Source organism: Hyperolius riggenbachi, chromosome 6 (assembly GCF_040937935.1).
Source record: "Hyperolius riggenbachi isolate aHypRig1 chromosome 6, aHypRig1.pri, whole genome shotgun sequence".
NCBI classification, from domain to species: domain Eukaryota; kingdom Metazoa; phylum Chordata; class Amphibia; order Anura; family Hyperoliidae; genus Hyperolius; species Hyperolius riggenbachi.
Window position 1 is genome coordinate 151,011,129 of NC_090651.1, and position 243,793 is coordinate 151,254,921.

The following is a 243,793-nucleotide window of genomic DNA, read 5'->3' on the forward strand; positions in this document are numbered from 1 at the left end:
CCATTGGATGACCTCAGTATAAAGAACTGCTTCCTGCAATGCCTCATGGGCTATCATAGTCTCAGATTGTATCTGTTACTCTGCTCGTGCCCCACCTCGTTCCTGGTCCGTGTGGACTGCGCTGACTCCTGCGAAGGGGTCAGCGAGTCCTCCTAGTTCTGCTCTTGTTCTAGAAGTTGCTACTTGCTTGTCTTGTGTCATATATTGGTTCATCGCCAATATATACGCATACTTGCGCATTTTGTTATTTTCCTTGTATTCGTGTTACGTTAATATATCAGTGTCGCTGATATATACGTACACGAACTGTTTATTTCCTGTGTTCAGTTAGTCAGTTTTCCAGCACGTTTTGGTAGTTTGCGCGTACCGTGAACACCCGTGCTGAGCTAGTTATCCTGTTCCTGGTTCTGTTTGTGGATTGCGTTCATCTCTGCGAAGAGATAGCGAATCCTTCTGAGTCCTGTTCCCTGTATTACTCCAGTCTTAGTCAGCGTTCCTGCTTATGTCATATATCGGTTCATTGCCGATATATACATATGTTAGTCAGACCTTACAAAGAGTTTCATTGATAGCTGTAATTGTAATACGCTAGGAAAACATACTTATTGTATATTTATCTGTGTTACGTTCATCTGTCTCGATCTTGCTATTTTCTGACTATTCTGTCCTGTCTTTGTGAGGCACGCCATCGCCGCAACGCATTGGCTGCCTCATTCCAGTCTGTCTGGTTTTGGACGCTTGCTGTCGCTAAGTAGCCGCTAGCTAGCAAGCGTTCATTCTGTCTACTTATTCTGATCTCCTCAGTCCTGGTTAATGCGCTCAGCGCTACTTTGCGCTGAGACGTTATTACGAAAGTGTTGTTTGTGGCTGTTCGGATCTGCACCGGCTCTGTGCGCCACAATCTCCTATTGGAGTCAGTCCTCTCCTCCACTAAACTGGGGATATCCTGATCCCTTGTGCTGGTGTGTGTACCTCCTTCACGTCAGCTTATGTGTTGTATGCTGACTGTGGAGATTACACCTCCAAGCTTAACATTATGATAGCCCCATTACCAATCCCCATTGTGGGGGGGGTTCCCAGCAAAAATGACACTGTTTGTTATGGTTCCTGTTCCTTTAAGAAATTTGAGAAGCTCAATTCTGAAACAGAAAATGAGTTTTTTTCTGAATGTGCCAGGTTCCTGGCCAATCCTGAGCTCCAGGCTACTCCTGTTTCAACGTGGGCCCCCCAGCTAGTTTATGTTTTATTTAAGGGAAGATTGTTTCAGTGGGCCTACGATGTCTTGGATCATACCAATTTAAAAGAAAGACCACTGGAATTTCTAGCGTTTGTGATCCATAACTGGCTGCGCAAAACCGATTTGCCTAGCCCTTTTGATAAGCTCCTGGCAGCTTGTCAATCAGCTGCTCCTTCTACTGCCTACAAAAATAATCAGCAAGCAGATAATTGTTCTGATAACTTTTCTTCTGCTAAGGCAGCAGGGTCTAAAGCCAAACGTAAACGCTCCAAAAGAAAAGCGTTACAATCAGCGGAGTCGTTGCCCTTAGCGACTGCGCATCAGATCTGTAACGAGACTCCACCATTAGCAGATAATGAAATTCAGTCACCATTCAGGGGAGTCAAATGGACCTATGAAACTACTAATGAACTTTCATTGCTAGCCAGGGAAAATAAAGGTTCTTGTTTAAATGAATTATCTGAATATGATTATGAAGATATATTACAGAGTATTGAACAGATCAATTTATTCGTGCAGCAAGGGAAATTTGCATACACTACAGTTCAATACTTGCTACAGGTACTGGAGATCCTTAGGAATAAGAAATCGGCCAATCACCTGCTAAATAACCCAATTGTTTCTGCCACTAACACATTTGCAAACTATGATCAGCCGGAATGCTCAGCTGTTAAATATGCATGGGATCCTCCATTTGAGAAAGGAGAGATGGAAGCCCTGGTCTATGAATGGAAGAAAGATGCAAGTTCATTTTGTCAGTTTTACAGTGCAAAAAGTGAATTAGTATTGAATGCATGCATTAAGTCTGCCTATAACCTAATAAAAACTGGTGTGTGTGGGTATGACTTTGTGGCTCCATTGATCGATGTGTGGAGAATGATTCTGGACGATTTTTATGCAATTCAATCAGTTGATACCAGGGAAGACACACTGTCAAGTGGAGATTGTTCCACTTCCTCAGTTCCTGAGGACTCGCCTGCTTCAGCACCTTTGGCTGATTCAGCGAGTGATTCAGAGCTCCTTTTGTGTGAAATCGAAGTTCCTGTAATTCCACCCTGTACCATGGATAACTCAGTGTTACTTCCCAGTAAGACAGAAATTACTAATACTTCCTTAATCTTGCCCTGCACAAATTTCTCAGCAGAGGACCCAGAGGTCCTGCTGACTTCTGAGTCCAGCCTAGCCAGTACTCATGAATCTTTGTTCAGTGAAACAGACACCAGAAAAATCTTACCTGTCTCTGCAAACACTTCTGCAGAAATTACCTGTGTTAATAAAGTTCAACTCCTGTCTGATCCAGCAGATGCCAATAGATGCACTACATCAGTTTCTGAGTCCCAGCAATCCTGTCCAGAAATCTCAGAACCCCAGCATCTGAATTTTCCAATTTCACAATTGAATGGTGATTTAGATGCGCAAACATTGTGTTTTGATCTTCCTGTTTCTACACCTCACTCTAGTTTCATGAATAACTCAGAGCGTCTGCTATGTGAGTCCGAAATCGCAGAATTATTACCGTGTTCAGAAAATGTTCCAGTGAACTTGCCCTGTACCATGAATTGTGCAGTAGATCTCTCCAATGAAACTCAGGTCACAGAATCATTATGCTGTCCAGCAGGTGCTTCCATGGTTTTGCCCTGCAGTGTGGACTGTTCGGTGATCCTGTCCAGTGAAGCTGTGGTCACAGAGTCTTATGCTTCACCTAGTACTTTGGATACTTCAAACCCTCTAGCAGAACAGTCTGAGGCACTGCTTACCTCAGTTGGTGTTGCAGTAATATTCACTTGTCTAGCAGCTGTTTTGGAATTACAGTCTGCTCTAATAAAACTTGATGAATTTCTGCCCAGCGAAGCAGAAGCCATTGAAATATTGTCCTTGTCAGCAAGTGTGTTAGATACCTTGCCCTGTACACAGTCTGATTTAACCAATGTTGTTGAGTCCCTCTCCAGTGTTGTAACAGCCGAGGAACTCCAGCCCTGTCCTCTGAATGTTTCAAAAGTCTTGCCCTGTAACATGGATAATTCTGACTCGCTGGAAAAAATAATAGAAATCTCAGAATTTCAGTCCGGGTTAATGAGTGTTTCTGAAACCCAGCCCTGTATCCTGGAAAATTCTGGTTCTCTGGCCGGTGTGGCAGAAGTTCCAGAGCCCCCTTCCTGTCCAGTGAGTTACTCAGTTTTGCCTAGTTCAGTGGGGATTGCTGCAATATTGACTTGTTTTGCAGCCCTTCATGAGCTCCAGTCCAGTGTATTTGATGAGTCTCTGTCTAGTCCAGAAGAAGCTATGGGAACCCTGTCTAGTTCAGTGCATACATCAGAAGATTTGCCCTGTCTTGTAAATGCCCCTGAACATGATTTGTTAATAACCCTGCTGGAATCAGCGACATCTAAGTCTGATCCTGCAGTTTTTAGTGAGAATCCAGTAACTATGAAGTCTAGTCATGATGAATTTTTTTTGCCCAGTTCTGGTTTCGGTCCTGTCTTGACTGACTTTGAGGTTCGCAGTTCCTTGACATGCCCAGAGGTTTCTCTTGTGCCGGTGTGCCCAGATGTGCTTCGTATGCCAGACTGCCCAGATGTGTCTGTGTTAGCGTGCTCACGTGCTTCCCTAGTGGAGACATGTTCTGATGTTGCCGGTTGGCCTGCATGCCCGGAGATGGTTCTGGTCCCTAAAAGCCCTGATCTTGATGTTTGTCCTTGTGACCCTGACTCTGGAGTTGCCCTGGGTTCCATAGGGGTTCTTGATAGTTCTCCATGTGAGCCTAAGGGGCGTTCTGACCTGTGGGGATCTCTTTGGAGCTTCCAAGTGTTCTGGGAGATCTCTGAGGAAACTTGTCCTGGTACCTTGGACTGGTTCAACAGTGGGTTTTGTGTTGGTAAGGACAGTTCCGGTGGGCATTGCAAAGGCTTTGGCGTTTTTGGACAGTCCTTGGAAGGCGGTGGGTATCGCGCAGAGAGTTTCTTGGGGTTGTTTTCTGGAAGTCGTGGTTCTGATGGGTGTCACACTGAGGCTTGTAGTGCTGACGGGCATGGTTCGGTAGGTTCTGGTTCCAATTGGTCTAGTTTTGGTGAGACTGATTCGGGAATTTGGTTTTGTCGGACGGATCCGACCTTCATGAATTTTCAGTCAGATCAGTTTGCTGGATTTCCCACTTCTGATTTTTTGGTTTGGGTGGTTCAGGAGAAATATGTCAGTTTTCATAGGCGTCCAGAGGCCGCGTTTAAGGGAGGGGGTACTGTTATGATCGCTTTTGCAGCGTTTACTGCTGACTGCAGTGGTATTGCAAACCAAGCAGTTCTAATGTCATTACATGCATTTGCTTGCATAGTTTGGTTTGCACTTAAACTAGTTGCTGATTCCATCTGCAGTCGCTCTGAAGTTTATGACAGTTTAATATGCTTTTGTGTAAACAAACATTGTCTGCTGCAGTGGAGGGGCGGTCCCTTTCCTGCAGGCTGCATATCATTGTCTGCCTTTTCCTGCTATCAGCCTGTGATTAATTACCATTCACTTGTGTGGGAATCTGCAGGTCTGCTCCCATTGGATGACCTCAGTATAAAGAACTGCTTCCTGCAATGCCTCATGGGCTATCATAGTCTCAGATTGTATCTGTTACTCTGCTCGTGCCCCACCTCGTTCCTGGTCCGTGTGGACTGCGCTGACTCCTGCGAAGGGGTCAGCGAGTCCTCCTAGTTCTGCTCTTGTTCTAGAAGTTGCTACTTGCTTGTCTTGTGTCATATATTGGTTCATCGCCAATATATACGCATACTTGCGCATTTTGTTATTTTCCTTGTATTCGTGTTACGTTAATATATCAGTGTCGCTGATATATACGTACACGAACTGTTTATTTCCTGTGTTCAGTTAGTCAGTTTTCCAGCACGTTTTGGTAGTTTGCGCGTACCGTGAACACCCGTGCTGAGCTAGTTATCCTGTTCCTGGTTCTGTTTGTGGATTGCGTTCATCTCTGCGAAGAGATAGCGAATCCTTCTGAGTCCTGTTCCCTGTATTACTCCAGTCTTAGTCAGCGTTCCTGCTTATGTCATATATCGGTTCATTGCCGATATATACATATGTTAGTCAGACCTTACAAAGAGTTTCATTGATAGCTGTAATTGTAATACGCTAGGAAAACATACTTATTGTATATTTATCTGTGTTACGTTCATCTGTCTCGATCTTGCTATTTTCTGACTATTCTGTCCTGTCTTTGTGAGGCACGCCATCGCCGCAACGCATTGGCTGCCTCATTCCAGTCTGTCTGGTTTTGGACGCTTGCTGTCGCTAAGTAGCCGCTAGCTAGCAAGCGTTCATTCTGTCTACTTATTCTGATCTCCTCAGTCCTGGTTAATGCGCTCAGCGCTACTTTGCGCTGAGACGTTATTACGAAAGTGTTGTTTGTGGCTGTTCGGATCTGCACCGGCTCTGTGCGCCACAATCTCCTATTGGAGTCAGTCCTCTCCTCCACTAAACTGGGGATATCCTGATCCCTTGTGCTGGTGTGTGTACCTCCTTCACGTCAGCTTATGTGTTGTATGCTGACTGTGGAGATTACACCTCCAAGCTTAACAGTGCACACTGCTCGTCCTGCCCCCTGCATGACATCACATCTGCTCCCCAGCATCAGCCTTCCACCTCCCCACATAGCAGCAGAACCCATTGTCAGCTATATATAGAGATGGCCCGAACGGCTTGCATGCGAACTTATTCGCGCGAACTTTGGTGGTTCGCGTTCTCGGTGAACCGCGAACTATATGTGAGTTCGACCCGCCCCCTATACTACATCATTAGGGTCAACTTTGACCCTCTACATCACAGTCAGCAGGCACAGGGATGCCAATCAGGCTACACTCCCTCTTGGAGCCCCCCCCCCCCCTTATAAAACGCAGGCAGCATCAGCCATTTCACCCACTCGTGTGGCTGCAGTAATTAGAGAAGGGAGAGAACCTACTGACATAGGGAAAGCTTAATTAGGCTCTTGTGTTAGGCTTGTTAGGTTGCTCATTTTTGCTGATCTTATTGCTAAAAAGCACTGCTCATCCTCAACAGCTCTTTTGAGAGCTAATGTTGTTCTTGTGATCTTTTTTTTTTGTGTGTGTGGGTGTGTCCCACAGACACTTGTGTTGCATATACAGCCCTGTCAGTCAGTTGCAGCAGCTGGTGGGACCTTGACCCCTTGGTAATTCCTACTGTGCCACTGCCAGGCCCAGCACATTCAGTGACTACCTGTGTGTGTGACAGCTGCACATTTGTAATACCAATCACTGCATACCCACCTGTTCAGTGCACCTACCTGCCTACGTGAGCGCACGCAGTGTCACTGCACCTGTTGACGCTACCTGTGTGTGTGACAGCTGCACATTTGTAATACCAATCACTGCATACCAACTTGTTCAGTGCACCTACCTACCTACGTGAGCGCATGCAGTGTCACTGCACCTGTTGACGGTACCTGTGTGTGTGACAGCTGCACATTTGTAATACCAATCACTGCATACCCACCTGTTCAGTGCACCTACCTACCTACGTGAGCGCACGCAGTTTTATATACTACCAGTCGCTGCACCTGTTCACGGTACGTGTGTGTGTGTGTGTGTGTGTGTGTGTGTGTGTGTGTGTGTGTGTGTGTGTGTGTGTGTGTGTGTGTGACAGCTGCACATTTGTAATACCAGTCACAGCAACCTGTTCACTGCACCTGTGTAACTGTATATTGTATTAGTCAAGTCAGTGCATACCTTTCACTTCATCCCCCCCAATATGAACAAAACAAGAGGCAGAGCCAGAGGCAGGCCACCTGGCAGGTCTGTTCGAGGTTGCACTGTCATGATTTTGTGCGGCCCTCGACCAAAGTGCAGTGTTCAGAAGAAGGCACGTGCCATCAACCCCCAATATTGTCAGGACGTAGTTGACTATTTAACACAGAACACCTCGTCTTCCTCAGCTTCCGCATGGAAGCGTGACATATCTTACTCCTCTTGCTCTGATTCTGGCACCCCAGACAGCCATCACCAAAGTGCCATCATCACAGGGCTCAGCGGTGTGGACATTTTTTTGTGTGTCTGCCTCAGATGAGAGCAATGCCATCTGTACTCTCTCCCACCAAAAATTGAGCCGTGGAAAGACCAAGACCCGCATAGGGACAACTATCTTACGAAGGCACATGATTACAAAGCACATACGGCAATGGGATGACCACCTGAGGAAAAGTAGCACACAAAAGCAAAGCCACACACCGCAGTGGAAGATACCAGGCTGCAATTATTTCTCAAAAAAAGGCGATACCTAAACTGTACTGTGATGTTGAAAGGAAAGTGGTGACATCTCCGGCACACAGCATTGGGTCATGGGTCCATCTGACCATGGATGCCTGGTCTGCAAAGCACGCTCAGGCCTGCCCGAAGACTAAGTCAGTCCCCACACACAGCATCTCTGCCTGCACGCTGTGTGTCTGCCTGCCCCAAGACTAAGTCGGTCCCCACACAGCATCTCTGCCTGCAGGCCGCTTGACTGCCTTCTCCGCCACCACCAACAGGGTCCAGGACTCCAGGCGGATTCCTCAATTTTTAATAATTTTTCTGGTGCGTGTACATGCCTGCCTAATTTTTCTGGCTGCACTGCAGCTGCAACAACAAAACAAAAGGCATGTGCATGTGTCAATTCCCCTTCGTGGTGAAGGGACTTGCGTATCACAATGAAGCAATGACCGGCTATATGAGTGTCTCGAAAGGGGGGGGGGGGCACTCCCAAGATAATAAGTTCATTGCTTCATTGTGAACAGACCAAATTCGATCAGCTGGACAGTCATTGTTGTTCTGTCATTGAGCTACCTCAGCCCGGCGACCATATGGGCTTGAAAACCGCCATGGCCTGCACTCTCGCCATGGTGCGCACCAGTCCAGCACAGCCGTCACTACACAGCTGTTTGTGGTGCGTTACACAGTGAGTTTGGTGTGTCAGTGTGAAGTAGTATTCTAATTACACTCCCTGATTGATGTATACACATGCAAGATGTTTTAAAGCACTTTAGGCCTCCAATTTAGCATGCAATGTGATTTCTGCCCTTAAAACGCTGCTGTGCGTCAAATCCAGATTTTTCCCTGGGACTTTTGGCGTGTATCCCACTCCTGCATGCAAAATCTCAGATGTTAGACCCCTTGAAACATCTTTTCCATCACTTTTCTGGCCAGCATAAATGTTTTTAGTTTTCAAAGTTCGCATCCCCATTGAAGTCTATTGCGGTTCACGAAAGTTCGCGCTAATCTAACTTTTTGCGGAGGTTCGCGTTCGAGGTTTGCGAACCGAAAATTGGAGGTTTAAGCCATCTCTAGCTATATATAGCCGACTTCATGTCTGTATTGCATCGGCCAATTGATGTTACCCGAGGGATTAGCTCCCAATCCCTGATGGGCAACATCGTTCAGCCCATGTGTACTGTACAGGCCTTTAGATTTCAACGAGATTGGTTATTGCAACTCTCCTGAATTTCCCAGGCAATGTTCTGGCCTGTAAAGACCCAGGCTGTACATAAACAGTATAATATATTTATAAAGTGGCTCCATGCCCCTCATAGTTATAGGAAAGGTTTGCTACATGGTTTCAGTGAGTTTAGGTGGGAGAAGCATGATAGTAATTTTAGTTTTCTTTGTGAACTTATTTTAATAAATAACATCGAGGTCACAAAGGTGAGTGCGTGTGTGTGTGTGTGTGGGGGGGGGGGGGGGGGTCTGCTTATGAAATGTTATCCTGCAAAAAAAACAGAAGTGTAAAAATTAACATTTATTATTTTCAGATAAAAATGCTGATTTTGCATCTTCACATTCAAAGTCTCTATAAGGAATAAAGAAAGCTGCATATTTTTACAATTAAGAAGTCATTGTAAATACTGTTAATGGTGTGTTTGACTTATTCACAAGAGAATCAGTGCAAATGAGTCTCAAACCCTGTCTTAATTAGTAGACCTGAAATTATCCACTTTATGATTTAAAAGTTTGTATGCGTATTGCATAGAAAACAGCTTTGAGAAATCAGTCTGGACATTATTATTCTAACGCTATTTTTTTACATTTCTTTTTAAAGCCATGTGCTTGCATGCATTTATAATTGTAGGCTATTTGTTTTTTCCTATAATATTTAAAAATTATGCACAAGTAGGCACACATGTTGACAATGGTTACTTGTATATAGATAGATGTCAAACACACAAGAGTAAGGGCTCGTTTCCACTGGGGGTGATTTGGAGCATTTCACTGCATTTCACTGCAAATTTAGATGGGGAATTGCACCCAATTGCAATCAACAGGCTGCCATCAAATACACATGCTGGGAAAAAAAAACAGAGTGCTGGCAGCATTTAATCACATGCCGCATGCAAATTTCCATAGCGGAGCATGGCACAGCTAGACAAATTTGGATACATACTTGCATCAGAACAAGTGTTGGTACAAAAGGAAACATGCCTTAAACTTAATGTGGACCTGGAAAGAAAATAAACTGATGTGATGAAAAAAAATCCAGAAAATCTGCAGCACTGATACTAAATAGGACTTTCATGGAATCAGCCAGGGTCCATTTTGTGTTTTCTGCACAGAAAAACATATTTCAACTGAGAACCAGTGGTGTACCTAGGGCATTTGACACCCGGTGCTGGGTATTATAAGACACCCCTTCCCCCCCCCCCCCCCCCCCGAAAAAGAAAAGAAGAAGCGAATACGGCATACCAAGCACCCCACATCAGGAAATGTCAGATATAGGTGCCACTAGTACAGGTAATATAGTTGCCCCAGTAAAGGTAGCATAGTTGCCCCAGTAGTATAGCTAGTATAGTTGCCCCCAGTATAGGTAGTATAGTTGCCCTCAGTGAAGCTAGTATAGTTGCCCCCAGTGTATGTAGTTTAGTTGCACCCAGTATAGCTAGTATAGTTGCCCCCAGTAAACTTAGTTTAGTTGCCCCCAGTATAGCTAGTACAGTTGCCCCCAGTATAGCTAGAACAGTTGCCCCCAGTATAGCTAGTACAGTTGCCCCCAGTATAGCTAGAACAGTTGCCCCCAGTATAGCTAGAACAGTTGCCCCCGGCATACCAAGCACCCCACATCAGGAAATGTCAGATATAGGTGCCACTAGTACAGGTAATATAGTTGCCCCAGTAAAGGTAGCATAGTTGCCCCAGTAGTATAGCTAGTATAGTTGCCCCCAGTATAGGTAGTATAGTTGCCCTCAGTGAAGCTAGTATAGTTGCCCCCAGTGAAGTCAGTATAGTTGCCCCAGTATAGCTAGTATAGTTGCCCCCAGTAAACTTAGTTTAGTTGCCCCCAGTATAGCTAGTACAGTTGCCCCCAGTATAGCTAGAACAGTTGCCCCCAGTATAGCTAGTACAGTTGCCCCCAGTATAGCTAGAACAGTTGCCCCCAGTATAGCTAGAACAGTTGCCCCCAGTATAGCTAGTACAGTTGCCCCCAGTGTAGCTTGTACAGTTGCCCCCGTATAGCTGCCCCCAGTGAAGCTAGTATAGTTGCCCCCAGTGAAGCTAGTTGCCCCCAGTGAAGTTAGTATAGTTGCCCCAGTATAGCTAGTATAGTTGCCCCCAGTAAACTTAATTTAAATACCCCCAGTATAGCTAGTTTAGTTGCCCCCAGTATAGCTAGTACAGTTGCCCCCAGTATAGATGCCTGAGGAGGGAGAAGCAGCACTAGAAGAAGGGTCAGTGGGGGCATCGGCGGGGAGGGGGGCCAGAACCCCCCTCCCTCACCTGGGAGGGGGGTTCTGGCCCCCCTCCCCGCCGCTGCCCCTCCTTCTAGCACGCCTGCCCCCTCCTGCTCTGCTGGTACGGGGGGTCCGTGGTGACACCCCCCTAGCTGTAAGTCACCCGGTGCGCCACGCCCCTCTGCGCTCTATGGTAGGAACGGCACTGCTGAGAACTCATGTTAATTAATGGGCTAGTTAAACCCTGGCCTTAATGCATTTTCCACATGCAGAAAGAAAACTGACAACCCGCAGTTTAACCACTTAACGACCGCCCCCAGCCGATGGGCGGCGGCAAAGTCCGGGCCCAAACGACCGCAATACGCCCATCGGCGGGGGCGGCTGCGGGAGTGGCTATGCGGCGATCGCGTCATTTGTGAAGCGATCAGCCGCCGGGGACTGGCTCCGCCCACCGCTCGCTGTAACCCGCCGGCCGTTCGGAAGCGCCGGCGGGTTACTAGCTGCCCGATCGCCGCACGGAAAGTGTATAATAGGCTTTGTAATGTATACAAAGCCTATTATACTGGCTGCCTCCTGCCCTGGTGGTCCCAGTGTCCGAGGGACCACCAGGGCAGGCTGCAGCCACCCTAGTCTGCACCCAAGCACACTGATTTCCCCCCCCCTGCCCCCTGATCGCCCACAGCACCCCTCAGACCCCCCCCCCTGCCCACCCCCCAGACCACTGTTTGCACCCAATCACCCCCCTAATCACCCATCAATCACTCCCTGTCACTATCTGTCAACGCTATTTTTTTTTTTAGTCCCTAATCTGCCCCCTACTCCCTCCTGATCACCCCCCCACCCCTTAGATTCTCCCCAGACCCCACCCAGACCCCCCCCCCCCCCCGTGTACTGTATGCATCTATCCCCCCTGATCACCTGTCAATCACCTGTCAATCACCTGTCAATCACCCGTCAATCACCCATCAATCACCCCCTGTCACTGCCACCCATCAATCAGCCCCTAACCTGCCCCTTGCGGGCAATCTGATCACCCACCCACACCAATAGATCGCCCGCAGATCCGACATCAGATCACCTCCCAAATGCAGTGTTTACATCTCTTCTCTCCTCTAAACACCCACTAATTACCCATCAATCACCCATCAATCACCCCCTATCACCACCTGTCACTGTTACCCATCAGATTAGACCCTAATCTGCCCCTTGCCGGCACCCAATCACCCGCCCACACGCTCAGATTGCCCTCAGACCCCCCCTTATCAATTCGCCAGTGCAATATTTACATCTGTTATTCCCTGTAATAACCCACTGATCACCTGTCAATCACCCATCAATCACCCCCTGTCACTGCCACCCATCAATCACCCCCTGTCACTGCCGCCCATCAATCAGCCCCTAACCTGCCCCTTGCGGGCAATCTGATCACCCACCCACACCAATAGATCGCCCGCAGATCCGACATCAGATCACCTCCCAAATGCAGTGTTTACATCTCTTCTCTCCTCTAAACACCCACTAATTACCCATCAATCACCCATCAATCACCCCCTATCACCACCTGTCACTGTTACCCATCAGATTAGACCCTAATCTGCCCCTTGCGGGCACCCAATCACCCGCCCACACGCTCAGATTGCCCTCAGACCCCCCCTTATCAATTCGCCAGTGCAATATTTACATCTGTTATTCCCTGTAATAACCCACTGATCACCTGTCAATCACCTATCAATCACCCCCTGTCACTGCCACCCATCAATCACCCCCTGTCACTGCCACCCATCAATCAGCCCCTAACCTGCCCCTTGCGGGAATCTGATCACCCACCCACACCAATAGATCGCCCGCAGATCCGACATCAGATCACCTCCCAAGTGCAGTGTTTACATCTCTTCTCTCCTCTAAACACCCACTAATTACCCATCAATCACCTATCAATCACCCCCTATCACCACCTGTCACTGTTACCCATCAGATTAGACCCTAATCTACCCCTTGCGGGCACCCAATCACCCGCCCACACGCTCAGATTGCCCTCAGACCCCCCTTTATCAATTCGCCAGTGCAATATTTACATCTGTTATTCCCTGTAATAACCCACTGATCACCTGTCAATCACCTATCAATCACCCCCTGTCACTGCCACCCATCAATCACCCCCTGTCACTGCCACCCATCAATCAGCCCCTAACCTGCCCCTTGCGGGCAATCTGATCACCCACCCACACCAATAGATCGCCCGCAGATCCGACATCAGATCACCTCCCAAGTGCAGTGTTTACATCTCTTCTCTCCTCTAAACACCCACTAATTACCCATCAATCACCCCCTATCACCACCTGTCACGGTTACCCATCAGATTAGACCCTAATCTGCCCCTTGCGGGCACCCAATCACCCGCCCACACCTCAGAACGTCCTCAGACCCCAGCCCTGATCACCTCGCTAGTGCATTGCTTGCATCTATTTCCCCCCTCTAATCACACCTTGAGACACCCATCAATCACCTCCTGTCACCCCCTAGCACACCTTCCCATCAGATCAGGCCCTAATTTGCCCCGTGTGGGCTCCTGATCACTCGGCCAAACCCTCAGGTCCCCCTCAGACCCCCTTCCGATCACCTCCCCAGTGCATTGATTGCATCTATTTTCCCCTCTACCCGCCCCCTGAGACACCCATCAATCACCTCCTGTCACCCCCTAGCACTCCTATCCATCAGATCAGGCCCAAAACATCCTGTCATCTAAGAGGCCACCCTGCTTATGACCGGTTCCACAAAATTTGCCCCCTCATAGACCACCTGTCATCAAAATTTGCAGATGCTTATACCCCTGATCAGTCATTTTGAGAAATTTGGTTTCCAGACTACTCACAGTTTTGGGCCCGTAAAATGCCAAGGCAGTATAGGAACCCCACAAGTGACCCCATTTTAGAAAGAAGACACCCCAAGGTATTCTGTTAGGTGTATGATGAGTTCATAGAAGATTTTATTTTTTGTCAAAAGTTAGCGGAAATTAGATTTTTATTGTTTTTTTCACAAAGTGTCATTTTTCACTAACTTGTGACAAAAAATAAAATCTTCTATGAACTCACCATACCCCTAACGGAATACCTTGGGGTGTCTTCTTTCTAAAATGGGGTCACTTGTGGGGTTCCTATACTGCCCTGGCATTTTAGGGGCCCTAAACCGTGAGGAGTAGTCTAGAAAACAAATGCCTCAAAATGACCTGTGAATAGGACGTTGGGCCCCTTAGCGCACCTAGGCTGCAAAAAAGTGTCACACATGTGGTATCGCCATACTCAGGAGAAGTAGTATAATGTGTTTTGTGGTGTATTTTTACACATACCCATGCTGGGTGGGAGAAATCTCTCTGTAAATGGACAATTGTGTGTAAAAAAATCAAAAATGTGTCATTTACAGAGATATTTCTCCCACCCAGCATGGTTATATGTAAAAATACATCACAAAACACATTATACTACTTCTTCTGAGTACGGCGATACCACATGTGTGACACTTTTTTGCAGCCTAACTGTGCTAAGGGGCCCAAAGTCCAATGAGTACATTTAGGGTTTCACAGGTCATTTTGAGACATTTGGGTTCAAGACTACTCCTCACGTTTTAGGGCCCCTAAAATGCCAGGGCAGTATAGGAACCCCACAAGTGACCCCATTTTAGAAAGAAGACACCCCAAGGTATTCTGTTAGGTGTATGATGAGTTCATTGAAGATTTTATTTTTTGTCACAAGTTAGCGGAAATTGATATGTATTGTTTTTTTTTTTTCACAAAGTGTCATTTTCCGCTAACTTGTGACAAAAAAAAATCTTCTATGAACTCACCCTCCTCCTAACGGAATACCTTGGGGTGTCTTCTTTCTAAAATGGGGTAATTTGTGGGGTTCCTATACTGTCCTGGCATTTTAGGGGCCCTAAACCGTGAGGAGTAGTCTTGAAACGAAATTTCTCAAAATGACCTGTGAAATCCTAAAGGTACTCATTGAACTTTGGGCCCCTTAGCGCAGTTAGGGTGCAAAAAAGTGCCACACATGTGGTATCGCCATACTCAGGAGAAGTAGTATAATGTGTTTTGGGGTGTATTTTTCCACATACCCATGCTGAGTGGGAGAAATATCTCTATAAATAGACAATTGTGTGTAAAAAAAATAAAACAATTGTCATTTATGGAGATATTTCTCCCACCCAACATGGGTATGTGTAAAAAAACACCCCAAAACACATTATACTACTTCTCCTGAGTACGGCAATACCACATGTGTGGCACTTTTTTGCAGCCTAACTGCGCTAAGGGGCCAAAAGTCCAATGAGCATCTTTAGGCTTTACAGGGGTGCTTACAATTAGGCACCCCCCAAAATGCCAGGACAGTGAACACACCCCACAAATGACCCCATTTTGGAAAGTAGACACTTCAAGGTATTCAGAGAGGAGCATAGTGAGTCCGTGGCAGATTTCATTTTTTTTTGTCGCAAGTTAGAAGAAATGGAAACTTTTTTTTTTTCTTTTTTTTGTCAGAAAGTGTCATTTTTCGCTAACTTGTGACAAAAAATAAAATCTTCTATGAACTCACCATGCCTCTCACTGAATACTTTAGGATGTCTTCTTTCCAAAATGGGGTCATTTGGGGGGTATTTGTACTATCCTGGAATTTTAGCCCCTCATGAAACCTGACAGGTGCGCAGAAAAGTCAGAGATGCTTGAAAATGGGAAAATTCACTTTTGGCACCATAGTTTGTAAACGCTATAACTTTTACCCAAACCAATAAATATACACTGAATGGGGTTTTTTTAATCAAAAACATGTTTGTCCACATTTTTCGCGCTGCATGTATACAGAAATTTTACTTTATTTGAAAAATGTCAGCACAGAAAGTTAAAAAAAAATTCATGTCTTTTTTGATGAATATAATAAAAAGTAAAAATCGCAGGAGCAATCAAATAGCACCAAAAGAAAGCTTTATTAGTGACAAGAAAAGGAGGTAAAATTCATTTAGGTGGTAGGTTGTATGAGCGAGCAAAAAAACGTGAAAGCTGCAGTGGTCTGAATGGAAAAAAAGTGCCTGGTCCTTAAGGGGTAGAAAGACTGTGGTCCTGAAGTGGTTAAAAAGAATCTGTACTCTAAAATACTTACAATAAAAAAGCATACCATTCTATTCATTATGTTCTCCTGGGCCCCTTTGTGCTGTTTCTGCCACTCCCTGCTGCAATCCTGGCTTGTAATTGCCAGTTTTAGGCAGTGTTTACAAAACAAAAGACATCGCTTCTAACCAGCTTGTGATAGGCTGAGAGGAGCTCAGTCTGTGACTCACACAGAGCCTGCAGGGGGTGTGGAGAGGGTGTGTAAAACTTCTATCCTATCACAAGCAGAGCAGCACATTCCTGCCTGAGTGCCTGAGCCCGACAAAGCTGACAAAGGAAAGAAGATTAGATTATATAACAGAGATAATACAGCCATTGTGCAACTAGGAAAGGCTACAGTAAGACAGACCACATTAGAACAGGTATAGGAACTTATAAGATAGAAGAAATAAGGCTGAAAATGTTGTTACAGAGTCTCTTTAATTCTGCACATTAGGTGCATTTTCTCTATCAATTACTTAGCTGCTGTGAAAACAACATGCATGTTTTTCTGCATACAAACCAATCAGCGGCCGGGGATCGCTGTCACATGACAGGCAGGAGCCTGTTAGAGGCTGCACAGGACAGATCCGTTCCTGTGCAGCCTCGGATCTCCGGGGAAGGGAGGGAGGGAGGAGAGGGAGGGGGGAATTTCGCCGCAGAGAGGGGCTTTGAGGTGCCCCCCCCCCCCGCAACACCCAGGCAGGCAGGAGCGATCAGACCCCCCCAGCACATCATCCCCCTAGAGGGGAAAAAAGGGGGGCGATCTGGTCGCTCTGCCTGCACCCTGATCTGTGCTGGGGGCTGCACAGCCCACCCAGCACAGATCAGCTAAAACAGCGCTGGTCCTTAAGGGGGGGGTAAAGGCTGGGTCATCAAGTGGTTAAAGAACTGTCTCACTGGCAATAATATTGACCTTTTGAATTTTTTATCTCTATCTTGCTATCGACATATTTGTACAGCCACACAGCAGTTTTAAGTGTGCTAATTAGTTAGAAGGGACTAAAGTCTCCAACTGTAGAGAAACTATGAAACAATATTCGTTTATTAACCCTTGGCTCCATACTTTTATTTTTCTGGTTTGCCAGTTTAGGGATACTTTAAGGCTTGGTGCACACCAGAGGAGTTTTTCTGAGCGTTTTGAGTTTTTAAATCTGCTGCTAATGTTATCCTATGTGCCTGTGCACACTGGAGCAATGAGGTTTTGTAAAAAAAACCCATAGCATTACATTGGGAAGAGCTTTTAGAGGTTTCAAAAGCTCTTCCCAATGTAATGCTATGGGGTTTTTACAAAACCTCATTGCTCCAGTGTGCAGACACATAGGATAACATTAGCAGCAGATTTAAAAACTCAAAACGCTCAGAAAAACTCCTCTGGTGTGCACCAGGCCTAAAGCCAATGAATACTTCCTCACTTTATAGAGTCTACAGGCGGGCCCCTAAATACGAACAGGTTCTGTTATGGGAGGTTGTTTGTAAGTTGAGTCCTGTGTTAAACATGGTGAAACGTGGATAAAAGATTTATTTTTGGACTCTGGATTTGGACATAAAGTATAAATTCCCCAACCGCACAATTGTAGGTTGAATCCAGGGGTCGAGTCCTGCGTGAACGCGGGTGGACAACTTTTATTGGAGAGTGGACGTCGTCCACCCTAGCACCCTGGAGGGGAGCAGCGCAGTGGAGAGGAGCATTGTGCAGAGCAGCGGGGAAGGGCGGACGTCTCCCCCCCCCTTCCCTCACGCTGTGCGTGCAGCTAGTCTGGTCTAGTGAAGACCAGAGCAGCGGCACGCACAGCGTCAACTCGCTGGAACAGGAGGAGGTAAGTCCCGCCCACTGATGCCTGCTGCCAGCCACCGCTGCAATCGTTCTGGAGGGGAGAGCCAGGAAGAGGAGCCCCAAGGTGAGGGAAGGGGGGGGGGAGACGTCCGCCCTTCCCCGCTGCTCTGCACAATGCTCCTCTCCACTGCGCTGCTCCCCTCCAGCTGGGGGGACACCTGGCTACCGATTCTGGGGATGCCTGTAGACTGGCTATACTGGGGACACCTATACATCTGGCTACATATACTGGGGACACCTCTACACCTGGCTATACTGGGGCCACTATACACCTGGCTACATATACTGGGGACACCTATACACCTGGCTATACTGGGGGCACCTATACATCTGTCTACATATACTAGGGACACCTATACACCTGGCTATACTGGGGGAACCTATACACCTGGCTACATATACTGGGGAAACCTATACACCTGGCTACATATACTGGGGAGACTTATACACCTGGCTACATATACTGGGGACACCTATGCACCTGGCTATACTGGGGCCACTATACACCTGGCTACATATACTGGGGACACCTATACACCTGGCTACATATACTGGGGACACCTATACACCTGGCTATACTGGGGCCACTATACACCTGGCTACATATACTGGGGACACCTATACACCTGGCTACATATACTGGGGACACCTATACACCTGGCTATACTGGGGCCACTATACACCTGGCTACATATACTGGGGACACCTATACACCTGGCTACATATACTGGGCACATATACACCTGGCTATACTGGGGGCACCTATACACCTGGCTACATATACTGGGGACACCTATACACCTGGCTACATATACTGGGAACACCTATACACCTGGCTATACTGGGGGCACCTATACACCTCGCTACATATACTGCGGACACCTATACACCTGGCCATACTGGGGACACCTTAACACCTGGTTAAATATACTGGGGACACCTGGCTATACTGGGGACACCTATAGACCTGGCTACCTATTCTGGGGACATCTATACACCTTGGCACCTATTCTGGGAATATCTATACACCTGGCCACCTATTCTGAGGACATGTATACACCTGGCTACCTATCCTGGTGACATCTCTACATCTGGCCACCTATTCTGGGGACAACTATACACATGGCTACTTATACTGGGGAAACCTATAGATCTGGCTAGCTATACTGGGGGTACCTATTTTGGGGGAACTGCTGTCAGATCTGTAGTTTTGGGGAACCGCTGATGCCAGATTACGTGTATTTTGGAGAACTGCTGCCAGATTGTGTATGTTGGGGGACCACTGCTGCCAGATTACATGTATTTTGGGTGTTACGTGTATTTTGGGTGATCCACTGCCAGGTTTTGCGTATTTTGGGGAACTGCTTTGAAATTATGTGTATGTTGGGGGAACTGCTGCTGCCAGATTGTCTATTTTGGGGGAACCACTTCCATATTATCTGTATTTTGGAGGAACCTCTGCCAGATTATGTGTATTTTTGGTGAAATGCTGTCAGATTACATCTACTTTTTGGGGATACACTACGACAGAGCTCAAACTTCCCCTGGCAGACCTTTTATACCACTGCTAAGGCCATGTATATTTGGCCCCCCACCCATGGCCACACCCACGCTATGCTTAACCACACCCATTTTGGGCATTTTAAAGGTGAGTCCACTCACCTCATTCCATTATTATGTCATACCTTTTGCAAGGGATCTTATTTATTTGACACCTCTCTGGGACAATTAACATAGTTTCCTTGGGAAAAAATATTGCTTACTAATTGTGGCTGCATGTAAAATGGGGAGAAGTCTAAAGCAAGGTATACACTGTACAACTGGTCTAATAGATTTGTTTTTAGATCTGGTAAAAAATTTGAATCTAATGAGGCCTGGGGCCCAACAGAGTGCTTACAGGAGTGATTTGCACTTTCTAGGAATCACGGGCAATTCCAAAAGCGCTTTGCCATTGTAGGCCTATATCGGTGATTCCATAGAGGTTATTTAATGAAATAGCAAACAGGGCTATCTGTGGATTGATTTTACGGTTGCTTAGAGTACAGTCCTGGCCAAAAGTTTTGAGACTGTCAAAAAATATTAGTTTTCACAACGTTTGCTGCTAAACAGCTTTTAGATCTTTGTTTCAGTTGTTTATGTGATGTACTGAAATATAATTACAAGCACTTCATATGTTTCAAAGGCTTTTATTGACAATTTCGTGGGATTTATGCAAGGGATTAAGATCTAGGGAGTTTCCAGGCCATGGACCCAAAATTTCAACGTTTTGGTCCCCGAGCCACTTAGTTATCACTTTTGCCTTATGACACGGTGCTCCATCGTGCTGGAAAATGCATTGTTCTTCACGAAACTGTTGTTAGAAGAAGTTGCTGTTGGGGGGTGTTTTGGTACCATTCTTTATTCATGGCTGTGTTTTTTGGCAAAATTGTGAGTGAGCCCACTCCCTTGGATGAGAAGCAACCCCACACATGAATGGTCTCAGGATGCTTTACTGTAGGCATGACACAGGACTGATGGTATCGCTCACCTTTTCTTCTCCTGACAAGCCTTTTTCCAGATTCCCCAAACAATCGGAAAGGGGCTTCATCTGAGAATATGACTTTGCCCCAGTCTTCAGCAGTCCATTTACCATACTTTCTGCAGAAGATCAATCTGTCCCTGATGTTTTTTGGGAGAGAAGTGGCTTCTTTGCTGCCCTTCTTGACACCAGGCCATATTCCAAAAGTCTTCATCTCACTCTGCGTGCAGATGCGCTCACACCTGCCTGCTGCCATTCCTGAGCAACCTCTGCACTGGTTGCACTCCGATCCCGCAGCTGAATCCTCTTTAGGAGACAATCCTGACGCTTGCTGGACTTTCTTGGACACCCTGAAGCCTTCTTAACAAGAATTTAACCTCTTTCCTTGAAGTTCTTGATGATCCTATAAATTGTTGATTTAGGTGCAATCTTAGTATCCATAGTATCCTTGCCTGTGAATCATTTTTATGCAACGCAATGATGGCTGCATGCGTTTCTTTGCGGGTCACCATGGTTAACAATAGAAGATCAATGATTTCAAGCATCACCCTCCTTTTAACATGTCAAGTCTGCCATTCTAACCCAATCAGCCTGACATAATAATCTCCAGCCTTGTGCTCGTCAACATTCTCACCTGAGTTAACAAGACGATTACTGAAATGATCTTAGAAGGTCCTTTAATGACAGCAATTAAATGCAGTGAAAAGGGTTTTTTTGGGATTCAGTTAATTTTAATGGCAAAGAAGGACTATGCAATTCATCTGAACATTCTTCATAACATTCTGGAGTATATGCAAATTGCTATTATAAAAACTTCAGCACCAACTTTTCTCATTTCCAATATTTTTGACAGTCTCAACACTTTTAGCCAGGACTGTACTGTTTTGAATCTCTTAAGGCTTATTTACCTGAGGAAGTGGCTTCAGGTCATGAAACACATGCTTTTTGTTCTTACTAATAAATTATTTTAGCATTGACCTAGCGTCATAATTGAAGGTAAGCCAATACCTGGATAGTGACTTGATAGTGTACTGTACAGGCAGGAAATTACTGGGGTAGCAACAGTGGAGTCAGCTTGAAACAAAAAGGTCCCTCTTGGAACAAGGCCAGTGTTTGAGAAATTGGCTGCATGCGGGTCGGACCATGGCCATTTAGATGACTGTATGTTTGGAGGTGATTATTTATGGTTGTGGATTTTAGACTTTGAAAAGACCATGAGAAACAACACAATCAAATGGATAAAGAATTTATCCAGGAATAATCAACAGAGCCTTGCTTAAGAATGCTGTATGGTGCCAGTTTGGAGAGTGGTACATCCAGAGTGACAACGTGTTCTTTGCATCTGCAGCCCTTCTCCTATGGTGCCCATACCTGGTACAATTTTTTTCATCCAATCTTACCATTACTATGTAGTATAAGGGTAAATTAAGTGATTATACACAAAGGATCATTTCAGCAGTTCCCTTATAGTACATAGAAATGGTAAGATTGGATGAAAAAAATGTACCATGTATGGCCACCATTAGGGCCACCACTGGGCTTCAGAACAGATGTCTGATGACTGGGGTGAAGGGAAAAATAAAATGGAAAAAAAAACTTTTAAAAAGTAAAAGATAATGCAAGTTATATTTTGTCTCACCCCCAATGTTTTGCCCATGAGACTGACCCTCAAGTTCCAAATGGTAAATATAGCCCTGATAATAAGCCATGATTATATTACCAAAACGTTCTACTCTAAAACATGTGTACTAACAAGGTTATTGATATACAGGGTGATACAGTAATCAAATTCCTCAACAAGAAAGCTTTCCCACTGAGATGCCGATAGAAAGAGACAATTTTTCTCACTTCTACTTCATCTGTAAAGACAGCGACAAGAATGCATTTGCTGCTTTCAGCTCCTAATAAGTGGAGCATGTGTTTTTAAACCAAAAAGGTCAAAACAATTACTGTCCAGAGAGGCCTAAATAGAAAATAAATACACAGAGATCCATCAAAGCAAAGAAGCATGATCTTCACCAGACACTTCACAGTCTATCTTTCACCACTTTACTGACACATTTTTGAAGGTGATATAATGTGGACAGTTAGGATAGAAAATGAATATGATAAAAATATGGATGACGTGAGATTCATTATTGAACTTGAATTCGTTTTCTAATTTTGTACCAAAAACAACTACATTGTTTATTTATTTATATATATTCTGCAAATAGTTTTGCAAATAGTATTATTTTTAGAAAAAAATTACTTACCAAAATCTAGCACATACCCATTAAACACAACACCTAATTATTGAGAAGGCATAATAGGTAAGTAAAACGGACAACTGACGTGAGGAGAATATGGAGGCTGCCATATTTATTTCCTGTTAAACAATACCAGCTGCCTGACAGTCAGTCCTGCTGGTCTATTAGGATGTAGTAGTGTTTGAATCACACCAGAAACAAGCATGCAGCTAATCTAGTCAGATCTGACAATAATGTCAGAAACACCTGATCTGCTGCATGCTTGTTCGGGGTATATGGCTAATAGTATTAGAGGCAGAGGATCAGCAGGGCAGCCAGGCAACTGGTATTGCTTATAAGGAAATAAATATGTCATCCTCCGTATACCTCTCACTTCAGTTGTCCTCTAAAGCCCCATACACACGCTCAACAACGGTCTTTTATGCAGCACAATTGTCAAACAACTTTTGTTGTGAAACAAGTTGAAATAACTAAAAAAAAATTATTTTGCTATTGTTCAAATAGCTGATAAGACTGATAAGAAGTCAATCCAACTGTTAGATTGACTTCTTCTCAGTCTTATCAGCAGTTTGAACAATAGCAAAATACTTTTTTTAGTTGTTTCACAACAAAAGTTGTTTGACAATTGAGCTGCATAAAAGACCGATGTTGAGTGTGTGTATGGGGCTTAAAGGACTTACGAGGCCAAAAAAACTCAAAAAGTGAAGTACCTGCATCATGTTTGAACGCACGGAGGACACTATCTGCGCCCTCCGTGCAATTTCGCCGGGTCCCCGCAGTTCAAATCGCCCCACCCCCGGGCCGCTCTTGACCCCCCCGGGCTCTCCTGCCTCTTGTAATATGGTTGCCGCAGCTGGCCACAGCTGCGCAGTCCGCATAGCCGCGAGTGCGGCTGCGCAGCTCTAGGGCCTCCCCCCGATCCACACTACAGGCTGTCTCTTGTGCGTGGTTCGGGGGCGAGTCTCTAGAGCTGCGCAGCCGCACCTGCGTCTATGTGGACAGCGCAGCCGCGGCCAGCTCCGGCGGCCATTTTACAAGAGGCAGGAGAGCCCGACCCGGGCTGTGGGGTCGGGAGCGGCCCGGGGGGGGCGATTGAACTGCGGGGACGCAGCAGAACTGCACAGAGGGTGTGGATGGCGTCCTCCGTGCATTCAAACATGATGCAGGTACTTAACTTTTTTGGCCTCGTAAGTCCTTTAAAGTGGACCCGAGATGAACTTTTACTCATTGCATAATTGTGTTCCTTTCCTATTGTTTATAGGACATTCCTCAAGCCAAATACTTTTTTGTTTTAATACTCTAATTCCCTATAAACTAAACAAGCCTCACCCACAGATTTTCAGAGAGCCTTGGCATTTTCAGACAGTAGCAAGGGCTCGTGGGAGCTCAGTCTGGGCAGGAGGAGGGGGAGGTATTACTAGCCAGAGATTTCAGAGGCAGAGGGGAGGAGGGAGAAGGAGGGGGATTAGGTTTTTTTCACAGGCTGAATGCTGAAGATGCAGATAAGCTTGCCTGTGTGTAATGTTTACAAACAACATGGCTGCTGTCATTGTATCACAGGAAGAAATAATCATATTCTATTGAAGCTGATTGCAGCTAGATTTGCTGTGTAATCTATCTAAACTTTAGATAAGATATATAGACAAGTTACTTGTTATAGTTAGTTTTTCATCTCGGATCCGCTTTAAAGAAAACCTGTAACTTTAAAAACCTCCCCTGGGAGGTACTCACCTGGGGTGGGGAAGCCTCCAAATCCTATTGAGGCTTCCCCTGTCCTCTACGGTCCCACGGCGGCGGCAAAAAAACTCCAGGAACGGCGGGGATGTAAATATTTACCTCCCCGACTCCAGCGCAGGCCCAGTATCGGCTCTCCGTCTCGGAGATAGGCGGAAATAGCCGATTGCTGTTGGGCCGCTCTACTGCGCAGGTGCAAGTCTCCTGCACCTGCGCAGTAGAGCGGACCCGACGGAGGTCAGCTATTTCCGCCTATCTCCATGCTGAGAGCCGCAACAGCGCCCCCGCTGTAACCGGGGAAGGTAAATAAATCAGCGCTTATCAGCGCTTGTCATGCTTATCGAGGGAGGATTTTGGGACACTTCGGAGGAGCCAGCGCTGGACTGCCTGCAGCTACAATGGAGGGGGAAGCCTCATTGGGACTCTGAGGTTTCCCCCTACCGAGGTGAGTACCCTCCATGGGAACTTTTTTCATTACAGGGTCTCTTTAAGGTGTTTTCCAAGTGTGGCAAAAGTTAGATTTTCAGTGTTTTCTCTATCTCTAGTGGGAAGATTCCCCATCTTTTCCTGTCTTAAGGCTCATACACACGCTCATCAAAAGTCTTATAACCACTTCAGCACCACAGGGTTTTTTGCTTAAAAACCAGAGCAATTTTCACATTTCAGCGCTCCTCCCATTCATTCACCAATAACTTTATTGCTACTCATCAGATGTAAATGATCTATATCTTGTTTTTTTGCCACAAATTATGCTTTGTGAGGGTGATATTTGCTTTTAGTAATTATGTTATTATCTGTGCATTTTAAAGGGAAAAATGAGAAAAAAAAAGAAAAAATACACTATGTCTCCATTTCCATCCACTATAGTTTTCAAATAAACAATGTTACCATAGGTAAAACCCACACATTGTATTTGCTAATTTTTCCTGGTTATCTCAACATTTAAATAATGTTCCTAGTACAATGTATGGCGATAATATATTAGTTTCTGGTTTGTGTTTTTTGTTTTCTCATTGTACTCTATCAGTAATTAAAAGCCCTTATCTTCATGATTAACAGTAATACACTCTCATGGCATACATATTTTAAAAGCTAAGTCCCTAGGGTATCAATGCTGTCACTTTTTTTTTTTTTTTTTTTACAAGTATTTATTTAGGGGTATAGAGTACATGAAAATAACAGTTTTATTGCTTTTCATTCAGTTTTCCGGTAAAAAAAATCACATGACTTAGCCCTCAGTTGTCAAACAACACAAAATCTATTCTCTCACTTGTCACGGTTAAAATGATACCCTATATACATAATCAGATAGCTTATTGGGCATACAGCACACTGTTTACCACAAGTACGCCTATCTACTCCCCTGAGCTTCAGATGAAGTTTTGTGGGGAGTAGATAAGCGTAGCAAGGGATTTAAAGTGGTTAAATGCACAATTATCAAACAACTTTTGTTGTTGAAACAAACCAAAAAAGTTGTTCAAACAACTGATAAGAAGCAGCTCAAGTAAATCCAACAGTTGGATTGAATTGAGCTGCGTCTTATCAGTTTTTTGAACAATAGCAGGCAACTTTTTTGGTTTGTTTCAACAACAAAAGTTGTTTAATAATTGTGCATTTAAAAGACTTTTGATAAGTGTGTGTATGAGCCTCAAGAGCGACAACAGGAAGTTACAAAAGAATGTGAGATCCCACTTTGGACACCAGTTACTGGAATAGATGTCGCTAACAGAAACATTTCCCAAATCCTTTTGCAGCAATAGCCAAAGTGGGAAATGTCAGGTTCTGGGACTGCATATAGGATAAGTTTTTTATACCACCAGCTGGAATATTTTGAACAGTGTACTGTTATTTGGTGATATTACCAATACATTATTATGGTTCTTAAAAACATATATTTCAGCAACTCATATTGAATATATATCACCCATGTCTCCATCATTTCCAGCCTTCCAACAAATGTAAACTGGTTGATGTTTGTTCATGGTTTATTAAACAAACTAAATAATTAGTATTTTAGGCTTAAAGTACTATCTATTACTTCAGACATTAAAGGAAAACTGTACTTTTCTTCAGAAAAAAATATGGCCCTTTCAGTTCAGCTCTCTATATTACAAGAATTAGAAGAAGAAGAAGCACTACTTATCCATTATGTAAATGTATATGTATATCATTAACTGGTTGATCCTGCTCTTAGTGCCTAACAAACAGAAGGTGCTGGGCTGATGGAAGTTCTCTGTCCGGCACACTCTCAGTCCTGCTGGCCTCTTCGCTGATAGTGATTTGTTTCCATGGCAATGGTTGCTGCATCACTTGCAGATAGACTGAACTGCGTTGCTTTCAATGGCCCAACCACACTGTCACTGTGTTTGGGCCAGTGAAATCCGCACAGTCTATTCCATTTACAAGTGACGCTGAAGCAGTTGCCACATTGACACATTACTACTAGGGAGCCAGCCATAACTAGTCATCTCAGTGTCATTGTTTGTTCCCCACATGGTCTAATCATCACACTGTAACCAGATGGGAAGATGACCACTTTGGCCACCCTGTGGAAGATCCAGCGTTGAGCCTGCTTCAGGAAACAACACCAGGGATCAAGGTAGAACACACAATCTTTAACTGCTGAATGAAGTAACGCTAATATTGAAGTGGGAAGTGTTGAACTTGGTTAATATCACAGCTACTTATATTCCAGGTGTGGGCAATATTATTGTACATCAATAACCTTGGTGGTTCATCAGTTACAACAAGTGGTCTCTAAAAAATAGTAACCTATCATTTCAAGAATCACTGGGTATCGCCACAGACAGATCTTGTTACTGCAGGCATTGGCCCCCTCTTCAATAGCTCTCAACATGCTCATCTTGAAAGATTCCAGTTCTTCTGGATTTTGTCAGAAGGAGATTTCATACATCTGTTGCTTAAATACCTAGCTCAGATGGCATGGAGATTAGAAGGGGAAGTTTGGTAAGAAAAGACTGTTCAGAGCCGGTCATCTCCACTTAAGCCAGAAGACCTTCCACAAACTTCACATATCTTAAAGTGTAGAGAATATTTGCTCTCTTCACTTGCTCACTGGACTTTAATCCCTTGTCTCCTTTAGTGTCGATAGTATTAGGGCTAGTTCGCGTATTTTGAAGCTCAAAATTTCGTGTTTTTACTGCGATTCACAGTTGTGATTTCCATTCAATAGAATGAGAATCACAACGAAATTGCCCCCAAAGCGCTGCATGCAGTGCGTTTACAATTGATTCAAACGCTGCAGTGAGAATGTATCCATAGGGATACATTAGCAGTAGATCGCTGGTGATCAGCAAAATGCTACCAAAGCGCCCATTGTGAACCAGACCTTAACCTTTTTGTTGTCAGGCCTTGACTCTAGGTTTGCTGTCCAAACCCTAAAGGAGCAGGTCTTGGCCGTTCCAAAAGTACCAGACATAGTGGACTGTAAATGTTTTAATTGATGCCCTCAATGGGATTTTATAGTTCTTGAAGCAGTAATGTGTTATCTTCTTAAACTTATGCCAAAATACTGTCTTAATCAAGAGTGGGTCCTTCCTGCATTTCTACCTTTCACTTCAATAATAAATAATTGAGTACCTATTTATGGTTTAGTGTAACAGCTTTTGCCTTAAAAGTTCATAATTAGGAAAACCTGATTACATAGATATCTAGGTTAAAGGACAACTATCGTGAAAAATTGGAAAGTTTAAAATACATACAAGTAAAATGTACATTTCTTCTAGAGTAAAGTGCACTATATATTTCCTTTTTCCTATGTTGCTGTCACTTACAGTTGGTTTGTGAAAATCTGACAGATCTGTCAAATTTTGGACTAGCGGTAGTTCATATATTGTTCTTAGGGGATTATTTTCCCTCTATTTACAAAAGTACTTCCTGAACAGCAGTTGCTCTGTCCAACTGCCAAAAAACTGTGCAACTGAGTTGGGAAGCTGGCTGGCATCTTTGTATAAATCATTTCCAGGAAGTGCTTTTGTAAGAAGAGATACTGAGAATCCCCCCACCCCCCCTGGAGGATATAGACTAGTCCAAAAACATTCAGATCGGTTAGCTTTTTATTATCGTACCTACTTTAAGTGACAGTCAGCAACATAGGAGAACAATAATTACGGTTATTGTGCATTTTACTCTGGGAGAAATGTACTTTCTATTTAAATTGATTTGCAATAGTGGTCCTTCAAAGTAGGGTTCCAGGATGTGTAAAAGTAGCCATTAGTTATTTCAGATACTGTAAATAAGCTTTGCATATCATTTTTCCTAACTAATTACCGGTATATGCTTTTAAATGTTGCTTAAAAAAAAGTATCTCTGCCATTGAAAACCCTGGCCCTGATTTAGTAAGGTTGGAGAGCTGTGGGGGGCCTGTGTGATCTAGCAAACATGGACAGATTCATCAAAAGCGTCTATTTGGTGGATAGTTAGGTAAGTAAAACAGCAGCTTTGGTTGCAGTAACATACACACAACTGCACTGCAGTAACACCTTTTGGCCATAAACCCAGAACTACCTGGATGTATAATAAACATTATTTTCGCTGCATGTGCTACACACTTTCATGTCTACTATTTCTCTAACCGTACAGCAATTGTAATTGTGATTTAATATGACCCAAGCAGACATATTTGTAAAATAGTTCAGCCCAGGTTTGCTGTGTCACAGAGGTACCCATATGCTTTCCAACCTTTGTAAGGTCCACTGTGTAGCACATCTAATGGGAAATGAGACTATTTGGGGGATAAGAAGCATTATTTCTTGCAAACTGCACATTTAACTAGCTATATTGCACTAAAGAAGGCAAAATAATGAATAGTAATAATTGTAATTTAGCAGATAAGAGAGACTTTTCTGGCATGTAGTTTATGCTACCCTTGGCTCAGGAAACTCCTACTGCAATTCAGGAAAAAGGTAGAGAAACTTTTATTCGATAATAAGCCATCAGCAAAGCCAGCAAGCTTGACAAGAAAGGAGATGTTTATTCCTCAGTGCTACTGCTGAAAATGAATGTCATTTGCCAGTAAATACAGACATTTCAAAATTGATGCCTGATAAAAAAAAACAACCCAAAAAGTGATCCAATATAAATTAGCCTGAGACAGAAAGGAATGATATTGATCTATACAGTGTTGTTCACCCTTTGCTCAATAACATTTTTCTATCTTGTAAATGGTTGTTACGCTTCTTCCAAACAAATCAAATGCACTTTTATTCAGACAGCAGACAGTAAGTATCGCTATAATGCCAGAAGTGAGTAGGAGGTACACATTTATTTTTTATTTTTTTTTAGGTAATAGTATTTGTCAAGTCGTGCAGCTTTTTTTCCTTTACGTCTCCTTTGCTACTTTACAAACTCCCCCAAAATATACAGTGTTTTCCCCTTATTTAAGTCATATTGGGTAAAAGCATTTAAGTCATTCTTGCTCTGTGTGAAACTTTAGGCAAGTGCAATCACTAATGACTAGAAATGGTACAAACAGTTCTGCTGAGACATACTCGGTACATCCAGCCAGCATACAGCCGTTTCACGCATTTCACTTCTGATTTAGAGGAATATGCAGAACACCAGCTGTGGGTCTGGTGAGCCATCATCTTCTCTTAGTAAATTCCACACCCTGTGTCTACCCCCTTCATACTTGGAGGTGAAGAGGCGCCCAGTAGGTGTATAAAAAACTTTAAAAACAATAAAATTTGAAAGGATGAGGTGGCTTACCTCATAGATGACAAATCACTTTAGAAAAAGGAATTTAATAGTAATACACAAGCACAGGCAATGCATTTCGTGGGACCCAGCCCACTTCCTCAGACCAAATAAAGTGCCGATCTATCTATCAAGCCGCGTTTGGGGCGCCCCAAGTGATTTGTCATCTATGAGGTAAGCCACCTCCTCCTTTCAAATTTGATTGTTTTTAAAGTGTTTTATATACCTACTGGGCGCCTCTTCACCTCCTGTTGTACCGTACTCCCACCGCTTCTAAGTGAGGGGAGTTCCACACACCGAACCCTAACCCATCCAGTACTCCAAGCCTTCATACTTGGGTGATTATGTAGAGCCTGGCAATGTAGGGAGACAGCCGTCAGAAGCCACCGATGTACATTCTAATGTGGCAAAAGCAAAGTGCAGAGTGGTTGCTCATGTGTGACAACAATAGCTAGACCTGGGGATCATGTATGTCATTGTCAGGGGCGTAGCTAGGGGAGAGCAGCCCCTGCGACTGCATGGAGAGCCCAGAGATGTGTGTGTGTGGGGGGGGCAACTACTACCTTTTCTGTAATACTCCAGATCAGGTGTTTTTGTGGCTACTCTTGTAATGGGTGTGAAGATCCTGATGGCCACACCTGTTTTATGAGCCCTGTAAGAAGGGCCCTGGGGCTCAGGCTAACCAAGGGGAGGAAACTGAAAGGTTGTGGGCAATAAGGGGCCCATCAAAGTTTTGCTGGGGGGCCCGATGGTTTGTAGTTACACCCCTGGTCATTGTGCATACAATGGGGCATGCACTGTTAGCAGTCTATAATTAGATCATATACTGTAATAGTGAAGCTCATAGTTTACCTCTACAATCTCTATCAGATGGTCATTGGAGGAAAGGCCAGCTGAAGAAACATGGCTGATAGGCGCCAGTGACCATGGCTGTGCAGATTTACAAAACAGAAGTGCTGCTCACACACACGGCATCCTGATATTCCCCATTAATGTTAACGAGGAGTCCTAAAACTGGATTTACAGTTTAAATGAGTTGAATATAGACCGTGACATAGTAATCTTATGCCATATGGAATACATTTTGTAGTAACTATATTATGACAAATAGCAGTGTGAAAACATTTCATTATCCATGGCATAAAATACCACTTAAAGCTTTAGCAAACTGTCTCGAAATCCATACTATCTATGCTTGTTTAATAATCATTTCCGCAAATCTTTATTTTTACACAAAAATTGTAAATTCGAGATGAAACGATTAAATGACCAGATACTAGTCATCTTTACTTCTCAGGATACAGCCATGCTACATGACCAAAAATGAATAGGTTTGGCTATTTTAGCCACATCCATTCAGTAAGAGCATAAAGTCAAGCATACAACCATACAATCTTATTAGGCAACAACAGCCACATTAGCATGACCATGAATCAGTAGGCCACATGAGCTCACAAAATAGTACAGAAGTGTGCCATTCGTAAAACTATGGCACTCATCTATGATTTACGGATAACCAGGACTGTTTGTTACAATACGTCGGGATGTGCATATGTTTTTATAGTAAATGTATGGCCTTCGCAGGGGTCACAATCATGCTCTATGCACCATCCTGTACTTTCAATTATGCTGGTGGCAAGTGCAAGAGTTTGCAGGTTTTAAAGAATTGTTTCAAGTTCACATCTAGTCGATGTTTAATGACCAGAATACATATTTAAAACCAGTCTGAGCTCCTTCAGATGTTTAAATTACTGACCAGCTCTTCCCTTACATTCCTGTTGCTTACCCATTAGGACCTCAATTGTCCTGGATTTGCCCTCACTACTGCCCTTGTTGCCCACTTTGGCCTGACTCTAGACTTCACATTGCCTGCCACCAGTACCAACTTCTGCTTCTTCACTGACTTTGCCTTGCCTGCTGCCTGCCCTGACTTCTGCCTGTTTACCCACTTTGCTTTGCCAGTCACCTGTACTAACATGGGCCTAGTTAACAACTGCCTAAATATCAAGTCTCTCTACTCATCTGTTCTCTCTATCTCAATTGGGGTAAACCCAGATGGCACGACCTGGTGACCACTGGCAGAAAATGTAGAGACAAAAAGGAAGATTTGGGAGCCCCAATAGTGTAAAATTCGATGGTATACAGGTTATTAATTGATAGAATGGTATACTCACAAACACAGGTTGCCGAGCTAGGCACCCACTGAATGCACCAATGAGGAATTTTTGCAGTCCCCATTTGGGCTAAGATGTCACTCTCTGTAGATAGAAAAGGGTAGTAACACCCATCCACCGGGTGGATAAAAGATGAATTTGAGACACAGAGGCGCCAATGAGGTATAAAATAAATTAAAAGCTGTTTAAAATTGAGGGGGTTAATGGTGGACTTACCTCCCCACAAAAGAAGACACAATAATGTGTAATATACAACTTACATTTATTTGTTACTCCAAAAGATCTGCAATGCATTTCGCGGGTGTTACGCCCGCTTCCTCAGGCAAAAATACAAGGAGCAGCAACTCTAAGAGTTTCTATATGTGGTATAGTGCCTCTGTCACAGTCACAGAGGCGCTATACCACAGATAGACACTCTTAGAGTGGCTCCTTCTTGTATTTTTTCCTGAGGAAGCGGGTGTGAGACCCACAAAACGTGTTGCAGATCTTTTGGAGTAAGAGATAAATGTAATTTGTATATTACACATCTTTGTGTCTTTTTTTGTGGGGAGGTAAGTCCACCATCAACCCCCCCCCCCCCCCCCAAATTTTAAACATTTTTAAATTTATTTTATACTTTATTGGCACCTATGTTCCTCAAACTGGCAGAAAAGCATTTTTTGCCCATTAGGGGCAGTGGCCCACTGTCCCTTGTAGGACATTTTGGTGAAGAGCAGCAATCATTTAGATTCAGTGCCCTGTGGGAGCCCATGTCAGACAACAGGGACCATATGCAATTAACTTTTTCACCTGAGTTGACTCCTATGTGATAATTTTAATCTTCTCTTTAACCACTTGAGGACCGTGGGCTTTACCTCCCTTAAGGACCAGACCCTTTTTTTTCCATTCAGACCACTGCTGGTTTCACGGTTTATTGCTCGCTCATACAACCTACCACCTAAATGAATTTTGGCTCCTTTTCTTGTCACTAATAAAGCTTTCTTTTGGTGCTATTTGATTGCTGCTGCGATTTTTACTTTTTATTATATTCATCAAAAAAGACATGAATTTTGTCAAAAAAATCATTTTTTTAACTTTCTGTGCTGACATTTTTCAAATAAAGTAAAATTTCTGTATACAAGCAGCACGAAAAATGTGGACAAACATGTTTTTGATAAAAAAAAAAAACCCAGTCAGCCTATATTTATTGGTTTGGGTAAAAGTTATAGCGTTTACAAACTATGGTGCAAAAAGTGAATTTTCCCATTTTCAAGCATCTCTGACTATTCTGACCACCTGTCATGTTTCATGAGGGGCTAAAATTCCAGGATAGTATAAATACCCCCCAAATGACCCCATTTTGGAAAGAAGACATCCCAAAGTATTCACTGAGAGGCATAGTGAGTTCATAGAAGATATTATTTTTTGTCACAAGTTAGCGGAAATTGACACTTTGTGACAAAAAAAAGGAAAAAAAAAGTTTCCATTTCTTCTAACTTGCGACAAAAAAAATGAAATCTGCCACGGACTCACCATGCCCCTCTCTGAATACCTTGAAGTGTCTACTTTCCAAAATGGGGTCATTTGTGGGGTGTGTTTACTGTCCTGACATTTTGGGGGGTGCTAAATTGTAAGCACCCCTGTAAAGCCTAAAGGTGCTCATTGGACTTTGGACCCCTTAGCGTAGTTAGGCTGCAAAAAAGTGCCACACATGTGGTATTGCCGTAAAAGTAGTATAATGTGTTTTGGGGTGTATTTTTACACATACCGATGCTGGGTGGGAGAAATATCTCTGTAAATGACAATATTTTAATTTTTTTACACACAATTGTCCATTTACAGAGTTATTTCTCCCACCCAGCATGGGTATGTGTAAAAATAAACCCCAAAACACATTGTACTACTTCTCCCGAGTACGGCGATACCACATGTGTGGCACTTTTTTGCACCCTAACTGCGCTAAGGGGCCCAAAGTCCAATGAGTACCTTTAGGATTTCACAGGTCATTTTGCGACATTTGGTTTCAAGACTACTCCTCACGGTTTAGGGCCCCTAAAATGCCAGGGCAGTATAGGAACCCCACAAATGACCCCATTTTAGAAAGAAGACACCCAAAGGTATTCCGTTAGGAGTATGGTGAGTTCATAGAAGATTTTATTTTTTGTCATAAGTTAGCGGAAATTGATTTTAATTGTTTTTTTCACAAAGTGTCATTTTCCGCTAACTTGTGACAAAAAATAAAATCTTCTATGAACTCACCATACTCCTAACGGAATACCTGAAGATTTACTGATGAAAGGATCAGATGGAAAGCTAAATTTCTCTTTTCTAGGGTAAACTCTAGGCCTGGGGCCTTACACCTGTTTGAACATCAGATACCACCATATTCTTCACTGCACTGGAAGAACTAAATGAGATTAGTGAATGAAAAACCGTCTCTGACTTTTGCAGGTGGAGTATGAGTACAAAATAAAAAAAGGCAGCAATCTAGTTCCGTTTAAACTTGACCTCTTAGAACACCTAAGAACTCATTGGCACAGGTAGGCATCTCTTGTACACTAAAATCGCCTTGGCCATATGTATTGAGAGGTGGCTCAGAGGACAGAAGATGGAGAGATTAGGTAGCTTGACTCGTACCCTATCTTGCCACCATCTAGCTCATCTGCTCTATCCAAGCTGGGGGACAGGCCACGGTAATGCAGGTGGGGGTGGCCACAGCTTCAAAAGACTTCGGATAAAAATGACCACGTCCATGGCAGCCTTGCTGATGGAGGGGCAGACCTCTGATTATTTACAGGTGAACAGGGGAGTTACTGCCACTAACACCCAACTATCCCTGCAACAGAGGGCTTTACAAGCAGGGCTCTTTCGCCCTTATATATTTATAAGCTTTTTCTTCTTTTACTATCAAAAGCTTGCTACAGTTGTAAGGCTTGGTTCACACATAAATCTGTCTCAGTCCAGTCCTGTCAGTTTTGCATCAGTTTTCTATCATTATCACCTAACTGGATTGGAACTGCACACCTTTTATATGTGAACACACCCATAAAAAATGATACAAAACTGACAGGACCGGAAATGTATACCTTTTATGTGTGAACACAGTCATAAAAACACATACAAAACTGACAGGACTGGACTGGACGAGAAATGTATAGATTTATGTGTGAAGAAGACATAGAAACACAGCAACATAGAAACTAACAGGACTGGACACCTTTTTATGTGTGAACCATGCCTAAGCTTGGAATGCCAAGGTGTAACCAGAACACTCCACCTTTATCAAAGCATGACACACGGATTGTAAGCTTCCATGGCCTGTCTCTACAACTGATCCTCTATAAAGGGAATCATGATGAGAAATGAAGGGCTAGATAAAGAAAAGCAATGTGAAAATTCATACGGCGAGTAAAGGGTTGACTCCGCTCTTTTCCAATGCGAGAAGTATTCCTGTGAGGTGCCGACACAGCAATTCATCAGGGTTATTACAAAAACGATAACATGAATACAAAATACATTTACAGGGCACTTATAAATCAGAAATGAAGTTTCCTTTGCATTACGCAGCCAGGCAGATAAACATTTTAATGACCCGATTTTGTATGGATCATTGGGTAAGATCTGCTCTTCTTTAATACAAGAGACCCATGTCCTGTAATGCTCTATCAATCATTACGCCACACAAACTGTACACACTTATCACTTCTTCTACTACTTTTAAAGTCTATTCATTGCAGTGACACAAGAGTTTAAACGTGCATAATCAGTATTTTTCCATATTTTCCTATGGCACCAGTCTGTGAGTGATGCTAGATATTTATTACCAGGTTACATTACTCTGTTGTAATATGAATAGCTTTGTGTACGGCATAATGAGTGGCGGAAAACACAAGTTCAGGTGTCTGAGAAGCTTCTCATTCATCCAAATCACTGGATTCACAAAGGAACATAAAACTATTATAACTGGATCTTTGTTTTTGTGAACATCCTTCCACAATAAAAAGAACGAAACAGTCCAATTCAATTGCTTTATTTTCCTTTGTATTTCAGTTCATGTTTTGAAATAGCAAATACTGAAGTTTGAAACTGGACTAATAAAATATATATATATATATACTCTGGATATTTTAAAGGGGAACAGAAAGGGAACCTTAAAGGGGAACTGAAGAGAGAGGTATATGGAGGCTGCCATGTTTATTTCCTTTTAAGCAATAGCAGTTGCCTGGCAGCCCTGCTGGTCCTCTGCCTCTAATACTATTAGCCATAGCCCCTGAACAAGCATGCAGCAGATCAGGTGTTTCAGACTTTAAAGTCAGATCTGACAAGACTAGCTGCATGCTTGTTTCTGGTGTTATTCAGATACTACTACAGAGAAATAGACCACCAGGGCTGCCAGGCAACTGGTATTGATTAAAAGGAAATAAATATGGCAGCCTCCGTATACCTCTTACTTCAGTTCCCCTTTAATTGACATGCAACATGATGAGATAGACGTGTATGTACAGTGCCTGGCACACACATTAATATGCTGCGTTTTTTTTCTTCCTTCTCTGCCTGAAAGAGTTAATATTCAGCTATGCAACAGACATTTTTTATCCAGGGACCCAGTCAGACTAAAGTCTTCCTCATTAATAAGGAATTACAGCCATAAAATACTTTCCTGGCAGAGAACTGAGAGAGCAGTGATAGATAAAAAAGAGACATATATTTTAGCACCCTGAGACGGGGGATAGATTGTTTCATTAAAGAGAACCCGAGGCAGGGTTCTAAGAATGAAATCTGCGCTCAGAGGCTGGGTCTGCTTATATTGCCCAGCCTCTGTTGCTATCCAGATCCCCCCGAAGTTCCCTATGCGCTCTGCTCTCCCCCATAAATAACAGCCGCGCTGCCGACACGCAGCTTGTCACAGCGGGCTGTGTTTACTTTTGTCCTGTCAGTCTGCTGCTCCCCCCGCCTCCTGCATAGCGCCGGTCCCCGCCCGCGTCCCTTCCCTCCAATCAGCGGGGAGGGAAGGGACACGGGCGGGGACCGGAGCTCTGCAGGAGGCGGGGGAGCATGCAGACTGACAGAACAAAGGTAAACACAGCCTGTGGTAATCACCTTTATAGGTGATTACAGAGCGCAGGGAAACTTAGGGGGGATTGAAATAGCAACAGAGGCTGGGCAATATAAGCAGACCCAGCCTCTGAGCGCAGATTTCATTCTTAGAACCCCGCCTCGGGTTCTCTTTAAGCTTAGACAAAACAATAAAGCTTTTTTTTTAGGTTTCTAAATATTTCTAAATATAACATATTTATGTTGGATAGCTAAAAGTCATTTTTAGGAGTAGAAGGATAGATACAATAGTTTATCTCATCAGTTTATGTTTACTTAAGATTCACTTTAAGTCTTAGGATCAAAACAGATCTATACATAAATATAAACTTGTTTTATAGGAATGTTAACACAATATTACCAGTACTTTTTTTACCTGTTTTTAGGACATTTTTGCTGCTGACCATTGATCAAACAGGAATAAAATACTCAGCAGATAATGACTCCCTTTGTGTGTACAGCAGCCCTGCAATGTCACCCAAGGGATGGAGTCTCCATCCCTGCCAGACGACATGCCTCGTACTTGTATACGAGGCATAACAATTGCTAATAATGTCTTTCTAGGCATTTTATGCCATGTTTGGTTTTAACTGCAACCTGGCACTTCAAACATCTCCACTTTGGAATGGTCGGCCTGGAAAAATGACATTTTCCTAGAAGTCTTTTGGTCTCCTCAGATGAAAATTTGCAAACTTAGTTTTGCTGCCATGTTCTTGTTAGAGAAAATAGTCTTTCTCCTGGCAACTCTTCCAAACAAGCCAAACTTTTTCATTATTTGTTCTAATTATACTGTAATGAACTTTAACATTTAACATGCTAAGTCCTGCAGAGTCTGAAATATAGCTCTTGGGTTCTTATCAGTTTCTCTGACCATGGAGTGAATTTGCCTGGATCACTCTTGGGAACATTGGCAACTCGTGAATAATCTTTCTCATTGTAGAATGAGTGACTTAATTAGTTATAACTTAGTTATAACCTATCCCAGATTGATGGGCAGCAATATTTACTTTACTCTAACATCATTGCTGACGTCCTTCTTTCTTGGCGATGTGTTCCAGTACATATGTCATGATTGTCTTTGAAAGTAGTGAGACCCCCTATAGAGAAGGCAGAGTTGTGGAGAGCAGTGGGAAGTCCAGATATAAAGGGGCAGTTCTGCCAATCAATGCCTTTAAATAGTCAGTAGGGATAACAAATTCATGGGGGGAGGGGGTTCCATTGAATAAGACCCAACAATTACTGGGCCAAGCTATATTATCGGCTGGAGTGATCATTGATGGATAGATTGTTCAGGAATCTAATGGAAGTATAGGTGACCCTTCCCTGATTGGAGAAATTGTTAATAATCCTTAATGTTGGATCACTAATGACCAACCTTTATTGTTCTTCTATTTAAACCTCTGCTGCAGGGCACTCCTTGCTGGTCCTCAGGCTGCTGAGCCATGTGTCTGTGTAACAGTCATTCCCAGAATGCATCTAGAAGGATCTGAATTATTATAAATGTGTATGTAGCTTTAAACATGAAAAGATTGGCATCTCGCCTCATGCAGATACCGTGCTCCACTCTGGAAAGCTGGATCTGTACAAGCATATAATGGCTACAAGCCGCATTGATGCACAGATCCAAGGGCTTAACTACAAGTCATGCCCCCCCTCAGCAAAACTTTGATAGGGCCATTCCCTGTTTACACCCTTTCCCTGGCCTCCCCTTGGTGACCCTCACAGCCTGGGGGCCTATCTTGCAAAGTCATAAAACAAGTGTGGCCATCATTATCTTCATACCCATAACAAGTGTAGCCACAAAAACACCTGATCTGATGGATGAAGAAAGGGAAAGTTAGTAGATTTAGATTGTAAGCTCGCAAGGGCAGGGCTCTCACCCTTTTGTGCCATGGAATGTTATTAATTTTTATTGCTTGCACTCTGTTAGACATTTATACATTTTAGTCGTCATGTTAAATTTGCTATTGTACTCAGCAGTTCTGTATTTTGTATCATTGATCATATTTGATGTATATCATTGTCTGTATCATTATGTATCCCTTGTTTGTTTTCTTACATTATACAGGGCCACGGAATATGTTGGCGCTTTATAAATAAATAATAGATGGGGCCCATTCACAGCTTTGGACCACCTGTTCACATCACCACTACCAGCACTGTCTCATCTCCACCATACTGGCTGCCTGGCACAGAGATCCACTCTGTCAGTGCCTCTGCATGAAACACCCGAGACCTCCTGAATCCCAATCATTGTCATGTCCAATTTACTCCAATTCAAAAAAAGCTTTAATGGCAGGAACAAATACATTCAGCATTGCCAAAGCAAAACATTAGCTTTAGCACAGGAGGGTGTGGTTGTAAGGTGTGTCTCCAATGCTGCCACACACATATTAACCACTGGCATAGCAAAAGGTGATGCAGAGGCTGTGACTGCACCACCAGTGGACCTCCTTTAACCAGGTATTACATTTTCATTGGTGCTATACTTACTGTATACTGCTCACCTCTGTATGTGCTTTGAATAGAGGTAATCATTAATAAACTTGAGGGACCCAATGTAAAACCTTCAGCTGTGCCCATAGATCCTTAGCCACACCACTGGAAGTGAGGTGATTATTTCAGATACTGTCTTGTGAACAGGAAAATCCGGTACTGCCAGACTAATTCTGTGCTAAAAATCTCTCATCCCTGAACTGGCGATACAGTTTTGGAACTAGGATGGATTGATGGGTATAATATACTGTACTTTATAAAGAAAGACATTTAATAACGAGTGTCATCAATATCACGCATGTAATCCTCACTTTTTAAATTTGCTTGCAGGACCTTCGGGAGAACATAATGGCAAACAAACAGTTAATCCCACCAGTCTTTATATATATACAAACAGCACACGCATGTGATTACACATTTGTCTGTTACTTGTAACCACATGAAAAGCAGCCAAAAAGATTTTTTTGCGCGGAGTCTGTTTATTTATGTTACAATTTCACGGCTCGTCAGCCAGCACGCTAATGCACTGTGTCATATGAAAATAGAAACCATGTAATGCTTGTGACGAGCCCTCAGCTAAGCATAAACATTTACAGCATTATCACATATGCCGCAATGAAGCCTGCAGACAATGTCACACTTACGGGGGTATTACTAGAGGAGAGGAATGAGAAAGTGTTCCACTAAATGCAATAAGGTTCTTTATTCACTAAAACAAAAGTATTCTCATCAATTTGTAGATAACTAATGGGACAGCTATACTATGTGTATGGTTAAGGTTTATATCAAAATAAGCTTCACAATCTTGTAAAAAAAAATTGATACAACCTACTTTATATAGTTAACTGAATTCTGGTACCCATTAATTCTGTCCTCAATATCACATGACCAGAGATGGTGAGATGTGGCCAATGGAAGCAGTCTAGTGAGGTAGAAAGGGGAAGGCACAATTTACGACTGAGGCCTGAGTATCTCTCCATACACATAAAAAAACAAAACAATCCCCCTTCTCAGGATTCAAACTAAATCTTGACAAATCGGAACTGATGGTCACACACATGTCTGGTAAACATGGACTTGATTTGGCAAACTCACTTGGTCTTCAATATCAGCCCAAATATATCAAGTACCTGGGTATAAACCTTACATTAGACCCCAACAAACTATATGAATGCTATTACCCCTCCCTTTATACTAAGATATCCCATGACCTTGATATTTGGAATGAGTTTCCTATATCCATCCTGGGCAGAGTGCCCTCTGTGAGGATGACCTTCCTCCCGAGGTTACTATATCTATTCAGAACCCTCCCAATCCCGATTAAAAAAGGCCCCCTTCAGCATCTCCAAGTACTGATACAGAAGTAGTTTTATTAAATATAACTGGTCATTTTCCTTAGTTCATGTGATATGCTATTATGTTATATTCCTCATACGTGAGGAACACTTTTCTTACTGTTGTATGTATCATGTGATTTTCTTATCAATAAACACCCTTGAAACGAAAAAAACAAAACAATTTCAGACCAAAGGTGAAAAAAAAAATTCTGTTGGTGACAGATGGGGCAATCACAAGATGGCAATTTGTGTTTTCACAGGTTTGCTTTACTTCACTTTAAAGGACAACTGAAGTGAGAGGGATATGGAGGATGTCATATTTATTTTGACAATACCCTTTGCCTGGAATTCTGCTGATCTATTTGGCTGCAGTAGTGTCTGCATAACACCAGAAACAAGCATGCAGCTAATCTTGTCAGATCAGAAACACCTGATCAGCTGTATGCTTGTTCATGGTCTATGGCTAAAAGTATTAGAGGCAGACGATCAGTAGAACAGCCAGGCAACTGGGATGGTTTAAAAGGAAAAAAATATGGCAGCCTCTATATCCCCCTCACCTTGGGTTCACTTTAACTATTTTATTCCTCTCACTTCAGTTTTCCTTCAAGGGGTAATTCGTGTGGGTGTCCCACGGTGTCTCATTTAAAGAGAAGCTGTCAGCCATACTCTGTCAGAAAAAACAAACATGTATAAGTAGATAAATACTTTCTCTACTTACATAACATAAGCACTGTTCACGTTTTGATTTTAGTGATTTTTCTATAGTAAAAAAAAGAGAAAATCGTTCTTAGGATTCTCCATTTTAACTGTGTCTATCTTGAAGCCAATCCTGATGTCATTTCCTCCCTTACTCTCCTCTGCCTGATTGTGTATGCATTGCCCACCTTCCTCCCAGTCTTCAGACTTCAGCCAATCACACTGCATTAGGTAAGTCTGAGAGGACAGTAAAGAAGCAATAAAAAACAATCCAGCATGCCCTGCAACTTCCTTTGTGCAGCAATGTACCAAATAAGAATCAGGTAAGCTGGGGAATGATCATTTATCAACAAGAAAAGTAACAGGGATTTTTAACTTTTGGATTGCTTGGTTAGCATCCTTATTACTTGTTTACCAGATTAAAAAAAAGAATTGATTTTTGATTTTATGCCCAACAGTTACACTTTAAAGGCTTTTCTGCTAACAAGCAGAAAAGCATTTATCAACTTTCGGAAGCTCTCTCACCCTGGAAATTGTTATTCATTTTGTATCTTGCAAACTGTTCTACATTTTATTCATCATGTTACATTTGTTACTGTAATTACCAATTCTGTATTTTGTACCTGTGCCTATATTTAGTGTATACCATTGTCTGTATCATTATGTACACCATGTGTTTTTTTTACTTTGGACAGTGCCACAGAATATGTTGTCGCTTTAATCAATAATAATAATAGTAAAAAAAATAACTGATATACTGTATAGGCGATTTTGTATTTTAATGTTAATAAAAAAATACTTTTCTATAACACTCTGCAGCCAGCTGTAGATATTCCAAAAGATTAAAATGCTTCCTTGTAACCATGGCAGCAGACAATAATGTACATTCAGGGGCATATGCTATTGTATGCAGTTGATATGGGGAAAGAGGTGACCAGCTACAGCCAGATAGGCTGCACAACACATGGCTAGGAGGCAGAAGAGTGAGGAGGACCTGTCCGGTGCTGGATGTAGGTAGAGTATAAAGCTTTGCTACCAATACACTGCCATGACTTGGAGGGAAGGGGGGGATGCAAACAGAATACTACCGAGAAGGTTTATGTAAAACAAGATTCCAGCTGCGCCCTCTGCCTGCCAAGAATAAACTGATGCCTGCACAACTTAGAGTCAGTGGTGTGACAACAGTCCCTGCATCTCCTACTCCTGTAGGAGTGAATGGGGCAGGAGGGAGGAGGGAATGGGTGTGTGGTAGGAGGGAACATTGCCACAAGCTTGCCTGTGTCTGGAAAATTTGATGTTATCTAAAAATCAAATTTTCAAAGAGTGATTATGGGGCTTGAGGGGATGAGGAGAGGAATGAACAATGCATAGAAATATTTGGATCTGACATGGACATACCTCTGTGGTTACCTTAGGTAGCGGATCAGTTCATTTTGGCTGAGAGCTGAGCTGAGCTGAGACCTGAGCACCGAAACTGGCCGCGTAGCGGTAATTCGGGGCTCTGGCGGCTGCCAGACCCCGAATTACATCTCCCTCCGAGTTGCGACAACTCGGAGGGGGAATAATATTTAACGTCGCCTCGGAGTTTAGCGGCAGTGGGGAAAGCCGACATTCGTCTCTCCCCATGCTGAACTGAGTGGCGCCGACATAATATGCACCCCTTAGGTAGCTTTGCCTCAGGTCAGGTATACTTTAACTAGTTACTGCACTGTGTGCAGTATATCTACGCCCTAACAGACTTCATCTGAAGCCCCAGGGATGTAGATATTCGTCTACCACCGCGTCCCCGTTGTGGAGCGCATTCTCATTTGCTGCCTGTTAGCAAACAGATCAGTGATTGGGAACATAGATCACATTTACCAATCTAAGTGCCTGTTATCAATGATCACCAGCATCAATAAAATGCCGGTGGTCATTGACTAATGTGAAAGTAAAACATGCACACATTACTTCCCCGTACACAAGAGGAATAAACGGGGGGGCATCTAATGGCCAAATATAAATTACAACCTAACACATTAAATTCAATAAAAATACATAAAGGCCCCATTAAAATTAACCCCTTATCTCCCCCACTCTCCCATAGTTACCAAAATAAAGCATTTGTATGTAAAAAAAAAAAATTACATTAGAAAAAAATACATAAATAGTTACTGTACCTTAGGGACTCAAATTTTTTTTGAATGCAGTATGTAGGTCATGAGTGTATATAACTGTTATTTTTGCAAGTAACGGCTTGTAATTAGTAACAGACATAAAACTGAAAAAAATACACCTTTATTTCCTAATAAAATATTGTCACCATACATTGTATTAGGGACATAGTTTAAATATTGTAATAACCGAGACAAATGGGCAAATAAAATGTATGGGTTTTATCCACAGTAGATTTTTTTATTTTAAAACTATAATGGACTAAAACTGAGAAATAGTGATATTTTTCCATTTCTTTTTTATTATTCCCATTAAAATGCTTTTAGAATAAAATAATTGTTAGAAAAATGTACCACCCAAAGAAAGCCTAATTGTTGGGGAAAAAACAAGATACATATAATTTTGTTGTCATAAGTAGTGATAAAGTTATTGGTGAATGAAAGGGAGGAGCACTGAAATGTGAATATTTCTCTGGTCTGTAAGGAGAAAAAACACTTATGGACCCCTGGTTAACTAGTTAAAGTGAAACTGGGGTGAAAGTGATATGAGGGCTGCTATATTTATTTCCTTTCAAACAATACCAGTTGCCTGGCAGCCCTGCTGATCTATTTGGCTGCAGTAGCGGCTGAATCACACCAGAAACAAGCATACGGCTAATCTTGTCAGTTCTGACAATAATGTGAGACACACATGATATGCTGCATGCTTGTTCAGGGTCTAAGGCTAAAAGTATTAAATGCATAGAATCAGCAGGACAGCCAAGCAACTGGTATTGCATAAAAGGAAATAAATAGGGCAACCTCCATATCCCTCTCACCTCGGGTTCACTTTAACTATTTTATCAAAAATATAGAGCTGAGACAGACATTCCGTGCTGCCTCATTCGAGAATCTAGTGTGTGTACAGCTGCCCTGACAAAGTTTAGCGATACTCCGGCTGTATCACCCATGAGCGATGGGCAAGTCCACTCTTCTCGCATTTTCCTACCCACCAGAAGCCACTCATTTATGTCCTGCTCTGTCAAACCTCCTACCCTCTAAATTGACAGTAGTCACTGCTCTGCTATCATCAAGCAGTGTTTCTGAACAACGCTCATCCCTGACAACGTCACCCTGTTATTGTTATTGTAAGGGACTCCGAGCACCTCTCATGGGCATGCCTTTAAGACTCCGACCAGTGCAAAATACTTAAACATGCATACCTTTCTGTAGCTTGTGCTCTCCTCTTTCATTTGATGCATGAATCGCCATTCTACACCAAATAGTTTTCGTTCGATTTCAATTTAAAAATCGTGGCTGCCATCTTGGCTATGTTATAACTTCCAGGTCACCCCTGTCTTCTCAGTTAGAGAAGTGCATCACTGAATGAAGCAGGAAGAGGAAGTGACACGCATGGCAATTGCAAGAGGCTTCTCCATAGGGGTCATATCACGACTTTGTTGGAAGTCGTCTGTCTTAAAGGCATGCCCATGAGAGGTGCTCGGAGTCCCTTTAAGGGTAATGTTGCTTGAAAGTGTATACGGGGCTTAGATTTTACTGTCACTGGGTCCAGCCTCTTTTGTGATGCAGTGTACGCATTGCTGATCATCAGTTGTTCCAACAGACATGGGGCTTGATGCACACATTTGTGGTAATATTGTACAGATGTCGCACAGCAACATTTACCCTTACTACCGGCACTGTGAACTGCGAGTTATGCTATTAGCGCGGCCTGCGGTACTCGACTAGTGTGACGTTGTTAAGGTATCGTGCTACACACTGTAACGTGCTACACACTGTAATTTTCCTTAGTAACACGTGTTACCATAGCAATAGCTGCGCTAGTCGAGTACCTCAGGTCGCGCTAATGGTGTAATTCACCACACACTGTGCCAATAGTATGGGTAATATTGCCATGCGATGTCAATATTACCGCAAGTTGCTGCATCAACCCCCAGGTACATAATATATTCCATTCAAATGAAAGAGCTCAAATTAAGACAAGTCTGAAACCGACTTGAGTTATAAAAGGACTGTGTCTTTTTGACCGGTAAGAAGAGTCCTTTAAAAGCATCTCACAGAAATGTGACAACCTGGGGTCACTGCAATGTTTCCTAGTTTTCAAGGATACACATTTGGCTTGTTCTCCAGCTGCTTGGTGGGGAAGGATGTTTGATTGGCAAAGGTGGTTACTTAATGAGTGTAATTACAAAGAATAACAATTGCGTGACCAGTCTGCTCTGTGTAACCATCTGTGGCCAGTAAGAACTTGCCAGCTACACCACTAGCCGACACACAGCCTGATGAGGAGCAGGTTAATTGGTATCAACACGCTCCTATAAACACTTGTTAGGGAGAATGAAATATGTTGTACGCTGAGTGGTGTAAAGAGAACGGTGCCGCTAAGTGGAAAATAGAGCTCCAAAGAAGGAAAGAAAAGCACAAGAAAAATGTTGTATTGTGTGGGTTTCGTGATGGGATTTAAGTTTCGTGGGAAGTTTGCACCAAAGTAAAGGCATAATAACACGAGGCTCATGAAAAGTGCATAAAAAGAGAACTGTTTCCTTTTTTTAAAATCATGTCTGACATAATTGTGACTGTTGCATACATGTGTAGACCTGGATACAGGATACTGAGGTGAATTCAGTTACTCTAATATCTTGCTACTCCTGCCTGACCCCTTCTTACCCTAACCTCTACTTATCCTAACCCTAAGCTCATCTTCTTTTAGCCCCAACCATAAATCTTTCTCTATCTCTTGTGCCTAGCACAAACCATAAACCCCTCCTTAAAACATCCATGATGGGCTAGATGACCTGTTAGTGAATGTGATCCTGCTGCTCATTATTGTCGTCGGTGACCCGCTAAGGGGAGTTGCTAGCCCCAAAGATCACTGGCATGTGCCCCGGACCGATTGGGGGTGCCCGGATGTCCCCCATGGCAGAGTCAGCTGTGGTGCCTCAATGGCAGGCATGCTGGGAGCTGTGGTGCATCAATTGGAGTTATGCTGGGTGTTGTGGTGCCTCTATGTGGGCATACTGGGTGCTGTGGTGCCATGCTGGAGGCTGTGATGCCTTTATGGGGGCATGCAGGGAGCATGCAGGGAGAAGTTGTTCTTCTATAGGGGCATGCTGGGAGTTGTGGTGCCGCAATAGGACGCTTCTGGGAGTATGGGAGGGGGTCCACTAGAAGGTCAGGGAATGCTATGGGAGAACTGCCAGATAACCTGGCGACAGGCCAGCCTACTCAGCAGAAAGTCATACTCCTCAGCACAGAAGCCAGGGAACTCTGCCTGGTTATGTTTAAAGTGAACCTCCAGACTAAAAATCTACTCAGCAGCACTGAAAAGGCTTGATGTTTCTTTAACAGTTTCACAGCATCAGAATTTTGTTTCTCTTATCCAAGCCTCATTTTTGGCTGCACAGAAGAAAACTGCCCGGGCTTTTTTCCCCTGATGCTGTGCAAAGCATGATGGGATTTCTGATGTTGTTCTCGTTCTGCTGTTTTGGTGCAATTTTTTTTTTTTTACATTTTGAATTTGACATTCGAAGCCTAGGGTGTGCAGCTGGGAGGGGTGATCAGGACACAGGACAGTTGGAACTGTGTCTCCTGCTCCCTGTCACCTCCTTTCAACCAAAAAGATGGCAGCCCCCATGAATCACAAACATTTGCCTGTTCTTTTAAAACAGGGTGGGTAAGAGATTATATTACCTATCTACTCTAATTAACATAACTAATGTAACTTAATGACAGTATGTTTGTTTAGGCTGAAGTTCCCCTTTAAATGACACTGCCTATTTAGGTGACATGCTGCATTTTTGTTTGTACTTTTTTCCTTGTATTAACCTCTTGCCGACCGCGTCACGCCGGTAGGCGTGGCCGCGGCGGCAGCCCCAGGACCGCCTAACGCCAATTGGCGTAAAGTCCTGGGGCTCTGTTTTGAATGAGATCGCGCGCACGCTGCGCGCGCATCTCATTCTCGGAGGGCGGAGCTCCGCCCCCTCTTCAGTCTCCGAGCGGCTATTGCCGCTCGGGAGACTGATAGACGGCGTGATCGCCGTCTATTTACCCGTACAGCGCTGCGATCGGCAGCAGCGCTGTACTGGGGACAGCCATGTGACACGGCTGTCCCCCTGGGACACTGGAGAGCGATCGGCTCTCATAGGCAGAAGCCTATGACAGCCGATCGCCACAATTGGCTGGCTGTGGGGAAGGAGGGAGGGAGGGAGGGAATAGATTTAAAAGAACACGCTTTTTTTTAATAAAAAAAGAAACAAAAATATTTGTAAACAAAAAAAAAAACAATCTGGGGGCGATCAGACCCCACCAACAGAGAGCTCTGTTGGTGGGGAGAAAAGGGGGGGGAAATCACGTGTGTGCTGTGTTGTGCAGATCTGCAGCTTAGCCTTAAAGCTGCAGTGGCACATTTTGCTTAAAATGGCCTGGTCACTAGGGGGGTTTAGCACTGCAGTCCTCAAGAGGTTAATGGAGAGGGGGCTTCATCCAACATTTTGCTGGGCAGGCCTACTTAGACTGCTGTTAAGTTCATGTAAATTTGGCTACACCAATGACCACACCCACATTCTGGTTCATGGCTACACCCACTGGAGTGCCCAAAGGTGCCCCGGATCTCTTAGGATCCTAGCAACGCCCCCACTCTGTCCTCTGCACTCCACAGCTGCCCGGAAGTTCCTCTGAGCGGTACAAAGCAATGAGTGAACTGTGCAGGCCCAAGTTAGGGTGAAAGAAAGTACTCGTGCACAGGAGACCCCTAATGACAACAAGCAGAAGGATCACATTCACTAACAGGTCATCTAGCCCACCATATTCCCAATAACTTTGTGCCAGTGACAGGTGGGGGGTGGGGAATTCACTTTGCAGCTCCTCAAACTGCACAAGACCACAAAGCACCAATGTATTCACTATTGGATGCCACTTTTCCCGCACTTCACGTGGGACCAATTGTAGGTATGGTGCAACATGCCTTTCTCCTTAGCAATGCCATCCTTCACTGCCCAGCAACAAGTTATCTGTAGAGAAACCAGTAGCAGTACCCAGAAAGAACACACTATCTACGCTATTCATTTTATTAATATCTTAGGTAATGAGCCCCTGCATTCCCATGTGGCCACATTTGTATATGGGGCCCTCCAAAACATTTGAAAACCACTTTGAGGTAAATAACCAAATCATCAATAGGACTAATAATCATCAATCAATAAGAGGATCAGTTGTAAAGTGCTGTCAAGCTGGTACAAAATTCCCTCAGAGCTACATAACATCTTTCCATCTGTCTCACACAGATGCTGGAGGTGTAACCTGGAAGAAGACATCCTCCTTTCTGTCTATTGGTATTGTCCAAATTCTGGTCTCAGATACAACTCTGTCACTCAACTGTCCTACTTCATCTCAGCTATGCAAGAAACATAAAAATTATTTTTCACTTATTTAACCAATGTTACAAAGGTGTGTACTAAGGAAACAACCGATTTTCCATTATCTCTAAAAGGCATAGTAAAGACGTTTAGGAACACTGAGTTCGAGTGGATAGATGCCTGAATGGACAAATAAATGTGCAAGGCACACCCACCACTTCTTTCACAAAAACAACTACAAAACATTTGTAAAGCGATTTTCCCCCGTAGAACCCAAAGCGCTTAAAGGACTTACGAGGTGAAAATACACTTCTGAGAAAAACAATTATATCTATCCTACTTCTCCTAAAAATGACTTTTTTAGATATCCCACAGGTTTATTTTATATTTAAATCTAGTTTTTATGTTTTTACTGTTTCATTGTTTCTGCTCCATGACACCTTCATTGAAGTATGCCAGAGCTCAAATTATGAATTAGAATCAGAATCAGAATCAGAATCAGAATCAGTTTTATTTCGCCAAGTACAGCAAGAGCCATAATCGGAATTATTTGTGGTACACATGGCATAGACAGATACAACAGCACATACAATTTGAAATGCAGTAATCAGATATACAGAGGAGGCAGCGACGGGGACCAGCTGTCGGCCCGGCAATTATGAGTGCAGGCCGGACTGGGGAAAGTCAGAGTTCAGTGACCGAACGGCCTGGGGAAAGAAGGTGTTCTTCCGCCTGGTGGTTTTGGATGGTATAGTCCTGAAGCGGCGGCCCAACGGGAGGAGCCTGAAGTAGTGGCTGCCAGGGTGAGAGGGGTCACGGGAGATCATGGTGGCCCTCTTACTCAATCTAGCGGAGTGGAGGAGATCAAGAGGTGGAAGAGGAGACCCGATGATTCTCTCTGCATCAGCTATGACCCTCTGCAGTTTATGTTTATCACTGGCCGATGCACCCGCGTACCAAACAATGACTGAGGAGCAGAGGATGGATTCTATGGTGGCGGTATAGAAGCTGGCCAGCAGCTCCCGTGGCATGCCAAATCTCTTCAGTTGGCGCAGGAAGAACAGCCTCTGTTGGGATTTCTTTTGAATTTTAGTGGTGTTCTGCCCCCATTTCAGATTATTGGTGAGAGTCGTGCCAAGGAACCGAACCGATGACACTATAGAAACTTCTGTTCCTCCAATGAGGACAGGCGAGGGGGGGGGAGGGTTCCTCCTGAAGTCTACAACTAGTTCAACAGTCTTTGCAGTGTTGAGAACTAGGTTGTTCTCCCTGCACCAATTGCATATTCTCTCGACCTCGCTCCGGTATTCATGCTCTCCGTTGCTTCCAATTAGGCCAATAATGGTGGTGTCATCCGCAAATTTGATGACCTTCACAGAGTCAGCGGATGAGATACAGTCGTTGGTATAAAGGGAGAACAGTAGAGGTGACAGAACACAGCCTTGTGGAGCCCCAGTATTGGTGGTTCGAATGCTGGAGTAATAGTTGCCGAGCTTCACCTGTTGTGTTCTATTTGTCAGGAAGTCCTTGATCCATGCTCGGAGAGTGGGATCAACTCCGAGCTGTGTCAGATTGGTGATCAGGATGTCAGGGCAGATCGTGTTGAACGCTGAGCTAAAGTCTAGGAACAGGATCCTGGCATAGGAGGCCGGCCTGTCTAAGTGCTCAGTGATGTGTGCCACGCTGACATTGATGGCATCCTCCACGGATCTGTTTGCCCTATATGCAAATTGGAGCGGGTCTAAAAGGGCGTCTGTGGACCTCTTCAGGTGGGCAAGGACCAGCCGCTCGAGGAGCTTCATGATGTTAGAGGTTAGGGCCACTGGGCGGAAGTTATTGTGCTCGGAACTGCCTGTTTTTTTTGGGACTGGTACAATTATGGACCTCTTGAAACAGGAGGGGACTGTACCATCAGATAATGACTGCTTAAACAAGGAGGTGAGCACAGGGGCTAGCTGATCGGCGCAGGTTCGCAGGCAGACAGACGACACTCCGTCCGGGCCGGAAGATTTCCTGGGATTCAGCTTCCGGAGGTGCCGGAGTACCTCGGATTCCCGAACAGCGCTAGGAGCCAGGGCGCCGAGTACGTCAGAGGTCGATGTGGATTTGCCTACGGGCTGGTTGGAATGTTGCTCGAACCTGCAGTAGAACTCATTGAGCTCCTCCGCCAGTCGAGGGCTCGGGGTCGCCGTTTGGGATGTTGGTTTGAAGTTTGTGGCTGCTCTCAGGCCCTTCCATACTTCCCGTGTGTTGGTGGACTGGAGGCAGAGCCCCAGCTTCTCAGCGTAGGCCCTCTTTGCCGATCGCAGTTCTCTTTTCAGGGCGAGCCTAGCTTCTCTGAATTCCTCTAAGGAGCCAGACCTGTGCGCCTCCTCTTTGCGTTTCCGAAGTCGGCGAAGCCTGTCGTTGAACCAGGGCTTGTTGTTGGGGTAGACCCTGAAGGACTTGGACGGGATACACGCTTCTTCGCAGAAGGTGATGTAGGAGGAGATGTTCTCGGCCCATTCATCAAGGGTAGGTGCCTCCAGAGCCGTCCAGTCGGTGGTTTCAAAGCAAGCTTGGAGCTGCAGTTTGGCGTCTGCAGTCCATTTTTTGACGGTTTTGGTGATGGGCTTTGAAGTCTCTAGGAGCCTCCTGTAGGAGGGGATCAGGTGTACTGTGTTGTGGTCAGAGTTTCCCAGGGGGGCTCCTTGGGTGGCTTTGTAGGCGTTCTTGTGAACCGTGTAGCAGTGATCCAGGGTGTTACCGCTCCTGGTAGGGCAGGTGATGTGCTGCTTGTAGAGGGGCCTCACGTGCCGAAGGTTCGCCTTATTGAAGTCGCCCAAGATGATGAACAGGGCCTCTGGGAGGGCTGTTTCCCACCGCGAGATACAGTCACTGAGTACATGCAGGGCGGACTTGGAGCATGCATCGGGTGGAATATAGACCCCAACGAGGACAAGGGAAGAGAATTCCCTCGGAGAGTACCGGGGCCTGCAGTTTATGGCAAGGAGCTCAACGTCTGGGGTGCAGGCCTTGTGGAGAGTGGTGGTGTTGGAGCACCAGGAGGTGTTTATGTAAAAGCAGATTCCGCCGCCTCTCGTTTTCCCAGAGAGGGCTGCATCACGGTCTGCTCTTAGGAGGTTGTAGTCTGGTACCTGTAGGGAGTCGTCGGGGATGCTTTCGCACAGCCAGGTCTCGGTAAAACAGAGAACAGGGGTGTTCTTGCTGATCTGGGGTTTGCTGTCGAGAAGGAGAAGCAGCTCGTCCAGTTTGTTGGGGAGCGAGCAGACGTTTGCTAGTAGGATGGCAGGGACAGGCGAGCGTAGGCCTTTCCTTTTCAGTCGGACCTGGGCCCCCGCCCTCCTTCCTCTGTGGCGGCGCTTGTTTGGTGCTCGCTTGGTGGAGAGGTATTCGATGTGTGCAGTGACAGCATCCCACAGGGGAGAGCCCGGTGTTGGGTTGGGGCTGTCCGGGGGTTCCCATTCAAGAAGGGCTTCTCTGGAGAGGGTGGCGGTCCGTTTCGCGCTCATGGTCCAATTTCCTCAGTAGGTGGCACAGTGTGTGGCCCCGGTAGGTGGGATAAGCGGGCAGCACAGTGAAGAGGCTACCAGAAGATGGAGGTAGGAAAGAGGCAGCGGCCTGGCACAGTGCGTGGCACGAGTCAGAGGGCGTGGGGTGGGCCGCACGGCGCAGACTGTGGCACAGATATGGTGCAAATGGTATGGAGCAGGCAGCGCAACAGTCTGTGGTATGGAGCAGGCAGCACAACAGTCTGTGGTACGGAGCAGGCAGCACAACAGTCTGTGGTACGGAGCAGGCAGCACAACAGTTGGATGGTATGGGGCGGGCAGCACGTCCCGATGTGGGGCACAAATAGGTGGACTGGAGCAGACGGCACAGCCCGGTGCGTGGCACGGTAGATGGTCTGGTGCGCGTAGCCCGGTAAGTAAGCAGCCCAAGATGTCTAGAAGGTGTGGAGTGGGCAGTACGTGGTTTAGGCAGCGTAGCACAGGCACTGGCACAGTATCGATGGTGTGGGGCAGGGAGCAAAACACAGTCCAGGGCCCACTTAGATGGAGTGGAGAAGTCAGGCAGCACAGCGTAGACTGTGGCACGGATAGATGATATGGGGCCGAGGCACAGACTATGGCACAGTTAGATGGTATTGAACAGACAGACAGCACCGTCTATGGTACAAATAGATGGGGAAGAGCGGGCAGCACAGCACAGGCTAAGCACAAGAGATGAAGCAGGCACAGATGGTATGGAGCAGACACAGATGATGTGGAGCAGGCACAGGTGGTATTTAGCAAGGCACAGATGGTATAGAGCAGGCACAACGCAGGTATGGAGCGGGCACAGGTGGTATGGGGCAGGCACACCACAGCCTATTTCAATCAGACAGAGGATCACAGTAGGGAGAGCAGGACTCACCAAGGGCAGGGTAAGCAGCCGCAGGGCAGGATATGCAGCCTCTGGAAGAGGTTGCAGGTTTATCAGCAGCAGTGGGCACACTGGGTAAGGCCGAGCTTGAAGGGACTGCAGCGTGGAGGCATCTTCACCAGCCAGGATGGAGGAGTACAGGCCAGGCAGAGTGGAGACTCCCAGGATGGAGGAGTGCAGACCGGGCTTGGCGGAGACTCCGTCACAAGCCAGACAAGGTGCTGCCCCCCCCTCCCCAGACGAGATGCTGTTCCAGGGTCACCAGGTGGCTGGAGTGCGGGCAGGGCCACGAGGAGGCAGGCCTGGCCACGTGGGTTACACGTTGCCGCTGGATGGGGAGCAAGCTGGAGAGGTGCTGCAGATCCAGGAGCAGCTAACCGGATGCCGGAGCAGTCATCGGGATGCGGCTCTTGGGAGCACGGCGGTCGTCCAGAGCGGCGGCAGGCAGTGTGTGGAGCCAGGAGCAGTAGTCGCCAGAGCGCAGCCGGAGCGGCGGCAGGCAGTGCTGGAGCCAGGAGCAGTAGTCACCAGAGAGCAGCCGGAGCGGCGGCGGCAGGCAGTGCTGGAGCCAGGAGCAGTAGTCACCAGAGCGCAGCCGGAGCGGCGGCAGGCAGTGCTGGAGCCAGGAGCAGTAGTCACCAGAGCGCAGCCGGGGATGCGGACCCTGGGAGCGCTGAAGTCCTCCGGAGCGGCGGCAGGCAGTGATGGAGCCAGGAGCCTCTAGAGCGCAGCCGGGGATGGAGCCGGAGGAGCATCGGGCAGCAGGACAGCGGTCGGAATGGAGAAGGCTGGGGTTACTGCGGCAGCCAGGAGAAGTTGCGGCTGGGAGATTCCTCCGGAGGCAGGAGCCCCAGCGATGGTCAGCCCCCAGCGGTAGTCGGAGGCGGCAGTCAGAGGTACACGGATCTTGTACACGGATCCTGTATTTAAGACTAAAAATCTATCTAAACCTGTACTATCTAACACTAAAACTAACTAAAACTAACAAAAAACTATACAAGAGTCTGGAGCCATGTGACCGAGGCGACCTCCGTGGACCTCCATTGACCCTTTTTATCTCTTTTCTGCTCTTAAAAGCCATTTACTGACAGACAAATGTTTTATGGCTGTAATTACTTATCAGTGAGGTTTACGCTATAGTCTGACCTAGTTCGACCCGGTCCCGACCCAGACAGAAATTGTAACTTGCATACTTGATGTTTAACTTTTTCAGGCAGAGAAAGAAAAAAAGGAACACAGCATAGTTATTAGTGTGCTAGGCACTGTACATACACATGTCTATCTCATCATGTCACCTCGTAAGTCCTTTAAGCTTGTCTTACATCAGTACATATTAAATTCACAAATAAAAGTCATTGCCTACAGTTTGCTAATATACTTCATGTTTTAATATCAGCAGTCAGTGTACAGATATTTATACAGTGGTGTGAAAAACTATTTGCCCCCTTCCTGATTTCTTATTCTTTTGCATGTTTGTCACACTTAAATGTTTCTGCTCATCAAAAACAGTTAACTATTAGTCAAAGATAACATAATTGAACACAAAATGCAGTTTTGAATGATGGTTTTTATTATTTAGTGAGAAAAAAAACTCCAAACCTACATGGCCCTATGTGAAAAAGAAATTGCCCCCCTTGTTAAAAAAATAACTTAACTGTGGTTTATCACACCTGAGTTCAATTTCTGTAGTCACCCCCAGGCCTGATTACTGCCACACCTGTTTCAATCAAGAAATCACTTAAATAGGAGCTATCTGACACAGAGAAGTAGACCAAAAGCACCTCAAAAGCTAGACATCATGCCAAGATCCAAATAAATTCAGGAACAAATGAGAACAAAAGTACTGTAATTGAGATCTATCAGTCTGGTAAAGGTTATAAAGCCATTTCTAAAGCTTTGGGACTCCAGCGAACCACAGTGAGAGCCATTATCCACAAATGGCAAAAACATGGAACAGTGATGAACCTTCCCAGGAGTGGCCGGCCGACCAAAATTACCCCAAGAGCGCAGAGAAAACTCATCCGAGAGGCCACAAAAGACCCCAGGACAACATCTAAAGAACTACAGGCCTCACTTGCCTCAATTAAGGTCAGTGTTCACGACTCCACCATAAGAAAGAGACTGGGCAAAAACGAGCTGCATGGCAGATATCCAAGGTGCAAACCACTTTTAAGCAAAAAGAACATTAAGGCTCGTCTCAATTTTGCTAAAAAAACATCTCAATGATTGCCAAGACTTTTGGGAAAATACCTTGTGGACCGACGAGACAAAAGTTGAACATTTTGGAAGGTGCGTGTCCCGTTACATCTGGCGTACAAGTAACACAGCATTTCAGCAAAAGAACATCATACCAACAGTAAAATATGGTGGTGGTAGTGTGATGGTCTGGGGTTGTTTTGCTGCTTCAGGACCTGGAAGGCTTAATGTGATAGATGGAATCATGAATTCTACGGTCTATCAAAAAATCCTGAAGGAGAATGTCCGGCCATCTGTTCGTCAACTCAAGCTGAAGCGATCTTGGGTGCTGCAGCAGGACAATGACCCAAAACACACCAGCAAATCCACCTCTGAATGGCTGAAGAAAAGCAAAATGAAGACTTTGGAGTGGCCTAGTCAAAGTCCTGACCTGAATCCTATTGAGATGTCGTGGCATGACCTTAAAAAGGCGGTTCATGCTAGAAAACCCTCAAATAAAGCTGAATTACAACAATTCTGCAAAGATGAGTAGGACAAAATTCCTCCAGAGCGCTGTAAAAGACTCGTTGCAAGTTATCGCAAACACTTGATTGCAGTTATTGCTGCTAAGGGTGGCCCAACCAGTTATTAGGTTCAGGGGGCAATTTCTTTTTCACACAGGGCCATGTAGGTTTTGAGGTTATTTTTCTCACTAAATAATAAAAACCATCATTTAAAACTGCATTTTGTGTTCAATTATGTTATCTTTGACTAATAGTTAACGTTTTTTTGATGAGCAGAAACATTTAAAGAGAGTCTGAAGCGAGAATAGATCTCGCTTCAGACCTCATATATAGCAGGGGCACGTGTGCCCCTGCTAAAACGCCACTATCCCGCGGCTTAACGGGGGTCCCTGTCCCCCCAAATCCCCTTCATAATGCGGGGGAGCGCTTCCGCATTGGGGCAGGGCTAACCGCCGCAGCCCTGCCCCACGCGCGTCTGTCAGCGCGTATCTCCGCCTCTCCCCCGCCCCTCTCAGTCTTCCTTCACTGAGAGGGGCGGGGGAGAGGCGGCGATGCGCGTCTGATAGACGCGACTGGAGGCAGGGCTGCGGCCGTTAGCCCTTGCCTCCAGGAAGCAAAGTACACGACCAACTTTGCGACCAACTTTTGCGGGGGTTGGGTTGGGGGTGAAGGGACCCCCGTTTAGCCGCGGGATAGCGGCGTTTTAGCAGGGGCACACGTGCCCCTGCTATATATGAGAGCTGAAGCGAGATTTAGTCTCGCTTCAGTGTCTCTTTAAGTGTGTTAAACATGCAAAAGAATAAGAAATCAGGAAGGGGCAAATAGTTTTTCACACCACTGTAGATGAGGGACCACAGCCATTTAAAGCACCACAAAAATGTAAAACGCATATGTATAAAATGTACATTTGTTCCCAAGTAAAATTCACTATAAATTTCTTATTTCATACATTGCTGCCACTTACAAAAGGTTGTAAAAATCTGACAGATTTGACACTGAGGGCCATATCCGATTGCTGAACTCATCAGCGCTAAGCGGGTAAAGGGCCAGGTAAAGGGAGCATCTCTCAGGCTTTCGCCTGAGTAATGCTCCCTAATGATTGGCCATCGTGCAAAGAAAACCGGCAATAGGATTTGCCGGTAATCCTCACGCGATGGCAAGGTGATAAGTAGCTCGCATCTGCAAGTTACTTATCACCTGGAATAGGATATGGCCCTGTAAGTGACAGCAACAAAGTGCTTCTGAAAATGACTAATCATCCAGCTTCTGCTTTCTTACATTAAGGTTCCCCTCTCTAGGTTTACCCTGCTACACATTTGGTCATGTGACTTTTATGAGTTATAATAGTCAAGCGGATCCCCTCTCCGCTAAGTTCTGTTAGATTTAGATTAGAATGTGATTTGATGTGGCTGCCTATGGCCAGTCATCAATCACACTACTCCCAGTATTGGTTGGAGTTTCCTCCCTGGCTTCACAGCAAAGTCATCGGCAATTATAATTCCAATTGCATTTTACCCTTCACATCCTAACATATCCTCCACATTCTCCCAGCCCCTCCCTTCTTCATTTTCTTCCTCCAGTCCTTCAACATCTCTCTCTCTGATTATTTTCTTACCTAGTATCACATAAAGCATATTACTTCACAAGAAACTATGGGGTAAATTCACAAAGGAATGGTAATCTTCAAGTGTGCAGACTACAAACATAAAGGTTACCCATAACTCAATATATACATGCATCACTTACACCGGCTGTTACTTACACAAGGTATACTATGAAATGTATGTATTGGATGTATAAAGTAAACTGCAACACACACATTTGCTCACTACCAGTTCAAGCAATGTCCTACCTTTATCTGGTCAGCTGGCGCCAATCAGCCAATCAGGTGCACGCTCATACACCCTTTGCCTACCATACCAAATCTAGAAGGAATTGCATAAATTAGCATTCAGGTGGGAGGCTCGGTTGGACGTAATCGTTGATTACATCCTCTACAGGGACCCCTGTAGAGGATGTAATCAACGATTACGTCCAACCAACCGAACCGAACCGTACACCTGATTGGCTGATTGGCACCTGCTGACCAGATAAAGGTAGGACTTTGCTTGAACTGGTAGTGAGCAAATGTGAGTGTTGCAGTTAGCATTCAGTTCAGAGGCAGTGGGGGAAGTTCCTGGAAGTGAGAGAGCCAGGGCTCGCCCGCATTTGCCTCTGGGTGTCGCATGGTGGTTTGGGGGCCCCAGCCAGTGAGAGAGACCTGGGGCCCCCGGCTGTCGTGCGAGCCAGTGTTTGTGATGTATAAAGTAAAGTATGCAATTTGCATAACTCCCTGCGTAAATCTCTGTAATCTTAATGGGCACAGGTTAAGATTACTGCCTTTTTGTAAATTTACCTCTATATGTACATATCCTCTATAATAATCCCCTACTGTCGCTGCGTCCATCAGCTGTCCCTGTGTCCCTGTTATTTTGTTACTGCGCATGTGCGCAGTAACGAACAGCTGGACGGGACCAGGGAGCGGGGTGGGCGGGCTGTTGCGTGCGCGCAGCGGGTGCGTGTGCGCGCATGCGCAGTGACGTGGCGGTAAAAAAAAAGACCTAGAGCCTGTTTTTAAATGGGCTTAGGTCCACTAGTAATAGTATAAAGTGGATTTTGCACACCTTAGTAAGATCTTTCATTAAAAAAGACAATCCATACAGTTAGGTGCTGAATTGGGAAAAGGGATTTCTTTTTCTTAATATTCTACGTTAATGTCTAATTTTAATTCTCTGTCTTTTTGTATAAGTTTCAGTGTTCTTTTAATGCTGCCTCAACACTGAATTGTATTCCTTCTTCTTTCCCTCTTAGGAAATATTAAGAATGAAAGTGTACCAGAGCTGACTTAAACTAAAAGTTTTATACACACCTGGGGCTTTCTCCAGCCCCATCCGCACAAATCGCTCCCACGCCGCCGTCCACAGCCTTCTCCTGCGCTGGTACAGGGACCCGTAACTTCCTCCAGTCGCGGCCAGTCTGCGCAAGAGAAGTGCGCCCTCTACATATCTCTCTGGCGGCTGCTGGAGAGATACTGTATGTAAAGAGTGCACATCTCTTGCGTCAGACTGGCTGCGACTGGCTGAAGTTACGGGACCCGGTACCGGAGCTGGAGAAGACTGAGGACGGTGGTGTGGGAGCAATCCATGCAGATGGGGCTGGAGGAAGTCCCAGGTATGTATAAAACTGTTAAGTCAGCTCTGGTTACCTTTAAGAAAGACACAAATGTTTAAGGATAAATGAAAATAAACACAATTTTCTACTTAGTCCTACTCTCTGCAATACCATTGTTTCTCAAATAATTAAATAACCTTCAAAATAAAGGCTAGAAATGCAAAATGTGCAAAAATGCATTAAAATGGTTTAAAAAAATCTAAAACAATGCTTTAAAAGTTATTGTAAAGCATAAAAATACTGCATGTAAGCAGCAGAAAAGTGTCAATGTAGATTGTATTCCTTGAGAACATATACCTTGCCCATTTCAGTAAGGCAATAGATTCTACTGTGGCACTGGAATTCCATCTAGTGGCAAAACGTTGAATTACATGGATTAAATTAACTTTCTTAGGGCTAATTTCCAGTAGGTCCGAATGTTGGATTTTTCGGGCGTGAAAGCCCCATTAGAACTGACAGCCCATTGAAAATTATGGGGCTGTTTAAACCCAATGCCTTTTAAACCAATTACAAACAAGAAAATACTCAGAATAATTTTGACACTACTTTTTGATACTTTTTCATTTGCAAAGTGCTGAGAAGTTATTTTTAACAAAAGATGAAAATGTATCTCCTAGCCCTAGGAGAAACCTCAGGAGGAAAAGTGAATTGCAAATGGGCCCATGTGTGCTCCTCCATTGATAAATGTAGTGCGGTTCTGGAGAACATGCGCATATATTGGTTATGGACACGTGCTATCTGGAACACTGTGCAATAAAAATAGCACCAGTACCCTAATGGAAACTTTGCCTCATTCAGATCCTCTGCACTAATGACAATTATAGCTATTGAAACAAGAAAAAAAATTGTGATTGCTTCAGGTGACCATCTGTTGTGTGAACATGTGTCCCCCAATGTCAGTGTGGCCTCCTTTTCAGCAATTTACTGAGGTGGAAGATCTGTGGCTGATTGCTGTTTGTCTTCCCCCAGTACTCTCTATAGAGCAGAACGTGCTGATTGTAAGGTAGAGGAGCAGATGTAACCATTATCCACAGTGTTCAAATAGCTTTAGCCAAATATTCCTCAAAGGAAACATGCTGATCATTTTGCAAAATCCTAGTGCACTTATTTCTGGCCATTTTGGTGCCCCGGGCAAGGCACCCTGGCATTTGCCTTCCCAATATTATGAATAGGAAGACATTAATTAGTACTGCAGGCACCAGTAACACATTTGCAGGCAATATACAGATATCATGTTTTCCAAAATGAATGTATAATTTATACTCAAATTGTTAACAGGTCAGATACAGGGCACAGTGCTCTAAGAATTGTAGAAAATTGTAGTGCCCTCTTCTGCAGATGTCACTCAAGGCATCTGCCTGGTTTGACTATGCCTAAAAATGACCCTGCACCTAAACCAAAACCTGTAAGCTAGAAACTTTGAATTCATTTTTAAAATAAAACTGTAAACTAAATTACTGTATGTTTTCAGTAGGCAGTTGTTTATACATAAACAGGCTCTTATTTTAAGGAATACTGTATCTGTACTACGCACCCATGTTTGTATCTTTGCACAGTACCATGCGAGATGACAGTGCTGCATAAATGATTGCTGTTAAAATCTATCCAGTCCCGCTATAATTAAAGCATACCTGAAGTGAAAATAAACTCATAAGATAATGAATTGTATGTGTAGTACAGCTAAGAAATAGAACATTAGTAGCAAAAAAAAGTCTCTGTAGCTTAACATATTGAGTGTGGTTTTAAAAATGCAACTGTGACGGTATGATGATTTTTTTTTAAAGCTATATAGCTGAAAATAAAAATCTTCGACTCTTTTCTTTGCTACAAATGTTCTATTCATTATCCGTACTACACATACAATTCATTACTTCATAAATGTCTTGTTTTTAGCTTCAGGTTTGCTTTTAGCACTGCTGGGGAGTTGGATACATTTTATGCAATGTAATACTAAACAATGTTGGTGAAAGACCAGGTATTTCCAGCAACCCTAAATTCTGCCCAATCAAGTCTCCAACTATCATGCCATCATCCCAGGCTGCTACCATAGAATCTCTGAACTGTCATTCTGACCTGATCGCTGAAAGGAAATGAGCAGATAGTTATTGCCTCTGACAACCCAATGAGAAGTTGGAATGGAGAAATGTCAAATTTAAACATTTTGATAGCTTTCAGCAGCTGATCCGAACAATAAGCAGTATTTTATATCTTGTTGGGGACACATGAGAACTGCACCCAGTATAAAAGCATGAGTAGCTTTGTTAGGCTGGGTACACACAGTACAATTTTCCATCAGATGGACGGATCTATTAGATAATTTCCGACTAGTTCGGCAGATTCCAATTGATTTTGTGATCAATTTTGCGTACTTATCAACACAAAATAGATTGCAAAATCAAGAGGAAACAATTTGGATGTCTACACATGCTGCAATTTCTTATCAGATCACCGTTCGATCTGATGGAAAATTGTACTGTGTGTCTGAGGCTTTAGATGCTTGGCTAATCGGCGGAGGTGCTGCACTTTAAGATGTATATCCACGGTATTATGTGCCTGTTATAAAGAATGCATTATAATAGATCTGTGACCACTTTTGGTTGGTTGATTGGTCCAGAAACATGAAGCAGACAGAAAACCGTAATCAGCTAAAGTGTAATTATGTGAACATGTCCATTGAACAACATAGTCGGTGCTTTGGCTTGCATTATAATGTAATGCAGCGAACATAGCATGATTGAGGCCTATGTAGTGCCACTGTCTGGATACCAGGGAGATACGGTAAGTGTCATTTAACCTCCTTTGTGACAATCTAGTGGACAAACGCTCTTAATATAAAATATAAAATCTATATGCTGCTGTCCGATTCACTTGCGGAGAAAAAAATATCGGACTGCATGCAGCACTTTTCTTTGCCTATGCAAATCCCTATAGACAGCTAAAGGCTTTCAAATGCGTATCAAATCCCAGCTGTGCCAGCGTGACGCATGCCAGTACGCACTGGAAACTGGCCCTGAGCCATGTTTTGCTTTGGGGTCAAATACTTATTTCACCCAATATCATGCAAATCAATTCATAGCTTACATGTAATGCGCTTTCCAGATATATGGTTGATACTCTGTCTCTAATTTAAAATGAATCTACCTTAAAAATTACAACCAGTTGATTTCTTTTTAAAGGGAACCAGAGAGGAATGCTTCGGTCAAATAGAAAAATTATTTTATACATACCTGGGGCTTCTTCCAGCCCCATAAGCCTGGATCGCTCCCACGCCGCCATCCTCCGCTTCCTGGATCCGCTGGTACCAGGCCCATCACTTCCGGCGGACGCGGCCAATTGTCCGCATCACAGGGGCTCCCTCCATACCCGTACGCATGCGGCTGCGCAGTAAGCAGCCACACGCGTACTTGTATGGAGGGAGCCCCCTGTGATGCGGAGAATTGGCCGCGTCCGCCGGCCAACTCGCGGCAATGACGGGACCCGGTACCGGCTGATCCAGGCAGCGGAGGACGGCGGCATGGGAGCGATCCAGGCGTATGGGGCTGGAGGAAGCCCCAGGTATGTATAAAAGCGTTTCTTAGTCCTCTCTGGTTCCCTATAAGTGGGCAAACGTACAAATTTCGTAGCGGATTTTACTGACATTAAAATTAATTTTGCTCTATAACGATGTTGCTAAATAGCTAAACCTTTACACATAGCTTTAGCTGATCATACCATTGATCATTTTAGTTGATCATATCTCTTCGTAATTACTGTTATAAGGTAAATATTTTGCTAATGTCTCTGAAACAAATGCACGAGAATTGAAGCAAGACATTAAAATATGTAAAAAAAAAATAAAACTAAATACCAATAAAAAGTTACATTTGAAAAAAAAAATTATTTTGTTTCAAAGATATATGTTGGGAGATTTCATCACCCCAGACATAAGCAGGATTGTCACCATATCCATTTAAAACCTGATGAAGTGCACAGGTTCTGTGACTGATCAAGGTTCAGTGGTTAATTAGGATCAATCAGTGAATACCTAACCCATTCACAATGGCCATATAGTAGATGAATGCACTGCACTCCCTGGCAGGTCCTTGTGCTGAGAGTCTGCTATTCTATACTGCGCCACTGTTTCCAGTCTCCTGGAACTGTGACAACTCCAACACTTTAGAAAATGGAACACTCTGATTAGCTGCCATAGTCATGTGATAGTCTGATTAAACAACAAGACTGTGAAATGCAGCCCTGCCACTGAACATCTAACTCTTCCTACTTGATTTATAAGTAGACAGTAACTTTGTGAAAAACAAAAATAAAATGTGTTTTATGTGTATATACACATACTGTATATTCTGGCGTATAAGACTACTTTTTAACCCTTGAAAATCTGAAAAGTCAGGAGTTGTCTTATATGCCGGGTGTCATTGATGCCGGGTGATACGCCCTATCCTGTTACCGCCTCTCAGAGGCAATGAAGGAGGTAAATAGGATACAAGGGTGGGCCAGAAGAGTGAAAGAGGCATGTTTTATGGGCACAGCGCGATCTATTCTTCCATACCGCTCTGATAAACAGGTAGACAAGGAGAGCTGACCAATCCACTTAGGGAGAGTTGACCAATTCAACCAACCAATCGTTTATTAGTGATGCTCAAATACCCCTTTTTAAAATTCGAGTTTGGTCGAATTCGAATAGTAAATTATTCGAGGTCAGTCGAATATTCGAGTCGAATAATTTTTACTATTCGATTCGACCTCGGACTTCGAGCTCACTATTCGAGTCGGTATTCGAGCTAACTATTCGAGCTGACTATTCGAATTGGCCTTAAATAGCTTCCAACACTTGTTTTGAGGGTGAATGATGCAAGAAACCTCTTTTTTTCCAAGTAACAACAGCAAGTGATTATGTGGGGATGTTCCTTTAAAAAAAAATGTGGAAAGAGAAGTTGTGTCCTTAATTTTGTTCAGTAGTGTTACTGTTTCTTCTTCTTCTTCTTCTTCTTCTTCTTCTTCTTCTTCTTCTTCTTCTTCTTCTTCTTCTTCTTCTTCTTCTTCTTCTTCTTCTTCTTCTTCTTCTTCTTCTTCTTCTTCTTCTTCTTCTTCTTCTTCTTCTTCTTCTTCTTCTTCTTCTTCTTCTTCTTCTTCTTCCTCTTCCTCTTCCTCTTCCTCTTCCTCTTCCTCTTCCTCTTCCTCTTCCTCTTCCTCTTCCTCTTCCTCTTCCTCTTCCTCTTCCTCTTCCTCTTCCTCTTCCTCTTCCTCTTCCTCTTCCTCTTCCTCCTCCTCCTCCTCCTCCTCCTCCTCCTCCTCCTCCTCCTCCTCCTCCTCCTCCTCCTCCTCCTCCTCCTCCTCCTCCTCCTCCTCCTCCTCCTCCTCCTCCTCCTCCTCCTCCTCCTCCTCCTCCTCCTCCTCCTCCTGCTTCTTCTTCTTCTTCTTCTTCTTCTTCTTCTTCTTCTTCTTCTTCTTCTTCTTCTTCCTTTTCAATATCGTCTTCTTCTTCTTCACGTATTTCTCTTTTCAATTTTTTTTTTAAAGAAATGCAGCTATTTTTGAGCGTAACAAATAGCTGGTGGGCGCACGCATGTTGGAAGCGCCATTGTATGTGCTCCCTGGCAGTGGAAACACAAAGACAGCAGGAGGTAAATTCAGCAGCAGGAGGAGGAGGATGAGTGTGTGGCAGCAGGCAGTCAATGAGGCAGGCAGCTCGCCGTGACATAATAGCCCTGGTACCTAGCGGTGATACCAGGTCTGTAAATAAACACAACAGGAGGTCCCAGACAGCGGTCGTGCAGCCCACATTGTGTCCAATACACAACTGGGACAACACAGTTTTCAACCCGGGCACCTCAGAAAAATTAAACCTTTTTTTTTTTTTTTTTAATGGTTTGTTTGGTTTTTGGTTTTGCAACCAATATAGCTATTGTTTGACGTAATAGCTGGTGGCAGAGTGGCAGCAGAAGGTAAATCATCTGTGTACCCTGGCAGTGGGAAACACAGACAGACAGCAGCAGCAGGAGGAGGAATGGAGGAGTAGGCGAGCAGCTATTGTTTGACGTAATAGCTGGTGGCAGAGTGGCAGCAGAAGGTAAATCATCTGTGTACCCTGGCAGTGGGAAACACAGACAGACAGCAGCAGCAGCAGCAGGAGGAGGTATGGAGGAGCAGTGTGAGTGTGGCAGCAGGTAGGCAGCGTGACATAATAGCCCTGGTACCTAGCGGTGATACCAGGGCTGTAAATAAACACAACAGGAGGTCCCAGACAGCGGTCGTGCAGCCCACATTGTGTCCAATACACAACTGGGACAACACAGTTTTCAACCCGGGCACCTCAGAAAAATTAAACCTTTTTTTTTTTTTTAATGGTTTGTTTGGTTTTTGGTTTTGCAACCAATATAGCTATTGTTTGACGTAATAGCTGGTGGCAGAGTGGCAGCAGAAGGTAAATCATCTGTGTACCCTGGCAGTGGGAAACACAGACAGACAGCAGCAGCAGGAGGAGGAATGGAGGAGTAGGCGAGCAGCTATTGTTTGACGTAATAGCTGGTGGCAGAGTGGCAGCAGAAGGTAAATCATCTGTGTACCCTGGCAGTGGGAAACACAGACAGACAGCAGCAGCAGCAGCAGGAGGAGGTATGGAGGAGCAGTGTGAGTGTGGCAGCAGGTAGGCAGCGTGACATAATAGCCCTGGTACCTAGCGGTGATACCAGGGCTGTAAATAAACACAACAGGAGGTCCCAGACAGCGGTCGTGCAGCCCACATTGTGTCCAATACACAACTGGGACAACACAGTTTTCAACCCGGGCACCTCAGAAAAATTAAACCTTTTTTTTTTTTTTTTAATGGTTTGTTTGGTTTTTGGTTTTGCAACCAATATAGCTATTGTTTGACGTAATAGCTGGTGGCAGAGTGGCAGCAGAAGGTAAATCATCTGTGTACCCTGGCAGTGGGAAACACAGACAGACAGCAGCAGCAGGAGGAGGAATGGAGGAGTAGGCGAGCAGCTATTGTTTGACGTAATAGCTGGTGGCAGAGTGGCAGCAGAAGGTAAATCATCTGTGTACCCTGGCAGTGGGAAACACAGACAGACAGCAGCAGCAGCAGCAGGAGGAGGTATGGAGGAGCAGTGTGAGTGTGGCAGCAGGTAGGCAGCGTGACATAATAGCCCTGGTACCTAGCGGTGATACCAGGGCTGTAAATAAACACAACAGGAGGTCCCAGACAGCGGTCGTGCAGCCCACATTGTGTCCAATACACAACTGGGACAACACAGTTTTCAACCCGGGCACCTCAGAAAAATTAAACCTTTTTTTTTTTTTTAATGGTTTGTTTGGTTTTTGGTTTTGCAACCAATATAGCTATTGTTTGACGTAATAGCTGGTGGCAGAGTGGCAGCAGAAGGTAAATCATCTGTGTACCCTGGCAGTGGGAAACACAGACAGACAGCAGCAGCAGGAGGAGGAATGGAGGAGTAGGCGAGCAGCTATTGTTTGACGTAATAGCTGGTGGCAGAGTGGCAGCAGAAGGTAAATCATCTGTGTACCCTGGCAGTGGGAAACACAGACAGACAGCAGCAGCAGGAGGAGGAATGGAGGAGTAGGCGAGCAGCTATTGTTTGACGTAATAGCTGGTGGCAGAGTGGCAGCAGAAGGTAAATCATCTGTGTACCCTGGCAGTGGGAAACACAGACAGACAGCAGCAGCAGCAGCAGGAGGAGGTATGGAGGAGCAGTGTGAGTGTGGCAGCAGGTAGGCAGCGTGACATAATAGCCCTGGTACCTAGCGGTGATACCAGGGCTGTAAATAAACACAACAGGAGGTCCCAGACAGCGGTCGTGCAGCCCACATTGTGTCCAATACACAACTGGGACAACACAGTTTTCAACCCGGGCACCTCAGAAAAATTAAACCTTTTTTTTTTTTTTTTAATGGTTTGTTTGGTTTTTGGTTTTGCAACCAATATAGCTATTGTTTGACGTAATAGCTGGTGGCAGAGTGGCAGCAGAAGGTAAATCATCTGTGTACCCTGGCAGTGGGAAACACAGACAGACAGCAGCAGCAGCAGCAGGAGGAGGTATGGAGGAGCAGTGTGAGTGTGGCAGCAGGTAGGCAGCGTGACATAATAGCCCTGGTACCTAGCGGTGATACCAGGGCTGTAAATAAACACAACAGGAGGTCCCAGACAGCGGTCGTGCAGCCCACATTGTGTCCAATACACAACTGGGACAACACAGTTTTCAACCCGGGCACCTCAGAAAAATTAAACCTTTTTTTTTTTTTTTTAATGGTTTGTTTGGTTTTTGGTTTTGCAACCAATATAGCTATTGTTTGACGTAATAGCTGGTGGCAGAGTGGCAGCAGAAGGTAAATCATCTGTGTACCCTGGCAGTGGGAAACACAGACAGACAGCAGCAGCAGGAGGAGGAATGGAGGAGTAGGCGAGCAGCTATTGTTTGACGTAATAGCTGGTGGCAGAGTGGCAGCAGAAGGTAAATCATCTGTGTACCCTGGCAGTGGGAAACACAGACAGACAGCAGCAGCAGGAGGAGGAATGGAGGAGTAGGCGAGCAGCTATTGTTTGACGTAATAGCTGGTGGCAGAGTGGCAGCAGAAGGTAAATCATCTGTGTACCCTGGCAGTGGGAAACACAGACAGACAGCAGCAGCAGCAGCAGGAGGAGGTATGGAGGAGCAGTGTGAGTGTGGCAGCAGGTAGGCAGCGTGACATAATAGCCCTGGTACCTAGCGGTGATACCAGGGCTGTAAATAAACACAACAGGAGGTCCCAGACAGCGGTCGTGCAGCCCACATTGTGTCCAATACACAACTGGGACAACACAGTTTTCAACCCGGGCACCTCAGAAAAATTAAACCTTTTTTTTTTTTTTTTAATGGTTTGTTTGGTTTTTGGTTTTGCAACCAATATAGCTATTGTTTGACGTAATAGCTGGTGGCAGAGTGGCAGCAGAAGGTAAATCATCTGTGTACCCTGGCAGTGGGAAACACAGACAGACAGCAGCAGCAGCAGCAGGAGGAGGTATGGAGGAGCAGTGTGAGTGTGGCAGCAGGTAGGCAGCGTGACATAATAGCCCTGGTACCTAGCGGTGATACCAGGGCTGTAAATAAACACAACAGGAGGTCCCAGACAGCGGTCGTGCAGCCCACATTGTGTCCAATACACAACTGGGACAACACAGTTTTCAACCCGGGCACCTCAGAAAAATTAAACCTTTTTTTTTTTTTTTTAATGGTTTGTTTGGTTTTTGGTTTTGCAACCAATATAGCTATTGTTTGACGTAATAGCTGGTGGCAGAGTGGCAGCAGAAGGTAAATCATCTGTGTACCCTGGCAGTGGGAAACACAGACAGACAGCAGCAGCAGGAGGAGGAATGGAGGAGTAGGCGAGCAGCTATTGTTTGACGTAATAGCTGGTGGCAGAGTGGCAGCAGAAGGTAAATCATCTGTGTACCCTGGCAGTGGGAAACACAGACAGACAGCAGCAGCAGCAGCAGGAGGAGGTATGGAGGAGCAGTGTGAGTGTGGCAGCAGGTAGGCAGCGTGACATAATAGCCCTGGTACCTAGCGGTGATACCAGGGCTGTAAATAAACACAACAGGAGGTCCCAGACAGCGGTCGTGCAGCCCACATTGTGTCCAATACACAACTGGGACAACACAGTTTTCAACCCGGGCACCTCAGAAAAATTAAACCTTTTTTTTTTTTTTTTAATGGTTTGTTTGGTTTTTGGTTTTGCAACCAATATAGCTATTGTTTGACGTAATAGCTGGTGGCAGAGTGGCAGCAGAAGGTAAATCATCTGTGTACCCTGGCAGTGGGAAACACAGACAGACAGCAGCAGCAGCAGCAGGAGGAGGTATGGAGGAGCAGTGTGAGTGTGGCAGCAGGTAGGCAGCGTGACATAATAGCCCTGGTACCTAGCGGTGATACCAGGGCTGTAAATAAACACAACAGGAGGTCCCAGACAGCGGTCGTGCAGCCCACATTGTGTCCAATACACAACTGGGACAACACAGTTTTCAACCCGGGCACCTCAGAAAAATTAAACCTTTTTTTTTTTTTTTAATGGTTTGTTTGGTTTTTGGTTTTGCAACCAATATAGCTATTGTTTGACGTAATAGCTGGTGGCAGAGTGGCAGCAGAAGGTAAATCATCTGTGTACCCTGGCAGTGGGAAACACAGACAGACAGCAGCAGCAGGAGGAGGAATGGAGGAGTAGGCGAGCAGCTATTGTTTGACGTAATAGCTGGTGGCAGAGTGGCAGCAGAAGGTAAATCATCTGTGTACCCTGGCAGTGGGAAACACAGACAGACAGCAGCAGCAGCAGCAGGAGGAGGTATGGAGGAGCAGTGTGAGTGTGGCAGCAGGTAGGCAGCGTGACATAATAGCCCTGGTACCTAGCGGTGATACCAGGGCTGTAAATAAACACAACAGGAGGTCCCAGACAGCGGTCGTGCAGCCCACATTGTGTCCAATACACAACTGGGACAACACAGTTTTCAACCCGGGCACCTCAGAAAAATTAAACCTTTTTTTTTTTTTTAATGGTTTGTTTGGTTTTTGGTTTTGCAACCAATATAGCTATTGTTTGACGTAATAGCTGGTGGCAGAGTGGCAGCAGAAGGTAAATCATCTGTGTACCCTGGCAGTGGGAAACACAGACAGACAGCAGCAGCAGGAGGAGGAATGGAGGAGTAGGCGAGCAGCTATTGTTTGACGTAATAGCTGGTGGCAGAGTGGCAGCAGAAGGTAAATCATCTGTGTACCCTGGCAGTGGGAAACACAGACAGACAGCAGCAGCAGCAGCAGGAGGAGGTATGGAGGAGCAGTGTGAGTGTGGCAGCAGGTAGGCAGCGTGACATAATAGCCCTGGTACCTAGCGGTGATACCAGGGCTGTAAATAAACACAACAGGAGGTCCCAGACAGCGGTCGTGCAGCCCACATTGTGTCCAATACACAACTGGGACAACACAGTTTTCAACCCGGGCACCTCAGAAAAATTAAACCTTTTTTTTTTTTTTTTTAATGGTTTGTTTGGTTTTTGGTTTTGCAACCAATATAGCTATTGTTTGACGTAATAGCTGGTGGCAGAGTGGCAGCAGAAGGTAAATCATCTGTGTACCCTGGCAGTGGGAAACACAGACAGACAGCAGCAGCAGGAGGAGGAATGGAGGAGTAGGCGAGCAGCTATTGTTTGACGTAATAGCTGGTGGCAGAGTGGCAGCAGAAGGTAAATCATCTGTGTACCCTGGCAGTGGGAAACACAGACAGACAGCAGCAGCAGCAGCAGGAGGAGGTATGGAGGAGCAGTGTGAGTGTGGCAGCAGGTAGGCAGCGTGACATAATAGCCCTGGTACCTAGCGGTGATACCAGGGCTGTAAATAAACACAACAGGAGGTCCCAGACAGCGGTCGTGCAGCCCACATTGTGTCCAATACACAACTGGGACAACACAGTTTTCAACCCGGGCACCTCAGAAAAATTAAACCTTTTTTTTTTTTTTTTAATGGTTTGTTTGGTTTTTGGTTTTGCAACCAATATAGCTATTGTTTGACGTAATAGCTGGTGGCAGAGTGGCAGCAGAAGGTAAATCATCTGTGTACCCTGGCAGTGGGAAACACAGACAGACAGCAGCAGCAGGAGGAGGAATGGAGGAGTAGGCGAGCAGCTATTGTTTGACGTAATAGCTGGTGGCAGAGTGGCAGCAGAAGGTAAATCATCTGTGTACCCTGGCAGTGGGAAACACAGACAGACAGCAGCAGCAGCAGCAGGAGGAGGTATGGAGGAGCAGTGTGAGTGTGGCAGCAGGTAGGCAGCGTGACATAATAGCCCTGGTACCTAGCGGTGATACCAGGGCTGTAAATAAACACAACAGGAGGTCCCAGACAGCGGTCGTGCAGCCCACATTGTGTCCAATACACAACTGGGACAACACAGTTTTCAACCCGGGCACCTCAGAAAAATTAAACCTTTTTTTTTTTTTTAATGGTTTGTTTGGTTTTTGGTTTTGCAACCAATATAGCTATTGTTTGACGTAATAGCTGGTGGCAGAGTGGCAGCAGAAGGTAAATCATCTGTGTACCCTGGCAGTGGGAAACACAGACAGACAGCAGCAGCAGGAGGAGGAATGGAGGAGTAGGCGAGCAGCTATTGTTTGACGTAATAGCTGGTGGCAGAGTGGCAGCAGAAGGTAAATCATCTGTGTACCCTGGCAGTGGGAAACACAGACAGACAGCAGCAGCAGCAGCAGGAGGAGGTATGGAGGAGCAGTGTGAGTGTGGCAGCAGGTAGGCAGCGTGACATAATAGCCCTGGTACCTAGCGGTGATACCAGGGCTGTAAATAAACACAACAGGAGGTCCCAGACAGCGGTCGTGCAGCCCACATTGTGTCCAATACACAACTGGGACAACACAGTTTTCAACCCGGGCACCTCAGAAAAATTAAACCTTTTTTTTTTTTTTAATGGTTTGTTTGGTTTTTGGTTTTGCAACCAATATAGCTATTGTTTGACGTAATAGCTGGTGGCAGAGTGGCAGCAGAAGGTAAATCATCTGTGTACCCTGGCAGTGGGAAACACAGACAGACAGCAGCAGCAGGAGGAGGAATGGAGGAGTAGGCGAGCAGCTATTGTTTGACGTAATAGCTGGTGGCAGAGTGGCAGCAGAAGGTAAATCATCTGTGTACCCTGGCAGTGGGAAACACAGACAGACAGCAGCAGCAGCAGCAGGAGGAGGTATGGAGGAGCAGTGTGAGTGTGGCAGCAGGTAGGCAGCGTGACATAATAGCCCTGGTACCTAGCGGTGATACCAGGGCTGTAAATAAACACAACAGGAGGTCCCAGACAGCGGTCGTGCAGCCCACATTGTGTCCAATACACAACTGGGACAACACAGTTTTCAACCCGGGCACCTCAGAAAAATTAAACCTTTTTTTTTTTTTTAATGGTTTGTTTGGTTTTTGGTTTTGCAACCAATATAGCTATTGTTTGACGTAATAGCTGGTGGCAGAGTGGCAGCAGAAGGTAAATCATCTGTGTACCCTGGCAGTGGGAAACACAGACAGACAGCAGCAGCAGGAGGAGGAATGGAGGAGTAGGCGAGCAGCTATTGTTTGACGTAATAGCTGGTGGCAGAGTGGCAGCAGAAGGTAAATCATCTGTGTACCCTGGCAGTGGGAAACACAGACAGACAGCAGCAGCAGCAGCAGGAGGAGGTATGGAGGAGCAGTGTGAGTGTGGCAGCAGGTAGGCAGCGTGACATAATAGCCCTGGTACCTAGCGGTGATACCAGGGCTGTAAATAAACACAACAGGAGGTCCCAGACAGCGGTCGTGCAGCCCACATTGTGTCCAATACACAACTGGGACAACACAGTTTTCAACCCGGGCACCTCAGAAAAATTAAACCTTTTTTTTTTTTTTAATGGTTTGTTTGGTTTTTGGTTTTGCAACCAATATAGCTATTGTTTGACGTAATAGCTGGTGGCAGAGTGGCAGCAGAAGAAGGTAATTCTGTGTACGCTGGCAGTGGGAAACACAGACAGACAGCAGAAGGGCAGTACACAGCAGCCCACTGTAGGTGTAAAATGTGTGGCTGCAGGCGACGTAATAGTCAAAGTGAACCAGGCTGGCTTAGTGAGCAGGAGCCAGGAGGTGGTAAAGGGTGGTAAGGCACATTAACGATGGTTCCGGCAGCCAGTTCATGTCCCCCTCTCGCCGACAACAGGGGCCAGGAACTCGCCTTCCACCCACGCCTGGTTCATCTTGAGAAACGTCAGTCTGTCCACAGACTTGTGAGACAGACGTGAGCGTTTCTCGGTGACCACGCCACCAGCTGCACTGAAGCAGCGCTCGGACAGCACGCTGGAAGGTGGGCAGGACAGCACTTCCAGGGCGTACTGCGCCAGCTCGCTCCAGATCTCCATGCGCTTGACCCAATACTCCATGGGATCAACAGGGGCATCGCTGTCAAGCCCGCTGTACGACCCCATGTAGTCAGCCACCATGCGGGTCAGGCGCTGGCTGTGACCGGAGGAGGATGCTGCTGCATGCATCTCCTCTCTAGTCACTGCTGCCGGAGCCTCTACAGTCCTGTAGAGCTCGTGGCTGAGAGACAGCAGGTCTGTGGGGCGCTTGCTGCTGCTGGATGCAGGCACCTGCTGCTGCCTCTGTGCTGGCTGCTGGACAGTGGGGGTGGAAGGCTGGGGGAAGGCTTCCTCCAAGCGCTCAACAAGGGCCTGCTGCAAGCTCCTTATTTGTTGCGCTGGGTCTCCTCCTGCAGGCGGCAGGAACTGGCTCAACTTCCCCTTGAGGCGTGGGTCCAACATCATGCTGATCCAGATGTCCTCCCTCTGCTTCATCTGGATCACCCTGGGGTCCCTGCGCAGGCACGTCAGCATGTGCGCTGCCATTGGGAAGAGGCGGGCCACGTCTGCTGGCACATCGACGTCAGTGCTGTCCTCATCCTCCTCCTCTGCCGCCTCATCCTCTCTCCACCCCCGCACCAACTCAGCTGCGCTGTGCTGATCCCCCTCATCAGCAGCCAGGTCAGGGACCTCCACCAAGTCCTCCTCCTCCTCCCCCTCAGAGGTGGACTGCGCAGCTGGTTGCCGCTCCTGCTGGTCCAAGGCTGCCGCTCCCTGTTCCAGCAAAGCATCGAGGGCCCTGTTCAGCAGAGAAACCAGGGGCACCCACTCGCAGACCATAGCATGGTCCCTGCTCACCATGTTTGTGGCCTGCAGGAAGGGAGCCAGCACTAAGCACACCTGCTGCATGTGCCTCCAGTCATCATCGGGGACGATGGACGGGAAGTTGCTGGTCTTGTCCCTTCTCAGAGCTGCGGAAACAGTGGCCAGGGCAAGGTACTGTTTGACAGCGCGCCTCTGTTCAACCAGACGCTCCAACATCGCCAGGGTGGAGTTCCAGCGAGTCGGAACGTCAAGGATCAGCCGATGGCGTGGCAGATCCAGCTCCTTTTGCACGTCTTCCAGGCTCGCACAGGCTGCAGCCGAGCGCCGGAAGTGACGCACAACATTCCTTGCCGTTTCCAGCAGTTCGCCCATCCCCTGGTAGGTGCGCAGGAACTTCTGCACCACCAGGTTCAGCACGTGGGCAAGACAGGGGATGTGGGTCAGGTTTCCCCTGTCTATTGCGGCAACCAGATTGGCCCCATTGTCGGCCACCACCTCTCCGACTCTGAGGCCTCTGGGGGTCAGCCAAATCCTCTCCTGCTCCTGGAGTTTGGCCAACACATGGGTTGCCGTCAGCTTGGTCTTCCCAAGGCTGACCAAGTGCAGCAGCGCTTGGCAGTGGCGGGCCTTCACGCTGCTGCTGAGGCGGGGGGTTTGGCCAGGTGTGCCGGAGGATGGCAGAGGATCGGAGGAACCTGCTGCAGTTCCCCTGAGCCTGCGGGGTGGCACCACCCACTGTGTTGCTGCTGCTGCTGTGCCCGCTGCTGCTCTCCCATCCTCACCCCCTTCCACCAAGCTGACCCAGTGGACAGTGAAGGACAGGTAGCGGCCTGTCCCGAAGCGGCTGCTCCAGGAGTCCATGGTGACGTGGACCCTTTCACCAACCGCGTGCTCCAGCCCTCACTCCACATTGGCCATCACAAAGCGGTGCAGTGCAGGAATGGCCTTGCGGGAGAAAAAGTGTCTGCTGGGGAGCTGCCAGTCTGGGGCTGCGCAAGCAAGCAGCGCACGAATGTCGCTCCCCTCCTGCACGAGCGTGTACGGCAGGAGTTGGGAGCACATGGCCCGTGCCAGCAAGCCGTTCAGCTGCCGCACGCGACGGCTGCTGGGAGGCAGAGCCCTAACCACCCCCTGGAAGGACTCGCTCAAAAGGCTCTGGCGTGGCCTTTTGCTGACACGGGAATCAGCAGACACAGCAGAGGAGGCCACTGAGGACTGGCTGCCAGAACAGGCCTCAGTGTCGGCGGCAGGAGTTGCAGAGGGGGGAGGAGCAGTGCGTTTCCGCACTCCTGCTGGTGCTGCTGGAGGAGCAGGAGGGCGGGTGGCTGCTGTTGCTGCTGCTGCTGCTGAAGGCTGTGCAGTGATGGGTGTGGTGCCACTGCCAGCACCAGATGCCTTCAGCCTCTGGAACTCCTCATGCTGGTGGAAATGTTTAGCCGCAAGGTGGTTGATGAGCGAGCTGGTGCTGAACTTTAAGGGGTCTGCACCTCTGCTCAACTTCCGCTGACAGTGGTTGCAAGTGGCGTACTTGCTGTACACAGTGGGCATGGTGAAAAAGCGCCAGATTGGTGACAGAAACATCCCCCTACGGCATGGAAGCGCTGCTGCTTGTCTCCCTGTGGTGGTTGGGGGGGGGGGCTTGGGTGCGGCTGGTGGTGGTACTGGCTGATGCTGCTGCTGCTGCTGCTGAGCCTGAGACACCAGCAGGGTGTGGGACGCTGCCAATGCTTGCAATGATGCGCCTCCTTGCAAGGCCCACAAGCGCATCCTCCTCCTCCTCCTCAGAGCTGCTGAGGACGACATCCCCTGGAGGTGGTGGCACCCAGTCTCTGTCTGTCACCGGGTCATCATCATCATGCCCCTCCTGAAACATGTCCTGCTGGGATGATGACCCCCCAAACTCCTCTCCTGATGCATGGATGGGACGCTTGACTGTCGCCACAGTCTTGCTGTCCAATCCCTCCTCCCCCAAAGTGCCCATCAGCATCTCCTCCTCAAAATCGCCAACAACAGCAGACAATACCCTGATGGTGCCTGGGGTAAAAAGACTGCTGAGTGACAGGTCGGCGACTGATGGTGAACTGGCCTCCTCCCCAGGCCCTGCTGGGCGGCTGCTGCGAACAGGGGTGGTGGTGGTGGTGGTGGTGGTGGTGAGGGTGGAGGCCTCGGATGCAGAGCTGATGGCGGGCTGCTCATCCTCCGTCATGAGTTGCACCACAGTGTCTGCATCCTTTTCCTCAATGGGACGTTTCCGACCCGGCTGGAGGAAAATGGGAGCAGGTGCTACACGCTGCTGCTGCTGTGTCTCTGCAGCGTGAGTTGCAGATGCTCCTGCTGGGCGGCGCCCAAGGCGTCCACGGCCAGTGGCTATGGGAGGAATGTTAGCCACTGACGCTGCTGCTGCTGCTGCGGAACTGTGCATGGTGGCGCGCCCGCGGCCGCGGCTTGCCACAATGCTGCTCCCTCTCCTCCTGATTCCCTTGCTGCCCTTCCCCTTGCCCAAACCGCGCTGGCTGCCACTTCCAGACATCTTCAATGTTTTGGGCGTATAGACAAAAGTTTTTTAAAAGGGCGGGTGAAAAGTGGGGTACTTTAATGGAGTGGGTTGGTTGGTGAGGTGACTGAGTGAGTGTCCCCTAGTACAGTAAGTAAGTAGTAACAGTCAGGAAGTACAACTAGCAGTTACAATAATCAGTAGTAATCACAAGTAAATTTAGTGTGTGTACACTCAGACAGTGAGTGCACGCACGCAGGAGCTAGTAGCCTATGAACACAGTGACTGAGTGTCCTAGACTCCTAGTACAGTAAGAGTAAGTAGTAACAGTAAGTAGAACTAACTAATTACAATAATCAATCAGCGATCAGAAGGAAATGGAGTGTGGGTGTGTGTACACTCAGACAGTGAGTGCACGCACGCAGGAGCTAGTAGCCTATGAACACAGTGACTGAGTGTCCTAGACTCCTAGTACAGTAAGAGTAAGTAGTAACAGTAAGTAGAACTAACTAATTACAATAATCAATCAGCGATCAGAAGGAAATGGAGTGTGGGTGTGTGTACACTCAGACAGTGAGTGCACGCACGCAGGAGCTAGTAGCCTATGAACACAGTGACTGAGTGTCCTAGACTCCTAGTACAGTAAGAGTAAGTAGTAACAGTAAGTAGAACTAACTAATTACAATAATCAATCAGCGATCAGAAGGAAATGGAGTGTGGGTGGTGTGTGTACACTCAGACAGTGAGTGACCGCACGCAGGAGCTAGTAGCCTATGGACAGTGACTGAGTGTCCTAGACTCCTAGTACAGTAAGAGTAAGTAGTAACAGTAAGTAGAACTAACTAATTACAATAATCAATCAGCGATCAGAAGGAAATGGGGTGTGGGTGTGTGTACACTCAGACTGTGAGTGCACGCACGCAGGAGCTAGTAGCCTATGGACAGTGACTGAGTGTCCTAGACTCCTAGTACAGTAAGAGTAAGTAGTAACAGTAAGTAGAACTAACTAATTACGATAATCAATCAGCGATCAGAAGGAAATAGAGTGTGTGTTGTGTGTGTACACTCAGACAGTGAGTGCAGTGCGCACACGCAGGAGCTAGTAGCCTATATGAACAGTGACAGTGAGTGTCCCTACGGGTACAGTAAGAGTAAGTAGTAAGTAAGTACAACTAACTAACAATAATCTATCAGTAATCAGAAGGAAATAGAGTGTGTGTACACACAGACAGTGAGTGAGTGCACACACGCAGGAGCTAGCTAGTAGCCTATAAACAGTGACAGTCAGTGAGTGTCCTACTCCTAGTACAGTATAACTACAATACTATTAGTAAAGGACAGCAGAAATACTGGTATAGATGAGAGAAATAAACAGAGGACAGCTGCCCACAGAGGCAAGGCCCCCCTGAGGCCTAAACCTGTAAGCTTGCAGCAGCTGCCTGTCTCTAATGTAACACACAAGCTACTAACTAAAATACAATGTCTATCTAACTAACAACAATATAGGTGTATATGGCAGGTGTAGGTGAGCAAAAACGCTAGGTAAATGATCACAATAGAGCACTTGCTAAGCCAAAGCACAAAGGAGCAACTCTCTCTCTGTACAAGTCTCAGGCAAGCATGGAGAAACGGAACATGGCGGCCGCTATTTATAGGGTAGGGGCTGGCCAGGGTCCCCCTCTGTGATTGGCTGCCGTCAGAGGGCCTGGGAGCCCTCTGATTGGCTCTAAGGACATCAATCTGGGCTATGACGCTATTCGAGCTCGGTACCGAGCTCGAATAGCGCCGGGTTGCTCGAATAGCTCGAATAGTGAATGGGCTATTCGAGTGTACTCGGATAGCCCATTCGAATAGCTACAGCTATTCGGAGCTCGAATACCGAGCTCGAATAGCTGAAAAAGAGCTCGAATATTCGAGCTACTCGAATATTCGAGCTCTGCTGAGCACCACTGTCGTTTATACACTGTTATATACTGGGTACCACATAGAGTACAGCAACAGTATCTGTTCATGCATAGTACCAGTATATGATGCTTTTTTTTTTTAAATTAAAATTTTGGTGTGAGTTGGAAGAGGGGTAGTCTTATATGGCGAGTATATCCCAAACTCTATATTCTAACTGTAAAACTTGGGGCGTCATCTTACACACCCAGTCATCTTATATGCTGGAAAATACAGGTAATTTATTCTGGGAACTATGGGAGAGTGGGGAGGTAAGGGGTTAATTTTAATAGGGGATTTGTGTATTTTTATTTAATTGAATGTATTAGGGTGCATTCTTAGTATTTGGCTACTAGATGCCCCAAACCCCCAAGACCACCCTCAGTCACTTCCCTCCCCCCCCAAGTTAATTCCTGTGTATTGGTCAAAGCTATAATGTACAAATAATGTGTGTGTGCTTTCACTTTTGTTTTATCAATGACCATGGCATCTCATTGATGCAGGTGGTCATTGATGACAGGCACTTTGATCGGTGAATGTGTTCCCATTCATTGATCAGCAGTCTACTAATCTGCCGCAGGGGGAGGTCGCAGGCGTGTGCATTGTCGTGCGCCGACCACTGGAACGCGAATACGATTATCTACCTCCCTATGCAGGAACTGAAGTCCTGCAGGGTGTAGCTATATCACCTCGGACGCAGTAAGTGGTTAAATGCAGCCATTGCTGTAATGTCACTGGTATTTATTTGTACATTTACTAACTGAATTAGAGAAATACATGAAAGAACTAATTTCTAGCTAACATGTAGTTCAATACTTCCAAATACCTTCTGTTTCAATTTTTTTCCAGGAGAAAGGGTGTGGGTTTGGGGGAGGCTAACAATTGGTTCACTCTGGGCCTCTACAAGGATCCTCATTATTCTTGCTCTACATTACTGAACTGGGTCCACTGTAACAATTCTTCCTTGCAGGCTGTGCCATAGAGACATACAATGGGAAGCGAAAGTTTGGGCAACCTTGTTAATTATCATGATTTTCCTGTATAAATCGTTGGTTGTTACGATAAAAAATGTCAGTTAAATATATCATATAGGAGACACACGCAGTGATATTTGAGAAGTGAAATGTTTATTGGATTTACAGTAAGTGTGCAATAATTGTTTAAATAAAATTAGGCAGGTGCATAATTTTGGGCACTGTTGTCATTTTATTGATTTCAAAACCTTTAGGACTAATTGGAACTCAAATTGGCTTGGTAAGCTCAGTGACCCCTGACCTACATACACAGGTGAATCCAATTATGAGAAAGAGTATTTAAGGGGGTCAACTGTAAGATTCTCTCCTCTTTTAATTTTCTCTGAAGAGTAGCAACATGGGGGTCTCAAAACAATTCTCAAATGATCTGAAGACAAAGATTGTTCTCCATCATGGTTTAGGGGAAGGATACAGAAAGCTGTCTTAGAAATTTCAGCTGTCTGTTTCCACAGTTAGGAACATATTGAGGAAATGGAACACCACAGGCTCAGTTCAAGTTAAGCCTCGAAATGGCAGATCAAGAAAAATCTTGTATAAACAGAAGCGACGTATGGTGAGAACAGTCAGAGTCAACCCACAGACTAGCACCAAAGACCTACAACATCATCTTGCTGCAGATGGAGTCACTGTGCAACCATTTGGCACACTATACACAAGGAGATGGAGTATGTAGAGAAAGCCTTTTCTCCACCCACAGCACAAACAGAGCCAATTGAGGTATGCTAAAGCACATTTGGACAAGCCAGCTTAATTTTGGAATAAGGTGCTGTGGACTGATGAAACTAAAATTGAGTTATTTGGGCATAACAAGGGGCATTATGAATGGAGGAAAAATAACACAGCATTCCAAGAAAAACACCTGCTACCTACAGTAAAATAAGGTGGTGGTTCCATCATATTGTGGGGCTTTGTGGCCAGTGCAGGGACTGGGAATCTTGTCAAAGTTGAGGGACGCATGGATTCCACTCAGTATTAGCAGATTCTGGAGACCAATGTCCAGGAATCAGTGACAAAGCTGAAGCTGCACTGGGGCTGGATCTTTCAACAAGACAACGACCCTAAACACTGCTCAAAATGCACTAAGGCATTCATGCAGAGGTACAAGTACAATGTTCTGAAATGGTCATCTCAGTCCCCAGACCTGAATATAATTGAAAATCTGTGGTGGAACATAATTGAAAATCTCTAATATCACTGTGTGTGCCTCCTACATGATATATTTAACTGACATTTTTTATTGTAACAACTAATGATTTATACAGGAAAATCATGCCAATTAACAAGGTTGCCCAAACTTTCGCATCCCACTGTATCAACCCATACCATGTACTGATTAAGACCACAAGAGGCTGAAACAGCTTCAAGGCCCTAGGAGAGCGTGCACCCTTCACAGAACAGTAGATAGTCCATGAAGGCATTGCTCCCTATTTCAAGCACTTGAAACAAATGTGTGAGTATGGATTGCCATCATGTGGCAGCACATAAAAATGCTAGAATCACCTATAAAACAGATGCAGACATACTGTAGGTGTCTGCATTTATGCAGTGTGCATTGTGCAAAGACATAACCTTGAAAGGAAGTAACATACTCCAAATACAGATTAAGATAATTGCGGGCTATGTTACTACAAATATATACTGCATGGCCTTGGTTGGGTTACGGTTAAGATGCTTGACTGTCTACGGCACAGTTTTGGGAGTATTGTGTAACTATGGTTAAATTCCTTGCAGTCTGCTTTGATCATTCAAATTAATAGTTGGTAATAAGGACAACCAAACTGCTATAATTCAGTGACAGTTTTGGTGTTTTGTACAGTTGTGCTGCTGTGAAGTAGTAACTGTATAAGTAAGTAATGAGATTACATTACATGAAAAATGGCCAGATCCAAAATGGCCAGGGGGATTCCCATTCTATGAATGGCAAAATCATTCTGCAACATAGCAAGACGGTTAGATCACTTTGATCTCTTATTATCACCCTGGCATGACCTGGCAAGGAAAGCAAATTATTTCAATCTGCATAATTGAATTACTTCCTGTCCAGTTTCACTGGATAATTTTGGTTCTCCAGAGTTGTGCATACTACGCGTATAATATTAATTCATATAGATAGACTTGTTAGTTTGAAAAAGTATTTTCCCATTGAATGAAATTCTGTGATAAATGTAGCATAATGACTTCCACATTCTGCAAAACATGCAGGAGATTAAACGAACAGCTGTGCAATTCTACAGACCAGTGCACAAACCAGAGAGCTGTTTTCACAGCAATTATTTCTATAAAGATTATATTAGCAGATGTTGATAATGTTAGCCAGAGCATATAGTGGAAGCCAATCTAAGCACACAATGATTACACATCTGGAGATTAGGGAGGTTCAGGTGGAAAGAGAAAATAAAACATAAAAAGACTAAATGTTTCATTTTGCATATACAATTAATTTTGTAGGGAGATTCAAGATATAATATACAGTAAAACCCGTTATCTGGAACTCAGACATTCGGAAGTCTAAACTGACCACCATGCGTGAGGTGAACAACGGGGACAGTACTTGGGCAATCTGCAGAGTTCTTGCGCAGAAGAAGCAACTTACCGAACCTCTGGGTGCAGTCTTCTACACTTCAGCACCTCCTAGAGGCTTCCCTGCATCTATGTGCAGGTCCTGGCATGTCATCTAACTCCCATCGAGTCACATGACAGGCCAGGAACCTTACATAAAGGATACAGGCAAGCTGCTGGGAGCTACAGGAAGTGTAGAAGACTGCGTCTGGAGGATCAGTAAGTTGCTTCTGCTGCACGGGGGTGTGGGAAGCTTAGTGCTATTTTTGGCAGGAGGCAAGCACACATATCTGGCATCAGGCATTTCCCGCCTATGCTGGGTTTTGGGGGTCTTGCTGTGTATATTTATTTGCAGTTAATATGTATGGATAGTTCTATTTATCCACTTAACCAGCTCGGGACAGCTGCAGTGAAAATCTACGCCCCATCTGCGGCTCTCTATCCCTGATGCGGCTTACATTTTATACCGCGGCTTTCTGCGGTCCCGAGCCGATCCCTGCTTGCCGCCGCAAGGAGTCAGTTTAATTTGTTAATTGGTTCCTTAGCAGGTGAGTCCTGCTGACCTCTGTGGCTGCAGTGGTGGTTGAATCACACACCTGAAACAAGCATGCAGCTAATCCAGTCTGACTTCAGTCAGAGCACCTGATCTGCATGCTTGTTGAGCGGCTGTGGCTAAAAGTATTAGAGACACAGGATCAGCAGGAGAGTCAGACAACTGGTATTATTTTAAAAGGAAAAATCCACATCCTTCTCAGTTTAGGTTTCCTTTAAAGGCAATCAAACATGTATAAACACATCCTAGGGCAATATAAAAGCTTGACAGATTATGGAGGTTTTGTTACTTTTTAGAGAGGAGTTCCTAGCAGTGAGAGTGGTTAAAGGACAGATGCGAGGATTAAAAAAAATTAAAAATCTACTTACCGGTGGCTTCCTCCAGCCCCTGGCAGCTGATATGTCCCTCGCCTCAGCTCCTCTTCCAACAGGTGGCCCGGGGTCCCCTCTGTTGCATGCATGAGTGCTTAATCGTGCCGCTAGTGATCGCGCTCACTAGGCTTGGAGCATCCTGCGCAGGTGCAGAAGTACAGCGTCTGCACGGAATGCACCCGGCCCACAGGAGCATGATCAAGAGCGGCATAGCCCCGCACTCACGCAGAAGATGCAGACCTGGCGAGGTTGGCATCTGCAACGGAGGGGACCCCAGGCCACCGGCTGGAAATGGAGCTGCGGCAAGGGACATATCGGCTGCCAGGGGCTGGAGGGAGCCCTGGGTAAGTAGAGCTTTTTTTTATTTTTTATTTAGCTTGGACCTTCCCTTTAAAAAGATGTACAAATATTAATGTCAAATTCTATATTTGCATTAAAAGAGGCTTTGATGTTTTCCTTTACAGTGGGGTGTTGTGGTACTAAATAGTGGAAAGTCAAACTGCAGGAGTAAGTCTATGCGATGGTCAGAGTGCATCTGGTGCGATGCAATCCAATGTAAGACAATATCCCAACGCTGCACATGCAGTGCATTACCCCAATTATGTGTGCGTCAATATGATACTTCTCTTTGGACAGGGAAGAATCTGCATCTTATAGAGCAGGGGTCCCCAAACTTTTTCAGTCAATACTTCATAAAATTATGTTGAAAACATTACATTGAATCTAGGTATTGATTCCCCCCCAATCATGCCCAGAGGATTTCAGTCATGTGCGCCCGAAGAATGTCTTGTATAGTTACACAGTGAGGAAAGAAAGGAGCAGTTTGGCACTAGCATTCCACTTAAAAAAGCTTTATTCTTCTGGCTTGAAAAAAATGACATACAGTCCATATCAAGAAAAGTTTCATGCTTAAAACATCCTACCAGGTCTTCCTAGTGCTGCGGGGTATGTTGGGAGCGGTGTTGTAGGGCCTGACGACCGTTTCGCTCACTAAGCGTCCTCAGAGGCTCTCTCTGCACACCGCGGCTTCCATTCTCGGAAAGATTTATAGGGACATCCTCCCTCTCTCTGGCGTGCTCATTCACGCCACTCGCCGCATCCCCGAATGTCTTGTGCACCAGACAGTGATGCATACTCAGGTGACAACCTGCCATTTAGTTGGACAGCAGTGTCACCTGATGCAGAATTGGACTGGAAGTCAGCGAACGGCTGCTCGCTGGCTTCTACAGTATACGGATGAGTGGTGCCAGCATGGGTGGTGCAAGCACTATTCCATATACGGACCGCCGATATTTACATGTGCAGTGGGCTGCATCTATAAATTATACATTTTGTGTTTTGGGGGCCAGTGAAAAACCTTTGGCGGGTTGCATTCGGCCCACTGGCCATAGTTTGAGGACCACTGCTATAGAGCAATTCCTGTTCTTTCAGTGTTGCCACCCCTGTTCTGTCCGTGAGCTCTTGGGAGGCTTCAGAAGCTTTCACGTCCCCAAGTGCCAAGTGCTTCTGAAGATGGGCGGCTCCATACTAAACATGTATGTATGGAGCCTTTGGAATCACTCGGGGACACAAGTGCTTCCGGAGCCCCCTAAGGTGGCAAATTTAAATAAGGGTGACTGAGGTGGAACTAGGGAAACGAGAGGACAGGGAAGGCTTTATGGGATCCAGACCCTTTCCTGTCCATGGGACTTTTTCATTTTAACTCACTTCACATTTACTTTAAAGTAAAGTTTTAAGTAATCTTAGTGATAATGTTTTGGAAGTACTATTTCTATTTAGAATTTCCTGGAGTCTCAGAAGCTTATGCACATTTTAGAGTTTAAAAACCAAAGTTTGAAGTTTCAACCAGATTTAATGCCACCCTGACATGCTGTTACAGTCTCAAAGGAGAGACAAAGCATTGGCTTATTGTCCTTAAAGAGAAACTGTGACCAAGAATCTTTTCCTTTTCACAAATGGATCATCGGGGGCTCTGTATGGCTGATATTGTGGTGAAACCCCTCCCAAAGTGTGATGTCAAAACCATGGTCCTGACAGTTTCCAGTCTGTGAACCTCATTGCATTGTGGGAAATAACAGCTGTTTACAGCTGGGTCCAACTGCCAAAAAAAGCAAGCAACATCTCCTTCCACTGACATCACCTGCCAGCAGTACAAATGTCACCATGTGGTAAATGTCAGAATGTAAATCAGGGAGAGTAAAGATTTTACAATGGGCAAACACTGACTAAATCACGTATACATAATTATTGTAAAAAAATTAAGCACTTTTTTTATTATATTATTTTTACTAGAGTACCTCTTTAAAGGAACTTCACTCTGCAAATGTTCTTATATAGGAGTATTTTTTTGTAATAATTGTCTAAGGGTTGTGGAGAATTTTGTAGTGCAATAGCTTTATATCATACAGTTCTTGTCCTACTCCTAATTGATTTGCTAATTTATTATAGCTTATAAGTCAATCACTCTATCTACATTGCACAAAGTAGTACATTCACAGGTGCAAACAGTTTGTTTTATTGCAAAATGCACAGTGTGTACAAGCCTATATAAGTGATACTTGTGTTTAATTTCTTGTTATGTCATTTACTTTTTAACCACTTCCGCATCCCCTGCTCTTACCTGGCGGAATTTCCATGTCGGTGGTTGGGGAAGGGAACCAAGGCTTTCCAATCAATCGCAGTGCCTGTAATGAATGGACATGACCCCAATCAAGGGCAATGTCCATTTAAAATAACGTAACAAAAGTAAAACAAATAAATAAATAAATAATAATTAAAAAAAAAAAGTAACACATCCTGGTAATTCAGGACTGTGTTTCTAGCACCACCAGGGGCGGACTGACCATTAGGGCACTCGGGCACGGACCGAGGGCCCGTGGTCAGGGGGGGCCCGCCACCCGCCATAGAACCCTGAGCAGCCAGGAGGGGAGACAGCCAGTGAAGGAGGGCGATGGGCATAGCAGCGGAGAAGGGGGGAAGTTTCCCCCCCCTCCTCTCACCTTTGGGCCCCCCTTCCTGGCTCTCCCCTCCGTAATCTGTAAGACAGCTGGAAGCGGCTGACAGCGGGCGGAGACGCTGTTCAGCCACCGGAGGGATCGCTGATCTGTGTGCAGCTAGTGTGGGCTTGAGAAGCCCAGACTAGCTGCACACAGATCAGCGATGCCTCCGGTGGCTGAACAGCGGTAAGTCTCCGCCCGCTGTCAGCCGCTTCCAGCTGTCTTACAGATTACGGAGGGGAGAGCCAGGAAGGGGGGCCCCAAGGTGAGAGGAGGGGGGGGAAACTTCCCCCCTTCTCCGCTGCTATGCCCATCGCCCTCCTTCACTGGCTGTCTCCCCTCCTTGAGACACCTACAAGCCTGGCTGCATATACTGGGGAGACCTATACACCTGGCTGCATATACTGGGGGCACCTATATACCTGGCTATACTGGGGAGACCTATACATCTGGCTGCATATACTGAGGGCACCTATACACCTGACTACATATACTGGGGGGGCACTTATAGACCTAGCTACATATACTGGGGGCACTTACAGACCTGGCTATACTGGGGAGACCTATACACCTGGCTGCATATACTGGGGGCACCTATACACCTGGCTACATATACTGGGGGCACTTATAGACCTAGCTACATATACTGGGGGCACCTATAAACCTGGCTATACTGGGGACACCTATACATCTGGCTGCATATACTGGGGGCACCTATACACCTGACTACATATACTGGGGGCACTTATAGACCTAGCTACATATACTGGGGGCACCTATAAACCTGGCTATACTGGGGACACCTATACACCTGGCTGCATATACTGGGGGCACTTATACACCTGGCTATACTGGGGAGACCTATACACCTGGCTATACTGGGGAGACCTATACATCTGACTGCATATACTGGGGGCACCTATACACCTGACTACATATACTGAGGGCACCTATAGACCTGGCTATACTGGGGACACCTATACACCTGGCTACATATACTGGGGACACCTAAAGACCTGGCTATCTATACAGGAGACACCTATAGACCTGGCTATCTGTACTGGGGACACCTATAGGCCTGGCTACCTATTCTGGAGACACCTGTAGACCTGGCTACCTATACTGGGGACAGCTATAGACCTGGCTATCTTAACTGGGGACATCTATAGACCTGGCTATCTTAAATGGGGACATCTATAGACCTGGTTATCTATTCTGGGGACACCTGTAGATTAGGCTACTTATACTGGGGACACCTATAGACCTGGATACCTGCACTGGGAAAACCTATAGACCTGGATACTTCCACTGGGGATACCCTTTGACCTGGTTACCTATACTGGGGGCACCTATTTTGGGGGAACTGCTGCCAGATTAACTATTTTTGGGGAACTGCTGCTGCCAGATTAAGTGTATTTTGAGAAACAGCTGCCAGATTATGTGTATTTTTGGGGAACCGCTGCCAGATTGTGTATAATGGGGGAACTGCTGCTTCCAGATTCTGTGTATTTTGGGGGAACCACTGCTGCTACATGTATTTTTGGTGATCCACTGCCAAATTATGTATATTTGGGGGAACCGCTGCTGCCAGATAACGTCTATTTTGGGGGAACGACTGCCATATTATCTGTATTTTGCAGGAACCTCTGCCAAATTGCATGGATTTTTTGTGAAATGCAGTCAGATTACATGTATTTTGGGGGGAAGCACTATGGCAGAGTGCAAACTTCCCCAGCAGACCTTTTACACCACTGCTAAGGTCATGTATATTTTGCCCCACCCATGACCACGCCCACATTCTGTTGCGTGACCACACCCATTTTTTGGCGCGGTTTTTGTCACTATGTAATATCTCAATATAACATATTTACTGTTGTCAATAAATTATTATATCTTAGTCTGTAAAAATATAACGTGAAAGGTGGGAAACACTGGTATGTGGGGCCCCATAATCTCCTATTGCCCGGGGGCCCCATGAGTTGTCAGTCCGCCCCTGAGCACCACCTAGTGGTAAAAAGACACACACACAAAAAATTCCATAGATAGTTGTCTTAGGGACTCACTACTTGTACTGTTATTTTAGTACATGAATGCTTACAATTGACGGGGCACCAAAAAACCCTAAACAGAAAAAAACACCTTTATTTGCAAATAATATTGTCGTCATACAATGTACTAGGGACATCACGTAAATGTGATAGCCGGGACCAATGGGCAAATAAAATGGGTGGGTTTTATTTATAGTAGCATTGCTTATTTTTAAAGTTTAGGGGATGGAATTGGAAAAATTGTGTATTTTTTCTTATTTTCGCTTGCATTTGCCTACAAAATGCATAGTAAATAAAGTAATATTGAAAACAATCATCCACAAAATGCCTAATTTGTGGTGGAAAAAACAAGATATAGATCATTCAAGTTTGAAAAGCTTATGGCAAAAGTTATGGCCAAATAAATGGAAGGGGTGCTGGCAGGTAAAAATGGCTTTTGGCATAAAGGCAAAATGGCCTGTAGGCTGAAGTGGTTAAAATATACACGGCCAAAACATTGTGTTATACATAATATGATTTTATACTCACACAAGACTAAAGTCATAAGAAGGTCACTTTTTCACATTGAAACAATGATGTATAAGGACATGATAGTAGCAGTATAATACAATGGGCCTGATGCAGTAAACTCTGGTAAAGCTGCCTGTTGGGGTTTTTTTTACCCAAGACCTTCCAAAGCCCGTGTCAGTACTTGCTGCTGACTGAGCCTGCATTACAAGAACAGACTTTGTCCTCACAACACAGAGAGGAGAGACATCTGTTATCACAGCCCAATTGAACCGAGAGCATGTTGCTTGGGCTGTGGTCCCACTTGAGCTGAGAATTGTCTTTTTGTTGTCCGTTCTCCGCTTACTGTGAAACCTACAGTAAACAGCTCCTATTTTATATACAGTAGTGTTCACACTTGTAAGCCTGCAACAGATCCATTGGAATCATTGCGGTAAGCAGACCACACTTCTGTGCAGTCTGTGATAATTCGGAAGAGCAGATGTGTCCCCATATGGTGGTAATGCCACAGCCCCGGGCTCCAGCCGAACCACAGTGGTCCATCAGAGCAGACACCACACTGGCCACTCACGTGATTCGGCACAAGTTGGAACCGAGCCTTTCAGATGCCAGGATCTACGCGATATAAATTATTCTATCCAGCTGGCCTTTGTAAACAAAAACACTACCTAATAGGTGTCCCTCTTCCTATTAGAAACACGCTACTAGCATTATTGCAGTAGCCTAAATTTTGCTATATAGTGCCCCTTTAAGTGTCTGAATCAGACATCAAATATATCTAAAGACCATATAAACTGAAAGTGGAAAATTAGACACTAATTTTTCCAGTTTTGCCTTCAAATAAAATGTAAATGTTATGCTCCTTGAACTTAACCGGCTGTAAAACAAAACAACACACAGCAGACTCCATTGTCGTTATTTAATAAAAATGAAGCCAAAATGGAGAAGCCAAATTTTAGTCACTATTCTTTATAACATTGCTTCAGCTCATTGAATCTGGAGAATGAGAGAGTTGGGACATGTACCGAAGGATGTCTGGAGAGCGGCATATTTGAACACTTCAAAACGCTGGTGTTCACTTGCTTGGAATAGCATGTTGTTTTTAGGGAGGTGTTTCATAAGTGTTTTTTGGCGCTTCGTTTGAGAATGTACCATTGAAAAGTGTTCAAGCCATTTAGAGGAGAATAGCAGGAAAAAAATGACAGGCCCAGCGGTTGCCATTTTCTCCTCATCACTTGCAAACAGGAAAGCGGCTCTGAGATGCTGCATCCGGGGACAAGAAGAGGGATCTACCAAGGATATTGTTCAAACACTGTCACCGTCATCTCAACAACCACTTCCACTCATTCAAATGGAGAAACAGTTGATCTCTTTTCGAATGTGGCGTTCAGCGCCCAAAAAATACAATGTGTTACTGAAAAATTGTGAGGGCTGACTCGGAAGCAGGTATCCTTCAATGCTTCTTTATGAGCTTACTGATACGAACAATGTGATATTTATCATTTCATATAGTCCGTAACATCAGTGGTGCAAGGGTGACATCTAGTGGCTTCACATGGTTAAAGTTTCGCAGATGTTGAATACAGAATACCGGTAATCAAATTTCTAGTCAACCATTTTTGGCTTGCACTTAAAGTGAACCTCCAGACTAAAAATTGACTCAGCAGCAATGAAAAGGCTTGGTGTTTCTTTAACAGTTTCACAGCATCAGAACTTTGTTTCTCTTATACAAGCCTCATTTTTAGCTGCACAGAAGAAAACTGCCCGGGCAGTTTCCCCTTATGCTGTGCAAAGCTTGATGGGATTTATGATGATGTTGTTCTGCTGTTTTGGTGTAATTTTTTTTTTTTTTTTACATTTTTAATTTGACATTTGAAGCCTAGTGTGTGCAGCTGGGAGAGGTTATCAGGACACAGGACAGTTGGAACTGTGTCTCCTGCTCCTTGTCACCTCCTTTCAACCAAAAAGATGGCTGCCCCCATGACAAAGATGGCAGCCCCCATGAATCACAAACATTTGTCTGTTCTTTTAAAACAGGGTGGGTAAAAGATTATACTACCTATCTATTCTAATTAACATAACTAATGTAACTTAATGACAGTATGTTTGTTTAGGCTGAAGCTCCCCTTTAACATTCAAGAAATGACTAGCATTCCACTTGTGTAATTTTATGAAAGGCCTGGTCCATCCTCCTAGATATTTCAGGCTTAGTGGAAGTTATTGGGCATCTCTGTCATTAATCTATGCAGCTATTCTGTGGTCCAGCAATGATGACAGCACAGGAAGCACTGGAGCAGACAAATCACATGTATGAAGTTTTCACTATTTTATTTCATGTATGTGTAATCACATTATAAATACAGAACACTAGGAATCGTGAATTTATTAAAGTCATTATTTTATTTACAAACATTAGCATTTTATTTTTGTATTAGCAGACCTCCAATCCAGAATTTTTCTTTTAGTTTTGAATAATGTTGTAAGGGTTTAGAATGTAAGTAACAAATAAAACATTTTTAGTAGGTAGTCCCCAGTTAACGAATGAGTTAGGGACTGTCTTAACCTGAATCCGTTCTTAACCCTACTGGCGGTTTGCTAAAAATCCGCCAGGGGGCAGCAAATCCGTTTTTTTCATGTACCGAGACAAGGTATGTTATACACTATAGCAGCATAGAGGGTGATATAGCGGCTGGGAACGTGGAGAATCATTCGCGTTCCCAGCCTGTCGGTGGCTGTCGCCGAACCCGGAAGTAGCCGCCGGCGGGGACAGGTGGATCGGATCGAGGCTGCGAGGGCACCGTACAGCTTCAGGGGGCTGAGGGATGCCCCAGGTGAGTAAAAGTCATTTTTTGATTTTGACTTAAGTATTCCTTTAAGTCGAAACGCTGTGCCATCTCTGTCCCCTTTGCATCCTATGTGCCCCCCTTTGCCTCCAGTGTCTCCCTCTGTGCCTGTTTGTCCCCCTGTGCCTCTGTCTGTACTTCCTGTTTTGCTTCCTCTGTGCTGCCTCTTTGCCCCCTCTGTGCCACCGCATTGCCCCCCCCCCCCTCCGGACTCACCTCCTTACGAGTCCAACGCTGTCTGTCCTCTCCGCATCCAGCTCCCTCTAGCCGCGTACAGCACCGCTTCCTGTATGTCATGTGACATACAGGAACCTGAATGTCATGTGACATCAAGGAAGCGGTGCTGTACACGGCTAGAGGGATCTGGATGCGGAGAGAGAACGACAGACAACGTTGGACTCGGTTTGGAGGTGAGTCCAATGCTGCTGCTGCTGCACGCGCCGGCACTTGGGGGAAGTTTAAGGCTGCTTCTTCAATCTTCCCCACGCGGAAATGACGTCATCACGACGGGATCGGGCCGTTCGTAAGTTGAGTGTTCATAACCCGAGGACTACCTGTACAGTGTTTTCATTGCTGTTCTTGTCTAGTTTTTATATTTACATTTCTAGCTGTATGGACAAGCCTGACTCATCCAGTCTGATTCAAGGTAAAATAGGTGAAAATTATATGGAAGAGTCCGGATAATCCAGCAGTTCCAAGGCATGCGTTTTGGCATTAAAATTTCCAGGCAAAATTTTTGCATGTAGTGGAAACCCGCACGTGAAAAAAAAAAAAACAGACGTGAATGCAAATTTTAATGCAAACAAAAAAAATACATGTGAAAACTGCAGGTTTTCTTTCCAAAAAAGCTTAAGAGTGGGAAAACTGTGGGCTGGCACAAGGGGAAAATTACATTTATTTTTTGACATGATTTTGTGTTGAAACTTCTTATACTCAAGATGTATACTAGCCCTCACAGGACACATTTTGGTAAGTTAAAGGCAAACATAACATGCAAATTAATTGAACCGCTTTTTGCACATAAATTCAGCAGAAATTGAACGCCAGTAAGGTTAAAGCCACAACGCTCTAGAGAAGTTCCAACCTCTTTATCCACTATTTAAAACAAAGAGTTTGAATATCCATGCAATTAGGCTTTAAAACTAAACTCTGTTTGGACGGTTGCGCTGTTTGGACGGTTGAGCTCACCATTTAACCTATTCATTAAAAAAAAAAAAAAAATACACACACATATATATACACCCACATTCTATATTTAACATATATTACATTCAGTGAGGATGCCAAGGTGCACACTGGATAAGGTAGGCATGTATTACAAGATTACAAGCTGGTCAAGCTCAACAACATTGGACAGACCTCATTCAGTGGGCCCATGACTCTTCCTGTGCAGTCAGCAGACTAGGTGGGGATGGTTGAGAGAACAAGCCATTCACACAGGTCCTGCACACATTGCATGGCTGCCAGAATGTCTGTGCTGCTTGCCAGGGTTTCCTGGATCATAATAGTGGCTAAACATGATGAGATATCCACTGTACATGCAGGGGTGTGCCCAAATTCTCCCTTTTGGTGCCCATGTAAGTGATACACTTTTTTTCTAATCTTTCATTATATAATTACATTTTAATATAATTACAAAAGCTGCACATATAAATATTTATAATACACAAGACTGTACACATCGATTATAACCTACTAATCCAATCGTGCAGTGCAAAATCTGTTGAAGCAGTATAATAATGGTGAGGCTGTGAGGGTTACACCCACTGTATGGTGCTGGGCGAGAGCACAGAGTTACGCAGTTCATTTAGTGACTGTAAACCGTTCATTCTCTGAGGCACCGCATTGGAATCTCTTCTCTGAATGGCACACAGCAAAGCCTCTGACAAACTTCTGAGCTCTGTCAAATTGAATATGTGCTGTGACAATGCCAGAAAGTATTTGTTTAATGTAGAGGCAGTAGAATTTAATTCATTGAGTGCCACCAGAATGTTATTAGCATCCAAGTCTGTACCTGTAATACAGAGAAATAGGAATTAAAAGGCATACTGTTAGCATGATAAATAATAGATATTGTGTGACAACCCTAATGATTAATTCTGATTGGTTTCCTTAAAGAGGAACTTTAACACGGGATTGAGCTTCATCCCAATCAGTAGCGGAAACCCCCTTTCCCACAGGAAATATTTACATTTTCTCAATTAGGTCATCAGGGTGTGAAATCATGACCATAATAGTTCCCTTTCTGTGCCGTGACCTTGTAGCATTGTAAAAGTAGGTTCACACTTGTTCTAAAAACGTATCAGTGGCTCACCATGCTGGAGGGGGTAGCAGGGAGGAAGGGGGGCATCAGCGGGGGCCTCGGTCCTCCCTTCCCAACTCCCCCTTCAGCTAGTTTAATTAAATTATTTAAATCATTGTATTAAATTATTTAAATCATTGTATAAAGGAAAGCAGCAAGCGGGGAACTCAATTCTTTGCATCACACCGCTCACCCTCACTTCCTGCAATGCCGTCCAATGAACAACACAGGGCGGCATTGCAGGAAGTGACAGTAAGCAGTGGAACGCAAGGAAGTAAGTTCCCTGCTTGCCGCTTTGCTTTATACATTTTATTACATTGATTTAATTAATGAAACTAGCTCGAGTGGAAGCAGGGAAGGGGGGCGCCGCCGCCCCCTTCCTGCTACCCCCTCCAGCATGGCAGCCCCCCACCCATGGCCAGGGCTGGGGATGTTTCCACGGACTGGAAACGTAGCTGCACAAAAAAAAAAAATTTCTCTCAAAGCAGAGAGAGAAAACAAAATGTTTACAGAAACGGATCCGATCTGCAATGGGCAAGTGTGGACCTAGCCTAACGGCTGATTTCAAGCAACCAGTATTTTGCTCTGTGCATTATATATACTGTGTATTTGGACATGGTCCTCACAGTTTCCTGTGGGAGGGGTTTTACCACGTTTTACCACAATATCAGCCATACAGATCCCCTTGACGATTTGTGAAAAGGAATAGAGTTCCCATGGGAAAGGGGGTATCAGCTACTGATTGGGATGAAGTTCAATTCTTGGTCACAGTTTCTCTTTAAGTGGCAAATAATTGCTACCCTGGCCTAAGTTACAATAGTAAAGATAATACAGGCTGGTGATGAGTCAGTTTTGTAACGCAAAATATACCTGTGCCATGCCAAGATTTGAAAAATGTAGTTAAATATGGTTAACCATTTATGTACCAGAAGTCTCTGGCCCCTTAACCACTTCGCATTCCTGGGTTTTTACCCCCTTCAGATTCCTGACAATTTTGATACTCAGCTGTGTTGCTTTTAATACAGTGATAACTTTTTAATTACTTATGCTATCTAATTGAAACATGTGTTGTTTTTTTCAGGACAATCTAGGCTATCTCTCAGTAATATTGTTTCCAAGCAATTATTTTATTTCATATGCATATGACAAGGAAAAACAGATGTAAAAGCAGAAAATATACATTTTTGTCACTTTTCACCCTGCCTAATTTTCACATGACAAGTGATTTTGATATAAAACACTTCAAAAAATGTTCTTTGGCCCTTCCTGGTTAAAATGATGTGCCATAGGCCTTATTTTGTTACTAGCTGACCACGTAGTGGGCCTTTATAAGAGACCTGCGTACTTGGATTTTTGAAGGGCATTTTTTCCGCTTTCCTTTTTATAGCGTCACACTTCCTTCACAGAGTCCTATGTGTGTCAGAACAGAAAATAAGTACTACAAGTGCCACCATTTTGAAAAGTAGAGATCCAGGGCTATACAAAGATGGGTATATTGTGTCCGTTACATTTTTGTGGTTTTGCTGAAAATTGCACAAGTGTGACCACTTGTTTGAAAATAAATATTTTTTTGACTGTTGGTGACAGTTTGTCGCTAAGCATTTTGAAAGTGACAGGTGCCACTGAAATAAAACACTGGAAAATGTATTCTTCAGCTTCTCACGATGAAAATGATGTGCTATAGGCCTTATTTTGTTACTAGCTGACCACGTAGTGGGCCTTTATAAGAGACCTGCGTACTTGGATTTTTGAAGGGCATTTTTTCCGCTTTCCTTTTTATAGCGTCACACTTCCTTCACAGAGTCCTATGTGTGTCAGAACAGAAAATAAGTACTACAAGTGCCACCATTTTGAAAAGTAGAGATCCAGGGCTATACAAAGATGGGTATATTGTGTCCGTTACATTTTTGTGGTTTTGCTGAAAATTGCACAAGTGTGACCACTTGTTTGAAAATAAATATTTTTTTGACTGTTGGTGACAGTTTGTCGCTAAGCATTTTTAAAGTGACAGGTGCCTCTGAAATAAAACACTGGAAAATGTATTCTTCAGCTTCTCAAGATGAAAATGATGTGCCATAAGCCTTATTTTGTTACTAGATGATCATGTGGTTGACCATTATATTCAGCCTGTGCAGGAGCAGCAGAAAGAATTTGTGGCCCCTTCATCCGCCATTGTCAATATAGTATCCTATGCAGGGCAAATGGCAACATCCACCGTAGAGACTGCATAGCCACTATGTGCTGATAAATCAAATATAAAATGAAATGAAATATCCACTGCATTTTGCCAGCTTTCGCTGTTTCCACCAGGCACCACGTGGAGGTAGCAGCAATGCCTAGCTCTTTTTTTTTTTTTTTTTTTTACACTTTTTTTGTCTTTTTACTTTTCTTTTTACACTTTTTTTTATTGTTTGATATTCATTTATGTGTATAACTGCAACATAAAAAAACATGAACAAAATACAGTCATAAACAATGACCAACTGTAACAATAAGAATATAATGTGGTGGCCCGCTGGGAATGGTGGCCCTTAATTAATGGCACATGCCTTAGGCTGCCCCTGGTCTATTTTCTTTATTTTTAGAAAAGTTTTTTTTTTTTTTTTTTTTTCAAATGGAGCTGGTGGCTACAGAATTTTTTTTGGGAGATAGGCATGGTTCTAATAATTGGTGACCGTATGGTATATTTTATAACACGGAGTAAAGCAGAGGCCTGGGTGGGAGGGACAATCTGGACAGTAATATCTTGTGTCCCTTCTTATTTGATGTTTGGCACACACTTTGCACCTCTTCTGAGGATATTTTTTCAGGGGATTAGGAGGGAGTGATTCCATAAAGTGCCTGTCGCAGAGTCTGATGATGTCTTCTCACTGGGATTGGTCACTGCGTACTGGTGTTGTGCCAGATCCAAAAAGGAAAGATGCAATGATCTGTTCCTGGAACTGCAGGTATGACCCGGTATTGCCTGCTTTTCTGTATGCCACATGGGCATTGAACATTGCCATTTGTAGCAAATAAATCCCTACCTTCTTGTACCAGGATTTCGTTTTTCTAGCTACCAAATATGGGGCCAACATCTGGTCGGACAGATCCACTGCTCCCATATGCTTGTTGTAGTCATCAATCGCAATAGGCTTGACAGTCTCTGATCGGCGAGACGTCACTAGCACTGTGCCCTCTGTGTGCATGGTGGACAGCATAAGCACATCTTTTTTGTCCTTGTATTTTAGTGCCAGGACTTCATTGCTGCGCAGACTACAAGTCTCCCCCTTTTTCAATTTTTTTTTCAGGACTTCTTGCGGAAAGCCTTTTCGGTTTGCCCTGATGGTACCACAGGCAACGGTGTCAGCCGAAAAAAGAAATTTAAAAAGTGGCAAGCTGGTGTAGAAATTGTCTACAAATAGATGATACCCCTTATTTAGTAAGGGGGTCATGAGGTCCACCACAATTTTTCCATTGGCTCCCATATCTGCTGGGCACCCCTCTGGCTGTAGCAGGCTATCTCGCCCCTCATAGATGCGAAATGCAAAGGTGTACCCTGATCCGCTTTCGCAAAGCTTATAGAGCTTTACTCCATACCTGGCTCGTTTACTGGGGATGAATTGTTTGAATCCAAGCCGGCCATGAAATGGCATTAGAGATTCGTCTATTGCGATTTCTCTTCCTGGCACACAAATTTCACAGAATTTTAAATTCAGGTGATTTATAAGTGGCCTTAATTTAAAAAGCCGGTCTCTGCCTGCATTGTCTGGACTCTTGTTTTGACTATTGTCATTGAAATGCAGAAATCTCATGATCATCTGATAACGCAGCTTTGGCATAGTTGATGAGTACAGAGGGGTGTGGTGTATGGGATTTGTACTCCAGTACATTGCGAGCTGCGATTTTTTTGTTAGCCCCATGTTGAAAGTTAGGCCTAGAAACACTTTCAACTCAGACAAGTTTGTTGGTGTCCATTTCCGGGTATAAGTGGACCTGGGGTGGGACTCAATGAATTGAGAGGCATACAAATTTGTCTGCTCGACAATAAATTGCAAAAAATCGTCATTGACGAATTGCTGGAAAACATCGACTGGTGACATATTCCCTGTCATGTCAACCATTAAGCCACTGTTTGCAATGAAAGGAGGGATTTGGGGTGCTTGCATGTTTGGCGGTACCCACAGTAGGTGTGACATGTCCAGTGGTACTTGCTGACTTTGCTGCTGGCTGCTAGCCCCTGGAGCACTAGTGCCATCTAAAATGTCCATGGGTTCCTGAGGACTTTGCTGCTGGCTGCCTGCCCCTGGAGCACTAGTGCCTGCTGTGCTCCCTCCTCTGCGATCTGATGACGCCTGTGTCTCAGAGTCGCTGCCACTGGGAACTGATGCAGTGACAACAGGATGCACAGTAGCAACTCTTGCCTGCTCTGATGGCCCTTCACCTTCATCAGAGCTGGAGTCGCCGTCTGACAGCGGGTCAGAATGTTCAACCGGCAGCCATTCTTCGCCGTCAGATTCGCAGTCAGATTCTTCGTCGCTGCCGCTGATTTCCATCAAGGCAACGATCTCCTGTTCTGTGTATCGCCTCTTTGCCATTTTTTATAAATAGGGTACAGAACAAGATAAAGAGATAATAGATAGAAAGATTTTTTTTTTTTTTTTTTTTTTTATATGAATGAGGATGAGGAAAAGAAGTGCTGGGAATGGAAGTAGAAGAGAGCACGGTGATGTGAGTGGGAGAGAGATGAGATCAGAAGATCAGATGATCAGATGACGATCAACTGATCAATAAGGGGTCAGCAAACTAAAACAGTAATAGGGGGGGGAGGAGGGCAGTATAAAAAGGGCCTAGGACAGCTAGATCAGCTAGATTAGTACAGTGTGATCAGTACAGTGTACTGAACACACAAGGGATAGTTAGGCTGGGAAAGGGTTAGAAAACAGCAATAAAATACAATTTATTTCCACAGTAGATCACACAGCTCACACAGCTCTGCACACAAGCTGCTCCACCTCAGATCTCACACTGACGAGAGATCTGAGGCTTCAGCAGCTTTAGGTGGCAACAATGTAATGTTTACATTGTCACAGTGTGAATGAGAGCTGCCATTGGCTATGGCAGCTGTCATTCACAGTAAAAACGATCTCATTGGTTCTGTGAACTTCTGTTCACATGCACCAATGAGGGGATCGCGCGGACTCGCGGGCGCGCGCACAGCGCTGTTTACACTGCAGGACGTGAGTTTCACGTGAGTGAATGCAGGCAGGGACAGAGCATGACGTGAAACTCACGTCCAGGAATGCTAATTGGTTAAGGACCACACACTTCTTGGTAAAAAAAACAAATAAAAAAAACAGGGCTCACCAACCTGTCTCTCGCCGTTCGCGACTCTCACTCATCGCTGCAGCCCTCTCGCCCTCCTGTCAGTATGAAAGCCGAGCTCTGTGAGCCGGTCAAGAGCAGATTTCATTGGCTCCGGACCCTAAGTTCACTGTGAACCAATCACAAGATTAATGGAGCTCTACTGTCATACCGACACCAGAGCTAGTGGGCTGTAGCGACAGGAGAGCGGTGTGATCACGGGGAACCTGCAGCGCAATTTAATTCTACGCCCTGGCAGGGATAACAGGTCCCAAACATGGCGTAGATTTCAATTACCGTGGTCCAGAAGCGGGTAATACCATTCAGGTAAGTACACTGTATGTCTGATCATAACTTCTAATGAAGCACAATCAAATGAAAACCGAAGTGAAACTAAATTATGAGTTAAGTACTTGCAGCAGACATCTGATTCATGTATAGCATCACATTTAGCATTACTGCTGTCCATACAAATACCACAAACAGAATTAATAACTAACTGAATGTTTACTTATTCTCCTGCATTGGTAAGTATTTGCACAAACACACACAAATGAGCTTTCAGGAGAGCTATTGTACAGTCTGACTGCACAGATAAGGCATTGGTTTATTTACCCTTGACAACAATTGAAAAGTGAATACATGCAAGTTCTAAGTAGGATTGGTACTACAGTATATGTTCACATTTATCTCATCATGTCATGTCTCACTTCAGGAATCCTTTAAGTATGAAAAGTATTCATACACTGAAAATGTCAGTCAAAGTAGCATATAAGAAAGACAAAACAATGGCATATAAGAAAGACAAAACAGTGAACAAACTATTTCTGTTTCCACAAGTATACCAAACATCTGAGTGTACACATATTTCAGAGTTTAATACTAAAAATACACAAACACTTACCTTTTAACAAGGAAATGACAGTATGTTGTAGCACATGGATGCATGTTTTCAAACTACGCAGTCCTGCACTAAGCGAAGATGAATCACTGAGAAGATCCAGATTCACCTGGGTCACAGACAGAAGAAAAGGGCTGAATGTAAACGTGAAAGTGATCCCCTTCCTTTGCTCTACAAAGTAAACCAATGTCTCCTTTTATCAACATGCTTTGTGTTTGATGTCACTCCACTCACACATGCTGCTGTTTAAGGGCTTATTCACAAGACTATAGTGGCATTTATTTTCTCAGAGATATCCCTATCCAAAACCTTTCACATTGCCTCTGTAAATAATTGCCATAGTACTTTACTAGACCATCAGGAACAGGATACTAGGGCTTATGTTAGTGCATTTGGCATCATCTTTAACCACTTGAGGACCACAGTCTTTTCGCCCCTTAAGGACCAGAGCCTTTTTCTCCATTCAGTCCACTGCAGCTTTCACGGTTTATTGCTCGCTCATACAACCTACCACCTAAATGAATTTTACCTCCTTTTCTTGTCACTAATACAGCTTTCTTTTGGTGCTATTTGATTGCTGCTGCGAGTTTTACTTTTTATTATATTCATCAAAAAATACATGAATTTTGTCAAAAAAATGACTTTTTTAACTTTCTGTGCTGCCATTTTTCAAATAAAGTAAAATTTCCTATACATTTGAGCGCGAAAGTTATTCTGCTACATGTCTGATAAAAAAAAAAAAAAAACATTCAGTGTATATTTATTGGATTTGGTAAAAGTTATAGCGTTTACAAACTATGGTGCCAAAAGTGAATTTTCCCATTTTCAAGCATCTCTGACTTTTCTGCGCACCTGTCAGGTTTCATGAGGGGCTAAAATTCCAGGATAGTACAAATACCTCCCAAATGACCCCATTTTGGAAAGAAGACATCCCAAAGTATTCAGTGAGAGGCATGGTGAGTTCATAGAAGATTTTATTTTTGTCACAAGTCAGCGGAAAATGACACTTTGTGACAAAAAAAAAAAAAAAAAAGTTTCCATTTCTTCTAACTTGCGACAAAAAAAAAATGAAATCTGCCACGGACTCACTATGCTCCTCTCTGAATACCTTGAAGTGTCTACTTTCCAAAATGGGGTAATTTGTGGGGTGTGTTCACTGTCCTGGCATTTTGGGGGGTGCCTAATTGTAAGCACCCCTTTAAAGCCTAAAGATGGTCATTGGACTTTGGGCCCCTTAGCGCAGTTAGGCTGCAAAAGAGTGCCACACATGTGGTATTGCCGTACTCAGGATAAGTAGTATAATGTGTTTTGGGGTGTATTTTTTACACATACCCATGCTAGGTGGGAGAAATATCTCCGTAAATGACAATTTTTTAATTTTTTTTTACACACAATTGTCTATTTATAGAGATATTTCTCCCACTCAGCATGGGTATGTGGAAAAATACACCCCAAAACACATTATACTACTTCTCCTGAGTACGGCGATACCACATGTGTGGCACTTTTTTGCACCCTAACTGCGCTAAGGGGCCCAAAGTCCAATGAGTACCTTTAGGATTTCACAGGTCATTTTGAGAAATTTGGTTTCAAGACTACTCCTCACGGTTTAGGGCCCCTAAAATGCCAGGACAGTATAGGAACCCCACAAATTACCCCATTTTAGAAAGAAGACACCCCAAGGTATTCCGTTAGGAGTATGGTGAGTTCATAGAAGATTTTTTTTTTTTTGTCACAAGTTAGCGGAAATTGATTTTAATTGTTTTTTTCACAAAGTGTCATTTTCCGCTAACTTGTGACAAAAAAATAAAATCTTCTATGAACTCACCGTACTCCTAACGGAATACCTTGGGGTGTCTTCTTTCTAAAATGGGGTCATTTGTGGGATTCCTATACTGCCCTGGCATTTTAGGGGCCCTAAACCGTGAGGAGTAGTCGTGAAACCAAATGTCGCAAAATGACCTGTGAAATCCTAAAGGTACTCATTGGACTTTGGGCCCCTTAGCGCAGTTAGGGTGCAAAAAAGTGCCACACGTGGTATCGCCGTACTCAGAAGAAGTAGTATAATGTGTTTTGGGGTGTATTTTTACACATACAGATGCTGGGTGGGAGAAATATCTCTGTAAATGACAATTATTTGATTTTTTTTACACACAATTGTCCATTTACAGAGAGATTTCTCCCACCCAGCATGGGTATGTATAAAAATACACCACAAAACACATTATACTACTTCTCCTGAGTATGGCGATACCACATGTGTGACACTTTTTTGCAGCCTAGGTGCGCTAAAGGGCCCAACGTCCTATTCACAGGTCATTTTGAGGCATTTGTTTTCTAGACTACTCCTCACGGTTTAGGGCCCCTAAAATGCCAGGGCAGTATAGGAACCCCACAAGTGACCCCATTTTAGAAAGAAGACACCCCAAGGTATTCTGTTAGGAGTATGGTGAGTTCATAGAAGATTTTTTTTTGTCACAAGTTGGCGGAAAATGACACTTTGTGAAAAAAAAAACAATACATATCAATTTCCGCTAACTTGTGACAAAAAATAAAATCTTCTATGAACTCATCATACACCTAACAGAATACCTTGGGGTGTCTTCTTTCTAAAATGGGGTCACTTGTGGGGTTCCTATACTGCCCTGGCATTTTAGGGGACCTAAACCGTGAGGAGTAGTCTTGAACCCAAATGTCTCAAAATGACCTGTGAAATCCTAAAGGTACTCATTGGACTTTGGGCCCCTTAGCACAGTTAGGCTGCAAAAAAGTGTTACACATGTGGTATCGCCGTACTCAGAAGAAGTAGTATCATGTGTTTTGTGGTGTATTTTTACATATAACCATGCTGGGTGGGAGAAATATCTCTGTAAATGACACATGTTTGATTTTTTTTTTTACACATAATTGTCCATTTACAGAGATATTTGTCCCACCCAGCATGGGTATGTGTAAAAATACACCACAAAACACATTATACTACTTCTCCTGAGTATGGCGATACCACATGTGTGACACTTTTTTGCAGCCTAGGTGCGCTAAGGGGCCCAACGTCCTATTCACAGGTCATTTTGAGGCATTTGTTTTCTAGACTACTCCTCACGGTTTAGGGCCCCTAAAATGCCAGGGCAGTATAGGAACCCCACAAGTGACCCCATTTTAGAAAGAAGACACTACAAGGTATTCCGTTAGGGGTATGGTGAGTTCATAGAAGATTTTATTTTTTGTCACAAGTTAGTGAAAAATGACACTTTGTGAAAAAAACAATAAAAATCCAATTTCCGCTAACTTTTGACAAAAAATAAAATCTTCTATGAACTTATCATACACCTAACAGAATACCTTGGGGTGTCTTCTTTCTAAAATGGGGTCACTTGTGGGGTTCCTATACTGCCCTCGCATTTTACGGGCCCAAAACTGTGAGTAGTCTGGAAACCAAATTTCTCAAAATGACTGTTCAGGGGTATAAGCATCTGCAAATGTTGATGACAGGTGGTCTATGAGGGGGCAAATTTTGTGGAACCGGTCATAAGCAGGGTGGCCTCTTAGATGACAGGATGTATTGGGCCTGATCTGATGGATAGGAGTGCTAGGGGGGTGACAGGAGGTGATTGATGGGTGTCTCAGGGGGCGGTTAGAGGGGAAAATAGATGCAATCAATGCACTGGGGAGGTGATCGGAAGGGGGTCTGAGGGTTTGACCGAGTGATCAGGAGCCCACACGGGGTAAATTAGGGCCTGATCTGATGGGTAGGTGTGCTAGGGGGTGACAGGAGGTGATTGATGGGTGTCTCAAGGTGTGATTAGAGGGGGGAAATAGATGCAAGCAATGCACTGGCGAGGTGATCAGGGCTGGGGTCTGAGGGCGTTCTGAGGTGTGGGCGGGTGATTGGGTGCCCTAGGGGCAGATTAGGGTCTAATCTGATGGGTAACAGTGACAGGTGGTGATAGGGGGTGATTGATGGGTAATTAGTGGGTGTTTAGAGGAGAGAAGAGATGTAAACACTGCACTTGGGAGGTGATCTAATGTCGGACCTGCGGGCGATCTATTGGTGTGGGTGGGTGATCAGATTGCCTGCAAGGGGCAGGTTAGGGGCTGATTGATGGGTGGCAGTGACAGGGGGTGATTGATGGGTGGCAGTGACAGGGGGTGATTGACAGGTGATCAGTGGGTTATTACAGGGAATAACAGATGTAAATATTGCACTGGCGAATTGATAAGGGGGGGTCTGAGGGCAATCTGAGCGTGTGGGCGGGTGATTGGGTGCCCGCAAGGGGCAGATTAGGGTCTAATCTGATGGGTAACAGTGACAGGTGGTGATAGGGGGTGATTGATGGGTAATTAGTGGGTGTTTAGAGGAGAGAAGAGATGTAAACACTGCACTTGGGAGGTGATCTGATGCCGGATCTGCGGGCGATCTATTGGTGTGGGTGGGTGATCAGATTGCCCGCAAGGGGCAGGTTATAGGCTGATTGATGGGTGGCAGTGACAGGGGGTGATTGACGGGTGATTGACAGGTGATCAGGGGGGATAGATGCATACAGTACACAGGGGGGGGGGGGGGGTCTGGGGACAATCTGAGGGGTTGGGGGGTGATCAGGAGGGAGTAGGGGGCAGTTTAGGGATTAAAAAAAAAAAATAGCGTTGACAGATAGTGACAGGGAGTGATTGATGGGTGATTAGGGGGGTGACTGGGTGCAAACAGTGGTCTGGGGGGTGGGCAGGGGGGGGGGGGGGTCTGAGGGGTGCTGTGGGCGATCAGGGGGGGGGGGGGAAATCAGTGTGCTTGGGTGCAGACTAGGGTGGCTGCAGCCTGCCCTAGTGGTCCCTCGGACACTGGGACCACCAGGGCAGGAGGCAGCCAGTATAATAGGCTTTGTATACATTACAGACTAACCAGCAAGCTCATGGTGACCCAGAACTCATTACAAAGCCTATTATACATTGTTTCAGCGGCGATCCGGGTGCTAGTAACCCGCCGGCGCTTCCGAACGGCCGGCGGGTTACAGCGAACGGTGGGCGGAGCCAGTCCCCGGCGGCTGATCGCGTCACGAATGACGCGATCGCCGCATAGCCACTCCCGCAGCCGCCCCCTGCCGATGGGCGTATTGCGGTCGTTTGGGCCCGGACTTTGCGGTTCATGAGTTTCAATCTTCCAATCCACACTTCAAATCCACACCAGGACCAAACATGAACAGCAGTTCAGATTGAATAAAAGGTGCGCTTTGAGTACTATGGGAGAAAAGCGCTTTACAAATGTTATTGTATTGTATTGTGCTATCAAGGGCCAGTGGAACATCATAGCAAGTGAACCCTAAAGACAACCATACCCAGTTAGAGGTTTGTAATAGATTAGAAAAAAAAAAAAAAACAACTACAGATGGAGTGAGTATGACAGATGGTCCTGCCTTTGTTGGGATCTCTACCTCTTCGAACACAGTGCAATGTTGACCAATTAAGGTCCTCTAATTTACAATATAAAAAAAAGTTTTGTGTTCTAGTTTTCACTAGTTCATTATTATTCTGTATTTATTTAGCACCGACATCTTCCACAGTGCTGTACAGAGTATATAGTCTTGTCACTTAACTGTCCCTCAGAGGGGCTCACAATCTAACCCCCACCATAATGCTATGTCCATCGTAGTCTAGGGACAATTATCGGGGAAAGCAAATTAACTTATGGGTATGTTTTTGGGATGTGAGAGGAAACCGGAGTGCCTGTGTGCACATGTGCAGTACGGAAGTGCCTGTCTTCGGAAGCACTCAGGGACTAGAGCCCCGCAGAGGCCAATTTTGAACGGACAACAGCGGGTGAACAATGAGATGGAAAGAGGGCTGTGGAAGGTTCTATGGGATCCAGAGCCTTCACTCTTCTTAGGTGAGTCTCTATTTACAGGTCCCTTCAGGTTTGCGTTAAAGAAGGAGTGTCAGCCACAAAATCAAATTCCATTTACCCACTGCTCTGTGTTTACATGCACCCTGCAACCTTTTACCTCTGTTATAAAAACATTTTGGCAGAGTGTTTTCCAAATAAGTAACTGAGTACTCTAGGACATGCCAGCCATGGCACTAGTTTCCAATGTACTAGTTTCTTTAACCACTTCAGGATTCTGCGTACGCCTAACTACGCCCCTGAATCCTGAAGTGGTTTCCATGGAAACGGCCGCTCGTAAGAGCGGCCGTTCCATGTCAGTTCACGGAGGGTGTCTCCGTGAACACCCTGCGAGCCGCCGATCGCAGCTCGCAGGGTAAATGTAAACACGCGGGGAAGATCTTCCCCGGCGTTTACATATATACGGCGCTGCGCAGCAGCAGCGCCGTAGAGGAGATCGGCGATCCCCGGCCTCTGATTGGCCGGGGATCGCCGGCATCTGATAGGCTAAAGCCTATCCTATCCGGCGCAGGACGGCTTTCCGTCCTGCACCGCACACAGGGGACGGGAGAGGGAGGGAAGGAGGCAGAGGGAGGACTAGTGCTGCGGAGGGGGGCTTTGAGGAGCCCCCCCCCCCCCCCGCTAGGCACAGCAGCGCGGCGGCGATCAGACCCCCCCCCCCAGCAGGACATCCCCCTAGTGGGGAAAAAAGGGGGGAGGTCTGATCGCCCTGCCTGATTTCTGATCTGTGCTGCGGGCTGAAGAGCCCCCGCAGCACAGATCAGCCAAACCACCCGGTATCCGGAAGTGGTTAAGATACAAAAAGGTTTGTTTAGGTACCATTTATAGTGTTGCTCATGTGAACCAGAACTCACAGAGAAGAATATGATCAGTTTTATAGATGATAGATCTGTAAGGCTCCGATATGCTGGTCACGATTGCATGCTACCATAAAGCAGGATCTGAGCAAAAGCATGGTAGCATTCTTGGAAAAATAAATTATGAAGGTTATGCCTGGTTAAGACTTTTTAGTCAGTGTAAAGTTGGCCACACACAATACAATAAAATGATCCGATTTTACAGCAATTCAATAAAAACAATCGTATCTCCAGAAAAAAAAAACGAAAGCTTTTTTTTTCATTCGACTGAAAAATCCGATCGGATTTCCCATTTTTTTCGATTTAGATCGATACGGAATGCCAGATATTTCTCTTTAATTTTTTTTAAAGATTGTATGGTGTGTGTTAGATTGTCAATTAATTAATATACACACCCTAGCAATTTTCTCAGAGTTTCCAATCAGTTTTATCATAATTGGGGAAAAATTGAACATAGGTGTGTGGTACATTGGTCATATTTTTGAAATGTTACAATCAGTTAGAACAATTGATTGCAATTCTTAAATTGAACAGATATTTAAAAATTTGTATGGAGTGTGGCCACCTTAACTCATGGACCCTGCAAACACAACCAATAATCAGTATGATCTGCAACATGCCCCACTGGCCATCGCCTCCTGGTGTGTAGCCTTAACTGGCTAGATCTCATGCAATGTAGAAGCATGCACATCATGCCAAACGACATTTTATAGGCATTAAAGCTACCAGTTACCAAGGTCTGTACATTCATCTATACAAGTGTCAAAAGGCAGATTAACACAGAGCTGTGCTCAGATCTATACCTTCTGACAGTCTGCCAGGGAGTGAATGAAGAAGACAGCAAGCTTGTCTGATGCCTTTTTGATCTCATCAAGGACCTACAGATAGAGTGGGACAATCAGTTAGTAGACAAACATGCTTTGTTGTAACAAATAAACCATCATTTTGAGAAGACAGAATATCTTCCATACCTGACTGTGAACCGTGCACTTGTGAATTTCAGTTTGCATTGCACTGAAACCTTTTATTACACACTCAAGAAGACTTTCTAATCCAGTGCGGATCCCAAGATTAATTGCATTAACCGATGATTTCTAGAAGACAATGTGGTAGAAAAGCATATTACAAAAACCTACAAGACGCTATCAAATTAAGGAGGATTACTAGTGTCTCAACGCAATAGTATACAAATAAACTTATTTCTGAACAAATTAGTTTTTTTAATTTTTACATTGAGAACAACAATACTGTATACATGACATGATCAGCAGAAGCCGGCACTAGGGGAAGCCGTGCAGGATGGGATAGGTTTGCTGTTGCTGCAGGATCCATGGATTAGGTGAACTGGTGCTGCTGACGCAGCTAATTACATACGGGGGGGGGGGGGGGCAGAGGAACATACATAGGGGGAGTGGGTGGCAGAGGAAGATACATGGGGGAGCGGAACATACACGGGGGAGTAAAAAACATATAGGTAAGAAGAGGGCAAACGGGGAAAGAAGGGGACACACTGGAGACAGAAGGGAGCACATGGGGACACAGAAGAACACAATCATAGGAGGAGGACATCTACAAGACGGTCCTGGAATATGGACACACCAGGTTTTGTATAGAATTTTTCCCCCTGGTTTTTGCCCTCTAAATCTAGGTGCGTCATATACCGGAGCATTTTATATTTCGGAGGGTCTTATACGGTGGCAAATATGGTAATTAAGGCTCGTCATGTTTTTATGTACATCCTGTGTAGGTCAAACAGCTTTTTATCTAGATGACTTTGTAAAAGGCCAGTGAATGTGACAAGTCAGCTCTTGCATTGGAGCAGGCCCAGAGCACAAGTGGGAGAATGTCCAACAAGTGACTGCAATGACATAGGGGACATGATCATGGCGGCACACTGGGCCTATCCAGCTGCGCCTTGCGCCACCCTCACCCAGCTCTCCATCCTTTGTTCTTGCTATTGTCTAGCCCTAGTGGTCCTGTTTTTTTTTTCTGTTCTCAAGTGCTATTAATGGTTTTTGCCCCCCCCCCCCCCCCCCCCATAATAAAAACACTATTTGTAAGACAAGCATGGGTAGTGAAATTTGAGGACAGATTTGGGTAACACTGTCCTTATCCCCACATACCAGATCCTTATCCACATACTAGACATACAATAATGCTATCTTTACCCTATATGTTTCCTACCGCTAAAGCTTAGCACTATCCACCAACCTGAACATTAACGCCTTTCAAATCTATATAATTATGAATTCTTACATATAGGTTAAAACTGCTTGTGCACTGCTATGCAACTACAGTATTTTCATAAGGGGAAGCAATAGCATAGAAAACATAATAATGGTAAAATGTATACTATACACAATTGAAAACATAATTGTGACTGCATATGGACATAGTAAGCAGGGTTGAAGCAGAAGTGGCAATTAGAATAGGTATTTAATTAGATTTGCAGGTCTGTATAAAAGGTAATTAATATTGGTATGATGTTGATCATTTGCCTGATCAGAAGTCTAAAAACACACGATTGGTTCACATGATGGCCAGGGGCCCCGGGCCCCTCTCACTGGCCGGGGCCCCAAGGCCAACACGCGATACCTGGAGGGGAGTGCAGGTGGGCCTGGACCTCTCACACCCAGGCTCTGGACCTCTCACATCCAGAAAACCCACCAACACTGCCTCCATACTGAATGCTAAATCCAACACACACAAGCAATAGAAACACAGCAGTACATGCATCCAGCATTAAATGCCTGCACGGGGCGGTCCTGCTAGCGACGCAATCTTGCGATGGCGTCCAACTGAAGCCTCCCACCTGAATGCTAATGGCTGCTAGATGTGGTATGGCAGGTAAAGGGTGTATGACAGTGCATCCTGATTGGCTGACGAGCACCTGCTGACCAATTTCAAATGTAGCTGGATGCATGTACTGCTGTGTTTCTATTGCTTGTGTGTGTTGAATGCCTGCACGGGGCGGTCCTGCTAGCGACGCAATCTTGCGATGGCGTCCAACTGAAGCCTCCCACCTGAATGCTAATGGCTGCTAGATGTGGTATGGCAGGTAAAGGGTGTATGACAGTGCATCCTGATTGGCTGACGAGCACCTGCTGACCAATTTCAAATGTAGCTGGATGCATGTATTGCTGATCAGAAGTCTACCAGAAATTGTTTGGTGGTTATTACAGTGATAGATACATTCCTGCTGCAACACTGATCTTATCTGCATAATGTCATGTGACCAGGCAAGCAATCTCCATTCAAAGTATGTGCTACATAGATTTGGTATGATTGTATCATTAGTGGGCACCTTTAGGAAGGGTAATACACAGGTTAATAAGTCAACATTTCCATCAAAATCAATTACTGTGATAAATCCTGCAACAAATCTACTGACTCCTGCAAACCAACCGATTAAAGAAAAAAGGTTTCTATACATTGATTTCCCTGAGGGCAGATTCGATTATAGTGGTCATATCTGCCAGAAATTGATGTCCCAACATGCCAGACCAATCACAATTTCGATCGACGTTCAGCAAAGTTTCACCTTTAGTCAATCGTAGTTAGTTTGCAGGTGTCCTGCAGCCAGCCAATCACCATGGTTGTATCTTAGGGAAACGCTGCTGCGTCATGTGTATTTTGTGGTGAAACGCTGCCGCAACATATGTATTGTGTGGTGAAATGTTGCCAATTAGGCATATTTCTGGGTCAACTAGTACTGGGGCACACAGGTCAACTTGCACAGGAGCAAGACTCCTCAAGCCTGGGCAGTAGAACGGATCTGATCTTGGATCCAAGAAGCTCAAAGCTACTGCGCGGGCGTGAGGCTCGTTCACAGAAGGCAACTCAGCCTACAATTTTCAGGAGGACGTGGGAAGCCTGTGGAGGATCCAGAGACTTCACTCTACTGAGGTAAGTATCTAACTTTTTTTACCTACCGATATCAAAGGTTTACTTTAAATATAACAAATTACGTTTTATAAAAGTGATTCTATAAACACAACACCAAATTAGTATTTTAGCTAATTAAAAGTTATAGCAAACACCTGGATTTAGAAAAATGGATTTAGAAATAACTACCACGAACTATTATTAAACGTATCAGTGTCCAGGGGTACTTGTGATAATGTTTACTATGCTAGAGGGTACTTGGTGAGTACAGGGTTTCAAAAGGGGTACATGCCAATAAAATGTTGAGAAACACTGATCTAGATAGTATTTAATATAGTTTATAACACATAAGCAGAGTATATACCTGAAGACATAGTTTGTCTGTACGTTCCTCTTCTGAAAGATGTAATTCGGTGCCAGTAAGCACAGCCAGATGTCCAATGTTCTGTAATATTTGTTCTATCGTATGACTGGATTTCTTCCTTGCCTCTGTAACCATGGCAGAAATATCAGAGCAGCAGCCCTAAACAGAATTGAAAGCAAATATAATATATTTAGTCAGCCCTAGGACTCCATCTCTATGCATGAGACTTCTACATTTGGGGAACTAAGAAGTGGCACAAGTAAAAGGTTTACTGGAGTACAGTAGAGAATCCCTGGATTTGCTTCTACCTGTAAAAGCAGCTGTAAGTGTCCTCCCAGCTTCTTGATGTCCAGCAGTAAGCAGTCACTAGGTTTCACTGTCTCTTGCCTTTCACACCAAGGGTCCAACCAACACATTGCTAACACAGCCAGCTGCTGGAAAGCAGAGGTCAGCTGGACGCTGTGAGCTTGAGCTTCACGGTTTACCACGAACACTGAGAAAACATTGAGTTGCAGAAAAAATACATTAAAAAAAAAAAAAGATGATATAGAAAAGGACGTAAAAACAGATTGAGACGAGTGTTTGGGATTTTAAAAATAAAACCTGACTTGTAGACCTGCCACTAGAAACTATGGCAGCACGTGGAGAGGAAAAATACAATATTAATTCTAGAAACAATACCATCTATTAGAGCAGTGCTGTCCAACTTCATGGGCAGGGGTTGTGTCTGGCACCAAATGTTTTGGCTGGAGGGGGTAGAGCATCAATGTACTAGCTTTGGGAGAGGAGCCGAGTGCAAACAAGAGGTGGGCCTGGCATAAAAAAAATAGTACGGCCAAGCGAGAGGATCACTTCATTTTATACCCATAAAGCCTACCATAGCCAAGCAGAGGATTCTATCAGATGGGTACAACTGATACATGGCCAAAACCCAGCAGCTAAATGGTGAATCCAGGCTTCCAAGAAAATATCAACTTTCATTTCATACTCACAAGCATCTGTGCTGTCCTGGTCCTGTTGTTCATATGCCTGGGAGACAGCATGGACTCCCTTACACACAGTCTCTACACAGGAGATCACACTGTCAGCTACGCTCCTGCGATCTGCATGGCTTTGCCCCAGGTAATCCAATGTACATCCTATTAGATCTTTACAAATTCCAGGTAGATAGGAATCATTCCCAACAGAAGAAACACTGCTGGATTTACTCAGGAAACTGCTGGATTTGTTCATCAGCCCTAGAGGTGACATAAATACAGAAAACATTCAGGTACCTACAGTAGGTAAGATAAAAAGCAGTAAACATTCAGGAAAATGGGTACCCTTGTAGCAGCGTATTAAATATATAGGTGCTTTATTATGAGAGTCAACATAGAGGGGGAAAAATCCTATCATAAACTTTTAGTATATTGGTTCTGCAATTAGAATTACAAAAGTCTATCATTATTCAAGGACCTGCTCCTACGGCCAACGAGATGCAAATAATTCTGAGTTCATGCAAACTTGTACAAAAGTATGGACTGTATAGCAAAGTTGCCAATGTTGCATAAAATCAATTAAAAACTATTTAAAAAGAGGAGGTAGTGGTGGACTTCCCTCCTTCAAGAAGACATCAATTTATTCAAAACGCTCCACAACTGCAAAGCGTTTCGCAGGTTTAATCCTGCTTCATCAGGCAGTAGAAGGAGCAATAACAAAACTGGGACAATAGTAGAGCCAAACGCCTCTACAAACGTATGCAGCTTTAAAATGGACCAATCAAACACAGCAGCAGCACTTGATCGGTCTGTTTTTAAAAGGAACCAGAGACGGAGAGATAATAAAAAAATTATACAAACCTTGGTCTTCCTACAGCCCCCTCACCATCCTCTGGCGCCACCTGGTTCCGTGGCTATTCGCCCATAAAGTCCATCAGTCCCCATTGCCAGAATCATTTTGCTACTACTACTGCGCAGGTGCAGAACTCTCTTGGTCAGGGGAGTGGAATGGGTGGAAACGCACAGCTGGACTGTGCATGCTCCAACAGGCCCTGACTGAAGGACTTTATGGGCCAAATTGTGGAGGATACAGGCGGTGCAGGAGGACGGCGAGGGAGCAATCAGCCTGGTGGAGGCCCCAGATATGTATAATTTACTTATATCCCCTGTCTCAGGTACACTTTAAGCTGCATAAATCTGCATACACAAGTCAGCATTATTTGGGGCTCATTGACCATCCCTACTGGTTGCTATGGGCAACCATCACAAATATTTCCCATGCATGAGGCCCAGAGCTGCAGTTTTATTTCAGTAAATTAAATGCAGACTGTTGCCCTTTAATCATGTCACAAATATTATATGACCTAGAGATGGGGACAGGAAGGCAAGAACATCTCAGGCTGAAGTATCACTCTTTACATATAAAAGAGAAAAAAACTTTTTCAGGGCACAGAGCATTACATTGAACCCAGACTGGAGCAATCGTAAGACAGCAACCTCTATGAGTTACTTCACAGAATTTGGAAACAAGTTCACTTAAAAATCCACTTTACTTTCTTCCACCTTTTTTATATTTTATCAGAACTCTAGAATGGCAGCAGAGATAAAAAAAATCCGAAGGGCCTGTTTCTACTGCATCCAAATTTGCATTGTGGAAATTTGAATAAGAAATGTGTGCAATGTAATTCAATGGAACAATTTCCATTCACTGTGTTTTTTCATGCAGATCCTTTTTGAAAAAAAAAAAAAAAAAAAAAAACCTGCCTGCTACAGTTTTTTGCACCATGCATTGTTACACATGCGATTCACATGTAATGAAAGTAAATGGTCCTGCATGCGATTGCAAATGTTCGCATTTTCTATGTGAAAAAACAGGTGCTTTAGGGCTCGTTTCCACTATCGCGAATCCGCATGCGTCCAACGCATGCGGAATCGCACATGTAATGCAAGTGGATGGGCCTGTTTCCACTGTAGCGTTGTTGAGGTGCGTTTTTTTCAGCGGTAAAACGCACAAAAGAGCCAACGAATTCGCCTGCGAGTGTAATGCATGCGAATTGCCGCTAATGTATTTAAAAGGAAATTCGCATGCGGCTATGGTATGCGAATTTTCATGCGAATTCGCATGCGAATTCGCATAGGTACCAATGTAACTTCAAACAGGCAGTGACATGGTTAAATTCGCATATACCCTCACCTATGCGAATTCGCATGCGAATTCGCGACAAAAACGCGCAAAAATTCGCATCCGCATGCTATTTCATGCAATTTCAACAGCGGTGGAATCCAGGCGATTCTGCACCGCAATAGTGGAAACGAGCCCTCAAAGTTTCTCATCCAACATGCTTCTTATGTTTTCCTGTATAAGTAGATACATATTTGCTCTACTTACCACATAACATATGTATTGCACTGTTTTGATTGTAGTGATTATATTTTAGTAAAAAAAAACAGAAAGAAAATCCTTATGGTGCCCATAGATGGTACAACGTTTTCATATTCTTCTATTATATATTTTCATTCGATTATTCCGTTAGATTGAATATAAATTTTTTTCCAACATGTCCGATCAGTTTTTTTGTAAAAAAACAAAAACAAAAAAAAAACAAACATTCTTTTGTCTTGATCGAAAAAAATATTCTTTTTAACTTTCATTTGATTTGCTTTTTACTATATCGTGTATGGGCACCATTAGGGTTTTCCATTTTGACTGTATATCTTAAAGCCAATTCGGACGTCATTTCCTTCCATACTCTACTACTCTCTCTGTGTGCATTGCTCACCCTCCTCTCAGTCTTCAGACACTCCCACCCAGCTCTGCAGTAGCAAGTGCATAGTCATAAATCATCATTGTGTGACTCTGTAGAGCTGGTTTATTTGTATGGATTGGATTTTAGAACCTGTTTTTGGCCTCTTGCACACTACACACAATTTCAATTTTTTAAACGATCCAATTTTTGATTCCGATGAAAAAACGTAGCAGCATGCAGTATTTTTTTTTTTTTTTTTTTTTAAATCGGAATCAAAAATCGGATCATATAAAAAACAAAAACGAAACCTCATGTAGAGTGCAAGAGGCCTTTCTCAGCATGAGGAATATTGGCCAATCAGAGACAAACAGAGGTGAGGGAGAGGAAAACGGGAGGGAAAGAGCCTTCAGCTAATTAGGCTGCATTAGTTAAAGGGAACCAGAGATGAACGATTCACACAAAATAAACATATCAGTCGATAGCTTGTAAAGAATAAATGCTCTACCTGATAATTTCGCCGCTCTGGTGTGCCTTTTTGAGTGTTTTTTATCCATTATTGCTCCAGGAAAAATCCAATATGGCCGCTGGCACATACCCATTCTGCTGCCAGGTTATGAGCTGTTCTGGATGTGCTGTCTAGGCTCTATGAGACTATAGACAAGCAGGGCTGCTGCTGCAGCCTTTCATCTGTGTGCATTATTTATTCTGGTATGCTGTGCATGCAGCTGCCCGTAGGAAGTGTCTCTCATAGAAATAAATACTAGTGATGACTGCTCAGTCAGATCACACAGGCAGCCACTGTTGTTCAGAGCTTCTTTCTCCGCAGTGCAGCCCCTCCCATGTCATCAGAACTCTTAGTATGCAAAGTAGGAAAGCTGAGTCAGGAAGGGGCAGGCTTGAAAAGACCTCACAGAAGACTGACTCAGCTATAATGATTCCAGGTCAAACCTAGACTGAATGCTCAGTCGGGGATTCTTATCAGAGCTGATTACAGGCAGATTTAGCAGGGAAGAATGAAACTAAAAGCAGGGTAGGTGTTTACTGTCATGTTCCCACTGATAAATGTAATAAAATACATGAGGGTGCTTCGCCTCTGGTTCTCTTTAAGTCTGAGGGGAATAACTGTTAGAAGGGGAGGATTGTAAAAAAAAAAAAAAAAACAACCAGCGTGCCCTGCAACTTCCTTTGTTCAATAGACGTACCAAATAAGAGCCAGGGGACCTGGGGAATGGTGTTTTATGGAGAAGAAAAGGAAGAGTGATTTTTCTCTTTTGGATTGCCTGATTAGCTTCCTTGTTACTTGTTTACCAGATAAAAATAAAGAATTGATTTTTAATTTTATGCCTGACAGTTACTCTTCAAAAAAAGCATTTCTTTGTTACAGCTGATACAAATCCCGCAATAAATCTGCAGTGTGTCTACTTCCTGCTTTAATGGAAACAGACATATTGGTAACATTATGTGTTTACCAATTAGCTTCTCTGCCATGGCAGTCAGGTGACATAGTGGAGAGATCAAATTACAACTTGTGATTAGTCGCAGATGAGGGAGAATTAGACAGGCTAGTCTCTAAATACATACAGGGCGCATTTCACTTCGTTTTCTTTTTGTCCTGTGCGAGAGGTCAGGTTCACTTTAAGGTAAGTGGAGGAGTGGAGTGATTAAGGTTAGCCTTATCTGCTCTCGGCAATTGCATCTCCTCCACTTCCTTATTTAGTTTGCAGGTGTCCTGTAACCAGCCAATCAACATGCAGATTCAGTCCCCACATGGTGATTGTCTGGCTGCAGGTCACCTGCAAACTAAGCCTGTAATAATAGCAGTGAGGCTATGAAGCACTTGCTGTTTTCTTGCCTTCCATGTCTAATGTATTTATAATGTCTGAATAGCACTTTTGAGCACTCTAGCACTTTGTTATAGTACCCCTGACGAAGCCCCCCATTTCTTTTACGGGTTGAAACATGTTGGGTTGTATGATGGGGTGATGTGTGTTTAGATAAGATACAGTCTGGGAAAGATGGGTTACCTACGGTGTGAGGATTTATTTATATCGCCACTTACAGGGCTCTGAGAATTTTATTTCTCTCTCCCAGTTACATTAGGGGAACAGCTTAATTTTACAGGCTTAAAGAGACACTGAAGCGAAAAAAAATGATGCTATTATGATTTGTATGTGTAGTACAGCTAAGAAAAAAACATTAAGATCAGATACATCAGTCTAATTGTTTCCAGTACAGGAAGAGTTGAGAAACTCCAGTTGTTATCTCTATGCAAACAAGCAATTAAGCTCTCCAACTAAGTTAGTCCTGGAGAGGGCTGTTATCTGACTTTTATTATCTCAACTGTAATTGAACTGTTTACTTTTCCTCTGCCAGAGGAGATGTCGTTACTTTACAGACTGCTCTGAAAGACTCATTTTGAATGCTGAGTGTTGTGTAATCTGCACATATTATAGAATGTTGCAATGTTAGAAAAAACACTATATACCTAAAAATAAAAATATGAGACTATTTTCCTTTGCTGCTAATCTTCTAGTAATTATTCATAGTACACAACCAATTCATTATATCATATATTTTTTTCGCTTCAGTGTCTCTTTAAGGATTTTAAAACTATTTATTAAAAGTTAAGTTTTAAGACTTCTTTGTGTAAAGGGTATACAATAAAAAAAAAAAAAAAAAAGTTTCTATTTAGGAAATAGTTTTTACAGTAAGGGTGATAAAACATGGACTGTATTACCACAGGAAGTAGTTATTGCAAATTCTATAGCAGCGTTTAAAGGGGGGCTTTCCATGCAATAAATGACATCCACGGCTATAAATACTAGGTAAATTCTAGCAGTGTTGGTCTAGGGGTTTATCTGCTTGCCATCTGGAGTTGGGGAGTATTTTTTTCCCTTTTAGTGCTAATTGGCCCAAGCCTTGTAAGGGTTTTTTCACTCTCCTCTAGATCAACCGAGATGTGCGAGGGTGCAGGCTAGTGTTGTACCATTTTCTGGTTGAACCCAATGAAAACCTTATACAGTATGTCTTTTTTCAACCCAAAAAACTATGTAGCTATGAACATGTGCTACAGTGGAATGCAGTGTGAGTACAGAGGAATATGGTTCACTGTAAAAAAATATAAAAATAAAAAAAAAAATGGTCCATTTATTTGATACTACAATATTGTATGTAATAATTTGTTAACATTACCTGATGAATGTCCAGACTGTAAGCTTTGAATAGGATGAACACGGATTTCATACAAACATCCTGAAATTCTCTTATTTTTCATCAGACTTTTGCTCCTTGAGGAAAGAAGAATATATGACACCCTCTTTAAACATCTAACAAGAAACAACAAATGATTTATCCCACACATGCCAGGTCTTCAATGCCTCCTTTTAAATGTAATTAAGCTCTGCGCCACTGACTGGTCGGGGATGACGCGCTTCCAGTTTGTGGAGCGCAGACTTCCGGTCTGCCGTTGGTGGCTTGGAGCGCATGACGCGTCTCCGCATGGTGGCCTATGACTGCGTGCGGGGATGCGGCCGGGGCGGGTGCTTCAGGCGCGGGCGGGTGGGGCGGCGAGTGGCGGTGGTGTGTATTTCAGTGGCATCTTTGGACGCCATGAGGAATGGGCACTACTAATCTCAGGATGTTAGTTCCTGATGAGGCTGAAGCTATTCGGCGAAACATGTCGAGCTTATAGGCATCCCACTACCTACTGACTACCAGAGACCTCCTGAGTGACCTGGCGTTCTAGATCTGCTAGACCTGCACCGCATGAGGACGCTGAATTGAGGGGTAACTAATGGATTTTTTACCAAACACCCTAGCATTTGCATGAATTGTGCTTGCAACATACGTTCAACCCCAGAGTGTCCAAGCTCACATTTGCCATTGAATCTGCGAGTGGGATCTTAAAGCGGACTATAACCCTGCATTTCAACTTTGCTCTAAAACATTATTTACAGCATATTATACGCAACCAGCATTTTTTTTTTTTACTAGACCAGCATTGGAAGGGTTACACACAGAGCTTTAGGGCCTGTTTCCACTACACGCAGATTGGATGCAGAAAAACTGACTCCAATTAATGCCTATGGGAAAATCTGCATCAGAATAATCGCGTTTAGTGGTGACAGGCCCATAGGAATTCATTGAAGTCAGTTTTTCTGCATCCAATCCGCATCAAATCTGCGTGTAGTGGAAACAGGCCTTTAAAGTTCCGTGGAGAGAAATGCTGCCGCAGCCGAAGTTTAGATAGATATATTTAAGTAAACACAATGTAAGAAGTGAGGAATGTGACTCACTCGCTCTCTGTGTCCGGGAGCTCCTGCACAATCAGTGTGTGTGTCACATTCCACACTTGTTACATTATGTTTACTTAAATGTATCTATCTAAACTTCGGCTGCGGCAGCATTTCTCTCCACGGAACTTTAAAGCTCTGTGTGTAACACTTCCAATGCTGGTCTAGTAAAGAAAAAAATGCTGGTTGCATATAATATGCTGTAAATAAGGTTTTAGATCACAGTTGAAATGCAGGGTTATATTCAGCTTTAATGGACTTGCATGACTGTGGTAATAGGAGCCATCTGCACACACTTTGAGTGACGTTGGTCTGTGAGTTTGTGCAACACTATCCATACTATGGTGTCCTACCTTTATGCATATATGCTTCATCTCTGTGCCTGATTGCCAGTGACCTTGAACTTGGCTACAACTGACTGCTTTACATGGCTTGATTATCTGATTATCAGCAAACTCTGCCATAACCAATCACGGTGCACGGCCCTTTGCATACTTGTGGAAATGTGTTGCTTTTTTATACTGAAACTAGAGCTGGAACTGCTTGTGGCTAACATGTTAAAGGCAAAATAGGGAGCATATGAGTATATTCCTTGTTCCATAACTACCGACATCTGCGACTGAGATCATCGGTGGAGTTTTTCACGTATTGCAGTGTTAGGCACAGTTCTTATGGTCAAACAGTTTGGAATATATGACCCTGGTTACAAGACCCCTTTTCAACTATTTTTATGACTGCTCGCAAGAGCAATCCTAGTATTTACAGGTCATGGACGATTTAATCATTGAGACATAGGGGACTGCAGCCCCTTTTGTCTGTTCTCTGGAGTCAGTGGGAATATTTGCCAAAACATTATGCATGAGATTATGATGCATTTTCTAATGTTTTTTAGAGTCTTAGTATGAATTTTGGATTTATTAAAGATTTTTCTATTTTTTCACATGCACCTAAGAGTCAATTCTTCTTTTGTATTATTTCATAAATGTGATTAAGCTCCTGAAAGGAGAATTGTACCGGCCCACAAAAATACAGTGCAGTTATGTACAAATGGAGGTTGTAAATAGCCATGTCTTCTTCTGTCTGCCCAAAGAAGTTAGGAGGCAGATGGGGGTGGGGGTGGGGGGGGGTTAGGGATTGTGGACTCACAGCCTAAAATGCCATTTTCCCCAGACACTGCAATCAGAATCACCCCCTCTAAGTACAGACTATCTATATTAGAACCCTATATTAAGAATACATTATTTGTCATATGGTGTCCTGTAAAGTGGCCCATTTATGCGATATGATCTATTCTACGTAGCCCAAAAGTGTAGTGTTTCCCATGCAGCTGATGGCTGCATTGTTTGCTATGCTAAAAAATGATACGGACAAGTATCTACTGTTTTCCATGGTCTGCTTCAAGTACAAACAAAATCTGTACTATTATCTACTGTGTAATGTACTACCTAGGTTCTCAACGTGCGGTAAGCGTTCCCCAGGGGGTTCTTCTGATGGTTCCAGGGGGTACTCGGACTTGATATACTTAACCAAGAATTAAGGGGCCCATACACTTACCGATTTTCCCGCCGATATACAGCCGATTTGATCACTGTGATCGTATCGGCTGTGAAATCATTGCGCAAATGCTGACCAAATGATCGATCTCCGTCCTGAATCGATCGTTCCCGTCGATCTGTCGGTGCGGAAGATTTTGCTCGATCGCCGGCGGGTCGAGAGTGCATTGATAGCTGCGTTCAAATGCCCGACTACTGACGCTAGCGGCAATACATTACCTGATTCGGCCGGCGAAAGTCCCAGCTGTTACCGCTGCTTCTTTTCCGTGCTGGGCTCAGAGTCCGGCAGGCTTCACTTCTTCCTGTCCCGGCAGGAAGTTTAAACAGTAGAGCACCCTCTACTGTTTAAACTTCCTCAGACAGGAAGTACAGTGAAGCTGGAGCCCAGAGCGGAGAAGAAGACAGCGGAGACCGGGGGACTCGCGCCGGCCAGATCAGGTAATGTATGCGGGGGCCCGGGAAGGGGGGGGGGGGCGGCGGCAGCTTCACAGATGGTGAATCGATTTCATGCTGAAATCGATTCACAACCAGTTTGCAGTAAAGGCAGCCATACGATCCCTCTCTGATCAGATTCGATCAGAGAGGAATCTATTTGTTGGTCGATCTGATGGCAAATCGACCAGTGTATGGCCACCATAACAAATTTAGAGTTTTAGAGAATGATAAATCCTATATAAACAACACCAAATTAGTGTTTTAGATAATTAAAAGCAATAGTACATGCTTGGAAATGTTTAGAACCAATTCTCATATACTACGATTTAATATATATTTGTCAAGGGGTACTTGTGACAATGTTTACTATGCTAGGGGGTACGTGGTGAGTACAGGGTTTTAAAAGGGGTACAAACCAATAAGATGTTAAGAAACACTGTACTATATACAGTGTGACTAGACTGGTATAGAAGATGGACACATTTTTAAGTAAAGAACTGTAAACAGTGGTATCCTACTGGATAAATTACAAGTGTCCCTGCATCCCATGTCCATGTGTCAGTGCTTTTGCACATGTCCTGCACTGACACAGCCATTGGGACAGGACGCAGAGGCCAGGAGGCAGGCCTTCTGTGCGGCAGTCGGGTGCGCGCGCCGGTTGGGTGTGTGCGCGCGTGGCGGTGACAGACCTACAGCCCGTTTTCAAATGGGCTTAGGTCACTAGTTAATACATTAATGCCTGCTTTGTGTGGATCCACAAATCTTAACATTCTCATTCTCTCCATCATTTAAACAGTGTTGCACAAAAGTTATTTGAACACTTTACCTGCGCCTTGAGAAGTTAGACAGTGATGATTTTGACAGGTCTTGTTCCCATTCATCCGATGGGTCATAAAATACATCTTCATCCTTTGTACAGCTATTGTTCTGCGGGTAGAAGACAGAACATAACATTCTGTGGTCAGCGCGATTAAATAAAACAGGTTTATATTTATAGTTTTGGGAGGCACGGTGGCATAGCAATTTAACTATAATTAACTTCAAGGAAATGTAACAATTATGTATATATTAAGCATACACAAAAATGTCCCCAATAGAGGATATTTTTTCAGTAAACAGAAAACCTTATTTGCCTGTGAACTTTTAGGCAGCATTGCTTTTTCTTTTGATACTTCAAAGTACATTTGGTTTGTTCATTTCACACTGGCTAGCGCAATACCTTTGGTTATATTTGTTGTTTTGCTTAATAAAATATAAATACAAATACAATAAATAATAAAGGATTTTGCAGCACATTCGTCTTTTCCCCGGGATTATCATTAGTATTATTATATATTTATATGGTTCTGACATCTTCCTAAACATGTCACAGGTTACCGGTATATATAGTCTTGTTACTAATTATCCCTCAGAGAATCTCACAAACTAATCCCCAAGATAGTCATAGTCTAATGTTCCAACCATAGCCTATGATCAATTTTGGGGGTACCAATTAACTCGCCAGTATGTTTTTGGGGTGTGGGAGAATAGAGTGCCCGGAGGAAATGCACACAAACCTTGGAAGAACATACAAATTGCATTCAGATGGTTTCCTATGGAGGAAACCACGACATGGCGAATTGGCCAAGTACAAAACATACTGCAGTCTGTTTTTGAAACCCAGAGACTCAATTTCTGGTTGTTTTTATTACTGTCAGGGAGCATGTGCATGCAGTGCAGAGTTAATGGTTGTTTACGTAAAAGGTTACCATAGTGGCTTTTGCACTCACCTTCTCAGGACTGAATCGTGGCCAGAACACAAAGAAGGGTAGCCATGTTCATCCTGCTGGGGCATAAATAAAGGAAAAATACGGTAGGTGTTGAGAGGCGTATACCAAAGCAGGATGAACATGGCTACCCTTCTTTGTGTTCTGGCCACGATTCAGTCCTGAGAAGGTGAGTGCAAAAGCCACTATGGTAACCTTTAGCTACACTGACACTTACCGAACACCAATATTTTACTATTAAAGAGAACTTGAACTGAAAATAAAAAGTCAAAATAAACATACACAGGTCATACTTACCTCCTGTGTAGTCTACTTATCAATCTCTTTCTCCTCTCCTGTGCCCCATTTGTCCACTGTGATCAATGGAATTCTCTGTCCTCCATTTTGAAAATGGCCATTACCCCATAACAGCTTCCTGGTCAGCATTGTTAAACTGTAATATCACCCACTTGAGCCATAGGGAAACATGGACGTTACCTTGCACATTCAGTTGTAACTGACAGTAGCTGATATATAACTGACAGCAACTGGTATTTCAGTTCTCACAAAATGTTGTCAGAACTGGACAGGATCACTGTAAAAAAAAAAAAATGGCGAGCTTCTGAGAGCACCTGGCGGCGATGTAAGTGTGTAATATTAATTTGCAGCTACATCATGTGTTTATTTTATTTTACTCAGTTCAGGTTCCCTTTAACTTCAACTCAAAACAAAATAGAGTCCAACTTCTTGTTTTTTTAACATGTGCTCTTCTTCAAATCATAATATTGCACTGCAATCAATTGTGTTAGTTGTAAAATGATCAGAATAGTATACAGAGGTACTAAAAGGAATCACCCATATGTCCACCTCACCTCATCCAGCTCTTTCATGGCAGCCAGCTTATATTCAAACTTCTCCAGATCCCAGAATGTTATTATTCCCAACTTAAGGTTTCTGACCTGGATTTGTACTGAATTTCCAGGTTGGTTTTCCTTATCAGTCACTTCATGTCTGGAAAAAATATTTTGTAATACAAAAAAAAAAAAAAAAAAAACTACATAAAGCCTTTAATGGCAATTGGAACATATTGCTCAATGTGACAAAGTCTAAGAGCTGCAGTGAGAAGTTACCCATGTAAATGAGCTGTAGTTACCCACACACATGGTTACACAGCCTGAAAAAAAACAACAACAACTTTTCATAAGCCTTAAGGTGCATACACACATCAGACTATAGTCTTTGGAAACTGAAAGATCACAGACCAATCTTACCACCCTTCATGTAGTATGAGAGCCATACTCTACACAGTCTTTTCTATGGAGCGGAACTCCACATCAGAAAAAAATCTTTGCAAGATGCTGCACACACAGATGCTGTACAGACACAAAAGATCAGTATCTGCAAAAGATCTGTTCCTACCAAAAATCCATCCCTGCAAATTGCAATGATAGTCTATGAGATCTGCAGATCATCGTACACACATGATTTAACGGACATTCATCTGCAGATCAGATCCACCAGGATAGATTTTCAGATCTGTGGATGATTGCTTGATCTGCAGATGAATGTCAGTTAAATCATGTGTGTATGATGATCTGCAGATCTCATAGACTATCATTGCAATTTGCAGGGATGGATTTTTGGCAAGATCTTTTGTGTCTGTACAGCATCTGTGTGTGCAGCATCTTGCAAAGATTTTTTTCTGATGTGGAGTTCAGCTCCATAGAAAAGACTGTGTAGAGTATGGCTCTCATACTACATGAAGGGTGGTAAGATTGGTCTGTGATCTTTCAGTTTCCAAAGACTATAGTCTGATGTGTGTATGCACCCTTAACCCTGCCTTTTCTGCAGCTAGTCAAACCCTGACTGCTTCCTGAAGAATAAAGCCAGGTTTCTCCCAATTAGAGTGCCCTTAGAGTCGGTGGCTGACAGGAGAGCTTTGTAGGGTATTTCATCATGTATGCACGTACCACTAACTGCCTGTAAGTCACTTTCTGCTGTCAGTTTTCATACTGTGCTCAAGACTACTCAAGACTACTGTGCTCAAGACTAGTATTTTTCTATTTCAAACAGTTTTATTGAAGTTTTCAAAGGAATATTACAGTGTACAATACAGGGCAAAATGCTCAATGAGACAAAACATCATGGCTGACATTTAGTTGACATTTGCACATGTTAAGCAAGACCGCTATAGAGTCATGATGAGGAGTCCTTCAAAAAAAAAAAAAAAAAAAAAGGGGGGGCTGTGAGGCCCCGGGTTCTATGAAGGTGTAGGAGTCCAGTGCTCCAGTGCGAACACCAGGCCCCAAACTGAGGACTCTGCCCGAAAGCCTCTGGCCCCATCCAGATGGGACGGGTAGGCATAAATACCTTCAACAAGGAGAGAGGGTGGAAAGGAGGAGGGGATGAACAGAGAGGACAGAAGGAGGAAAAAGGAAAGGGAAGGGAGGTCTGGTCCCTGCCACGGTCTATGACTCCTAATTCTGGATCTCACCATGAATAATTGAGTGGCTTCAGCTGGCTAACTATTGCCCGTGATTGCTAGAAATACCTTCCAGGGCTCCCAAATTTTGTCGACCTTAGGGCGCTTATCCAAAAGGATTCCTGCCATCTGCTCCTGTACCATATATCCCGAGACCCTATGCTTGACTTCCTCAAACGGTACTAGTTGTTTCTTCCAGGCTCTCGCTATCGTTTGTTTGGCGGCTACAAAAATAAATTGAAGGAGGGATTCCTGATCGTTAGTGAGGGAGCCGGATTTGAAGTGTAGTAAAGCGGACCAAGGGTCTTTGCGCAGTTGCGTGTGAAAGACGGCCTGTATCAGCCGGTAGAGTTTGGACCAGAAGCGAGATAGCATGGAACATGACCAGAAGGTGTGCAGTAGGTCCCCTCTGGATTGACACCCCCGGAAACATTTGTCATCCCCTCCAAAATGCATGAGCCTGGAAGGAACCAGGTACCATCTCATCATCACTTTCAGGGAGGCTTCTACAAGGCCTAGGTTGATGGAAAGATGGAAAAGGCTGTGCCAGGCTTGGGACCACTCTTCTGTAGTCCGGGTACCTTTCAAGTCGACCTCCCATCTTTTCACATACTCGTGTGAGAAGGAGGAGATAGGGGTGGTTAAGGATGAGTACAACTTGCTTATAAGCCCATTGCTCCTAATGTCCAACAGGCATGCGTTTTCAAATAACGACAGGGACAAACTGGGGTTTGAGTTGGGCCTCAGCAAAGAGTTAACCCAATGTCGCAACTGCAAGTATCTAAAATACTCTAAGCCTGGGATTTGGTACTTATCCCTCAAAAGGTCCCAACTGACCACCTTTGAGTCGCTGATTAAATGGTGCACGATTAATAAATTATTTGAGACCCACCACCTGAAAGCTGCTGGGTCTTCATATGCTGGGGGAAAGAGAGGGTTGTCAGCGATCGGCAAAAGTGGCAGGTGCGGGGATAGCAATCTTCGAGAATATTTGAGAGAGTCCCAGACCCTTAGGCAGTGCTTCATTATGTTGCTTAATAGGGGTGGCCGTAGCTTAGGTGGAAGCCAGATAGGGCATTGTACTGATAAAGGAGCTGCGGGAGCAATATCAAATAGTACCCATTGTGGCATGTCTGACCCTCTATATAGGCCAACCATCGGCGCGATCTGGGCTGCCTGGTAGTATGCCCCTAGGTTGGGAAATCCCAGACCTCCAGCAGGTTTGGGTATATATATGGAGGCTCTAGCGACTCTAGGTCTGGAGTTACCCCAGATAAATTTATTTATTTTGCTCTGGAACAGCCTCAGGTAGTGCGGGGGGATACGGACAGGCAGCAGTCGGAAATGATAAAGTATTTTAGGCAGCAGGACCATTTTAATAGAGTGTACCCGCCCCAGCCAGGATAGTTGCATGGCTGACCAGCTTGAGGTATATTGTGTAATGAGCCCAGACAGCGCGTGGTAATTGGCCTGGAAGAGGGAGTCATAATTGGCTGTAAGATTGATGCCTAGGTAGGAGATTTGTTTTACTGCTATTTGAAAAGGGACTGATGCAATCAGTTCCTGCCAATCGGTTTGTTCAAGCGTGATATTCATTAGCTGCGACTTTTTGGGGTTAATCTTCAGGCCAGAGACCAGTGCAAACTCTTTCATGATCTCCATTAAGGCGGGGATTGAGGACTTGGGGTTGGACAGGAATAGTAATAAGTCATCAGCGAAAAGATTCAATTTATGTTGTGTGCCTGCTATTTGGAAACCAAGAACCTCTGTCGATTTTCTGATTGTTTGGGCTAACGGCTCCATTGCTATGATAAATAAGATTGGGGAGAGAGGGCACCCTTGGCGGGTCCCTCTCTCAATTGCAAAACTAGGGGAAAGATATCCCGCGTAATGAACTTTGGCTGACGGTGAGGAGTAAAGGGCCTGGATCCAGGCTATGAAAGATGGCCCGAATCCCCAGTGCTGCAAGATGGAGTAAAGGTAATCCCACGACAGTGTGTCAAACGCCTTGTATATGTCTAGGCTCAGGCAGACTCCGGGGATCTTCCTATAGTGGAGGCTATCAATCACCTGGATGGCCCTGTACACTGCATCTGAGGCCTGGCGCCCTGGGACAAAGCCCACCTGATCTTTGTGAATTAGTAAGGGAAGAAATCTATTGATTCGTGTAGCCAATATTTTACTCAAGAGTTTTATATCCACATTAAGGAGTGAGATGGGGCGAAAACTACTGACTTCTAATGGTTCTATATCTGATTTGGGGAGCATGGCGATATTAGCTTGGAGAGATTCTTGGTTCGGGAGTTTGTTTTTATTATATTCATTGTATACTCTGGATAAGATAGGAGCTAGTATTTGCGCAAATGTTTTGTAGAAAAATGGGGAATAACCATCGGGCCCCGGTGTTTTTGCATTTTTGAGTGACTTGATAGCCATTAAGACCTCTTCCGAGGTTATGTCTGCGTTAAGATCGTCCACATCGGCTGTGTTAAGGGGGGGAAGCTGAAGTGAGTTCAGGTAGGCTTCCAACCTGGTGTTATTAATCCGACCCTCCCTTCCGTATAGCTCTTGAAGAAAGTCTTGGAAATACTGGACAATCTTGCACGGGTTAGCAGTGGGAGGGGAACGGGGGCCCTTTACCCGTAGGGTGGGGGGGCTATATTTTCTATTTTTTAGTTTACGGGCTAAAAGAGTGTGTGGCTTGTTAGCCCAGCGATAGTAAACATTCTTACGCCACCTGAGCTGTTTTTCTACTTCTTCACTCAGTAGTGAGTCTAATTGCAAGCGCAGTCTATCCCTAGCCAGTCTGGAGGCTACTGATGGAGAGGATTTCCAAACTATATCTGCCTCCTCATACTGCTTTAAGACTAGTATTTTTAAATCTTGGATGCATACCATTTTCTTGTATGCCAACCCAAAACTGAAAATTTGTCCTCAGTATTTAAAGCTCTAGTTTACCCTCACACAATTTTTATTGTCATTGCCAACACAGTTTTTTTATATTTGATGCAACGATTCCCTTTAGAAAAGTCAGCAATGTCCCCTGGGATCCATTTACATATGCTTGCAAGGAGAGTGGGTGATCTATGAAAGCAGCTGTCGCTGCCATAGTCAATGAGATGCTTAATTTGCATGCAAAATGGAAAAATTAGCATCTTATTGACTATATTTAATTAGCACACAACCACCCCCACCCATCTCCTTTACATGTTGCAGCACAGAGAAGACACAGAGGCATGTCATTGAGCAGGCAATCTGCCCCCCCCCCCCCCCCCCCGAATCAGCTTTGTGGGCACACCTTAAAACACTTATTCTAAAGGTGCCCATACACAATACAATAACATTATCCAATTTTATGGAAAAAAAGGACAAAATTCATTGTAAACAAAAATTGAATTTTTTTTTTTTAGTTCGTTGGAAAAATCTGATCAAATTTTGGTAGATTTTTCTGACCAATTTTTGGGGTTAATTCAAGAATATGACCAGCTTGAGGCACCAAAAACAATGAAACAAGTAAAAAAATGTTTAAAACCAAAGGCAAGCATTGGCTTACCTTCGAGGAACAAAAACATTTTGATAGTTTATTGTAACAAGGAAAGACTGTGAAAATGTTATTGAACAGTTGTCGTTCCTAGGAGGCAAGCCAACAACGGCCTTCTCTTTTAAATGTTTCTCAATTGTTTTAGAGTTTTTGGGCACCTCTGGCTGGTAATATTCTTGTGTTACCACCTTGGATGGGTGGGCCGGTGGATGGGCGTGGTGTTAGAAGTTTTATTTTTAGCTTTAAAAATTATATTTTTGGATTAGTGACCACACTACCATCTAAAGGCCGAGAGGAGACGGTACGTTGCCACAGGCGATTGTACTGGTTGCTTGTCAAGTGATCAAAAAAAAAAAGTATGAGTGCACTTACTAAATCTTTGTTGTGTACCTATACTACACTAACATTGGGCTCTCGTTATCCGTGTGTATCTTTTTTTTATCTTCACATGAAAGAATATTTTTGATAAATTGAATGGTGCAAGATAGATTTTCAATTTCTTTAATAGACAATACATTTTTTCAGAGTTTTCAATTTATTTATTTTTTTTTCCCATAATTGGGGAAAATGTTTACACGTATGTGTGACACATTGGCCAGATTTCTCAAATGTAGCAAACAATTTGAAAAATTGATTGGAATTCTTGATTTGAAAGAAAATGTGTCGCCATCTTAACCTCTTGCCGACCTCGTCATCCAGATGGGCGTGGCGGCGGCGGCAGCCCCAGGACCGCCTAACGCCGATTGGCGTAAAGTCCTGGGGCTCTGTTTTGCAGGAGATTGCGCGCAGGCTGAGCGCGCATCTCCTGCTTGGGGGGGGGGGGGGGGGCGGAGCTCCGCTCTGCCTTCAGTCTCCGAGCGGCAATCTGTTATTTACATGTACAGCGCTGCGATCGGTGTGACACGGTGTCCCCCTGGGGGACAAGAGAGCGATCGTCTCTCATAGGCAGAAGCCTATGACAGCCTATCGCCATAATTGGCTGGCTGTGGGGAGGGAGGGGGGGAGGGTGGGGAGATAGTTAAAGAAACAGTTTTTTTAATAAAAACAACAACAATATTTATAAAAAAAAAATAAATAAACATGGGGGAGCGATCAGACCCCACCAACAGAGAGCTCTGTTGGTGGGGAGAAAAGGGGGGGGGGAAAATCACTTGTGTGCTGTGTTGTGCGGCCCTGCAGCTTAGCCTTAAAGCTGCAGTGGCCTATTTTATTAAAAATGGCCTGGTCACTAGGGGGGTTTAGCCCTGCGGTCCTCAAGAGGTTAAAGGAGATATTGTGATCAAGAGATTGAGCCAAATTCTGAAGCTTACCAATAATACCTACCTGCTAAACACAGTATGTTTCCTAAGTCTGGCACTGATTGTGTTTGCCTCCTGAATCATGACTGAAAGCTTTAAAGAATTCCAAGTGGGCGGAACTATATAAGAGAAAGAGAAAAATATTACTATTATACAAGTGATGAAATTAAACATATATCCTTCATTTAAAATTATATTAACCTTCCTGGCCGTATGATTATTTCCGGATTTTAGGGTCCTTTAAAACATTTCAGACCCTAAAATAAGGAAAAAATCATGCTGCCAGAGTCTCTGCAGCAACCCCTGCTCTCACTCCCCTCCCTGGGCTCCAGCACTGCAATTTTACCTCTGTCCTTAGGGTGACGCTGTAACTCTAATGAAATCTATAACAGCGATCTCACCACAGTGATTCAGAGCCTCGGAGGACAGGAAGGAGAATGGCTACCGATGTCTGGATCCCCCGGGAGGTGAGTAAAAGCGCTCCCTGCGTGCTATACTCTGCATTGAGCTCCCGGTGGCTAGCCCAAGCTACACTCGGGATCTGTCATGCTTACTATCTTTATCCTGTTTGTTAAACTCATGAAATGCATACTACAGAAAATTATATATAAATTAATCCTATAGTGCGTTAAATAACTTGTGCTAGAGAACAGTTGGCGCGCACATGCCCACAATCCCCCGCATGCACCCCACACTTGACAATGCATGGCACAAAGACGTAGACACCTGCAGTTTTATTAGGCAGGATTATAAAATGAATTACCGTATTTAATCGGACCATAAGATGCACCTTTTCCCCCAAAAGTGGGGAAAAGGTGAGTGCATATTATGGTCCGAATACAGGGGTCCCTAACTTACAAAAACCCACCTATATGAATGCCACGAATGGGGACTCCCTGTTCTGTGCTCTCCAGCCCCCTTCGGCTTGCAGAAGTGTACTGTGCAGTGAAAGCAGCATCTCATCTGCTTCACCTTCTGCAGTCATTCACTGTGTTCCAGTCTCGGGGCAGCTTACAGACTGTACCGCTCACCAGTTCCTTAGCCTGCTCAGCGGTTTCACTCCCAATCTACCAGCACGAGATACCCCTGTACTGTAGAAGCATCTAGCTGGTTCTCAGTGCCTGCTGTGCACGCTGTTTCAGCATCCCAACCAGCAGCTGCTTGGCACCAGTCTAATGGACTTCCACCGGGCATAATGCCTGCGCTATCCTCCACCTACTGCTGGGCCACATGCGGGTCACAGCTACTGCACGCGGTGAGTAGATTTTCACAGCACATCTGGGAGAACACCACTCTATTTAGTCACACAGACCTCATTGTGCCTGCCATTAATGTGCATGCCTACACACATGAGCCTTGCCCAATACAAATACCAAAGCACCATCAATCCCCACTCTGAGAACAGGGGGGCACTAATGCTAGGTTCACACCATACAATCTTCTGTTAGATTTTTTCCAACATGTTGGAAAAAATATATCTGGTAGTAAAATCTAACAGAAAATCGTATGGTGTGTACCTAGCATAAGAGGTACAAGGGGGCCCCACAAGAGGTACAAGGGGGTCAAATGGGGCACACAAGACATATGAGGGGGAAATGAAAGGGACATAAGGTGCAACGGGGACATAATTGGGGGGGGGAGCACCACAAGACACCCCAACTACTAGACGCACCAGGTTTAGTATTTTTTTTTCTCCCCAGTTTTTGTCATCTAAACCCAGGTGTGTCTTATGGTACATAGAATCTTTTGGTTTGAAAAATATGGTATATTATATTTTCTACACATCAGCAGTTATTATAATTACATTGCTTGTGTCATTTGCCACATATAAGAAACGCTTTAATTTACAGTATAACTTACATTCTTAAAAAGAATATACAGGGGTTGGACAAAACAATGGAAACACCTAACATTTTGGCATCATAATCTTTGAACATGTTTTAAGCAATCAAAACTTGCCATAGGTTAATTTTTTTTGTTTATTATTTTTGTTATTTGATATGTTTAATTAAAAGAATTGTGTTTTTTTTACAGATATTTATACAAAAGTTGGTTATAATTTATAAAAATGGCGGATCTCTCAGACTTTCAAAGAGGCCAAATTGTTGGTACTCGTAGCAGGCGCTACTGTAACAGAAACTGTCCGAATGTTTGGCATTTCAAGAGGTACTGTCTCAAAAGTAATGACTGCCTTTGAAAGAGAAGGAAAAACGTCCTCAGCAAAGCATAGTTGTGACCGAAAGTCGAAGTTGTCCGAGAGAGACCGCCGGACTCTAAATCGAATTGTTAGAAAAGCTCGCAAGACCACGGCTCCTAAAAATAACTGCAGAGCTGAAGGAACACCTACAGAACCCAGTTTCCACAAAAAAACTGTTCGTCGGGACCTGCACAAATCTGGATTCCATGGAAGAACAACAATTAGAAAACCTATGCTCTCAAAGACAAATGTTTCAAAGCGTTTAGAGTAGTGTAGAAACCACCAGAATTGGTCCCTCAAGCAGTGGAAAAATGTGATTTTCTCTGACGAATCATAGTTTACCTTATTTCCGACCTCCGGATGAGTGTACATTTGGAGACAGCCGAAAGAAGCATTTCATCCAGACTGCCTTCTCCCAACTGTAAAACATGGCGGGGGTTCTGTGATCATCTGTCACAGGGCCCCTAGTGGCTGGACCGCACAATGCCTTCCAATCGGTTTCAGCACACAGACCATGCAAGCTGTGGTCGCAATCGGTGCACAGAAACCGCTGGAATTTTGGCAGCAGACCGACTAGAAGGGAGCCTGTGAGTTATGGTAATTACAAATTACACACTATTTCAGGGTATAACTGCCACCACCTGTTATCATGGGACAGAGGCACTCACTGACTGGCTGAGTCTAGATCTGCAAATAAAAACGGGTAAACACACTCTATTCGGTCTAGCTAGCAACAATAGTAGCGACTCTTCAGAAGTCAGGGTTCAGTTTGTGTGGCTGAATAGCAGGGTAGCTGAATAAACAAATGACATTAGCGTTGTTTATTAAAACGCAATATAAATAATTAATATATACAGAAAATCATTAAAATCAACAATTATAGAAACATTAATAGCCAGTATGAAAATAAGAGGAAGGAGAAAATACTTAGGTTCGTGGAAATATGTCCTTTCTGGGAAAGAAATCCTAAGTCCTTAGTTGCAGAGTGGAGGACTCAGTGTCAAAGTCCAAACAAGCCATATGCCAGCATGTCCTCAAGCTGGCAGGGATGTAATCAGGATGATGTTCAAAGTGGAGGACATTGATTTTGGGTCCTCTGCCATTCTTATACCCCTGATCCAGTAGGAGGGAGTGAGGGCGGGAACCGCACACCCCCTTAGAACATGAGATGAGTCCTCCCCCTTCCCCTGGGGACCAAAAATCATATCTAACCCTATATGGGCTCTATCTCACAGAACCGTACAGGTCAGGGCAGATTTACTAACATTTTCAGGTCCATCCCGATTTACCCAGCACCCTGATACCAAACATTAGGGGTAGGACCCCTGTGGTATCATCAGGGCACTTTCGAACTGCCTAACTGGCAGCCCTTTCCTCAGAATGTTCTGAAACTTTCTCAGTACAAGCGCCAGGCAAAGCCCGGCATGCTCTGAGTTTGGAGGGCCTGCCAGCCTGGCAACACAGGAAATATGACACATATATGGACACAGTTTATGGAATATTATATACAGTGATGTGAAAAACTATTTGCCCCTCTTCCTGATTTCTTATTCTTTTGCATGTTTGTCACACTTAAATGTTTCTGCTCATCAAAAACCGTTAACTATTAGTCAAAGATAACATAATTGAACACAAAATGCAGTTTTAAATGAGGTTTTTTATTGTTTAGTGAGAAAAAAAAAAACTCAAAACCTACATGGCCCTGTGTGAAAAAGAAATTGCCCCCTGAACCTAATAACTGGTTGGGCCACCCTTAGCAGCAATAACTGCAATCAAGCGTTTGCGATAACTTGCAACAAGTCTTTTACAGCGCTCTGGAGGCATTTTGGCCCACTCATCATTGCATAATTGTCGTAATTCAGGTTTTTGATGAGCAGAAACATTTAAGTGTGACAAACATGCAAAAGAATAAGAAATCAGGAAGGGGGGCAAATAGTTTTTCACATCACTGTACATCTAGGAGTTACAGCAGGTCAGTTCTAGGTGAAGGCTCTTTGAAGCTAGGACAGCAGGCTATGTGTCTGCTTCCCTGCTGTGATTGGGGCGGGGGAGTCTCACTCTCCCTCCTCTAAATTGGTTCTGTCAGGCTACTTATCTGACTTCATCTGATGGATGGGCCCTTAGCACAGCTGGGTGCCTGGGGCACTCTGCTGAAGGCTTCCTGCCATTTGGTGAAAGGAAAAAAAAACCTGTCTTTTAAAAGAAGGAATGTCATTCTGTTCGCTGCAATGACTGCACAAATCTAACCAGGAAGTGATCTGGAAATTGACTGCGCGAATGCGAATCTTCCCGATTCGCCTGCGTTTCTCGCGGCTGTTACGTGACAATCTGGGATGCTATTTCTTGGAAATCCGCCAGGCCAATGATTTTCCTTTATGGAAGAATTACCATCCGGGACTATTTAGGAATTTTGGGCGACCAAGTTCATCCTATGGTTCAAGAACTGTTTCCGGAGGGAATGCAATCTTTCAAGATGATAATGTCCCGATCTATACAGCTAGAATTGTTAAAGAATGGCACAAGGAACATTCTAATGAAGTTGAGCATCTGGCCACCACAATCCCCAGACCACAACATTATTGAGCATTTATGGAAGTTATTAGAGATTCAAGTAAGAAGTCGATACCAGCCACCAGGGCTGTGGAGTCGGAGTCGTGGAGTCGGACAATTTTGGGTGCCTGGAGTCGGAGTCGAGAAAAAAATGCACCGACTCCGACTCCTAATGAATTTGTAACTGTAATTAAAATAGAAAATATGATAAAATGTTCTATTTCTCAGATAATAGTCATTAAAAATAATGTATATATACAGTAATAGCTGTGCTTAGTCCACAAAAATGAAATAAACCAATCAAAATTAGTTACTTGTGCTGCTTCAATAAAGCAGTCCCCGTATTTTTAAGGTCAGATATACATATCTGATTGTGACTGTATATATGATGTGTACACAGGAATCTCTTATATATACACTAAATAACATCTATGCTGTAAGAATAAAGCCTGATGTGTAGCTGTGTCACTAATAGAGATGGTCAACGAGATGGAAATAATTCTGCATTGATGCTGATTTATGCAAATGTATGCACTCCCTTTCCTGATGAAATCAAATAATTTGATATGTTGTTAAAATTTGGTTTGGTGACTACAAATTAAAGGGTAACTGAGACGGATGAAAAGTAAAGTTTTATACATACCTGGGGCTTCCTCCAGCCCCCTTCAGGCTAATCAGTCCCTCGCTGTCCTCCACCACCCGGATCTTCTGCTATGAGTCCTGGTAATTCAGTCAGTCAGCACTGTCCGGCCGCATGCCGCTCCCACAGCCAGGAACATTCTGCACCTGCGCAATAGTGCTGCACAGGTGTAGCATGCTCCTGGCGGCGGAGTGTGTGCATGCGCACTACGCCCGACTGGCTCAAGTACCTGGACTCATAGCAGAAGATCCAGGTGGTGGAGGAGGACAACGAGGGACTGATTATCCTGAAGGCGGCTGGAGGAAGCCCCAGGTATGTATAAAACTTTTAATTTCATCTGTCTAAGGTTTACTTTGTTACACAGTAGTACTATACTCTACATATGCACTCCCCACAGAGCTGCAGGGAATCCACTGAGAATGCTGTGCACATTGAACACAGAGGTGTTGTATGTTTACAATCTCCTCCTTCCCCTGCAGAGTACCTGCACATCATTCTTACATGTACCCACACTTACATTGCCTAGAGCCTGATAGATGTTCTTTGTTCCGGTTTGTACCTTTTACAAGTACTCTTACCAAGGACTAGTTTTAGTCTAAAGGGAATAAATATAGTAGTCTACATATCCTTCTCACTTCAGTTGTCTTGTAAAATTCCTAAGCGTTGGCAGTTAAGAGACGAATTTCATGTTACATACTTTTAATCAACAAAATTGTAATATGCAAATTAGAGGAGTCGTGGAGTCGGTGGAATCCTAAACTGAGGAGTCGGAGTCGGTGGATTTTTGGACCGACTCCACAGCCCTGCCAGCCACCATCATCTCTAAAAGAACTGGAGGGTGTTTTAACTGAAGAATGTGCTAAAATTCCTTTGGAAACAATTCACAATTTGTATGAATCAATACCTCTGAGAATTGAGGCTGTAATTGCCGCAAAAGGACCTACACCATATTAAAATATATTTTGTCGATTTTCAAGGTGTTTCCATTATTTTAGCGCGTGTGTGTGTGTGTGTGTGTGTGTGTGTGTGTGTGTGTGTGTGTGTGTGTGTGTGTGTGTGTGTGTGTATATATATATATATAAACACACACACACACACACACACACACACACAGGGTGGACCATTTATATGGATACACCTTAGTAAAATGGGAATGGTTGGTGATAACTTCCTGTTTGTGGCACATTAGTATATGTAAGGGGGAAAACTTTTCAAGATGGGTGGTGACCATGGTGGCCATTTTGAAGTCGGCCATTTTGAATCCAACGTTTGTTTTTTCAATAGGAAGAGGGTCGTGTGACACATCAAACTTAATGGGAATTTCACAAGAAAAACAATGGTGTGCTTGGTTTTAACGTAACTTTATTCTTTCGTTATTTTACAAGTTTCTCTTTGTTTACAGCCATTGACATGTCACCGAGATTAACATGTGAGGAGCGGATAGAAATTGTGTTGATGCATGATGAACGCAGTAACCGGATCATTGCAGAAGATTTAAATGCAAGACACCCTACGAGACCACCCATCTCCCATGCTACAGTTAGCAAACTGCTTGCTAAGTTTCGTGAAACTGGATCAGTGTTGGAATTGCCAAAATGTGGATGCATGAAATCTGTCACTAATGAACAAACATCAGTGGCTGTACTAGCTTCATTCAGCAAGAGCTCACAGTGTAGCACTCGCCGCATGTCACTGGAGAGTGGCATTAGTCGAGCATCCCTTTGGCGGATAATAGCTACTCACAAATGGCACCCTTACAAACTCCAGCTACTGCAGCATCACAACGAGGATGACCCAGATCGGCGCACTGAATTTGCAGAATGGGCAAAATACAAATTGGAACAGGACCCTCAGTTTACGCAGAAGATTTTGTTCAGTGATGAGGCAAGCATTTATGTGAATGGCGAAGTTAAACAAAACCACCGCTATTGGTCTGACACACACTCACATTGGATAGCTCCCTCCAAGACTTTTGGAACAAAAAAATTAATTGTATGGTGTGTTATCTGGGATACAAAGCTAGTGGGGCCATTCTTCATCAATGGAAACCCCAAGGCCACTGGATATGCAAAATTGCTACAGATGTGTTTCCCTCTTTATGCACTGAAGCTGGCACATTCCCTGAGTTTTTCCAGCAAGATGGTGCACCACCACATTATGGGTGACAGGTCCGAGCATTCCTAGATGAACAGTTTCCTGGAAAGTGGATTGGTCGTCGTGGGCCAGTTGAATGGCCCCCAAGGTCTCCCGATCTGACCCACTTAGAATTTTATCTTTGGGTTTATCTGAAGGCAATTGTCTATACTGTGAAGATACGAGATGTGCAGCACCTGAAACTATGGATACTGGAAGCCTGTGCTAGCATTTCTCTTGCGGTGTTGCTATCAGTGTGTGAAAAGTGGGAGAAGAGGGTTGCATTGACAATACAACACAATGGGCAGCACAATGAACACATTTTATAAGTGGTCAGAAACTCATGAAAGAATAAAGTTACACTAAAACCAAGCAAACCATTGTTTTTCTTATGAAATTCCCAATAAGTTTCAGGTGTCACATGACCCTCTTCCTACTGAAAAAACAAAAGTTGGATTAAAAATGGCCGACTTCAAAATGGCCGCCATGGTCACCACCCATCTTGAAAAGTTTTCCCCATCACATATACTAATTTTCCCCCTCACATATACTAATGTGCCACAAACAGGAAGTGAATATCACCAACCATTCCCATTTTATTAAGGTGTATCCATATAAATGGCCCACCCTGTATATATAACATGTTACAGTATACTACAAGTTTTTATTACATAGTGAATCATCTGCACTCCAGTCTGGGATTCTCAGTTTCTCAGCATGTGACAGGTAGCTCCCCCCCCCCCTCTCGCAAACTGCATCGGACAAGCTGAAACTGAGAGCAGAGAGTGAAAAGTAAACAAAGCACACAGACCCTGCAGGGGGCGTGCATAACTTGTATTCATTACAACAGAGGCAGCCCATTCCTCCCTGGGTCAACAAAAATTGACAAAGAAAAGAAGATTAGATATATTACAGAGACAGTGCAACTTGAAAAGGCTGCAGTAATTCAGACCACAATAGAACCAGAACAGGTAAAGGAACTTATAGGATAGAAGAAATAAGGCTTACAATTTTGTTAGAGTCTCTTTAAATCCCACATGTCTAAGTGGTGACCTATGTACAAGCCATTTCTCCCCCTTAGAATCACAGGTAAGTTGCATGTGTATGCTGTATAATATTTATACTTTTCCTGTACCTGACATACTCCTCTCCCGGTTATTCTTTTCTTTTTGAAGCTGCTGCACTTCTCTAGCAATTTTCTGCTTTTCATCCTCCAGAGCTTGCAAAATCTTGGCATGGCGGACTGTGTGATCCTCTAAGGCCTTTTCAAGTATACAACAGGAAAAAATAAACGTAAAGTAAAAACCCAACAGCTACATTTCACAATAACATTTAACAGGTTTGAAAAGTTTATGGCAGTACAATCAGAAAAAGGCTGAACAAGTATGGCTTGTTTAGGAGGGATGCCAGGAGAAAACCTCTCATCTCTAAAAGAACATGGCAGCATGACTCAGGTTTGCAAAAGCTGCATCTGAACAAAATCCAAGATACCTGGAACAATGTCCTAAGAATAGACCAGGCCAAAGTAGAAATGTCTGGCCATAATGCAAAGTTTTGCACCCCATACCAACGATAAGCTATTAAATAGATAATGACGAGGAATCTGTATTACACCTGAAGTTAGATGTTAATTTTAGAACCTTCAAAGGACCAGATGAAGTTTTATTATATCTTCAGATACGCAAAACCTTAGGGGAAAAAGGGTGTACTTTTTTCAAATGAATATAAATCTAATTATACAACCACATCTTCTTTGCCGATACAGATTCTGCACAAATGTTTACATTTCCCAGGCTTGCAGTGCATGGAACGTTCACAGATAGTAACTGAAAGAGGTCTCTTGCATTGGCTCATCTACAACTGACACTTTGCTGCAATATGTTCCTCTTTCCGGTAGTATGGACTACTTGCCATCCCGGATATAATGAGACTTTTTACTGGCCCAATGACCCATTACCCACCTGCTTGGTGGCAAATGTCTCCATTTCTAATCTCCTCTTGTTTAGCTGAATCTCATGCTGAAGTTGTATCTTGACCTCTTCCAGCTCCTGGATTTTGCTTGCAGCTTTTTTACTGGTCACCTCTTGCTGCTGCTTCTTCATGGTCTCGGTTTTCTGTAAATGCCAGTTCAAACATTATTCTGAACATCCATTTATACAGTATATAACATTGAAAAATGAAGTCACAGTAACAAAGATGTAGATCTACAGTAGATACAAAACCCACCAGCTCCGCTTCCAGCTCTCTGATCTTCTCTTCATAAGCGGACCTTTTGGGAGCTAAGCTCCTGCTGTGCCATTTCTTTAGCAATCTGAATTCCTTGCATCATCTCCTCTTTGGCTCTTAAACGTGCTTCTTCAATCTCCTCCTCCAACCTAAAATGCAAAGAATACAGAGACCTTCAAGAAGAGTCAAAAAAAAAAAGAAAGTAAAGGTACTAGAAGGAAAATTGGAAAAGTTTACACACTAGCAACGACTATTGGAAAGCTTTACACACTTTGCTGTTTGTGCTGTTAGAAGTTCATTCTTTGCAAATTCAAAGTCTTTGTGTCCTTCGGAAGGTAAAGTGGAAACTCTGGACGGCCCTTTCAGCTGCTGCACCTCTACAGGATGATTAAATCTGAAGTAATGGTCTCCACCCAGGATTACACGATCACCCTAAAGATTACAAAAAAATTAACCTTTAGCTAGTCTAAACAGGAGAATATCATGTTGAATACTTCTCTACATGACTGTCTCTTCTGCTTTTAAAGTAAGCAATATGAACCAGAATGCATAAATTGTATAACTTGTGAAAAGAAACATTGGTTGTGTATAGACATTGTGAGAACATAAAAGTCCATATACTGGGTCACCTGGTTCCACTGATGGCCACTTTTTCTGATAATGATGGCCAAAAAGTAGTGACAACTGCCATATTTATAAAGTGGCAACCAGTGATCACCAAATACCTTTCACCACTTGAAGATGGCAAATGGGTGGAAAATACTGTTTTTTTTTCAAATACCTATTCACTACATTTGCCATGGATTGCAGCTAAAAAGTTCATGACCGCAAGTGAAGTCAGTGCCAGCTTCTTTTCTCTTTGTGATCAGCCATTTTCTACTTCCTTTAAGTGAATCGAACTTCGGATCACCACTTCAAGGTAATTACGATATGTGATCAAAAACACTGATCATCACTGTAAAAAAAACAAAACAGCAGACTGCCCCTATATAAATATGACATTAAAGATTTGATCAGCTAAATGGTTGTGATCCATAATAAAACTGCAGTTTACATGGAAACAGGCCTTGAAGTGTTGCTGAAATAATTTCTTCAAAAAGTAGCAGTAAAACACTAAATCAATGGAACAATCCTATAGTGGATCAATGTAAACAAAACTGATGATAAACCTGTGGGAGGTGGCAAGGCCGGACCACACTAGTGGTCGAGAAAAAAAAAAGAGAAAAGTCAAGTTTTCATTTATAATTGTAATCACAGATTAGTTAGAAAACGTAGGTTCTGCTATAAAGCAGCTACACAGTTGGAAATATTGAAAACCAGAGATGATGGATGATGATGCCGCCCCCCCCCCCCCCCCCCCCAAACACACACAGATTAGCAATCAGAGTACACTTTTTTAAATTCTATACATCTATATTTCCATGTGCTGTGGTAGTCACATGTACGCCACTAGGTTCTGTACGTTCTATATTCCTGTAATTACCTGCTGTGCTGCCTTGTGGAATGGTACTGTCATGGCATAAAACTTCAAATAGCTGACATGTGAATGTTCAAGGCCTTCAGAGGTCCACATACTAAAAGATACTAGTACTTACATCAAGACTAAAGTCTGAACTTACATGATGCAGAACGGTGGCTGATGAAATCTGGTCTCCATTAACATAGGTCTTTGCATCTCCTGTAGGGATTATGGTTACTACATTTCCAATGTTTGTGATGACACTGAAAAAAAAAAAGGAAGCATAAGAATATCCCACAGGATTTACACGATTTCATGAGAAATCTAGCTTGGAACAGGGATTACCGTATATACTCGCAAGCAAGCCAAATTTTTACCCAAAAAGGGGTCAAAAATAGGGGGGGGGGGGGGTTCGGCTTGCTTGCGAGTCACCTGTGGTCCGCGCACCCCGCCCCGCGGACGCCGCTATCACCTGAGCTGGCGCCGCATCTTCTATTATTCCCCTCTCCGCTCGTATAGTAATTCACTCACAGCAGCGCGCCCCACGGCTGCTGTGATGACGAGGCAGGAAGCCATAGAGAGAGAGCGGCTTCCTGTAGCTATGGAAGCGCTCTCTCTCTCTATGGCTTTCTGCCTCGTCATCACAGCAGCCCCGTGGGGCGTGCTGCTGTGAGTGAATTACTTACGAGCGGAGAGGGGAATAATAGAAGATGCGGCACCAGCTCAGGTAATAGCGGCGATCGCGGGCGGGGGAAAGGAGGGGCACTACCTATACTGAGCACTGTACTAGCTATACTGGGGCACTATACTGGGAACTACCTACCTATACTGGGCGCTATACTGGGCACTATACTAGCTATACTGGGGCACTATACTGGGCACTACCTACCTATACTGGACACTATACTAGCTATACTGGGCACTACCTACCTATACTGGACACTATACTAGCTATACTGGGCACTATACTAGCTATACAGGGCACTACCTACCTATACTGGGCACTATACTAGCTATACAGGGCACCATACTGGTGGCTGGATAGTGTAATGGTTAAGGGCTCTGTCTCTGACACAGAATACTGGGCACTATACTAGCTATACTGGGCACTATACTAGGCACTATACTAGCTATAGTGGGGGGAAAATCACACGGCCAGCATTTCCTACCCCGGGTTATATGAGGGTCAATCATTTTTTCCTGTTTTTTCAGGTAAAAGTTGGGGGGGGGGGCTCGGCTTATATGTGGGTCGGCTTGCTTGAGAGTATATACGGGTAGATTGATTTAGAGCTAAACCATCATCTCCTTCCAAGTAACCTACTATTGCTTATCTCCATGTGCTTACCAGTGATCATCAGCAATCAGAGCTCCAGACAGCTGGATGTCTTGGGAAGAGCCTGGCCGGTACTTCCCCACTGTGGTCTTCCCTTCCTTTATCATGTAAAGCAACATCTCTGACAGCTGAGGATCTTCATTCAGATTCACCAGGTTAGGCAAACGATTATCCATCTTAAAAGTAATCCCAGCTTTCTGTTTAGAAAAAACACAAAAATAATATTAATGAAAGTGTAAGCATAGATTCTGTTTCCATAGGTATAGAAAAGAAGAAGAACTGCCTATTTAGATCAAACAAATTGGCGTGAAAAACTTTAGGCTATACTTCCACTGTTCTTTGTTGTTGTTTATACCTCCACTAGTAGCATGTGTATCGAATGGGAATTTTTGGAAGCAATATTTGCAGGCAAATTTGAATGTGTATTCACACATTTTTTAAAGCAATTTTTACAATGTAGGAAGTCCTACAGTTATTATTGATCACGTATGCTAAGACGTGCGCGATTTTCCTGCATACAACATCCCAATGGCATATGGAAGAAGGGATAACCGAGGCACAAGGTGAGCACAATTGAAATAGTATTTTTGAGCAGATGCACAAAGCCTTCGGTCCTCAGAAGTCTTTGTTTTAGATTTATGACACCGATTTCAATACCAAGGCAGAGGTGTGAGGGAATAGTTGAAGCCCAGTGGTGGCAGCCAGTGATCAAATACAGCCTTGTTTTTGGTGTAGTGTACTAAAATATGCAGTAAGAAACGAATCCAATTTTTGCTTTAAGTCGGCATAGTTATTTCCTACAATGGACATACACCTTCATAGCCATACACACAAAAATTAGCAGGAAATGCATTTGACAGGCCCAGTTCCGAGAAGCATGCATTTTGCATTAAAGTTGCTTACAAGTTGGAATTATTGGCATCTCACTAAGTGTCTCAATTGCTTGCTCTGAACCGACCACAACTCAAGGACCATAGTTCAACCATGCTTTATGAGGTCAAAAAGAAAATGCACTGACCTACCTCTAATACAGCCAAAGCTCACCTGTAACTCCTTTGTTTCTTCTCGCTTCCTCTGTTCTGCTTGTTCAAGCCTCTCCTTCCAGATCCTACAGATGTAGAAAAAGCAGACATGGCATAAACTTGCAGAAGGTTAAAAAGATTTAAAGATGAAGGACAAAGTGACTTATTGATATATGGAGAACAAAACAAGGTGTAGTAGTAGTAGTAGTAGTAGTAGTAGTAGTAGTAGTAGTAGTAGTAGTAGTAGTAGTAGTAGTAGTAGTAGCAGTAGCAGCAGTGCCACAGACTAGAATTTGCGCTGTTTATTTGCATGGAAAAAAAAAACAAAACATACATACAGTATATCCAGGCAGCTGTAGGGATAACAGTGGTGCCTGGATGAGTGAATCTGTGAATGCATTTGTTTGAACATTTGCATGCAAGTGTGCGAAGGGTTACTGATTTTTGCCAGTTTATTTGCATGTGAACACACACTACATGTTTCGGGACAAGCTCTTCATCGGTAGGGATGTCGCGAAGCTCCGCGAAAGGTTCGGTTCGCGAAAAAGTTTGCGAACCGCAATAGACTTCAATAGGGAGGCGAACTTTGAAAAATAGAAAAGATTCTACCGGCTGGAAAAATGATAGAAAACATGTTTCAAGGGATCTAATACCTGGAGGCAGACATGATTGAGTGAAATATACATCAAAAGTCCCAGGCAAACATCTAGATTTCACATAAACCCCTATTTTATGGTCAATTTTCAATTGTAGGCCTACTCTGCTCCCCTCCCTCCTACCCTTCTACCTATTCCCTCCTCCCTCCTACCTGAGGGAGGAGGGTCTCATCTGCCAGGGAATTATAGTATTTCAAAAGCCAGCTTACATACCGTGGCTGGAAATTGAACCCAGGTCTCACTGTGTGGTGGGCAAGTACCTTAACCGCTGTACCACCAACACTACTAACTGAAGCTAGCCTAGCATGTACCATTTCTGCTCAATCCAAGAGAAAAATTAGACAAGACAAATAACATTTATATCACACTTTTCTCCTGGTGGACTCAAAGCACCAGAGCTGCAGCCACTAGGGCACACTCTATAGGCAGTAGCAGTGTTAGGAAGACTTGCCTAAGGTCTCCTACTGAATAGGTGCTGGCTTACTGAACAGACAGAGCAGAGATTCGAACCCTGGTCTCCTGTGTCAGAGGCAGAGCCCTTAACCATTACACCGTGTAGGAGGGAGTAATATACAAGAGCCTAATTAAACTCTCCCTAGCAGAGTGTGTGTAGCAGCTGTCCCTTAATTAGTGAAGGCAGACGAGTGAGTAAAACGGCACTAGGACCTTGCCTTTTATAAGGGGGGGGGGGGGTTCCAGGCGTGAGTGCAGTCTGCTTGGCAACAATATGCCTGCTGACTGTGATGTAGAGGGTCGAAGTTCTGCTCCATAGAGCATTATGGGGCGAATCGAACTTCCGCAAAAGTTCGCCTTTGCATGGCGAACCACCGAAGTTTGCCTGGAACCGTTCGCCGGCGAACCGTTCGCTACATCTCTATACATTGGGTGTTTTCTTGCGATCCACTTTTGAAATCCTGATTGTGTTTTTTATATTACCATATTTATAAAATCTAGAAAAAGGTTCTGTTCTCTTGAGATCAGGATTTCAATAGCCGTGAATTGCTGTATCATAGTTAGCCTAAATTGATGATCAAAAGTTCTGTTCACATGAATGGAGTAATCAATGACAACTTTGGAGCCTTACTTCTTGCTGTGTCAGTTATTTGAAAACAGTGGTAAAGAGAACCTGTAATATAATATATATAAAATAAGCACATGAGGTAACTTCAAATGAACAATACATAGTTACCTTGCCATCAGTTCCTCTCAGAAGCTCACCATTTTCTTCTGACAATAATCCCTTCCAGTTCTGACAATATTTTGTCAGATCTGAAATATATCAGTTGCTGTCAGTAAAATATCAGTTGCTGTCAGTTATAGCTGAGAGGAAAACTGATGTACCAGGTAATATCCATGTTTCCCTATGGCTCAAGTAGGAGATGTTACAGTTTAATTGTGTGCTGACCAGAAAGCTGTTATGGGTAATGGACATTTTCAAAATGGAGGACGGAAAATTCCCTTGATCACAGTGAACAAATAGGACGCGGGACAGGAGAAAGACACTGAGGAGTAGACTACATGGAAGGTAAGTATGACTTGTGTATGCTTATTTTGACTTAATTTTCAGTTCAGGTTTTCTTTAAAGAGACACTGAAGCGAAAAAAAAAATATGATACAATGAATTGGTTGTGCACTATGAATAATTACTAGAAGATTAGCAGCAAAGAAAATATTCTCATATTTTTATTTTCAGGTATATAGTGTTTTTTCTAACATTGCATCATTCTCTAATATGTGCAGATTACACAACACTCTGCATTCAAAATGATTCTTTCAGAGCAGTCTGTGAACTAATGACCTCTCCTCTGGCAGAGAAAAAGTAAATAGTTCAATAACAGTTGAGATAATAAAAGTCAGAAAACAGCCCTCTCCACGACTTTGAAAGTCGTAGAGCTTAATGGCTTTTTTGTATAGAGATAACAAATGGAGTTTCTTAACTCTTCCTGTACTGGAAACAATTAGACTGATGTATCTGATCTTAATGTTTTATTTCTTATCTGTACTACACATACAAATCATAATATCATAATTTTTTTTTCGCTTCAGTGTCTCTTTAAGCATTCCACTGATTTTCATGGCAGCTTGCTTTCTAAAATGGTTCTATATACAGGTCATGGGACATCCAAAGTGAAATAAGGTAATGTCTTTTATGGATGCCTTTTTCTGTTCTAGAAGACATTCCAGCTTTCCTGCAGTGACTTATCATTTGCCTAGATAAAGAGACATGGGGCCATATGCCATTCACTTTATCACAAAAGTTTTCTCCTAGGAGATTTTTTTTTTAATCTTCTGTTTGTCAATTTCAGATTGCTGAAAAGTTTGTTAAAAGTACTAAAATGTAGGTGATAAAGTACTGTCAAAATTATTATTAGTACTTTCTTGCTTGCTGGTGGCTTAAAAGCCATTTTATTGTTAAGGTGTGGAAATCTCACCTAGGAGAAATCAGTGGTCCTCAACCTAAGGCCCGCAGGCCAAATGTGACCCGCTAAAGTTTTTTTTGTTTTTTTTTAACCGGCCCCCCCCACACACAAAATGTATTACTTGTAGATACAGTCAGCTACATCTTTAAATATTGGTGGCCCGCATATAGAATAGCGATGCTGGCACCACCCATCCACATGGAAGCCAGAAAGCAGTAATTTGCTGGTTTCCACTCAAATTCCATATTAGATGACACTGCTGTCAATTGGACTGCAGGTTGTCACCTGGGTATGCTTCACTGTCTGTCCCGCAAAGACATCATTTTTACGCATACTCCGGCCCCCCAGCAGTATGAAGTATGTTGACCTGGCCTTCGACCCAAAACGTTTGGGGACCCCTGCCCTATGTAGTTTCAAAATGTTGGTTTATGATTTATTGAAATTGGACAATATTGATTTTTTTGGAAGTGCCAGCTTTTTGGATAAATCTAACTATTGATTGGTGGCATCATCCACCCTATTCAGCAAGTCGCCCTGCTGTTTTCATTGACTGGCTTTACAATAAGCAGTATGGGAGACCTTTTATCTAATTATAGGCTACATATCCATATCCAGTTCTATTGTTAATTACTGCAGAAGGAATTGGCAAGCTCACTCTTACTCAGCCTCCCCGTTCCATGGCACAGCTAGTAAACCTACCCAGTCAAATCTGCCACTTAGTGATAAATGTTTAAAGTATCTGTGGGCTTTACTCGTACATATGGTAGAAGAAAATCAGCCTCGGCAGGCGTTAACAACCGCCTGTCGAGAACCTAGTGTGTGCACAGTGGCCTGCCACCTCGGCAGGCTGCGTCTTCTGAACAACTTTGGCCCTGCAAGGTCGCTCATCATCTGCCCCCCTCCCCCCCTCCCCCCCCCCCCCCCCCCCCCCCCCCGGGCAACATGCCTTGAAAGTATGTAAGAGGCTTTATATTCCTGAGATTATAATGAGCCACAGCAGACTGAGTACTTTTCCATTTCCTCTCACCTGTGTAACTCTGACATCTCCTTTTCTTGCTGATTCAATTTCACTTTCAGAGAGGTTATTTCCTGTTGGCAACGTCGGTACTTCTCAGAATCCAAATTCTTGGCAGATAGCTGAGCAGCTCTTAGCTTGTCAATCTCGCCCTTTAACTCTAAACACAAATATGCTTATTGTTATACAGAATACAAACTGGGAGCAGAGTACTCACAGGTGACAGTGCAATAACAAAAGTGAATAATTGCCATCTTACATAGAAGAGTGTTAATTGTGTGCGTTTGGAGTTTGGGGTGTGAGAAATTGTCATAGCTTCTAATTGAGCTCTATTCCATGATAGGAGAATAGAATAGATGCATCCACCCTGCTCTAACCTCACTGTTTTGGACACACTTTGTCTGTCCTGTACTAATGACCTGGAATGAAGGTCCCATATACACTGGCCACAGTGCGTTGCACTGCTGTACTCTTCCCCGAGGCAAGGGACACGCAATTCTATAGAGCCTTGCACAGTTCATGTGATGCAACGGAAGTATCCAAATCGCCCCAATGCTGTGGCAAAGGCTGCATAGCATTACGGCATGAACCGCGCTTTCCGCACGGATCATACAGTAGTGCAAGTAAATGGGCAAGGCAGACAGTGTGCACGACGGGAGTGTGCTGCAGTGTGCATGCGTTGACCGACAGGAAGCCCAGTGATGTACTTTCTGCCCAGCAGGAACTAAGTCACTAACCAGGGGGCGGGCCTATACATATGACCCTGTCGCAGCACCGTGATGCAGGGTCACATGAAGCCTAATTTTTTGTGGCATCACACACATCCAGTGTAAAACAGGCATAAAGAAATGAAATACTGTTTAAAGAGAATCTGTATTGTTAAAAATCGCACAAAAGTAAACATACCAGTGCGTTAGGGGACATCTATTCCCCTCTGTCACAATTTCGACGCTCCCCGCCGCATTAAAAGTAGTCAAAAACAGTTTTAAAAAGTTTGTTTGTAAACAAACAAAATGGCCACCAAAACAGGAAGTAGGTTGATGTACAGTATCTCCACACATAGAAAATACATCCATACACAAGCAGGCTGTATACAGCATTCCTTTTGAATCTCAAGAGATCATTTGTGCGTTTCTTCCTGCAGATTGTTTCTTCCTGCAGACAGCTCTGCTCGTGTGTGTAATTCCTCAGTATGTGAATCCTTTCACAACAGAGGAGGATTTATTCAGCTTGTAAAATATAAGAGAGCAGAGAAAAGCTGGCTAATAACACTAACACACACACACAGGGCCTGGAGGGGGGCGTGCATCACAGATCCACAACACTGAAGTTGGCAACCTTCCAGACACAGGGCGACAAATCCGACAGGGGAAAGATAAGATGATTTATTACAGAGACGGTGATAGTAGAAAGTGCTGCAGTAAGCCAGAGCACATTAGAACAGGTTTAGGAACTTGTAGGATGGTAGAAAACAGGATGAAATTTGTGTTACAGAGTCTCTTTAAGATGCTGCAGTGCTACCTTCAAATTTTTTTTTGTATTTACATTTTTTTAATTTATATTGCTCAAAAACATGCAATAAAAAACAATACTGTAGTCGTAAAAAAACAGCATATTAATCTGAACCATTTAATATAGGCAATAAAACTATATATCAGATAGGGCTGTATTATAGATTACTGTAGCGCAGAAAATGTAGAGAAAGCAAGTCTACAGGGACCTCCAGGAGCTTATAACTGAGCCCAAAGGGGTTAAACATTGGTGTGGCAGAGATAGAGTTGACCTGGAGGCTATGTAGATGCAAGGCTGAGGAGGGGAAAAGCCCCTAAGAGAACGGAAGAGGAAAGGTAAAGAGAGAGAGGAAATGGAGGCAGGAGAGAGAAAGAGCCAGCCAGCAAGACCTTGGCCATTATGCAATTAACTTTTTCACCTGAGTTATCTCCTAGGAGATAATGTTCATCTTCACTTTAAACAAATTTTTCAGCTTTTTACAATTGAAAAAGTACCCAAAAGCTGGTGAAAAAGTACCAACAAATGTATTTTGAGTATTTTCTTGCTTGTCAGTAGCTTAAAAAGCACTTTATGACCAGTTGTAAAAATATCCCCTAGGAGAAAAAGTTAATTGCATATGGCCCCTAGTATCAGTCATGGGTTAGATTCACAGAGGTGATGGCTACAAGTCAACATTTCCCCATACTTTTTCAAAAATATGCATTTTATCCTGTATAACAGCAGTCCGAAGTTCCAATTTGTATAATAATAATAATAATAATAATGTTTTTTTTTAACTCTATTATAAACTTCATTTACATTTGGTGGATGAGGATCCCTCCAATGTTTTGATAGAACACATCTCGCCGCAGTTAGAAAGTGGTTAATCAGTACCTTCAATCTTTTTGCTTTGAACTACACTTGATTTACATGTGGCTGAGCACACAGCTGAGGATTTGCCAGCCACTGCCTGTGTATCAAGGAGTGCTCATCCACCCAGGACAGTTCTGTTGGTCATCCAGATGGTGTAAGTGTGCCAGCTTTTACTTCTTTGCACAGATTATTAATTATGCAATTTGTATTTGCAATTTTCCTCATATATATATAAAAGTTAAAATAAATAAAGTGACATGGTCCCAATAAAATAAAGTTTTTTTTTTTTTTTTAAGTCACCATTTAATGTTTAACTCCTAGCCTATTAAGCCATCATTAACCCCTGCAAAGCCTGTTTTAAACGTTTTATGACTGCCGCCTGTAGTGCGGCAGATGCAATCGCTAGGCGAAAGTTTCAGGCCCCAATGATCTATAGATGTAATGCTCTGCTGTTGTCTAGCGATGTATCTGTACAGCTCTATGGCCCCCTGAACTATCGCCCTAGCGAACGCATTCGATTGCCTCAAACGTGCAGACTGGAGATAACTGTCCGCTACATGCTCGGCTAGAAGGAAAATATGGCATATGGGGTATCAATGTAATCGGAAAGGGACAAATCATTTTTATGTGTTTTATAACTGTGGGACGTAAGATGTGAAAATTAGGAAGGATGAAAAAAAAATGTGCTAAAGTGTCAATGTCAGCAACCTTAAGGGGTAAAAACCGTGAAACGCGAACATGTTAATTACACATTGTAATCTTGTGCTTCTGAATACAACAAACATTTTATGGTTTATTATAAAAAATACATTACAGCAAGTTTGCTAAAAGTAAACTAAACTATTTGCCTCCAAAGAACCTGGCTGGCCCTTTTTTTAAATTTCAGAAATGAATCAGCCCCAGTTAATCTGCTAGCTGGTGATTTATAACAAGAGATCCTCACCTCTGATTAGTTTTGCGTTCATGTCTTCGTTCACCTTGGCAGTGTTTATTATTAGACAAGCTTGTTTGGCATATCTCAATGTGCTCAGTGTCTCCTCAATGTTACTGACAGCTGGGCTGATGGTAGCAATCATGGAGGTTTTAGAATTGCCTCCCAGACTATCTTTTAGTAACCTTAATAAAGCCAGAAAAGGACAATGATTAGCAGGATTAACACATGCATATAAATCTTGGCTCATTCAAGGACTTGGAGAACATTTGATTTCTACTTGGTTGTCATTCTTGCTGGATTAGATATGCTGTCAATTTCTCACTCAGTTTACTATCATGCCAGTGCATCAATACTTAAAAAGGAGGACCTCCGATGTAAAAATAAGACACACTATCAGCACAGGCAGCAGAAGTTGTAACAGAGTAGACTTTTTTTTTCTGCTAAAGACTGGCCACTTGTGCCATAAAATCCTCCACCCCCTTTCTGAAAAATTGCCACGACAGTGTTTTGCATAGGCTACCAAGAGATTAGGGGCCACATCCTATTTGCTGAACTCGGCAGTGCTAAGAGCAGTCAAGTTCTTAATTTAGGCAATGGGGCATCACCCAATCCTATTAAACTTAAGCCAAACACCCCCCACCCCCCAAGATGGAAAAGAACTCGCTTGGGTGATAAAAACGGCCCAGCGAGTTCTTTGCACGCTATCCTATTGCCCTTTTTCATGCCTCTGGGAATGTTTCAGGTCTTAACCAGCTAACGCACGTCATCGTCGCAACATCTAGGGGTCTCCTTGAATAAGGAGACACCCAGAGCTCCCCGTCGGGTCGCAGCACATTTTGGAAGCCCCCTACGTAGCTCTTCCAGGCATCCCTGTAAATATACATACTGCCGCTAATCACCCGACGCCTCTTGCCGCAAGTTCCGTTGCGTAATTACAGTGTGTCGTTCACTGTAATTACTGTGCGCATAGGAGCCCGCGCAAAGCATCTTTGAATCTGAAACCAGGGCTCCCGATTGGTCTGCTGTCTGAACCAATAAAATGGCTCAGACAGCGGACCAATGGGGAGCCCTGCCTTCATATTCAAAGATGCTTTGCCCGGGCTAAAATGACAGATACGCTGTACTTACATGATGGAACTTGCGGGAAGAGGCGTCGAATGTTAAGTAGAAGTATGTATATTTACAGGGGTGCCCGGCAGAGCTACATGGGGGCTTCCAAGATGTGCGGCGACCCGATGGGGTTTAATAAGGAGACCCCCCAGATGCTGCGGCGGAAGATGGCGGTGGATATTCAGTGGGTGTGAGCATGTGTGAGGAGCGAGGCCGTGGTGCTGAAGGAAAGCACCACAGCGTAAACTTCACTCCCCATCGCTCGGTAAAAGGGTGCATCTCTCAGGCTTTCGCCTTAGTAATGCTCCCTAATGATTGGCCATCACGCGAAGGAAATGGGCAATAGATGCCGGTAATTCTCGCACCATGGCAAGGTCGCACCAATCCTCGCACCATGGCTCTGCTTCTACCTGTGCCACCGAGCTAAGAGGAGAGAATAAGTACAGGGCAACTGTTTATACGGTACATAATGTCGCTGACATGCAAGTATTAACACAGGGGTAAAATCAGCTATGCAAGTATACTGCATTATTGGTAAGGTGCTCATTTTAAGCATACTTAACCACATAGGCCTGGTGCACACCAAAAACCGCTAGCAGATCCGCAAAATGCTAGCAGATTTTTAAACGCTTTTTCTTCTTTTTCTGTAGCGTTTCAGCTAGCATTTTGTGGTTTTGTGAAGCGTTTTTGGTGTAGTAGATTTCATGTATTGTTACAGTAAAGCTGTTACTGAGCAGCTACTGTAACAAAAAACGCCTGGCAAACCACTCTGAAGTGCCGTTTTTCAGAGCGATTTGCATTTTTCCTATACTTAACATTGAGGCAGAAACGCAATCGCAATCCAAAATCTGCAGCAGCCCGGGAGTATGCGTTTCTGCAAAACGCCTCCCGCTCTGGTGCGCACCAGCCCATTGAAATACATTACCCTAGCGGATCCGCACCCGCAAGCGGATCGCAAACCGCAGCAGAACCGCTCTGGTGTGCACTAGGCCTTAAAGAGAACCCAAACTGAAAAAAAAGTCAAAATAACCATACACAGGTCATACTTACCTCCTGTGTAGTCTACTACTCAATCTCTTTATCCTCTACTGTGTCCCATTTGTCCACTGTGATAAATTGAATTCTCCCGTCATCCATTTTAAAAATGGCCATTACCACATAACAGCTTCCTGGTCAGCACACTGTTAAACTGTAATGTCACCTACTTGAGCCATAGGGAAACATGGACATTACCTTGCACATTCATTTGTAACTGACAGCTGCTAATATATAACTGACAGCAACTGGTATATTTCAGTTCTGACAAAATATTGTCAGAACTGGAAGGGATCATTGTCAGAAGAAAATGGTAAGCTGAGAGGAACTGGCGGCGAGGTTAGTATGTAATATTCATTTGCAGCTATGTCATGTGTTTATTTTAAATAATTTTACTTACTTCAGGTTCCCTTTAACCACTTAACGACCGCCTAACGCCGATAGGCGTCGGCAGGTCGAAGTGGTGTTTCCATGTCAGTTCACGGAGGGTGTCTCCGTGAACAGCCTGCGAGCCTCCAAAGAAATCCCCTGTGTTTACATCATAAAGGAGATTGGCGATCCCCAGCCTCTGATTGGCCGAGGATCGCCGCCGTCTGATAGGCTAAAGCCTATTAAAGGCGGTACAGGACGGATCGCCGTCCTGTGCCGCCCACAGCCAGAGGGAGAGAAAGAAAGGGAGGGAGGAATATCACTGCGGAGGGGGGCTTTGAGGAGCCCCCCCGCTCGGCCACACAGAGCGGCAGCGATTAGACCCCCCAGGAAGACATGCTCCTAGTGGGGAAAAAAAGGGGGGGGGGGAGGGGAAGTCTGATCGCCCTGCCACAATCATGATCTGTGCTGCGGGCTGGAGAGCCCACGCAGCACAGATCAGCAAAAAATAGCGTGGTCCTTAAGTGGTTAAACCCACAGGGTTGTTTATTTTTTTGCATCTGAGCATCTTTCACCTCCCATTCAACTTTAACACTACTCATCACAATGAATTCATCTATATCTTGTTTTTTTCTGCCACCAATTAGGCTTTCTTTGGGTCATACATTTTGCTAAGAATTAATTTATTCTAAATCCATTTTAACAGGAATACTAAGAAAGAAATGGAAAAAAATTATTATTTCTCAGTTTTTGGCCATTATAGTTTGAAATTAATTAATGCTACCGTAATTAACACCCATGTATTTTATTTGTCCCGCTTATTACACCATTTAAATTATGTCCCTATCACAATGTATGGCGCCGATATGTTATTTGGAAATAAAGGTGCATTCTTTCAATTTGCGTCCATCGCTATTTACAAGCCCATGATTAAAACAATTATATTAATATACTCCTTTGACATGCATATTTAAAAAGTTCAGACCCTTTGGTAACTTTGTTTTTTTGGTTTTTATTTATTTAATTTTTTTTTTAATTAAAAAAATTATTTGGTGTGGGAGGTAAACAGCTAATTTTAAAATTTATGTAAACAAATTTATTTAACAAAAAATGGATGTGGGTGTTTTACTATTTGGCCACAAGATGGCCACTGTCAAAAAGTCCTGGAAGCATGATCGTACGCTTCCAGGAAGCATTAGGAGGACGGGAAACTTGTTGTAACTCAGAAAAACCGCAGCCTCTGACAAGTGGCTGTCGGTGTTTTTGCAGGGGGCTTCGATCAATGAATGGGATCTTAGGAGAAAATGACTTCCGGAGAGCAGGCAAGAGATAAAAAGGTTCAATAGTTCATACATTTTAGCTCTGGCATACTTCAATGAATGTGTCATTGAGCAAAACCAATAAAACAGTTACAATTTAAAAGTAGATTTAAACATGAATAAATCTGTAGAATATCTTAAAAAGCCATTTTTAGAAGGAAGATAGACACAATTGTTTGATTCATTAGTTTATTTTCACCTCGGGTGTCCTTTAAGTACATAAACACATTGAAATAAGAGAACCACTTCAAAGATGCTCAACCTCTTGCTGCCTGCTTACATTCCCTCGTCAGTCTGAATCCATGCTTCCACTTAGGCTATGGGTCAGCAAAGAGGCATAGCTTCATATGACACTCTTCCTCTCTTCATGGCCCTGACATCACACTGTGGGAGGAGTTTCCCTACAATATCAGTCACTAAGACGTCTCTGATTATCTATTTTAGAAAAAAGGTAAAGATTTCTCATAGGAAAGGGAGTATTGGCTACTTATTGGGATGACGTTCAATCCTGGGCTAAAGTTAATCTTTAAAGGGAAGGTTCAGGGACTATGAAAAAAAAAATCCTTATCCACTTACCTGGGGCTTCCTCCAGCCCGTGGCAGGCAGGAGGTGCCCTCGGCGCCGCTCCGCAGGCTCCCGGTGGTCTCCGGTGGCCGACCCGACCTGGCCAGGTCGGGCCTCTTCTGCGCTCCATTGTGCGTCCCACACCGGCGCGCTGACGTCATCGGACGTCCTCTGGGCTGTACTGTGCAGACTCAGTAGTTCTGAGCCTGCGCAGTACAGCCCGGAAGACGTCCGATGACGTCAGCGCGCCGGTGTGGGATGCACAATGGAGCGCAGAAGAGGCCCGACCTGGCCGCCGGCCTGGCCAGGTCGGATCGGCCACCGGAGACCACCGGGAGCCTGCGGAGCGGCGCCGAGGGCACCTCCTGCCTGCTACGGGCTGGAGGAAGCCCCAGGTAAGTGGATAAGGATTTTTATTTTTTTTTCATAGTCCCTGAACCTTCCCTTTAAAGGGATCCTAAACAGAGGGATATGGAGGTTTCCTTTTAAACAATACCAGTTGCCTGGCAGTCCTGCTGATTTCTTTGGATTAGCTGCATGCTTGTTTCAAGTTTGTAATTCAGCCACTACTTTAGCCAGTCTGACTTTAGTCAGAGCAACTGATTTGCATGCTTGTTCAGGGGCTGTGGCTGAAAGCATTGGAGACACAGGATCAGCGGGAGAGTCAGGCAACTGGTATTATTTTCAAAGGAACAATAGATATCCTTCTCAATTTAGGTTCCCTTTAAGTTTGACATGTGGGACCTTGTCAGGCTTCAAGTACAACTGAACAGAGATATCTTATGTTAAGCATGCAATTTAAAAAATGGTCCGCACTGCTAATCTAGTGTTTATTGGTAGCTCATGTCAATAAAAGGACATGAAATTGGAGTGAGCCTATTGGCTATAAGTTCATACTGATTGGCCTTGGAAGAAGCGCTACATGCGAAACGGCCGTTAGGCTCATGAGAACCCACCGCAGCAACATCCACACTGGTATGAACTTATAGCCAACAGGCTTACTCCAATTTCATGTACATTTATTGACATGAGCTACCAATAAACACACTATTGGCAATGATGACTATTTTCTACATTGCATGCTTAAGTGATTGCTTGACTTCCCTGTCGGAGCACGCCATGTCTGTGTAGGGTGGGTTACAGGCTCAGAGTGCTTCTGGAGTTGACCCTCATGCCCTAACTGTGGAGCCGACCACTCTACCTTCTATCTGTGTGTTTATGACAGAAAAGGATATGGTGGCTGCCATATTTATTTCCTTTTAAACAATACCAGTTGCCTGGCATTCCCGCTGATCTCTTTGGATGCAGTAGTGCCTGAATCACACACCTGAAAAAAGCATGCAGCTAATTCATTCAGATTTCAGTCAGAAACATCTGATCTGCATGCTAACCTTTAAAAGTACAACTACAGGGGATAGCCGATAAAAGGACAGTTTACTATATGCTCAGTAATGCTAGACAATTTAAAAGATTAAATTAGAAAAAGCAAAAATAGAACTTATTAGGCTGACTCCCAGTAAGTATTCACTCACCATGTAAGAACAGACTCCCTGTATGGTATAAAAACCTTTTTCTTCAACTGTGAGCTCTCAGAAAGTGCAGAAATCACTTTTCCCAAAGTCAGCAGAGATTTATTGATACTGATGCCTTCCTGCGTACATTAAAAAGAACTTTTGCTATTATATACAGCTACATAAGGTTCAAGCAAAGACATACTTCAGTAAATGAGAAACGTGCAATCAATATTTGACACCGTAATTAATCTTTACGGCCCTTTGTCACTACACACGTTTTACATTTTTGCAATAAGTATGGGCAAAAATGTAAACACATACAGCATAAGCACTCCTCCAATTCTGCAAACAAGAACACAAACATAACTTTCCCTCTTGCTTAAAGAACACCCGAGGCAGGGTTCTTCCATCGCAATCTGCATACAGAGGCTGGGTCTGTCTATAGAAGCCCAGCCTCTGTTGCTAGTTAGTTTCCTCCAAAGCCCCCCCTGCGCTCAGCCAGACCCCATAAAACACAGCCGCGCTATGCGGCTGTGTTTACCTCACTAACGTCAGTCTCTGCTGCTCCCCCGCCTCCTGAATCGCTCCGGTCCCCGCCCGCGTCCCTTTCCTCCAATCGGCGGGGAGGGAAGGGACGTGGGCGGGGACCGGAGCGATTCAGGAGGCGGGGGAGCGCGGAGACTGACATTAGTGAGATAGTGAGATAAACACAGCCGGCTGCGACACGCTGCGTGTCGTCAGCGCGGCTGTGTTTTATGGGGTCTGACAGCACGCAGGGGGGGCTTTGGAGGAAACTAAATAGCAACAGAGGCTGGGCTCTATAGGTAGACCGGGCCTCTGTATGGGGATTGCGATGGAAGAACCCCGCCTCGGGTTCTCTTTAAAAAAAAAAACATTCTCACATGGTTGTCTGAAAGCACATTTTGGGACTCCAAAAAGAAACTAGGCGCTTGATTCGCTAAGCTTAGAACTGTGTAACAGAATGAATTAGCTGCTGTTACGCGTACTAGTGAATCAGAGGGCCTTAATTTAGCGTACCTGCATGCTATTGGCAGCATAATCAGGGAGCGGGCACTCTGCGCACGCTATGCTGCTGAATTGCAGCATAGGGAATGCTAGCAATTAACATCGGCTCTACTCCTCATGCCCTGAGCCCCAGCGGTTCCAGTCACATTAAAGGACCTGATCCCCGCACTCTGATTGGCCCAATAGGCAGTCTGTCACTTGACAGACAGTGTTAGGGCCCTTTTCCACTAGCAATCGCAATTTTTCATTAATTCTGTTATGCGCTTGCGATTTGTGATTTTCATTTGCATTGCATTATTGTAAAAAAAAAAAAAAAGCAAGCGATTGCGATTAGCGATTTCCAAATCGAATCACTGTAGTGGAAAATACTTCTCGTGATTTCTATGATAAAGTAACAACTCTAGCGATTTAAAAATCACTAGCGATTTGCGATTTTGCGATTCAGCAATCACAATCGCTCTAGTGGAAAAGGGCCCTAAGAGCAGCTAACTCGTGCTGTTACGCGGTTTTTTTTTTATTTGTTTTTTTCCCTAGTTTTGCCATATACCGTGTGCAGTTAGCATGTCCCTTTCAGTATGCAGGCATAGTGCTAGTGGCACAGTGGCAGCTGCTAATCAGTGGCTGTTACTGATTCTGGCATAGTGGTGGCTGGTAAATTGGTGGCTTCTACTGCTACAGTGGGGGCTGATAGCCTACAGGTGAAAAAAAAAAAAAAAAAAAAGGAGGGAGGCAGAGTGGTGATAAAAGGTCGACCCTGCATGCGGCTTCTCACAGCTAGAGCCTGCAGGCCACTTAGAATTAACAAATGTAGAGAGCTTCAGGGGTCACCTGAAAAGGCTTGGCAAGCCACATTTGGCCACCAGGCCGGACTTTGGACATTCCCGATTTAGCCTATCTTGCCACAAACTCCCTGCAACACTGTTTTGAATGGGCAGAATGTAAACTTTATTGATCTCTTGTGTACAGCACAGACTTTATCAAGTCGCCTGAGATTCTTACATATAATGTTTTATAACCGTGTTCTACGAGATGTTATTTATGCATTTTCATGCATTTCAAAGCTCACCGACTATGTGGGTAGAAAAAATAAAGTCTTGTAAAAGTAAATACCTTTTAATGGCTAACTAATAAGGTTAAGTGATGCAAGCTTTCTGGGATCTAGTCCCCTTCTTCGGCCATATTTCCAGATATTAGTTTACGTAAAACACTGATGCAGGTAAATAGTAAACACGAAGATGACAGTTGGGCTGGTTACTGTTTAGCAGTTACTGTGTTACCAGCACAACTGTCATCTTCGTGTTTAGGGCCCATTTCCATTTGAGAATGGGAGGTGAAGGGATACGATGCAGCTATGCATCACTTACACTCCCATTCGCGTCACTTCCGCATTCCCCGTGAACGGAGATGGGGCAGATGTGGCCATGCGAGAATCTGTAGCATGCTGCAGATTCTCTGACTGCTCCGCATAACCAGCACGCAATACAAACTGTTCCATTGACGTGCTTTGGTTTCAGTTTGGCTATGTAGCCACATTGCACTGTGTGTAGTGGAAACGGGCCCTTTACTATTTACCTGCATCTGTGTTTTACTTCAGCTAACATCTGGAAATATGACCAAAGAAGGGGACTAGATCCCTGAAAGCTTGCATCATTTAACTTTATCAGTTAGCCATTAAAAAGTATTACTTTTACAAGACTTTATTTTTTCTACCTACATAATTTGTTTGGCTAACACAGTACAGAAATTTTTTTTGCTACTAACTCACTGACTAGTGTGAATGAGCCCAAGGAAATCTGAAGTAGGAGGAATATAGAAGCAACCACTGCTAAGTTCTTTTTGAAAATGACCTCTTGTGCTGACCCTCTGAATTTACTACATTGAATCACTGACAAGTGTGCAGAGGAGGTGTTCTGGCTGTACTCAAATATTGTGCATGCTTGTTCTAGGTTACTCAGACACATTTGAAGCCAAAAGTTCACTTTTCAATTAAAACATTTTCTCTGAACTGTAAGTTCTAAAACTGAAGTGCACACCTTGAGACGGTCTCCATTAGTCTTTGCAGATGCACATCTCTCACTTCCAGCAAGATCTACCAGGTTGATCCGACTGGTAATTCGGTGATCATGTTCTTCTCCATCCACAACTTCAGTCTATGGAAGAACATATACTTATACTTAAAGGGGCACTATTGCGAATTCCCTGGATTTTAGTCCCTTTAACATAGATATGTGTAAGTGGAGCAATGTTATTGCCACTTATTGTGACTGATCAAAAGGATTTTATACATTGCCACTGACCATTTACAGCTAGTGAGTCACGTCGGAAGGTTTACCTTTCTGACGCGACTTAGCATAATCCATTCTGCAGTAGGAGGCATCTGTAGTTGTAGAAACTGCAGCTGTTACATCCCCCCCTCTGGTCAGCCCAGCTAAGTTTGGTCAAACTTGTAAACTGAACTATCGTGCAGTTACAGAGTTCTGTGTACGTTGCAGCCGCCGTACGGGTCTATAGTTACATGCTGCCCGCTGAGGACCTCTTATTTGCAGCTGGCACAGTGACGGACACCTATTGGTGTCTGTTGCTGTGGTAACCAGCAATCGGCTTTCTAATTGCGCAAGCCAGCCGCGGCATCAGTGAGCATATACACGTTTGTGTCTGCTCACTGATGCCGCCGCTGGCTTGCGCAATTAGAAAGCCGATTGCTGGTTACCACAGCAACGGACACCAATAGGTGTCCGTCACTGTGCCAGCTGCAAATAAGAGGTCCTCAGCGGGCAGCATGTAACTATAGACCCGTACGGCGGCTGCAGCATACACAGAACTCCGTAACTGCACGATAGTTCAGTTACAAGTTGGACCAAACTTAGCTGGGCTGACCAGAGGGGGGGATGTAACAGCTGCAGTATCTACAACTACAGATGCCTCCTACTGCAGAATGGATTATGCTAAGTCGCGTCAGAAAGGTAAACCTTCCGACGTGACTCACTAGCTATAAATGGTTAGTGGCAATGTATAAAATCCTTTTGATCAATCACAATAAGTGGCAATAACATTGCTCCACTTACACATATCTATGTTAAAGGGACAAAAATCCAGGGAATTCGCAATAGTGCCCCTTTAACCAAACTATCCACAAAAAGTAGACACATACAATATTCCCAATTACAAGCAACCACTGGTTAGAAATTAAATTTTAACTCCCCCCCCCCCCCATATAATGCGCATTGAGCCCTGCCTCACTAGGATTGCACACACTGTTGAAAAGATTACGATGGAAGTACCTGCAGACCTTCCAATTCCCCACAATGTAATCACATACACGTAAACCGGGGTGACAGAGGGTGCCAGTGATCAGACAGGGAAAAGAGATGAGAGAGAAGCATTTCAGAGAGGTCCAGTCTAGCCTTTCTGGAAAAAACATTTATGCCTGTGACAGGATCATTAGAAGACAGAACCAGGAGAAACCGGGATTCTCACGAATAGCACATGCCTTGGCTTCATGTTCTCCAAATTACAGAATTAACACAAGTAACTACACCAGGTGCCAACATTTTGCCATCATAGCTAGCTTGATCATATTTAGAGACCTGGTGCATTTTATGAATATAAGAGAACATTCCACCTACAATCTCTAACAGAACTTCTTTACCTTGGTCTGGGTCATGGTGAGAGTAAACACAGAATGAGATCTGGAACTTTTGTCATTCATTCCAGTAGCAGCAGTTGCTCTCTGCTTGTTACCCAACTCCAGCCAACTCTGAAAATATAGCAAGACGTAATGACCTGGACATTTAAAACATGGTAGGCATGACAGTAAAGACCATAAAGCAGTAAAATAATAAAACATGCAGTGTCACAATCTCCCATAGCTACTTTGAAACGAGAAACAAAATTGTTCTTTATGATATACAGTTTGAAAGCTCTATAGGAGCAGACAGACCTTGGGGGGGGGGAAAAAAAAAAAAAAAAAAGTGCAGCAAGTATGGTCTGTGTAGGTCTAGTGAAGGATATCAGGGCTATGGAGTTGGGTCGACAAAAAATGTACCAACTCCTAATAAATTTCTGTCTCCTAATAAATTTAAATTGTAATGAAAAAAAAAAATACAGCAAGTTCAAATGTCCCAGGGCTGTGGAGTTAGAAGATAAAGTAAATCCTTCGACTCAGACTCCTCAGTTTCTGGTTCTTATGACACCTCTGTAGGGATGATCAGTGAGAGGCAAATTAGTTCAAGTTTGTGGAGAATTATGCAAATTTATGCAGCTTGAAAGTGAACCAATCAAATCATGCAGTGGCAGAATATGACTGGCCTATTTTCAAGTTGCATAAACAATTGCATAATTCTTCATGTAGATGTACAGAGGCGCCAAAAGGATAAAATATGCTAAAATGTTTAAAATATTCGGGTGGCGGCGGTGGACCGGCCACTCAGAAATAGACTCGATGCTGTCGCTTAAGATAAAGACAATTTATTCACATACTCCATGAACAGAACCGCAACGCGTTTCATGGGTATATTCCCGCTTCCTCAGGCAATAAACAGACAGGAGTACACAGTACAGTCTCAAGGTCACGAATAGCGCCTCTGTACAGCATCGAGTCTATTTCTGAGTGGCCGGTCCACCGCCGCCACCCGAATATTTTAAACATTTTAGCATATTTTATCCTTCTGGCGCCTCTGTACATCTACTTGTCAAGCTATCCACCCTTGGTGGTTGGAAGGGTGACAAACCCTCCTTTCCTTCTTCAGAGAGCGACATCTTAATCCTGAGTGGGGACAGGTCTAATCTCCCCACCTGCCTATATAGTGGTTGCCTAAACGGTAACCCATGTTTGTAAGTATAATACTTACTCCACACTAATTCTCCCTGATCCAATACATACTACACTATATTGGGCTCTCGGTTTCTCTGTTTTAGCATAATTCTTCATGAACTCAAACTAATTTGCCTCTCATTGACCATCTCTACTCCTCTATATTTAAAAGACATATCAAATAAAAGGGCTATGGAGACCATATTTATTTCCTGTTAAACAATGCAACTGTACTGCTGATCCTTCACCTCGGACCAAGGCGCCTTATGAGCCAATGGGCATAAGGTCTCATCTACTACCCTTGGTGTTCCTCACATCTGTTATACATTTCTTATGGTGCACTGGTTCTATTCATGGTCGCCCAAGTCTATCATTTGTGTGAGGTCTCATATTTGCAAACCATTTCATTAATTACTAATCAAATTCAACCTAATGTGGTAATTGTAATTGTGTACTGTTCCACGTTACAATTCAATAAGCCACATTGTTGAACAAAAAAAAACAAAACAAAAAAAAACAGGAAGGAAAAATATATTCACTGATGAGACTGCAGAGTTGAAGTGTTTTCCACAAAGAGTTAATATCTCCACACCAGCTCATTCCCCCCCCCCCCCCCCTCATATGGTGATGGGGTGTACACAGACTGTTAAAGCGGATCCGAGATGAAAGACTAACTATAACAAGTAACTTGTCTATATATCTTATCTAAAGTTTAGATAGTTTGATGATTATTTCTTCCTGTGATACAATGACAGCAGCCATGTTGTTAGTAAACATTAAAAACAGGCCAGCTTATCTGCATCTTGAGCACTCAGCCTGTGAAAAAAATCCTCCTCCTTCTCCCTCCTCCCCTCTGCCTCTGAAATCTCTGGCTAGTAATACCTCCCCCTCCTCCTGCCCAGACTGAGCTCCCAGGAGCCCTTGCTACTGTCTGAAAATGCCTTGGCTCTCTGAAAATCTGTGGGTGAGGCTTGTTTAGTTTATAGGGAATAAGAGTATTAAAACAAAAAAGTATTTGGCTTGAGGAATGCCCTATAAACAATAGGAAAGGAACACAATTATGCAATGAGTAAAAGTTCATCTCGGATCCACTTTAAGTCTACTCAAGCTGCACCTGACAAACACAGAAGAGCACAATTTTGCAAGCCAAGTAATGTAATAATTTAAAGTGCAACAGGCAAAACTTAGTGCATTGAAATTTGACATGTTCCACGCATTAAAACAAAATGTTAGCATAGTACTTTAAGGCTGCTTACACACCAAGACGTTACAGGCGCACGTTAGTGCGCCTGTAGCGCTCCCCCAACGCACAGCAATGTAACACAAGTGGGCTGTTCACACAGCCCACGTTGTGTTACATGTAACGCTGCACGTTCCGCGCAAAGTGCAGCATGCTACGGCGTTGGAGCGGCTATAGCCGCGTTAGACTGTTTGCACATGCGCAGTGGAGGGCGGAGAGGAGGCGGGGAGAGCCAGCTACAGTAGCCGCGCACATGGCTACTTAATATTCACTGCACTGGCGGGCGCTGATTGGCCGGCGGGACCACGTGATGCGGAGTGTCTCGCTCCGCATCACGTGGTCCCGCTGGCCAATCAGCGCCACTCTGGGAGACATTATAGGAATCGAGCCGCCTAACGAGTCTCTCTCTACCGTCGGCTCTTGCAGCACCATACATTGTGTTAGGTGCACGTTATGCGACCTTAACGTGGCACCTAATGCAACGTCTTGGTGTGCAAGAAGCCTAAAGGGAGCCTAAACAGAGGGATATGGAGGTTTCCTTTTAAACAATACCAGTTGCCTGACTCTGCTGCTGATCAATTTGCAGCAGTAGTATCTGGATCTCACACGTGAAACAAGCATGCAGCTAATCCAATCTGACTTCAGTCAGAACACCTGATCTGCATGCTGGTTGAGGGGCTGTGGCTAAAAGTATTAGACACACAGGATCAGCAGGAGAGTCAGGCAACTGGTATTCATTTAAAAGGAAAAATCCACATCCGTCTCAGTTTAGGTTCCCTTTAACATGATCAGAATCAGGCAGAGCTAGAGATAACCAGCATCTGAAAAGATAGCTCTGAATAATGAAAACTCTGTGTTCCATGGGAAATACTACTTCCAAGTGAACATAGTTTGCTTTACAAATGTCTCAGTTGCATTCAAAAGCCATTAAAGGGAGAAAATACTGCAATGGGCCCATATGCAATTCACTCTTTCACCTGAGTTTTCTCCTAGGAGATACATTTATCAAAGTCTTTTTAAAATAGATTTTCAGCATTTTGTAATTGAAAAAGTACCAAAAAGTAGGTGAAAAAGTATTATCAAAATCATTTTTAGCATTTTCTTGCTAACTGGTTGCTTAATGTTATTGAAAAGTTTAAAAATATCACCTAGGAGAAAACTCAGGTGAAAAAGTTAATTGCATATGGGCCAAAGTGCAAAAAAAATTGTGGCATCTCACCTGGATATCTTGAAAGGAAGACACTACATTTCTAAAATAAAAGGATCAAATATTAAATTAACAATCATAATAGGGCCAATTTTGTTATTTTATGAAATTGGTAGCATAGCTTTGAAATGCTCAAAATCAACAAATCGAATACTAAAGCAAATTAGGACACTTATATTTTTTTAATTTATTTATTGTACTTAGCAATACACATACACAAAGAAAAATGACTGTAAAACAAAAAACATAAATAAAAGCTAATATTTGGTGGTAAGCATGCATCTCTGTCTGGTAATATTCTGAGTGCAGGAGAATGTAACTTTATTGTTATAGTAAAGGAGTCTCTACTGCTGGGAATACACGGTTAGTTTTTTAGGTGATTAGATGGTTCGATAGATAATTTCCGACATGTCCAATCTCCCTTTCGATCCTTTCGCTGCTCGATTTATGATAGAAGTGAATGGAAAAAAGATAAGAAAGACGAGCAGAAGATAAGAGAACCGACTGCAGAATCGAGCGGCAAAAACAATCGAGAGCAGAAACGCACGGCAGAAACCAACCGTGTATTCCCAGCATAACTTTAAAAGAGAAGCCTTGTTGACTAATTGTCTTTACACACTCCATAATGGTTGTCAATCAAATAGGTGAATTGCTAAACAAATATCAAATTTAATGACAATCGTTAATTGTGCCCAGGGCTCGCTACATGATAGCCGCTGCTCAGCGGCATCCCCCCGCTTCGATCGCCTTCGGCGATCTCCGATCAGGAAATCCCGTTCAAAGAACGGGATTTCCTGGAGGGCTTCCCCCGTCGCCATGGCGACAGGGCGGGATGACGTCACCGACGTCGTGACGTCATTGGGAGTCCCGATCCACCCCTCGGTGCTGCCTGGCACTGATTGGCCAGGCAGCGCACGGGGTCGGGGGGGGGGGGTTGCGCGCCGCAACGGATAGCGGCGATCGGGCGAGGGGCAGCGGCGATCGGTGTGCTGGCACAGCTAGCAAAGTGCTAGCTGCGTCCAGCAAAAAAAAAAAAAAAAAAGAAAAGAAAATCGGCCCAGCAGGGCCGGAGAAAACCTCCTGCGCGGCTTACCCCGAACTACGTTCGGGATTACCGCCAGGAAGGTTAAAAGGCTCTAGGTTCTGTGTGATTGAACAAGTGAAAAAACCCTGGAGAAGTGGAGACTACATACAAAAAAAAAAATGTCTAGACAGGAAACTTTATGGCTTTTTAAATTAAACACTCTTATACCGCATGGATTAAATAAAGATCTGGAATTGTAATTGTATGCCTTTTAACATCCATGGTGTGTATGTGTTATATGTTGAATGTTTTGAGATTTTAATCAAATGATATATCATTGACGGATTTTGATTTCTACATTTGGCCCTGCCAGATGAGAAATGATATCAGTACGATGTCATGAGATTGAGATATAAAAGCTATTGTTTAATATAGTGATAATTATACAATATTGGTTAATAGATATACAGTATATAATGCTAAGGTTTAGAATGAACATTTAAGGCTGCTTTCACAGTAAGACGCTACAGGCGCACGTTAGAGCAGCCTGTAACGCAGCCCACCGCACAGTAATGAAAAATCAATGGGCTGTTCACAGTGCCCACGTTGCGTTACATTGTAACGCAAGACGTCAAGACAACGTACTGCATGCAGTACTTTATATGTGGCTAAGCCGCGTTAGACTGCTTGCACATGCTCAGTAATGTTGGGGAGGAAGGGAGAGCGGCCAGGCACATGGCTAATTAATATTCCCTGCACTTTGTGACGCTCTGTGCGGCGATGGGCTGGCGGGACCACGTGATGCCGCATGCGTCCAAGAGTACGCATCACGGCATCAAGGACGCCAGAGTGAGCTGCACAACGTGGCTCGCTCTGACGTCCACATCCAACACCACCAGGCATTGCGTTAGGGGCACGTTATGCGACCATAACGTCCCCTAAAACGCAACGTCCTGGTGGGAAAGTAGCCTAAAGGTCTGCTGAGCTTGTGTTCCTTTCCTTGTGGAATTTAAGTGCAAAGATACAGAGGCGCCAATAGGATAAAATAAGATAAAATGTTTAAAACGGTTTAGGTGGCGGTGGTGGACCGTCCACACACAAACAGACCAAATTGCTGTTGATTGTAGAAAAATAGTTTATTCACATACTCCTACAGAAAAGTGCAAAGTGTAGCACTTTTATGTAGGAGTATGTGAATAAACTATTTTTCTACAATCAACAGCAATTTGGTCTGTTTGTGTGTGGACGGTCCACCACCGCCACCTAAACCGTTTTAAACATTTTATCTTATTTTATCCTATTGGCGCCTCTGTATCTTTGCACATAAAGTTGTCCACCCTTGGTGGAAGGGTGACACACCCTCCTTTCTTCCGTCTACAGAGAGCGACATCTTAGTCCTGAGTGGGGACAGGCCTAATCTCCCCACCTGCATATACAGGGGTTACCTAAGAGCAACCCAGGTTTGTAAGTATAATACTTACGATTTATATTTCTTCCATTTATACATAATATACTACACTATATTGGGCTCTCGGTCTCCATTTCTTGTGGAATTTAAGGTCACAAATGTCAAGACCAATCATCATTAGAAGTGTAGGAAATGGATCTCTGTCAAGCTAGGCTTCTGGTTGCGGAAATTGTATCTTGGTTACATAGTCAACAGCTGGTTGTTGTGTGACGTGATTCAACCCTAAATTATTATTAGCTAGGAAAGGATGCTTTGTTCATGATATTAACCATATGTAGTTGAAGACTCGAAAGTTAAATCATAGCATTATTGCTGGTCCAATCAGAAGGCAGAACAGTAGGAATACTGATGAGATATATATACATACACACATACACACATACACACATACACACATACACACATACACACATACATACATATATATATATATACACACATATACATATACATATATACATACATACCGGTATATATACACACACTCTCTCTCTCTACATACAGGCACATATACACACATACATACTCTCAAAGAAGACTACTACAAACAATAGATTCCATATACATACAAATTACACAGCAATTTAATCATTCTGTTTTTATATATCTTTTGTAACTGATTTTAATGTACCAAAGAACTGTACCTTATTGATTTTTGAACATCTATGGCAGGGCTGCCCAGTAGGTCGATCGCGATCTACCGGTAGATCGCGACCGCCTTCTTGGTATCTCATTCAATTTTGCGGCCAGCAGCATGTTTAGCTGCCGGCCAATAAGAATGCAGGGCAGAAGATGCGGCGAGCAGAGAGGGAGGAGAGAGGCGGCGCGGCCGCTACGTCATGGTTGAGGCCGGCGCCGCCCCCAGCCATGACGTAGCGGCTGCGCCGCCTCTCTCCTCCCTCTCTCCTCGCCGCGTCTTGCCGTCTTCTCCCCAACGACATTCTTATTGGCCAGCGGACTGCCTGCCAGAGGTCCCAGGAGTCCAGAGGACCCTGGCTAACCTACGCTGCAGGTACATAAACCTGGCTAAGCTACACTGAGGGCCCCTATACCTGGCTAAGCTACACTGAGGGCTCCTATACTTGGCTAAGCTACACTGAGGGCCCCTATACCTGGCTAAGCTACACTGAGGGCCCCTATACCTGGCTAAGCTACACTGAGGGCTCCTATACTTGGCTAAGCTACACTGAGGGCCCCTATACCTGGCTAAGCTACACTGAGGGCTCCTATACTTGGCTAAGCTACACTGAGGGCCCCTATACCTGGCTAAGCTACACTGAGGGCCCCTATACCTGGCTAAGCTACACTGAGGGCCCCTATACCTGGCTAAGCTACACTGAGGGCTCCTATACTTGGGTAAGCTACACTGAGGGCCCATATACCTGGCTAAGCTACACTGAGGGCCCCTATACCTGGCTAAGCTACACTGAGGGCCCCTATACCTGGCTAAGCTACACTGAGGGCCCCTATACCTGGCTAAGCTACACTGAGGGCCCCTATACCTGGCTAAGCTACACTGAGGGCTCCTATACTTGGCTAACCTACACTAGGGGCCCATATACATGGCTAAGCTACACTGAGGGCTCCTATACCTGGCTAAGCTACACTGAGGGCCCCTATACCTGGATAAGCTACACTGGGGGCCCCTACACCTGGCTAACCTACACTGGGGGCCCAAATGCCAGGCTAAGCTACACTGAGGGCTCCTATACTTGGCTAAGCTACACTGAGGGCCCCTATACCTGGCTAAGCTACACTGAGGGCTCCTATACTTGGCTAAGCTACACTGAGGGCCCCTATACCTGGCTAAGCTACACTGAGGGCTCCTATACTTGGCTAAGCTACACTGAGGGCCCCTATACCTGGCTAAGCTACACTGAGGGCCCCTATACCTGGCTAAGCTACACTGAGGGCCCCTATACCTGGCTAAGCTACACTGAGGGCTCCTATACTTGGGTAAGCTACACTGAGGGCCCATATACCTGGCTAAGCTACACTGAGGGCCCCTATACCTGGCTAAGCTACACTGAGGGCCCCTATACCTGGCTAAGCTACACTGAGGGCTCCTATACTTGGCTAAGCTACACTGAGGGCCCCTATACCTGGCTAACCTACACTGAGGGCTCCTATACTTGGCTAACCTACACTAGGGGCCCATATACATGGCTAAGCTACACTGAGGGCTCCTATACCTGGCTAAGCTACACTGAGGGCCCCTATACCTGGATAAGCTACACTGGGGGCCCCTACACCTGGCTAACCTACACTGGGGGCCCAAATGCCAGGCTAACCTACACTGGGGGCCCATATGCCTGGCTAACCGACACTAAGGGCCCATATGCCTGGCTAACCGACACTGGGGGCCCATATACCTGGCTAACCTATACTGAGGGCCCCTATACCTGGCTAAGCTACACTGAGGGCCCCTATACCTGGCTAAGCTACACTGAGGGCCCCTATACCTGGCTAAGCTACACTGAGGGCTCCTATACTTGGGTAAGCTACACTGAGGGCCCATATACCTGGCTAAGCTACACTGAGGGCCCCTATACCTGGCTAAGCTACACTGAGGGCCCCTATACCTGGCTAAGCTACACTGAGGGCCCCTATACCTGGCTAAGCTACACTGAGGGCCCCTATACCTGGCTAAGCTACACTGAGGGCTCCTATACTTGGCTAACCTACACTAGGGGCCCATATACATGGCTAAGCTACACTGAGGGCTCCTATACCTGGCTAAGCTACACTGAGGGCCCCTATACCTGGATAAGCTACACTGGGGGCCCCTACACCTGGCTAACCTACACTGGGGGCCCAAATGCCAGGCTAAGCTACACTGAGGGCTCCTATACTTGGCTAAGCTACACTGAGGGCCCCTATACCTGGCTAAGCTACACTGAGGGCTCCTATACTTGGCTAAGCTACACTGAGGGCCCCTATACCTGGCTAAGCTACACTGAGGGCTCCTATACTTGGCTAAGCTACACTGAGGGCCCCTATACCTGGCTAAGCTACACTGAGGGCCCCTATACCTGGCTAAGCTACACTGAGGGCTCCTATACCTGGCTAAGCTACACTGAGGGCCCCTATACCTGGCTAAGCTACACTGAGGGCTCCTATACTTGGCTAAGCTACACTGAGGGCCCCTATACCTGGCTAAGCTACACTGAGGGCCCCTATACCTGGCTAAGCTACACTGAGGGCCCCTATACCTGGCTAAGCTACACTGAGGGCCCCTATACCTGGCTAAGCTACACTGAGGGCTCCTATACTTGGCTAACCTACACTAGGGGCCCATATACATGGCTAAGCTACACTGAGGGCTCCTATACCTGGCTAAGCTACACTGAGGGCCCCTATACCTGGATAAGCTACACTGGGGGCCCCTACACCTGGCTAACCTACACTGGGGGCCCAAATGCCAGGCTAACCTACACTGGGGGCCCATATGCCTGGCTAACCGACACTAAGGGCCCATATGCCTGGCTAACCGACACTGGGGGCCCATATACCTGGCTAACCTATACTGAGGGCCCATATACCTGGCTAACCTATACTGAGGGCCCATATACCTGGCTAACCTATACTGAGGGCACGCAACCTATGCTGCAGGCACATACACCTGGCTAACCTACGTCGGGGGGGGGGGGGGGGGGGCGTGCTTAGCATTTGGGACGTTGGTAGATCTCCTGGCCTCGGCAAATTTTAAAGTAGCTCGCGAGCCGAAAAAGTGTGGGCACCCCTGATCTATGGAGATCAATAACGTTTAATTTAAAATCCACATTTTACTGTCGCCCGAGGACTTTGTTTTTCAAACAAACTTTTAACTCCCTTTTTACAATATGCCATTGTGATAACTCATGTGAGCGGTGTCAGCTGCTTGTGAAACTATTCCCTTTAATATCTATGATGTGTATGATGAACTGCATGTCGCTGAGACAACTGATACGAGCGCTGGCAGCTGCCTTTAAAACCAGCCTCCTACCCTACGTAATAAAAATTGGAAATAAGCGTAGTCTCTTCCTTGGAACTAATATCTCACTATGGAGAGGAGGCTAACCAAAACAGTAAGCTTATATCAAATTGGTTATTCAATGGTCACGCAGCCTCACAAAGTATACCAAGTTGCCATTTATTATAACAAAAATACATGAGAGACACCAAGCCTCACATAGATGTAAATACCACATAACAATTCATCACAGTAGAAAAAACACACATATAAAAACAATGATCGGATTGCATATTGGCGCAGACTACGTTATCAAATTATATCATATGTATTTGATTAGGTGGATGTAGAGGCGAACTATATCTGGCCAGACAATAGAATTCTGCCACACTCAACTTCCGTCCGCGCACTCATTCCTCACACATACATGTGCCATGTTGCTAAATTATGGGGGGCCCCCCTTTAAAGACTCAATTTTCCAACAGTTCAGTCCGCAGTAGATGACATAAGGACTTGTAATGTCTGCCGTCAATTTCATAACATGAGGGATTAGCTCTCACCCAACTTTGTTTTCATGGACAACCAATCAATGGAACTCCGCTGCCGCATGCAATAGGGTCCAAACCGCTTGGATGGCTCAAAAGCATTGTGCTGCCAGCTCCAACTAAGCCGCTCACTCCACCGCGGAGGACGCCAAGCCGGAGTTCCGTAATCCATGTGTGTGAATGGGTGCTGCAGGACACGCAGCCGCGTCAGCTCCGCCCACCGACGCGTTTCACGTCCGCATTGGACGTTTCATCAGGGTGTGGTCTTGCAACCTAGACGTCACCTCTTATGTGGAGCTAGGACTCCGCCTTCTGCATCATATTGCCATGTCAACCATTCATATCATATCTACCCTACGTAGCCGGCTTTGAGAAAGGGAGGCGGACCTCCCAAAACGCATCAGCGATTAGCTCAACAGTTGTGACGTCACACATCACGTGGGTGGAGGCGCGGTCACTGAGCGGAGCGCCGAAATCGATGCACTGAAGACGGACCTCGTGTAGCAATCCAGTACAGGACAGCGCCTCATCAACCTGTGGAGCCGGGCAGTTCTGCCCGACGTTGCTACACCATCCGAGCACGTCAAGATTCTCCCACTCGGCTACCGGCCGGTGCGAGTGGGATTGAGCAGCTCCATTACAGATCCATCTGCTAATAGGGTCGGAAGGACCGTGAGTAAATACGCTCAGGGGCATCCCTGCTATACATTCAGCATCATGCTGCAACGCTATATGGTGACATCTAACCAATAGATAAGTGCTAAATGCAATATAGCTTTCTAACATATGAATTGGTGTGTTAAGAAATTACACCACAAGGAAGTGGATCCTGTGATTATAGAGTCCTGAACATCTAGGGCATTAAGTCTGGGACATTTGTCTATTACACTAGCAATTTCAACAACATGAACCTTTGGAGCAGGACATGAGGACACTAGCGCTGGGACACTAAAAATATTATCCCGCAGTACTATTACTTCTATGAGGATTGAGATTTAACTATCATTCAGCCACGCACGAATCCTGGTATTATAAATGAAGGGCCAATACGAATTTACTTCTAAGAGGACACTAATCATCGGCCGTTTATTGAATTTCTTCAATGCAAGAAAACTTCATAGTTTGAACATTTATTTACTTATATGCACTTTTATCAGTAGCTTGATTGTTATATCTTTATGTGGATCTAATTAACAAGGGTATTATTGCTAAAAATTGTTACCCTTTATAGGAGCTCCTGCTTTTTAGATATTTCATATTTAATAAAAAAAAAATGTTTTTAGCGCAGTCCGATATTTTGTTTTATATAAATATCAAATTTAAATGTGTGATCTAATGTCTTGCAATTCAAATATACTGTAAATAAAATCTATTTTTTATTACTCATCCAAACACAAACACAATGCTATTAAAGAATATTAAAATTATTTGCCCCCTTCCTGCGTTTTTTTTTTAAGTCATAGTTGCCACACTTTAATGCTTCAGATCAAACAAATTTAATTAGACAATGATAACACTAGTAAACAAAAAATGCAGTATTTAAGTGAGGATTTTATTTATTAAGGGAACAAAATTATCTGATCGCTCGAACGATTTTTCGCTAGAAAGTGGATCGTTAGTGCCCACCTTTAGAAGAAACAGAAGCAATGAAGAGGTTGTGATAGCTGGCAATGAGTCATTCACATCACTGTGGGAGGAATTGTGGCCCACTCTTAGCATAAATTGTTTTATTTCTGCCATATTGGAGGGTTAACGAGCATAAAACTGCATTTTTTATGGTTATGCCAGAGCATCTCAACTGGATTCAAGTCCATTATTTGGACCAGGCAACTCTAAAACCTTTTGTTTTTTTTACTTATGCTTTTCGGAGGTAACCTTGCTAGCCTGATGCGGCATAGCTTTAGCACCCCCTCCCCATCCAGAGCATGGCACGCAATGTCGCGCTACCGCTGGCAGAGAACTCAGCTGTCTACGGAGGCTGAGCTCTGTAACTTGGTCAGGAGCCATTTTCATTGGCTCCTGACCACTTGATCACTGCAAGACAATCATAGTAATCAGGATGGGTATAAGAAACAAAAAAACAAAAAACAAAAAAAAAAAAAGGGCTCTGGTCCTGGAAACATCTGGTTCCCCTGGAAACTTTGGGGGATTAATAATAAAAATAATAAGATCTACTTACTTGGGGCCTCCTCCATCCCCCGGAAGCCTATGTGTCCCCTGCCGCTGCACCCCTACAAGCCGGTCTCCCAGGGTCCCCTCTTTAGCAGCCTCCAATACAGCCAGGTCGGCGGCCAATGTGCGCTCGCGTTCTGCACAGACTGCTGCCGTCCAGCAGAGGCTTGTACAGGTTGGCGGCTGCTACAGAGGGGACCCCGAGAGACTGGCTAGGAGCGGAGCTGCAGCAAGTGACACATAGGCTTCCAGGGACTGGAGGAAGCCCAAGGTAGGTAAATCAGATTTTTTTTTTTTTTTTTTTATATATATCTTCTCAGATTGTGAGTTTTTTGCGGTCCTTGGCATCAATAATTTGCATTGAAATGAAACAAATCTGATTGGCTGTGGCTCTACCCTCTTTTCTGAATTTGAACCCCAGTCAAATGACCAACTGTACCAGGTTTGAGGCTTGTGCCATTAACAGAGCAAGAATGGCAGCAATTAAATATTCCCCTTGAAAATCAATAGGTGAATTTTGACTGGCTTTTGTAGGCACCACCCACTTTTATGAATATTAATCCCAGTCACCGAGTGACCAACTTGTTATAATTTAAGTAGGCCTCAGTGATTTGGACTGAGTTAGTCAAAAAGGCTTGGGGTGCAGACTTGCCCTTTAAGGGGGTTTTCTCTTAGAGAGAAACTCTACAGTTCTGTCAGCAGAACTAGGACATACCAAGAAGCTGTTCTATGGACAAGGCCACAGGTCTCACTGACCTCAACATGTACACCACAAGAACAGTAAACACAGCCATGTTTAATCAAGATCAAATTCCTTGCAACTAGGTCAAGGGGTTCATAGAATATTAATCAAGTAGGTGTGTATCATGACATCACAAGGGATCTGAACCAATCCAAGGTTTAGGGGGAGGGTTCAGATGATGACACAGTTAACTCTTTCCTGGTCAGTATTCAAGGTCATGAGTTGCCTACGGAGGGCACTCTTGCTTTCTATCTACTGGCTGGAACCCTTTCCTTATATATATTTATGTCTCGTTGGTTTATCTTGTATGCTGTATATATTTAGTTTAGACGCAACTTAGTATAGAAAGAAGATAACCTGACTAATATTCAGGAGGAATGTTAGTCAAGAGCTTGTAACGCAAATGAACTTAAAGAACGATTGCTTCGCTAAGATGTAACAACATGTAGAGATGAGTATCTGTATATCTGTTTACTGAATAAACAACTTGGAAGCCTAATGAAGTTCTATCTCCTATAATGCTTGCTGTGAGGAGAGTCGAGTCAGCTCACATTCTGTGAGGTGCACCTCTAAGGGGGTGCTGGTGCCGGAGTAAAGGTGATTTCTAACACAACTGTGCAAAGTTTGAGAACCCTGACATTAAAAGTGTAAGAATGGCTGCAGTTTACATTTTCCCAGTGAAATGTGTATTTGTCTCCACCCACTTTTTGGTTATGGGGATAAAAAGTATATGTTATTCCAGATAATTACCATGTGTGTGCCAAATTTCATTCAAATCTGTTCAGCCATTGTTGTGTGATTGAGTAACAAACATCCAAACTTTTACATTTATAATATTAGTGTGATTAGACAAAGAGAAGTATGAAAAACAAACATGAAAAAAAAAATGGGAAGGTGCAAATACTTCATAGCATGGTTAATAATAATAAAAAAAAGTAATTTACATTACATTTAATATATGAATGAATACTTACACAGAGAGTTCTTCTACGTACGGTCCTAGTAATGGATGTTCCCGCACTCTGAGCTGTATTACATTAAATCCATGAAAAGGATTTATTTTTAAAAGATCATGTACATAAAATAGAACAAGTCTGAAATTTTCTTGAACATCATCATGTGTATTTGCTATATAAAAATCTGCATACTGCTGAAATAAAGGAACACTTTGCATGTAATGCTGGGAATACACCATACGTTTTTTCAGCAGATAGATGGTTCGATAGATAATTTACGACATTGCTTTTTCATAGAAGTGAATAGAAATTGATAAGAAAAGATCGGAAAATCGATCGGACAATAAATCGACTGAGAAATCTCATCATGTATTCCCAGCATAAGTCATAACACTGTTTTATGCAGTGTAGAGAAAGAATCACAACCATGACCAGATGTTAGGCTTGGTGGTGTATTCTCCACGGTCAGCACGCGATGCATAAGCTGACGTGAAGGAAGTATACACACCAGCACAAGGAATCAGGATATCCCCAGTTTAGTGGAGGAGAGGACTGACTCCAATAGGAGATTGTGGCGCACAGAGCCGGTGCAGATCCAAACAGCCACAAACAATACTTTCGTGATAACGTCTCAGCGCAAAATAGCGCTGAGCGCATAACCAGAACTGAGGAGATCAGGACAGGTAGACAGAATGAACGCTTGCTAAACTAGCCACTACTTAGTGACAGCAAGCGTCTACAATAACACAGACTGGAATGAGGCAGCCAATGCGTTGCGGCGATGGCGTGCCTCACAAAGACAGGACAGGATAGTCAGGAAATAGCAGGATCAAGATAGATGAACGTAACACAGATAAATATACAATAAGTATGATTTCCTAGCGTATTACAATTACAGCTATCAATGAAACTATTTGTAACGTCTGACTAACATATGTATATATCGGCAATGAACCGATATATGACATAAGCAGGAACACGGACTTAGGACTGGAACGATACAGGGAACAGGACTCAGAAGGATTCGCTATCTCTTCGCAGAGATGAATGCAATCCACAAACGGTAACAGGACAGGATTCAGAAGGATTCGTTATCTCCTCGTAGAGATGAACGCAATCCACAAACAGCACCAGGAACAGGATAACTAGCTTAGCACGGGTGATCACGATACGCGCAACCACCAAAACGTGCTGGAAAGCTGACTAACTGCACACAGGATATAAACAGTTCGTGTACGTATATATCAGCGTCACTGATGTATCAACGTAACACGAATACAAGGAAAATAATAAACGTGCTGGTATGCATATATATGGGCAATGAACCAATATATGATGCAAAACCAGCAAAGTATCTTTAGAACAAGAAACACGGTCTGGGGCTGAGCAACAGCAAGACTAGCTTACACTGAAACTATGATAGCCCAAGGAAACCCTGCAGGAAGCAGATCTTTATACTGAGGTCATCCAATAGGAGCAGACATGCAGATTCCCACACAGGTGAATGATAATCAGTCACAAGCTGACAGCAGGGAAAGGCAGACAAAGCTATGCAGCTTGCATGGAAAGAGATCAGAACTGCCTCAGCAGCACTACTACTGCCAGCAATACCTGCTGCAGCAGCGATCATAACACCAGAAGTCTGACATTAGAGGAGCAGTGGGTGTGAATGACTGTGCCTCTAGAGCAGGGGTAGGGAACCTTGGCTCTCCAGCTGTGATAAAACTACAAATCCCAGCATGCATTTGCCTTTATTAATCATGAGTGTGACTGTCAGACTCCTGCAATGCATTGTGGGACTTGTAGTTCCTTAACAGCTGGAGAGCCAACGTTCCCTACCCCTGCTCTAGAGTATAGATTCAAATTGTATTCCAGGGAACAGAGAGATCCTCGCACCAGTCTGCATTCAAAAAGTCACCTTTATTTGCTCCTCACACAAACAACAAAGCAAAAATACACGACACGACATGCAAAGAAAAAAAAAAATCAGGCCTAACAGCTGTTTCACAGGGAAACCTAGCTTCTTCAGGGACAGTGTCACCAGATCCACCATCAAATACATCCCACTCATCACATCCGATCAGAAAAGGATCTATTTTATGCCGACATACTGTACACTGATTTTCAATACATTTCAGCATGAAATCTATTGAAAATCTGTGCAGCTGCCTGTCAGGCCCCCATCTCTCCAGATCTACTCCTCCTAAATGTTATCAGCGGAGCTAACTCTCACCCGTCTGCAGGCGCCTTCTCACTGTGCCTTCTCTCCATGCGGCAGAGCTCCTCTGTGGGTCTTATCTCCTGGGGCGCCCGTGTCATGTGACACAGGCACCCCAGCAGAGAAGACACAGGAAGGAGCACGGAGGCATGGAGAGAAGACACCTGATATGAAGTTAGCCCTGCTGTCAACTCTGTGTCGGTTGTCCCCAAATTGAACACCGCTACCACCGCGGTTCCATGTGCCGCTGATCAGGCAATATATTCCATCTGGTGTGACCGATTGATTCAATAGATTTCACTGAAAAATCGATTGGAGATCGTTTGAGTTCTAGCAGATTCAAACAGTTATCGAACCTGCAAGATATTGTTGGGGAAAGTGATAAGTGCCCGGTAAGTGTGATGTTGGATGGAGCAGATACCCTGTTTACACAACTTGGTGACATAAGAATATCAGAATCTATAAGATAATGAACTGAAGCATGTAGCCACATGAGAGGAGTAGTCTAATACTGGGAATACCTGTTGCAACTTCCCATCCTATCAACGGGAATCGGGAGATGTCTGGTTTCCAATCGAGAAAGGTATCGACTTTGCGAAGTTATTAAATCAGAAAAACATTCCCGCAGTTTGGACATGTACACACTGTACAACTTCCCATCCGATCACCCGTCGATTGGATAGGGAATTGCATCGGGTGTTCCCAGGATAATGGAGCTCAATTTATCTTCCAAAATAAGAAAGGAGGCAAGGAAAGGAAATTTGCAAGTATATTCTTCTGTATTTATTCTACTGCAGTCATATTCAAAGGTTTTATGGCTCTCTGCAAAATGTATTGTGTATAAATGTACCTAAACTGTGCATCTCTGTTCTCTGTAGCGGTTTTGTAAAAGTCTTTTCACTCCGAAAAATCAGAAGAGCATAAAAGAACCAAAGGTGCATGGACTAGGCACAGCTCAGGATTAAAGATCACCTAACATGTGACTCACCAATGTTCCACAAAGACAATTAGAGAACCACTGTTCTATAGCTTATTAAAATGTCTAGGGGTTGATCTATAAAGAAAAGCACTGAAAAAAATAAATAATCATACTAAACAACCACCAATCAGGTTCCAGCTGATCAATGAATGAAGGTTTTTAAATGATAGCACTGGGCAATGGCTTGAAAATGGGCCAATCAAATCCCATTAAAGCCTGGTACACACTTTCAATTATAATTGGCCAATCCCTGACCAATTTTACCACCTCTGTGTAGTATGAGGGTTTACCTATACAATCTGCACAGAGTATTCAATATCTGTTGATTTTTATAGTATATGGAGGTGGTAAAATTGGTCAATGATTAGCCAATCATAATTGAAAGTGTGTACAAAGCTTTAGGTGTAATTTGATTGGGCCATTTTCAAGCTTCACACATTTGCATACAAAATTTGCATAATCATGCATCAATGATTTGCATTTCACTGACCTTCCCTACTGGGCAACCGATTTCATTTTCTCTGAATTACACTAGTTGAGTCATCATAGATTCTAAACTGCTGCAGTGCGGCATAAGCAATGTGTTCATCACACTCATAAATAGCACAGCAGGGATAACTATTTTAGCTAAAAATGTGAAATGACAATTCATACTTTAAAATAAATTCAGTATTATACCCCTCAGACAATCCACTATAAATTCTTACCGGCTGCTTCTTCTGCCCATTATCGGCTTTAAAAACCAGCAAGTCATGAATCTTTTCATTGTACACTTCAAAGTAGCTCATCTCAACGTGGAAAGAAACCTGGAGCAAAAGAATTAAGTTGATTCATACAATAAAGGTCCTAAACAGCTTAAAAACACACACATTATGGAGGCTGTCATTGCTTACTGTTCCTTTAAAAAAGGACCACCATCGTGAAAAATTGTAACATTTAAAATACCGTACATTTAAGCACATACAAATAAGTAGTATGTATCTTATTTGTAGGTAAAATGAGCCATAAATTACCTTTCTCCTATGTGGTTGTCACTTACAGTAGGTAGTAGAAATTTGAGAGAACTGACAGGTTTTGAACTAGTCCATCTCTTTATGGAGGATTCCCAGCATGGCGTTTATTCTTTATAAAGACACTCCCTGAAAAGGATTTATTCAATGATGCTGGCCAGCCTCCGTTCTCGTGTCACACTTTTTTGGCAGGTGGACGGAGCAACTGCCATTCACTAAGTGTTTTTGAAAATAAAGAAAACTGAGAACCCCCCATGAGGAGATGAGCTAGTCCAAAACCTGTCAGTTCTATACTCCCTACTGTAAGTGACAGAAACATGTACCTGATAAAGTGTGCAAGCAGTGCGTTACCATAACGCTACACGTTACAACGTTACTACACGCACTGTGAACGTCCCATAAAATTAGCATTGTAGTGCGGTAAGCTGCGTTATAAGACTTGCAGCTCCGCAACATCCCACTGTGAATGAGGCCTAAATGTATTTTAAATTTTACTATTTTTCGCAATAGTGGTCCTTTAAGTGAACCGGAAGTAAAGATAAAGTTATGAGATAATTAATTCTATGTGTAGTACAGATGATAACTAGAACATTAGCAACATGGAATTTTTTTTTTTTTTTTTTTTTTTACTTTCAGTTTAATGGCTTTATATTTCAGATTGCATCAGACTGTCACAGTTGCTGTTTAGAATCTACAGTCTGGTATAGATATAGAAGGGATTCTGATGCAAAAACCAGGAAAATAATGTAGAACATTCTACTATATATTGTTACAGTGCCTCCTTATCAGTTATTAGGACTGTAGACAATCCTAAGTTCTGCCAACATTCTATATTATTGTATTACCACCTAGAGTTGTCCTTATATAGTGCAATCCAGTCAGGATCCTTAGCCAAGAAACTTTTCACAGCTAGGTATACCACTGTGGTCTGCCAAAGCTTGGGTACAAAATTAGATACTTGTCAAAAAGTACAAAGTTTCAGAAGTTACTATCCCTGAAATCAGCCATTTCCTTGAGAAGTCGGAGTCTGTGGATTTTTGTACTGACACCACAGCCCTGGATTCTCGACAGTTGATAGGTGGCTTTTGTGCTGACAAACTGGATTTGGTTTTTGCCAATTGTAACGCCTTGAATCCTGAGAAGACATCTCCACTTTGGTCATTGTCCCATAAGCTGCATAGTTTGTTTAGATTCAATTTTGCAACCCTAAGCTATACTGCCATGTTTTTAACCACTTGATGACCCACCCTTTACCCCCCCCTTAAGGACCAGCGTGGTTATTAGTGATCTGTGCTGGGTGGGCTCTACAGCCCCCAGCACAGATCAGAGTGCAGGCAGAGAGATCAGATTGCCCCCCTTTTTCCCCCCCTATGGGGATGATGTGCAGGGGGGGGGTCTGATCTCTTCTGCCTGCGTATGGCTGGCGGGGGGGGGGCACCTCAAAGCCCCCCTCCGCGGCGAAATTCCCCCCTCCCTCTCCTACCTGTCCCCTCCCCGGTGATCCGGGCTGCACAGGACGCTATCCGTCCTGTGCAGCCAGTGACAGGACGTCCCCTGTCACATGGCGGCAATCCCCGGCCGCTGATTGGCCGGGGATCGCCGATCCGCCTTACGGCGCTGCTGCGCAGCAGCGCCGTACAAATGTAAACAAAGCGGATTATTTCCGCTTGTGTTTACATTTAGCCTGCGAGCCGCCATCGGCGGCCCGCAGGCTATTCACGGAGCCCCCCGCCGTGATTTGACAGGAAGCAGCTGCTCGCGCGAGCGGCTGCTTCCTGATTAATCAGCCTGCAGCTGGCGACGCAGTACTGCGTCGCTGGTCCTGCAGCTGCCACTTTGCCGACGCACGGTATAAGCGTGCGGTCGGCAAGTGGTTAAGAGACAAGCAGCATTCTCATGGAAACCCTTCCAAACAAAGCAAACATGTTCAGTCTTTTTCTTATTTCACTGTCATGAACTTAAAGCATTTAACATTCTAACTCAAGCCTGTGGAGCCCGAGAAATACCTCTTAGAATGTTGCAATTTTTCTGAGCATTGCAGGATCTGGCCTTAGTTTGAATTTACTGGGATGTTCACACCTAGGAAGATTATCAACTTTATGGAAAGCTTTCCACTTGTGAATAATCTTTTCCATTTTCAAATAATGGAGTTGTGTGGAAATGGCCTTATCATTCAAATACTAACTACAATTGCTTTTCCAAAATAATAGCGAATGTCTTTTATCCTAGTCATTGTGGTAACACACAGCTAAATACTCCAGACCAGCAAACTGCTGTTATAGAGGTTCAAACTTGCTGCTGATGAATTAATCAAGTACATTTTATTAGCAGCACCTGGCTCCTACTTAGACTTCTCATTTCTATGGAAGTGCACAAGGTATACTTAATTTTTCAAGCACTATTTCTGTATTTTTGCACTCTTTGTTAAATATATAAAGACACGATGTAACATGTCATGTTTTGGGGTTCATTCGAGGTGGCATTTAACTAATTTTAAGACTTGCTAAGAAGCAGATTTTTCAGTTCTGTCCTGATATGCAAAGCCTTTGAAATGAAAGTTTATACTGTACTTTCTCTCATGAATGGATATCATATGTAAAATCTTACTTTTTCTTACATCCACTTCATATCTCCTGGATCATAACCTGCACAGATGTAAGAGTATTTTTTGTTTAACAAGCTGGTGGCATATATTACGCTGCGTGGGGCAGGAGTGCATGCGCCTTCTCTCTAGACTTCACGTTTGCCATCTAGCTCCATGTGCCCTATCTCTATGGATGCTGCGCTCAACATCCTGCCATGCTCCGTCCAATTGGTGCCACGGACAATCACATTGGATGGAAGGACTTACATACACACATCGACTGGCTTGGAAATTATTATAAACTTATTTTCGCTAATTTGTCATTGAAATAATGTCTGGAAATCTGAGCATGGTTGTTTTGACTGGTTAATATTTCTGCCTACAGAATGGCTAATTGCATGGCATTAGCATTCAGAAATCTGCATTCAGAACATGGCATTTGCATTCAGAAATACGACAGCGAATGTCAGAACCTTTTAAAATGTGTAGCAGAACGAACAACAGTAAAAACCCTTCTTCTCAACAACTTTGTTCAATTGCATGCAAGATAAAAATGGGGCTCTATACCTTCTGCTTTGCAGTCTGTATCCGAGAAAAAAGATGCTCACAATATCTTGGAATAATGCCCAACTCTTCATCAAAGCCCATCATACTGCAACAAAAGTACAGCACTTGTTACTTAGACTAAACACAGATACAGCTTTACCAAAAACAATACAGACCAAAACATCATACACAATACTATGACCATTTGAGAGAAATGGTTCATTAATCCTTGCTTTAGATACAGCAGGAACTCAACACAACAGAACGGGAAAGCGGTGCTGCACATTATCTGCATGTTGGGTCACAGAGAGTGAAGAATACAGTCAAAAGTAGGCTTCACTGTACTGTTAATGCAGGCGTTAAGCAGTGAACATACAGCATGCAGTGCGTTGGAGTACCGCACCATGTCGGATAGCACCATAAATGTTGCATGGCAATGAGACATTGTGTTACAATGTGCCCATTATGATGCACCGCAGTGCCCCACTGTGAACCTAGCTTTAAAGTTTAAACCAATTATAGTTTTCTGATTACTGCACAAGCATTTGAAGAAATAATTGAATACATACGTATAAGACTTCCCAGATCCAGTCTGCCCATAAGCAAACAAGCAAGTGTTGTATCCCAGAAGACATGACTCTAAGAGAGGAAGCGCAAGCTTCTCATACACAGTTTCCTGACCAGCATAAGCTGGATCTGATTTATCAAAGGACCAAAAAGAAAAGTCATAGAGGAAATTGTGGCTTTCCTTAGAGTCTGAGTGTTGTATAACTGTCTCCCTTCCATTCATAAATACCACCTGACGGGCATTCTCATTTTTCTCCCTTTAAAAAAAACAAAAAAAAAAATTATTAACATTGCTTAAGAGATATAAAATCTGAAAAAATATCTGATTAATAAATACATTTGGTTTTTAACTTGTCTGTTTTCTGTGTGTTTTCTACATTGCAGAACTGAGAACCAATGTTAATGAATGCGCTAGTTCACACTTGAATGTATGCAGAAATACGCACATTGAAAACTGATAGACAAGTGTGAATCCAGCCTTAAAGGACAGGTTTATAAAAAAAGGTGCACACTGAACGTCTCTAAACTACAAGCTTATTGCATATTTTACAATGTGTGTGTCATCCATTTAAATAGGATGTCAAAAAAGTACAGCAGTTTCAGAAGTTACTATCCATGAAACCAGGCATTTCCCTTTTGGGCATCACCAGTTTAAAGTGTGCCTGAGCCAAAAACCAGGTACAAAATGAGATGCTTACCTAAAGAGAGGGAAGCTTCGGGATCCTATTAGGATTCCCTCGGTATTCTGATGTCCCCCATTGCTGAGCATGTGCCTGCAGATGAGTAGCGGCAAGGCATTCTAACTAATCATATCAGGGCCGCACAGCTCCACTTCCTGCAGCGTCGCTAAAATAGCCATGCGAGCCTGCCCAAGCACAGTAAGCTGCAGGGCTGTGGAGTCGGAGTCTGGGCAATTTTGGGTGCCTGGAGTCGGAGTCGGAAAAAAATGCACCGACTCCGACTCCTAATGAATTTAAACTGTAATTAAAATAGAAAATATGATAAAAATGTTCTATTTCTCAGATAATAGTAATCATAAATAATTTATACATACAGTAATAGCTGTGCTTAGTCCACAAAAATGAAATAAACGAATCAAAATTAGTTACTTGTGCTGCGTCAATAAAGCAGTCCCCGCATTTTTAAAGTCAGATACACACATCTGATTGTGACTGTATATATGATGTGTACACAGGAATCTCCTATATATGTTACGGCCAGAACCCGAAGTTTGGCCACTTCTAGTTCTGGCCGGCCACTTCAGGTTCTGGTTGGCCAACGTGCGAAGTGGCCGCTGCGCTGCGGCCAATGTGAGAAATGGGAATGAATCATGTAACATTAATGTATCTGCTGGCCCCAGCGCAGCGGCCAAACGTATCGCAACTTCGTTATTTTAATGAAATTAAGCCAGCGGCAATGTAGCAGATGAAGCCGCCGGCTTTTTCTCTGCCTCTCTCTCCTCTTATTATGGGCAGCCGGCGGAGACATGCGTGTCCCCTCCAGAGTCGTTCGTCGCGGCAGGGAAGCCTGCCGTTCTTGCAGAGCGGGTGCTGGCAGAAGCAATGTCTGCAGCCTCCCCGCTCTGCTTTCCTGGCGAGACGAACGACTCTGGAGGGGGACACGAGTGCTGCCCATAATAAGAAAAGGAGAGAGGGGGTGGGGGGGGGGGAGGAGAGAGAGGCAGAGCAAAAGCCGACGGCTTCATCTGTCTCACTGCCGCCGGCTTAATTTCATTAAATGAACCAGGTTGCGATACATTTGGCCGCTGCGCTGCGGCCAGAAGATACATGCATGTTACATGAATCATTCCATTCCTCACATTGGCCGCAGCGCAGCGGCCACTTCGCACATTGGCCGGCCAGAAACCGAAGTGGCCGGCCAGAACTAGAATTGGCAAAACTTCGGGTTCTGGCCGTAACATATATACTAAATAACATCTATGCTGTAAGTATAAAGTCTGATGTGTAGCCGTGTCACTAATAGACATGGTCAAAGAGATGGAAATAATTCTGCGTTGATTCTGATTTATGCAAATGTATGCACTCCCTTTGCTCATGAAATCAAATAATTTGATATGTTGTTGAAATTTGGTTTGGTGACTACGAATTAAATGGTACCTGAGAAGGATGAAAAGAACAGTTTTATACATACCTGGGGCTTCTTCCAGCCCCCTTCAGGCTAATCAGTCCCTCGCTGTTCACCTCCACCACCTGGATCTTCTGCTATGAGTCCTGGTAATTCAGCCAGTCAGCGCAGTCCGGCCGCAGACAGCTTCCACAGCAAGGAGCGTTCTGCACCTGTGCAATAGGGCTGCGCAGGTGTAGTACGCTCCCGGCGGCGGAGTGTGTGCATGCGCACTATGCCAGACTGGCTCAAGTACCTGGACTCATAGCAGAAGATCCAGGTGGTGGAGGAGGACAGCGAGGGACTGATTATGATTAGCCTGAAGGTGGCTGGAGGAAGCCCCAGGTATATATAAGGGTGCGTTTCCACTAACGCAAATTCGCATGCGTTCCCCGCATGCAAATTCGCATAACCAATAAAAGTGAATGAGCCTGTGTCCACTTGTCAGGAAAACTGAGCGTTTTCTTGTGCAGGAAAAATCTGCTCAGCAGAGTCATCCGAATTCGGACACCGCACACACGCATGTGATTCGCATACAATGTATTTAATAGGGAATTCGCATGGTGTTTTTTCATGCGAATTTTCATGCGAATTCGCATACGATTTCGCATGGAATCAATGAAAAAGCACACAGGCACTGACATGGTTAAATTCGCACACAGCGTCATCCATGCGAAATCGTATGCGAATTCGCAGTAAAATTCGCATACAACCGCATGCGATTTCGCTCCTGCATGCGAATTCGTCCGCGGAGAATCCGCGGCGATTTTCCACCGCACTAGTGGAAACGCACCTCAGGTTTACTTGGTTACACAGTAGTACTATACTCTACATATGCATATGCACTCCCCACAGAGCTGCAGGGAATCCACTGAGAAGGTTGTGCACATTATACACAGAGGTGTTGTCTATCACCCATAAACCTGGTTCAGATTGTGCATGAAGAATGTGTAATACAGGAAAAATCTCCCTTTTCCCCTGCAGATCACTCTTACATGTACCCACAGTTACATTGCCTAGGGCCTCATAGATGTTCTTTGTTCCGGTCTGTACCTTTTACAAGTACTCTTACCAAGGACTAGTTTTAGTCTGTGACTAAAGGGAATAAATATGGCAGTCTCCATATCCCTCTCACTTCAGTTGTCTTAAAATTCCTAAGCCTTGACAAATTTCACGTTACATACTTTCAATCAACAAGATTGTAATATGCAAATCAGAGGAGTCGGAGGAATCCTAAACTGAGGAGTCGGAGTCGGTGGATTTTTGTACCAACTCCACAGCCCTGGTAAGCTGGAGCCTCGGGCTCGCGAGGCCACGCTGCAGGAAGAGGAGCTGTGCGGCTCCGATGTGGAGGTGGGCCGCACTTACTGGGGACATCAGACCACCGAGGGAAGCCTCAATAGGATCCTGTGGCTGATCTTATTTTGAACCCAAGCTTCAGCTCGGGATCGCTTTAAAGGAGTCATCAGGCAAATCTATTAAAATGAGTGGTAATTACCGGGGGGCTTCCTCCAGCCCCAAGCTCCCAGGACCTCCCTCGCCGCAACTCTGCCCGCAGCCGTTCGCCGGAGCTCCGACCCGGTCCCCGGCGATGACGTCAGAGCAACCTGGAGGTCGCTCTGTACTGCGCGATCGGCGCTGTCAATCACCACCACGTGGGCCGGAGCGCTCCGGCCTATGTGGCGGTGATTGAAAGCACCGATCGCGCAGGCGCAGTACAGAGTGACCTCCAGGTCGCTCTGACGTCATCGCCGGGAACCGGGTCGGAGCTCTGGCGAACGGCTGCGGGCAGAGTTGCGGCGAGGGAGGTCCTGGGAGCTTGGGGTTGGAGAAAGCCCCCGGTAATTACCACTCATTTTACCAGATTTGCCCTGGTGACTCCTTTAAAGGGAACCTAAACTGAGAAGGATATGGATTTTTCCTATTAAAATAATACCAGTTGCCTGACTCTCCTGCTGATCCTGTGTCTCTAATACTTTTAGCCACAGCCCCTCAACAAGCATGCAGATCAGGTGCTCTGACTGAAGTCAAACTGGATTAGCTGCATGCTTGTTTCAGGTGTGAGATCCAGATACTACCGCAGCAAATTGATCAGTAGGAGAGTCAGGCAACTGGTATAGTTTAAAAGGAAACATCCACATCCCTCTCAGTTTAGGTTTCCTTTAAGTCAGGTACACAAGAGCCAATATTTCTCTCTACCGATAAATAATCCAAGTAAAATGATCACATTGTTAATCAAAGTGATTTCTTCTGCTGACTGATCGTAACTAACAAGAAACAGTTTCTCAATCATTAAAGTGAAACTGGAGCAGGAAAAAAACAAAACACTTTTAATGTATTGTATGTGTAGTGCAAATAATTAATAGAACATTAGTAGCAAAGAAAAGCTCCCTTTTATTTTCAGTTATATAGCTTTTTTACATAACATTGTGTCATTCTCTCATATTTACAGTTTACAAATTACACTCTATTTAAAAATGATGACACAGAGCAGAGCTAGTGACCCTTTAAACTTCCTGGCGACATCAGAGGTGAAAAGGAGAAAAACAACTGTCTCCATCATCCTTTTCCTAAAAATGACTTTTTTTTAAGCTATCCCACAGTTTTATTTTTTATTTAAATCTATTTAAAGAGAACCCGAGGTGGGTTTGAAGAATATTATCTGCATACAGAGGCTGGATCTGCCTATACAGCCCAGCCTCCGTTGCTATCCCAAACCCCCCTAAGGTCCCCCTGCACTCTGCAATCCCTCATAAATCACAGCCACGCTGCTGACAAACAGCTTGTCAGAGCTGGCTGTGTTTATCTCTATAGTGTCAGTCTGCGGCTCTCCCCGCCTCCTGCAGAACTCCAGTCCCGGCCTGCATCCCTTCCCTCCCTACTGATTGGAGGGAAGGGACGGGGGCAGGGACCGGAGCTATGAAGGAGGCGGGGGAGCAGCTGAGACTGACACTACAGATGTAAACACAGCACGGCTGTGATTTATGAGGGATTGCAGAGTGCAGGGGGACATTAGTGGGGTTTGGGATAGCAACAGAGGCTGGGCTGTATAGGCAGATCCAGCCTCTGTATGCAGATAACATTCTTTAAACACACCTCGGGTTCACTTTAAATAAATAATATAAATTTTAAATTTTTTACGGTTTCATGGCCTCTTCTCAATGACACATTCATTGAAGTATCCCAGAGCTAAAAATCTATGAACTATTGTCACTCTATTTCTTTTCTGCTCTCATAAGCCATTTTCTGCCAGGAAAGTGCTATATGGCTGTAATTTCTTATCAGTGCGGGTTACGCTATAGTCCGACCCGGTGCCGACAGGGACAGAAACTGTCACTTGCAGAGAAAGAAAAAGGAGGAACACAGCATAGGTATTTGTGTGCTTGGCACTGTACATACATGTCAATCTCATGTCACTTCGGGTGTCCTTTAAACAAACAAGAAACAGTAAGAGACTGGTTGAGATAAGTGCTTCATAAAACAGCTCTGTAGCCAACCCAAAATGGGTCGGAGAGCTCAGAGAAGCTCTTTTGCATAGACTGAAGTTTCTTAACTCTTCCTGTACTGGAAACAATATCAGACTCTTATCTTTGCCACTAATGTTCTATTCCTTAGCTGTACTGTACAAATCATATCGTAAATTTATTTTCACTTCAGATTCCCTTTAAGTGGCAACATATAAGCCAATATAGAGATTCTCACAGTCTGCAATGACACCACTAATTTCTAATTCAGGTTGGCAAATTCCTGTCTAATAAGACTCCTTACTGGACAATTAAAGAAGAACTTTACTGAATACAACTTAAAGAGGTGCCAGAATAATGTATATTCAGGATACTAAACTTTACATTCATTCTCCTGGTTTCAGCATCAGAAAACACTTCCTTATATCTATATAGTTTTGTATATTTGTATGCAACACCACCCTCTCAATGATGCTTAGTCAGGCTATGGTATCACAATGTTGTCTCCTCCCAGTGCACTGAGACCAGGGGCCACATGCAATTACCTTTTTCTCCTGACTTATCTCCTAGAAGATAACTTTGTATCTTCTATCTAAAATAACATTTCAACACTCTGTAATTGAAAACATATCAAAAAGTAGGTGAAAAAAAAAATCAACATTTTGAGTATTTTCTTGCTTGCTGATGACTTAAAAGACATTTTATTGACAAATTGGAAAATGTCACCTAGGAGAAAAAGTGAATTGCATATAGGCCCAGGGCCCATATGCAATTTACTTTTTTTTCCTGAGTTTTCTCCTAGTAGATCATTTTTCATCTATTTAAAATAACTTTTCAGCACTTTGCAATTGAAAAAGTACCAAAAAATAGTTAAAAAGTACTACGGGTAGTCCCCGATTAACCAAGGAGATAGGGACTGTAGGTTTGTTCTTAACCTGAATCTGTTCTTAAGTCGGAACACTGTTCCATCTCTGTCCCCTGTACCTCTTCTGTGCCCCCTCTGGGTCACATCTGCCTTCTGTACCTGCTTATACAAGTTTAAAAGCCATTTTTTTCTTTGAATTTTTAAAAATCGATTTTCTAAAAAAAATAAATAAAAAAATAAAATAAAAACTACAAGTCCAATTTGAATTTTTTTTTTTAACTTGTTCCCATGGAAACACAGAATTAATGCCATTCGTATCGGCAGATGGTTCGTAAGTCGGGGAGTACCTGTATAAACATTATTTTGAGTGTTTTCTTGCTTTTTGGTGGTTTAAAATCCATTTTATTGACAATTTGGAAAATATCACTTAGGAGAAGTTTCAGGAGAAAAGGTTTCTGATCACACTGCAATCAGTGTGGACAAGGCAAAAATCAGGGTGAGTATAGATTTTACAGTGCCTATAAGCAATTGTCTTCATTAAATTATGTTCAATATGAATACAATAGCTTATTTTTACACTATTACTTTATTCAGTCAGCATTTATCCACTGAAAAAAAATCTTTCCTTACCCAGATTTAAATTCTTGAAATAATTAAAGCTAGTGACATTGTTATTCCTGGTAAGGTGCATCCCTGCGGAATGTTTGCTTACAGTGGCCTTGAGGTAAGAAAATTCATGTGTATACATTTTCACTTGCATTTAGCACTTCATGCAAAGTCAGACTTACCGGCTGTTGAATGGCCGCACTCTTACAGCTACAGTGACCGCACAGTTCTCCTCTTTGTGAGGCTCCTCCTCCACATTGAGATGTAAGCTGACTGTCTCGTCTTTTACATGTAAAGATTCGGATGGCATGCTGGCTTCCTGTGCCTTTTCTGTCCACCTGGTTATAGCAGTTGCCTTCCTCAGAGGAGCAGCTATGGCGCTTACAGGGCGCTTTGGTGTTACCACAGGACTTCTGGTCTCCCGAGTAGATGCAGACCTGATAAGCCCAGAAGCTCCACTCTTTGGTGTCTTTTGCTTCTCCAAAGTTCCATTTTTTGATATGGGTGTTCTAACTTGCCCAATGGTACTGGTGCCATTTGATAATTCACTTCCCTTTGTGCTCTTGTTGGAATGGACCTTTATATCCTCAGACACATGTGTGTTTGGGGCTTTCATGCCATTTGCATGAGATTTTGTGTACAAGTGTCTTCCATTTACAAGCAAGCCCTTTGTTTTTAATTCAGAGGAATGATTAGCTGTGCTGCTGACTGTGGTGGGATGTGGCAGTCCAGGCTTACCGCCCTGTTTTTCTAACGGAATCTTGATTTTAATGCATCCCTCAGGATTTTTTTCTGTGTCATCTTTTTCAATGGAGCCAGTTCGAGTCCTTCTCTGTAAACTCAGGTGTCTCTCAGGCTCCTGCTGATGAATAATATCCTTCACTACACTGGGAGATGCCTTCACTATGGTTTCCCTCTTTTGAAGCTTTAATGTTGCCTCAGTTTTGTGTGTTATTGGAGATGCAACATTTTTACATGCAGAGATCACATATGTCCTATTTATATCCCGAGTGTTTTGCTCATGGAGGCCTCTATGTGACATGTCTACTTACAAACAAGCATAGAACAATTATCTAGGAATAGTAAATTTCAATTGCAATGTCAGTCAATGTCCTCGTAGCAAAATATCCTCTTGGCATCTAAACATCCTTTTACATTCAGTAATTTTGAACTGGGTGATCATTTTTAAAGCTTGCCTAAAAAACAAAAAGACACAAGAATAAAGTCACAAGAAGCCTTCATAAAGATCCACAAGTCCACATAACATATTGTACCCAAATGATCAAGGCATTGCAGAGAACTCCAAGTTTCTCCAGGAGGGATTTCATAGGTAATCCAGAAAACTGTGTGCTACAGAAGTATAAAGACAAAAGGGCATAATACATCTTATTAAATGAACCATACAGTTATCCTACATTTGTCTGAATGTAACGCAATCTGTGTAAAATTCACTTTACCCTTCCCATCCTCCCAGGTCACAGTAAAGCTTAGGGCCCTTTCACACTTGCTGCGGTATGTTCCATTGCACAAAGATGTTGCATCCAGAAGCAGTGGCGGGATGCAATTGATCGTGGTGTGGCACGTCCCATCTAAGCAACGCAAGAGCTGCCGTGCATAGTTATCCCGGTAAAGAAACATCCTTTCATTGTAAATATATGGTTGCACCACAGTGGTAACAAGCGGTGAAAACTTTTGGGACTGTTGCTGTGCAATGTATAATAATCGCAACAAAATGCATGAAATGTGAAAGGGGCCTTTGTGTTGGTGACCCTATACATACCAATATCCTGGCAGTGTCATGCCACTAAAGTGCTGCAGGCACTGCATAAGTAACACACAACCTACAGTGCATTACTCTGCTACTCCCGTAAGTGCAATGAAAAAGTTGCATGTTAAATTATGTTTTTCCCTTTCGTCGCACCACCGCTATATAAAAGTGCAGTGTGACTTTTTGGCTTTGGTGCAATTTTTCTGAATCCCACTGCTACCACAGCGCATAAGTATAAAAAGACCCTAAAAGGTAAAGTGACAAAGCTGTAATGTGCTTGGTGGAACATAAAAAAGTAGAGCTTTTTTTCAGGAAACATAGCAGCCCTGGTTAAGCCAAACCCTACAAATTTTAGATCTGTGGTCATGGCTAAGACAAAGGAGCTCAGTGAGTACCCGTGGCTGCGCATTGTGGCGGCTCACAAGTACGTAAAGTGGCTACAAGGCCATTTCTAAATGTTTTTCAAGTTCCAGTGGCTACAGTGCAAAGTATTATTAAAAAATACAAGATGTTCCACACTGTGGAAAATCTCAGAGGATGTGGTCGGAAGCCAAAAGGGATACCTGTGCTGGCAGGAGGATAGTGAGAGAGGTGAAAAAGAATCCAAGGATAACCACCAAGGCCATCTTGGTGAATCTGGGCTCTGCTGTTGGCAATGTCTCAAGGCAGACAATCCAACAGACACTGCACACTGCTGGGTTCCATGGATGCAGACCAAGGAGGATGCCACTTCTCCAAATAAGGAACACAAAAGCTTGCTTGGCCTTTGCAAATGCTCATCTGCACAAAGAAGAAGATGTCTGCTCTTCTGTGTTATGGTCAGTCCTGACTTAAATCCAATTAAGAATCTGTGGAGGGAGCTAAAGATTAGGGTGATGGCAAAAAGACCATCCAACCTAAAAGAATTGGAGCTCATTGCTAAAGATGAATGAGATAAATGAGCAAAAACACCTGTGGAGACATGCAAAAAAAGCTGGTCTGCAATTATAGGAAGCGTTTGATTGCAGTAATAGCCAATAAAGACTTTTTTTATTGATTATTGAGAAGGGTATGAATAATTTTGGACTGGACACTTTTTGCTCAAAGTAAATGTAAATAAAATCAGAGACTTTTTCCCCCCACAATAATGCCTCTTGTACATCGTCTTATCTTTTAGGAGACACCTATGCCATTTGCCTGTCAAAAAATTACTTGCTAATCAGCCGCGTTCCCAGCCCGTCGGCCGGTGACGGCCAAACCGGAAGTGGCCGCCGGCGAGTCCAGGCGCATCGGAGGGACACGGCGAGGGCACCGTTCAGCTGCAGGGGGCTGAGGGGAGCCCCGGGTGAGTAAAAGTTTTTTTTTGTTTTTTGTTTTTTTTTTAAGGAGACTTAAGTATTCCTTTAAGTCAAAATTTGCCAGGGGAATAAATAATTATGAGCAGCACTGTAGATGGCAGGGCGAGTGAATTGCAGCAGGTGCAGAACGGCGAGATCGGTGGTAGCGCACAGCTGGGAAGGTAAAATCTACATCCAGTCACAGCCCGCAGCCACCTAAAGACGTAGATTTCTACCAACACGGTCCAGAAGCGGTTAAGATTGATAACATACCAGAACATACCAGTGTTACACATTACTGTTCCGTTTTTTGCAACAAAGTATTCCACTAAGCAGCAATGTACTGTACTAGAAATGATCAAATCAAAGATAGCTTTATTGGCAAGATGAAAATTCATACAGTAATTGCCAAAGCAGGATGACATGGTAGGGGGTAGGATAGGGATACAGTAGGTTAGCAGTTCGTGGAGATTTTTAGGTTTACAGTTCATTACAATGCTGGGCTGAGTGATTATTGTCACATCTGACAGCTGAACTGCTCAGACAAGACAAGCGCGTTTCCCATCAGACTGACGAGAACTCTGCATACCTGTCTATCTATGGAGACACATCGCACATAGCGCTCCTCAAGAGCAGCAGCCGGGCACCTCGGGTTGGAAAGGCAAAGCTTCCTCTTCCTCGGTCTCCCTCCCTACTTATTTTCGAATCCCGCTCCCCTCAGTACGATTGGCTGGCGAGTCGCTAGTCACATGACCGCAGCTTACGTCACCAGCAGGGGACGGAAGAATGTAGAACTTTTTGGCCTAATAGACCCTGGTGATATCACATGACCGCCGTGCACGACAAAAATAGCAGGTGCTGAAGTGCTGGAAGAAGGAGTTTCTGGTCGGGATCGCTGCTGCTACTACGTGCTGTTACTGTGTCGAGGAGTGGAGGAGACGCCGGGATAGCTACTGAACCGACATGCTCTGCAGAGGAGAGGAAAGCAGACGATCTCTGCATGGACCAGTGAAAAGGGGGACCACTAGACCACCGCGGAAAGTTATGGGAGTGGGCAGGGGAACCACTAGACCTCCACGGGACGCTATGGAAAAGGGCAGGGGAACCACTAGACCTCCATGGGACGCTATGGAGGGGGCAGGGGAACCACTAGACCTCCACGGGACGGTATGGAAGGGGGCAGGGGAACCACTAGACCGCCACAGGACGGTATGGAAGGGGGCAGGGGAACCACTAGACCTCCATGGGACGCTATGGAAGGGGGCAGGGGAACCAATAGACCTCCACGGGACGCTATGGAGGGGGGGGGGGGGGGCAGGGGAACCACTAGACCTCCACAGGACGCTATGGAAGGGGGCAGAGGAACCACTAGACCTCCATGGGATGCTATGGAAGGGGGCAGGGGAACCACTAGACCTCCACGGGACGCTATGGAGGGGGGGGTGCAGGGGAACCACTAGACCTCCATGGGGCACTATGGAAGGGGGCAGGGGAACCACTAGACCTTCACGGACGCTATGGAGGGGGGGGGGGCAGGGGAACCACTAGACCTCCACGGGGCACTATGGAAGGGGGCAGGGAAACCACTAGACCTCCACGGATGCTATGGAGGGGGGGGCAGGGGAACCACTAGATCTCCATGGGGCACTATGGAAGGGGGCAGGGGAACCACTAGACCTCCATGGGACGCTATGGAGGGGGGGCAGGGGAACCACTAGACCTCCATGGGATGCTATGGAGGGGGGGCAGGGGAACCACTAGACCTCCACTGGACGGTATGGGAGTGGGCAGGGGAACCACTAGACCTCCACGGGACGCTATGGAAGGGGGGCAGGGGAACCACTAGACCTCCACGGGACGCTATAGAGGGGGAGCAGGGGAACCACTAGACCTCCACGGGATGCCATGGAGGGGGGGCAGGGGAACCACTAGACCTCCACTGGACGGTATGGGAGTGGGCAGGGGAACCACTAGACCTCCACGGGACGCTATGGAGGGGGAGCAGGGGAACCACTAGACCTCCACAGGATGCTATGGAAGGGGGCAGGGGAACCACTAGACCTCCACGGGATGGTATGGAAGGGGGCAGGGCAACCACTAGACCTCCACGGGATGCTATGGAAGGGGGCAGGGGGAACCACTAGACCTCCACTGGACGGTATGGAAGGGGAACCACTAGACCTCCACGTAGGGTTGCCACCTTTTGGGTGAAAAAATACTGGCTTGGGGTGTGGCCTAAAAGTGGGAGGGGTTTGTTGCAACCTTTTCTTTCTTTCTTTTTTTTAATCCAAAATGGCACAAGAATGTAGAAAAAAAGCTCTTTTTGAAGAAAACAAAAAGCTCTGTGTCCTCTTAAACGCCCCATTAGGTGTTTATATAGACAACGGCATAGCCTCCCTTCCTCCCTCACCGTATATTTCGTCTGCTCCTTAGCCCCTCTTTATGACTGTAATAACACTTTAACCACTTAAGGACTGCAGTCATAAAACCCCTTAAAGACCAGACACTTTTTTTTCGGTCATACAACCTACCATCTAAATTAATTTTACCTCCTTTTCTTGTCACTAATACAGCTTTCGTTTGGTGCTATTTGATTGCTGCTGTAATTTTTAGTTTTTATTATATTCAGCAAAAAAAGACATTTTTCAAATAAAGTAAAATTTCTATATAAATTTTTGTCCAAATTTATTGTGCTACATGTCTTTGATAAAAAAAAAATCCAATAAGTGTATATTTATTGGTTTGGGTAAAAGTTTTATAGCGTTTACAAACTATGGCGCCAAAAGTGAATTTTCCCATTTTGAAGCATCTCTGACTTTTCTGAGCACCTGTCATGTTTCATGAGGTGCTAGAATTCCAGCATAGTATAAATACCCCCCAAATGACCCCATTTTCGAAAGAAGACATCCCAAAGTATTTACTAAGAGGACGGTTGGAGAGTGAAGGAATCGGCACTAGTTGCTGATGGCAAAAAAAGCGGGGGTTGGTGGATAATTCGATGTGCCTCCGGACGGTTCCAGGTATACCAGAATGAGTAGGAAAGAAAAGCAGAATCCGGGCACCATGAACTGCAGTTACCACACTTTATTGCATCCCTGCACACAGACAGATACCATGAACTGCAGTTACCACACTTTATTGCATCCCCGCACACAGACAGATACAGGTGTATAGGGCTGGTCTGACAGCCGTTTCACAAGCAAGGTTGCTTGCTTCCTCAGAGACCATCTCTGAGGAAGCAAGCAACCTTGCTTGTGAAACGGCTGTCAGACCAGCCCTATACACCTGTATCTGTCTGTGTGCAGGGATGCAATAAAGTGTGGTAACTGCAGTTCATGGTGCCCGGATTCTGCTTTTCTTTCCTACTCATTCTTATTTACTAAGAGGCATGGTGAGTTCATAGATTTTATTTTTTGTCACAAGTTAGCGGAAAATGACACTTTTGCCTCGATTCATAAAAAGCAGTGTGATAAAAAAAAATCTTGTCGGGAAAATACCGCACTCAGTATTTTCCCGGTCTGTGTGCTGTTGAAAAGGTCGGTAAATTACCGCAGCCCATTGAGCGGTAGAGTAGAGCAGTGTGGCGATTCTCTCTTTTGCCCTGCACAGATGACTCGCACAAACTTTCCCTGCCTGCACAAATGACTTGCACAGATGACTCAGACAGATGACTCGCACAGACTTTCCCTGCCTGCACAAATGACTCGCTCAAATGACTCACACAGATGGCTCTCTGCACAGATGACTCAGTCTCAAACAGACTTCGGCTCCCTGCACTTTGCATTCACCAGAGGTGTCGGTAACTTGTTACCTCCTCACCAGAGATGTCGGTAACTATAGTCAGGCTTACCGCTTGTTGCAGGCTTTATGAATTGACATTTGCTGACAATTTACTGACGTGTTGTAGGTAACTACAGCCAAGTTGATAATTTATCTCCCTGGTCGGTAATGTCAGCTTTTAATGCGGTAACAGCTTTTATGAATTGACACATTGCTAAGTAGTCGGGAAAGTCTGCTGTTTTCAGCATTACCGCATGCGGTAATGCTTTATGAATTAAGGCCTTTGTGACAAAAAAATAAAGAAAAGTTTCCATTTCTGCTAACTTGTGGCAAAAAAAAAATGAAATCTGCCACGAACTCACCATGCCCCTCTCTGAATACTTTGGGGTGTCTACGTTCCAAAATGGGGTCATTTGTGGGGTGTTTACTGTCCTGGAATTTTGGGAGGTGCTAAATTGTAAGCACCCCTGTAAAGCCTAAAGGTGCTCATAGGACCTTGGGCCCCGTAGCGCACCTAGGCTGCAAAAAAGTGCCACACATGTGGTATCGCCGTACTTAGGAGAAGTAGTATAATGTGTTTTGGGATGTATTTTTACACATACCCATGCTGGGTGGGAGAAATATCTCCTGTAAATTAGATTTTTTTTTTTTTTATTTCTTTACACACAATTGTCCATTTACAGAGATATTTCTCCCACCCAGCATGGGTATGTGTAAAAATACACCCCAAAACACATACTACTCCTGAGTACGGCGATACCACATGTGACACTTTTTTGCAGCCTAGGTGCGCTAAAGGGCCCAACGTCCTATGAGTACCTTTAGGATTTCACGGATCATTTTGAGGCATTTGGTTTCTAGACTACTCCTCACGGTTTAGGGCCCCTAAAGTGCCAGGGCAGTATAGGAACCCCACAAGTGACCCCATTTTAGAAAGAAGACACCCCAAGGTATTCTGTTAGGAGTATGGTGAGTTCATAGAAGATTTTCTTTTTTGTCACAAGTTAGTGGAAATTGATTTTTATTTTTTTTTTCCACAGTGTCATTTTCCACTAACTTGCGACAAAAAATAAAATCTATGAACTCTCCATACACCTAACGAAATACCTTGAGGTGTCTTCTTTCTAAAATGGGGTTCCTATACTGCCCTGGCATTTTAGGGGCCCACAACCGTGAGGAGTAGTCTAGAAACCAAATGCCTCAAAATGACTGTTAAGGGGTATAAGCATCTGCAAATTTTGATGACAGGTGGTCTATGAGGGGCCGAATTTTGTGGAACCGGTCATAAGCAGGGTGGCCTCTTAGATGACAGGTTGTATTGGCGCTGAAGTGCAGGATGTTCTCGAATCGTGACCTGGACATGGCAGCAGAGAAAATGGGCATGTGAAGTATTGGGTGCGCGTAGACCAATAAGACCGCAATACATTATTTTTGACTAGACCCATGTTAAGGAGAAGGCCCCAAAAAATGTTACGTTCGGAAACTTGGAGTGGTTTCCACCGAAAAGGCTGGGCATGGTAGCTTCTTGGATTGGCGGTTGCGTATTGTGTGGCATAACTGTTGGTCTCAGCCAGAATTAAGTCGTAGAGACTAGCAGTGATCAGAAAAAAAAAATTCTGTCACTGCGGTGGGGCGGGTGAGGGTTTGGCCGGGTGATCAGATGCCCGCAGGGGGCAGATTAAGGCTTGATCTGATGAATAGGGGGTGACAAGAGGTGATTGATGGTGTCTCAGGGGGTGATTAGAGGGGAGAATAGATGCATTCAATGCACTGGGGAGGTGATCAGGAGCCCACACGGGGCAAATTAGGGCCTGATCTGATGGGTAGGTGTGCTATTGGGTGACAGGAGGTGATTAAAGAGAACCCGAGGTGGGATTTAATTATGTTACTGGGGCACAGAGGCTGGTTGTGCACACTAAGACCAGCCTCCGTTGCCCCATGGTGTGCCTCCATGTCCCCCCTGTGCGCCGCTATACCCCCCGCAGTGCTGGCGACACGCAGCGCATCACCAGCACAATGTTTACCTATGCGCTGTCAGTCAGCGCCGCTCCCCCGCCTCCTCCGCATCGGCGCTACCCGCCCACGTCACTTCCCTCCTATCAGCGGAAGGGACACTGGCGGGTAGCGCCGATGCGGGGGAACGGCGGTGACAGACAGCGCTTAGGTAAACATTGTGCTGGCGACACGCTGCGTGTCGCCAGCACTGCGGGGGTATAGTGCCAGCCTCTGTGCCCCAGTAACATAATTCAATCCCACCTCGGGTTCTCTTTAATAGATGTCTCAGGGTGTGATTTGAGAGGGGAATAGATGCAAGCAATGCACTGGAGAGGTGATCAAGGGGGGTCTGAAGGTATGGGCGGGTAATTGGTTGCCCGCAAGATGCAGATTAGGGTCTGATCTGATGGGTAGCAGTGACAGGGGGTGATTGATGGGTGATTAGAGGGGAGAACAGATGTAAATAATGCACTGGGGGGGGTCTGAGGGTGTGGGCGAGTGTTTAGGTGCCCGCAAGGGGCAGATGAGGGTCTGATCTGATGGGTAGCAGTGACAGGGGGTGATTGATGGGTGATCAGTGAGTAATTAGAGGGGAAAACATGTAAATAATGCACTGGGGAGGTGATCAGGGGGGGTGTTTGGGTGCGCACAAGGGGCAGATTAGGGTCTGATCTGATGGGAAGCCGTGATGAGGTGATTGATAGGTGATCAGGGTGTGATTTGAGGGGAGAATAGATGCAAGCAATGCACTGGGGAGTTGATCAGGGGGGGTCTGAGGGTGTAAGCGGGTAATTGGGTGCCCGCAAGGGGCAGATTAGGGTCTGATTTGATGGGTAGCAGCGACGGGGTGATTGATGGCTGATTAGAGGGGAAAACAGATGTAAACAATGCACTTGGCGGGTGATCTGAGGGTGTGGGCGGGTGATCAGGTGCCCGCAAGGGGCAGATTAGGGTCTGATCTGATGGGTGATGGGGTGATTGTGACGGTCGGGTTCACCAGCAGAACCACGCAATCTGCGTAATCATACAAAAATGCGCACAAAATATGATCTGGAGTGCCCCTTTAAATTAATTTGCTCGGCTTTTAGAAAATCTGTGCTCTTCCAGCTCACCAGCCCTGCAATGGGGGATGTGAGTGCTTGTTTATACTTCCTGAGATCCCCAATAAAACCCTAAAACCAGAGCCATTCACATAGCTCACAGATCTACTACAAAGGTTCTGATAAAAAGATATATGGACAAGAAAATACCTGTATTTTGCATGTCCAAGCAAACCACGCATTAGAGGACATGGTGTGGTGTTTATTCTGCCCGAGCAAGGGGTCCATAAACCATGATGGCAGAGTCACTGGTTCCTACTACAAAGAACTGCTCATAAGAAGCATGATACAGGAACGCATTGTAAAATCATTAGGTGACATTCCTGCCTGTAGCCTGTCCAGCAGATACCCAGAGACATGTCCCTTAATGAGCTTTTGATATCTCACTTGACAGTAGTCCATAATTCGATGGATATTGCGGAACCATTTGGGCCCAGCGGTCCACAATTCGCAGTGCGTCATGCGACCAGCGCAGCACACCTTCTGAAACGTTAATCGATCACATATCGGCCTCACAGCCTGAGATATCGATTACATAGACAGGGGAGGTGTCACTCTAAGCGAGTTTGATATCGATTGCTTCAGCGCATGACGGAATGTACAATGCTGGTTTTTATATGATCTGTCCGTGATCCGCTGAGTTATGGCATAATTGGAGAAAATGCCAATTCGGTTTCTCAGACAATAGGGGTCGGATTGCTAAGGGTGGGAGAACATCTCTAGTTACCATCCACACCCTCTGGCAGAGGAAGAGTTAAAACAACACTGCTGGACACAGGAGAGAGTCTTTTGTCCAGTCATCCATCCATATACCATCAAAATGATTGGCATTACATGTTATCAAAGGACTTCTATCTATTTCACAGAACTTTCCATAACTGGACTTCATATCTTCTGTTGGATTTATTATGGCAAAGGACACAGTAAATTGACAGATTGCTCAGACTATCAATAGCTATCTTCCCATTTAATCCTTATTTCTGCATCGATTTGTTTCTATTGCTATATTTTTGTTTTGCATTACTTCTTTAAATAAACGATTAAAAATCGCTCGTCTAAGTGCTGTTCTGAAAAATCTCCGCCAAAAGAATTCACATCTTCAAAGAAAGACACGTTACCATAACAGTGTTAATATTAATATTGTTAGTTTTGCTATCTCTAGAAAGGTTGTCAAATTAACCCTTTTTCCTACAGGATTTAGCTAGAGTTAGACTTAGCGCATTTGCAAGCTTTATTGCGGATTGGTGGCAGTGACCTGGCCTCTATATGAGAGCCCAGATTGTATCGATTGTATATACAATCGAAATTAGACTGTGTGTGGACTCACCAACCAATCCAAAAGGTTACTTTGCCTGCAGTTCTGACTTCCTTCAGGATTCCCTCAGGCTCTGAGGCTTTATGGTAAACTGCAGCAAAGGGAACAGGAATTGGTGGGTGACTGCGCATACGTCACAGTAATTGATAGGTGATTGACAGGTGATCAGTGGGTGATTACAGGAGAGAATAGATGTACACGGGGGGGGGGGGGGTCTGGGGAGGATCTGAGGGTGTGGGGGTGATCAGGAGCCCCCAGGGTGCGGTGTAGGACCTAACTTAAATTATAGCGTTGACAGATAGTGACAGGGGGTGATTGATGGGTGATTAGGGGGGGGTGATTGGGTGTAAACGGGTCTGAAGGGTTGATCGGGGGGGTCTGAGGGAGGCAGGATCAATGTGTGTGCGTGCTTACTGGGGGGCTGCCTCCTGCCCTGGTGGTCCCTCGATCACTGGGACCACCAGGGCAGGTGGCAGCCTGTATAATACGCTTTCAACGTGGCAGATCGGGGGTTATCCTCAAGTGCTTCCCGAAGACTGGCGGATCCATATGAGTATACTGCACATGTACACTCGTGCAGTACAAAGCTGCACGTCTTCAGAAGCACTCAGGGAGGGGACACAACTTCCAAAGCCTCCCTAGGCGGCAAATTTAAACGGGGGTGATGGCGCTGAAAAGAGGGGAACGAGAAGTCAGGGAAAACTATCCAGAGCCTTCCCTGTCCATAGGTATCTGTCTTTTAGATTTTACCTCACTGCACATTTACTGTAATGTACAATAAACAGTCCTTTCTTCAGTGTTCTTTGTCTGTCTGCAATTCAAAAGCAGTGACAAGAATGCACAAAAAAAACACAAGGAAGTACCGTAAATCGAGCTTAACTGGAAGCAGTATAGTCACTGATGAGCTTACTCACAGTGCTGCCTTCTCTACTGTGATGTTTCATTATCACACTACATGCCTGTCAGCATGTGATTCTGGGAGCTGACCTTACTGATAACGATCCTCTCCGGGTCTCTTCTGCCCCCTCTCAGCTGCTCTGTGTCACTAAGGAGGAAGACTTACTACACACCATACAGGAGCACAGAGCTTCCCTGTTCTGTAGCGCGGGGCTTCATTTTTAAATTGTGCCCCTCCCTCCTCCACTCCTTATTGGATAGCCTCAAGGAGCAGCTCCAGCATTGGCTAGTGAAAATCTGGTGCTGCTGCTATTGACTAGATCTTTCCTCCATATTAATGACACTTTTGTGTGTCATGACTAGATGTCAAGATTGCACAGCAGGGATTTTCCGGCAAATGACGTGCTGTTATAAATTAGATACCGGCACCAGCTTTTGAGTGAAAAAAAATTCTGTGCCGGCCATATACCGGCTGGGTGGCAACCCTACCTCCACGGGGCGCTATGGAAGGGGGCAGGTGAAGCACTAGACCTCCACGGGGCGCTATGGAAGGGACAGGAGAACCACTAGACCTCTACGAGGCGCTATGGAAGGGGGCAGGGGAACCACTAGACCTCCACGGGGGGCTATGGAAGAGGGCAGGGGAACTACTAGACCTCCACCAGACTATATGGAAGTGGGTGGGGGAACCACTAGACCTCCACGGGGTGCTATGGAAGGGGGCAGGGGAACCACTAGACCTCCACCAGACGCTATGGAAGGGAGCAAGGGAAACCACTGGATCACTAGAAAAAGCTAATGGGGACCACTAGTCCATCAGGGAAACTTGAATACCCCACCAAAACCACTACCCCACCAGTGGTGAGGGTGACCACTAGCCTACCACAGAACGCTTTTGAAGAGGGACCACTACACCACCAGGAAAACCAGAGACACAGATGGACAATGACCTAAAACATACAGCCAAAGCAACCCAGGAGTATATTAAAGCAAAGAAGTGGAACATTCTTGAATGGTCTAGTCAGTCACCTGATCGTAACCCAATTGAGCATGCATTTCATTTGTTGAAGATTAAACTTTGAACAGTAAAGGTGCGTACACACATGCGACTATAGTCGTTTGTAACGATCGTTCCCCGATCTTTACCAACGACGATCGTTACAAAAAACGAACCACCGACTATTAAGGCAAACGACGAACGAGCCAAATCGCTACAAAAGAAAGTTCTGTCTCGGCGGATTTTAACCAACGACGATCGTTTGCAAAAGTAGTACATCGTTGGAAACGATCGTTCGTACTAGGCTTGACATGCGCATTTCACTATTTCTCCATGGAACTTCTCATTTTTATGCGCAGGCGCAATAGTTGCTTTCTGTGATGTAACGTTCGTTCTAACGATCAGATCGTTACACACATTTTAAAACTACCTTTACTTAGGTCGTTCTTTCATCAATTAAAAGTTCGTTCGTCGTTCTTAACGAACGATCGTTGTCGCATGTGTGTACGTAGCATAAGGCCCACAAACAACCAGCAACTGAAAGCCGCTGCAGTAAGGCCCTGGCAGCGCATTGAAAAGGAGGAAACCCATGTGTTGATTTCATGAGTTCAGGCTGTCATTCCCAGCAAAGGGTTTTCAACCAAGTATTAGAAATGAACATTTTATTTTTGTCTTTTTAGCCCCCTGAAATGATTTGAATTACTTTTGAGGTCCTGAAATGATGGGATTGTGTTAAAAAAATTCTTTAGTTGCCTCACATTTTTATGCTGTCCTTTTGTTCAACCCACTGATTAAATCTAAAAGACTACTTCAACTGCATCTGAGTTGTTTCATTTGAAATTCATTGTGGTAATGTACAGAACCAAAATTAGAAAAAAAAGTTGTCTCTGTTCAAATATTTATAGACCTAACTGTATCTTTGCTCCCCACTATTTGTTTTGTACTATGCAGCGCCATGGAAGATGTTGGTGCTACATAAATAATAATATATAAATAACAATTATTACAGAAAAATGCTGTTGCCATGAGACGAGCTGACAACAACTGCTAGGTGGCAAAAACCTTGGCAAATTCCTGGTAGAACGCAGCACGACTTGCTCAAGGATCAAACTATGATTCAGTTCATTTCGACATTGGGCGCCGTCATAACAACGCTATGCTGCCCTCACCACATAACAGTAATTCAGGGGTCCGGCGATCACCAGACTCAAATTACATCTCCCTCTGTGTTGCTACAACTCGGAGGGGGAATAGTATTTAACGCCACTAGGGAGTTTAGCGGCAGCAGGGAGAGACATCATTCGGCTTGTCCTCTACACAACACCTGTATAATATGTACTTTCAAACTACCCTATATAAACATACAGTCACACAGACTAGGAACCATAAGCACCTCACTGGAACTTAGTTCATTTCAGGTAAATATCGACTACTCACCAGTCTGCCTAAAATTGCTGATTGCTTATTAATACCTAGTTCACTTTCTTCATGTTTTAGAATGCTCGAGCATTCCTTTTTGAATTGGGTAATATAGTGATCGTTTGTTATGAACAGTGATATGTAACAGGCCAAAGATTTATTATTTATGGTGAAAACTGTACCTAAAGGGGAACTAAAGTAAGAGGTATATGGAGGCTGCCATATTTTTTTTCTTTTTAATCAATACCAGTTGCCTGGCAGCCCTGCTGATCCTCTGCCTCTAATACTATTAGCCATAGCCCCTGAACAAGCATGCAGCAGATCAGGTGTTTCAGACTTTAGTAGCTGCATGCTTGTTTCTGGTGTTATTCAGATACTACTGCAGAGAAATAGACCAGCAGCAGGGCTGCCAGGCAACTGGTATTGATTAAAAGGAAATAAATATGACAGCCTCCGTATACCTCTTACTTCAGTTCCCCTTTAAAAAGCTTTAGTAAAATTGAATAGAGTACAAAGAACAAGGCAAAGTTGGCTTGCTAAAACTGAGGTAAAAGTCGCTGCAGGCAAGTATAAAGCTCTCAAAAGCTGCTATTCCTACAAGTTTAAGTGATTATGGGCCTGAAGTGGTGGCAATTTTACCAATATTATCACTAGGAGGAGCATCGTGCGTTAACGGGTACTTTGTGTTACATCAGCGCTAATGCCATGGGAGCAGCACAAGTTATCCTATTAATGCAATGCGCATGATTGAGGTATGTTACGTCATAGCAACATGTGCATTACCACAGTGATGCATGTTGGGTTAACAGTAACACATTCTACTCCCCCTGGCCTTAGTAGCAGTAAAATTACTGTACACTACCTGTAAGAGATATATGGGGCTGCCATATTTATTTCCTTTTAAACAATACCAGTTGCCTGGCTAAAAGTAAAAGGCAAAGGATCAGCTGGACAGCCAGGCATTTTGCATTCTGTAATAGGAAACAAATGTCACCCTCCATATTTCTATTTCTTCTGGAGTGGGTTACACCACAGGTTCGGAAAGTCGGTGCCACGGCACCCTGGTGTGCCATGGAACTTATGTGGACAGAGAGGCTGGTGATGAGGATGGATGAAGACTGAGCTGGTGAGACTAACACTGTGCCTTTCTATTCAAATAGGGACTCCACCAGGGATAACATGCATGCACCAGGTAATCTATTTTAGGAAGGTGTAGACACCATTAGGCCACCAAGGAATGCATTTAGGGAGCGGGGGGCACCACTAGACCACCAGGGAAGCTGTTCGGGGAAGGGGGCACCATTTGAACACCAGGGAAGCTGTTTGGGGAAGGAAGGCACTACCAGACCACCAGGAAAGCTTGTTTAATTTGTTTTTCTTTTTTTTGGGGGGGGGGGGGGGGGGGGGAGTCACCAGATTCCCTAGAAGGGACACTGCTTAGAGGGGGCACTAGAAGTCAAACAGGAATAGTAGTCTAAAGGGGGCACATCCTAGGTAAAACTGGACACTGGGATGCTGTGTTTAGGGGGGGGCATCGGGGGAGGTTTAAAATGGTATTTGCGGGGCATACTATAGTGCCATATTTTATACATAATATGGCGACCATGCATTTCGGGATTTGATTTTACTAATTGGGAGCTAATACTTTACACTGAGCAACCCCCCCTCCCCCCATATTGGTATATAGAGAGACAAACAGCAGTGGGAGGAACAGAGTGGAGCCAAACTAAATTCCTGAAAGACTTGACTCGGTCAAGACGCCGGACACTGAAATCAGCAAGAAGAAGCACATAGCATAAGAACCGTTGGATTTACAAAAGGGGGGGCCTGGGAGGATATCATCTGCCTGCATCAAAACTAATGTGTCAGTTCAAAAAGCCTGAAGCACATGACAGAAGCTCAAATCAAAGACTTTTATAATAATGTGCTTCTAATGACAATGTTTCCTTCAGTCCCAGTGCTGGCAAACTGGATAAATATGCATTAACCCTTTTCCACCTCACATCGCCCAAATGTCAGTGAGAATGTGTTATGCAAAATAAATTCTGTTTGATCAGTGCAATGATCACAGTGGTCACATGAACTACACCAGGGGTCCCCAAACGTTTTGGGTCGAGGGCCGGGTCAACATACTTCAGACTGCTGGGGGGCTGGAGTATACATAAAATAATGTAGAAGTCTTTGCGGGCCAGACAGTGAAGCATACCCAGGTGACAACCTGCAGTCCAATTGGACAGTGTCACCTGATGTGGAATTTGATTGGAAACCAGCGAATTACTGCTTTCTGGTTTCATTCTATATGCGGACCACCAATATTTAAATATGTAGCTAACCGCATCTATAATACATTTTGTGTGGGAGGGGGCCGGTAAGAAAGCCTCAGGGGACCACATTCGGCCCGTGGGCCTTAGTTTGAGGACCACTGAACTACATGGATCAATGGTCATTTTGCAGGTGCTGAAACTATGACACAGCCTGAGCCCTAAGATCCACTACAAAGCTCTATCGTAATTGCTAGTGATTTGCGATTTCCTCGCTTCTATACAAAACATTCCAATGGAAACACACCCAAAATGCTGCATGTCCTGCGATTGTGACTTGCTTTATCGCAGTTGCTTTGGTGGAATCTTTCGCTTCCATTTACATTGGCAGAGCATTTAGGGAAATTGCTAGCGATTGAAAGCGATCCCTAAACGCTCTAGAGGGTTCCAGCCCTAAGAGAGTAAGGCCTTTTTTCCACAAACTGTTTACAGGCAGTAAAATGCCTCTCAAACTCTCACAACTGCTTGGTAACTGCTTGCTGCTGCTTGGCAACTGCTTGCTGCTGCTTGGCAACTGCTTGCTGCTGCTTGGCAACTGCTTGCTGCTGCTTGGCAACTGCTTGCTGCTGCTTGGCAACTGCTTGCTGCTGCTTGGCAACTGCTTGCTGCTGCTTGGCAACTGCTTGCTGCTGCTTGGCAACTGCTTGCTGCTGCTTGGCAACTGCTCGCTGCTGCTTGGCAGCTGCTCGCTGCTGCCTGGCAACTGCTCGCTGCTGCCTGGCAACTGCTCCCTGCTGCCTGGCAACTGCTCCCTGCTGCCTGGCAACTGCTCCCTGTGCTGCCTGGCAACTGCTCACTGCTGCCTGGCAACTGCTCACTGCTGCCTGGCAACTGCTTGCTGAGCACACAGCTCAACAGTTCCTGGAAAAGAGGCCTAAAGCCTTTATAAAAGTCTGCAGGCATACAAAATGGGGCCAGTAAATAAACGTTCCCGCAGCTTGGGAAATTCACAGCATCAGCTTTAATTTAAGGGGGGGGGGGGGTTAAAATGTGTCAATGCAACAAACATAAAAGAAGGCTGAACGTGATGGAATGTGGTGGGTGCCATTTCTTACTTCCTTTTAAAAAAGGCTTCTTGTCTGCTAGTTGTACAGATTTTCTGCTTCTAACAATTTCTAAGTGACTAACACAAGAATGCGAAGCACTGTTCTGACTCTACAGGCTGCATGCTGCTGCAGGTTTGACTCACAATTCACAAATTACTGAAGCTAAAAAATAAGCAGGAAAACAGCAGCTGACAGTCATCACCCTTCCAACCACCCAACCACAGGTAGCTGTAACCTAGGCATGATCAAACGGATTTGGTGTTCCAAGGCAATCAGACCTCGAATATAAAACTAAAGTGGACTGCGGCTGGAGGCTAACTTACTTATCATATTCCAGCTCTCACATACTTCCTCCTTCACAACTGGAAAGAGGAAGTATATGAGAGCTGAGATGAGAAGCACACCAAAGCAACTTACCTCACCCAAGAATCCGATTGATGATCACTAGCTATAACCTAAGTGACCTGTCTCTGGGTACGGGCATTATGAACTGTAGCATGATCCATAGTTAAATATGTATAGGCACATAAAACGTTGTCAAATTAACATTTTTCCACAATGGGGAATGTCCTGAGACACAGTTACGTAATTTATTGTGCTATTGCACAAGAAGAGGGAACAACAGCACAAACCTGCTTCAGAGTACTTTAATCCATGAAGTGTACAGATGCACAGGTACAGTATAGGAAGTCCCAGGATGCCCAGGTGGGTGGTGGTACCGACCTGCTAACAGCTGTTTCGTGTAAGGATAATGCTTGGTCAGAGCAGAGACGATCTCCTTATACAACCAGCTCAGCCAGTGAGTTCCCTGGTGAGAGCCTGGACACAGTGACCCAGTTACAGTCTCTCCCTGTAGAAACATCCCAACTAATGCCTGAACCCTAGGTGTTCATTTCTTAATTTATTGTGCAGTGGTAGAATGAGGATAATGACCTTTAGGCTAGGTTCACAGTAGGACATTGCGGTGCTGCATTATAAAATCTTATAAAGCGGCTTACCGCACTTCAATATAAAGTCTATGCGACATTCACAGTGTGATGTTAGTGTTACATTGTAACGTGTTGCAATATGGTAATGCACTGCTGCAGTGTGTTACCTCTAAACGTGCATGTTACCATATACTGCAGGCTTTCTCAACCAGGGTTCCTTGAGGACTCTGCAGGGGTTCCTTGGCATTTTCCCCCATCGTGGGGGAAGTATAATAGAGCACACTAAAATAGGTGGTACTGTAACAAGAAGCACTAATTTGGGGGGTCAGGAGAAAGTATAATGAGGCGCAGTGTAATAGGGAGTAGTGAAATAAACAGCCACACATACTTTTAAAGACCATGTCTCCTGCAAAATAAATGCAGGGGTTCCTCGAGATCACAAAATTTGTCAGGGGTTCCTCGAGATCCAAAAGTTATTTGCAGGGTTCCTCCAGGGTAAAAAGGTTGAGAAAGGCTGATATACAGGAAAGCATACTTTTCATTGCCTGCATGTTTCACTGTACCTACTTAATGCGACGCTAATGCAGCGTTGCCACTTTTTTGTTGCTTTTTTACTTTAACTGCCTAACGACTGCTCCACGCAGATCGGCACAGGAGCGATCCGATATGATAGGCTGAGGCTTATCACAGCCGATCGCTGTGATAGGCTGACGGGAGGAAGGTGGGTGGGAAAGAATAATAATAAAAAAAGCTTTTTTTTTATTAAAGAAAAATGTTTATTAAAAAATAAATAAACATTGGGGGAGCGATCAGACCCCACCAACAGAAATCTCTGTTGGTGGGGAGAAAAGGATGGGGAATCACTTGTGTGCAGAGTTATGCGGCCCTGCAGCGAGGCCTTAAAGCTGCAGTGGCCCAATTAAGAGAAAATGGCCTGGTTGCTTGGGGGGTTTAACACCGCGGTCCTCAGGAGGTTAACGTTGCATCGCAACGGCCCAACTGTAAACCAAGCCTAATATTCCTCTCATATAAAATGTCCACTAGTCTACCGAGTAGGAAATTATATTACAAAAATCTTTAAACAGTATATATAAATTGTAGCGTAAAGACAGACAAAAAAAAACCCCCTCAAGATTGAATTATTGCAGTTTAATATCTTTTAAAAATAGCATCTCTCTATAATGAAAGAACACATTTGCTGGCAAGAAGTCCAGTCTTAGAGGAGTCCTGTCTCCTGTGTCAGAACAATGTTTCCATGTAGTCATAAGAACATAATGGAAGCTGCAATGCATGAGCTACTCAGTTCATTAAGGTTGGTGGTCACTTGTTACATCTGTTTTTGTCATATTTTCGAATGAGACCAACGATCTGATCTCCGGTCACAAACTTGTCTTTGTCCTGCTGCTTTCTCTGTTCTTGTCTCTTCTGCTCCACCAGGTAAGCAGAGTTCAGAAGCTGTGGAGGGAGCAGGGAGCCAGTGGGCTGCACTCTTTTCACCAAGTCCCAGAAGAGGTTCTTGTTATTCTTGTTAATAAATGTAATAGCAGTTCCACGTTTGCCAAGCCTTCCTGCTCTGCCAATCTGTTTAAAAGGAAAGTGTTAACATGTAAATGGCAACAAAACATTCAGCACAAGTAGTGAAAATAAACTACATAAAAGTACTGCAACCCAGCAGCTAACACACTCAGCATAGCAGAATAGCATAATGAAAAGCATTGTAAAGGAAATATTTCTAGGTGACCACAGTAACCAGTCAGAATGCTTAGGTCAATTTTAAAACCTAATCATAAAATTACAAGTTGACTGGTTGCCCCGGCAACAAGAACATTTTAAAGGTAGTCTGAAGCTTAAAAAACAAAAACAAAAGCTAAACACATACCTAAGGAGAGGGTAGGCTCTGGGTCCTATAGAGCCTTCCTGTTCCTCTCACAGTCCCCTTACTCCAGTGCTGGCTAACCCCAGCCAAATCTCCCACTGCGTGAGGTTCCGGGAACACTCGGGCTCCTGAAGACTTCCGAAGCCTTCACGTGGTGACAATAAGCAGTCTCTGACACAGTGCTGGAACGAGGAGACCGTGAGATGAACAGGAAGACTCTATAGGACCCAGACCCTTTTCCCTACTCAGGTATGTTTTGTTTTTTCAAATTTTAGCTTCAGACTCACTTTAACCTTCCTGGCGGTAAGCCCAAGCTGAGCTCGGGCTATGCCGCGCAGGAGTATTTTCTCAGGCCCTGCTGGGCCGATTTGCGTAATTTTTTTTGTTGCACTTTGCTAGCTGCGTGAACTCACCAATCACCGCCGATTCGCTGCCGCGTTAGAGGGGTCCCCCCCCGACACCCCTGCGCAGCCTGGCCAATCAGTGCCAGGCAGCGCTGAGGGGTGGATCGGGACTCCCTCTGACGTCACGCCATGGCGACGGGGGAAGCCGTAATGGAAATCCCGTTCAGAACGGGATTTCCATTAGGGCCTGATCACCGGAGGCGATCGGAGGGGGTGGGGGGGATGCCGCTGCTCAGCGGCTGTCATGTAGCTAGCACCAGGCTAGCTACTTAAAGGATACTGCAGCCGAAAGGCTGCAGAGAGATAAAACCTGCATTGTGTAGGTAAAGAAAAAGGACATACTCACCGCTCCCCTCGCTCCCTGCCGTCGGGTCCCGCTCGTCAGCCACAGCTCTCGGTACTGGCCGACTCTCCTGACCCCTGACCCGGACATACTGCGCCGCACATGCGCAGTATGTCCTGTAATCTTCGCTTCTGGCGACGCCAGAAGTACAGACACTCCCCCGCCTCCTGCGTGTGCGCTCCAGCGGCTCCACTATAAAGCTAGCATGTAGCTTTGTAGTGGAGCCGCTGGAGCGCACACGCAGGAGGCGGGGGAGTGTCCGTACTTCTGGCGTCATGATGCGACGCCAGAAGCGAAGATTACAGGACATACTGCGCATGTGCGGCGCAGTATGTCCGGGTCAGGGGTCAGGAGAGTCGGCCAGTACCGGGAGCTGTGGCTGACGAGCGGGACCCGACGGCAGGGAGCGAGGGGAGCGGTGAGTATGTCCTTTTCTTTACCTACACAATGCAGGTTTTATCTCTCTGCAGCCTTTCGGCTGCAGTATCCTTTAATCTAAAAAAAAAAATATTAAAAAACTGCTGCGCTGCCCCCTGGCGGTTTTAATTGACCACCAGGGAGGTTAATACGTCAACCATAATAATTTCAACTGCGCTAAGCTGTTGGCTAAAAAGTTTGGTTTGCCACAAGTTACATTTATCACAGGTTTTACTTACACTGCAGGTTTGAACAGGACTTGTACTCGTTAATGTACCCATTAAGTAACCAATATTTTCAATAGATTAGACATTCCATTTGGTGATAAATACCGTATCTAACTCTAGCGTACTGGTTAAAGAAAACCTGAACTGAAAATAAAAATTCAAAATAAACATACACAGGTCATACTTACCTCACAGGTAGTCTGCTCATCAATCTCCTTCTCCTCTCCTGCACCCTGTTTGTCCATTATAATCAATGGAATTCTCTGTCCTCTATTTTGAAAATGGCCATTACCCCATAACAGCTTCCTGGTCAGCACACTGTTAAACTGTTATATTGCCCACTTGAGCCATAGGGAAACATGGACATTACCTTGCACAGTCAGTTGTAACTGACAGCAGCTGATATATAACTAACAGCAACTGGTATATTTCAGTTCTGACAAAATCTTGACAGAAATGGATGGAATCATTAGAAAGAAAATGGTGAGCTTCTGAGAGGAACTGATGGCGAGGCAAGTATGTAATATTATTTGCAGCTACATCATGTGTTTATTTTAAATAATTTTACTCAGTTCAGGTTCCCTTTAAGGGCTCTGCCTATGACACAGGAAACCAGGGTTCAAATCTCAGCTCTTCCTTTTCAGTAAGCCAATACCTATTCAGTGCTGCTGTTGCCTTCTGCTGTCCCTAGTTGCTGCAGCTCTAAAGCACTTTGAGTCTGACAGGAGAAAAGCGCTATACAAATTTTGCAATTATTATTATTATTATTGATAAATCATTTATAGGGAAAGATGCAAGGGTTTGTCAGAAGTCCAGAAACACACTGACCTTTTATACACACCCACTATTTACAAGCAAACGGATCACAGGTGATGATAGTTACCTTTAAAGAGAATCTGTATTGTTAAAATCGCACAAAAGTAAACATACCAGTGCGTTAGGGGACATCTCCTATTACCCTCTGTCACAATTTCGCCGCTCCTCGCCGCATTAAAAGTGGTTAAAAACAGTTTTAAAAAGTTTGTTTATAAACAAACAAAATGGCCACCAAAACAGGAAGTAGGTTGATGTACAGTATGTCCACACATAGAAAATACATCCATACACAAGCAGGCTGTATACAGCCTTCCTTTTGAATCTCAAGAGATCATTTGTGTGTTTCTTTCCCCCTGCAGTTCTCATGCACTGAAGTTTCAGGCTGCTCGTTTCTTCCTGCAAACAGCTTTGCCTTTGTCTGCAATTCCTCAGTATGTGAAAGCCCAGCCAGCTCAGAGAACGATTTATCCAGCTTGTAAAAGATAAGAGAGAAGCTGCCCTAATCTAAATAACACACAGGCAGTGTGCATAGAGGGGCCTGGAAGGGGGCGTTCATAGCAGAACCACAACACTGAAGAACTTGGCAGCCTTCCAGACACAGGCTGACAAGTCTGACAGGGGAAAGATACATTGATTTATTACAGAGACTGTGATAGTAGAAAGTGCTGCAGTAAGCCAGAACACATTAGAATAGCTTTTGGAACTTGTAGGATGATAAAAATCAGGATGCAATTTTTGTTACGGAGTCTCTTTAAAGAGAACCCGAGGTGGGTTTGAAGAATGTGATCTGCATACAGAGGCTGGATCTGCCTATACAGCCCAGCCTCTGTTGGTATCCCAAACCCCCCTAAGGTCCCCCTGCACTCTGGAATCCCTCATAAATCACAGCCCTGCTGTCCACACACAGCGTGTCGCAGTGGGCTGTGTCTTTCTCTATAGTGTCAGTTTGCTGCTCTCCCCTCCTCCTGCAGAACTCCGGTCCCCGCCTGCCTCCCTTCCCTCTCCGCTGATTAGAGGGAAGGGACAGGGGGCAGGGACCGGAGCTCTGCAGGAGGCAGTGGAGTAGCCGAGACTGACACTACAGATGTAAACACAGTACGCACAGCGTGGCTGTGATCTATGTCTGATTGCAGAGTGCAGGGGGACATTAGGGGGGTTTGGAATAGCAACAGGGGCTGGGCTGTATAGGCAGATCCAGCCTCTGTATTCAGATCACATTCTTCAAACACACCTCGGGTTCTCTTTAATAGTCATTAAAACCCAGTCAAGTTGTGTGCATATTATCAGGCCAAATCACCATGGAAACTTTTCATCCGGGTCATTTGGGTTTTTTGTGTAGCGATTGTTTGAAAATAAATGGCTTCGGCCAACCATGAACCATGAGCGAAAGAAAAGTTTTTGTTTTATCATTCATACTAGTGACCTAAGCCCGTTTGAAAACGGACTCTAGGTCCGTCATCACCGCATGCATCCGCCTGCCCACCACATGCGCGCGCACCTGCCTGCCGCTCGCCCTGTATCCTGTCCCAATGGCTGTCAGTGCTTGACATGCACAGAAGCGCAAAAGCACTGACACACGGACAGGACGCAGGGACACTTGCCAATTATTAGGTAGGATTCTATGAAAGATGTTTAAGGCCTCTTTTCCACGGACAGTTGAACAGTGTGCTCAACAAGCAGTTACTAGGCAGTAGTGAGCAGTTGTGAGCATTTGAAAGGCATTTCACTACCTATCAACAGTCCTTGGAAAAGAGGTCTTAGAAATCATAAATTCTGCCAGGGAAAACTTATGAGCACAACTGTACATCTTTGCAGCTGTATGGCTGCTTTTGGCAGTGAAGAACAAGATTCAATGAAATATCTGCTTTATTGATAAAAAACAAAAAAACCTGACATTTAAAATAAAGAAAATATGTATACAAATATATAATTCTATAAAATAAAATATCCTTACCTGATGAACATATTCATCCATACTTGATGGCATATCAAAATTTACCACCAGTTTCACGTTAACCAAATCTAGACCTCTGCCTAGTACTCCAGTGCTCACAACAACATCGTACTCCCCCTGCAGTAGCCCCTGCAGAAAGAAAACAATTACTCCAACCAATATTTATATACCAAAGTAGGACACTATTGAAGTCAGACTGTAGCACTATGAAGAAATGCACAAAACCCTATGCAGATCACATTATCGGAGGGAGAGTCATATGCAAATGATTACTTTTTTTTTTTAACATATCGGGTCATGTGACACCCAGTTTGGTCGAGTCCCTATCTTGGAGCTGCGTTACCCGACTTTGTCAATGCGTGCAATGGCCATGAATTTTGCGTATGACGTGACTACCATTCAACAATGTGTGACAAAATAGGACCCAGGAACAGCAAAGAATATGTTGAAGATGGAGTGGATTTTACAGGAACACAGACCAACAGACTTACCAAATGGCTCATTGTGACCTGTTTGCAATGTCAAGTGGCATCCAAAATAACCTGCCACCATCAATGGTTGCACCTGTGTGCAACCGAACCATTTGAAACAGGCTGCATGAAATACAGCAGCGCATATGGTGGTCAGTCACTGGGGTGTCATTTAGCTCCTGACTTAGGACTGCACGTCTGTCATGGGGTCACCATCAACGCAACTAGAACAATGAATGGCATCGGGTTTTGTTTATGGATAAATGTAGCTTCTGCCTGTGCAGGAATTACAGCCCTGGGCTGTGTGTTGAGGTCCTGGGGAACGCCAGTTGGCAGCCCACATCACTGAGCAGAACAATAATACCACACAGGGCATCATGGCTTCAGGCAGAAGTGGGTTGCACACACGGTGGCAGGCAGTTTCAGAGGTCATTTGTCTCGATAAGCCCTTTGGCAAATCTGCCAGTCTGTGCTCTATCGAGCGCCTGCACATGTCGCCCAGGGGATTAATCCCGATCCCTGTGAGTGACAGTAATTACTGTATATGTGTATAACTAGCTTCAAGGTGAAACAAATCAAGGATATATATATGACAGAGTTTCTGCCTGGGTCTGAAAGCAAGGAAGATAAAGATTTAAGCAAGTCAAGATTTGTCTGTATGAAAACTCCTGTAGTCATTCACCCGAGACAGTCAAAACTTAAAACCATGAATTTCAACCTGCAAAACCAAAATATGAAGATGGGATTTCAGAAAGTCCTGTATAGGGTTACGTCTATACATAAATTGTTTATTTCATAAGTTTATTTTCAGTTCAGGTTCCCTTCAATGATTAATGCAGGGTGGTGCCATATTAAAGCAAATTGTTACACGCATCACTGGATGCTGGCAGGATGTTTCATAGGTTTATGCACACCTTTTAATTATGCTGTCTGTGATGAGGTTTATGACTGTGGCTGGTGTTTCCCAGGTGAAGAGTTCTAATGAGAACATTTTCTGTATAATAAGGTAATAAAGCTGTGGCATTGACTTGAAGTTCACAATCTTTCCTTCAAATGATAATAATTACATATTTAGTGTGGTTTCAGTGTTACTAATTAAAGTAAATCTGACATAAAAGAAATATGGAAGTGCAAGTACTGTTGTTCTTCTGCAAGTGCTAATTGGGATTTTTTTTAATGCTGGTTGTCTGCCTTTATTAGTTTTGGAGTGATTAACTTGGAGAAGGCAAGAAGATCAGGAAGGTCAGAACATCTGATCTACATCCTGCATACAGTATAATTGACTATAAGTGAATACAATTTTGCCTAATTTTAATTTGGAAAATGGGTATATTTACTTACGAGTTATATCCCACCCAATGCCGCAGAGAGGAACAGGACAGCACTCTGCTCCAGGTTTAGCTCTATGTGGCGCCTTGCTTTGATCCCCTATTGTGTTTTTTTTGCCAACACCTAACTAATACAAAAAAAGCCGTTATAGGGGCATGTTTACCATTACAATGTCATTCACCTCCTCCTTTATTGATGCTCAGTGGCTGGGAATACACTTGTCTGTGCAGTAAAGCATACATTTTAGGATATGTGCTTTTTTGTGTTATTCTGTGTTTGCGTTTATGCATTTGCGCTCTGATTTTTTTTAGTATTCTTTAGTGATCCAATACAGTATCAGTGCTTCGAAAAAGCCACGCTATAGGTGGCGAATCGCGATAGCGGCGGTGGGGACCCGTGGAGACATCTGACTGGTAGGAACCTATTCATCACTTGGTGATTTTAGGACTTGCTTCTGCCTTTTTCACTGTTTTCATTCACTGATCCTACTTTTTATGTACTATTTCCATGTGCACACTGTGCGATTGCCTTAGGCTAATTCCTTTGCACTAATTTTCTACTTTTTAGGGGTCTTTTCCCCTTCTTGACACCTCTCCTATTCCTTTTTGCCTTTTCATCTTGTTTTTTTTGCAGTATATCTGGATATTTATTGCACATATATATGTTTTGCTGTTTACATGCCATGTGTGTATCAATACAGTGTTATGCACGTTTAGTGCCATGTAATTGATTTTTGAGGATGAGCATATCTGTCACTAGCACTTTATTATCCCGCCAGTTCTCCGATACTGTGGGTTTATTCATTTCCCCATGTTTTAACAGTTTTTAAAGTTTGTAATTTCAAATAAAGGATGATATATTGTATTTTGATAAACTACTGTTCTGGTGCGGTTATTTTGAGGTCATTGCTTTTGTTTTTAGTATCCAATACAGTATCAGATCTATTCTTTACAAAAATGCATGCAATTTTAATTCTCCATAGAATTGCACTGTATTATGCGAGAAAAAACAACATACTGTGATTTTAAACATTATGAAACACACAGGATTGCGATTATTGCTGCAGGCCATAGACTTACATATGCTACACACAGCTGTCAGTCAGTGTGCGCCAGAGATATAGAGGACTGCAGAAGATAAATTGACACGACTTCGGAAGAGAACAATAAAAAGAGGACCCAGAATACACTTAGTGAAAGACTGCCTCCTCTTCGGCATCTTAACATACGCAGCTGGAGGGCCACATGCAATTCACTTTTTATCCTGGGTTTTCTCCTAGGTGATATATACATAACTTGTCATAAAACACCTTTTAAGCCACCAGCAAACAAGATAATACTGAAAATTATTTTGATAGTACTTTTTGAAAAACTATTGAGTACTTTTTCAATTGTAAAATGCTTAAAAGTTATTTTAAATAGACTATGAACATTTCTCCTAGGAGATATCGCAGGAGAAAAAGTTAATTGCATACGGGCCATTGTCTACATAGCAACATATGCTACTCCGACACTTTACTGGTAAGCATTTATGGGGACTTCCTAAATTTAGAAACTATCCATCAAAGCATGACAGTTAACTAAAGTTGGTGATACACCATACAATCTTGATTTTACAATATTCCCATATCGAAGAACTGTCAAAGACCACAGACTGAGATTACCGTACGTCATTCAAATTGTTTTGGTAAATTGTCACACTGCAAAAACGTGGTGAGATTGAACAAGATTGCACAATCAAGATTTTAAAGAGTATGGCCATCTTCAGTAGCATTTAACACAAGAACTAGCAATGACAACCTACATCATTTTCTCAATGCACATTTTCCTCACAATCAAGTTTGCTGTTAAAGATGAGGGCTTTGCAGACTATATTAAGCCACACCGCAAACTCCATAATGACATGTTTGGAGTGCTTCATGGGAAAAATATGTTTCCAATCAAAATGAAACAAACAATATTAATTTCAAACACAGGAAAAATGTGAAATGATGATAAATATACATAAACAAGTAAAGCGACAGCTTCCTTGTAAGCCTTAGAAAACAGAGGATTACCTTTAGTATTTTAGTTCTCTCAATCTGGTTTTTATCAGAATGGATGGCAACGCTCTCTAATCCTGTAACCTTCCTCACAGCTTCACTCAGCATATCTGCTCCCAATCGGCAGCCCACAAATACCACAACAGGGGGTTGGAATAGCTTGGCGTCCTATGGGGTCAAAGGGGACACGGACAGAATGTGTCAGCATTGTGACAAGCATTGTGTGGTGCTCCACAGGAGCTTCAGAACATGGATACTAGAAATGACCTATAGATAGTAACATTTATTTGTGAAACAACAAATACATGCAAATTCATGTAAAATCCCTCATACATGATGAATAAAAATACTCAGAGGGAAAAAGATAACATAGGGTAAAACCATCAATAACACCAAAATGTGTATCTAGAACAATATAGAGCTGCAGAGGGGTGGGCGTCATCAACAAATTAATTAAAAAAAATATTTTGAACTTTTCTACTTAACACAACTTCTCCTTGGTGCCTATTAGGTTTTTTTGTTTTGTATTCAAGAGTGAATCAAATAATTTTAGGGAAGGCCCAGTTATAACAGAAATGTTTTTTTAGCGTCTTAACCACCAGACTGCCGCAGACGTCTAGGCGGTTCTGTGTTTCCACATCCATACACCACGGACATCTGAAGGCGTTTTAGTACAAAATTACTTCTGCCTGCTGTGGACGTCTATAAAAATGTTGTTTCTCCATATTCCTGTGCCACGGACGTCGAAAGGCAATTAGTACAAAGTTTTGGATCAGCGCCAACTTTCTACTTGACTTGAAATGTGCAATAATGTAATATTAAGCTGATGCAGAATTATGCAGCTTGAAAATGGACCAATCAAATGCTTTCACTGCAAGATTTCATGTATCCATTTACATTTTCATAATGCTTGGCATAAATATCTTTATCATAATAATACATCTTTATCATAATAATAATAAGTATACTTTTCAATCATCTCAAATTTACTTGCACCTCAATGGCATCCCTACTGACTACTATGGACTTTGAAACATGTAGATTTAGGCAAGACAGAGACTCCACACGATCCGCACCATTAATGGTCTATCTTTATTTAAATCCACTTAAAACTTGATAAAAAGTGTTGTGGGTAAGTACAAGGTGACGCACAGGCGTTTCGGAATGCTTGGTCATTTATCAAACCATCACAGACCCACACTTGGGTCTGTGATGGTTTGATAAAGGACCAAGCAGTCCGAAACGCCTGTGCGTCACCTTGTACTTACCCACAACACTTCTTATCAAGTTTTAAGTGGATTTAAATAAAGATGGACCATTGATGGTGCGGATCGTGTGGAGTCTCTGCAATATCACTTGTTACTCCAAGGTGGATCACTGCACATCTCCAGCCATCGGTGCAGAAGCATCTACTAATAAGATTTAGGCAAGACAAACACAATTCAAACATAGCTGGCACCGGCATGTAACCTACTCACATTCAAGATTTCAAACAGCTTCTTCTTCTTTGAGGGTTCCTCCACCCAAAGCACAATCTGACGCACATTAGCACATGGCTGGTTCTTATCACCAACAATGATCCGCACAGGGTCTCTCAGCAGTTGCTGGGCAAACGTTTCAATGCTGGCTGGAATGGTGGCCGACACTAGGATAGTCTGACGATCTACTGCAGTCTGCTCAAAGATTTCCAGCACTTGCTGCTGGAACCCCATCTTAAGCATTGTGTCCGCCTGGAAGCGAAAGAAAGTCTAGTAATCAGCTAGAAGAAAAATGTTTTACACATTATAAATCTGATCGTATTAAATTGCCATATTTTAGAATGTTGGATACACTTATATGCACATATATAAACCTGTTTTATAAAAATCTTTCATTAATGTATCAACATTACAGAGGATTCCAAGATGATTCACAAAGAAGCACAACATTGATTTTACAGTACTGTTTCAGGTGACCGAATTGTAATGATGGACTGGCTGGCTGGCTGGCCAAAATTAACCAACACAGGAAGTAAAACTGAAATATAATTATGTGAATCAATTAACTATAAATTGAGCAATTGAGAAATCAAAGTCACTTGCTTGTACATGAATTCTCCATGCAGGAAAAATCTCTTGGAAGAATTTCTAATCAAGACTACACACAGAGAACTCACTATGCCAACAGCTACTTTCCAAGGCACAGAAGACTTCTTTAAAGCAAACCTAACCTAAAAATAAACTAATGATAAAAACAACTGTATTTATCCTCCTACTCCTTAAAAGGACTTTTTTTAAGAATCCCAGAATTTTATTTTGTATTTAAAAAGGTAAAAAGTAAGTTTTCTGTTTTTATTGTCTCATCTGAATGACTTTTAGTTCCAGAGCTACCATCTATGAATTACTGACCTTTTTATCTATTCCATGCACTTAAAAGTTGTTCTCTACCAGGTAAGAGTTGGATGGCTTGTAATTAGTTATCAGTGAGAGTTACACTATGGTTCAACTAAGGAGTAACAGTCATTTGCATACATGAATTCTTAAACCTTATAGTGGAAAGAAGAAAAGGGGAGCACAGCCTAGATCTATGGAGCAATAACACTGCACATAATATATTTCATAATGTCATCAGTCAGTTCAGGAACCCTTTAAGAATTACTACAAAGCGCTGCCCATTACAAGATGGCGCCGGGTTGAGGACGCCACGGCCACAGGGCTCCGGGCTTTTTTTCTCCCCTTCTCCTAACTCCCCCTCTGGTGACCTCCCGACCACCTCTACCCACCTCGGGATGATGCAGGGGCCACGAAGGTGCCTCGCGGGCTGCTGGAGGATCGGGAGGTAGCGTGCTGCGGGGTGAGGATCACCTGCCCAGGGATCACTGCTGCCAGGGGAGCCGGGACGCCGCTCTGGAGCCAGGGGACACCACACGCACCACGCGGTGCCGCGCCGCACCACGCCGCCTTCACGCGGCATAGGTTCCGCCTCTCCTGCCGGGGACCACATGGAGAGGGGCAGCGGCGGCTCCACACTGCCCTCGGTCGCTCTTGAATGCTGCTGCCTGGGAAGAAGCCGCCACGTGCTCCCGCCGCCACCACCAGCCGACCAGGGCCGCCGCCAGAGACCTCCCCCAGAGAACTCCTCATCACCGGACAGCCCAGGACTGCTGGGGTTGCCGGTCCCCCTCCACCACGGGTCGACCAGGGGCCTAGGGACCAGCAAGGGCACATGGGCCACCCTCCACGTGCAGAGGAGGCCTGACTGCAGCGGCTCCCCCAGTCACCATGGGAACGACCACGCTGCCACCGTGCAAATCGAGGGCCTGTTGCTGCTCCTCGCAGCCACAGAGAAGGTATGCTGCCCCTGGCCTGTCCACCACTGCTGCCCAGCCAGGGTGCGCCCCCCCGGCCCTATATCCACAAATGCTGCCCAGCCGAGGTGCCCCCCCGCCTCATGTCCACCACTGCTGCTCAGCCTGGATGGCCCCAGGCCTCACGTCCACCACTGCTGCCCAGCAAAGGGCCCCCTGGCACCACAGGGCCCCACTGTGTCTGCACCCTCATCAACCAGCCGTGCGGACTCTGAAATTAGGAGCGATTCTCCTCGAGCAACCTGGCTCAAGTGATCCCTGCTGTCCGCCTCCATCATGATCCCCCCCAGCATCCTCTCTACTTTTCGCGGACAATCGGTAGCACCTGTCTAGTTGGGAGCGCGTCGCTGTGTAGCGTCCAGTGCCGAAAATGGCTAATATCAGCTCTCAGGCTGCTCCTCCAGTCCCACTCTTTTTCTGTTCCTGCTATCAGTGTATGTCTTGCTATGTTTGTATTACGTTAATTGTACGTGTATGCTGTAATGCTCTCTGTTTTTGCTTTTTTTTTTATACGTATGTACCATGCTTAACCTTCCTGGCGGTAACCCCGAACGTAGTTCGGGGTAAGCCGCGCAGGAGGTTTTCTCCGGCCCTACTGGGCCGATTTTCTTAATTTTTTTTGCTGGACGCAGCTAGCACTTTGCTAGCTGCGCCAGCACACTGATTGCCGCCGCCCCACGCCCGATCGCCGCTATACGTTACCAATCACTGCCAGGCAGCGCCGAGGGGTGGATCGGGACTCCCAATGACGTCACGACGTCGCTGACGTCATCCCGCCCCGTCGCCATGGGGACGGGGGAAGCCCTCCAGGAAATCCCGTTCTTTGAACGGGATTTCCTGATCGAAGCGGGTGGAGGGATGCCGCTGAGCAGCGGCTATCATGTAGCGGAGCCCTGGGCTCGCTACATGATTTAAAAAAAAAAAAACGAAAAAAAACTGCCGCGCTGCCTCCTGGCGGATTTTTTCATACCGCCAGGAGGGTTAACTGTATACGACGCTCTGCTTAAATGTACGCACAAACTGTAATGTTGTCCTATGTATGCTTGTCCACGTCTACGTATGTACCATGCTTAACTGTGCTATTTTTCTTGTTTTTCACCAACGACCCTGTATGCGCCAAAACCAATTCCGGGTACAATCCACCGTTGTACTTGGCGAAATAAATTCTGATTCTGCTGCTGTTGCTACTACTGTAAGCCAGAAGAAAAATGATGTGAACAATTAAGCTTTCTTTAGAAATTTTGAAACATCTACAAGTGCAGTAGTTGACTCTTTTCTGAGGGCACTTAGCCAGTTAGGCGTAGAGATCAGTGCAGTGATTATTACTGATCCATGATAATTATTTAGGTATCTGGTTTACTTCTTATCTTTGAAATACAGGAAAAAAAGTGTTGGTTGCTGTCCTTATTTCCTGTAGAAAAACTCCATTAATGGCTTGGTATTGTTACCCAGACATTAACCTTCCTGGTTGAATTCCTACATTTGGGAAAAAATGCTAAAAGCAGTAATCCCAAAGCCAAACTCGGGGGGAGCACTCTCATGCTACCTGTACTGGGTGAGGCATCTCTGGCTACCTATACAAGGGGAGCACTCTCCGGTTACCTATACTGGGGGGGAGCACTCTCAGGCTACCTGTACTGGGTGAGGCATCTCTGGCTACCTATACTAGGGGAGCACTCTCTGGTTACCTATACTGGGGGAGCACTCTCTGGTTACCTATACTGGGGGGAGCACTCTCTGGTTACCTATACTGGGGGGAGCACTCTCTGGTTACCTACACTGGAGGGAGCACTCTCTGGTTACCTACACTGGGGGGAGCACTCTCTGGTTACCTACACTGGGGGGAGCACTCTCTGGTTACCTATACTGGGGGGAGCACTCTCTGGTTACCTATACTGGGGGGAGCACTCTCTGGTTACCTATACTGGGGGGAGCACTCTCTGGTTACCTATACTGGGGGGAGCACTCTCTGGTTACCTATACTGGGGGGAGCACTCTCTGGTTACCTATACTGGGGGGAGCACTCTCTGGTTACCTATACTGGGGGGAGCACTCTCTGGTTACCTATACTGGGGGGAGCACTCTCTGGTTACCTATACTGGGGGGAGCACTCTCTGGTTACCTATACTGGGGGGAGCACTCTCTGGTTACCTATACTGGGGGGAGCACTCTCTGGTTACCTATACTGGGGGGAGCACTCTCTGGTTACCTATACTGGGGGGAGCACTCTCTGGTTACCTATACTGGGGGGAGCACTCTCTGGTTACCTATACTGGGGGGAGCACTCTCTGGTTACCTATACTGGGGGGAGCACTCTCTGGTTACCTATACTGGGGGGAGCACTCTCTGGTTACCTATACTGGGGGGAGCACTCTCTGGTTACCTATACTGGGGGGAGCACTCTCTGGTTACCTATACTGGGGGGAGCACTCTCTGGTTACCTATACTGGGGGGAGCACTCTCTGGTTACCTATACTGGGGGGAGCACTCTCTGGTTACCTATACTGGGGGGGAGCACTCTCTGGTTACCTATACTGGGGGGAGCACTCTCTGGTTACCTATACTGGGGGGAGCACTCTCTGGTTACCTATACTGGGGGGAGCACTCTCTGGTTACCTATACTGGGGGGAGCACTCTCTGGTTACCTATACTGGGGGGAGCACTCTCTGGTTACCTATACTGGGGGAGCACTCTCTGGTTACCTATACTGGGGGAGCACACTCTGGTTACCTATACTGGGGGGAGCACTCTCTGGTTACCTATACTGGGGGGAGCACTCTCTGGTTACCTATACTGGGGGGAGCACTCTCTGGTTACCTATACTGGGGGGAGCACTCTCTGGTTACTTATACTGGGGGGAGCACTCTCTGGTTACCTATACTGGGGGGAGCACTCTCAGGCTACCTATACTGGGTGAGGCATCTCAGGTTACCTGTACTGGGGGAGCACTCTCAGGTTACCTATACTGGGGGAGCACTCTCAGGTTACCTATACTGGGGGAGCACTCTCAGGTTACCTATACTGGGGGAGCACTCTCAGGTTACCTATACTGGGTGAAGCATCTCTGGCTACCTATACTAGGGGAGCACTCTCAGGTTACCTATACTGGGGGAGCACTCTCAGGCTACCTAGGTTGGCAGTGTTTTTTTAGTATTTCTCAATGTAATGCGGTAAACTATGTATTGTTTTACATTTATCCCATCCAATGCCGTACTATTTTGAAGCGGTCATATTGAAAATTTCCATATCTTGAGTATTTAAACAGCTTCCTAGCTGTGCATAAACAAGAGCAACAAATGCTGCCATGGCAGCAGAGATAGGGCAATACATAAAAATTTAAACAACAAGGCAAAATCCTTGAAAAGAAAAATAGGAATAGTATGCTGTACTGTGCCCCACAAGAAAAATGAAGAAAGTGATGCACTGTAGAACAGGATAACTTAAAGTATACCAGTCCAGAGCTGAGGGTTGCTTAAAGTTTTATACATACCTGGGGCTTCCTCCAGTCCCCTTCGCACAGATCGCTCCCTCGCCCCAGTCTAAAGCCTCTTAGATCGTCCGCTATCAGCCCCGGTCTCCACAGACAATCGGCGCAGGCACAGCACGGCTAAGTGCGCTCCCAATCTCGCTCTCGGCAACGAGAGCAAGGCAGGACGGCATGTGCAGTACGCCCAACTGGCCGCAAAGGGGTGATACTAGACAATATAGGAGGCTTTAGAACGTAGAAAGAGAGCGATCTGCATGGAGGGTGAAGCCGCAGGTATGTATAAAACTTTTAGCAACCCTCGTCTTAGAGTCACTTTAAAAGTGGCCATGCGCTGTTCAGTTTTTTATATTGTGTTTTTAGATTCAAGCATTCTGACCAATTTTACTGGTTGTTTCAAATGTGTCACACAATGGTGCACAATTTTTACACAATTATGGAAAAAAAAAGGAAATTTGATCAGATTTCTCAAACAAATGAACCAGAAAATATAATTTAAAGGTTAACCACTTCCCGACCGCCCAACGCACAGAGGCGGCCGGGAAGGGGACAACGCAAGGACCGCCGCATGCACAGAGGCCCATCAATTTCCTTTTACGGGCATGGGCGGCGCGATCGCGTCATTCGTGACGCGATCGGCCGCCGGGGACTGGCTCCACCCACCTCGCGCTGTAACCCGCCGGCCGTTCGGAAGCGCCGGCGGGTTACTAGCACCCGGATCGCCGCATACAAAGTGTATAATACACTTTGTAATGTATACAAAGTGTATTATACAGGCTGCCTCCTGCCCTGGTGGTCCCAGTGTCCGAGGGACCACCAGGGCAGGCTGCAGCCACCCTAGTCTGCACCCAAGCACACTGATTTCCCCCCCCTGCCCCCTGATCGCCCACAGCACCCCTCAGACCCCCCCCCCCCCCCCGCCCACCCCCCAGACCCCTGTTTGCACCCAATCACCCCCCTAATCACCCATCAATCACTCCCTGTCACTGTCAACGCTATTTTTTTATTAGGTCCCTAACTGCACCCTGGGGACTCCTGATCACCCCCCCACCCCATCCCTCCGATTCTCCCCAACCCCCCCCCCCCCCTGTGTACTGTATGCATCTATCCCCCCTGATCACCTGTCAATCACCCATCAATCACCCATCAATCACCCCCTGTCACTGCCACCCATCAATCAGCCCCTAGCCTGCCCCTTGCGGGCAATCTGATCACCCGCCCACACCAATAGATCGCCCGCAGATCCGACGTCAGATCACCTCCCAAGTGCAGTGTTTACATCTGTTCTCTACCCTAAAAACCAACTAATTACCCATCAATCACCCCCTATCACCACCTGTCACTGTTACCCATCAGATCAGACCCTAATCTGCCCCTTGCGGGCACCCAATCACCCGCCTACATGCTCAGATTGCCCTCAGACCCCCCCTTATCAATTCGCCAGTGCAATATTTACATCTGTGCTTCCCTGTAATAACCCACTGATCACCTGTCAATCACCCATCAATCACCCCCTGTCACTGCCACCCATCAATCACCCCCTGTCACTGCCACCCATCAATCAGCCCCTAACCTGCCCCTTGTGGGCAATCTGATCACCCACCCACACCAATAGATCGCCCGCAGATCCGACGTCAGATCACCTCCGAAGTGCAGTGTTTACATCTGTTCTCTACCCTAAACACCCACTAATTACCCATCAATCACCCCCTGTCACTGCTACCCATCAGATTAGACCCCTATCTGCCCCTAGGGCACTCAATCACCCGCCCTCACCCTCAGACCCCAGCCCTGATCACCTCGCCAGTGCATTGCTTGCATCTATTCCCCCCTCTAATCACACCTTGAGACACCCATCAATCACCTCCTGTCACCCCGTAGCACACCTACCCATCAGATCAGGCCCTAATTTGCACCGTGTGGGCTCCTGATCACTCGGCCAAACCCTCAGATCCCCCTCAGACCCCCTTCTGATCACCTCCCCAGTGCATTGATTGCATCTATTTTCCCCTCTAACCACCCCCTGAGACACCCATCAATCACCTCCTGTCACCCCACTAGCACTCCTATCCATCAGATCAGGCCCAATACAACCTGTCATCTAAAAGGCCACCCTGCTTATGACCGGTTCCACAAAATTCGATCCCTCATAGACCACCTGTCATCAAAATTTGCAGATGCTCATACCCCTGAACAGTCATTTTGAGACATTTGGTTTCCAGACTACTCACGGTTTTGGGCCCGTAAAATGCCAGGGCGGTATAGGAACCCTACAAGTGACCCCATTTTAGAAAAAAAGACACACCAAGGTATTCTGTTAGGTGTATGACAAGTTCATAGAAGATTTTATTTTTTGTCAAAAGTTAGCGGAAATTGATTTTTTTTTTTTTTTTCACAAAGTGTCATTTTTCACTAACTTGTGACAAATAATAAAATCTTCTATGAACTCGCCATACACCTAAAGGAATACCTTGGATTGTCTTCTTTCTAAAATGGGGTCACTTGTGGGGTTCCTATACTGCCCTGGCATTTTAGGGGCCCTAAACCGTGAGGAGTAGTCTAGAAAACAAATGCCTCAAAATGACCTGTGAATAGGACGTTGGGCCCCTTAGCGCACCTAGGCTGCAAAAAAGTGTCACACATGTGGTACCGCCGTACTCAGGAAAAGTAGTATAATGTGTTTTGGAGTGTATTTTTACACATACCCATGCTGGGTGGGAGAAATATCTCTGTAAATGGACAATTGTGTGTAAAAAAAAAAAAAATCAAACAATTGTCATTTACAGAGATATTTCTCCCACCCAGCATGGCTATGTGTAAAAATACACCCCAAAACACATTATACTACTTCTCCTGAGTACGGCGGTACCACATGTGTGGCACTTTTTTACACCCTAAGTACGCTAAGGGGCCCAAAGTCCATTGAGAACTTTTAGGATTTCACAGGTCATTTTGCGACATTTGGTTTCAAGACTACTCCTCACGGTTTAGGGCCCCTAAAATACCAGGGCAGTATAGGAACCCCACAAATGACCCCATTCTAGAAAGAAGACACCCAAAGGTATTCTGTTAGGAGTACGGTGAGTTCATAGAAGATTTTATTTTTTGTTACAAGTTAGCGGAAAATGACACTTTGTGAAAAAAAAACAATTAAAATCAATTTCCGCTAACTTGTGACAAAAAAATAAAAACTTCTATGAACTCACCATACTCCTAACGGAATACCTTGGGGTGTCTTCTTTCTAAAATGGGGTCATTAGTGGGGTTCCTATACTGCCCTGGCATTTTAGGGGCCCTAAACCATGAGGAGTAGTCTTGAAACAAAAATGACCTGTGAAATCCTAAAGGTACTCATTGGACTTTGGGCCCCTTAGCGCAGTTAGGGTGCAAAAAAGTGCCACACATGTGGTATCGCCGTACTCAGGAGAAGTAGTATAATGTGTTTTGGGGTGTATTTTTATGCATACCCATGCTGAGTGGGAGAAATCTCTCTGTAAATGGACAATTGTGTGTAAAAAAAAAATCAAACAATTGTCATTTACAGAGATATTTCTCCCACCCAGCATGGGTATGTGTAAAAATACACCCCAAAACACATTATACTACTTCTCCTGAGTACGGCAATACCACATGTGTGGCACTTTTTTTCAGCCTAACTGCACTAAGGGGCCCAAAGTCCAATGAGCACCTTTAGGCTTTACAGGGGTGCTTACAATTTAGCACCCCCCAAAATGTCAGGACAGTAAACACACCCCACAAATGACCCCATTTTGGAAAGTAGACACTTCAAGGTATTCAGAGAGGGGCATGGTGAGTCCGTGGCAGATTTCATTTTTTTTGTAGCAAGTTAGAAGAAATGGAAACTTTTTTTTTTGTCACAAAGTGTCATTTTCCGCTTACTTGTGACAAAAAATAATATATATTCTATGAACTCACTATGCCTCTCAGTGAATACTTTGGGATGTCTTCTTTCCAAAATAGGGTCATTTGGGGGGTATTTATGCTATCCTGGAATTCTAGCCCCTCATGAAACATGACAGGGGGTCAGAAAAGTCAGAGATGCTGGAAAATGGGAAAATGCACTTTTTGCGCCATAGTTTGTAAACGCTATAACTTTTACCCAAACCAATAAATATAGGCCGAATGGGTTTTTTTTTTAATCAAAAACATGTTTGTCCACATTTTTAGCGCTGCATGTATCCAGAAATTTTACTTTATTTAAAAAATGTCAGCACAGAAAGTTAAAAAAATCATTTTTTTTACAAAATTCATGTCTTTTTTGATGAATATAATAAAAAGTAAAAATCGCAGCAGCAATCAAATAGCACCAAAAGAAAGCTTTATTAGTGACAAGAAAAGGAGCCAAAATTCATTTAGGTGGTAGGTTGTATAAGCGAGCAATAAACCGTGAAAGCTGCAGTGGTCTGAATGGAAAAAAAGGCTCTGGTCCTTAAGGGGGGGTAAAGCCCACGGTCCTCAAGTGGTTAAAGGAAGAGTAAGCAGTTACCTTATGGATCTACCGTCCACTTCCTCAGACACAGTGCCACATGGCTCACCCTGAGGAGTACCTCTCAGATGCTATTGTACCTTTGGAGGTATATGTGTTGTAAATCTCTGCAAGCTTTATATAGCAACACAAAGTAAGCTATTGAACTATGTGGATAGAATTAGAATTTCCAAAATATGATTCAGTGACTTTATACGTAACTGTAAACTATAATATTACTTACCTCATCTACTATTAGGATCTTCAGGCTACCAAGATCTACAGAATTTTGATTAAGAATCTCTAAAAGTCTTCCAGGAGTCGCTATAATGATCTAGAAAATATATATGTATAAAAAAAACAGAATAAATCATAATAGAATAGTCTTTGAAAGCATTGGGAAATATAATACAAAGCTCTCCTTACTGGAAGCAAAGTGCTGCTCTCATCCCTCTCCAGTCTGAGAGCTGCCATGCAGAGGCTTATAGGAGGCAGATTCAGAAAATCATATATTAATTCCGCTTTGTCTGCCATCTACCACCCCCAAAACACACCTCATTTATCATATAAGAGATCGTCACCTGAACGTTTTGCTTGAGCCGATGGATCTGAGGTGGTAGCGGCATCCCCCCTACAAGCAAGGCAGTCTTCATCTGTGGGATCTTAAACATTAGTTCCTGGGCTTGTTTCTCAATCTGTATAGAAAGTTCTCTTGTGGGAGTCAAAATCAGAGCTGCAGGAGCATCTTTCTACATAAGGAGACATAAATTTATTTACAAAGCTCATTCTCACTACACTCTGCCTATAAGAAGAGCTTATAACTAGCATTCCTAATGCACGCACGCACGCACACACACACGGTCAGCAGCATAAAACTGCGACCACAGGTAGCTCACAAAAACTTGGTGAAACATAACATACAAATTTCATGCAGATAATGCATGTCTGGTTAGATTTACATTCAGAATTCAAGCCCCAGGGTGAGTTTTGCAAGCTGGGCTTCTGCAAGCTTACTATACTGATCTACAGAGGGAGGAAGGAAAGAAGAAGAAAAAAAAATAGTATGCATCCCTGCTGCAGATCAGAACAAAGAAATTACAGGAAAAAAAATAGCTCTAGTCAATTGCTACATGCATATATTATGCTGGTCTCAGAAGACGCATATACTTTTGCAGTTATTAGAGTATTTGCGAAAACAGTCACAGAGGCCAAATTCCACTGTGCCACAGTCACCACCACTATTCAGAGTTCAGCTACACAGTAGCCCTGGCGCTCAAATTACCCCCCATGGCCATAATTTGTTTAAAATGCATCGGTGCCTATGGTGTCACCCAATTTATGTGGCACGCATCACATTCATATGACCTATTATGGATGTAATGTCAAAGTCCCCTATTTGCCTATGCTATCAATCAAAATCCATGAATTTGAACTAGGGCTTTAAAATACAGTTATCATTTCAGAAATAGCTGAGCATTAAATGACACCAGACAATGTATGGGCAGATCGACCAAGATACAGATCTCTCTCTGATCGAATCTGATTGGAGAGAGATCTGTTGCCTGCACATACACCACAGGCTGATTCCTGATCAATTTCATGCTGCAATCTTCCGGGAATCGGCTGAGTGTGCTGCATCGCCGTTGTTCCAGTATAAAAATGTGCATGTAATGTGTGCATTTATACATTACTTGTCCTGTGTCACAGTGCCCATCCATCTTCCAAATCCGCCGCTCTTCTGTTAGCCCCATACATGCTGGCGGTGTGGTGCGCGTGATGTCACAAGCGCCAGCGTGCTATGTGCCAGCAACATATGGAGCTAACAGTGGCAGATTTGGAAGATGGAAGGGCACCGAGACAGGCCTGAGGTGTATGGGCAGATCATATCAGAGAGAGATCTGTCTCTTGGTTGATCTGCCCATACATCATTTGATGTATGGGAACCTTTACTAAGCATATTACCTTACTGGTTTATCTAAAACCACAGTGGGGGAGACCTTTATGCTAACAACTGACTTGTCCATATCTTTTTTGAAGTCTAATTAGCGTGCTTCCTCTGAGGCCAATCCTCTGGAACACGTTAAGTACGAAACAGCTGTCAGGCCCCCATTCTGTGCCCAGAACCCACTGCACCACCTCCCTCTACAGATTTATGGTAGGAAAACCAATTTAAATATGGCTGGTAGGACTTTATATATTTAATATTAATTATATTAATGCATGTATTTTATCATCCTGCCGCAAGTCGTCGCACATGTGTGTTCATTGAATAAACATCACAGTCAGCAGTGCTGGATATATTGCTTTTTTTCCACCATAGTTTATTTGCGCTACATGGCAACACACATGGGGCTCGATTCACTAAAACCTGTTCAGTAAAAAATATTAGGTTGGAAAAATGCTGCATTCGCTATTTTAGTTGTTTTTTCCAAATTCATTAAGATTTTCACTTATGCTGTAGTAATTCAGTAATTTACTGAAAAACATGGCTTCAAGTTACTAAGACCTGTACAGTAAATAGTAGAAGTCTAACCAGCTGCGGAGTAGGTCTCAGCAGCAAGCTGCCTTCTGCTATGGCAATGTTCTCCCACTTCTGTGCAGTGACAGCTTATAATAGTTAGATGCATCCCCGGCATCCCTTTAGATCTGCATGCCCCCTTCTAGTCCCTCTGAATCTGTGTATCAATCTTTCTTAAAGCAGTATCGTCACCATAAAAATCAAATTTCAACAGCAACTGGTCTGAGTGTATTAAGTGATAAAGATGCTAAGCCTGCATTCACAACTTTAAAAACTTTCTCTGCTGTTATGATTTGGAGTTATCACATTCTTAAGGAGCACTGGCCCTTTAGTAGTCATTACCAAAGAATTGCATGCTGGGGGTTCTTATCTATAATCTATTCCTCCTCTTCCCTTTATTTCCCTGCCAGCTGCTTATCTGAAACCTAATCCCCTATTCACTTGTGGTTACAAGCAAGGCTGAGGCGACTCCGCGATTGGAGGAGACAAGAAAAAAGTAAAGGGCAGAAATGACATCACGAGTTAGCCTTAAATGTGGGCAAAAGACATGGCCCCCACCAGGAACAGAATTCTCATCATTTACTATATAACATTCACTGAAATCAAAATGTGGACAGTATAATACAATGTGTTATGTAAGTAGATCAAGTATTTATCTACTTATATATGTGTTTTTTCCCTGGCATAGTATGGCTGATCCTACTGCTTTAAAGAAAACCTGTAACAAAAAAACAAAACAAAAACTCCCCTGGGGGCACTCACCTCGGGTGGGGGAAACCTCCGGATCCTATTGAGGCTTCCTCCTATTGAGGCGTCCTCCTCAATCCCACGGCGGCAGCGATAAAGCTCCCTGAACAGCGGGGATGTAATATTTACCTTCCCGGCTCCTGCGCAGTATCGGCTCTCCGCTGTATAGGCGGAAATAGCCGATCGCTGTCTGCCCGCTCTACTGCGCAGGCGCAAGTCTCCTGCGCCTGCACAGTAGAGCAGACCCGACAGAGATTGGCTATTTTCGCCTATCTCCGTGCGGAGAACTGCAACAGCGCCCCCGCTGGAGCCAGGAAAGGTAAATAAATCAGCTCTTAGGCTTGTCCAGGGAGGATTGCTGGACACATCGGGGGAGCCAGCGCTGGATTGCCTGCAGCTACAGGGATGGGGGAGGTCTCATTGGGACCCTGAGGCATCCCCCTCCCGAGGTGAGTACCCCCAAGGGGAACTTTTTTTGTAACAGGTTCTCTTTAACTTTTTTTTTTTCTTATTGCAGGAGTTAAGATGAACTTTCAATAAACACAAGACACACCTTGTTAGGAAGATATCACCCGTTTGCTTCTTGGAGCAGGAGTCTAAAGGGTTAACCTCTTAAGGGCTGCAGGGGAAACAGAGCTAGTCTACATTAGGGAACACAGCAGGAAACCTCATAGGGAAATTCAGCTAATGTGATTGGGTGGACAGCACCCTCTCGAACTGCTAGGTTTCCAATCGGTTGTAGTTAACTACTCCCACACTATTTGGCCAATCACAAAACATTATACTGTATGTGGGTACTGTGATTGGAGAACTGTTCCTTATGAGGTTTCCTGCTAGGTGCCCTAAAGTAGAATAGTGCCAGGGAAACAGCGTTCTGTGCCTGATCTCTTCTCTGCTGCCTGAGGGAGAGAAACATGTCCTGCCTGGCAGTATATTGGCACCAATGGAGGGAGTAGTAGGACAGGTTGACTACTCCTATTGGCTGTCTCCTTTGCCTGTACCATTTTATCAAATGCTGATTGTTGGTTACTGACAGCTCTAGCCTAAATACTGAACAGCTCACTTGGTTTTAACGCATGCTCTAATCTTTGTGAATAGACATTTATTGAGGAATTTACCTCACTGGTCTGTAATTTCAGCTGGCCATGTGATGTTCGTTAAAATCAGCTGTTTTTTACATTACTGAATACGGTAATGCTTAGTGAGTCAAGCCCATGGTCATAATATAGGTTGTATTGAATCACTTGAAATACCTGTTCAAGACAGTGGATAACAGCTGGTAGAAGGAAAGCAGCTGTCTTGCCTGAGCCAGTGTCTGCACTCGCCAATATATCTCGTCCCATAAGCCCCACGGGGATCATTTGCATTTGGATAGGAGTGGGAACTTCATATCCAGCCCTTTTTAAGTTAGTGCAGAGAGCTGATGAAAAGCCTAAATGTTCAAATTCTATTATAGGTTTACACACACTGTGACCTTGCACAGACAAGCCAAGTTGCTGTCTGAGATGGTTAATATGATTCTCTTCCAGTTGTGCAATAAAATCATGTTCGGTGTAAGAGTAAGAGTCATGAAGGCAAGAGGAAGATGGTGTTTCTGCATCTACAGCATTATTAGACCCAGGCACATGTGCAATGCCATTAGATTCAGTACATATTAATGGTTGTCCTACAACATTTTCTGCTAAATCCATAGAAGCTGCATTCTTTTCAATGCCTTCACTGCCAGCTTGTAATAGGTATCTTGCTTTGCACTCCAAGCTACAGACATCGTGTTCTGTCTGATCACATATGTATTCTCCATATCTTCCGCATATGACACACACAGGTTCCCCCAAAACTGGCCAACGCTGCAGTTTGCTGTAGGGTTTGACAGGTTCATCCTCTGAAACAGATGGCAAGGCACTGGACACCGGAGAAGTAGAAGGTACAGATGTCACAGGAGCAGAAAGAGAACTTGAACAGGCAACCGATGCTTCAGATTGGAGCACAGAAGATGAATCTACAGTGGATACAGTTGGATGTGTTATACAAGAAGTGAAAGCTAAAACACTAGCAGAGTCAATGGGAGGAATGACAGAGGCTGCAGAAGAGCTGTGCACCGAAGTATGAAAAGAGGCTGCGGTATGTAGGGTGTCCGAGGAGGAAGATGATTCCGAAAGACCAGCAATGAACCCAGATGATGAATGTGTAGTCGCAGAAGAAGAGCAGTTAGCTAAACCAGGGCTGTTGTCGGTCACTTTCCGCTTCACTGGAATAGCTGCAGCCTCTGCTCTTCTCTTCACAGTTCTCGGCACAAACATTCTGGTGCCAACAGTGACCGACTATCATTATAGCCTCCCAAACAACCGCAACAATTTCCCTCCGACTCAGCCACTCATACAGTGTTTCTCTTTTTTCCTGGCGCACATTGATGACGTCACGCGTACTGCTTCATCGCACTCTTCTGTTATCAGCGGGGAGTGAGTCTGATTGGTCTTATTATTTCCTTATAATTCACCAGCACACAAGCTAAGTCACTGCCATGTTCTCGTCATTCTGGGGCATTTTCGTGTTTATTTTCTTAGAAAAAAAAAAAAAACAAGGGACCACAGAATCAGTAGTAGTGCTGCCCTGAAGTGCAGATGTTACACAATGGGCTCTATTCACAAAACCATGTGCGGTAACTCTTTTTTGGGTGAAAAATTACCTCCAGTGAGTATTCACTAAAAATGTGCCAAGTGTGATAAATGTTTGATAAAATTGCGGTAAAACAGGTGATAAAACTGTCAGTAATATGTACGGAAATAAAGCTTTTTTGACCACTGTAGGGCAGCCCATATACTTGCCACCCATTACACAGAGACGACTCAGGAAAGCCTGTCACATTTAAAGTGGGACCTCAACTCTTGCACAGGACAGATGGAAAACATATAGAAATGCACCCTGTATGTATATAATTTAGCCTGTCTAATTCTCCCTCATCTGTGAATAATCACAACCATAATTTTAGCTCTCAGCTGTGCTAGCTGGCTGCCTCAGCAGAGCAGCTAATGTGTAAACACAGGATGTTAACCCTATGTCTGCTTCCATGAAAGCAGGAAGTACATACACGGGAGATTTTTTGCTGGATTTGTATCTACTGTAACAAAAATGTTTTTCTTTAAAGGTAATTATGCTGTTGCTTATCTTTTACAGCAGAGAAGAATTTCCTCCTCGGGATCTATTAAATCATCTAAAAGACTGTACAAGGTCTGAAAGTGCGCCTTGAGATTAGACACACTCGTCTTTTCTGCCTTCTATGTAAAATTGACATAAACTCAAACAAACAAAGCTCAAAAGGCTCCATCCTGAAGGCCAAAAGCAGAGAAGTGATAATTATCACCTACCATTTGTAGGTGATAAAAAAATCCTTAATTAACACCAACTTTTCAATTGAGAATCTCAAATTGGAGATACATTTTGAGGTAATTACCACACTTTTACCTCACTTTTACCGCATGAGGTAAAAAAAAATTGTGAATTTCAAAATGGAGATATTTTGGTCGGTGTTTATCACTACCTAATTTAACTCATGCGGTAACTCATTGAGAATAGAGCCCAATGAGTTGAACAGAGTAACCAAAAAGCTCAGGGTGACCGAAACTACTAGTAATGTATAGGGGGATAAAAGGAACCAAAACGCCCTCCTACTAATAAAGCAAAGCTTGGTGTAATTTGCCTTCTTAAAACAGAAGGAAATTTGCAATAATTCAGTTATAAGTGAGCATTTGTGGTTACCCACAATGCACTACCACTGAATATGCAAACTGGTCCAAGCCCTATTTCATACAGCCTTATCAATCCCTGCCATGTACTGATGAGGACCAAAAGCCCGAAACAGGCTGTCTACATGTGGGTTTGATATGGCTGTGTAAAACTTAAAGCTATAGGCTTGCTATACACCAGCGCTTCTGGATGCTTGCTTGGCTTAACAAGGGCGAAAAGGGATAATTTGCATATTCAGTGGTAGTGCATTGTGGGTAACCACAAATGTTCACTTATAACTGAATTATTGCAAATTTCCTTCTGTTTTAAGAAGGCAAATTACACCAAACAATACGTTGATAAATCCCAATATGGGCTGCAAGTGTTTCTAAGTGGCTATACTGTACATCAGACTTTTGTATATTAGATTAGATTGTATAAACACACAAAAATATTCAGCTAAAATGTAGAGCCTTGGTTTATTGCTTTGCATTGATCCAAACATTATCAAGAAAAAAAGACCACTATGTTTAAACAATTTAATCTAACATATAATGCCTTTAAAATTTTACATTGACACACTTCAGATTGAACTTTCTCATTTGTTTTGTTGAAGAGGTTATACTCAGGGCCGAATTTATGGAATGGCCACAAAGGCTGGAGCCTTGGGCAGCTGCAGCCCAATGGGGCACCTGAAAATGAAAGAGGGGTTGTAACATATGAAATAGGGGCTTGAAATATTGAGCAACAAATGAAAAAGAGGAACTGAGGCCCATGGGAGCTGTTCATGAAAGAAAGCGGCTACAGTACACGGATGATACACATGAAAGAGGGGGCTACACGTGGAATGTTGAGGGTGTGGTACCAATGGAGTCCGAGAACCTTCCAAAGGAAACAAAAAACAGACACGGACACCAGCCCCTGATAGTGTAGTGACGTTGAGGGTATGGGACACTCAACAACAGTATGTGCAGAATACTCACAAGAATAGGTTGCAAGACTGGCAACCACAGTGTAATGGCTGGTGAGGAAAGCCCGTCCTCACTAGGGTTCTTTAGTCTTCGTCAATGTAGGTCGGTCTCTAGCAGTGGCGGCGCCAGGGGGGTGCTCAAGCACCCCCTAAATTTGTCCAAGCACCCCCAAAGCACCCCCTGGCGTGAACTGACTTGAGGCGTCTAAGAGACGCCGAGTCAGTTCACAGCAGCAGCACGGAGCAGCAGGCAGGGCTATGGTAAGATGGCCGCCCGAAGCCCTGCTCTGCAGACTTGGAGTTTGCAGTGCAGGGCTTCGGGCGGCCATTTTCCCGTAGCCCTGCTCGCCGTATGCAGGGCGCTGCAGGAAGTAAGAGGATCGTGGGAGCTGAGCTGCGCGCCACAAGGAGGTCGGAAGAGGAGGAGGTCGGAAAAGGAGGTCTTCTGACTAGGTGAGTAAATGGGTTTTTCTTTTTCAGGTGGTGCTGCTGATTGGGGTCAGATCTGACAAGGATTGTGCATATTGGGGTCAGATCTGATAAGGATTGTGCATATTGGGGTCATATCTGATAACGGTTGTGCATATTGGGGTCATATCTGATAACGACTGTGCATATTGGGGTCATATCTGATAACGGTTGTGCATATTGGGGTCATATCTGATAACGGTTGTGCATATTGGGGTCATATCTGATAACGGTTGTGCATATTGGAGTCATATCTGATAACGGTTGTGCATATTGGGGTCATATCTGATAACGGTTGTGCATATTGGGGTCATATCTGATAATGGTTGTGCATATTGGGGTCATATCTTATAACGGTTGTGCATATTGGGGTCATATCTGATAACGATTGTGCATATTGGGGTCATATCTGATAACGATTGTGCATATTGGGGTCACTGAACGTGTTTTTTGTTCAAATCTGCTCACATTACGTGTATTTTCTTGAGAAAACCTGCACAATTATGTGAATTTTCTGGGGAAAGGGTCACCAAAACTTGGGCCCTCTGTCTTTGTGTTGCACTTTTAAAGGGAACCCGAGGTGAGAATAATATTGAGGCTGCCATATTTATCTCCTTTTAATTAATACCAGCTGCCTGGCTGCCGTGTTGGTCCTCTGCCTCTAATTCTTTCAACTATAGACCCTGAACAAGCATGCAGCAGGTCAGGGGTTTCTGACAATATTGTCAGAACTGACAAGATTAGCTGCATGCTTGTTTCTGGTGTAAGGCCTGGAACCCACTGCAACGCGCAATCGCTAATCGCTAATGCTAGCGTTTTGTATGTGCGTTTTTGTAGCGGTTACTGAAGCGTTTTCCGGCGTTTTTGAGAGCGTTTTGTACAAATGTGTAGCGTTTTGTAAGCGTTAGCGATTAGCGTTTTTGTGCCAGCGTTTTCCATTTTCATTGGTTCTTTCAAAATTTGTCTGTTGAGGCATCAATTAAAGGCACTATCAGGTGAACATTGATGATGTTACTAGCTTTACACACCTGATGGCGCTAATGGGATCATGTGGACTATAAAAAGTAGATTGACACAACATCCTGTGTGGGTTTTGTAGAGGAGTAATTAGAGACAGAGAGAGACAGAGAGAGAGACAGAGAGGGACAGAGAGAGAGAGAGAGACAGAGAGAGAGAGAGACACAGACACAGAGAGAGAGATTGGTTGTGTGGATTGTGTTGCTTCATCATGGAGGCATGTGCTTTGACCATCCTGATGACTGGAGCTGCTTTGGTGGCCAGACGCAGGAGAAGGGCACATAGGTACTGGGTGCACCCCATGCTTCAGGAAAGGGAGAGAAAGGGCCAGTTTAGGACTCTCTACAATGACCTGCGTGCAGATGCAGAGAAGTTTTTTGGATATACCAGGATGTCCATTTCCAGGTAAGAAGGCTGCTTATGTTACAAATATTTACCCTTATTTGTATGTTTACCATGTGTGAAGTTGTTATTAGTATTGTTTTTATACTGATGGCCATCATCAACATGGTAGAAGTATAAATGCGTTCAAATGTCTAATAACACTGTAGTATGTGTAAAAGGACTACATAATATGTGTTACCTCACAGTTATGTTTCAAAACTCACGAAATACATGTCATCAATATATCTCCAAATTATGGAGAACATACACACACAAAATTAAGCACACCAAGGTTGTAGGATTGTTTTTATTTGGGAACTGTCAAGGGAACCAATCCCACAAACATGAGTCCCCTTAGGAACATCAATGTTGTGTTATACATTGTAAACTGGTCAACCAAATAGGGTTGTGTTTTTAACCAAATTATAACAAGCATGTTTTATGTCATAGTTACCAATCACATAAAGTGCTTTCAGCCACATATTTCAGACATAATGCTACAGTAGAGGATACTTGGCCCCTGCACAGGGTTATGCCCCTACCCCACTAACACATAACTTTTCTTCCTTCTATTAAAATGAGGTATATCAAAGGTACAGCATTTATCAATCATAACCCGCTGCGTTGGTGTTTCACACTATTGTGTCACATATGTATGATATCCCTGGGATTGATCATTTTCTGGCAGATAAAGATTGTACATCTATGTGCATGTGTCGTGGAGAGGAAAGTGATCTCCTCTCCAGCACCTATGCACACCTAGTACATGCACATATAAGACCTGCTGCTCACACCCTCTAGCCCCAAACACAGGTATATTGGACATTAGGGGATCCCACCATGCAAACAGCGTTCAAAAAGTCTAACCATTCGACACGTTTCGCCTAAACGCCTTCGTCCAGAGTGAATACATATATACAGTGCTGTGCAACAAACATATACAGTGCCCCTGGCCTGCCCTGTGGGGCAGGGGCACTGTATATGTGTATTCACTGTGGACGAAGGCGTTTAGCCGAAACATGTCGAGTTGTTTGACATTTACTACACTGTTGGCATGGTGGCATCCCCTAATGTCCAATATACCTGTGTTTGGGGCAAGAGGGTGTGAGCAGCAGGTCTTATATGTGCATGTACTAGGTGTGCATAGGTGCTGGAGAGGAGATCACTTTCCTCTCCACGACACATGCACATAGATGTACTATCTTTATCTGCCTAAAAATGATCCATCCCAGGGATATGATACATATGTGACACAATAGGGTCAAACACAAACGCAGCGGGTTATGTTTGATAAATGCAGTACCTTTTTATATACCACATTTTAATAGAAGGAAGAAAAGTTATGTTTGTCAGCGGTAGGGGCATAATCCTGTTTAGGGAACACGTATCCTAGCCAAATCCCCCGAGTAATCTATTAAGTATCTGAAAATGCTACAGTAGTAATATTAATTTTTAAAACAGATCTATCCAAATATGCAATTTTTTCTTGCAAATAATGTATATTTGTGTTGCTATTCTAGCTTTGACTTCCTTATGGCCAAATTGAGAGATAGTTTGCGGCACCAGGACACACAGATGCGCAAATCTATTTCTCCTACGGAGCGCTTACTGCTTACTTTGAGGTAACTATTTTTGTTAATACCATATGCAACCTATAATGTTCAACAAGGGATTGTGAACTAATGTACTGTAAACAATTTTCTTCATAATACTTGCCATGACTACTGTAATAATGTGTGCACAACTGAACATCTCTATTTGTAGAAGAGACACTACTGCAGCCAAATAATAGAGTACTGTACAGATGGTCTACAGGACTAGCAGTTGGTTGTTGACCACTACATGCACTGATAGACAGGGCCAGGGGGGTGGCAGATGTGTACAGAGTGTTGGTCACGATGTAACAGATGTATTGTATGGGTAGAAACACATATATCAGGCCATGACCCAGCATACTAATGTTGCAATGCTCATCTTGAGTAGGTCAAAAATAGACACTACCTAATTAAGTAGGCCTAACAGCCATTGAAGTCAAATCGAGTTTGTGACTGAACCATCAGATTCTGTCCAGTTGTGTCGCCAGTAAAAGGTGGGTATTCATATTGTAGTCATTGTGGCAATGACCTCATGGTCATTAGGGCACCATTTATGTACTTGCTGGTGGGGTGATGTGTGTGTTTCTATCCCATACAGTCGAGATGTGAACCATTTACTACACTGACGAGTAATAACACAAAGGCTGCATATATATTAGGGAAACAATTACATCATGTTCATGTCGTCAAACCATAATTATGTAAGGGAAGATACACATACCTAACCAATCTCCGGCCCACGGAATTGCTAATAGACCTATGTTTTTAATTGTGCACGCATTGTTACAGTAAATTGGTTCAGTCAGGGTAGATTGTGGCTTTACTAAGAACTGCATGAAACCTATGGGTGTATTATTTGCGCCCGACACATGCAACAGAAATGGAGAGCTACATAGCGGTTTAGAAGATAGCATTCAAGATAACTAATTGTCCTCTCGT

The 243,793-nt window shown here is 44.2% G+C and overlaps 2 protein-coding genes across 2 annotated transcripts; both read right to left on the reverse strand.

Moving 5' to 3' along the window:
- Positions 1–93,376: 93,376 nt before the first annotated feature.
- KIF14 (kinesin family member 14) lies at positions 93,377–195,149 on the reverse strand. The gene is given in 31 exon segments (XM_068240083.1): positions 93,377–93,787; positions 100,323–100,428; positions 107,873–107,947; positions 108,041–108,163; positions 111,319–111,477; positions 111,627–111,811; positions 112,311–112,556; positions 118,235–118,329; positions 122,149–122,249; positions 123,940–124,078; positions 130,414–130,507; positions 139,044–139,170; positions 139,870–140,022; positions 140,135–140,179; positions 140,181–140,283; positions 140,406–140,566; positions 141,754–141,856; positions 142,939–143,123; positions 143,971–144,034; positions 148,052–148,199; positions 151,347–151,519; positions 157,267–157,385; positions 160,308–160,424; positions 161,924–162,031; positions 165,547–165,577; positions 176,412–176,464; positions 180,298–180,396; positions 183,752–183,836; positions 184,300–184,554; positions 191,539–192,552; positions 195,030–195,149. Coding segments are annotated over 30 exon segments (4,569 nt in total). The 5' UTR covers positions 192,399–192,552; positions 195,030–195,149; the 3' UTR covers positions 93,377–93,530.
- A 16,224-nt stretch (positions 195,150–211,373) lies between these two features.
- DDX59 (DEAD-box helicase 59) lies at positions 211,374–237,107 on the reverse strand. The gene is made up of 7 exons (XM_068240084.1): positions 235,951–237,107; positions 232,014–232,181; positions 231,677–231,766; positions 221,595–221,846; positions 220,132–220,284; positions 216,277–216,405; positions 211,374–211,820 (listed from the first exon to the last, which is right to left on the reverse strand). Exons 1-7 carry the CDS (start codon positions 236,995–236,997, stop codon positions 211,560–211,562), a joined length of 2,100 nt encoding a protein of 699 aa, XP_068096185.1. The 5' UTR covers positions 236,998–237,107; the 3' UTR covers positions 211,374–211,559.
- Between the last annotated feature and the right edge of the window lie 6,686 nt (positions 237,108–243,793).

What these genes read in the sequence shown, in the direction of transcription:
- DDX59 (XM_068240084.1), bottom strand. Translation starts at nt 236,997, where the DNA reads ATGTTTGTGCCGAGAACTGTGAAGAGAAGAGCAGAGGCTGCAGCTATT. An exon ending in AGATCCTAATAGTAGATGAG is followed by an intron (nt 221,847 to 231,676) that starts GTAAGTAATATT and finishes TTTCGCTTCCAG; the next exon opens with GCGGACACAATGCTTAAGAT. An exon ending in AGCTGTTTGAAATCTTGAAT is followed by an intron (nt 220,285 to 221,594) that starts GTGAGTAGGTTA and finishes TTGACCCCATAG; the next exon opens with GACGCCAAGCTATTCCAACC.